The 228,742-nt window shown below is 48.0% G+C and overlaps 3 protein-coding genes, 1 long non-coding RNA gene and 1 other non-coding gene across 17 annotated transcripts; 2 read left to right on the top strand and 3 right to left on the bottom strand.

Annotated features, from left to right (window-relative positions):
- Positions 1-4,999: 4,999 nt before the first annotated feature.
- Positions 5,000-14,293, bottom strand: LOC144380490 (uncharacterized). Its single transcript, XR_013444657.1, has 3 exons — positions 13,610-14,293; positions 5,659-5,714; positions 5,000-5,274 (listed from the first exon to the last, which is right to left on the bottom strand). It is a non-coding gene; the product is annotated as an uncharacterized LOC144380490 (long non-coding RNA).
- On the top strand, positions 13,289-74,822 carry MTMR1 (myotubularin related protein 1). 8 transcript variants are annotated; one of them, XM_078064508.1, is made up of 18 exons: positions 13,289-13,442; positions 19,273-19,378; positions 28,757-28,780; positions 29,359-29,385; positions 30,908-30,958; positions 34,948-35,023; positions 38,136-38,230; positions 38,605-38,712; positions 41,148-41,249; positions 41,556-41,639; positions 42,419-42,568; positions 43,457-43,645; positions 53,193-53,378; positions 53,796-54,002; positions 58,973-59,065; positions 63,968-64,081; positions 68,036-68,212; positions 73,439-74,822. In XM_078064508.1, the coding sequence occupies exons 4-18, from the start codon at positions 29,362-29,364 to the stop codon at positions 73,598-73,600; spliced, it is 1,818 nt and encodes a 605-aa protein (XP_077920634.1). In that variant the 5' UTR covers positions 13,289-13,442; positions 19,273-19,378; positions 28,757-28,780; positions 29,359-29,361; the 3' UTR covers positions 73,601-74,822. The 8 variants fall into 8 exon arrangements, with proteins under 8 accessions (XP_077920634.1, XP_077920636.1, XP_077920635.1 ...); XM_078064510.1 differs by lacking the exon at positions 29,359-29,385; XM_078064509.1 differs by lacking the exon at positions 29,359-29,385 and having other exon boundaries at positions 30,908-30,961.
- Positions 62,799-62,945, bottom strand: LOC118542314 (U4 spliceosomal RNA). The gene has a single exon (XR_004920528.2). It is a non-coding gene; the product is annotated as a U4 spliceosomal RNA (small nuclear RNA).
- Positions 74,823-75,960: 1,138 nt separating the features above from the next.
- Positions 75,961-162,594, bottom strand: CD99L2 (CD99 molecule like 2). 5 transcript variants are annotated; one of them, XM_078065122.1, is made up of 10 exons: positions 162,320-162,584; positions 107,646-107,705; positions 96,971-97,039; positions 96,753-96,839; positions 94,931-94,990; positions 84,350-84,385; positions 83,862-83,981; positions 80,461-80,478; positions 79,221-79,286; positions 75,961-78,440 (listed from the first exon to the last, which is right to left on the bottom strand). In XM_078065122.1, exons 1-10 carry the CDS (start codon positions 162,384-162,386, stop codon positions 78,376-78,378), a joined length of 648 nt encoding a protein of 215 aa, XP_077921248.1. In that variant the 5' UTR covers positions 162,387-162,584; the 3' UTR covers positions 75,961-78,375. The 5 variants fall into 5 exon arrangements, with proteins under 5 accessions (XP_077921248.1, XP_077921250.1, XP_077921249.1 ...); XM_078065124.1 differs by lacking the exon at positions 96,971-97,039 and having other exon boundaries at positions 162,320-162,591; XM_078065123.1 differs by lacking the exon at positions 80,461-80,478 and having other exon boundaries at positions 162,320-162,587.
- A 57,874-nt stretch (positions 162,595-220,468) lies between these two features.
- HMGB3 (high mobility group box 3) lies at positions 220,469-225,480 on the top strand. 2 transcript variants are annotated; one of them, XM_036101428.2, is made up of 5 exons: positions 220,469-220,553; positions 222,846-223,000; positions 223,216-223,355; positions 223,843-224,017; positions 224,478-225,480. In XM_036101428.2, the coding sequence occupies exons 2-5, from the start codon at positions 222,851-222,853 to the stop codon at positions 224,616-224,618; spliced, it is 606 nt and encodes a 201-aa protein (XP_035957321.1). In that variant the 5' UTR covers positions 220,469-220,553; positions 222,846-222,850; the 3' UTR covers positions 224,619-225,480. The 2 variants fall into 2 exon arrangements, with proteins under 2 accessions (XP_035957321.1, XP_035957322.1); XM_036101429.2 differs by lacking the exon at positions 220,469-220,553 and adding an exon at positions 220,713-220,770.
- The last annotated feature ends 3,262 nt before the right edge of the window (positions 225,481-228,742 follow it).

Below are 228,742 nucleotides of genomic sequence, written 5' to 3'. Positions count from 1 at the left end.
AGAACACAGATTTGTGGTGTCGGTCATTCGGACAGCTCTTGTGGCGTGTGGGGCATTGGACGAAAGCAGGACCATATAAAGGGAATGTTCTTAATTATGAGAGTTTTTCACACAGTATCTACACCTGTGACTGGAGGACGTGGCCATCAGAGCAGAAGCACAGGGGACCCCCCAAAGCAAATAAGAAACATATGCAGGGCGCATCCCACAAATAAGGAGGATTAGCACATCTGCAGGAAAATATTGTGGTTGAAATAGATTGCGGTTGAATTGTTGGAGGTTCACAGAATCCCTCACTAAAAGCACGATGATGGAATACCAATACTTGAAGTGAGTCTAATCCTCCAACATCTATTGGTGGGCTTATAACTTAATTAGGGAATTGTTAGCGAAGTCTTTTGTATTAAGTGTATTTGGAAGATGAAAGATCAGCAAAACGAAGCATGCTCATTTCCTTATGAGGCTTAGATTCAGACATGGATTAGTCCTTATTTGCGAAGGCAATAATGTATTTAACCACATAGAGTAGCTACACATTTACACATGACTGTCAGGTCCTGACGGTTCATTTTCCAGTAGCTTTGGACAACATGACTTATTCATTTACAGCTGGTAATACTTATGTGCTTCTGAAATTGACTGCATTTCCCAGTGCATTCCATATAAATTACAAAAGAAAGTCGTTCACCTCGTTTCGGGGGCCTGATCACACAAACTTGTCTTAGTCAGGATGCATGGAGACCTGGGCTTCTGTCTGAGCTCTGGAACTGCTTCTTGGATGGAAGGTGTGAGGCACTCACAGCTCCCGGATGTGATGGATCTGGAGGCCTGGAGGAGGCCTCAGTGTCCACTGTTCAGCTAGGGTATGGGCTTCACGTTCTCGAAGGTTCCTTCCAGTTCAAATGGCCCTTCCCAGAAAATGCATTTTAATCACTCGTGCCCATATAAGATTTATGGCACAAAACAGCACTTGCCTCACATATTAGCTTCCTGTTTCTGCTACAAGAAATCACCACAAACTTAGTGGTGATTATCTTACAAGGCATTTATCTTCTTACAGTTGTAGAGGTCAGAAGTCTGAAATTGGTCTCACTGGCCTAAAGTCAAGGTGCCGGCAGGGCTGCGTTCGTTCTGGAGGCCCTAGGGGAGAGTCCTTTTCCTTTTCCGGCTTCTTGTGGCCGCCTGCTTCCCCGGATCCGTGGCCCGTTCCCCTGTCTCTAAAGCCAGCAGCAGAGCATCTTCAAATGTCCGGACTCTGACTCTTCTTCCTCCCTCATTGACATTTACAGGCCCCTGGCAACACCGGGCCCACCTGGATAACCTAGGCTAGTCTCTCCATCTCAGGGCCAGCTAACTGATAACCTTAATTCCCTCCGCTACCTTAACCCCCCTTGCTGTGTAAGCTACCGTATTCCCAGGTTCTGGGGATTAGGAGGTGGACATATTTTGGGGGAGGGGCATTATAATGCTTACTGTGCCTCAGTCCTTCCAGCTTCAGATGGCGGGTGAATGCAGGCTGAGAGAGGTCGAGACTCTGCTAGGCTGTCCCGTCACCAGCTGTACAGTTACTTTAGGTAAAGGCCAGCTCCGTCCATTCCGTGACATCTCAGAGAAAATCTAGCCTTCTAGTTGCCTCTGGCTTTGCCCCCGGTTCTGGCTATCCTTTCTATCCTTGCATCTATCCAAAGCCAGACCATGTGCTTTCAGTTCCCTTGGTCCCTAAATGGAGGAAAGGGAGCTGTTTACTGGGGGTATGTGTGCTGAACCCTATACTCTCTAGCATCCCCACAGCCTTATAAAATTGATAGGGTTTTTTTTTTGGTTTTTTTTTTTTTTTTGGTCATTTTATAGATGAGACTAAGGCTCGGAACCAGGAGTGCTTTTATAAAGTAAGGTCACTTCAACAAAGACTGTCTGCTATGACCCAGACCTGTGCCAGCCGTTTTTTATTTGGAAACAGAAATGAGTAAAACAGTGGCCTCCTTCAAGGAGCGCCTGGCCTAGAGGGAAGACGGTTCGGTCAACGGCTAATTCCCACGCAGGGTGCCGCCTGCTCTGACAAAGGATGGGAGGTCAGGGAGGAACTTCTCGGGAATGCCGTCAGAACGGAGTCTTGAAAGTTAAGTAGGAGCTCGGTCACATCTGTCTTTGGAGAAATGCACGTTCAAACCACACTGAGATACTATCCCACACCCACGTATTGGCAAAACTTTTAAAAGTCTGGCAATCCTAAGCATTAAAGAGGTTGTGGGCCCATAGGAATTCTCATACACTGCTTTGAAGAGCAGTTGGCATCATCTGGTAAAATTGACGCCTACCCTCTGATGTAGCATTTCCACTCTCAGGCATATAGATGCCCTTGAGAAATGAGAACTTCTATGCACCAAAAGACATGTACAAGAATATTCATTGCATTGTCTCTAATGCCCCCCCCAAACTTGAAACACCTCAAATACCCATCTACAGTAGAACGGATGAATTGTGGCGTATTCACACAATGGAATTATACGCACCCAGGACGAATGATCAAACCACAGCTACATACAACACGGATGACTCTCATAAGCTTGTTGGTTGAAAGAAGCCAGAAACAAAAGAATATATACAATAGTACTCCATTCGTCGAAGTTCAAAACCAAACAAAACTCTTGTTTTGGCGTGTATACATGGTAAAACAACAAAGAGAAGGGAACAGTACAAATCGAAGGATCTGGTACAGAACCCAAAGAAAGTTGGTGTTCCCGGATCGTAAGGTGCACGGGACTGGGAGAGGATCGAGACGTAGGCAGGCGCTGGTCAAGGAACTCCCTCCGGGCCACGGTAAAGAACGGGTATTTCCTTCTTTAGGTCATAGGAGCCACTGAAGGGGTCCACTGGGGCAGGGGAGGGACGTGATAAAAAGCGAGCCACTGTGGCAGCCAGTGGAGGGTGGGTTGCAGGGTGGCAAGACTGGGGACAGGCCGGTTGGAGGCTCTTGTAGTTGATCAGACGTAGAGGACCGGGCCTGGAGTGTGGATGAGTAGAGAGGATATCAGGGTGGAGGAGCAAATGGGGGCAGTGCTGAGGCCTGTTTGGGACATGCTGAGCATACTGTATACAGAAAAACAGATTTGCGGATAAAATCACCCAGTAGGGCCCCTGGCACGTGGTAGGTGCACAACAGATATTTATCTGAATGCATGAGTCAGTGAATGAAGGAAGGAAGGAAGGAAGGATAGACAGGGCCACGCTGCTCTTTCTAGAGAGTTGAGTATAAAGAAAGAAGAGAGATTGGATCATAGCTATTGGGAGAGTAGACCAGGAGAATGTGCCTTTTTTTTTTTTAAGATTCTACTTATTTGAGAGAGCATGAAGGAGCACAAGCAGGGGGAGGGGCAGAGAGAGAGGGAGAAGCAGGCTCCCCGCCGAGCAGGGAGCCGGACACGGGGCTCGATCCCAGGACCCTGGGACCATGACCTGAGCCGAAGTCAGACACTTAACTGACTGAGCCACCCGGGCGCCCCAAGAATGTGCTTTTTGAAGGAAGAGACTTAAGTGTATCATCTATGGGGAGGAAGGAGTTGGTGGAGAGCAAGAGATTCAAGGCCCCAGAGTGGGCATGAGCCCCAGGATATAGGCAGAGAAGGATTTGCCTTGAACAACAGAAGGGACTTCTGTTTCTCAGCTGTAGAGGAGGAGGGTTGGTACAGATAAAGCAACATTTGTGGAGGGGTGTGGTAGCAGGATCACGGCTCCCCAGAGATGTTCACGTCCTAATCTCCAGAACCTGGCAATATGTGAGGTGTCATAGAAAAGGGAAATTAAGGCTGCAGCTAGAATTCACAGGGCTAATTAGATGGCCTTGAGTTGGGGAGATCATCCTGGATTATCGAGGTGGGTCCCCAAGCATCCTTAAAATTGGAAGAGGGCTCACCTCACCATTGCTGGCTTTGAAGATGGAGGAAGGGGCCGTGAGCCAAGGAATGTGGCGGCCTCCAGAGGCTGGAAAAGGCGAGGAAATGGATTCACCCCCAGAGCCTCCGGAAGGTACACAGCCGTACTGACACGTTGATTTTTGTCCAGTGTCAGGCTTCTGACCTACGCGTAGAACTGCATGAGAATAAATGTACGTCGTTTGACCCGATTAATGTGTGGCAATTTGTTATAGCACCAGCAGGAAAAGAATACAAGGAGGATACAGAATCTGGGGAGAGGAGGAGGACCATGCCTGATTAATTCCATTTTCTTAAGCAACATCTGCAATATCAGAGGACTGTCAGCAAATTCAAAATGGCCCAAAGCAGAGGCGGAGGAAGATGAAAACGTTCCTGAGAAGCAGGCTCTGTGGTATGTAGTCCAAATTGACTTCCCCAGTAACCGTCACAAATCTCAGGCACCAGGCTTATGGCGCCCCCAGGTGCTTGACAGAAGCTAATGCAATACTCTAGAGGAACACATCTTCATCCTCAGCCTCTAGGAATTCTCACAAATCATTTTCCAAGGAACGTGAACAGTTTGCAATAAAAAATAGCAAAGATAGAAAGCCCTCGGTGAAAACCAACGGAAAAGACAGATAGCAGGAGAGGACTTGTACGGGCTCGTGAGAGCCAACGGTGAGCCTCTCCAGCCATTCAGTACTCCATGATGTCAGGATAGTGGTCTGAAACTGGCCAGGGTGGAAGGATTTATACCACAGAAATCAGCAAATGCTACAAATCAGGGTGGTCGGTTGTTTTTTTTTATTTCAGAGAGCTGATAATTAAAACTTTATCAGCACACCACTGGGTGCAGGTTATAAAATTACTGTGCATATTATCTTTAAAGAAATAAAATCAAAGTGACCTTGAGTTTAGGAGTGAGTATTTAGATACAACACCAAAAGCACAACCTATGAAAGAAAAAAATTGACATGATGGACCACATTCGAATTAAAAACATCTGCTCTGTGAAACACACTGTTAAGAGAACGAGAAGACAAGGCACAGGGTGGGAGAAAATATTTGCAAAACACGTATCTGATGATATCTGATATCATTAGGTTTATAGGAAAATCGGGCAGGAAGTACAGAGAGTTCCTAGGCACCCTTCACAGAGGATAAACCCACCCTCCACTGGCTGGAGTCCACTGGGGCAGGGGAGCGACATGATCAAATGTGGGCCACTGGGAGAGAAAGGGGTTGCCCTTCCCCTGCCGGTGGGCCTCCTTTCCAGTGGGCCTCGCCTGCTAGCCTCCTGCAAAGCACAGCTTCCTCCGGGGCTTGGCTCGTGAACACGCAGCATCTTCCGTACTGGCTCCTGCATGTATTAAGCAGACCTTTTATTTTCGGTACTCTGATGCTTTGACAGCTGACCCTTCACAGGGTTATACAATTCCCAGAGACGGTGAGTAACTGTCTTGCAAACACGCTTTACAAATGTAAACCAACCAGTCCAGAGCCCTTATCCCCAACCACCTCCTTTGTCTAAAGGCTTTCACACTCCAGGCCCCTGTCCCCCTGCTGTCATCACCCCCAGGGCCAGGTACCAGGCAGCTACGGACAGCCCGGATGGCCCAGAGCTGGCTGAAATTACTCCAACCAGCCAATCCTCAGCCTGTTTGCCCTGCCTCGCCCCTCCCTTCCCTTAGAAACCACAATAAAGGCTCTTGCCCCCGGCCCCCCTCCCCGCCTCGTGACTGACCCTGGTGCTTTTCCGTGTGGCCTCGAGTGGCGTGGCATGTCCCCTCCTTTTGGGATCTGTGAATATAACAGTCTTTTCAGGGGCCATCATCTCTTTACTTACTAGTCAAACTCTTGTTACTCCAATCCCGTTAGCAGTTCTTCCTGTTGAACTCTCCCTGTTCAAGCGACCCCGTGGTTTCAGTCTCCTGATTAGTCCCTGACTGGTACAGCCTACTGGGTCCCATAATCATTTGGAATCATGTTTTCTTCATGGAATGTTTGACAGGGGAAGTTGTGGTTTTTGTTGCTGCTTTGCAATAGGGACCAAGCATCTGTTTCCAGAATGTCATACGAAGTAAAAAGGGGCTGAACAAAAGTGTAGAATTTCAGTGGGCGGCCATCTCCAGAATTAGAAACATTCCCAAACTGATTGCACATCATTATAAGGATGACTCGTACCTCTGCCACGCATGATTAACTGAAAGTTGAATTTTGGAATGCTCTTTATACGGCCGATCTTTGTAACGGGCCAGTGTCCTGTGCTCTGGAACTGAGTTTGAAGAGTTTAGAAAATAATTACCACCATGAGAAAAAAACGTAACAGAGAATCTGTAGCTTTATGTTTTTGCCTTTTTATAGCCAATGTCCACAACCGTGTAAAAAGAGAATTTCAGGAAACTTATAAAAATACACATAAGATAAAAATAAGCAAGTTCATCAGGGAAATGAGAACACAAAAGCAGGAACAATAGATGAGGTAAGCAGATAGAATTCAAGCTTCAAGATCTTAGACACTTACCAGAAGCGTGTCACATATGTGTTTCTAAAGTCTTCAGCCAAGCACAGATGACACGATTGGTTTTGTAATTCACAGCGTCCCTCAGCTAAAAATTAAATCAGTTGTTCCAAGAAGAACAACTCTTCCTGGTACGGAAACCAGGGTGGCTTTCTCTCATTGTTCACCCAATCCACCGGATTTCCTCAAGTTCCATTTTGTCCCCCTCGAAAACGAGTAATCTCCGTATGGCCACAAAGCCTAGTACAATGTCAGACGCATACTAAGCACTCAGTAATGTTTAAGGGAATGAATGTATACATTTCTACCAATTTCTATGAAAAACGCAAATGCTTCCGCCACAAGGTTCTTGGAAAGTAATAACGCAATGGCAAACGGCAAGAGATCCGAAGAGGCCTTGGAATTTGAATGCATTTTTGCAATTTCATTTCCAGGGCCCATGCCGGCTTGGAAATCCAGTGTTCTCCCCACTGACACATGAATGTCTGTCTTAGGTCAGGCAGGGATCCGAGCGCGCGTGACGCCCTGCAGAAGAGCTCTCAGGAGAAGGGGCTGGCAATCCTGCCGAGAAGGGGGTGCTGGGGCGCCCTTAGCAGCCGACATCCCCGCAGCCAGGGCCTGGGGGCCGAGGCGACCAAGTGAGTCTGCTTGGAGCTCAACGTGGTCCACATCATGAAGGACAAGTGTTTATAGTTGTCATTAAAGAATAATAGCTTATGTCACGCTCACCATGTGCCGCCCACTGGCCTAAGTGCTTTACGTGTATTAAGATCCCTTGAATTGCCACAGCAAGACCAGGATGAGCTGTGTTAGCCGTGGTAGTGGCAGACGAGGAAACCGAGCACAGAGAAGTCACTCGCCCCAAGTTAGCCCCGTGCTGGCGGGTGGAGCCGGTTTTGAACCAAACCGCGGTGGCCAGGCCAGGAAACTTGCCCCCGGCCCCCCTCAGAGTCTCGTCAAAGCGAAACACCGAAGAATACCTTTCTCATCCCTAAATTAACACATCTCCCCTCCTCACTGTTCACTGCCTGTAAATTTCAGCCCCGAATGACAGCAAGCCAATGATCCATGCTATTTCAGAGTTGGGAAGAGAAATGGGTGATCCCTATATAATATCTGATATTTTAGCTTATATTTGAAGATGGATAACTTTAGCATTCACAAATTCATAACATTCACAACAGATTGTCAAACCCTCCACTGAAGGTCTTGCGAAGGCAGATCCGGCCCTTCTGCTCCCCAGTCTGCCCTGGGGCCGGAAAGCGCTGCGGTCATAGGTGGCAAAGGAATCACGTGCTTTTCTTCCCACTTGCCTGAGCCTCGTGGGGTAGTGTTCAGAATGAAAAGAACCCCTCCAAACTCTGCACAACGAACAGGTCAATGGAAGGCCTAACATTTGCTCTGGAAGCTGGAGGCTGATGTATAAAGTCCCTACTTGGCAACCATATGCTGCAACGAAACCCTTGTGTGCTTTGGTTTTGGTTTTGGTTTTGGTTTTTTTCATGCTATTGGTGCATGCCGTCCAAAAGTCTGGGAGTAACTGGTTTGAACTCGGTGTCTCCCTTTCTTCCCCTCTGTATGTATCAATTTGACTGGGCCACAGGATGTCCAGATACCTGCTGGTGTTTCTGGAGGAGACTAACAGTTGAATGGCCAGACTGAGTAAAGAAGATGGCCCTCCCCTCGGCGGGTGGGCACCCGCCAATCCACTGAGGGCCCGAATAGAACAAAATGGCTAAGATGAAACTCCTCCTGCCTGACCCGTGAGCTGAGACATCCCTCTTCTGCCTCAGTGCTCCTTGTTCCCCAGCCTGCAGATGGCAGATCTGGGACTTCTCAGCCTCCAGAATCGCGTGACCCAATTCCTCATAATAAATCTCATTATACAGACAGAGAGAGACTCTGCCTCTTTGGAGAACCCGACTACATGCTGTAGCCATTTCTCAACCCAATTGTCCCCCTAAAGTGCTCTCATCAATTCCACACCATCTTCACTGCCGAATCCAGGGGACACCTCTCTGCCCCATCTGACCAGTGTCTCGGCACCACTTGACACTCTAGAGCATTCCTTCCCACTTAAAACTCTGTGATCTTCGCCCCCAGGATGCCTCTACCCTGGCTCTTTCCCTGGTCTCTGAAGATGACTTTCTCTCTTCCTTTGGATTCCATGATAATCTCATCTGCTGGACCTTGTCCTGACTGCTTCAGTGTGGCTGCCTTAAGGGGGATTTATGGAGTGAGGCAGAAAGCATGTCTCTGAAACATGCTCGGCAGGTTGAGGCCAGTGGAGTCGCCCGAGCTTTGGAAGTGTGGGGTCTCTGGGTAGCAGTTGACATGGGAAGGAGAGCTTTTGTAGAGCACCTGCCGTAAGACTGAGGACATTTCATGTCAATATCAAAGAATGAGTGGTGGTAGAGATCACGGGGCACAGAGCCAAAGCCTCCCAAACCACCCTTCAGCCCTGTCTGTAATTTTAAACTGATGGCTGAGGCCTTCTGGATAAATTTGGAGGCACAACTAAGTAATCTGTGGCATTTCCTAATGCAGCTGATGGAGGCACAGGAATTAATAACTCCACTCATTTAGCTGTACTTACTTCAAGTGTCACTGAGAACATCAACCTCACAAAAGGACCTTCGGACCCTGTGTTGGCTCATTTTATGCGTCAAGTTGGGTAGGCCATAGTGCAGAGGTGTTCAGTCAAACACTAATCTAGATATTTCTGTGAAAGTATTTTGTTTATGTGATTAACATTTAAATCAGCAGACTCTGAGTAAAGCAGATTGCCCTCCAAATGTGGGTGGGCCTCATCCAATCAGTTGAAGGTCTTAAGAGCAAAGACTGAGGTCCCCTCAAAAAGGAAGGAACTCTACTCCAGACTCTGACTTCAGACTCAGGTCAGGCCTGCTACGTGCTGGAATTTCCAGTCTGCTGGCTGACCTGCAAACTCCAGACTTGTTCACAATTGTGTGAGCCAATTCCTTAAACAAAATCCCCCTTTGTCTTTCTCTCTTTCTGTCTGTACCCACAGACACCCTCTATGGGTTCTGTTTCTCTGGAGAACCCTGACCTGGTATCCTTGGTAGACATTCTGGTCCCCCCATTTTGTCCGTGCCTTAATCCCTGAACCTGTGAATATGTTATGTTACATGGCAAAGGGGGGAATTTGCAGATATAATTAAGGTTACAGACTTTAGGCTGGGGGGAGTATCCTGTATCATTCAGGTGGGTCCTATTTAATCACATGAGTCCTTAAAAGCAGAGAACTTTCTCTGGCCAGCAGCAAAAGAGATGCTTCAGGAGGGGAAGCCAGAGAGATCAAAGAATAAGAGGGGCTCGACCCACCACTGCTGGAAGGGGGCCACATGGAAAGCACAAAAAGGAATGAAGGCAGCCTGTGGGAGCTGAATGAGCTGGATTCTTCCCCAGAGCCTCCAGAAAAGAGCCCAGCCCTGCCAACACCTTGATTTCAACCTTGTGATACCCTAAGCAGAGGACCCAATTGAGCCCACCGGGACTTTTGACCTACAGAAACCTCGAGAAAGTAGATGTGTGTGGTTTAAGCTGCTAAGTTTGTGGTAATTTCTTATGGCAGCGATAGAAGATGAATTCAGTGCCTAATACTGTGTTGAGAAAAGTCTTGAAACATATATGTAGACAAGCCAACATTTTTAAATGTGGCTAGATGGTGCTTCTGGGATGAATGGGGTTAATGCTGAACTTGTTACAAACCTGGATCCGAGGCAGCAATGTTTTGCAAGGACACACAGAACCTAAGTCCATCTGTTGCCACATTTATCAGGAATTGCTTTGGGCTAAACAGCACAATAATAGACACAAAAACGAACACCACGAACTGAACACACTCCCAGGGCTGGAGCCACAGACAGCACCAGGCTTTGCTTTATGATGCGGACGGCCTCTACTGTTGCCTACAAAGACTGGATCCAAATCTTACTGTTTTAAACTGCCATTAGGACCCCTCCAGACAACGGGACCATTTCTCTGCAGGGGCACTCATGTGTTGTCCCACAGAAGATGAGATTTGCTCATTCCTATAGCAAAATGATCTTTTTGAGAAACTCATTTGATAAGGAATCCTCAGGCCCACTTTCATTTGCTTGATTCCTTTTCCAGAAATGAAAGTGGTAGCCTCATCCATAGTTACCACATTGTGGAGCTGAGGATTAAATTTCAAAGAGTTTCTCTGTTTTCAAACTTTATGAAAATGTACCAACTCTTTTGTTACCTCTCTCTCTTGAGCTCTAGACCCCTGTGACCAACAGTCTATTGGACATCGCCACCTGGATAACCCATCGGCACCTGTCAAGGCCACGCGCATCATTGTGCAGGTCGTGTAGGGCACAAGGGGGTCACACCCAAGGGGGACCATGCATGGACCCCTGGCTGCATGTGGAAGGAAGCTGATGGGGGTGGGGGCGTGGGCCGGACAGCAAGAGCAGTATTTGGGTACCTACCGCTGCACCAAAAAACATCTCAAAACCTCGGGGCTCAAAACACCACTTTATTTCTCAAAAATCTGTGGTTTAACAGAATGAGTCTTCAGCTTCACCGGATGTTGGCTGGACCGCTGGGAGGGCTAGAAGGCCTGAAATGTCCTCACTCACATGGCTGGCAGCTCGTGCTGGCTGCTGGCTGGGGAACTCAGCTGGGGCTGTGGGCTGGGAGCCTTGGTTCTCTTCCACGTGGGCCTTTCTGTGTGGCTGGTTGGGTTTCCTCACAGCGTGGCCGCCGAGTTCCAAGAAAGCATTCCCAGAATCCGGGGCAAAAGTTGCAGCTCCCTGAAGGCCAAGCCCCGGAAGTTACATAGCATCCCTTCTGCCATGTTCTATTGGTCCAAAGAGGTTATGGGAGGGGACATAGATTCTACCTTCTGATATAGGAGTGGCAAGGTCACGTTGCAAAAGAGCCTGTGGAACGGGGGCTGTTACTGCAGCTGTCTTTGGAGGGACTGTACAATAGCATTTCTCCAAGGGCACTGAGCCCTGCCTGTACCAGAATCCGGCACAGAGTGCGAACTTCTTGACGTCTAACATAACAGATGCTCCATGTCTTGGCCCTGTTGGCCTCTAGTTGACCTTCTCACTCGCCTTGTCTGACTTTATGCTCCAGCCATAGGAGATCTCTTAGAGTTCACTTGCACATAATCTGTTTAACCAGCTCCACACCATTGTCCATAACTGTTCCTTCTGCCTTCAACGACTTGAAGATTCAGCTTTGCGTGTACTTTCCTCGGAAGCCTTCCTAACCCCTCTCCTCCCACAGCCCTGTCGGCTTTGCTGCCACCATGGCACTCACCAGCAGGTAATGTCACTTGACTGTGAACTTCTTAGGCAGCAATATGTCTGATTGCTTCTCTGTCCCAGAAGTCCTATGTTTGCTTAATGGAATTGGAAGTCTAACAGTGTCACAGTGAATTCCTCAATGGCCTAATCCTCCTTGAAGAATACAGTACTGAACATGTTTAAAATTTCACCATTTTCTTTCTGACACATCTCAGGGCAGCTAGGATGCTTGCATACAGTTCTGGAGGCTGGAAAGTCCAAGACTGAGGTTCAGTTCCTGGTGAGAGCCCTCTTCCTGGCTCACCCACAGCTGTCTCTTACTGTGTCCTCGGGCCTTTCCACAGTGCTTGCTCACGGAGAGAGTGAGACCAAGCTCTCTGGTGTCTCTTCTTATGAGAGCAATAATCTCATCATGCCAGGGCCCCATCTTTATGACCTAATCACTCCCAAAGGCCTCATCTCCAAATACCATCAGTTGAGGGTTAGGGCTTCAACATAATGCATGGGGTTTGTGTGTGTGGACAGAAACATTCAGTCTGTAACAGTGGATTAAACATTTAAAACCAGAGCCCGTAGGAGATGAGTCTCCCAGTGTGTCTGGAGATCTTCCTATGCTTCCTCCCAGCCTCCTCACCTTGTCACCCTTTCACCCCAGGCCCACCCCCTCTTGGGTGTACGATGGCTGTGGGGCTTCCGGGCATCACATCCTCATCCTCAAGGTTCAGTTCTAAGTTATCAAGCTGGCAAAGCAGGATGGGTCTGAGATGGGAATGGGCATCTCCCCGTCTACAGGTCTGCTTTTTTTTTTTTTATCAGGGTCATAGCTCTGCTGTCTGTACCCAGGGAAATCACAACAAAGGGCTTAGTCATGATTGCCATCCCCACCCCTAACAAAATCAGGGGTGAGTTGAGAGGGGATGAGCCTTCATCATCAGATATTGGCTGGATTTCCATAGCAACAGAAGTTATATGTTACTCTTAATATAAACCAGGGGCGGAAGTTCCGAGGGCGGCATCAGAACACTCGGTGGCCCCACAGATGGCGGGGAGGTGGGTTTGTGGGAGGGAGGAACGAATGGCGTGGGGAGAAGCTGCTAAAATGTCTGCAGTTGCTCGTGCCTGGAGACCACAAGACCATGGACGCCCGGGGGCCTGGGCTGCCCTCACCTCACAACTTCCCTGGGCAGGGAAACCGAGGGGAAACACATCGTTTTTGATTCCTGAATGTCCCCCGACTTCTTTGCAGCCCGGCACCTCCCTGGCCCCTCGGGCCGTCGCGGGCTCCGGGCGCCGGCGGCTTGGGCCCAGGTGCGGCTCCGCGGACGGGGGCGCGGCCCACCCCGCGCGCCGCTCCCCGCCCCCCGCCCCCGGCCCCGCGCGCGGCCTTGTGGGTAGCGCGGGGCCGCCAGGTGACAGCTAATGGCGGCGGCCGCCTGAGCCGGCGGGCGGCGCGGCACGGCGCGGGGCGGGCCCTTCCGGGCGCCGCTCCCCTCTCGCTGCGGCTTACCCGCGGCGGCGGGCCCGGCGCGCCATGGACAGGCCGGTGGCGGCGGCGGCGGCGGCGGCGGCGGCGGCGGCGGCGGCTGGCAGCGAGGGCGGCGGGGGCCCGGGCCCGGGCCCGGCGGGCGGCAGGAGGCCCCCTTGGGGCGCTGGGGGCCCCGCCGCCGGCTCCCGGCAGCCCAGCGTGGAGACTCTGGACAGGTAAGCGGGACCCGGGCCGCCGCGGTCCCCGCGCCCCGACCCCCGGAGGCCTCGCGCGTCGCGCCGGCCAAGGCCGGGCGTGCCCCCGCTCCGTGCCCTGCCGGGTACCCCCCCGCACGCGCTCCCCGAGACCCCGGACCCTGCCCCCACCTCCCGGGGCCGCGCACCTGGCTCACTTCCGCCTCGCGGGCTGGGGCTCCCTGCGCCCCTGAGGGGCTTCGCAGCTGTCAAATCTTCTCAGTGCGTCTTCCCGTCGCACCTTGGAAGGCGCCTCGCTGGCCTTGCCGCGGCCACGGAGCCTTTGGGAGGAAATTTCACCCGGACTCTCCTCTTTTACCGTGGCCTTCCCTCCCGGGGTCGGAAGACCAAAATCCCGCCGCCGCTGCTGCTTGGGGGTCTCTGATGTTGGGGTTGGAAGTGGGGACTGGAGGACGCAACCCCGTGGGTATTGCAGCCCGTGCAGATGGAGGCAAAGTTACCCTGATTTGGAAAGCTGGGATGGAAAACTTCCAAAGTGCTCCTGATGCAAGAACACACAATCGTTTATTTCAGTCTTTCACACTTTGAAGGAACCCGGTTCATTGTTTTCGTGAACACAGAAGCCTACTACTGCTTCTTAGGCAGTTGCAGAGCCAGTATAAATCAGAAGTAGAAACCGACCGTGTCCAGCTGGAAGGGCCACCCTAAGGCTCCGAGGATGAGCGATGGGTTGGTTATCCCGTAGCCCGGACTATCCAGTTTTCCCACGTCTTGGCTATTTCGCTGACACGAGAGTGCAGTTAGGCAAGAGAGTGTTGTAAGGCAGTTTGGTCAGTTTCAGATGCTCATTCTTGCCGGTGTTAGTCATAACAGAGAGCTGAACTTTTGGGAGTTTCCCGAAGCATAGCAACAACAAGAAACACTCCTTTTGTTTCTACCTCAGTGTCATTACAATGTATTTGTGCAAATTAATCACCCGAGTGGTCGGCTTCACTGAGAACTAATCACAGCTAAGATAGTACTTGGAATGGTCAGGATTCCACTCATTTGCACATAATTCTACAATGTGCGGGGGCTTGGAGAGTTAGAGAATAATACAAGATGGCTTTTGCTCTCTGGCTTACCACCTAGTGAAGAATACGAACAAACCAGCAATTTAAATCGAATGTGCTGAGTGCTAGGGTAGAGGTACACACAGAAGTACTCTGGATGGGGCGTGCATGGGACTCATCTGAGAAGCTTTTTAAGTACTCCAGGTGACCAGGCCCCACTCCTAAGGCTTCTGATTCAGGAGGTTCGGGGTGAGGGCCAGAAACCTCTGCAGACTTAGTTGTGATCCACGGCGCTGTGAGCACATGGAGGTGGGGTGCTTGATTTGTTTTTAGGGGAGGGTGGGGGTGGGGATTACGGGCAGTTAAGGGAAAGAGGCCTTCTGAGGAAGCTGACGTTTGAATTGAATGGGGAGGGATGAGAAGTTAGCCAGGGGACAGGGTGGGGAGGACTTTTTGGCCCTGGCAGTGGAATGTGCAGTGGCGCAGGCCGTGCGGGCAGTGCTGGGCGTGGGGAACTGGTAAGACAGAAGATGTGTGGGAGGCAGGGGCCAGATCTTGAAGGGGCTTGGGTGCCTTCCTAGGGAATTGTGCCTTTATCTTCTGTGCCATGCTTCTCGGGGCATGGTTCTGTGTAACCTGCGTAGGAATCACCTCCAGTGCTGGATCCAAGTGCAGATTCTTGGGTCCCACCCTAAGTCTAGTCTGTCCCCCACTGGGGTAGAGCCTGGAATTCTGCACTTTTAACAAAAGTGTACCTGTAGCTACAAGTAGGTTGGGCCAGGTGGTCTCTTTTGCCCAGGATGGTGCTGGTTTACTGGTGGACCCGGTGCATCCTCGGTCAACTCACAATAGTGTCTTGGTTTGGATGGGAAATTATATGGTCACCCTAGCTATAGGGACCACAAAAGGATTTCCATCAGGTGAGCTACAGGATGGGATTGATGTTTGAGAACATTTGTTCTGCGGTGGTGTGGTGAATGGACTGGAGGCGGGGAGTCTTACTGAGTAGGTTATGGAAATGCTGATCACTTGCTCATTTATATATGAGCGCCTGCTCTGTGTCAGGCACTGTGGGGGGCCCGAGGATTTGGCAGGGAACGGACACACACAAATCACTGCCCTGGTGGAGAGTATGGTGACAGAGGTAGACAAAAAAACAAGTAAACTGTATTCTCTGCTAGATGGTGACGGGTGCTAGGGAAAAAGTAAGTTGGGAGGGGGATATGAGGTGTTGGGGGCCTGCAGTTTGGGGGGTGAATTGGAATTTTACATAGGATGGTCAGGGAAAGCCTGGCTGAGAAAGGTGACATTCGAGTACTGCCCCTAAAGAAGGGAGGGATCCAGTCATACAGATATTGAGGGTGACAGCATTCCAGGCAGGGGCCTGTGCACCCCGGGTGGGAGTGTGCAAAGTGTGCAAGGATCAGCAAGGAGATCAGTGTCACTAGTGGGGAGGGAGCTAGGGAGAGAGGAGTAAGGGTTGCGGTCAGAGAGGTCACGAGGGCAGATGGTGGAGAGTCATGGGGAGCCATTGGGGCTTTTGGAGCAGACGAGTGGCATACTCTGGTGTAGATTTCAGTAAGCTCCCTGTAGCTGCTCTGTGGACAACAGACTGCAAGTGGCAGGGGTTGAAGCAGAGAGACTAGCAGGTAGGAGACTATTGCAGTCATCCAAATGAGAGAGGACGGTGGCCTAGACAGAGCAGTTGGGCAGAGGAAGGGAGAAGGGGTCAGACTGTAGATATAATTTGAAGAAAACCTGCAGGGTAGGGCCAATACTTTTTGAGGACGATTGGTTGTTGGGTAGGAGAGAAGAATCAAGATGCCAGGATTTTTGGCTTGTGGGAAAATGGTGTTGCCGAGATGAAGAAGCCTCTGAATGAGACATGGTTAGGAAACTAGCAGGCTCTCAGCTTCAGACATATCAGTTCTGAGATGCTAGTTGTATATCCCAGAGCAGAGGTCAAAGAGGCAGTTGGTTTATATGGGCCTGGAGTTCAGGGGTGTTGTCTGGGCTGGAGACCTAAATTTGGGAGTCACTGGCCTCGAGATGGGGCCTAAATTCAGGAGGCAGGAGGAGAACACAGAAGAATGTTGGGTGTCTGGAAAAGGGAGTTGCATTAGGAACTGAGCAAGGTGCATTCTCAGGATACTAGCCAATAAGAGTGATGTGGCTTGGTGAGCATTCAGATGTGAGGTGAAATGAAGTGGGGGGCGGGCTCCAAGGTCCACCCCAGCTTTTGCGCATGGTGTACCTGGGTAACTGGCTGTGCTCTTCCCTGACCTAGGAAACACAGGGGTGGGGGAGTGGGTTGCAGGCTGAGCCCCCGGTGCCGGTTTCGACAGGTCGAGTTGGCAAGGTCTCAGGACCAGCTAGTACAGATGTCTCCTTGGATCGTGGGGCATTCAGATCAGGAGAATCTAGGTTGGAGAAACAAAGCTGGCCTCCTCCAGACTGCAGGTGGTTCTTAATAGCAGGAGGGTGGTGGGAGATTGCACAGGGGGAACCTGGCCTGCCTTCTGTGATCTGTCATCGTGACAGGCTCTGATTCATACTCTTCTTTGAAGAGTGACCCCTAGAGTGGAATCTGGCTCTCCAGGCGAGGTTCAGCCGTGCCCCACGGACTGAGGAGCCCTCCCTTCTCTCCTGAGTACTGTACTTCATGACGACAAAGCTGCGGTCCTGCAAGAGGATGTGGCTTGCTCAAGGTCACAGAGCTAGCTGGTAACAGAAACAGGACTTGGATCCAAGCCTCCTGTCTACCAGCCCACTATACCATGCTGTTTGTGACTGTGTTGGCCAGGACACTTCTGGGTGCAAGTGACAAAAAACACAACTCGTTCTAGCTTAAGCCAAAAAGGAAATGTCTTGGCGCGCATGACTGCTGCAGACGAGGAAAGATGGCCACAGCACGTTTGGAGCCAGAGTCGCACACAGCATTGTCGGGGCTCCTCATCTCTTGTTTTTTCTTGTTCCATTCTTTATCTCTGTGGGTTCCTCAAGGTGGTGGGGGTGGGGAGTGGCCTGCAGCAGTGCTGGGGGTGGGTCTACGCAGCTTGGGATCCAAGAGGAAAGCCTGGGACTGGCCTGGTCCAGGTCACTCCCCTGCAAGTGGGCTCAGGAGGAGCGAGGTATCCGTCCCGCTCTGTTCCCCCGCCAGAATCCTGTGAAGTGGGGAAGGACAGTTCCCCGCAGTAGAGAAGTGCCCTCATCAGAAGGAGGAGGAAGGGATGCTGGGCAGATGGTAACAACAGTGGGTGACCAGGCAGGTTCCTACTGTTAGATTTGCAATCAGGGGTGGGTGCTGGCAGGGAAGAAGGCAGTGTGATAAGAAAAGTATGATATAGCCAGCAATAAAGGGGACTTAGCCTTTAAAAAAGAAACTAAAAGCCCTCCCCTTTCCCTCTTTTCCTCTCAGTTAGAAATTGTAGTAAATAGATTTATGACATATGATAGGAATGCCCATATGACATATGATAGGAATGTCTGCTCATTCAGGGCATGTTTTTTACTTATGTTTTCAGCCCCGTGGCTCACCACTGGGCTATCTTGATCAGAGGCAGAAATTTAGATCACATCTAGTAGAGAACATCAAATATCTTCATTTTACTGTTTAGGTTATTTTACATACTGCCTAGAGATTCCACTTTTTTCAGTCTTTCCAATGTATGAGTGTGGGTTTAATTAGTGATGAGATTTTTATAGGTCTGGAACATTCTTTACAGTGAAAGCTACCTGCAGGGTAAACTTTAATGAGCATCTTTTGCCCTTTGCCTGATTCCTTCAGTACTTTGGTGAGGAGCCTGGCCCCTTGAAGGCAATCTTTAATTCCCTCACTGCCTAGTCTGCTTCTGTGTTCCTTTAGGTCAGGTGGGCACAGCCCGACCACTTACCGGTCATGTGACCTTGGTCAAATGCTGGAGCCTCACTTTTCTCATCTGTAAGATGGGTCACTGTGAGGCTCAGGTGAGGCTGTGTGTGGAAATGTGGTGACATTTGAGAGCACCATGCAAGTGGAAGATGCCATTTTCCTTGCGGGACTGTGTTCTCGTCTAAGGCAGTTCTGTGACTGTTTTGCCTTCCCGTTCCGTGAGGTGGTCACTATTGGTTGTGTCGTGTCCTGGACGGACAGCCTCAGTAGGGCTGGAGGCAGGCCCGTCACATTCTGATCGGGCGTGTCACCTCTGGTGCCTGTTTTCTCATCTCAGAAACATGTCGGCTGGTCCCTGATCTGCCGCCGTATCACACTGTGGTTGTGAGGCTCTGTGGTCCTAACAGACCAGAGGAGCCTCTGTAAGTTGTCAGTGCACTGACGGAAATGTAAGGTAGCGTTAGTACTGCGGGCGGGACATCATTTGTCTAGTCTGGTCTTTTTAAACTCACACAATCAACTGTTCCATTAAAAGTCTATTTGAAAAACATGCTATAAGATAAATATGTCACTTCAGAATTAATATTCCATGTACATTACATTAAGAATATTCACTCCATATAGTTGTAATATAGTAAAATTCCATTAAGTGAAACAGAATAACATGCTTAACTGTCTAATACCTAGACTCTTTAAAAAAAAAATTGGTTGATTCATTTAAAATCAGCCTGGAACCTAATCTTACTTCCTGGTTGTCAGTCAGTATTTCAGTTCTTATATTAAATGTAAAGGTAACCAAATAGTCTAATAAAAGTTTGTTTTCTTAAAAAAAAAAAAAAAAGAAATGTACATATATCCCTAGTCAGTGCTCATTTTTTTCACTGAGAGCTGACGTCTTAAAATATTTTAATCACACTATTTCTTTTAGTCCTACAGGATCACATGTTGAATGGTGTAAACAGCTTATAGCTGCTACAATTTCTAGTCAGATTTCAGGTTCAGTGACATCAGAAAATGTATCCAGAGACTACAAGGTAAGCAGCATTGAGTCCTTAATTCATTTTTAATGTACCAAGAAGCTTTGCATTTCTTTAAAGATTTTGTTTAGTTATTTTTAGAGAGAGAGGGAGAGCGTGCGTGGGGTGGGGGTGGGGGGCAGGAGCAGAGGGGGAGCGAAGAGCAGAGGGAGAGGGAGAGGAAGGGGGAAAGAATGTGAAGCAGACTCCGTGCTGAGCATGGAGTCCATCGTGGGGTTTGATCCCACGACCCCAAGATCACGACCTGAGCAGAAAGCAAGAGTCGGCCACTTAACCAACTGAGCCGCCCAGGCACACCAAGAAGCTTTGCATCTTTAATTTGAGTGAGACTTTGGCCCCTTGATGCTCAACAAACATTTGCTTGGGAACAAAGGTGAAAGATTTTCTGTTAGATCTGAACTTTAGAGGAGAATTTTTACCAGAATCTAGTATATGTACTCACGGTTTTGTAATTGAGAGGAAAATCTGTCTTTAGATTATGATCCTTTTTTTAAAAAATCCAGTTCCATTTTATTATTTATTATATTACATATTGTATTTTTACATTTTATTATAATAAATGCGTGTATTTTCTTTGATCATATCTTGAACTTCAGAAAATGTCTGATAGTATTTCCCAGCTTCACAATTTGTGTCTGTATTTAGGTACTACCTGTGGGTATTCAGCATTAACATGTGATACTACAATGCAAAAAGTTGCAGAACTCCAGAATATTGTATGGGCAGCCTCATTTTTTGGTCCTTAATTTGTATTCTCTGTTTATTCTAAAGTTGAGAATGATAAGCTCCTTGTCAGCAGAGACTGGGGCTCTTTTACTCACCACTGCTTCCCAGCACAGTCCTGGAATATTACAGGTGCTCAGTAAATACTTGTTGACTCAGTTAAAAAATCACAAACTTATGCGCTCCATCTTTGTTAAGGCTAAGACTAACCTTGTTTTAATGGCAACAAACTATTAAACCGTGCTTACATTGCAGTAGTAGCATTTGCTTGAATTGAGGTTTCAGTTTATTATAGTTATCTGTGCCTGCTTGGAAAAGATAATTGATTTTCACAAGTATGGGCGAACTACATTTAGTATCCCAGACTACCCTCAGTCAACAGTCTCAAAATCATGGTCCTTGCCAGGCACCAAGTCTTACAAACAGTTCAAGAACTACAATAAAGATCTTAATTAATTTTTAATAGATGCTCCTTGCTTAAGGGCTCTGGCCTCCGTTCCTCTCCTCTCTATCTCATAACACACCAAGTGCAGAAACTGACTCAAGAGGCCATATAATTGAAATTTGGCTATCATGCTGTACTTCATCCAAGCCGTCCGATGCTGTTAATTAGGCCTACCAGAGGAAAGCAGGGCTTTGGATTAGTAGAAATTGGATAATCTGCTCAGCCAGAAGAGTGGCAGTATGTCACTCTCAATAGGTTTCCCTGCTGTCTGGTTTTCATGTTTGTCCACGTAGGAGCAGCTGGGGTTCCTGGGGTTCCAAACCCAGCTGGGCAGATATGCCAGCTGCAGGTGGGAGGAGCATCTGCTGCATCACTGGTGCCCGAGCGGCTGGTGGCTGAGCAGCTGCCCCACCCCACCAGTCCTAGGCGCCCTGTTGCCCCGTCTTAGCTGAGAAACTGCCCTGCTGAGTAGAGAGGCTCAAGAACCCATGTTAGCAGAGAATAGCTCTCAGGCCTTGGAATGATTTTCTTTCCAGACAATTAGGAGTTAACTGTAATGTTTTCATTATGCTTGAATATTTGTTAGTGTTGTGTGGGTTCTAGAAAAGACTGAATGTTGACTATGTGCATAGCTTTCTAACCTCTACATTAATAGATTAGACTGAATCTGTGCTTTAACACGAAGCAACGACGTTTTTTTGATTTTAGTCTATTTACAAATTTTGTGTAGCAGAACTAGCTCATGCTGGAATGGTTTAACAGATGGCATTCTGAAAAAAAAAAAAGAAGGCTTTTCTATATTTTGTAAATTGAATTTTAGGTACCTACATCAGATCATAGCTAAAGCTTTTGATGAATGATTGTAAGAGAACATGTTTTCTAATCGTCTTTGTTATATTTGCCCTGTAGTCAGAGTTAAATTTATAATTCGGGAGTTTTTTCTTTAAGAAGAGACTTTTTTTAAATAATAAAAGTGTAAAAGGTTTGTAAACCACAAGAATACTTTTATATGCTACTTATAAAGTAGTTCTTAAAATCTGAGCCCCCAAGATGGGACTCTGGAATACCCCTGGCACGGGGACCATTGCATGCGGTTTTTCCTGAAGGTCCAGACACAATTCCTTGAGGATCTAATTTGCAGGCATCAGTCAATAATATTTCAAATTATCTACTGTGCAGATATCTTATTTGAAACCCACACACAATATGGGGGTTAATTTATTATAGGTTAAGCTTGATGTCAGTAATTAAATGGGAGCAGGTGTTTATGGAGCCGAGCACTTGCATCTTGATTTGAAATGCGGATTGTTTTTTTTCCTTGTAGGCTGCTGAGGGTGGTGTTACATCCTCCTCATCAACCCACGAGCACGTATAGGGCTCTATGGTTTTCTAATACTTTTTTTGTTGGCTTTGTAATACTTTTTGACATATAATCCATTTCAGCCTTAAAACAACCAAAGGACGTAGCTGTTATTATGATCATTTAACAGATGAGAGAACCAAGGCTCGGAGATGTCAGGTGACTTGCTTAATATCACATAGTTAGACTTGGGGTTTTTCAGCAGGACAGCTATCCCACTGAAAAGCTAGAGTGCATTTAAAATTTTGTCCCCCTGCCCTGTCCACTGTAGGGTTTTCCCACATCAGCACTCCCCAGGGTGTCTGCAAAAATGTAGCTTCAGTGGTCCCCATCCCCCCCAGTGAGCCAGAATCTCTGTAGGTGTGGAACCAAGGGCCTCATATATTTCTTACGTATAATAAAATCTGAAACGCTAGGCTTCCTAGGTTTATAGCTTTTGAAATTGGTGATGGGACCATATGTTTCTGGTACATTCTTACAAATCAGAATAATTAGCAACTCAGGTTAGGTTTTTGAGAACAGTTTTATTTATTCATATCATAAATTGACAATAGGCTCAGGGTCAGATCACCCAAACTATGGTAAGATTATCACTTTTATCACATGAGATAAATTTAGATGGTATGTCTGTGGACGTATGTTCACAGTTATATAATTGTTTTAAATATGTGTTAGAAAAAGTAGCACATTGAACTTGTGTTTTAATGGATGTTATTGTATAGAGCTAGGCAAAGTATGAAAAAGGAGTTGATTTAAAGTCAATATAAAGATAAATACTAATATTAGTATAGGCGGTGTAGAGAGAGAGCAAACCAAACTTGTAGAGATGGTATATGAAATGACAGAAATTTGGGAAACATTGTCCCAGCTGAAAAGGTAAATAGCTATTATGTTGAATTGTGGATCAACTAAATTAATAAATGTATGCTTTAATAACAAGTCATCCTAAAGATTAGCCCGATCATTAAGACTACTAGAAATGTAATAAAATGTTTTGTTTGACCCCCTCCCTGCGCCCCACTACCAACTCAACTCAATTGCTTTTCACTTTTACTGGGCTAACAGAGTAAAAGTCTCTCGAGTTTATCAAAGATTTTAAGAACAGGATCTGAATGTAATGTTCCATAGATTAGATGAAATAATACGGTTACAAGTTGTAACGAGACTTTTTAGGAGTCATTAGTAGAAGTGACCTCATCATCACTATCCCACCACCTCTGTTTCTCATCCCCTTGTCCATGTACACACAGTAGCTAGATCTCTTCTTTAAACATTCAAAAGAAAAAAGAGAAAATGGAGAGGTCCTGTACTAAGTGTAATCATTTAACAAGTTAGTATGGTGAGTAAATTCTGGATCCTAAACAAAAAATGCAGATGTCTACAAGCTAGGCAGACATGGGAGGGGGCAATGGAAAGCAGCATGTCCCCTTAAAAACAATGTAAAATAACACCCTCCTACTGCCTGTTTGAGCAATAGGCCTCCAGTTTGTAACCACTGCACTAGAAGAGTGCTATCCTATCTCCCAGGGTTACTTGTCAGGAAAAATTATTTCTTAAAAATGTCAAGATTTCATAAATCAAAGAAAGACAGATACCATACGATTTCACTCATATGTGGAGTTTAAGAAAACAGATGAACATAGGGGGAAAAAAGAGAGAGGCAAACCATAAAATAGACTCCTCACTCTAGAGAACACACTGAGGGTTGCTGAGGGAGGTGGGCGGAGGGATGGGTGAAATGGGTGATGGGGATGAAGGAGTGCACTTGTGATGGGCAGCGGGTATTGTATAGAAGGGATGAATCACTACATTCTACCCCTGAAACGAATATTACACTGTATGTTAACTAACTGGAATTTAAAAACTTAAAAAAAAAATTGTCAAGATTTCGGCTTCTGCTTCTGGAAAGATGGAGCCAATGTACATTTTCCTATTCTTCATGCTAAGTACAACCCAAAACCCTGGACATCAGCTATAAAATAAACATAAGAGTGCCCTGAAAAGTAGAAGGCAGACTGGTCAGGGATCTCAGGACCCAAGGAATGACACGGTGGTGAGTCCCTGGGTTTAGTTTCTGCCACATATGTCCCAGACTTGTTGCTGAAGAAGCCAGCAACCCAGAACTGCCAACAGGCATGGACAATAAAAGCCTACTCTCTCAAGCCGAAGGACCAGGAAAGGGACAGCCTAGCAAAAAGAAAACTTGTAGGCACTCCCCACTGTACTCTAGCCAAACACCACAGAAAAAGTTGTGGCCCCACACCCACCCCGCCAGCAAGGCCAAGTTGGGAGCCTAGAGGTGCCCCCTCTCTTGCCAGGATCTAATGAGGCCCACCGAACCCGTGCGGTGGTGATGGTGTCGGAAGAAGCCTAGTGGAGACTCAGACTTCCCCAGCCGCCCGCTGGTAAGGAGGCTGCACCCTCCGCTGTGGCGTCGGCGGAGGCCGTGTCGGGGGCAGTAACAAGGTCTCCGTGCCACTGCCAGCTGGGGAGATATCCGTAGCAGCCTAGTGGGCAGCTGGAACTCTTTCCCCCACCCAGCAGTAACCAGGAATCCCCCCTCCCGTGGTGTCCATGGAGGCCGAGTGGGGAACCTGGACTTCTACCCCTACCTGACTGCAACGAGGCGGAAGCCCTGCTTCTGCTGCAGCAGTGTCCGAGAAAGCCTGCGAAGGCAGAAGGTCTAAGTAAGATCCCTACTCTCATAACTAGTACTCAAAATGTTCAGATTGCCACTGAAAAGCACTCATCATACCACGAACCAGAAAGATCTCAAACTGTATGAAAAAAGAGAATCAATAGGTGACAGAACTGAGATGACAGATGTTAGAGTTCTGTGAAAATGATTTTAAAGAAGCCATCATCAAATTGCTTCAATAAACAATTACAAATATGCTTGAAACAATGAAAACAGAGGAAGTGAGAGAAAAGAAATAGGAAAGTTTCAGCAGAGAAATGATAAAGAAGAACCAAATGGAAATTTTAAAACTGAAAAATATAGTAACCGAAATTTAAAAAAAAAACCCTCAATGAATGGGTTCAATAGCAGAATAGAAAGGACAGAGAAAAGAATTGGACGGGTCTTAAGGGAATTAACACTGAGCCAAAAACGCCACTCAGCAAAGGTCATATACTATATGATTCCATTTATGTAACAGTCTTCAAATAACAAAATTATAGTCACAAACAGATTACTGGTTGCCAGGGGCTAAGAAGGGGAGGGACGGCGAGGGAAGCTGATGTGGCTATAGAAGGGTGAAAGTAGGGGTCCTCCTGGTGATGAGATTGTTCTGCATCTTGATTGTATCAGTGTCCGTTTCCCCGGTGCTGACATTGCTCTATAGTTCTGTAATATGCTGCCATTGGGGAAATTGAATGACACGATACGTGGAATCTATTATTTCTTACAACTGCATGTGAATCTACAATTATCCCAAAATTAAAATTTAATTTTTGAAAAGTCAAGATTTTTACAGACCGCTGTTTAAAACTCATGATATATCAGAAGTATTATTTAAATGAAACAAAGTTATGCTAGTAAAGATGGTAGAATTTAGTTAGTGAAAGGATATCAGCAGTTATCAGATCTCAGTTTACTAGTTGAGTTACAAATATCCCTTTCCTAAGTGGCAATTGGGGCCAGCTTGTTTCATCGAGGGTGGAATTGAACATGAACAGCTCCTTCATCACCTTTCCTGGAGGGCTTCAGAGAGTGGAAAATGACTATTGCAGGCTAAAGTTTGACAAAGGGGGTCAGGCAAGATTCAGGTGTGGCTAGTTTCCCAAAGACCGGGGTTATATTTTGATGGCAAGTGAAGATTTGTCTTCACCTGCCCTGGGCCTCTGACTCTAGCCAGCCATTGACCACCAAGCTGGGTAGAATTCTGGTTATTAAGACACCAACAGCAAGAGGAATGATCTCCTGAGCCAACAGTTCACTCTTCAGAGCAGGGTACAAACCTTCTTTTTAACTCATTTTGTAGTGATCTGATAGCTACAGCAGAATTACTTTATTTGTAGGTTTCACGCCTAAAATAGAAAACAGGGGTGTTTTTACTTCAGTATCACAGTGTTTTCTTGAAAAGAAGCCTCTTAGATGCATAAGTTCTAAACAGGTCACTTATAAAACACTGATACTTATTTGACTTAAAATTGTCTAATGTGGCTTATCAAAAAGATCATAAACTTTGGATTCGGAGCACTTTGCCTTGAGTCCCAGTCCTGTAATTAACGAGCTGCCCAACAAGTTATTTAACCTTCTTGAGCTTCAGTGTCCTCATCTGCATAATGGGTGTTACAGCAGAGGTTTAATCTATTAAATAGGGCAGCCTATGCATGAAATGCACACGGTCCTTATTTACTGTATACTGTCAGTCTACATAAATGTGTATGGTAGTACAAACCAATACTGGAGGAACACAGTCTGATCACTGAACACCCATGCACGTCCACAGTCGTGATATGAGCACCTGTCATGTGCAAGGGGCTGGGCTGCACGGAATTCCTAATAGGGGAAAGAGACACCAAAACATATAGTTCAAGTTGGACTGTGGTGAGGCTTGACATAGATGTGTAAACAAGATGTGGTGAGAGGAGTGAGGAGGGCAGAGCAGGACATTCTGGGCATTAAGCCTTGAGGGCCTTTGTCAACCTCCTTCAGAAGGGGCAAAGGTTCGGGGCGGGGAGGGGTGGCATATTGAGGGTAAGAACATGGGCGCTAAAGCCAGCCAGCTTGGGTTTGAATTCGCACTCTGCTGTTGCTGGCTGTGTGACATTGGGTGAGTTACTGTACCTCCTGCTGCCTCGGTTCCCTCATCTGTCACGGGGGGATAACAGTATCTCCTTCCCAGTGGCTGGGAGGGTCAGGAGGGCTGAGATGACACGTGTGAAGCATCTAGCACAACCCCTTCAACACATCTGCTTGCTGGTATTTGTATCACTGGCACTGGCCGCGGTTGACAACTTCCTGAAGTCCTTCCACACTGTTGGAGGTTTAGTGGTGTCCGCTGTTACCTTATGAAGAATTAAGACAGGAGCCAAACAGAGTTAGACCACGATAATTGATCAAAGCTGGCTTGGGGGGCCTGGCTTAGGTGTGAGGCCACGGGAGGTCCAGAGGCAGCCGTGGACACCTGCAGCCTCTTCCTCGGGGCGGGGCTCACACAGGCAGACTCGCCACCGCTCAGGGAGACCAGGCCGTGCCCTCCCGGTGCGCTGGGGCACAGATCCCGGAGTGCCCAGGGGGGCAAAGAAGAGCACACCGACCCCCTTACCAGGAGCAGGTGGTCAGCGGGAGCCCTCGCCTCTCTGGTGCGGAGTGCCCCAAACGATGTCTTGAAAAGAACCTGAGAGCAGAGGAAGGGAGTTTTAACCCCAATGCAGACTTTTATACAAATTTAAATCTTGGTGCTTGTCTGGGAAAAAATTCACTGTTTTCCTCTCTGCTACTCGCACTACACATAGAACCATGCACTAGGGAATGAACATGCTCGGAGAGGGGAGACCTTCTGTTTTGAGTTTGTATTGCCATCTGTGCCCCATTTTGTGTTGTTTACTAACATAGGCGTGTATTTTCTTGATTTTGTATAACTTTCTTGAGGTGTAATTCACATTTAAAGTATACAACTTGATACATTTTGATAGGTACACACCTCTTAATCACCACAATTAAGAGGATAAACATACCCATTGCCCCCTCCTGCAAAAAAAAAAAAAAAAGCCAGGTTTAGGTTTTTTAGTTTAGTCTATATTTAGGAATTTATGGGCTTTAGGTTTTTGAGCTACTGTATCATCACTTAATTCAGAACCTTTTTTACATCAGAGGGTATTTTAATGATGATACAATGATGTTTTTTGAAGTCAGTAGCCTTGTAGTCATATGATCTTATCTATCCTGAGTAAAACCTATAAAGCTGATAATTGGAACCTTCGCTGATTTTTTTTTTTTTTTTTAATCTGTTTCCGTTAGAACATATGGTGGTTAGATGGTAGGATTTCCGACTGTGGATTGAGGAACAAGACATTCATGTCTTCCTCGCTTTCCATCCATTCTCTGGGTGTTTTCTCCAGCCAGAGCTTCCCCGATGCATACACTGCATGTTCAAGTAGAAGTCACGGGCGAGGGTTAATAAAGCTTGACTTCCCCCCTCCCCTCCCAGCAGAACCAGCTACCTCTTCCCACCTGCAGCTGCCTCTTCCCTGTGCAGTAGGGTGAGGGGCAGTCACCGGCGGGGGGGGGGGTGGGGTGGGCAGCCACAGCAGGGAGTTTCATTTTGGAGTCCCGAGTACGAGTTGGAAATATGATTTCTATAGAAACCAGCTTAAGATTTATGGCTAACTAGGGTTTATGATACCATTAGTGCAAACAGCTGAGCCGTGCTCTGGGTCAAGTGTGGGGGCTTTGTGGTTTTTGGGTTCCGTTTTTGTTTTGTTTCTGTGGGCTGCTTTGGGAGCAGAACCGCCGTTTTGTGTCATTGTTTCTATGGGGAAAATGCATTCAGTATTCCAAACAGACACACAACTGAACTTTTCATACACAGCCTGTTCACAATGGCTTATAATGGTACTTGACAGAAGGGGTTTGTGTTTAAAATAATGTAGTTTGTCTTAGCCTAAGGGCAATAAGTTTCTCCAAATCAGAGACTTGCCTGAGAATTACAGGACAAATGTGTTAAGATTGATTTGATAGCAAACAAAACTTGGAGGGCAAATGTGTTAGGATTGATCTGGTTGGTTTAGTTAGAGGATTATTCTGTTCCATCGGGATGGGCTGGTGAGCTTAACAGCATCTTTCACAGGTCAATAGTAATGTGTCCATGATGATGATGTTCTGTATTTTAACTAACAGGTTTTCAGGAGGCCTGATATAAGGGTAAGGATATGTGGCTTTCGGCACATGGACCTCCTACTTGTGTGTCTCTGTGCTTGATCGAACACTTAGTCTATTTAGTGTTCTCTGCCTTCTCACTGGGTTTATGAGTCACTCCGATCAACTTGCTGTGCCGTGTCATAGCTTTAAGTGTTCACTAGAAACGCTTTATTTGTTACGGTGTTTTTATGTGCGATGAAAGCCAGTGTGTGTGAGGGCAGGATGCCAGTGTGCAGTACTGACTTGTTGGGCTACATGAATTCTGACCAAATGGAGATTCATGCCAGGGGCTCCTGTGGCCAGGCCTGCAGAGTCCTCTTTTCACCTCGCCTACCACATAACTCATGCTAAAGAATTTAACAGCACCAACAAAGTGGTGATTTGCTGTCCATCCTATCTAAGTGAGATTTCAAGTCACCTTTCTGTTTGCATGCTGAATCTAAAGAGCAGAAGTGCCAGTCTTGTGGATAAATTTAACAGAATCAGTTCCATTTAATATTTCTTAAAATACAGATGTAGCTGTTATGAGTAGTGGATTGTCGCTTATATTTTCCTCATGACTTTCCTTCCCTTTATTTCAGAATATGCATAAAGCAAGACAAAGATTGGTAATGTGCATGCGTTTGAACCTGAGTATCAGATGTTGAAAATTAACCTATTTCCATTCAATGAAAATAATGTGGATTTTGACAGAATAATGACTTGAGTTTAAAATGGTTAATCTTACTGAAGCCAATGAAGTAGTACAAAAATAAGCAGGTTAAGTCAAATTCTTGTTATCCCAGTTGGTTTATCTCTGTTTAATCTTGTTTTCACCACATTTCCTTTTACTTGTGGGAATCATTTTCTTTCACTGATTCACACTGTTAAATATCAGTGTTTGGCTTCCCATTTGCATGGACTTCGAAGTACTGTGTAGTTTTTTGTTGTTTAGTCATTCATTTTTCTGTTTTTAAAAATTTTATCAAAGAATGATTCCTTTTCTTTGTATTTAAAAAAATGGAAATTTCAAAACCCGTTGCATTTTAAAAATGACCCTGCTTTGAATGGTAGCCGTACCAACTGTGGTAAATCCAGTCTGATGATAAAGCAGGACAATGAATTAGGTAGCGATCTCACCATATTGACAAAAATGAAAGGGGAGAAATAGTAAGTTCTTGTAAAGCTTTGCTACTTCTTCACTGATTGCCTTTTAGAGAAATATAGTCATGGGAACCAAAGTTTCATGAAGAAAAAATATATCTATGCCAAATTTTAATATTTGCAGCCTCAGAGAGCTGATACAACTTTTAAAAGGGGTTATCATCTTGGCGTCTTCAGCATTTATGTTCTTTTATCACCTGCTGAACCGAAAGTCCAATTTTTAAAGTTTCAAAAATGAATTGATTCTATGAAGAGGTTAAATTAGGCACAGTATACCTTTAAAGAGATTCAAAAACACTTAAAGATATGTGACCTTTTAGCTGTTTCTTTGGAGAACATTGATACTGTAATTAGAAACCTTTAATACGGTATTGATTCATAAAGCACAACATTTATTTAGCAATAATTTGCAGATTATATGTATATATATGTCTCCAGCATGTAATCTGTGCATGTGCATGTGTGTGGAAAGCTTGTTAATACTAGTGGACTTGAGCCCTGAGCAATAGTTCTGTAGAGTATATGAGTACTTTACTGCATTTAAAATACGTGTCTATGAACTGCCTTTGTATTTTGGCTTGGTTTTGCCCTTTACTTGGTTACTATGGTATGCTTTATGTTCTATGAGCATATTATGTGTCTGTTATTTTGTTTCTTTGCCATATGCTATAGTATTGCTTGATTTAATATAGACCGCACATTCTTTGAAATCCATGATGTTTGTTTGCTTTTCATTTTTCCACCCCAACACAAGCACAGAATAGATACTCCATTTTAGGCTGAGGATGCTATAGATGACCAACACGTTATTTCCCTAACTCCAAGGGGGAAAATGTTGTGATATATGCAAAGCCGTGAAAGGTGTGTCAACTTTTACATGCTTAGTGTCTCTTTAAAAAAGAACTTCTGTCCTTTCACCTGTCTGTTTGCACGTGTTTCTCTTTCTCCTCTTTGCCCTTTCTTGTCCATGCACCTGGTGCTGTGCAGGAGATTCAGGAAGAACACAATGGCTACCCTTCTGAAGCCGAAGCTGATCAGGTGGCAAGTTCTACATGTTCATCTGTTTGTAGCTACAGATCGTGTATTTAGAAGCCATTTCATACTAGATTTCTAGATGATAAGCAAATGCTTTTCCACTACAGTAGTGCTCTCCTGTCCAAGTTTGGTAGATTCCATTATGACATTATTTGCAAAAATTGGTTTATCCAACATTTTGTCAACCAGAAATTTGTTCATCTGTGCTTCTCAGTTTTCCCAGATAGGGTTAGCTATGAGGTAAGGAGTCTTAGTCACAGCAGGACTCTGAAATGCCTTCACAGAGATTGAGAGGGGACAGATGCATATGCTCAGGGTGCTCCTTGAGGTTATAGACTTTGCTTTATTCAAATTTGCATGATCTGTGCCCAACATAGTACCTGGTACCTTGTAGGTATTTGTAGAATGAGTCCATGTGGGTTATATTTATTAATCAGAAAAAAAAAATCATGCATCAAGATTCTTGAGTGCTTACTCTTTGCTCGGTTCCTCAAGACCCTCTGGAGTCTTTTAAAGCCTCAGAACTTTCTCCAAAGCTTATTTAGAATCTCCATGTATGAAAGCACTTAGAAGAGCAGCTCCAGGGAAGCATGGTCAGCTACCCCCGTGCTCAGCTGTGCCTTTGCCCAGCCCACCCTCCTTTGGTGACCCTGGAAGCACCTTGAAGAACCTGATTTGAAAACCACTGCTTTTGGCATGCAGCCATTATAGAAACTGTCCACCCAGCAGCTTCGATTCATGATGAGAAAAGTAGCAGAGAGGCCAGGGCCGTCTGGTGGGCTGGAGTCTTCAGGGACAAATTCAGGGAGCTGGTGGGCCTTCCGCTGGACTTTCAGGGTCACTGGAACAGGGTTTGGATGAGATCATCACAGGGAATTCCTCAACTGGGCAACACATGGAGCAGAGATGCCAAGAGGAATGAGTGCGTTCATGAGATCAAATTTTGTCCACAAGAATATTCCATTCTTTGATTGTACTGTACATGGGTTGGATAAATCAAGGGTCAAATCATGTCTTGTGCAACTTGGTAGTTGCAGTCAAAGCTTAATGTAGCACAAGTGTGAGTCCCATTTCCTAACACTAGCTTTATTAAGGGAATCTACTGTACTCACAAAATAACGAGCCTTTAGAAACCATTCTTCTCTTGAATTTCTAAGCTAAAGCTAAATGTGTTTCCTGTACAAAATCAAACTTTTATGGGAAAATCAGAAGCAGTGGGATCATTTGTTTTGTTCTGATAGTTGCTTTTCCATCACTTATAAAGCATGCCCCAGATTGAATTATTATTAGTGAAAGGTTTGTCTCATGTCTTACCAGCACGTCCATGCCTCATATATATGCACAGGTATTTCAAGCCAAATTTAACATGACTATCAGAAAAGAAGAGACATATTTGATCTTCAACCTCAATCTTGAGAGCCCTGTACATTCTCAAAGTGGTCCCAGTCACTGGTGTCACCCATCTGCAACTTTTTAGTAGCTAGTCCCGTGTAGAGGACTTGAAAGTGTTTGATGTGGCTCGCTATAAAGCTTAAAGTGAATCACATCCCCCCCCCCACCCTGCCCCTCCCCGCTCCCCTTCCAGGTTCAGTTGATTGGAACAGCTTGCTTTGGTACATATATTTCAAAATAACCCATCCCCATTTATTTTTAAATATAAGTTAAGGAATTTAGGTCTATATATGATAATATTTAACCATTAAAATAAGCTTTAACAGTGTAATATTTGAAGTAACCCTAAACTTAGATATTGATTGAACTAGCTTTCTCACTTTGTAACTATATTGTAAAATTAATCACTGGTTCAGGCAAAAGAAAGCAGAACTTCAAATTAAGACTTCTAAGATTGGTGATGTTAGTATTTCTAAAACTGGACATTTAGAAGTATAAATATTGGCTTATGCTTTATTGATAAAAGATGTTTCCAAATCAGGTGTGAGTATAAAAATGAATCCATTAACAATTCTCCATTTACCCTTTAACGGTTCTCTATGTCCCTAAAAAATTTTACTGAAGTGTTTTAAAAACCAATCTGGACCAAAACATCAAGCTGAATAAAATTGTTCAGAGGTAATAATGAGCCCTTAATCTGTATTCTTTTAATCGTGTATCTTGATAAGGAGGATGGACCGCATCATTTTGTACCCTTCCTGTAGAACAGACATACCCCAACTGACAGTTAGCATGGAATTTGCTTTTTATATTTTTTTTTAAGTTTTTTTTTAAAGATTTTATTTATTTTATTTATTTGACAGAGAGAGACACAGCGAGAGAGGGAACACAAGCAGCGGGAGTGGGAGAGGGAGAAGCAGGCTTCCCGCAGAGCAGAGAGCCCGATGCGGGGCTCGATCCCAGGACCCTGGGATCATGACCTGAGCCGAAGGCAGACGCTTGACGACTGAGCCACCCAGGCGCCCCTGCTTTTTATATTTTGACCTTTTTCCTTTGTTTTATAAAAATGATAAAACTATGATGTATAGGGTTTTTAAATTGACCTTTAAGTCCCATTAACAAAACATATTGAAGTATTCTTACGACTATGCAAAAAATTAGTTTTGAATTTTCAATAATCTAGAATTATAATTTTCAGTAATTTAGAATTATAAATTCTAATCCATTTTAAATATTTTGCTTCACAAAATTATGCTGAAAACAGTATTGTCTGACCTGTTTTCCACTGAACACTAGTGGCCTCCTGATGTTAACTATTTTTTGGAGAAAGCAGCCACTGATCAAATCCGTATGGGAAATGTGACATACTCTAGCGCCCTCTTGCTGATTTGGTGTACATTAATATGCTAAAAACTTTTCTCACTATAATAAAAAAAAAACCCCACAGTTTAGCTTTTCTCTAACCCAACATTACCCAAATTTGACCGAAAAAGACCTATTCACATCTCTTGGGAATTTAATGCTCTATGAAACACAGCTTGGGAATTGCTGGGGTTTTGAACACCTTATTCTTATTCGTGACACATTGTGTCAGAGATGCAGAGGAGAAAGTGACCAGTTTCCTTGGCAGCATGTCACAGGGTGGCAGTAACTTGGAATAGGCCCCGAGTTCAGGCTCTGGTCCATAGCTTTGTAGTTCGAACACCATTTTCTCAGCTCTCCTGAACTATCTGGCACTATATCCAACCAAACTCACAAGAAACTGGCTAGTGGGCAGCAGGGCCAACCTGGACATTTGGAAATCTGGGCATGTGTCTCTGCAGCCATCCAAGACGTCATATTCCTAGTATCATTGTAGTTAGGAAACCTGATAAGTCATTAGTGATTTGCTTGGTGAGCATGGAATCAGCGCAGGGTGAATTGGTTTGGGAAAAGCCCGATGAACACACCCTGCTCCGCAGTAGTGATGGACGTACCCCTGTCTGCCAGATGAGCGCACGCTCTCTCATGGCCTGGATGGGATGCACACTGACAAGCCCACTAGCTACTCCCTTCCCCCACCCCCTACGCTTTGTGCACACACGCAGGTAGCTGGGCTGCAGTACAAAAGCCTAGGGCTTTCCTTAGTAATGTTACTGCCATGAGACCCCTCCCTGGTTACTTCAATTAGACCTCAGGGTTTCCCACACTAGATAGTGCTTACAGGCTGGGTAATTTCTACAGCTAGCTAAGCACCTACATTTAATGTTGATTTCATTTGTGTTAGTTTCATGCTCAGAAGGTAACCTTTTTCTGACCTTATTTCCAAATTATGTAGGCACCTTATAATAGCTGTCTGTGTAGTGGTCACAGTATCTTTTTGTCATGTCAAGCCATTTCTGTATTAATGCTTTCTAACTGTGAATTTAAATATGTGTAACAATTTGCTAGAAAATGCAGCATGGTGTCCTGTGATGCTGAGCTTTGAGATTGTCTTGTAGGGGGAGGGGGCATCCAGTCTGCACGCTTCTGTAGCCATGTAGCAAGAGCACAGAACACCACCATTCTTCTCAGGTATGCAGCAGCCAAGTGAGATTTACTCCTGCTTGGTTTTTTGCCAGGCTCTAAGAGATGGAAATAAGCTGGCACAGATGGAAGAAACGCCACTCTTTCCAGGAGAATCCATCAAGGCCACTGGTAAGTTTAATGAGTACACCGCGCTTATAGAGAGCCGTAAAATGAAATGGCACTTTACTTGCGAGCACAGGTGATGTATGTGCTGGAGATCAGCCAAACCAATTTAATTAGGGGACAAATGGACTAGGTCTGTTCATTCTCTTAATGTCTTCATGACCTTAAGAGATAGAAGACTATATAGGATCGCTCTAAGTTCCAGTTGAGTGTTCAGTGACATCACCAACAGAAGAAGGGCCTGCCTTTTCCTGAGGAGCTGAAGGCTGATTAGACATTCAGTGTAATGTAATGCTTCCTTGGAATCCTTCACTATAAGAATATATTGACAGAAGATCCATGTCATATCCTAATAACAGTTTTGAGAACTTGGCAAAAGAATTTCAGTGGCTTATGAGATTCCAGAAAGTACAATTTGAGCACAAGAAAAAGAGCGTGTGTTGCCACCCTGCCTTGTAAGGGCAGTGGCATGAGTAGAGCACCCCCATCCTCCCTCTGGCCCGCCAGGCCGTTCGGCAGGGAGTCCACTGTGCCGTGGGCAGACGGGAGGGCAACTGGGTGTGACCTTTTCATCTCACCATTGCCGGGGTTGGGCTGGGCAGTAGTTTGCTAGCCTGAGTGTTGCCTTCTTCCCTCACTGCTCACTCCCAAAGATGTGTGCTCCATCTCAGTATAATCATCTTGTGTCAAGAATGAGGGGCGCCTGGGTGGTGTAGTTGGTTAAGCATCTGACTCTTGGTTTCAGCTTGGGCTGTGATCTCAGGGTCATGAGATTGAGCCCCATGTCATGCTCAGCGTGGAGTCTGCTTGTCCCTCTCCCCCCACCTCGCTTTCTCATTATCTAAAATAAATAAATAAATCTTAAGGGCGCCTGGGTGGCTCAGTTGGTTAAGCGACTGCCTTCGGCTCAGGTCATGATCCTGGAGTCCCTGGATCGAGTCCCGCATCGGGCTCCCTGCTCGGCAGGGAGCCTGCTTCACCCTCTGACCCTCCCCCCTCTCATGTGCTCTCTCTCTCTCATTCTCTCTGTCTTAAATAAATAAATAAAATCTTTAAAAAATAAAATAAAATAAAAATAAATAAATAAATCTTAAAAAAAAAAAAAGGGAATGTTTGAGTAGCTGGGCTCTCCCAGGGCCTCCAAACAATACTGCTGCTGAGTATCCTAGCCTGTGGCTCTGAACCCTGCTTATCCTATCGGTGGTTTTGAAGCTTGCTTGCTTGCTTGCTTGCTTGCTTGCTTGCTTGCTTTCTTTCTTTCTTTCTTTCTTTCTTCTTTCTTTCTTTCTTTCTTCTTTCTTTTTCTCTTTCTTTCTTTCTTTCTTTTCTTTCTTTTCTTTCTTTCCCCCCCCCCTCTTTAGCAGGGGGAGGGGCAGAGGGAGAGAAGAGAGAATCTCACGCAGACTCCAAGCCCAGCACAGAGCCCTGCACAGGGCTCAGTCTCACAACCCTGAGATCATGACCTGAGCCGAAATCAAGAGCTGGATGCTTAACCGACTGAGCCACCCAAGCGTCCTGAAACTCTTCATTTAGCTTCTGGGACTTTTTTCACTCCTGGTGGTCCTCTGGCCTCTCTGACTATTCCTTCTCTGGGAGTTCTTTCTAGCCCTACCTCCATGCTGCTTTTGTAATGATCTGATTAAAATGCAGAGCTAATTATATGTCATGCCTCTGCTTCTTCTCCAGACAGCAAACTACACAGATTTCAAGTGTACAACATGAAGAGTTTTGACACATTATGCACCTGGGAAACCATCATCATAGTCAAGATAATGAACATATCCATCACCCCCAGAAATGTCCTTGGGCCCTTTATAATCCCTCCCTCCCATGCCTTCTTCCCCATCCCCAACCACTGTAGACTAATTTATATTTTCTACAGTGTTTTAGAAACGTAATCATTGAGTATTTTCTTCTTTTGTCTAGCTTTTTCCACTCAGCATAATTATTTTGATATCCGTATTGTGGAATGCGTCAAAAGTCGTTCCTTTTTACTGCTGAACAGTATCCTATTATGTGGCTACACTACAGTTTGCTTATCCATTCATCTCTTGGTAGATATTTGGGCCGTTTCTCCTTGTTGGCTGTTACAAACAAAGCTGCTGTGAACCTTCACGAATAAGTCTTCCCTGGCCTCATGTCCTGTCATCCTTGCTTCACCCTTTGACCCAGCCACACTGACCTCCAACAACTCTGCACTCTCTCCTCCTTCCCTTCCTTCTCCCATCCCGCCTCACCCTCTGCTGCCCTGCTGAGCTAAGTGGGTCCTTTTCTGAGCTCTTACCGTGCCCACGGTGATGATAGCATTTGTGAGGCTCTCATATAATAGTGATTTCCTGTGTAGCACCTCTCACAGGGCTTGGCTGCTTGTGAGCAGGAACTGTGCCCGGTTACCCCTAGAACCCCGACAATGGAAGCTGCCCAGTACATACTGAGCTATAGAAAAGTTGAATGGAAGTGTTTTGAGAACTTGGCTGGATGACAACTTCAGTGCCTTTAATTGTCCCCATCGGACTCCTCTGTAGCCGTATACGCTCCTGCTGTTCCTGTGTAGGGGCACTTAGAGAAGTGACAGGCGTGAGCTGCTTCACACCTACTGGACTCCAGTACGTTGTCGATAGGGATACTAAATATGTTGATATTAACAATAAGAAAATAAAAATTGATATGGAAGCTGATAAGGAATTTGAAGCAAAGAAGTCGTTTTCCACGCCACTGATGTGGTTCTACTTTTTGTCATCTGTAAAACAGTTTCCTTTGGAGGTGCATTAGCTTTCATTAGGAGTAACTGATGAAATAACAGCCCGGGGTCTTCAGAGTTTAATTACTGTGTTTTTGAACATGATGAATTTATCACTCAGGGAAAATGTTAACTACCTGGAAAACAATGACAAAATGTAACTTATTAAGAGGCCCTTTACTTAAAACCCCACTAAGTAGCAAATCAGAATTGTTGTACAAAATGGAATTTTCTTAGAAGACTATCTGTGTCTTTAATGTGATAAAAAAGGTAAAGTTCCTAGAAAACTGGAATCACAAATATATATATTTAGAAACGCAAGATTTATTGAAGCACAAGTCTGTGGCTAAAGTTGCTACTTGGGGTTCTTTCTTTCAGTGAAAGACGTCATGTACATCTGCCCATTTATGGGAGCAGTGAGTGGAAGCCTGACGGTGACTGACTTTAAGATGTACTTCAAGAATGTAGAGAGGGTAAGTTTTTAAAGGGGTATTTCATTTTTAAAAACACTTCAGAACACAGTCAACAATAAAGAAGAAAGTAAAAAGAACCCTGAAATCCCATCACTCTGAGAGAACCACAGGGTGAGTTTTAAATTGTGCACATTTGGAAATAGATTTTGCATCTAGAAAAAAATGCTGTTAAAGTCACACTTAGACCTGGTGGGAGGAGTTTAACTGTAGCCTTGACATCGACTTCATAAAGCATGTTATAAATCAGGCTTCAGTTTCATAGTTGGGACAAAGGGGAAATGTAAACTAAACGTGTGTTTTCACCCAGAGAAGACTTCAAGTGTGAAAGCCCTGAGGACTGGCACTGATAGGCCTTTGTTAATTTGTAAACCCAGGACCCGAAGTTTGTCCTCGATGTTCCCCTTGGTGTGATTAGCAGAGTTGAGAAGATTGGAGCGCAGAGCCACGGGGACAATTCCTGTGGCATAGAGATTGTGTGCAAGGTATGGTGCGAACACAGGTGAAACTGCCGGGCGGTCAGTGTGGAGCTTTTGCTGACGCGTTCTTCACGGTCTTTGGGCAGTGAGAGTCCCTGGGACTGTTAGTAACTTCCATGGTTTCAGGACAGAGGCCTCTTCAAATCTTGTATCAGCTAATTCATACTACTCTGCAAGCTGTTGAGGTAAACCTCTTGTCTTCTATCGAAGTATTCTAATAAACACGGACCTATAACCTAAGTGCTGATGTTATTTGTTACATTTCAGAGAAACAAGTGAAAAGCAGAGATCAATACTTTTTTCCAGTTTGTTGTTTTAACACGGCCTTTCAGAACAGTGGATGGTCAGAGACTTCCTGAAGAGACAGCAATAGCCTACAAATTCTGTGATTAAAAACATGATGTTGGGATTTTCACTTGAGCCATGCTTGTTTGGTTTTCTTCCCTTCCTCCAGTGCATTAAGTAGAAATGTGTGTGATGATTTTAATGAGTAGTCATTTACGAAACACTTTAACTGGTGTGTCTTATTCCCAAAGACTTTACCTCACGGGGTGCACTTTGTTAACAACCCTAAAGTCCCGGGAAAGAGAATCTGTGCGGAATTGCTAGGGTCCCTTCCACGGTCAGGGTTTGGATTCCTGCCGATGTTTGCTTTGATCACATCTCTGAACACAGCTCCCTCTGGTGTGGCCCCAGACTGCAGCTGAACCCATTTTTTCAAAGAATCCTTTACTCTTGCAGATCATGAATCTACTGGCGTCCTAGACTCCCTGTGGGCACTTCAGGGCAGTGCTATCCTGCGACAAATCGCATCCATCCTTCTCAGGCCAGGGTTCCCCATGCCGAGCCGCGTGAAGTGGTTGTGGGACTTAAAGCAGAGGGGTGATTTGATGGTCCTGCAGTTTGGGAACTTGACATTTTCCTTCTTAGAACTCTCCGGTAGCTTCCCATCATCCTTAGGCTAGAGGGAAGACTCACCAAAAGCCTGTGTGTCTGAGCTGGATGACTGCCCTGTGCAGCTTCGCCTCCGGCCACCCTCCCCTCGTTCTCGCTAGTCCGGTTCCTTCAGCTGCTCACACTCACCTTGTGTCTCCTCCCTTCGTCCCCCCCCCGGGCTTTGAGTCTTCGCACCTGCTCTCTCCTTTGCTTGGAATGATTTGCATTCTCAGCAATCCTAAATAGCAAGTGAGCTCCATCAGCTACAAAGGTGTGTGTGTGTGTAGTCAAAGTAGCTTGGAGGGAGGGCGCACTGGGAAGTGACGTTGCTTAGGCAGGTGCCTGGGGCTGTTGAGTGAAGCTGTTTTCATGGCCGGGGTGAGATTTGCTGATAGCTGCTTTAAAATGTTTTCCAGCCTAGCATGCCAGGGCCATGCTCCCAGCCCTCTCAGCTCCTACCTGAGAGCCTTGCAGGGCGTAAGGTTTGGTTTCTTTTAACAGGTGGTACACAATTCGGAAGGTACAAAAGGGGTGTGTAGGGAAGAGTAAGTCTCTGGCCACCCAACCCCCCAGCCACCTTGTTCCAGTCCCAGCAGGTGGGCGCACAGGCGTGTCCGTGTGGTCTTTACAAACCTAGATGGTAGTGTATTACATAGCCCATCTGCCCCCTCTTTCCCCCGTAACGGTGTGTCTTGGAACTCCTTGGTATCAGTGCAGAATTGCCGCTGGTTTCTGAGAGCTCCTCAGCGCACCAACCTCTATCGACGGGCATTTCAGTCATTTCCATTCTTCTCTCTTATAAATAATATTGCAACAATAACTTTGCCACTTCCCGAATTGCTCTTACTTTAATCTGTTTGTGGTCATATTTATCTTCAAATTTCATGTCATGTTAAGAAGAATGAGACTTTTGTGTTTAACGGCATAGGTTTAAAAAGGTCAGGGGGCCCTGCTCAAACCAGTGCTGGGGAGAAATCAGAGCCACCTCACTGGGAGCACTCCCACGGGCTCGGCCAGCAGCTTTCATGGTGGGGCGTTTAAGAAACATTCTGGGAAACAGCATCGTAATTTCTGTAAGGAGCGCATTGAGGGACATAGTCTCGACGTGATACAGAGTCCTTGCTGTGAGCGCAGGGAGAAACCTCTGTCGCATTTCTATTTTATGGATGGTGCAAAATCTGCAGTCGGCTCTTTGGGCAGCTTAATGCTCGCAGCTGATTCTGTAGCACACCTTTAGCAGTCAGTGCACAGGACCTGAAGGCACATCTTCCAGGTACTAACCTTCTTCTTGCTTCCATCTGAGTTCTTTCCCCAACATGTCCCCTTTGTTCCAGTTTCTTCAATGGCTGTTACCTTGTTGGAGGTGCTTTTGTTGTCTTTTGTTAGTAGAAGTAATCTATCACATGAGAAATGAATACAAATATTTTGTTTATCTCTTTAGAGCATGGTGTCTGACTCATAGATAATAAATGTTCACTAAATGAGTTTTGCTAATTGTTTAATAGGATATGAGGAACTTGCGACTTGCTTATAAGCAGGAAGAACAGAGTAAACTTGGGATATTTGAAAACCTCAACAAACTTGCATTTCCTCTTTCCAATGGGCAGGCAAGTACACCAAAATACACCTTTGCATGTGTGTTGGGGGGAGGTCCAAAAAGTCATGTTTAATTATTCCTTTTTTCCAGAGGTTTCCTTTATCTCTTTTCTCTCTGTGACTAATATTAGGATATTTAAAATTTATCAGTTCTATGTAATGATTAAGGAAAGTGCCAATGTGTTGCTTCCAAATTTACAGGTTAGAATAGAAATCTTAATATATTTAGCTCATAGCTGAATGAAAAGCTTTACTGTTGGGTATATGATATAGCAAAGAAAAACTGACATGTGTATTTTTGTGATTTTTGTATCCAGACACTCTTTGCATTCAACTACAAAGAAAAATTTCCAACGAATGGGTGGAAAGTTTATGATCCTGTATCTGAATATAAGAGACAGGTAAAATATGGTCCTTATCAAGCCAAAAATAATGGGTTGAGCATCTTTCTCTTTTCTAACAGGTTAGAAATTTAGTGGAGAAAAAAACCGTTTGAAACAAGTTGTGCGTTGGTATAACTTACCTAACTTGTAGGTTCTTCATCCCTGGGATGCCCCATTCACCCGATGCCAGACCTTTGATGCTGCTGCTAGTCAGCCTTTTTCCAGAAGGCAAGTGGAGTACTAGCACAGGGGTTTAAAAAGCGAATCGGCCAGATGGTTTTTATTAGATATTCTGGTAATGAGTTGATGAGTAAGGATCAAAACCAATGGCTTAACTTAGATTAAGTGTATGGCATGACTACATCAGTATGGTATGGTGTTCCAATAAGATACTGTTTTCATGACATTTAATCTTTGTGTCCACTGTATATTTGGTATGGTGATTTATATTACTTACTGTAGATGTTTGTAAAACGTTTCTGTGTCCCTAAAGAACGTTCATGGGTTTTTCGAAAGCAATACCATGCTCATTCTTTATAGAAAACACAGCAAGAAATGTACAGGATTGGGATTCTAGTATGTAATTTTTACCATTTTAAAATATGTTTGGAAATTCTGCTTCATTACATTTTTAAAAATAGGTAAGAAATGGGTTATGTTAGATAATCATATATTTAAACTTTTAAGTAGCAGTGAACAACAAATTATGAATGGATTTTTTGGAGAAAATAAGAAATGGATGTGGTTCACACTTAGTACTTTTTGAAAATGCAAAAGTTTGCTCTGACACCCTGCAGGGCTTGCCAAATGAGAGCTGGAAAATATCCAAAGTGAACAGTAACTATGAGCTCTGTGACACCTACCCTGCTGTCATTGTCGTGCCAACTAGTGTGAAAGATGCTGACCTTTCAAAAGTGGCAGCCTTTCGAGCAAAAGGCAGAGTCCCGGTAAGTAATAAATATCGTCACTCAGGCATAAACACAGACTGTATTAGATCTAATATGGAAGGAAACAAGACAGAAAAAAACTCTAGTGAACAAAGTAGAAAGTGAAAAAATAAGCCTAACACCCTCAATAGGCTGTGGAGACTAACAAAGGCATAGCAAGAAAGAGCATACTGTTGCATTAACAGCATCCATCGCTGGGTTCGTCAAGCCATCTTAGAGCAAAGACACTCTCTTAGACGCTGAGTGGAATGCTGCACCCTTACCCAAGCCAACGTAGGGGCCGGCAGGGGCTGAAGTGTTTTAAACAGCTTTATTGAGGTGTAACTGCACATGTGCAGTTTGATGACTTTGAACATAACATGTCCACCCATGGCACTCTCACTATAACCAAGGAGGGAGTGAGCGTCTTTGAGCCTAGAGTTTGTGGTCGGGTATAATCCGGAGTCTCCTGGCTACCTGAGGAAAACTGGAGGTTTGGGGGCCTAGCTTTAGATCTCATAAGACACTGTCTTCACTTTGCCCTCATTGTGCCACATATGTGATCGTGAAGATACAAAGATGTTTTTAAATTAGGAGACAAAATAAAACGAGTCATTCAAATAGGAGTGAGGCTTGACATTAGTCAGTTTGACTTCGTTTCTGTTGTCCTTAGAGTCATAGAATTTGAGAGGTGGAAGGGGATTTTTGGAGCTTATCTAGTCAGACTTCTTTCCACCTGACACAGAGAGTTTCAGAGCCACTGTCATGCTGTCGTTGGTTTCAGCCCTCACCTTCGAGGAAAATGCAGAAGAGGCCTTGCTTGAAAAGACAACTTCTTTTTACTGCCTGGCAATCAGGGCACATATTGTTTTAGGAACCGTACTAATGTTTGTTGCTTACAAACACTAGGTGTTATCGTGGATTCATCCAGAAAGTCAGGCAACGATTACCCGTTGCAGCCAGCCACTTGTGGGTCCCAATGATAAACGCTGCAAAGAAGATGAAAAATACTTGCAAACGATAATGGATGCTAACGCACAGTCTCACAAACTTATCATCTTCGATGCCCGACAAAATAGTGTCGCTGATACCAACAAGGTACGTTCTCAGTAACGTTACAGAAATGGTGGCTCTTTTGTTACGTGGTGGCCGTAGGTTGTTATGCAGTTCAGTTAGACTGCGGAGTTCCTCCCCACCTGAAGGTGGGGTCTTCTGAGCAGCCCCCAACTATTCCTCACCGTTATATAACCTGTGGGGCTTTGTGCAGCGTCTCTCTCATTGCTTCTCCACCATCCTGGCTGCTGAATTAATTAAGCAAAGACCCAGAAAGAGGATTATCACCTAAAGAATCAAGTAAGACTTTTAATGAAATGATCATGAGGCCCTTGGGAGTCCCTTTAACCCGTGAACTATGGAGATAACTTGATTAATTCGTATCTGGTCTGAAGCTTTGTTAGAACGGAGTCACCTGTGTGAAACCAGGCACGTGTACAAAGTTGCCGTAAATCACATGCAGGAGTGTCATCCGCAAACCGCTCCCGTTCAAGCCCCGCTAGCTGGAGGGGACGGGATCCTTCACACCCAGCCACAGCTAAGAGGCCACGCCTCCAGCACCTGCTCTCCAAGTAGGAAAAGCTCTGAACTGCGTCATTTCTGTTGCCCACGAATGCCTTTCTGACAGTGGTCCTGCCAGCGTGCATCTGGGAGAGGACTTGGCCCTCTCTGTGCGTCATTTCAGAGATCAGGAAGGTGGTGGCAGCCCTTCCCATCTCATGCTTACTTGTAAAATGACACTTGGGTCACAGACATGTAATGCGCACCTACTAGGGGCAGGTGCTGGGGGAAATACCAAGACAGATACGGTGAGGTGCTCTGTTATAGGAGGGGTCAGCTCGGCGTGTGGGGGGAGCCCGGAGAGGGCCTGGCCAGCCTTGCTGGTGAGGCTGGGGGGAGGCGGCATTAGGGCTGGCTGTGGATGGCGAGCAGGAAGAGACGGGCACGGGCATCTAACAGTGTGCCAGAGCACATCACTCACAAGAATGGCAAGATGTGTAAGGGTGCAGTCACCAACCCCACGCCCAGCCCGTGTCCCCCTAGCAGTGCCTGGGAGTCTGTTTCTCTTGGCAGCTTGGGCCTCTTCTTTCCATGGTGATTATTCCATCGTTGAGTACAATCCCCAAAAAGCCAACCTCCTACCGCCCCTGTCTCACTCTGGAGAGAAGCCATTACCTTCCGCTTCAGAGAGCACACAAGCCACCGGACATGCCATTTCCCCTCAGTCCCTGGGTGCTTGCCATGTGTCACGGCTTGCTAGGCACTGGGGAGGGACACACTGAGCAACAGTCACGCGATCTGCCACGTGGCCACGCAATGTGCCATGGAGGAACATAGAGCGTGCTCGGAGAGTAGAAGGGGCCTGGTTACTTGCTCCATGACCCTGGGCCATGACTTCATCTGTCCAGACCACAAGTGCCTCGCCTCTCAAGTGAGAGCGACAGTATGTCTGCTTCCTGGAAGTACTGTACAGGGCCCCGGACAGGGCCTGTCCCGGAGAAAGCATTTGGTTCGTGGTAGCTGTCATCGGTCCTGAGCTCAGAGTGAGCTGCTCTGTCCGCGTGACCGTCATGACATCTCGCTGCCTGGGTCCCTCTCTCTGACCTGGCCAGCTCAGTCTCCTTCACTGGTTCCTCCCCTCTCCCCAACCTCCAAATCGTGGTGCTCCTTGAGCTCCATCCGGGCTCCTCTTTTCTACTTTGCACCATCTCCCCGGGCTGTCTCCTCCGATGCCGCGACTCCAGACACTCTCTGTATGTTGAATTTGATACCCGAGTTTCCATCTCACTCTGATCCCTCCTGAAGGCGAGGCAGAATGTCTGTCCCATTGTCACGTTGACATCTCTGTTCAGCTGTCTCCCATGTAACGACCTCCGTGTATCCAACTCGGCCTGAGAGGCGGGGCAGTGAGAACCCTGCGCTTGGCAACCAGTTTCGCCTGGGTTTCCCTCCAAGGTCTTCCCTTGCTGCTCTGTCACACCCTGAGCAGGTTATTGACCTCTCCATAAGCCTTAGGTCTGTAAGATGGAAGGTGACAGCGTGTGGCGTAGAGATGTACCAGGATGACACCTGAGAAGAATGCGCTTCATGGCCGCAGCACATGATGCACATAAGCTCGCCACCCCGGTGGTCTGGCCTGGGGGGTGACTGGTGGTGCCAGTCACGGAGATGGGGAAGACCGGCAGAGGAACAGGGCGGGGAAGGACATGGGCAGGATAGGAGTTTCCTGTACAAATTAGCACAAACTAGGTGGCTTAAAATAACACAAATTGATTCTCTCACAGTTTGGGAGGCCAGAAGTCTGAGATCTGCCCAAGCTGTGCTCCTTCTACGGGCTTCAGGGGAGAATCTGTTCCTTGCCCCTTCCAGCTCCTGTTGGCTGCTCTGTGCGCGTAGCCACGGCGTGCGGATCTCTCCCTCTGCCTTCATGTGGCCTTCTCTACGTGTCTGTGTCTTCCCTCTTCTCTCTTCTAGGGATACTTGTGATGGCGTTGAGGGCTTTCCCTAGGTAATCCAGAATGGTCTCTTCATCTCAAGATCCTTGACTCGATGACCTCTGCAAAGACCCTTTTTCCAAAAAATGTCACATTCACAATCACCAGGGATCTGATGTAGATCTCTTTGGGTGGGGGAGTGTTTTTCAGCCTACCATGGGGAGTCATTCTCAATTAGTTCCCCATGCTCCCACAGCTGGTGGGTCATTAACCCCGTCAGTCTTTCCCCTTCCCTGCGTACTTCCTGTCACCACTGCAGGACTATCCCAGAGAAGTAAGAAGCGTGAGAAGAGCTGCATTCACAGAAGCAGTCTTCTAAACACCCTACAGAGCAAGGGCAGTTCTTTGTGTGTGAACTCATGTGGAAGAGGCAGAAGCAGGACACCAAACTGCATGTCTGGAATGATTCTGTCTGTAGTGCTGTTATGTCTAGGAACCAAACAAGTCCCTGTTAGCTCTTCTATATATATTACCATCTCATCTGCAAGGAGAGATCCTTTACTTCTTCCTTTCCAATCTGGATGCCTTTTATTTCTTCGTTTTGCCTAATTTCCTGGCAAGAACCTCTAGTACCATGTTGAATAGAAGCAGTGAAAGCAGTCATCCTTGTCTTGTTCCTAATCTTAGGGAAAAAGCTTTCAGTTTTTCACCATTGGGTATATTAGCTGTGGGTTTTTCATAGGTGCCCTTGTCAGGCTAAGGAAATTCCTTTCTCTTGTTAGTTTTTTGAGTGGTTTTACCATGAAAAGGTATTAGATGTTCGAAGGCCTTTTCTGTATCAGTTGAGATGATCCTGTGTTTCTTTTTTCCTTCAGTCTGTTAATGTGATGTATTCCACTGACTGATTTTTGTATATTGACCACTGTAGTGGGTTGAATAGTGTATCCCAGAAATTCGTGTTCATCTGGAACTTCAGAATATGACCTTATTCAGAAATAGGGTCTTAGCAGATGTAATTAGTGAAGAGGAGGTCATAGTGGAGTAGGGTGGGCCCTCAATCCGGTGCCTGGCGCCCTTAGAAGGTCATGTAGGGAAGATGGCAGGCGGCAGCGAGGCAGAGATGGGGTGCGCCACCGGAAGCCAGGAGTGGGGCACGCGACAGAGTCTCCCTCCAAGCCCCCAGAAGGAGCCAAGCCTGCCAGACACACTGGTCTCGGACTCATAGCCTCCAGAACTGTGAGGGATCAAGTCTGTTGTTTTAAGCCCCCCTAGCTTGTGGTACTTTGTTACTGCGGCCCTAGGAAGCTCCTACAACCCCCTTACGTTCCTGGAATAAATCCCACTGGGTCCTGGTGTATAATCTCCTTAATAGACTGCTAGATTCAGTTTGCTAGTATTTTGTAGAGGCTCCCTTCAGTCCAGTCTCCACATCATGGCCGGAGCGACCTTCTAAACGTCTGCCTCTGCGCACACCCTCAGTGCCTTGAGGCGGTGACGTCTAGTTCCTGAACGGGGCCTCTGAAGCTCTCCACCCCTGGGCCCTTCCTTCCTGTCTCTGCAGCTCCCAGGCCCATGTCCCAACTGTTCCTGTAGCACGTCCCGGTGGCATCTCTGAGCCTTTGCCCCCAGAGCTAAGCATTCCCCCGTCCTTGAGATGACATGTCAGTGTCTCTTCCTCGGGGACGTCTTTCCAGATGAGCGGAGGTCTCCCTGTGTGGTGGTGCCCTGCACACAGTTGCAGTTCCTCATTCAGTGCACGTCCAGCCACCGGGCCCTCGGCGCCAAGTGGCAGGGACTACTCTGAGGGTCCCTGGAACCCAGTGATTACATAACAGCTGCTCCATGACTGGAGGAAGGGGTGCTTCAAGTGGTGGGGGGAGACCCCAGAGAGGGAGGGAGAGGTCCTCGATGTCAGGAGAAGAGGAGCATCCAGTGGGAGAACTGGGTGGGAGAGGTGTCTTAGCTTGGGCTGCTCCAACAAAATATCAGAGGCTGGGTGGCCTATGAACAACAGACATTTATTTCTCATAGCTCTGGATGCTGGGAAGTCCAACGTCACGGTAACAGCGGATCCCGTGTCAGGTGATAGCCCACTGCCTGGCTTGTAGATAGCCACCTTCTCACCGTGTCTTCGCACTGCCGAGAGCAAAATGAGGCCCACTGTCTTCTGTCTCTTCTTATAAGGGCACTAATGCCATCATGAGGGCTCCACCCTCCTGACCTCATCCCCTCCCAAAGGCCGCATCTTCTGACATCATCTTTTTAAGGATTAGGGCTTCAACACATGAATTTTGTGGGGACGAAAATGTGTAGTCCACTACGGGAGAGGTGTGTGGACTTTGGATTCTGAGGGCGTGGGCATCCTGCCCTGCCACTTTGTACCTCTGGCCCTTGGGAGTTGTCCGCCCTCTAGGAGGCTCCCATTCTCTCACCTGGGAACCTCCCCCTGCTGCTGAAGACTGGCAGACTGATGGGCGGATGGCCTGGCAGGCCTGCCCCAAGCGCAGAACAGCTGTGTGAAATCAGGGAAACCTGAGTCCATCCTTCAGCCAGCTGCTCCCTGGGGGTGTTCGGGTTTCTTTTTCCCACGAGGGCTGGGGATGGCCCTGCCGCCACTGCTGTCGGCTTATTCTTGGGGCCTTGTGGGCTAGCAGGGAACAGTGTCCCCACATCTCCGGCTTCTCTCCAGAAGCCTGCTTTGCCCCCATACAGAGAGGTCTGGCCAGCAGAGTCTTGTATTCCAGAACGCTCTGGACCCCCTCCCCCTGTTCCTTGTGGGGTACAGGTGGGGCGTCTTCTCACCCTCCTTCCCCTTCTGTCTCAAGACCTCCAGGTGCCTGTTCTCTGCGAAGCTATTTACTTCCATAACCTCATTTCCGGATTGTCATTTGTCTCATTTGTATCTTTAGTGATCAGTTTCTGGGCAACAGATTGCCTTTAAACGCCTTCTTCTGGTGCTCCTCCTTAGCACGGGCTTCCTCCGTGCTGAAGGCCTGGATGCGCTCGAGCCCAGCGCACCACCTCACAGAGCAGCTTCCCCGGGCCCCGGGGCTGTGACAGGCAGGGGCTGGGCCCGGGGCCTTTGCCTGGCGCAGGACTACAAACGTGGGAGGTGCTCGGTGAGGTAATCCTGCCCTGTGCTTGATGATCTTGGGGCAGGGAAGGCACCAAGCCTTGCATGGATTAGCATTAATTAAGAAAACTGATTTTACTTAATTAGCATTTAATCTGCACAGCGGCCCTTTGAAAGTCTTACAGGTGGGAAGGTTGGGGTGCAGAGAGGTGAGGGCACCATAACTATTTGGGTGGCAGAGCTGGGATTACAAACCCTTTTTCCCTGCCACCAAAGTCTGTGCCTTTCACCCCTCTGCTGTGTTGTTACTTCCTTTGTCAGCAGCATCTTCATTGGATGCTTCGGTGGTTTTTATGAAAATATAATTGTCATGGAGGCAGGACTGTGCTCGAGACTGCTTTGTCTGTAGTGGGTGTTACAAAGTGTTTCACTGAAGTTAAAGCATCTCCTAGAATTCTGTGAAATAACCTGAAGTGTAGCTGGTGTCCACATACACGGACATTCTTGTTTTCCTGTCGGGCACATTAGCCACTTGCTTAGCCCCTGCTCCTACGCCCGGGGAACCGGCTTCTAGCTGCATGCAGCCCAGTCTTCCCTGGAACTACTTCCCTGCTGAGTTCTTAGGTGTGGCCTGGGCTCTCGGACTCGGCCTCTTGTCCAGGTCGCTCTGCGGCCTGTCCTCTGTGCATGGGGGCCCAGGCCCCAGTGCCCCTGCCCCCAGCTCCCTCTCGGCCCTGCCCGTATTCCTGTGCTCCTGCCTGGCCCAGCCTTCTTAGACTGTCCTGCCTCATGTCCACCAGCCAACACCTTGGCTCAGTAGCCCTTTGGCACCCCCACCTGGCCCAGTTCCGTTCTCCTGCCAGTGCCCCAGACTGCTGAATGTTCCATGAGAACGAAAGGCTCACAATGTGCAGGCTGGAGCCACTCCAGATTCATGCTGGAATTCTCCAGCCTCAGCTGGGCCCTCCCCACCCCCAGGCTCCCCAGAGGCCACTTCAGCCCCTTTATGACTTTTTTTTCTAATGTACAACCCTGCCCCACCCCCTTCATCCTCAGCAGCTGACCTTGCCTTTGTGCAGAGGCCGCCCCAAGCCTCCTGCCACCAGACCTGGAAGCTGCCTTGTACTGCCGTCCACAGAAGCCTCCTGTTATGGTGGCCGAGTGGCCTCCTCTCTGTCCTCTACCGACTCTGCCGTGAAGTCCTTCCCATCTGCACGAATAAGCTGCCCCTCCAGCCACTGTCACCGTCCCCTTCCAGCTGGCGCTGTTCTCCTGCCCTTTACAGACGGGCTTCTGGGAGCAGCTCTCGCCCTGAGACGCGGGGCGCGCACTACCGGCCGCTCGCCTCGTAGGCCTGTGAAGCGAGCTCCCGTCCCCGGCTCTGCCCAGACCGTTCGTGGTGCGGTCACCAAATCCAATGTGTATTTTTCAGTTCTTCTTTGCCTCGACTTCTCAAGCTTTTGGTAGTTTAGTACTTTTTCCTTTTCAAAATACTCTTTGCCTTTTTTTCTTCTTCCTCTAGTCTCTGGCAGCCCTTCTCAGTCTCCTTTGCTTTCTGTGCCTTAAACGCTGGCCTTTCTCAGGCTCCCAGGCTCCGCTTCTCTCCTGGCTTACCTGCTGACCTTGAGCACGGTGTGCCAGACCTCTGTCCTCCAACATCCTCCGTAGGCCGGTGACTTCGTGTCGGTAGCCACAGCTGAGACCTGTGTTCTGAGCTGCAGACTGCTGCCTGCAGACCTTTCTGCTTACATTTCTCACAGGCACCTTGCGCTCACTATGCTGAAAGCTGAATACTCTGTTCCTTCTGTAATAGTCTGGTCTCAGGAAAGGATACCACTGACTCTTGGGGTGCCCGGCCTGGAATCCTGGGCGTCACTGCCTCCTCATGGGCTTCCTGCTTCCATCGCCCCAGTCAGCCATCGTGTCTTGCCCCTTCAAGATCTCCAGTCCGCTGCGTCTCTCTGCCCTGCTGCCTCCGCCACGATTCCCTCAGCCAGATGAGTGCCCGTCTCCGAGCTGGTCTCCCTTCTGCCCAGCACAGCCAGTGGTCTGCCACAGTGCAAGTCTGACCCTCTCCCCGTGCCTGCGCCGTCCAGCCCCGGGCCGCCCTCTGGCCGCCTCTCCCACTGCTCTCGCCACCGCCGTGGCGTGCTCTCGGCTCAGCTGCTTGCCTGCCTCTCGGGGAGCCTCGTCCTCGCCCATCTCTGGGCATCTATACACCACGGCCCCTCTGCCCTGTGTTCTTGACCTTCCTCCCCACGGCAAAGCTTTCCTGACTTGTGTTCTCAGCGCGGACGTCTCTTCTGTCCCCCTGACAGCCTCCCGGGCCTGGCCACGTGCCCCCAGCACACCCCGTGCTCTCCTGCAGCAAAGGACTTGCCCCCCTGCGCTGCACATGTCCCTCTCCTCACCCACCTGCCCTGCCAGATTGTGAATGCCTTGAGGACCAGGGTCTCCACTTGTCACCCCAGTATTTAGCTCAGGGCATTAATATCCACATGCTAAGTGGTTGGAGACGAAATGAAGGGTGTGGTCTTTGGGTTCACAGATGCATTTATTATGTCTTTGGAGATAAAATTCATATAACATTAATCTGGCTATTTTAACTGTCCCAGAGTTTACGATTCAGTGACTTCTGGTATATTCACAACGTTGTGCAACAATCCCCTCTAACTCCAGAATGCTTTCATAGCCCCAGATAGAAACCCTGTGCCCATTGGCAGTTGCTGCCCATTGTCCCCCCGCCCCCCAGCTCCTGTCAACCACTAATTTACTTTCTGTCTGTATAGATTTCCTTGTTCTGGACCTTTCATATAAATGGAATCATACAACATGTAGTCTCTGGGGCCTGGATTCTTCCACTCAGTGTGATGTTTTTAAGGTTCACTCACGTTGCAGCGTGTACCAGCACTTCTTACCTTCGTCTGACTGCATAAAGTCCCATCGTATGGAGAGAGCACATTTTGTTTGTCCATTCCTCCACTGCTGGGCAAGTGGGTTGCTTCCACTTTTTGGCTGTGGTGAATAGTGCTGCTGTGATCTTTCATGGACAAGTTTTTGTTCGAGTACCTGTCTTCAGTTCAGTGGGCATGGAATGGCTGGGTCACGTGGTAATTCTGGGCTTAAATCTGAGGAGTCCCCAAACTGTTTCCCACAGGGACTGCACGGTTTGAATCCCCGCCAGCAGCATATCCAGGTTTCAGTTTGTCTACGTTCTCATCACGGAGGGGTTCTGAATGTTGACCTTCACAAAATAGAAGCTAATTATAGACCAGATTTTGTTATGAGATTACCAAAGGGTCAGCCATAGCCCCTGTTTTTGTTTCATTTGCGTTTTATTTTACTTAAATTGCTTAAACCTCCTTGTTTGGGATTTACAAATAGTTTTATTATACAGAAATTTTTGTGGTAGTACAACTTTTTCCGTTCAGACAGATGGCACTAACAGACAGAACCTTTAAAAATTAACTCGCCTTGAGTAAGATCCAGTTGTTAATGGTTTAAAAACTGATGATGGGTGCAGGACAGTTGTTATGGGTTGAATTGTGTCTGCATAAAAAATATGCCAAATATCTAACTCCCAGTACCTGTGAATGTGGCCTCATTTTGAAATGAGGTCTTTATAAATGTAATCAAGTTAAGATGAGGTCCTATTGAATTAGGGTGGGCCGTAATCCAGTCTGACTGGGGTCCTTAGAAGAAGAGAAGAGACAGACACGAGGTGAAGGCCATGTGATGATGAGGCAGAGATTTGAGTCATGTGTCTGTAAACCAGGACCACCTGGGGCTACCAGAAGCTGGAAGAAGCAAAGAAGAATCCTCCCCAAGGGGCTTCTCAGGGAGCACGGCCCTGCCGGTACCTTGATTTTTGGCTCCAGCACTGTGAGAGGACATTTCTGTTGTTTTAAGCCGCTTGGTTTGTGGTACTTTGTGCCAGCAGCCAGGGGTGAATCCTACAAGGATTAGGAGGTTTATTATACACAGATGGCCTTGTTGCTTCCTTAACGGTCTCTTTCTGATAACACTAGAAACAATCGAAGTATGAACTCAGATGCAGTGCTGTTATGTCTTTTGTTTTTCACAGGCCAAGGGTGGAGGGTACGAAAGTGAAAGTGCTTACCCCAACGCGGAGCTCGTGTTCTTGGAGATCCACAACATCCACGTGATGAGAGAGTCCCTGCGTAAATTGAAAGAGATCGTGTACCCTTCGATAGATGAGGCACGGTGGCTCTCCAACGTGGATGGGACACACTGGCTGGAGTATATAAGGGTAAAGAGAGCTGGTCCTTGACATGCTTTCTGGTTAAGATTTCTCTGTGTACCTGCCATAAATCTGTGTCTCCACGTGGTTTCTCAGCACTGTAAAGAAGCACATCTTTGCAGTATTCTAGGCTCTCATAGTTTCCACAGGCAACATTCAGACTGTGGTCTTTGTTGAGGGATACTGCTTGCGTCAGATCAGGTTTGGAATGCACTTTGTGGCCCTGTAATAAACGACTGCATTTACTGTCGTCATTTTTCTTAGTGTTGGGTGTTCCCCACCCCCAGCGCTAATGTTTCTGAGTGATCCTCACTTGATTGCATTGTTTCGTTTATTGACCTGACTTCTTAACATTCTCCACAGAACTATTTTTTGCTGTCCTAGAAATTAAACATAGCCTGCTCTAATGTGCCTTCTTTTCTGAAGATGCTTCTTGCTGGGGCAGTAAGGATTGCTGATAAGATAGAATGTGGGAAAACTTCGGTGGTGGTGCACTGCAGCGATGGTTGGGACCGGACAGCGCAGCTGACGTCTCTGGCCATGCTCATGTTGGACAGTTACTACCGCACCATCAAAGGGTTCGAGGCTCTCATAGAGAAGGAGTGGATAAGCTTCGGACATAGGTTTGCGCTGGTAAGCTGACACGGTGAGGTACATTCCTGACTGTTTTGTTCTCTCCTATGCATGTGTGTGTATCACACACACACACACACACACACACACACACACACAGGCTTTCTGCTCTGTATCAGACCTGAGTCAGCATAATAGAATACCATGGACCTCAGCATGGTATGTTTTTGGTAGGGCACTCTGCTTTTTAAAAATTTTTTTAGTGTAGGTATGTTGTTTTTTTTAATAAATGAGGTAAAATTCATATAACAGAGTTAGCCATCTTAAGGCATACAGTTCAGTGACATTTAGTACATTCACAATGTTGTGCAAACACCGGTTTTGTCTGGTTCCAGAACATTTCTTCACCCCCAAAAGGAAACCCTGTACCCGTTAAGTAGTCCCTCCTCATCTCCCCCTCCTCCAGCTCCTGACAATCACTAACCAGCTTTCTATCTTTCTCAATTTGCCTGTTCTAGGTGCCTCCTGTAAGTGGAATCATACAATATTTGTCTTTCTGTGACTGGCTTATTTCACTAAACACACTGTTTTTAAGGTTTATGCATATCATAGCATATATAAAAACTTAATTCCTTTTTATACCTGAGCAGTATTCCCTTTGTTTATCCATTTCTGTTGATGGACACTTGGATCATTCCCACCAGTTGGCTCTTGTGAATAATGCTGCTATGAACATTGGCATACAAGTTTTTGCCATGCAGAGTACCACAAACTGAGTAGCTTAGACAATAGAAATGTATTGTCTCCCAGTTCTGGAGGCTGGACGTCCAAGATCCAGGTGCTGGCAGGGTTGGTCTCTCCTGAAACGTGTCTTCTCGGCTCGTGCGTGGCCGCCTTCTCACCAAGTGCTTACATGGCCTTCCTCTGTGTGCACCTCCCTGCTGCCTCTCTCTGCATCCAAATTTCCTCGCCTTAAAAGGACACCAGTCAGACTGGATTAGGGCCCAGCCTCTCAGCCTCCTTTTAATCACCTCTTTATAGACCCTGTCTCCAAATATAGTCCCATTCTGAGGCCCTGGGGGTTAGGGCTGCAGCGTAGGAATTGGGGCAGTACACAATTCAGCCTGCAACGGCCTGCTTTCACACTTGGGGACATACCTAGGAGTGGGATCGCTGGGTCATCTGGTAGCTATTCTCGAGCTGCCGTTTGTGTTTTAGTATAAATGGCTGTTCGTTCCTGGTCTTTCCCAGTCATTGAGCCAGTGGGGATTCGTCTTAACTGTGCATGGCACTGGAATATGCCTGAAGCCTCGTTCAGACCCACTCCCAGAGAGCAGGAGGATGGGCAGTGGCTGGGGGGTGCTTTGGTGGCTTCCGCCGTGGGGGTACCAAGTACACGGGCCATGAGGAGGAGGAAAGGCAGCTTCACAGCCTGGGAGCCACATGCCCTTCGGGGGCCGTCATCGGAACCTCCTCTGCACTGCGCCCCTTCCCTCTGTGCGCCTCGGTCCCCTTCTCTGAGGTGGTGTGTTGTGCAGCAGAGGTGAATTTGTGTATGTCAGATGCTTAGGACCGGGCCCTGAGGACAGGTAGGTTTAGTGGCGGGGGGGGGGGGGGGGGGCGAGTGAAGCTCTCCCCAGTGTTTGCATCTGGTCACCTGAAGGCTCCCAGGCCATTCCCTGCCACCACTCCTCCCCACACTGTGTGTCCTGGGAGGGAGGGAGCAGGCAGGGGCCCTTGACTAGATGGGCGGTGCTGAAGATTATGGACTGAGAAGCCCGCCGTGGCCATGCACAGCACGCATCGGGGTGTGCGTGCACGCTCCGCTCCTGGCCCTACGTGCTGATGCGGGTTCGTCATGGTGATAAGATCATGAGATTCCTAACGGCTGCAGTTTACTGAGCACCACTGTGCACCCACACCCAGCACTGTTACATGTATCATCTGGTTTAATCCTAGAGCCACCCCGAAGCAGCTGCTGTAACAGATTTCAGGAGTGTGACCCAGCTGTTGAGGGTGGAGCCAGTTCCCAAGCCGCAGTTGCAAGCCTGCCGTCACCTCCTTGCTGCCTCCCTGTACTCTACCCTCGAGTTTCTGTCAGTGAGCCATCTAAGTTCCTCCCTGAGGCCAACTCCTGTCCTTGGCCCCCTGTTCCATCATCCTGCCTCTGGCCTGCCTCCCCCTCCCCTCTCGCCTAGATGGGTCCCACTGGCATAGAAACATGCCATTATTTATCCCACCCTGGAAACCAACCCTCTTGACCCTACTTTTCCTCCAGCTGTCACCGCAAAGATCTGTCCCCTTTACGATAAAGCTGTCCTGTACTCACTTTAGCCAGGCTTCCTCCTCCCAACACCCACCCCACCCCGAAACTGCATGTTACAGCCACCAGTCGCTGCCACTTTCCCAGCCCTTCTCCTATTTGGCCTGAGCACTTGATGCTGTTGGTTCTTCCCTATTTCTGGAAACCGTTTCTTCCCTTGGCTTCTAGGTCTCCACAGCCTTTTGAATTTCCTCCTATCTTTTGGTCCTCCCTCTCTCCCCAACCTCTTAGTGTTGGGGTGCCCTAGGACTCAGTCCTCAGATTGCTTCTCTTCTCTCTGTATGCTTAATACCTTAGTGATCTTGACTGGTCCCACGTCTTTAAATACATGTGCTTCAAATCTGTTGTCTCCTCCTCAGTGCCACTGATGCCCCCTTCATTCCAGCCTGCCCATCTCCCTTGGGGCTGTGATGGCAGCCTCCTAACTAGTTTCTCTGTTACCTATCCCCTTCCAATCCATTGTCCTCGCTGCAGCCAGATGGAGCGTTCCAAGAAGCAGATCTCATGCTGCCATTCCCCAGCACGAATCCCGTGGCCTATGCGGTCATGGGCAAACTCCTCAACTCAACATTTGAGGCCCTTGGTGATCTGGCCTAGTCCACCTTTTCAGCCTTGTCTTGCCTCCCTCCCCTTGCCTCATGCCCAGCTACTTACGGTGCTCTCGGTATCCCCCACCATGGTCCCACTGCTTCTACTACAGTGCATCCCTGGCCAGCCAGGAAGTAGGCACATCCTTCTGTCCTTCAAGGTTTATCTCAAATGAGACCTCCTCCATGACTGTGACTCGTGGGATTTGCCTCCTCTGGTCCCTCCTCTGCCCCGTCCTAGGTTGGTCACTTGTTCCTTTGTGGCCCCACCATACCCATTCCAGACTTGGAAGCCCTGGGCACATTTTAGTGCCCTTGTTATTTGCAGGCCTTTCTCCCATGACTAGACTGCAAGTGAATTATTTGTTTAGCACAGGTACTTTGTCTCATTTATCTTGGTACCTCAGGTGTATAGCCAAGAGCGTGGCCTCTATGGGACACCATGACATGTCCTGAAATTCCAGGGGCCAGGCAAGATGCCTTGCGTACACCAGAGGAATTCAGTGAATGGCTGTCAAAAGAATGAATCTTAAATTGCGAGCGGTCATGCAAAACCGTTCCCGAGGTGCCTTAAATACTGAAGAGCAGGTTCTACAAATTATTTTGTAAAGGGGAAGTACAGAGATAAGTCAACTTACACAGCTGCTGTGGAAAACAGTATGGCGGTTCCTCAAACAATTAAAAATAGAACTACCCTGTGATCCAGCAATTCTGCTTCTGGGGATACACCCAGAAGAAGTGAAAACAGAGACTTGGATAATTGCACACCCACGTTTATAAACAGTGTGATTCACAGTAGCCCAAAGGTAGAAGCAACCCTGGTGTCCATCGACAGATGAATGGATACATAGAATGTGGTCTGTCCATACAGAGGAAGTGTTATTCAGCTTAAAGAAGGAAGGAATTTCTGACACATTCTACAGCATAGATGAACCTTGAGGACCTTCTGCTGAGTGAAAGAACCCAGTCACAAAAGGACACATACTGTAGGAGTCCACTTGTAAGAGGGACCGAGAGCAGTCACATTCATAGGGACACAAAGTACACTGGTGGGCGCGGTGGGGTGGAGGGGAGCTGATGTTAATGGGGAAGAGTTTCAGATTGGAAAGATGGATGGTGGGGACGGCTGCACAGCAGTGTGAATGTACTTAATACCACTGAGCTGTATGCTTAAAATGTGGCCCATTTGATGTTCTGTATGTTTCACCACAGTCGAAAACCAATAAAAGAAAGAAGACCAACTACTGTAACTGCGAGGCATGGATTTCCTTGTTTTTATGTCTCTCCTGCTGGCAGTTTCAGAGACCCAGTATTTCTCGTGCTTTCTATGTGGTGGTTGCATCAGACCTTCGTAATGTTTCTTTCTCATCCTTTTACTTAGTTATCAGAGTATTTGAATCTTCTCTTAGAATGCTCACTTTCAAACTGTTTTTTAATTTGACATTTTCAGTGTTTTGTCCCGTTTGTGTTTGAAGTTCTTTTAACTTTTACCAGGAATCTATGAGTATGTTCTAAAACACTGAAAGGTGTGAAACACACTATTGGATGTCAAGAATGTCTCAGAACTGCAGAAGAACACAACACTGGGCTGCCTTGAGCAAGGACTCCCCATTACCATTTCAAGTGTGAGATTTGGGGACTCTCTGAGTCCTGTAGAATTGGTTAAAATGTGTAGATTATTATTTGATTCTCAGACTTCCTGACATTTCTGAAAAATGGGAAAACCTGTTTTTCCATCTGTGGAGGAAATGGCCATCATAATGTGCTTTCTGAGCAGCTAATCAGTAGTCCCACATTGACACTGTGCACTTGGTGCGGTGGCCGGGCCTTGACCCCATCACTGGGACTGAAAAGTTTACTGGCCACTTGATTGTAACTTCTTGAACTCAACTATATTAAATTCACATAAAAATATACAGTACACTGAAATTTAGTTTCCTAAGAGTAATGGAAGTCAGTTCAATTCAGTGAACGTTTTTGAGTGCTTTTTCTGTGCCAAGAATTTGGTTAGGTCTTGGGACATACAAATGACACCTGATGGCTTACCACTAGGTAATTTTAAGTGACTTTTGAGAGGAATGTGGCACGTACTCACATGCTTAACCTCTTGTTTGTTGCAGAGAGTGGGCCATGGCAATGACAACCACGCGGATGCTGACCGATCCCCTATATTTCTTCAGTTTATTGATTGTGTTTGGCAAATGACAAGACAGGTGAGAAATTTCAAGTATATTTCTGACCTTAAAGTTGAAGATTAGATAATTATTCGTGTTCATTCAAAATGAAGACGTGTGTATGTGTGTAAAAATAGGACCACTTCTGTTATTTAACTCGGTTTGATTCTAATTCACTTGGAAGTATAAGCAGAAAATTAAAGACTATCAATTTCTCACCAAAAGTTCCTATTCTTGTGCAAATGCTTTTGTCAGCCCTCCTGCCCACCAGTAATGCCGGCCAAGGCCCCGCTGCTGCCATTCTGAGGCTCTTGCTGCCTTCCCACCCCGGTGAGGCGGCACAGTCCCCTGCTGAGCGGGCCAGCAAAGGCGGGTGTCAGACCCGGGAACCCAGGAGTCTGCACACTTGCCCCGAGCCCCAACCCCCCGCGCCCCCGCGGCAGAGTCGCTGAGGGCAGGGAGTGTCCAGGAAGCAGAGGCGGATAGGAAGTTGCTGGTGCTTAGTTTCCAAACCCTGGTGCACGGAGCCCCCGGTAAGCAAGGCGGCCATGCAGGGGTCCCCCTTCCCTAAGCTGGTAGGGCCACATGGCTTCAGTTCAGAGCAGGCCCTGAGGCCCATGCTGTTTATTCCCTGGTCTCTAACATCTGAGCCCAAGTTTGGGGTCTTCCCATCAGAATAGGAGATGGAGCCTCTCAGAGTGCCAGAGAGAGCGACAGAGACAGAGTGGCATACAGAGAGGGGGGATGGAGAGAGTGAGACAGACACACGTGTGGACCCAGAGACACCAAGACGGAGAGAATAGAAGACAGGTAGTGTCCCCAGTGCCTGCACAGGGAGAGAGTCAGAGGATGGAGAACCAGGGCCTGGGTGCTCTCCTTCCTATTGGCCCAGAGGTCTGGCCTAGGCTGCCTTAGTCATGGGAAGAGGACCAGCTGGAAAGACTGCTGGCGACCTCTGGTGACTCCATCAGCAGCCATGGCGCTCATGACAGCCTCCTGAGCGCATTATTACCATCACCCTAGGACCTTTTCAGAGGACCTCTGCTTCCCACGCCCCGAAAGTCGGATGCCCCACTGTCTGTGAAATCCCTCACTGTGCACCACGGTTGGCAGTGGGGGTGTGGGGGGGCAGGAGAGCGGTTGAGCACCACTACGGTGCTGTTGCTGCCCCACTCCACCTCAGCCCAGACCCCTTCCAGCAGTAGTTCCTCAGCGGCCATCTGGGGGACCCCAGCCTCACTGTCTACCTGCGTGCACACTGTCAGCACCTGGAAACTTTTAAAGATGCACATGCTTGGGCCCCCGACCTTGTGGACCCTTCCTCCTGTGGGCCGAGGGAGAAGCCCAGATGTATGTAGTTCTGGAACATTCCCCATGTGGGTTCTGAGGTGCCAGTGAGGGCTCCATCCTACTGCAGTCCTGGGGCCAGTAGCCTCAGCTTCCCCTGGGGACTTAGAGATGATGAAAATTCAGGCCCGCCCAGCCCTGCTAACGCTGGAGGGAGGGTGGCACTGGATGCGGGGATATTATTAAAATGCAGAGTCTGATTTGTGAGCCTGCATTCTCACGGATCGCAGTAGCAAGGATGTAGAGAGAACAGGCATACTTCCAGAAACAAGAAAAAAAGGGGGGGGGGGGTGAGTTCTGATCAGCTAGAGGAGACCTCCCAGAGCCCTCAGGCCCGCACTGAGAACTTACTCTTACTTTTAGGCCCAGCTTCCCCAAACTGATGGGGCTCTTGCGTTATCCGAGCGCCAGGTCACAGCTGATTCAGAGCAGCCAGTTGGAGGGCTGGCAGGGGAAGGGGTGCGAGGGGAAGGGGTGGTCTCAGAGGTGGGCACTGCTGGGATGAGTGACAGAGGGCAGTGAACGCACACTCCGAAAGCACGGAGGCTGGCCAGGGATCTCACTGTTACGTAGCACCATGAACTTCTTGCTGTTTGTATTGAGCCAATAACAAAATTAAATGATGGTTACATTCAGGGTAAAACAAAAAAGCATAAAATGCATTTTAGAAAAATTGTGTAACAAGGTTGAACACAAAAAAAAGTGCTTCTGAGAGGATAAGCACAACTTTTGTGGATGTGAAGTAGCTTCTTCCTCCCAAATGCCAAGTGTGTGTGTGTGTGTGTGTGTGTGTGTGTGTGTGTGTGTGTGTGTGTGTGTGTGATGTCCTCAAACTGCCTTCCATTCTTCATACTGTTTAGTGCCTATTTTCATGTCTAATCTAGATCATTTTTGTGCTGTTTATTGGATTTTAAGAATGAAAGCAAGGGGTTTAGATTAGATTTCAGATGCCTCTCAGCTCTAAGATACTGTCCATGAAATGTGTATAATTAATGTCTCTCAGAACAACATGGTTAATGCAATAGAAGCAGAAATATCACTGCTCAGTCTATCAGTTAAGTTACAAGTGGATGAGACATGTAGCTTGTTAGGAAAGATGCATTAATGTAATAAGATTAATTCATTTGGAGGTTGTCTACTGCTAAATCAAGTAAGCTAAATCCGCATTAAATTGTTTGAAATCTCAGGATAAAGTGAACTAGCGTGTGTGGACAAATTGATATAAAAGGATCTAAGGGAAAGTAATTGAGGGGCTCTTCAGAAAAGAGTCTCAAAGATTCTACAATAACCATAGTTTAATAGACTCTCTGCCCTTTTGAATAGGTTTAATAGTGGTTCATATTTTTGTTCCTCAAGAGGTGCAGAATTTCATTGTGGATTTCTAGAGTTTTTGAGCCCATACTTTTAGGTAGATGGTATAGTTTCCAGGAGAAGAGGCCAAAAGGAATTACGAATCATGAGACTTAATCTTCTGTTCGTATTACTCTAGCTGTTGCTACTTCCCTGGGCTGAGCGTGAGGCCACAAGGCCATTTGAACGTGAATAGCAGTCCTGACAAGCATCAGTAATGTAGCTCTTGTGTCTTGGTTCTGGGGGTGCTGATAGGCGTAGGCCGAGCCCCAGCCAGCCTAGACCTACCGGCTCTGGGACCCACTTGGCCAGAATAAGGCTTATAGTCAGGGGTGCTAGAACGTGCCCAACCAAGCTCCCAGGTCCAGAAGGCGGGCTCAGGCTTAGGAATAAAGACTTGTTTGACTTCAAAAATGTGTCCATAGAAGCTTTGCTGTCCTGTTAATAAATGTGTAATTTAAATGAAAATAAAGTCTAGATCTTCCATTTCTATCCTTGATTTAATAAAGCTTCAGTGTACATAAATGTTATATATTTGCTTAACATTCATAAATTTCACGGTGCCAATAATTTAGAAATAGAGCGTTACTAAACTGCATAGAAAAATGCTGGGAAAAGTGGACATGATGTACTTGGCCTTTTAAAGGATAGCCATTTGGAATGTGAGGCCATTGGCAAAGTCGCAAGTTGAAGGCCCAGAGAGGATTCATCAGTAGCTGTCTTCAGCATTTCAGCCAGGATTAGTTGATTTAGTTCATCTAAGAACAAGAATGCTGGTACAAACAACCAGCACAGCTAGTCTCCAGAGGTTTCTGAAGAAGTGGAATTCTGAGGGGGCTCCTCAGAAGAGAGTTGTGTGTTTCTGTGGGAACAGTCCTTAAGATGGAGAGAGAGACACATCTGAATCCAAGGCGGCTGCGCAGAAGTCCGTACGTTGGCTAATGTGATAAACAGCCTGGTGAGGAAAAGAACGATTTCAGGTGGAGTTTGGACAGTCCTGGACTGACCATTATTTCTCATTGGGAAGCTTGTCCGTAGCCTGGGAAAGTGATACGGCCATCGATGACCCTGGTCGTCTCTCTAGAGATGACAGGATTAGTCATGAGAGTGTGCAAACAGCACTGTGGGGAACAGTTTCATACTTTAGGGAAAAGTTTTCAATTAGCAATAATCGCGCCTCGGATAAACCTCATTGGCTACGATACTGCCACTGCGCAGAGTGACTTAAGTAAACCTCTGCTGGGTAGTTCTGTTTGGTTTGCTTCTACCGGGCTTTGCCTCCTTCAGTACGTCACTGTGTTCTTGGCACGTGGTAGGCGCCCCGCCCACACCAGCTGCCAGGAGCTTCGCTGTCCTCATTAACCCCTATTATCATTCCCAGGCCATCTCCTTACGGCTACTAAATGCCAGCTACTGGCTGGAACCTCCCGACAATGGTAAAGTCTCTGTTGCAATTCTGTAAAAACCCATGAGAATTACCTAAAACAATAATTGAGATGATTATGTGATTTTCTTATTCTGTTAATGTGGTGAATTACAGTAATTATTATTTTTTTAACGTTGATCTTCAAATGTTAAGCCAGCCTTGCATTCCTGAGCTAAACCCCACCGGGTCATGTTGTGTTACGCTTTGTATATATCGCCGGGGTCAATTTGTTTACGTGTTGGTAAGGATTTGGGGATGTATGTTCATGGAGTTGTCCCTGCGGGAAGGTTTTTAATTATGAGTCATTTCTTCACGATAATAGGCTTTCCATTTTTTCTTGAATCCCTTTTGGTATATGCTGTGCCCGGGAGCCCCCCTCCCTTCTCTGTGACTCCAAACGTACCTGCGGGCAGAAAGCTGGGACAGTACTTGGACTTGATTCGTCTGTTTCCCTTCTGGGCTGGGGGCCTGTCAGTCTCGTGCTGCCTGTTGCCAGAGTCTGAAAACAGCTGTTCCATGTATTTTGTCCAGCTTTCTGGTTGCTTCTGGCAGAAGGGTGACTGTGGCCCGTGTTCTACCAGCAGGACCAGAAGGGGAAGCATTGAGAAGTACAACAGTTCTCGTTACTGCAGGTGCTTTCGCAGCCGGCTCTATGAAGCCGGGACTCGAAGCCATAGGAAGTGAAATTCTATATGGCTTAGACTTCCTTTTAACCTCTGATTGTATTCCAAGTTGTACTTTAGCTGTCTTTCACAGAAAATTAGTACCACTGTGTTTTAGAAATTGAACTCTAAACCTTACTTCTCTCTCCATTTAAGTTTCCTTCAGCATTCGAGTTTAATGAGCTATTCTTGATCACGATCTTGGATCACCTATATAGCTGTCTCTTTGGGACTTTTTTGTGCAACTGTGAACAGCAGCGATTTGAAGAGGTAAGTGTATTCCATCCTGTCGTCTGTTGCTTTCCCATGCCTCGGGTGCCTTTCCCATTAAGTGCCACTGTAGATGCGGGGGGTACTGGGTGGAGTGGGGACCTGGGTCTAGCCCTGCTGCCATCTGTAAATGGAGGGATTGCATGAGATGCCCTTCCAGGGCTCACCAGCCCCAGTGCGTGTGTGTGATCTTCCACGTGGTCTGACACAAGCCCCTTACTTTATGGGGGCTGGGACCCAGCAAGCCCACAGCTCTCTGAGGTCTCTGAGGTCTTATATGAGGGTCAGTTCTAGACCCTGGACCCCTAAACCCCAAGCTCGTGTACTTTCTACCACACTGACTCGAAAATGATGTGATTCTGCTCTTCACCCTCCATTCCATTAGGCTGACAGGTACTTGGAGGCCTAGGAAGGTGAAGTCTGTAGATGAACCCAGAACTTCCTGCTACGTAGCAAGCCAGACTTCCTTTTCCATCAGGCTGATAATGAAGCAGCTGCTGAGCTTCTCAGAATTCTATTTTGCCTCTTTCCTCCTAGATTGATTGATTGATTGATTTGAGAGAGAGAGAGAGTGTTCAAGAGCACGAACTGAAGGGGCAGTGGGAGAGGGAGAGAGAACCCCAAGCAACTCTGCACTGAGAGCGGAGCCCAATGGCAGGCTTGATCCCACAACCCAAAACCTGACCCAAAACTAATTATCAGATGCTCAGCTGACTACGTCACCCAGGTGCCCCCTTCTTCGTCCATTTGAGATGAAAGAAATGATCACAAGTGAGGAGGCACTGGGGAAAGGCAGCTTAAGAGTGTCCTCTGGTTAACAGAAAAGGGCCACCACCTGCAGACTAAGCACATTAGAATATTATCGAATCTTGGAGAAAATAGTGGGTGGCCAGCACCCACCTCCCTCTGCAGCCTCCCCACAGCTGCCACCGCACTCAGTCTCCTCCCTTTAGCTCTCCTCTCACCTGGGAGCCTGCCTGGACCCAGTCCCGGGTCCTCCTCTTGCCCCAAACTCTGTTCTCTCTAGGTCACTGTCTGTCTCATCTTGGGGTCTAAGTACCATTCTCCGGCTCCTCCCCTGCTCTTCTGCGTCTCCCTCGAGGGCACCCTTGCCCCTCAAGATGCTAAGGCCAAATGCCTAGGAGCCACCTTTGCCTCCTCCCTCCCCCTCCCCCCAGCTGCCATGGCTGCTCCCCAGAAGAGATTCTTTAAAAAAAAAAAAAAAAAAAAAGATTGTATTTACTTAGAGAGGAAGGGAGGGAGAGGGGAGGAGAGCAGCAGAGGGAGAGGGACAGGCAGACTCTGCACTGCGGCTCAACCCCGTAACCCCGAAATCATGACCTGAGCTGAAATCAAGAGTCACACGTTCAACCGACTGAGCCACCCAGGTGCCCTGAAGAGATTCTTTCTTAATCTGGCCGCTTGTCACTGCCCCACAGCCTAGCTCAAGCCCCCATTGTCTCGTGGTGGACTAAGGCAGCCGCCTGGAAGTGAGCTTCGCTCCCTCCATTTCTGACCTCCAGCCAGCAGGGCAGCGCTCCCCAGCTCCGGTCCCATCACGAGCCTCTCCCCTGCTTGAAACCTCCCTGTGGCTTCTGTTGTGAGCAGGATAAGGTCCATAGTCCTACGGGCCCAGGTGATAGGCCCTGTTAACCTCTTTAAAAAAAGAAGTTTTAGAGTACATTTTATGGTATGTGACTCATATCTCAATAAAGCTATTTTTAAAAAATCAACAGAAGAATGAAGTTCACATGTAGAATTTAAACCCTGATGGTCTTTCTTTTTTTTTGACAAAACATTCTTTTAAAAAATCAGCTCTCTTGAGATATAATTTACATACAATATAATTCACCCTTTTAAAGTATACAGTTTAGCGGTTTTTAGTATATTCAGAGTATGCAACCATCACCATCTAATTTCATAAACCCTTTAAACTTTTCATCACCCCAGAAAGAGAGCCCATCCCCATAAGCAATCACTCCCTGTTCCTTGCTCCCCCAGCCCCCAGCAACCATGGATCTGCTCTCAGTCTGTATGGATTCACTGATTCTGGACATTCCATACGAATGGAATCAAACAGTATTTGTCCTCCCATGACTGGCTTATTTCACTAAGCGTCATGTTGTCAAGGTCCATCCGTGTTTCAGCAGGTGTCAGAACTCGGTTCCTTTCTTCTGCCTGAGTAGTATTCCATGGTATGGAGAGACCACATTTTGTGTATCTGGTCAGCGGTAGATGGACTGCTGGGTTGTTTCCACTTTGGGCTCTGACAAATAATGCTGCTCTGCTATGAATATTCAGATGTGCAAGATTTCGTGTGGACATGTGCTGTCATTTCTCTTGGTGTATACCTAGGAGTACAGTTGCTGAGTCATATAGTAACTGTTTGTTTAACCTTTTGAGGAACCACAGACTGTTCTTCCAAAGGTCCAGTATTTTACCAACACTGTCTCATGTCTAAGGGGTCTGTTTTCTTCACTTCTTTGCAGACATTTGTTGTGTATTTTTTTTATTCTAGCCATCCCAGTGGTATCTGACTGTGGGTTTGGTGTCCATTTCCCTGGTAACTGCTGATCGTGTGAGCATGTTCCCATGTGCTCCTTGGCCATCTGTATATCTTCTGCGGACAAATGTTTATTCAGATCCTTTGCCCATTTGTAGTTGGGTTGTCTTTATCATTGAGTTGTAAGAGTTCCTTATAAATTCGTGATATATACAAGTCCCTTATCAGATATATGATTTTCAAAAACTGTCACCCATTCTGTGCATTGTCTCTTCACTTTTTTGATGGCCTCATTTGAAACAAGTCTTTAATTTTCATGAAGTCCAATTGGTCTATTTTCTTTCATTGCTTTGTGCTTTTGGGGTCCTCTCCAGGAAGCTGTTGCCCAGCCCAAGGTCATGAAGAGTTGAGTCTGTGTTTTCTTCTAAGAGCTCTGTAGTTTCAGCCCTTCCATTTCGGTCTGTGACCCGTGTTTGAGTCCTTTTTGTGTGCGCTGTGCAGTAAGGGTCCAACCAGTCGTCCCAGCGCTGTTTGTTGGAAGGACTCTCTCGCCCCCCACTGAATGGTCTCAGTGGCCGGGTTGGAAATCGGTTGACTGCAGAGGCGAGGGCTTGTTTCTGTGTTGCCTTCTCGTCCGCTGAGGCCCGTGGCTGTCCAGCCCAGGCCAGCACCGCCTGCACTGACTTCTGTGGCTCTTCAGGGCCCTTGAATTCTCGCTGCTGGTTCTCTTAGAAATGCAAATATACAATAGGAAAAGGTCCTGACGGGATTCTCGGTGTCTAGATAGCTTGTGAGGGAGTCAGCTGGCTTTATGGTTTTCTAATTTTGACTTCGTCACTCTGCTTGGTCCATGTCTAACACTGCCCTGCCCTGCCGAGCCTGTTGGTTTTGGTGTTTTCACTCACATGAGCAATGCAAATAGTTCCAGCGTTTCTAAACCGGGTATGCCAAGGTTAGGAGGTGGGGAGATAGAATTTAATGATGTGTATCTACTTCTTGGTGTGAGGCTTCACCAGCCTGTCACCCTGGTATGTTTCCCTCCCAGACAGCCATGATTTTCCGGTGAAAGGAATCTTATCTGTGAATTCTACCCTCGTCACAAAAGCAAAACTGCAAACTGGAAATAAAACATGTATTTGTTATTGATGGGCCCCATCATCCTGTGGTTGTTAGAAAGTTCTCGTTTTGCCTTCACACAGACGCAGTTGCCAGATGTCACTTAACTCAGCAATACATTTTTCCAGGACAGTAACCAGTGTCTGTTTTCATGTCATCCCCAGCATGAGGTGATGCCATAGCATAAGGGATGGGGGTGGGGCTCAGTAAATGTTCTGTAATTTTTCAGCATTTGAATTCCTTTTATCCAAGTCCTTTTCTCTCCATAATACAAATTCTCAAGGATCTGAAAAAAAGTTGAATTTATTTCAATGTATTCTTTTTTTGTTTTTCAGGATGTATATACGAAGACTATATCTTTATGGTCATATGTCAATAGCCAGCTTGAAGAATTTTCTAATCCTTTCTTTGTGAATTATGAAAACCACGTCTTATATCCTGTTGCTAGTCTGAGTCATTTGGAACTATGGGTAAACTATTATGTGCGGTGGAACCCACGAATGAGGCCTCAGGTATCTTTTTGTTCTTTGCAAAAGAGCCTATTTTTGTAAGTGAAGATGGTGGTGTAGAAATGCGTGCATGCTGGGTATTAACATACACTACTTCTGCCCTCACCCCTCAGGGTTTAATCCTGTGCATTCATGTTCTAGCACCTTCTTCCACACACCAATCCAGATGCTGTTTGCTAGATTAGAGTTAAAAATCTTAGCACCTCTGTCTTCTGCCAAAGGCAGGTAGAAGAAGCAGTATTGGTTACTGCATTTCACTCTTAGTCTTTCCAAGGACTCGGTTAGTTTATAGACTCTGGTAGAAAGAGGGCACGAGCTGAGTGGCAGACAGGCACCCCCTTGAAGAAGGGGTAAAGTCTCCCCGTCCCTGCCACACTTTTTCACTGTAACATTTTCTGAGAGTGAAAGACATACCAGAACAGCGCACAGCAGGGCCGGCCAGCCGAGCCGCGCTAGCCCTTGGTGTTCAGTGGCCGAGCTCGGGCTATGGCTCGGACCCCACCAGTTAGGGCTCCCTAGGTGCTCCTCCAAGCCCGTGCTCTACCCGGTCCTGCCCCACCCCCTCTCCACATGGCTGGCCTGGGCACGGTCGGTGCTCCGTGCGGAGTAGGCCGATGGGGGCGGCCCTCCCCTCCGGGGACAGAGGACTCGCTGCTGAGGTTCTTTTGCAGTTGAATGTCTTTCGGGTTTACTGGTGGTCTGCCAGGAGTGGGCTTCCGGGGCCTTGTCTAACATCCTCGCTGCTGTCGGGCGCAGGTGTGCACGCCTTTCCTCAGCCCTGCATCCTCACTCGGTGTCCTCGCCACCTCCGCGGGCATGTCCTGTGTCTCAGTCCGCTAGGGCCGCCGTAACCAAGGAGCACAGTTGGGGGCGCTTACACAGTGGAAATGTACGGGCTCCCAGTTGTGAGCAGAGAAGCCTTGAGAGCAAGGTGTTCACTGGGTTGGTTCCTTCTGAGGGCTGTGAGGGAAGAGTCCGTTCTAGGCCTCTCTCCCTGTGTCTTCATGTTGTCTTCCTTTTATGTGTGTGTGTGTGTCCAAATTTCCCCTTTTTATAAGGATACCAGTTGTAGTGGATGAGGGCCCACTGTGATGACCTCACTGTAACCTGATTACCTGGGTAAAGACCTGTCTCCAAATACAGTCACATTCTGTGGTACTGGGGGTTAGCACTTCGACACACGAATTTTGGGTGGACAGTTAACCCGTAAGAGCCCCCTTCTCCAGTAACCATGGAGAAGACCCAACAGTTCATTTTACTTTGCAGCTGCCTGGCACTTGAACTTTGGAGGGCCCATGACTTCACTAACCTTCCCTCCCTGACGGAAGATTCACGCACTGTGGACTTAGGCCCGGGACCTGTCTGGCCGTGCAGACTGCGGCCCCTCTCCCGCTTCTCTCCTGACGCGCTCCTTTTCCAACAGCACAGATCCAGCTGCTCATCACTTGCCTCTTCTTCCCTCCTTCCTACTGCTTTCCAGTCCACGAAACTTCAGCTACAAAAGCTCTTTCTTCCTCTAGAGCCTCTGAGTCTGCTCTGCCACCCTCAGAGACCCCGCAGGACTGTTTTCCAGAACTCCACGATCAGGGCCTGCCCAGCCCAGTACTTTTCTTTCTCTGGGAGCAGGCACTAGCCCCAGGCTTTGTGTTCCCCTCCCTTCCTCCTGGTCTGATGGCCTCCATGTCCCCACGGGTGGCCTGGCAAACCCCCCGACTCTGGCAGTGCTTTCCCTGCCTCAGCTTCTCACCATGCCAATAGGCGGTGCTCTGAGAACCTTCTTTAGGAAACCGTCCCCAATCTGAAACTTCCTCCATTTACTGTCATGAGGCCCTGCCTGCTGTCCTTGTGCACCAGGCCAATTTCTCACCCGGTGGAAGCGGCCGTTGGCTGCTTCCTGGGTTACGACCGCACCCCGCACAAGCACATAGGTGTGAGGGGCCTCGCTGCTGAGATGGCCAGAGTGCGTTTCTGACCACTAGATGGATTCTGGGTTTAGTGCTAACTTTTAAGAGTTGTAAAATGTTTTCTTTATTGAAGAACATCTGAGGCGGGAGAGATGTAGTCTCCGTTCTTTTCTCCATGAAAACAGTATACATGTAGTCAGGTTCTTTGGGCAATGGCTCATGTTTTACATGTAGGTTTTTGATTTTGTGGGCAGTGAGGCATTAGTAACTAGTTTCAAATGTCCTGCCGATGAGCATTCATCCCGTTAGCACTGTGGCTTCTATACAGAGTGCCATGGGGTCAGTTGACAATTGCCCGGGGCCTCCAGAGAGCCCCTTCACAAGCATGGCCGCCAGATCCTCTCCCCTTCCCTCTTCCGAGTGACCCATCCTCCTGTGACTCCTCATTCGCTAGTCACGCGGCTGAAGTTGTTCGTACAACAGCCCGCTGGGCCCAGGGCTGGCCGCCCGATGGCTCCAGCTCTCTCTGCCCCCACTGTCCCCTCATCGAAGCTCCGGGTTCCGTTCATCAGGCTGTGGCGACAACTTCTTTCTCTCGCAGACTTTGTGCTCTGCAGGGGTAGGCCCCTGGCGTAACTGCTTGTTCTGTTAGATGGAATCAGCCCCCAAATGAGAGCCACATGTGAGAGAGAGCCGTGGGCCCAGAAACCTCAGTGAGCCGGGGGTCGCCAGCCCCGTCAGCAGTGCCCTTCGACGGGGGCCGGCTTCCAGAACGACACCCCTTCCTGACCGCAGCTGCTTTATTTTAGAATGCCGGCCCCGGGGACCCCTGAAGCCCTTCTTCCCAGGCCCTGGCGTCCCTCGGACTCAGGAACGCAGGCCAGCGGCTGCTTCCCGCGGCCCCCGCCCAGCTGCCGCGCCCCTGCTCTGCTCGGCACCGCGCTTCCCTCGTCCCTGGGCCGCTCTGGTCCGTGTGTCGGAGCCACAGGAAGACGGGCTCCGGGGGTAGAGTGTAGGAAGGTCACTTTATTTAAATCACCGAGTTAGCGAACAGGATCCTGGGTGACACAGAGGACAGCTGGTGGGTGGGATTTCTGGCACAGGCACTGCTGCCGGACCGAGGGCGTCCCCTGGGCCCGAGCTCCCTGTGCTCACGGACGGTGGCCCTCCGAAAGCCCGCCAGCCTGCCCGCCCCGCCGCGATTTTGGGGACGGGAGCAGGAACCGCAGGCCTCCGGGCGCGGCCACCTCTCGGGGGGCCACGGGAGACACCCGGCCGCCTTCCCGCCGCCTGGCCTGCACTCACGGAAGGGAAGGGAAGGGTGCCCGCGGGCCGGGGTCCCACCCCCTCTCCGGAGGGGTGCCATGTCTCTTGGCCCTGCGGAGACCTTGTGGGAGCAGGAGAGCTGGGAGGTGGTCCACGGGCTACCCGCGTCTTGTCCTAACTGCGGCTGGCATGGTTTGGAGCCGCCTAGGTGCTGGCCCCGGGGCGCGTGGGGGAGCAGGCGGGGCCTTGGGGGATGGAGGCCAGAAAGGTGGGTTTGCAGGGCCAGCTCCATTCGGCAGCACTAGGTGCGCAGGACTAGGGGGAGGGAGGGCCGTGGCAAAGGGTCAGCCGGAAGGCCGGTGTCGCTGTGATGGGATGGCGAGGAAAGGCAGGTGACTAGCCCACTCGTCTGAGGAGGAGGGGGCTAGATGGGCTGCCTGGAGAGCGGCTCCCTGGGCATCCATTAAAGGATGGCTGGGCGGAAGGAGGGCCGAGCAGCATTCTTGTTTCCTTTGGGGCCCTCTTGCCTTGTGGCGGACACAGGACCCGCTGGGTGAGGCCCCTAGCTAGCCGGGGCATTCCCTCGAACAAGCAGGCCTTGGATTTACTGTAAGTGACCTATGAGGAGAGGCTGCACGGAGACGTCAGCTGATCATCTCAGGCCCTGGGCGCTCCCCGGCAGGGCTGCGCCTGTCCAAGACCGTGTGCCTGGGCCCTTCTAACGGCAGCTTCACTGAGGAAGGTTCTCTTGTCTAATTCACTTGGAATCAAATGATCCTGCAAATAGGAAAATAATCCCAATAGGCCCCAAGACTAAGAGGGGAGCTACTGCTTATCTCATGGTGGCCTCTGGGATCAGCAGCAAATAAGGTAACTTCCCCTTGTTTCGGGCCATCGTTGGCATCAGACTCACATTGTTGTCCCTACCCGTCTTCCTGCAGCTTGCTGAAGTCAGGAGGTTGTTCTTTGCTGGTTACTTCGCTGGTTTCCTCTCTCCCTCCTTCCTGTCCGTGTGTCTCATCTGTCTCCTGCCCTCCCTCTTCCCTCTAGTAGGGCTGATCACCATGGGCAGCCCTGATGGAAGAGCTCAGTTTGCAGGGAGGAAGCGAAGGGCTGGGGGGAAAGTGCTGCAGGCAGAAGGGACAGCACATGCATGGCATCTGTCAAAACCTAGAAGATTCTGAAACGCAGGAGGGGAGTAGAGGCAGGACCTGGAGAGAGGGGAGGAGAGGCCGGCTGGGGTCAGACCACCTGGTTTCGAGGCCAAGGTCAGGGCGGCAGGAAGCAGCCACTGGAGGCCGTTAGGCGGGCATCACATGGCCTGGCTGAGGCTCAGGAGCCAGGCCTGTAACTGCTCGGTGAGACTGGACTGGGGACGAGGGGAGGCAGGAGGGCAGGGGCAGGGAGAGCGGCAAGGAGAGCCCCCAGGAGCCCCAGGAGGGCAAAGCCGGCTCTTGGATCTCTGGGCTTGCTGAGGAAGGGGCGTAGGTGCTGTGAGCCTAGTAGTCAGCCCGGGTGTCCCGGGTGTCCCAGGAAAACCCTTCTCTGCTTTCTGGCCCAGCCCCCATGGAAGGGCCTGGAAGAGAGAAGCTGATCGGGGGGGGCCTTGCTCTGGGGGCTGGAGGTGCTGAGTGGGGGCTCAGCGAACAAAGCCCCTCTTCCCTGTGCAGGGAGGGAGCTGAGCCCCCAGGGGCTCCCCCTCCTCTCCCAGGGTGGCTGCCTCCTCCTCTTGTGACTGATGAAAACAAATACAGCTTCAGGTTGTCAAGGTGCTGATTTAACAGCTGTATTTTCAGTCAGCAGAGCAGTTTATAAAAACGCAAAACCGCAGAGGTCGGGGCCCCGGGGGGGGGGGGGCATGGAGTACGTTTCCGCGGTGTCCTGCAGAGATGCCCCCTGTCATGAGCTGGCCAAGCGGGTAGCGGCTGCAGCCCGGGCTCGGGGGGGAGGCCCTGCGCGCTCGGCAGAGCTGGGTCCATGACCAGGCAGGCGGCTCTGCGACGGCATCCCGGTGCCCCGGGCGGGGCCCGCTGACCGCAGCCGCCTCTGCTCTCCCCAGACGCCCATTCACCAGAATCTCAAGGAGCTGCTGGCCATCAAGGCGGAGTTGCAGAAGCGGGTGGAGGACCTGCAGCGGGAGGTGGCCACGCGTGCCTCGTCGTCATCCGAGCGGGGCTCCTCGCCGTCCCACTCGGTCACCCCCGTCCACACCTCCGTCTAAGGGGCTCCCGAGGACAGCACTCGTGGTGACTCCGGCCAGCCAGGACCTCCTGCTCGGCGGCTCGGGCAAGGGACGGTAGCTCGTGATCTTGTCTTTTAGGATTAGGCCCAACGTCCTCCAAGTCTGGATGGCACTTCCCACCAGTGACCATTTGTGTGGCTAGGTGACCACTCCCACTGTCCTCAAGTGCTTTTTGTTGCGTGAACCGTTCCCTCCTGTCCGCGCGATCCTGCGGCGGCCGCCTGCCGCATCGAGCCCGCGGACCGCCTGGCCCCGGGGCCCGGCAGAGGCGCGGGAGCATGGAGCGCGGGGCTTCGGGTTAAGGGGGCCCCACTCCCTTTCTTTCCGAGGTAAGCCCTTCATTTTCAGACACACGCCCTTCACTTACAGACCGCGTGCCAGCCACGTGGCTGCTTGAGCTCTTCGCTACAAGGCGAAGACCGTTTTGAACTTACTCTGGCGTCGGGGCAGCCGCGCCGTTGCCGAGCCTCCGGTCCTCTTCGCGTCTGGGGCCCTCCCGCACCAGTTACTGTTGTGTACATAGAAGGTATTTTTAAAAAAGAGAAACATGCCTTTATTTTCCTATGTCCTTTTTTATGTTTAGACTAGTCACTCGAGGAGGTTTCTGCTTAACTGGACTGGGTGAGAAATTCTTTTCCAACAAAGCGCATGCCAACTTCATGTGGTACACCTGCAACATGGTTTGAATGGGGCCGCTGAGATGGCACGGTGTCCCGCCCTCCCCCGACACCGGTGCTGGCCTCCCGAGGTGGCCCGGGGACGACATGACCCTGCGCCGGCCTCCCCGGCCGCTCCCCGGCCGCCCCCTCCCCGCTGCAGGCTGTTCGTAGGGAGCGAGCCCGCCCTGCCCTCCTAGCTGCGCAGCGGCCCGGAGACGCCTCCAGCTCCGTTCCTGGCTGCGCGGCGGCACACGACCCCGCTCCCTGGCTGTCTCCTCCCGGGGCCCCGGGCTGTGCCACCCTCCCCCCCGCCCTGCCCGATCCACAAGCAGCACAACAGCCCCTTTCCCTGTGTGTACCTAGCACACAACCGTTTCTAACACAACTTGAAGTATACTGTTGTTACCTAAGCAATTCTTTGTTTTATTTAAGTGTACTAGAATGTAAAACATTCATGGTTCGGGTTTTTAAAGACTGTATCGTATTTGCCTCATCTGATACACTGTATTATTTCAGTCTGTAATTAAAATGTTTGCTCCGTGGTCTTGTTTTTTTAAGTTTTTCCAATTTTTCCCTTGGGGAAAATGACTAAACCTTCCATACCTGTTATTTTATGTGCCAAGCGCAGTTAATACCCGTAAAGTGCCTTTACAAGATTTAACTCATTTACTAAATCCTAAATGCCAGAAATCAGGTCTTGAGTGTCTTGGCCAAAATGGTGGATAAGTACTCAGACTTTAAAATATGAAATGCCCCTCAACCTTAAGCTGAGACAATATTGATGGGGAAAGGCTGGGGCTACCGGAGCCAGCTACAGCTCCGAGGAGGCACGGTGCTCCGTCCAGGCCTTGAGTCCTAGAGCCGAAGAGGACAGACTTCGGAGAAGCCCCGGGGTCCCCACCCCAAGTGTACGGAAGGAATGCTGGCCTCTGGGGGAGCTGTAAAGGCCTGGATGAGGCCACACTGACCCCTGGGCGTCACCCTTCTCATTAAGAGCCTGGGGTCCCTGTCCCCCTCCATGCAGCGGTCAGGGCCGCTGGGGGCCCTAGCAGCGATACGTGAGCAGCAAGCCCAGGGAGTGGCGGGGGCACTGCGCTAGGCCCTGGCTGGCCACACAGAACTTCTTTACTGAAGACTCATGTGGTGGGTCTGGGTCTGAGGACTTGGTGCTGTTTTAGGACATGGCTGGCATGGCACCACCAGGCCACCCGCCTCAATGTGAAAACCCCACGTCCACTGCATCCCGCTCACCCTCAGAGGTCTGGCTGTGTTCTCGGTTTGCAAGCCAAGCTGCGAGGTGACGCCAGGGCTCACTCGTTGCCAGACGGGCCACTCTGGAACACGGCTGCATGAACGATGGCGTGCAGGGACCCCCAGCCCCGCTCAGCCCAAACGACTGCACCAATGCGAATCCACCCTGGATGCGCTGGGCTGGGGAATCAGGAGTGTGAAGCCTGCCTCTGTCCCTCTTGAGCCAGCCCGAGGCCTCTGCTCGTCCCTCTGCAGCTCCGGGCCCTGGCTCTGTGTACCGGAGGGGCCCTGACACCATTCAGCAACAGAAGGAGAAACACCTCGGGCTGGGGAGGAGGGGAGGAAGGCTGACCATGAACTATCTTAAGGAAAAAACCAGCATCACTTGACAAAGGAAGGCCCTTCACACCATCAGAATACAGTGATCTGTTAGGTTCCATTTCGTTTAATGCAAACACAAGACCATTTACAATTCCCATTTAAACACAAGCACATAAAAAGTACAGGGGATTCTGAGACTTTCCACTTCTTCCTCAGACAAGGGGTACGAGCACTCCCCAGTCAGGTGCCCGAGGCAGCGGGCCTGGCACTGTTCTCTGGGTCCCACGCCAGGAGGGTGCCCCTCCCCGCCAAGCTGCCATGCTTCCTTCCTCCTGTGTTCAGTTACCAACGCTGAGCCTCCACCCCCCAGGTGAGCAGGTAGAGATCGGATATTCTCAATTGGCCCTTCTAGTTCACTCCATCTTCCCTAACATCTGGGACAGGCCCAGCGTGGTCAAGGCTACTTCCAGATAGACACCGTTACAAGAGCCTAGGCTTCTGCCCAGGAGTCCCTGCGCGCCGCGCCGCCCCCCGGGACAAGAGCTCTGCAAACAGGTGGCGGAGTGACCTTCCCGGCCTGTCCAGTCACTAGCGGCCCGGGTGCTGGGCTTGGGCTTCTAAGGGACAGCCAAAGGGGTCTCTGCAATCACGGCCACTGATTGTACATCAGAGCCGGAGGAGCTCAGGGTCTCCACCACCACGGAAGCCTCCCTGTCGAGCTCAGGTGGACAACTGGGGCGGGGGGGGGGGGCACACCCCACCTCAGGGCTCCTAGTCGGCAAGCTCCATAGCTCTAGCTGGTGCCGGGCCATGCCTGGCCATGCCAAGTGACACGCAGGCCACGTGACTCATCCTGGCTGCCACGGTGACTAGGACCCCTAACGTGCCCGTGGCAGGGAGAGAAGTCAGTTACCACACCCAAGTGCCGCCTCCTTTTTCCTCCTCTGAGACGCCCGGGGGCCTCAGTGGGCAGCCGTCCTCACCCCGTGAGCTGCCCAGCGCCGCCCTGACCCTCCCGCAGCTCCCGGTACCTAGGAAGAATCCTCCAGAGCCGCCCGGCACCAAGCAGGGGTGCGGCCATCAGCCCTCGCCGTCCTCGGCGGCAGGGACAAGGCTGGCCGAGCTGACAGCCCCGGGGCTCTGGTCAGTGCCCCACTCCCGCCTCGCGGACACACACTCCCGGCCCGCGTGGGCTGAGCCCCCCCACCGGGGAAGGGGCCCGTCAGGGCGGAGGCGGTCCCGCGCCGGGCAGGGGCAGACGCACAGCCCAACTGACGCCTCCTGCGCACGACTGGGATTTTCAGAGCCGCGGACACCAGCACACGGGGCGTCTCGTCTGCAACCGGCGGGGTCTGCTCCGATTCCAACGGTGTCCTTAGGAAGCCAGGCTTGCCTCGTCCCAGCTCAGCGGACGCCCAGGCCCAACAACGCGCGGGGCCGTGTGCCGTGCGGAGAGGCACGTGGGCTCGTGGCCGTAGGACCCCACCTTCCCGCTCACTTCCGTTTCTGCAAGTGCTTTTGGGCACTGCAAACTGGTGATCAGGAGACGGTGGCTCTAGACTTTGGCTCAGCCTCAGACAGCGGAGCTCCCAGGGACAGGACCACACGTGCGCCAAACGGAACGTTCCAGGAGGCGAGCCCAAGCCAGCCAGCTCCGGGCCAGGGGAGGGGCCGGCCCCTGGGGTCTGGTGTTTACCGCAGTGACCGTGGCACCGCAAGGGCTTTTCACCAGGACAGGCAGAATCATCCTTCCAGACCCACGCAGGCAGGCGTGTTGCACCAAACCCAGCAGACGTTCCTCTCCCCATCCCCCTCCCACCTCAAATACAATTTTAAGCAAACAAAACAAAACAAAACATGCATGCTTCCGGCTCCGCCACTTGTTCTTGACGTCTGTAGTTTTTGCTACCAAAATAAGAACACGTACAGGGCAGAAGGGGCACACTCATTTCAATGCATAAATGATTCCTAAAAACGAAGCATGTCAGCCAGGAGACCGCACCTAGTCCCCTGTGGAATCAGAGGGCAACCGGGCCCCAGAGTCCCAGCTTCCTACTTGGCCAGAAGGTTCCTAAATCCTCAGGGCAGGACTATCAAGGCATGCATGTCTGCACTGAAGTAAATGAAAAGCCACCACGTGGACCAGCTCTCTGGAAGCGCGGCAGTGTCGAGGCTGGGTGTGCGTGTGTGCGTGTGCGCGTGTGTGTGCGAGAGGGCGTGTGCGCGGGTGGTTACCTGATGCTCTCTCGTTCGCTCCTCGCACCCCCCCGGGCTCAAACTCCTACCCCCGGAGCATCGCAGTCCCGGCGCCCCGTCGGCTCGGGCTCCCCGCTCCCACGGCTGGCTTCCTGCCGGAGCTGGGCCTCGGCCTCCACAGCAAGTCTCTTCAGAGCCCCCGGCAGGCCGGGCACAGAAACCAAACTCACACACGCCCCGAGCTCATCCGGAAGTTAGAGGGAGAAGCCAATGACGTCAGAGAAGCGGGTCCAAGCCAAACGAGGCGCCGGGCACGCGCCGTGGCCCTCAGATCCGGGGCGCTTCGGGGGGCGGAGGCTCGGCGGCCTGCGTCTGTAGCGTCAAGTATTTCACTGGCAGGAGAGAGGCGTCCGTCAGCGGGGACACCGCCCCCCCCCCCCCCCCCCCCGCTGCAAACACGCGCTCCAGGCCCCGCAGGCGCCCGAAAGCCCGTGCCCCGTCTCTTCTGTCCAGGGCCTGGGGACAGGCTCGGCCCCCCCTGGCCAACCCTCTGGCGCCCACTCCGTCCCCAGTCGGGGCGACCCTGCTCCCTGGAGAGCAGGAGGAAGCCTGTCCCCGTCGGTAAAATGGGCACGCGGCTTTCGGCTCCAGGGACAACAGCCCGGCTGCCCGGCCTCCCTGGCTCCTCCTGCCTGCCCTCACCCGGCCTCCAATGGCCCTCGGAAAGTGCCCGCCCGCAGAAGGGAGAGGCACGGGGGGGGGGGGAGCGGAGGGGCAAGGGCTCTGAGAAGAGGCTGTTTTAGCCGAGTCCCTCTTGCCTTTGGGCGGTCTTCAAAACGGAAAGTCCCGGGCCTAATTTCAAGGCTTCCCCCCAGCTGGGTGGGCGTCCGTCTGGGCCGCATCGGTTTCCCCCCCACAGGGAGTAGAGGCCCCGCAGCGCACGGAAGCGCCCGGCCCGCCACCAGACCAACCTGGTCATGGCCCCTGGGGTCAGGAAGCTGGAATCTGGCTCAAGGGCAGGGTGCAGGGAGCCCTGGGCCCCAGCAGCCGCTTGCTCTGGCCGGAAATTCTAGAAACAGACGCCTCTGGGCTTCCCTAGCACCGTTCCGCTTAGCGCGGGGCCCACCGACTAGCAGCCCTGCAGCAAGAAACGAGGGCCCGAGAGGCCTCACCTTGGGGTTCCTCACACACGACGGCTTCCAGGTTCTCCCCCTTCACGTAGTCTGCGTTCAGCCCCTCTGCAAAGGGCAAAGAGCACAGGTGGTGATGCACATAGACCCGAAGGGCCCCTGACCAAGCCCAGGGGTTCTCGTCATGGTCCTCAGAGGACGCACAGCAAAGGCCTCGGCCCCGCACCCCCCTGGGGCAGGTGCCACCACCCAGGAGACGGGGGCCCAGACAGCAGGCTCAGCACCACCCATGGGTCCGCATGCCAGCCCAGGGTCCAGCGAGGTGGAGGGAGCCAAGCGCCGCGCCGCACGGGGGACGGACAGAGGTGGGGTGGAGAGGGGCGGAGGGCAGAACGGGCTTCAGGGCAGAGAGGCCGGCAAAGCGTCCTGCCGCGTCCCGGCCACACCCGCCCCTTCGGGCCACCGGCAAGCAGCGCTGTGCGCACCGCCGCGCGGAGGGCCTGGCGCCCGGGGAGCTGCTCTGGTCCCTTACATGGGCATCCCCCCACCGACTTCCAAGAGGGGCTCGGGGACTCTCAAAGCTTCCTCTGCCTGCCGGCTCTCAGGTCACCGAGCACCCGGGACTCCGAGCGGACCCCAGCCTGCTGCTACTTAGGGGGAGTCCAGAGTCGGCGTCATAGCCCTGGGTAAGCAGACGGCTGGAAGCCTTATCAGAGCCCTGGGCCTGTGGGAAAATCGGGCCACGGTTCTCAGCAACCAAATGACTGAGCAGGGACAGACGAAGTCCCTCTGCCACCTGGGGCTACATCCAGGCTCCCCGCACCTAGAAAAGGACGCCTGCCCGCCCTGGTGCTTTCGAGCTCAAGGTAGACACCAGACGGGCCCAGGAAGAAGGTGGGCATTGCTCGCTGGCAGGGGTGGCTGCCCCCGTGTGGGGCAAGGCCGGTGAGGGAGCCAGCGGAAGCGGTTCCTGCCCGAGGGCCGGGGGCTGGGAGATGCCCCCGAGCCTCCCAATCGCTGCCCCCTGCCAGCCTGGCAAGCACTCAGCGGGCCTCGGCCTCCCAGACAGGACCCCCCACCCCAGCCGCGCGGGGCCCAGAGACAGAAGACAGCAGAGTGAGCTAAAGATGGTGGTGGTCACAGCCAAGTCGGTGAGGGCCAGGAAGGGGCTCGGGGTGGAGGGCGGGCACGAGGAGCAAGAACAGCGGGTGGGGAGGATGGACAATGACGTATTGTGGCCAAAGCAGAAGAGGACAATGAGTAAGTCGAAGCATGTCATTACCTTGACCTTCTGCTGCATCTGAAGGCAAGACACAAAGCTTAGGACCCTGGAGTAAGAAGTTAGCCCCCGGCAACAGACCACAGGGGCTTTCCGCGAGATGCACTGACCCTGTCACACTGTGACTTCGTCACTGAGGGCAGAGACAGAAAGCAGAGGGTCCCCAAAGCCCCCCCCCCCCAACCCCGGCAGCCACGCCCCGTCTCCCTGGGGCTTCCGGGTGCACGGGCTGCAGAGCAGGTTCTGCTCTGCCTTGTGTCACTTCCATGTGGTGCTGGCCGTGGCCACTCTGGGCAGAGGCCTGGCAGAAAGGGTAGGATGGGAAGTCCCGACCCCAGCTTCTCAGGGGGCTTAGCTGCTCCACAAACATCCACGGGGCTCCTCCCGATTCCGGCCTGGGTGCCAGGGGCACATCCGTGGATGAAGCACACATGGTCCCCCACGGAGCTGCCAGTCCCGGGCGCGACGCGGGGGCGGTGGGCGGTCACAGACGCAGGAACCCAGCCCAACGCGGCCCCGCGGGCTCCAGGCCCGGCCGGCAGGGGGCGCTGTGGCAGCACGCAGCCTCGGCATCCAGCGAGTCCCATGGGCGGGAGGGCAGGAAGGCTTCCCGGGAGGGTGCCCCAGGCCCAGGGATGAGCGGAGGAGCGCAGCTAGGTGAGAAGAGGGCCAGCGGAGAGAGGAGGGCACGCTCGGGGAGGGAGTATGGCTTCTGGGGACAGGGGCTGCTGGCGTGGTTGGAGCCAAACCAGGAAGGGCTTTGAACGGCCAAGCTTAGCGTCTGGACCAGGACCAGCAAGGCAGTGGGGAACGCGCGAGGTCCAGGCGGAGCCGTCCCTCTGGCTGCTCCGAGCAGAGAGGAGTATGGGGGAGAGCGGGCCAGGCGGGAGGCTGACGGAACCATCCCGATGGAGGATGGGGAGACCTGGCCCCGGACAGGCAGAGGCCGTGGCCGTGCTGATGGAGAGGTGCGGCCCCAGGGCAGGCCTGTGCAGGGGGCACCAGCGCTGGGAGGGGGAACCCACTCACGCGGGAGGGCTCGGAGACAGGAGCGGAGACTACTGACAAGTTCTGAAGACTGCTGATAACGCAGGGGTGGGTACGGAAGGGAGGTCTTCAAATCTGGGGCATACGCCACACTCGGTTCCCTTCTGTGTGAGGACCATGCTTGCACGAGCGTGTCCAGGGAAGGGACTCAGGACAGCGTGGGTTCAGCAACGACAAGGACATCCTTGATAGACGGAGGGGCAAGTGGGGGACAAGGAGGGGGACGGAGCGACAGTGAGATTCCAGAGGCTGAGGGGGCGTGGGGCCAGCAGGTGTGGTGTGAAGTCCGCAGCAGGAGGGGGGCACACCTGCCTCCCCCGCCAGCAGACTGGCCGCCACCTCCAGGCTGCCCTCAGGCGGCAGAACCAGGTCCTCCCGCAGACTCGCCCACAGCTCGCAGCTGTCAACACCCCCTCTCTTCGGTTTAGTCTCCCTCAAGTATCACATAAATCGTTCAACTCTATATGCCAAGGCGGTCACAGTCTCATGTTTTCTTTGGCTTTGCCTGCTAATCCAATTTGCAAAGCCTCACACCTGTTTTAGAAAACAAGTGTGAAAATCAGGTATTTCCACTTCACTTGGCGCCCGCCCCTGCCGGTCTCTTCACCGTTCTGCCCTCCCTGTCCCGGCCTCAGGCTCCCCTGTGGATCCGGCACATCTGGACTCAGTTCTTTCAACAGCCCTCTGAGCCTCTGTTTCCTTGTCGATAAAGTCAGGGTGCCCTCGAACCTGGGCCCTGGGGCTGACGGGGGAGGTCTCAGGGCGGGACCCCACATCCAGCGCTCGGCAGTGGCTGGGAAGCCGTTCGTACTGTAACTCTGTTACCCAACATGCCTCCTCATGGCTCCAAGCCCCGTGCCCTGGCATATGAGCCCCCTGCCCAGCTTTGATCAGCACGGATGATGAGCATCTCCCTGTTAGGGTGATGATGCCGTACTGCAGGAATGGTGGCCCCCAGAGACGTGGCCACGTCCTCCGCCCCTACCACCTATGGATGTGACCTTATTTGGAAAAAGATCTTTGCAAGTGTGATTAAGGATCTCAAGATGAGATCATCCTGGATTTAGGGTGGACCCTGTGATGACAAGTGTCCTTATAAGAGACGAGGAGAAGGCACACAGACACAGGAAAAAGCCATGTGAAGCCAGAGGCAAAGATCGGATTGGTGGGACCACAAGCCAAGGGACACCCGGAGCCACCAGAAGCTGGAGGAGGCAAGGAAGGATCCTCCCCTACAGCCTCCAGAAGGCACAAAGCCTGCTGATACCTTGATCTTGGACTTCTAGCCTCCAGAACTGTGAGAGAATAGATTCTGTCATTTTAAGCCACTCTGTTTGCTTTTGAACTAGGACAAGAGACAGCTCTAAGGACAATCCAGCTTCCAGTTCCATACTCCTTTTTGACACCTCCCTGTTCACACCACTCTACAGCCAAGCTTGTGGGTCCAAGGTGGGCCAGTAGGATCTCAAGCGGGGCAACCATGAACAGTTGCGCAGACTGTGTACTGAAACATGAACCGTGCACAGCCTGTGTAACCATATGTGGTGGCCCTGGTCAAGAACGCTGTACAAGAGTAAGAGAAGCAAATATAATCGCCAGAGGAACAAAGAGGTGGAGACTTCCGCATTACCCACATCTAAGCATTCTGGGGCTCAGGCTCATTTGCTGGTTCCAGGCAAAGGCCCAGAGAAAGGGCAGGGAGGGGAAGCCTCAGAGGAGATGCTCCTAAGCTTCAGGAAAGAGGAAAACCAGGCTTGAGCCAGGCCCTCACTTGAACTAAAAATCGCCAGGCCCAGAGACATCACAGCCGTGCTGGTGAAACGGGCGGGGGCGCCCTCCCTGCTCACCCTCGCCGGGTCCCCGCGGGCTGGCAACATGGGGCTCGCTTTGTCACTATTCGACTTACAGCTTAGACGCGCTCGGCTACAGTATAAAATGAAAGCAACCTTTTGCACGTGAAGCATGTGGGGGGTGCACCCCCCCCATTCTGCCCCTTGCCTTCCTGCTCCTTGAAAGCCCTCACGGTTGCGGCGGCGCGCTGGCTCTCAGAGCCCCGACCCCTGCCCGAGCTCCCGAGGAGGCCGGCGGTGCGAGCAGCCGAGGCCTGAGGCCGGATGGCAAGCCCGGGCCCTCTCCCGCTCTGAGACAGACAAACGTCAGCGTCCCCCGCGCTGCCCACGGAAACACAACCAGTTTACACTTGGGTCCAGCCTCGACCTGTCCACCCCGGAAAGCCCACTCAGGAGTCGGTCTGGGGCAGGCTCTGGAATGGACCCGAATCGTGCCCCCGTTTCTGCCCCTCTCCCTTGAAAGGCCTTGGCCCCTTGGTTCGGAGGCCACGGGGCAGTTGCACTTACGCTGGATGCTAAAGCAGAACTTCTTCTGCTGGTAGGAGATGTAGCTGGAGACCGCGCCGATCAGGGCCATGGCCAGGGCGCTGGCCACACCCGCGATGGTGCTGGCCTCGGCCGACACTCCTGGGCAAGGGGGGGGAGAGGGGAAGACGTGAAGAGACGCGGCACCAGGCCAACAGCCCCGCGACACCGCCTCAGGCACCTGGCTCTCCTCTCGCCACCGAGCTAAGCTCTTTCAAACGCCCGCGACCCCCAAGCCAGTGTGACAGGGCAAAGCCACTTCTATCTAAGGCGTCTGCCAAGCGCTTCTCGTTTTCCCTAAGGATTTCCACCTCTCAGGCCAGCAGGCTCCCGTGGGGCCACCTCCCCGGGGACCCCGATTTTCATGCTTCATTCTCTTAAATCACTGTATCCTTCTGCTGCTGGCCGGGTGGCTCTCTCCTGGAAACAGGGGAAGGCCGGCACTAGGTCTCCTCGGGACACAAACCCACCGGATTCAGAGTCGTCACTGCCATACCGACCATCACCTGGAAGAAGGATAAAAACCGTGAGCCTGTGACCCCCCAGCTTGTGGGCAGCCTCTTCCCAACTCACTGACCCCGATTCTACCCCTGCCACAGCACCCCCCGCCTCCAGTAAATCCCCAGTGGGCTTCTACCTGACTTCGGCAGGACCTGCTTCCTTCTGCCTATCAGCCGCAAAGCCCAGGCCGCCAGGTACAACTCATTATTTGTAAAATGACAGTGACTGTGCCCTGAGCATGTTCTATCCCAGCTCTTCATACATGGGATTCTTTGCAACGTGGAGAGGCAGGTGCACCTAGCACCCTGATCTTCCAGGGGAGGGAGCAGGCTTGCAGGTGAGGGACTTGCCAGCAGGTGGCAGAGCTGCTCGCACTACCCCACGACCCGTAGCCCATGTATGTGCTGTCTCCGGGAAGAAGTCTCGATTCTTTATCTGATTGCAGAAAATGCTTCTATTGAACTTTGGTTTTTTTTTTAAAAAAATAAAGGATGGAAGACTAGCATAAGAACAACTCATAATTCCACCATCCAGAGAGATCTGCAGTCCCTGATGCAGTATTTTGAAATTCGAAAGGCTCCGGAACAGATCAGTGGGTGGCAGGGATTAGGGCGGCGGGGCGGGAGAGACGGCTTGACTCTGAAAGGGCCCTTCGGTGTCAGAACTGGTCTTTATCAGGGCCCTGGTGGCAGTCACACGCGTCTATACCCGTAAGCGTGATAAAACTGCACAGAACTCAACACACACACACTTACCTCCCCAGACAGCAGCGCCCTGACGAGCAACTGGTGCCATTTCAGGACATTCATTAGCCTTGGGCTCTCCCTTCTTCTCAGGGCAGAGTGCTCATTCATGGAGGGGGGCTGTACGCCCAGGGCCCAGGATTTTTAAGGGAAACCGCTCTGGGATGTTGGAAGCAATGAACTCTGGCACTTCCTTCACCAACTGGAGTCCGGGGATGCACAGGTTCATGGACTGTAACACATGTGCCCTTCTGGTGGGGGGGGTGTTGGTAACGGGGGGGGGGGGGCATAATTTTGCTGTGAACCTAAAACTGCTCTGAAAAATAAAGTCTATTTTTTTTTTTTTTAAAGAGTGTGGGGGATAGAAAATGAGGTTTGTTATGTTCCCACTTAGGGCTGAATCCTTGAGTTAAAGATCCCTGATTGGATATGAATGGTTATTTCAAAAGCACGGTCAGTGCCGTTGGAGAGCACCGAGCAGAGAGGACGACACAGGGTCCTTTGTGCACCAGCAGGTCCGCAGCGAGGTCGCTTGTGAGGATCCGGAGTCTGATGGTGTTGGCCCATCGGTGGTCCCTTCTGCTGCACTGGACGTGGCCACCGCCGAGGGCAGGGGCAGTCTTCTCCTAGGCGTCCTCTGCTCATGTGCTCAGGTCAGCAGATTTCCACATAGGTTTGAGCAATTCAACCTCCCCTTTCTTTCACCTCGAGTCTTGAACCTCACAATCTGTATGATCGTGAGCTACAAGAATGTTACATGAAATGTAGACAGGATGGCGTTATCCACACAAGCCAAAAAGTGGAAACTACCCAAAGGTCTACCAGTTAATGAATACAGATGTTTTTGGAATTTATGGGAAGGGTTTAATTATCCCTAATGTAAAAGGAGTCCTTACAAGTCGACGAGAAAAGATGCAGACTCCAGTAAAAAGAAAAAAAAAAAAAAATATGGGCAACGAATGTGAACAGGGAATTCAACACAATATTTTAAGAGGGTCTAATAAGATCTAGAGGTAAAAAGTGTTCCACCTCTCTTGTAGTCAAAGAAATGCAAATGTCAACAGGACAGCATTTTATACTGATCAAATTTACAAAGATTACAAAACTAGCATACCCAGGGAAGGTGAGGACAGGCAGGAGGGGACACCGGTACCTCAGGGGAAGGCCACTTGGCAGTACACTTGAAGAGTCGCATCATTAAAACTTTATACTTCCTGTGACCCAGCAAGTCAACATCTAGGAATTTCGCTGACAAACACTGAGGGTTTTGTGTATTTGGCTCTGAGGAGGTTTATCACCGCATGGTGTCGAGCAGTAAATAGCCGGAGGGAGAGACCGCTCAAAATAGGAACTGGTTAAATAAATTATGGTATAACATCATGCACTCATTAACACAGTATTTTAGAGCACTCTTTAATGACCGAGAAAGACAGTCAGGGTGTTACTGAATAAAAACTGGTTTTAAAAAAGCAGCATGGTCCCATTTTTATAAAAATAAATATTTACAAATGTATATTATCTAGAGAAAAAGTACTACAAGCATATACTCCAAAGTATTACTGGTGATTCTTCCTAGATGGTAAAACAATAAAGGAGTCCTTTCATGTAATTTATAAGACACGTTTCAAACATACCAGCCCCTATTGTCCCACACCTGGAGGGACAGCTCAAAGAAGCTATTCCACACGCTGCTGGCAGGATCTTCATTTTCAAGGACGGTACGTTTTGTATCCCTACCTGCCTCCTGGGTTCACAATTACATTATACACCACGCTTACATACCAGAGGCCAGGGTTGCCCTCTCTTGTGCTAGAAATCCCCCTGAACAGCATATCTCATGCTGCCACTGTCTTCGAGAACAGAAGCCTATGCATCCAGCTCGCTATGCGGAATGCCAGAGAAACTACAGGGACTGTCCTAGCTAGAAGAACTCCTACAGCTGTGGCGAGCACTGTCCGTACAGGGCACGCTAGGACAGGAAGCATTCGTCCGCGAGGAAGTCCTAAATATGCCCTGGCATGAACAGAAGCGCTAGATCCAGCGCATCCTCAAATGCAAAAGACAACAACGCACGTACCCGCGCACACGTCAGTCTTCAGGCCGCCACAAGCACGTTCCTGGGAGGCAGGGATGCAAGGCACGTATTCACCCTTCTCTGACAACAGCATAGCCCAGGGCTCACAGCGAGCGCCTGACACATCTGATTTGCCAAGGGCACGGAGAGCCGCGGAACGGTGGGGAGATTCTATCTAGAACTGCTGGGGGCGGGGGGATGTTCAAGTGTTTAAGGACTTTCGTAAGTATGTTAGTCTTCCAACAGCCACAGCTGGGACTTCTAGATTTTTTATAAATTTATTTTCATTATAAGAAGATGAGCAGCAGAAATGCAAAATAAAAAATTAAAAATGAATAAAGAAGGAAAAGGACTTGCTTCAAATGACCCATGGATACAAAGTCAAGTCAAACTGAAAAAACTGTCCAGAAGACGGCTGCCTCAGCTAACCACTGGGGATGCCATTCCTCACTGTCTCGGAAAGTCTCGAAGGCGCGGATCTCCCCCATCCCCCACCTCCGAGATGAGAACGCTCACTCTCCAGCCAGAGCACTGAACAGGTGCTGCCCCACGACCATCTCTGAGGAGAACCCCCCCAAGAATGGAAAGGCTGTGACCCATCCCTTTAGGCGCCCTCCCTGGCCCACTCTCCCCTCCCATCCCCAGTGGATTCCTTGCGTCAACCTATCAAGGGGTTTTGGACAACACGCCAGTGGGGGTGATCTGGGGGTGCTAATGACACCCCCCTCCACTCCAGATCCTTTACCAACTAAGAACAGATGCAAGGAGCCAGAGGAATATCAGGCAAAGCACTCGCTTCACAAAGAGCCTGGCAAGTACACCAGCATCGGCGAGGTCAGGGCTTCCTTAGAGGACCTGGCCTGCAGCCCAATGGAAGCTTCCTATTTGTCCTCTCCCCTCTCACGAAATCCCCTTGGAGCTCAGCTGGGGGAAAGCTGGGTTCACAGACCAGATCACAGAGTTCACGGCCTCTAAGAGCACACTTACCCAGCCAGAGGGCCCTTTGGGGTCCAGGAGAAAGCACTGCATGCCATGACCCCATGACAGATGTGGCCCAGAGGGTCAGCAGCCGAGCTCATCAAGCGTGTCACCCTTCCCTTCACAGGGAGGCATGCATGAGAGGGTCTGTTCCATTTTAGTCCCCCTCATTTCAGCAAACACTTACTGGGGTGCCAGGGGTACACAAGAAAAGAGGCGCCTGCCTTTGGGAAGCCAAATCCAGCAGGAGTGAAAGTGTGTCACTCAGCACGGTGCGGGCTAGCCTGCGCCAGCAGGGTGACAGAGGTTCCACGAGGACAATGAAGGCAGGACGGGGCTGTCACGCCTGAGGGCCATCCTGGGTTGGGCCGCAGAGGGACACAGAGTGGCGGAGCCGATCTTAGAGGCATCTCTTAAGGGATGGGGAGCTTAGCCCTCTCCGGGAAATGAGTGGGAATTCATCAGGTGCAAGAACAGCGCGTGGCAGACAGACAGCTCGGCAGGCTGAGGGGCTTGAAATCATCCTGTAGGTGGTGGGGAGCCATTAAAGAGGCTTGTCTTTTGGCTTCTTTAAAAATTTTTCCCTATATTTAATTAAGAAAAATTTCAAACATACTAAAAAGTTGAAAACATTGTACAGTGAACACTCTTATCCACCCTCTGAATTCTATAGTGTTTGGCACCATGTGCTATATCACATGTCCGTCCGCCTGTCCATCCGTCCCTCCATCCATTCATCACTCTTATTTCTACGCTGCATTTCAAAGGCAGTCACAGACATCCGTACACACCACCCCTAAATGTATTATGACCTACGGTTCCACATTTGCTTAGGATGCCCTTTTTTAAGGTAAAATTTACATATGGTAAAATACACAAATCTTACGTGTACTATTTGATAAGTTTGGGCAGATGCAGCCCCCTGCGGAAGCCGTACCTCCACCAAAATATATAACAGCACCGTCACCTCAGAAAGTTCTCTCGTGTCCCTGCCCTATCGACCCCTGTCCACATCCCAACCCCGGGAGCCACAGACCTCGTTTCTAACTTTATAGATCAGTTTTGCAAGTATCAGAATTTCATATGGTTGGGCTCATATAGTATGCACTCTCTTTTCATTGACTTCTTTCACTCGGCATAACATTTTTGATATTTACCCATGTTTTTATATTGGCAATTCGTTCTGTCATATGAATATATAAAGATATCACAATTTGTCTATTCATTCTGCTGCTGGTAGTTGGGCTGTTCCCAGTGTTTTTTGTTTTTGTTTTGCTATTATAAATAAAGCTGCTATGAATATTCTTTATAAGTCTTTTTTGGACAGAAGCTCTCATTTCTCTGGAATAGGAGTGAGACTGCTGAGTCACTGGGTAGGTCTATGTTCAGTATTTTACGAAGCTTTCCATTGTCACCAACAATGTAGGAGAGTTTCAGTTAACCCACATCTGCATTGACATTTGGTATTGTCAGTCTTTCTAATTTTAGCCACTCTGGTGGATGCGTTGTGGTAGTTCGTTGTGGATTTAATTTGCATTTCCCCAATGAATAATGATTTTGAACATCTTCATATAATTTCCTTCTATATAAAGTGTCCATTCAAATCTTATGCTCGTTTTTTTTTTTTTAAATGCTCGTTTTTTTTTAACTGGGCTGTTTGTCTTTTCATTAGTACACAATAGTTTTAAACAGAGGACTGACCAAAGCAGTTTTGTGCTCCTGAGGGTTCTCTCTGGCAGCGGTGTGGGGGGACAAACTGGAGCCAGGAGACCAGTTAAGAGGTTAAGGTAACGACCCAAGAGGGGAGGGGATGTGGACCTGGGCTTGAGGGGAAGCAAAGAGAAGATTCTAAATTCAAATGACACTAGGGGAGAGGACTTCTGGCATGACCAAGTGAGGAGGTCAACAAATCCTCTCCTCAAAAAGCAGCTATAACCCCGGACATTCAGAGGCAGCCATGTCAGGAAACGGATTTAGTTCCAGCGAGAAGAGCTGGAGTCTGTGGCCTCTGCGTCCAGGGTTTCTCTTGTTCCCCCTGCCCCCAAGGTCTTCCAGCAGCCAGTGGGACTGGGGAACGGTAGACAGGCCACAAAAGCCCGTGTGACTTGGAGCACCGTCAGCCTCTCAGTGGCGAGGAAACAGGGAGAGCCAGCGGCTCCTTCAGCCCCAGCAAGCCACCAGTCACCTTGCCAGGGATTTAAAAAGGAGGTGGAGAGGTAAGACAACCACAGGGGGCTTAATAAACTCTCCACAGAGCCTTGCTTGCCCTGAAGCCGAGCACATGCTCAGCAGAGACAGTCTGCTATTGGGTGAAGGCCAGCCATAGGGTTAGATCAATGGAGCAGACTGAGTCCAGGAACAAAACCTTACCCTTATGGTCAACGGGTTTTCACCAAGGGAGCCAAGACAGTTCAGTGGGGAAAGGATAATCTAATCAGCAAACAATGCCACAATTGGATATCCACATGCAAAAGAATAAGGTTGGACCCCTATCTCACGCCATATACAGATTAATTCAAAATGGAGCAGCAAAGACCTAAACATACAAGCTAAAACTATAACACCTTTAGAAGACATAGGAAAAAAATCTCCATGACTTTGATTGTTCTTAAACACCAAAGCATGATTCATAAAAAACCTGATAAACTGACCTTTATAAAGAAATAAATATTCAACAAACAACACTATTAAGAAAAGGAAAAGACAGCCATAGACTGGGAGAAGATATTTTCAAAATCATATACCTGATAAAGGACTTGTACCCAGATTATATAAAGAACTTGTAAAAGCAAAAAGCCCAATTTTTTTTACAAGGCAAAAAATCTGAACAGACTTCACCAAAGAATATAAAATAAGAATATAAAAAGATGTTCAACATCACTTCTCATTAGGGAAATACAAATGAAAAAACGGGGGCACCTGGGTGGCTCAGTCGGTTAAGCGTCTGCCTTCGGCCCAGGTCATGACCCCGGGATCCTGGGACTGAGTCTCGCATTGGGCTCCCTGTTCAGTGTGGAGCCTGCTTCTCTCTCTCCTCCTTGCTTGTGCACCCAACGCTCTCTCTCTCAAATAAATAAATAAAATCTTTAAAACAAAATGGAAAAATGATGAGATACCCCTACCTACCTATTAGAATGTCCCAAATCCAAAAGAGCTGACAATTCCAATTGCTGATGAGGACGTGAAGCAACAGGAACTCTCATTCATTGTTCATGGGAAAGCAAGATGGTGCAGCCACTTTAGAAGACAGCTGGGCAGTTTATCACCAAGTTAAACACCGACTTACCATATGACCCAGCAATCATACACACAGTTCCAAGTGAACTGAAAACTTACGTCCACACAAAAACCTGTAAGTGCTTATAAATGTTTATAGCAGCTTTATACATAAGCGTCAAAAACTGGATGCAACCAGGATGTCCTTCAACAGGTAAACAGCTAACAAAAAGTGCTCCATCCAGACAAAGGAATATTATTCAATGCTAAAAAGAAATACACTATCAAGCCATGAAAAGACATGGAGGAACCTTCAACGCATACTGCTAAGTGAAAGCAGTTCGTCTGCAAAGGCTACACGCTGCATGATTCTAATTATAGGACAGTAAGGAAAAGGCAAAGCTATGCAGAAGGTAAACAGATTAGTGGTTACACTAATAGAAAACAGATTAGGGTTGAGGAAGGGAGAGTGGCTGAGTACGAGGCGGATGGACAGAAGAACGTTTATGGTGACAGGACAGTTCTGTCTGGTACTTGGGTGGTGGACACGTGACCAAATGCATTTGTAAAAACCCACACAATTGTACATCACAAAGAGTGAACTTTAATGTATGTAAGCAAAAGAATGAAACAAAACCTCGACTAGCTGGGCAGGCGATCCCAGGACGGGATGCAGGCTGAGAAACGGAGGAGGAGGGAGAGAGGAGCCGACCCAAGTAACCTTAAAAAAGGCTATTTTGACTAGAAACTGTAAGGGAAAGACCAAAGGATTTAAATATAAACCCTGTACTGTCGATGGTAAAGTTGTTCCTCAGAGAGGTATGAGCGGATACCAAAATTGAGCAAGCACGCAAATCGTTGACGAATGGTAGGTTTCTCCCTGGCAGAGAGGGAAGTTACGGAGAAGCAAGAAAGGAAGGCCACAAGAAAGCTTGGGGCACTGGATCACAGTTGGAGAATAGGTATGAACTCATGTTTAGGTCAATATAAATGTTGATGAATAGAGAAATAATCATAGATGCATGTGTATACACGGTTTAGGAGATAACCACATACTTCTTGCCTACTCCTGCCCACTTAAAGGGTACAGAAGTAGCGACATCCCACTAAGTGACGAATACACTCAAGACTCAGGTCTTTGCTTCTAAAATCAATCACTTCCAGCGAGGAAGAGAATGATATACTGAATAGGACACCCAAGGAAACCTTCCCAGCAGGCAACAGCATTTAGGAAGAAGGGAATGAGACCAAGAAAGTGGGAGAGTGCCAGGAGGAGGCGGGAGAAAAGAATATGAAGCAGCAGATGGTCATCGAAGTCAAATACTGCAGAGGACACACGGGACAGAGAGCTGTGACCATCAAGGTCACTGGGGACCAAAGAGCAACTCAGGAGTGGGAGTTGAGGCTTGCATACACTAAGGTGTAGACCCAGAGGAGACAATGAGGAGTGGAAACTGGCCTCAGGTTTCTCAGTGGGTGAAAGTGCCAGGGAACGGAGGCGGCTGGCAGGACCTGTTGACAAGAGACTGCCCCTGTCACCCACAAGCAAAATACGGGGCGCTCCTGCAAGACCGACAGAAATATTTTCTTGAGAAAAAAAACCTATATAACAGATAACATATTATTTCAAAAACAAACTCCAAAACTACAGTTGAGTCTAGCGTATGTGCCTAAGACCCAAAGTTGGAAAATGCGTTAATTAGGATCGTTTTTTATGCTGATGATTATCACGTATTGAAATAGGATGTTTTATCTTCACTCGTGGCATTAGCATGTCTGCGTAGAGGAGAATGTCTGAGAATTTCATCGTGTGCTCATCATGACCATGTGGGACCAGGCTCACACTTGTATTTTTTGCTGGGACCCCCTTTATTTTCTTTTAATGACGCTTATAACGACAGAGGGTATAACTTAAGCTAACAATGGATTATTCTTTAGACGAGAAGTTTAAATATGAGCCTAATTAAAGAATTTTCCAACACTTCTTCCTTGCTAAAACATGTACTGGTAATAAGCCCCCAGCGTGCCATTCAGGCTTCCATCCGAGCGCACGCTCCCACTTGCTACCGCTGCCCGCATCTCACCATCTGGAAATACCATTTGTCACCCAGGAGTAATTGGCCAATTTGCTGGGTTTGCCCTTTAAATGTTCCATGTTCTCCTGACACCTGTGAGTTTCGTTTAGTGGCTTTTAGAACTTTTTACCCAAGATGACATTGTCTGGAAAGGTGTTCTGAAGGACAGATGTGACTACGGTATCCTTTAATCGGAAGAGAACACTGTTCCACAGGAAATGTACACGGTCCCTGCAAGAAGGGGGCAAACGCTAACGCCACAACCAGACACACTCCTAACTCATTCACGCAGGACATGCTAAGTCACAACCTGCCCCCACAACAGGCTGCGATCACGCCAGTCACAACCGTAACAACTTCGCATCCTAACTACAAGTTACAACCACAACATACCATCAAAACAGGCAACCACCGCAAGTAACAATCGCAAGTTCCAATCATAGCTTATTTTGCCACATCAAATCCGGCTGATCCTCTCCATAGTAGGATCAGATCTTGATGTGTATTAGGATAAAAGGTTTAAATCTTTGGTGGTTTTGGAGGGAGGGGAAGGGCAGGACTAAGAAGGGCTAGCACGAGGGGGTTTCCTTGTGGTGATGGAACAGTTCTGTATTCGGCATCCTGGTTGGTCGCGGTCACTGAAATCTACACACATGACGAAATTTCATAGACCCACCGTGTGCGCATGCACACATGAGTACATGCAAAAGCTGATGCAATCTGAATCGGGTCTGTATGCGACTTAATCACAGTCTGTACCAATGCCCACTTCCTCTGACAACACACTCCTGTTATTTGTAAGGTCAGTGGCGACCTTCAGGGGACCCTGGGTGAACAGTACACAGAAATTCTCCTGAATAATTTTTATAACTTCTTGTGAGTTTTAAACTAATTTTATTTTATTCTATCCCTAATGTGGGACTCGAACTCACAACCCTGAGGATAATCTCCTTTTTGATCCAGACAATTAAGAGTTGCACGCTCTACGGACTGAGCCAGCCAGGCACCCTGAGTTTTAAACTATTTTAAACTAAAAAGATATTTTAAAAGATGTCAGACTTGCTCTGGGTCTCCTAAAAAAATGCTTGTCATGATGAGCCTTGCTCTTCCCAACCCAAGGGTGACAGGATCCCCAGGTTGGGGGCAGGAGTGGTCCCCAGTCACTGGTGCCGCCTGGGCAAGCGGCTCTGGCTCGGGATGGAGATATTAGCCATGCTGCACTTTGCCTTGGGGACGCCAGGGGGAACGTGTGGCTTTTCCAAATTGGCTTATAAAGCCCTCCCCCTTTGCGCTGCACAGCCCACATGATTCCAAGTGAGCCCTCCAAGTTGTAAGCAGGATGTCTAAAAACGACCTCTTATATCCCAGAGGCTGAGTGAGAACAGCTCAATTAATCTGGTCGCCATGTAATCACATTTGTAATGAGATGAAGGCGTTTAGACAAATCAATGCTCCTAATTTTACCTTTGTCAGGTTTGTATTCACCACCGCCTACAATGTCTTCAAGATCCTTGTCTGAAAAACCTGGAGAAAACCAAATATACGTGTCAATACCACAACACATTTTTCAGGGACAAAAATCTTGTGTTAGTGTTGCCCAACATCCCCAGAGACTGACTGCCAGTTAAGAATGTCCCTGATGAATATGATAGGCAAAATTCTAACAGGGCACTAAGATTCCCTCCCACTAGAGGACACACCTTGCATAATCTCCCATCACTTGGAGCGTGAGTGGGACCATGAACAAGGTGGCCATCCCCGCTGCCATTAGGTTATATTAGCCGCCAAAGGTAAAGAGATGTTGCGGATGTAATTAAGGCCCCAAATCAGTTTGACTTTGCCTGAATCAGAAAGGAGATTATCCTCAGTGGGCCTGACTCAAGCAGGCAAGCAGGGTGAGGCCTTCCTGAGCTCAGACACTAGAAGCAACAGAGTTAGTCCTCCTCTCCCAGCTCTCCCGTCTCTGTCTTTCTCCATCAGTTCTACGACTGCAAGTAAAGGTACTCTGCCAACCACCACACGAACTTGGAGGAGAACCCAAGCTCAGAGGAGACCAGGCCGGGCTGACGTCATGATGGCAGCTCGGGAGGCCCTGGACTTTAGAAAGCTCGGCTTACTGTTCCTGAACGCCTCACTCACCAAAGGAAACGGAGTTCATAAATGGGTGCTACCTTAACTCGTGAAGCTTGTGATCATTTGTTATGACGCAATAGAAAAGTAATACAAGGAAACAGAAAAAAATGGATTCTGGCTTAACCGCTGAGTACACGACTTTAATGTTGTGTGTGAGGAAATGGAAAGTAGGCTGAAAGTATTTCTGCCATGTTTTTTGAGTCAACCGTACTACTTTGGAGTGCACTTGAGTGACTATTTTGGTTTTGAGTTTATCAGTGGCTCCGTGCCACAGAAGACCACTTTTCCTAGAAAGAATCAGTGATGGTCAAACTAGGGTTATGGCAGCTTGAATATTTGGCAGATGTTTTCTTGAAAATGAAATGAAATGACGCTGTCCCTTCAAAGAAAACCACTGGCAAGATCTGTTGCCAATGGTAAGATTTCAAACAAAACTTAGAATTTTGAAAAATCTGTATCTACTACTGTGAGCTTAGCAGCCTCCCAATACTAAAGACTTGATCTAAGGAGCTGGGAGTGACATTAACAAATGTGAGTTTGGGGTACTGCATAATGAAACATGGCATTATTTGGAAGTTCAAAAGACCTCAGGACACCAGTATTTCCAAATGACCAACGCACAATATATAAAACTACGAATGGGTAAAAATTCCATTGAAAGTCCAAGCAAGTCCTCAAGGGTTTAATGGAATCGAGTATGAAAAGTTCACCGATACGGTGTCACATTCCACACTACACTGAAACGGTAAGAAACCGCCGCCTGAGTTTTGGTGTCTTAACAAAGAAGAATATCTACAACAATGACCTAAAAAGTCAATTAAAATATTCCTCCCTTTTTCAACTGCATATGTATATGAGGCCAGATTTCCTTCATACACTTCATTACAACTGAATCCGGAAACAGAGTGAATCTAGCTCTTCTGCTGAGACATTACAGAAATGTGCAAAAAATGTACACAGAAACAAAAGCCTTTGAAATCCTCAATGATTTTGGGAGTCGAGACCAAAATGTTTGTGAACTACTATTTAGGGTTCTCCTACGCCTTGGCTCTGCTGGGCCCTGGGGGGCTCTGCAGGCCACTGTGGTGAAGGAGCGACAACGCGGCCAGGGAGCCGCCATGCTGGCCGGTGCTTCCAGCCAGCTCTGACTTACCTCCTCCTCCTCCTGCGCTCGGTCTCCTGCGGCCGTCATCTCGATCATTTCGGTCATCCAGGGCATCAGCCAAGTTAAAATCATCATCTGCAGTGGGCCCCAAAACATACAAGAGAAAGTCAACTGGTTAAAGCACAGGGAGCTCTTCGGACATTTGCCCCAAAGAGAGCTCCACGGTACCCTTCTTCACTGCCCCCCCCTCAGAGCGGCAGCTTTACCTGCAGGCTTTGCTGGAGCTCTGGTTGTTCCTGGCCTCTTAGTTGTGGTGCTGCCATGGTTCCATCTCGCTAAAGTGGGGAAGGGGGACAGCATGGGAACACATTTAGTAACAAAATACAGCAGCCACTTCATGGCTCAGGGATGTTACATCATGAGTATGGTGCACTTGTCTTAGTCCTTGAGGCCCCTCTAAGGCCTCTGACAACTCCTTTGAGGATGACAAAGAAATGCAGAAGGTTTAAATGAGATGAGTTCCATTCACTTTTCTTCAGAGGACTGGTGGTAAGGCAGACATGGTCCCACAAATAACCTGAAGATTAATGGAGCGAGGTGTTCAGCCTAGATCTGCTGGACAGGACCCCATGGTCCGGGGGGTTCCAGAGCTTGAGCACGACCCTTGGGAGCTTCAGGCCTTGGTTTCCACCAGTATCAACCTGGCATCATAACCATAAATAATACTGTGCAGGGATGGACTGAGGTTATGTTCCCAGTAGAGTATGGGAATGTCTTATAAACTGAAAGTAGTATAATACCACCAAAATATTTTATATAAGCATGGTTGTTACTCCTGTAACTATTAGGTTTTTCAGCTCAACCAGACTCCTCTAAAAATACAGACTTCTTTCACTCCTATCACATAGCATACTATGTATCAGTTTTCTAATAGTTTCTTTCCTTAGACATCAAGACTTTGGTGTAACTGTTCCTACTATTAGGAATTGGTTGAAAGTAAAAAGATGGGTAAAAGTATATGATACAAATAGCAACTGTGGGAGAGCTGGAGTAGCTATATTACTATCAGATAAAACACACATTAAGACAAACACTGTTACAAGAGTCAAAGAATGACATTTTGTAATCATGAAAGGATAAATCCAGCAGAAAGATAAAATTTTAAACATATATGCACCCAACAATCAAGCCCCAACATACAAGAAGGAAAAAAAATGGCAAAAATTGAAGAATAGGCAACTTGACAATAATAGTTGTAGATTTCAATACCATCCTTTCAATCATAGATAGAAAAGCTTGATAGAAAATCAGAAAGGAAGATTTGGACCAATGGGTTGAAGAAGAAATCACAGGGCAAATTATTAAATACCTTGAGATGAATGAAAAAGAAAACACAACATACCAAAACTTATGTGTTATTATGAAAGCAGTGCTGGGGGCTGGGGAATTTCTAGCTGTAAACATTGACATTTAAAAAAAAAAAAAAGGTCTCAAATCAATAGCTTAATCTTTCACATTAAAATATTAGATAGGGGTGCCTGGGTGGCTCAGTCAGTTAAGGGTCCAACTCTTATTTCAGCTCAGGTCATGATCTCAGGGTCAGGAGATTGAGCCCCACATCGGGCACCATGCTCAGCAGCAAATCTGCTTGAGATTCTCTCTCCCCTTCTCCCTCTGCCCTTCCCCCCACTCTCTCAAATAAATGAATAAATAAAATCTTAAAAAAAAAAAGAAATTAAAGAGGAAACCAAACCTACATCAAGCAGGAGAAAATAAAAATTGTAGCAGAAACAATTGCAATAGAGAATATAAAAAACAGAAAAAAACAAATCCAAAAATTGGATTCTTTCAACAAAATTGATGAACTGTTACATGACCCAAGACAAAAAGAAAGAAGACCCAAATTACTAAATTCAGGAATGAAGGAGAGACATTACCACCAACTGTACAGAAATAAAAAGAATTAAGGAACACTGAACAATTATATTACAATAAATTAGATAACCTAGATGAAATGGACAAATTCCTGTACAGAAACCACCAAAACTGACTCAAGAAGAAACACAAAATCTGACTAGACCTACAAGTAAAGAGAGTGAATCAGGGATTTAACAACTTCCCACAAAGAAAATCCCAGGACCAGAAGTCCTCATTGATGATTTCTACCAAATATTTAAAGAACAATCAAAGTCATTAAGGAGGGCATGTGATGTGATGAGCACCGGGTGTTATACTGAACTGATGAATCATTGAACATTATATCAAAAACCAATGATGTACTATACCTTGGCTAATTGAATTTAAATTAAAAAAAAATAAAGAAAAATCAAAGTCAATTCTTCTTAAACTCCTCCAAAAAGTAGAGGGAATACTTCCTAACTAATTCTATGAAGCCAGTAGTACTTTATACCAAAGCCACCACAAGATAACTAGATAACAAATCTACCACAGACCTCTAACCCTTATGGGTACAAATGCAAAATCCTCAACAAAATACTAGCAAACCAAATCCAGCCACATATTAGGATTATAAAACATGGCCAAGTAAGGATTTATTCCAGGAATGCAAGGGTAGCTCAATATAAGAAAAATCAATCACTGTGATATCCAAAACTAATAGAACAAAGGGAAATAAAACACTTGATCATCTCAATAGATGCAGAAACGCATCTGACAAAAGCCAAAACCATTTCATGCTAAAAAAAATACTTTTTATCTAGGAATAGAAGGGAATTTCCTCAACCTGACAAAGGGCATCTATGAAAAATCCACAGTAAACATCGTATTTAAGGATGAAAGACTGAAAGCTTTTCTCCTAAGATCATCAACAAGACAAAGGAGGTCTACTCTCACCACTTCTATTAAATATTGTACAGGGCAATTAGGCAAGAAAAAAAGTCATCTAGACTGTGAAGAAAGAAGTAAAACTATCTCTAGTCAAAGATGACACGACCTTACATATAGAAAACCTTAACAATCCAGACCTACCCCCCACCAAAAAAAAAACTGTCTTAGAGATAGTAAGTCCAGCAAAGCTGCAGGATACAAGATCAATATACAAAAATTGTATTTCTATATATTAGCAATGATCTGAAAAGGAAAATAAAGTGATTCCATTATAATAGCATCAAAAGAATAAAATTCTTAGGAATTAACTTAACAAAGGATGTGTAAAGATTTGTACACTAAAAGCCACAAAAGTGTTGAAAGAAATAAAAGGAGTCTAAGTGGAATACCCCATTGTCATAGAAGACTCACTATGGTTAAGATGGCAATATTACCCAAATTAATCTACAGATTCTATGCAATCTCTACCAAAATTTCAACTGCCTTTTTTTTTTTTTTTTTTTACAGAAATGGATAAACTGATCCTAAAATTCAAATGGAATTACATGGGAGCCCAAATAGCCAAAATAATAGTAAGAACAAAATTAGAAGAGTCACACTACAAACCTACAGTAATCAAACCTGTGCGATACTGGCATACGAATATATATATAGACCAATGTCACAGTATTGAGAGTACAAAAAGAACCCACATATTTATGGTCAACTGATTTTCAAGAGGGTGCCAAGACCATTCAATGGGGGAAAAGAATGGTCTTTTTAATAAATGTTGCTGGGACAACTGGATATCCACATGCAGAAGAATGAGGTTGGACCCCTTCCTCACACCATATACAAAATTACCTCAAAATAGATCAATCTGGCCACAAATTTTCAGAGATGACACCAAAAGCATGAGCAACAAAAGAAAAAGGATAAATTAAACTTCATCAAAATTTAAAACCTCCGTGCATCTAAGTACATTTTCAAGAAACTGAAAAGATAACCTAGGAAATGGGAGAAAATACTTGTAAATGATATCTGATGAAGGTCTAGCATTCAATATGTATAAAGACCTCCTCAGTCATCAGGAAAACACAAATAAAAACCACAATGAAGTTCTACTTCATCACTACTAGGAAGGCTATAATCTTTTTTTAAGTTGGAAAATAAAGACATAAACATAAAGCCAGAACCATAAAACCCTTAGAAGAAAACAGGAAAAAAAAATTTGACATCAGACCTGGCAGTGATTTCTTGGATGTGATACCAAAAGTACAGGGAACAAAAGCAAAAACAGACAAGTGGGACTACATCAAACTAAAAGGCTTCTGCACAGCAAACAGTCAAAATGAAAAGGCAATATATGGAATGAGAGAAAATATTTGTAGATCACATATCTGATAAGGGGTTAATATCCAAAATATGTAAGGAAATCCTACAACTCTATAGCAAAACAAAAAATCATCTGGTTAGAAAATGGGCAAAGGACTTAGATATTTCTTCAAAGAAATGGCCAACAGGTATATGAAAAGATGCTCAATATAACTAATCATCAGGAAAACGTAAATCAAAATGAGGTATCACCTCACATCTGTTAAGATGAATATTATTTTTAAAAAACCACAAAAGGTAACACGCTGGTAAGGTTGTGGAGAAAAGGTAACCCTTGCACACTGTTGGTGGGAATATAAAATGGTGCCGCCACTACGGAAACAGTATGGTGGTTCCAAAAAATGACAGAAACAGGACTACCACTGGATCTAGCAATCCTACTTCTAGGCTTATATCCAAAAGAAAGGTAATCAGGATCTCATATGTCTGCACGTCCATGTTCATTGCAACCGTATTCTCAATAGCTGTGAGAAAGAAATAATCTAAGTGACCACTGATGGATGAATGGCTAATGAAAATGTGCTATGTAAATAAAATGGAACATTATTCAGCCTTAAATAGAAAGAAATCCTGCTACTTGGGACAACACAGATGGACCTGGAGGATACTATGCTAAGTTAAATAAGCCAAACACAGAAGGACAAATACTGCACGATCTCACTTAATTTAGGAGGAATCTAAAGTAGTCAAATTCATAGAATCAGATAGAATGGTGGTTACAGGGCTGGGGGGAGAAGGAATGGGGTGGTGTTAGTCAAAGGGTACAAAGCTTCAGGAAAAAAGGGGGGAAATAAGTTGGCTAGGATGTGGAGAAACTGGAATCCTACACACAGCTGGTGGGAACGTAAAATGGCGCAGCCACTGTGGAAAACAGTTTGGCGGTTCCTCAAAACCTCAAACGTAGAATGACCACATGACCTTGCAATTCCACTCCCAGGTATATGCCCCTAAGAATTAAAAACAGGTATTCAGACAAGACTGTGTACACACATGTTCATAGCAGCAGTATTCACAACAGCCAAAAGGTGGAAACAGCCAAATGTCCATCAACTGATGAATGAACAAACCGTGTGGTCTATCCATACAATGGAATATTAGTCATAAAAAGAATGAAGCACTGATATGCAGGCTATAAGGTGGGTGTGCCCCCAAAACATTCTGCTAAATGAAAGACAAAAGGTCACATATTATATGATAGTATTTATGTGAAATACCCAAAATAGATAAATCAACTGATATAGAAAGTACATTGGTGACTGTCTGGGGCAAGGGGAGGGGGGAAAGGAGGAAAAAATTGCTGAATGGGTAAGGGATTTTACTTTGGAGGGATGGAAATGTTTTGGGACTGGAGAGACATGGTGGTTGCCCAACACTGTGAATGTTTTCAAACAGCTGATTTTAGGTTACGTGAATTTTACTTCAATAATTTTTTAAACAAAGAGGGACAGGTGGGAAAGGAGATCATCTCCACAACTACAGGTTTATTCCTCCATAATTCAGTTTTAATCAAAGTATAGATAGAAGTTGAGAATATGGCAAGTTTTTCCCTTAAAATGACCATGCTTGCTTACTCTTTGGGAAGGCTTTTGGTACACCAACATGTACCTAAATGTGAAGATCACACCAATGGGTGGGTTTTTATGAGAAGAGGACCACGTGATAACCTATCATTATATATATACTTTTTTTTTTTTTAAAGATTTTATTTATGGGGCGCCTGGGTGGCTCAGTTGGTTAAGCGACTGCCTTCGGCTCAGGTCATGATCCTGGAGTCCCTGGATCGAGTCCCGCATCGGGCTCCCTGCTCAGTGGGGAGTCTGCTTCTCCCTCTGACCCTCCCCCATCTCATGCTCTCTCTCTCATTCTCTCTATCTCAAATAAATAAATAAAATCTTAAAAAAAAAAAAAGATTTTATTTATTTACTTGAGACAGAATGAGAGAGAGAGAGAGAGAGAGAGCACACGAGAGGGGGGAGGGTCAGAGGGAGAAGCAGGCTCCCTGCCGAGCAGGGAGCCCGATGCGGGACTCGATCCAGGGACTCCAGGATCATGACCTGAGCCGAAGGCAGTCGCTTAACCAACTGAGCCACCCAGGCGCCCTATATATACTTTTTAATCTAGCTCATCAATAGTTTAGAGAGGATTTTAGGTCTATAATTTCCATTTGACTTTAAGCTGTAAAATGAAAAAGCACAGCATACCTCTCTGAAGGAGGCTCTGTGTATCTATATTATGGTGATACGTTACTGAAACCATTATTTGAGCAATTTTCAGAAAAGCAATGGTCACTTACATAATATTACTTTAAAATCTCTAGGACTGAAACCGCTCATGTAAAAATATTTATTTTTCCAGATTTTTTTTTAAAAAAGTCAACTGACCAGAGATGTAATAAGGGCTTATTTTCAGACTCTCCTTCTGTCTGACTGACCTAATCACGTGTATCCTACACCAGTACCACGCAGTCTCGATCATTATAGCTTTGCGGAGTTCTGCCCGACTACACCCAGAGAACATTCCTTACCACGCGTGTGGAACCAGTGGCTCTATCAGAGCCAGAGCCTGCGGGGATGTAGAACGTTAGCTTGGATTTGTGTGATTTTTAAGATGCTATTAACTACAGATTTTCCTGTCATGATTCTTTAAATGGGATTTATTATCCATAATTGAGAGCAAGAAAGTCTAGCTGCTTATCAAGGAATTAGAACAGTAGGCCAACTTCATGAAAGCAGTGAGCTCCTAAAATAAAGAAACCTAGTTCTGTGAAGCTTTTCTCAAAATGTCAAGCTTGGAAAAGATTCTTTGCTGCCCAGCAAATGCTGCCCAGCAACATGGCACTCCTGCCAGAAGGGATTCTTTTCAGTATGTGCCTACAACACAGTAAACAAAACTGACCAGGTTCCCCCAGGTGGGGCTTAATGATGGCATCCATGGCAATCCGAGGAAATAGGGAAACTCATAAGAAGCTTTACAGGGCAGGGGCGCCTGGGTAGCTCAGTCGGTTAAGCAGCCAACTCTTAATTTCAGCTCAGGTCATGATCTCAAGGTCCTGGGATCGAGCCCCATGTTGGGCTCCATACCCTTGCAGAGTCTGCTTCAGATTCTCTCCCTTTGCCTCTCCTCCACACTCTCTCTCTCTCTCTCTCAAATAAATAATTTAAAAAGAAAGAAAGGAAGCTTTATAGGGCAAAAGCAGGAGTGTGCTCCCTGTGAGGGGATTACACACACAGCAAAAGGAAGAGATGGAGGGAAAAGGGGTGGAGATGGAAGGAGAGGGTGGAGGCAGGGATGGAGGGAGAGAGGAGCAAAGTTCTGAAAGCAGTGCAGGTGAACCTTGAAAACATTATGCTGAGTAAAAGAAGCCAAACATGAAGTCCACATTATACGACTCCATTTATATTAAATATCTGGAAGAGGGAAATCCATAGAGACAGGTCAGGGGCTGGGGGAGGGAAATAATCAGGGGATTGACAGCTAAAGGGTACAGTTCCTTTTTGAGGTAATGGAAATGTTCTTAAATGGACTGTAGTGTGGGCGCCTGGATGGCTCAGTCAGTTAAGCATCCCCCTTCGGCTCAGGTCATGATCCCAGGTTCCTGGGATTGGGCCCCCTCATCGGGCTCCCTGCTCTGCAGGGAGCCTGCTTCTCCCTCTCCTTCTGCCCCTCCCCCTGCTCATGGTCGCGTGCTCACTCACTCTCTCTCAAATTTAAAAAATCTTAAAAAAAAGAAAAAGGGGAAAAAAAGGATAGCAGAGTGATGAGGTTTTGGAGGATGTCATTCAACCAAAGACATCACATGCTGGTGCTCCTATGGGTCCTGGACACACTGGCTGATGGATGCTGATGAAGATCAGATGGGCAGGTGCACAACAGAGAAAGGGATGTAAATACTAAAAAGTCCTCCATCAGGAAAATAACAAATTTCCTAATTGGGGGTCTTTATACTTAGGTTTGTTTTTGTTTTGTTTTTTTGGTCATTTTATTTGGGGAGATGTTAAATGATTTCATTAAAACTGTCATTGCTAATAAACTGTTTATTTTCCTGGGAATCCAAAAGGCCACCTGCACGTATAGGACGGTGAGCATACTTAGGGAAGACCTGAGAACACCCTAAGCTCTCACCTCACAGCATACATGCAAATGAACTTCTAAGAGATTTGTGGTTTCAGGTTTATCATCCATTTTGAGTTAATTTTTGTATAAGGTGTGAGGCAGGGGTCCAACTTCATTCTTTTGCAACTGGATATCCAGTTGTCCCAGCACTACTTATTGACGAGATTATTCTTTTCCCATTGGACAGTCTTGGCATCTTTGTCAAAAGTCAACTGGCCATCGATGTAATGGTTTATTTCTAGATTCTCAAATCTATTCCATCGAACTCTAGGTCTCTTTATGCTAGTGCCACAGTATCTTGATTACTGCAGGTTTGTAGTAAGTTGTCAAATTAGGAAGTCTGAGTTCTCTTTTTCTTTTTTCAAGATTGTTTTGGCAATTTTTTTTTTTTTTTATTTAGAGAGAAAGAGTGCACGAATGAGCATCATAAGGCAGCGGGGAGGAAGGGAGAGAATCTTAAGCAGGCTCCATACCACACCCAGCATGGAGCCTGACACGGGGCTTGATCTCAGAACCCTGAGATCATGACCTGAGCCGAAATCAAGAGTTGGATGCTTAACTGACTGGGCCACCGAGGTACTCCAAGACTGTTTTGGCAATTTGGGGTCCCTTGAATTCCGTATGAACTTTAGGATCAGCTTGTCTGTTTCAGCAAAAATTCTAGCTGGGATTTTGACAGGAATTGCTTTTAGTGTGTTGATCAGTTTAAGCAGGCATGCATTCCTCATGTATGCTTGACTTACACCAGAGACTCAGCCACAGTCAAATCAAGGAACAATAATAATGGCTGACACTTACTGAGCACTGAACTCATACCAGTCCTGTGCTGAGCGCTTCATATGGGCCATCTCATCTAATCCTTATAATAATCCTAGGAGGCAGGGCTTATTATTAACCTCATGTAACACACGAGGAAACGGAGGCACAGAGAAGTCAGGTGACTCACCCAAGGTGGAAGTGGCAGAGGCAGGGTTCAGGCGCAGGAAGGCTGGCTCCAGAGCCCCTGCCTTTCTCAATCCAGAATATACAGAGAGCCCTCAAACCCATAAAAAAAAGACAAGCACACCAGCAGAAAAATGGGGAAAGGATATGAAACAGATAATTCACCAAAGAAGAAAATACAAATGGCCAATAAATATATGAAATGATGCTCCATCTCACTATAATTAGGAAAATGCATAATAAGCAATAAGATTTTGTCCATCGTATTGGTAAAATGCCTTTGATTAATAAAATCTGGTGATGTGCAGATCTGGGAGCAAAGGAACTCAACAGTATTCAGTGAATACATAATGGTACATTCATTTTGGAAACAATTTGGCAGGCTCTATTAAAATATAAAGTATGTATACCCTTCAGCCTGGTAGTTCCACTGAACTTATACACAAAGGATATGGGCAAGAATGTTCACTGAAGCCCTATTTGTAATTACGCAAAATGAAAGCAAATCACACATCGGCCAATAAGGAAATGGCAGCACTGGCCATGGCCAAAGCCACACCACTGGAATGCCAGCTCCATGAAGCCCAAGTTTACATCTGAAGTATAGATATAAAGATGTGGATATATGGATAATGTAGTAGGTTCCATGGTGGCCTCCAAAATATATAGTGGAGTCCTAATCCCCAGATGCCATAAACGAGACCCTATTTGGAAAAACGGTCTTTGCAGATGTAATTAAGGATACTGAGATGAGATCATGCAGGATTATCCAGGTGGGTTCTAAATCCAACAAAAAGAACCCCTATAAGAGCCTTCAGAGGGAGCGTGGTCCTGCTGACACCTTCATTTTGGACCTCTGGCTTCCCGAACTCTGAGAGACTATGTTTCTGTGGGTTTAAGCCTGTGGGTTTATAATACTTTGTTACAGTAGCCCTGGGAAATTAATACAGATAGACAGATACATTTATTCAGGTCTTCAGTACATATTAAATAAAAAAAAAGTTGTACAGTAATACACACATAACTAAATTAAAAAGCCTTACACGTTATGTAAAACAAAAAAACACTGAATAATCTATGTGTACAGATGTACGTAACAGCATAAAAAATCATATGGGACCAGCAGATCCCAAACGGACTTCAGCAGTTCCCTCCCGGGATGGGAGTGACATTTGTAGGATGGGGGGGTGGGTTGCACAAAATCTCGGCTCTACTTTCTAACCTTCACACTTAAAAAAAAAAAATGGTTTAATTTTCTTCAAAAAAACGTAAAGAGAAACTGATGACAAAGCTTAGCATTTGAGAGATTACGTATAGACACCATTTTAAGAAAAGCCATTTATATTAAAAAAAAATCTAGAAGGAAAAACAAATCTCTCATTCACTTCAAAGTATCTTTTCCTGAGCTAGGGAAAGGCAGTCTTCTGAGGCCACTGCTGGAGAAAATGCTGTATTAGCTATTACACATTGTGTGGTATTCTTCACAAAGGAAACAAATTATGTTAAATATTCAGATTTTCTTTTAAATAATGCAATTTATGACACCCATATTTTATCCGATCAATACAGATAAAAAAATGTTTTCCTTGAGTGTGTATTCTGAGTGGGTGGTGCATATTAATCACTATTGTTTGTTTTTAATAGTTTATTTGATTTACTACTCACGCTTTACTGAGGAAGTTTCTTTCAATGCATCCTCCAGACGTAAATCAGAGTCCCCAGATCCTAAAAAATAAAAGATTTTTAAAATTTAATTATTTTTGCATAAAACAAAATTGTATTGAAATAGTTTCTTGTAACGGTTGTTTCCCTTTAGAGGGTGTCATGAAGGTTAATACCATGAAAGGAAGTTGGTAGAAGCCATCCAAAGACACATTGAATTGATCTCCTTCTACAAACAACTTATCTCCACCAAAAGCAAAACGGAAAAACAGTCTTTGCAGATATAGTTAAGGATCTTGAGATCATGTAGGGTTTAATCTCACCAAATTTAATGATCACAGTTTTCAGTCCGCTAGAAGGCTGAAGGCTCAACTGTACAGAACACGAAGCACAATCTTACAAAAAAGCCTTCTCCATAGTATGTATGGCTTTTGCAACAAGGAATATTGGAGTCCAAAGCTCCACTGATAATGAGCCAGGTTCTTACATCCCACTCCACATCTCATAAATGCTGCACCAAATTGTGTCAATCCAGGGTACCTTCCCCCCGACCCCAATATCCGTATCTAGATTAGCAGCTCTGATTACACATCACTTAAAAGGCTTGAGGGAAAAGCTTTTCACAAGAGAATCTGTTCTCAGAAGTAGAGCCATATGCCCAACTCTGCCTGCTTTTGAACTTGACAGCTATCATTTCCCCTAGATGGGCACGTAGTTTCCAACAAGGGTATATATATTATCAATTCTCAAACTACTATGTATGTATACTGGAACTGAACAAATAGGTAAATGGGTGATGAATTGTAGAAGCCAGGCTTCTCACTGTTGGAGAGGGAAATTATCGGTAAGAGAAGGCTAGAATGGGAGGAGTCCAAGATGGCAGAGTAGGAGACCTTAGTTTCGTCTGGTCCCAGGAATTCAGCTAGATAGCTATCAAATCATTCTGAACACCTGCAAACTCAACCAGAGAACTAAGAAAAGAATAGCTGCAACTCCACAAATAGAAAAGCGACCACTTTCTGCAAGGCAGGAGGTGCAGAGAAGTGAATCCCAGGCGATATATGGGAAGATAAACCATGAGGGGAGGGAGCCTCCATCAGCCAGCTACTGAAAAGTGATATAGTAGCTGAGTATAAAATCAGAACATTTAGAGGTCTGCTCCGGTGAGGGACATCACTCAGGTGGCTAAGCAGGGGCAGAACCCTAGGTGGGACAGTGCAGTCTCAGGATCCCTAGGGTTACAGGAAGACCAGGGATGCCTCAGTGCAGCAGAGTTCCCAAGCATCACAGCAGGGAAGCTGGTGGCAAACAGTGAGCCCAGGAGTGGGCTCTCAGCTCGGGGTCGCCATATACCATAAACTGTGGCATAGTCCAGCCACTGCTCTCCAAGCAGCGGCCCAGGGAGTGGTAGAACCTCAGCGAGACTCCCCTTCTTACCCCGGAAGGAGCAGATCGGGAGCCCACCACAGGAGTCTGCTGGGTTTAGAGACTCTACACAGGGTCGTGTGCCAGAGATAGAAATGCGCGGTCACAGGCCGGGTGAGCACAGAGTGCGGCCAGAGACTGGGGAACGGGAATGACTGACTGCTTTTCTCTGGGGGCTGAGGAGTGGGGCCCCGAGTTCTCGGCTCCTCTGGGGCAGAGATGGGGAGGCCGCCATTTTCACTCTCATCCTCCAAAGCTGTACGGAAAGCTTGCAGGGAACAAAAGCTCCTGAGAGCAAACCCGAGCAGATGACTTAGCCCGGCCCCTGGCAAGGGCAGTGCAATTCCACTTGGGGCAAAGACACCTGAGAATCAACGCAATAGGCCCCTCCCATGGAAGATCAGCAAGAACATCCAGCTAAGACCAAGTTTACGATCATAGAGAAATGCAAAATTCCAGCATTAGGGAAATAAAGTACATAGAATTCACAGGTTTTTTTCCCCATTGATTCCTTAAGTCTTTCAATTTTAACTTTTCTTCTCATTCCTTTTACACCCAATTTCTTATTTTATCAACTCTTTTTTAGGTCTTTTTAAATTTTCATTTTTACAGTTACATTCTATCCTTTCATTGTATTTAGTTTTATATTTGTATATATATGTTTTTCTTTTTTTTGTTTGTTTTATTTATTTATTTGAGAGGGAGAGAGAGAGAGTGAGAGAGATAGCCCAAGAGGGGGTAGGATCAGAGGGAGAAGCAGACTCCCTGCTGAGCAGGGAACCCGATGTAGGACTTGATCCCGGGACTCCGGTATCATGACCTGAGCCAAAGGCAGTCGCTTAACCAACTGAGCCACCCAGGCGCCCTAAGTTTTTCTTTCTTTACAATTTTGGGATGCAGTTTCTTCTAACAAAGAGACCAAAATACACCCAGAATCTAGTTTATTGCTCTGTCCTGTTCACCTGTCATACTTTTTTTGTCTTTTAATTTCCATTTTTACAGTTACATTCTATCCTTTCATTGTATGTAATTTTATTTTTATACATATATAAGTTTTTCTTTCTTTACAATTTTAGGATCTAGTTTTCTAACAAATGAAACAATACACACAGGATCCAATGTGTATGGATCTGTTCTGTTCGCCTGTCTGATTCTCTTTTTTTAATTTTTATTTTTCAGTTTCAGGTCTCTTCTGATTTGTTTAGTGTATATTTCTCTGGGGTCATTGTTGTCATTTTAGTATTTTGTTCTCTCATCCATCTACTCTTCTCTAGACAGAATGACAAGATGGAAAAACTCACCTCCAAAAAGAGAACAAGAGGGAATACTGACTGCCAGGGACCTAATCAGTATGGACATAAATAAGATGTCAGACCTAGAGTTCAGAATAATAATTATATAGATACTAGCTCGGCTTGAAAAAAGCATGGAAGACACTAGAGAATCCCTTTCTGGAGAAATAAAAGAACTAAAATCTAATCAAGCCGAAATCAAAACGGCTATTAGTGAGATGCAATCAAAAATGGAGGCTCTAACTGCTAGGATAAATGAGGCAGAAGAGAGAATTGGTGATACTGAAGACAAAATGATGGACAAAAAAGAAGCTGAGAAAGAGAGATAAACAACTACTAGATCACAAGGGGAGAATTCGAGAGATAAATGATACCCTCAAGTTAAACAATAGAATAATTGGGATCTCAGAAGAGAAAAGAGAGAGAAAGGCAGAAGGTATATTGGAGCAAATTATAGCTGAGAACTTCCCTAATCTGGGGAAGGAAACAGAAGTTCAAGTCCAGGAGGCACAGGGAATTCCCCCTCAAAAATCAATAAAAATAGGTCAACACCACAACATATAATAGTGAAGCTTGCAAATCTCAGACACAAAGAGAAAATCCAGACAGCAGCTCGGGACAAGAGGTCCGTAACCTACAAGGGTAGAAACATTAGACTGGCAGCAGACCTATCCACAGAGACCTGGCAGGCCAGAAAGGACCGGCATGATATATTCAAGGTGCTAAATGAGAAAAATATGCAGCCAAGAATACTTTATCCCACAAAGCTGTCATTCAAATAGGAGAGATAAAAAGCTTCCAGGACAAATGGAACTAAAAGAATTTGTGATCACTAAACCAGTCCTGCAAGAAATATTAAAAGGGATGCTTTAAGCAAAGAGAGAGCCCAAAAGTAACGCAGACCAGAATGGAACAGAGACAATATACAGAAACAGTGATTTTACAGGTAATACAATGGCACTAAATTAATATATTTCAGTAACTGAATGTAAATGTACTAAATGCCCCAATCAGAAGACACAGGGCATCAGATTGGATAAAAAAGCAAGACCCATCGATATGCTGTCTGCAAGAGGTTCATTTTAGACCTAAAGACACCTCCAGACTGAAAGTGAGCGGGTGGAAACCATTATCATACTAATGGACATCAAAAGAAAGCTGGGGTGGCAATCCTATCAGACAAATTAGATTTTAATAAGAGATTACATTTTAATAAGAGATGAGGAAGGACACCATATCATAATTAAAGGGTCTATCCAACAAGAAGATCTAACAAGTGTAAATATTTATGACCCTAACATGGGAGCAGCCAATTATATAAACCAATTAATAACAAAATTAAACACATTGATAATAATACAATAATAGTAGGGGACTTTAACACCCCATTCATTGCAATGGACAGATCATCTAAACAGAAGATCAACAAGGAAACAAGGGCTTTCAATGACACATTGGACCAGATGGACTTCACAGATACATTCAGAGCATTTCATCCTAAAGCAAGAGAATATGTTCTTCTTGAGTGCACATGGAACATTTTCCAGAATAGATCACATCCTGGGTCACAAATGAGGTCTCAACCGGTACCAAAAGATTGGGATCATTCCCTGCATATTTTCAGACCACAATGCTTTGAAACTAGAACTCAATCACAAGAGGAAAGTTAGAAAGAACTCAAATACGTGGAGGCTAAAAAGCATCCTACTAAAAAATGAATGGGTCAACCAGGAAATTAAAGAAGAATTTTAAAAATTCATGGAAACAAATGAAAATGAAAACACAACTGTTCAAAATCTTTGGAATGCAGCAAAGGCAGTCCTAAGAGGAAAGTATATAGCAATATAAGCCTTTCTCAAGAAACAAGAAAGGTCTCAAATACACAACCTAACCCTACACCTAAAGGAGCTGGAGAAAGAACAGCAAATAAAGCCTAAACCCACCAGGAGAAGAGAAAGAATCAATGAAATAGAAACCAAAAGAACAGTAGAACAGATCAACGAAACTAGGAGCTGGTTCTTTGAAAGAATTAATAAGATTGATAAACCCCTGGCCAGACTTATCAAAAAGAAAAGAGAAAGGACCCAAATAAATAAAATCATGAATGAAAGAGGTGAGATCACAACCAACACCAAAGAAATATAAACAATTATAAGAATATATTATGAGCAACTATATGCCAGCAAATTAGATAATCTGGAAGAAATGGATGCATTCCTAGAGACGTATAAACTACCAAAACTGAACCAGGAAGAAATAGAAAACCTGAACAGACCCATAACCAGTAAGGAAATTGAAGCAGTAATCAAAAATCTCCCAACAAACAAAAGCCCAGGGCCAGATGGCTTTCCAGGGGAATTCTACCAAACATTTAAAGAAGAATTAATACCTATTATTCTGAAGCTGTTTCAAAGAATAGAAATGGAAGGAAAACTCCCAAACTCATTTTATGAGGCCAGCATTACCTTGATCCCCAAACCAGACAAAGACCCCATCAAAAAGGAGGACTACAGACCAATATCCCTGATGAACATGGATGCAAAAATTCTCACCAAAATACTAGCCAATAGGATCCAACAGTACATTAAAAGGATTATTCACCACGACCAAATGGGATTTATTCCTGGGCTGCAAGGTTGGTTCAACATCCGCAAATCAATCAATGTGATACAATACATTAATAAAAGAAAGAACAAGAACCATATGATCCTCTCAATAGATGCAGAAAAAGCATTTGACAAAATACAGCATCCTTTCTTGATCAAAACTCTTCAGAGTATAGGCATAGAGGGTACATACCTCAATATCATAAAAGCCATCTATGAAAAACCCACAGCGACTATCATACTCAATGGGGAAAAACTGAGAGCTTTTCCCCTAAGATCGGGAACACGGCAGGGATGTCCACTATCACCACTGCTGTTCAACATACTACTAGAAGTCCTAGCCACAGCAATCAGACAACAAAAAGAAATAAAAGGCACTGGGGGGATGGGTTAGTCCAGTGATGGGTATTAAAGAGGGCACGTATTGAATGGAGCACTGGGTGTTATATGCAAACAATGAATTATGGGACACTACATCAAAAACTAATGATGTAATGTATGGTGATTAACATAACATAATAAAATAAAAAAGGCATCTGAATCGGCAAAGAAGTGAAACTCTCATATTTTACAGATGATATGATACTTTATGTGGAAAACCCAGAAGACTCCACCCCAAAACTGCTAGAACTCATACAGGAATTCAGTAAAGTGGCAGGATAGAAAATCAATGCACAGAAATCAGTTGCTTTTCTATACACCAATAACAAGACAGAAGAAAGAGAAATTAAGGAGTCAATCCCATTTATAATTGCACCCAAAACCATGATACCTAGGAATAAATCTAACTGAAGAGGCAAAGAATCTATACTCAGAAAACTATAGAACACTCATGAAAGAAATTGAGGAACACACAAAGAAATGGAAAAACGTTCCATGCTCATGGATTGGAAGAAAAAATATTGTGAAAATGTCTATGCTACCTAGAGCAATCTACACATTTAATGCAGTCCCTATCAAAATACATCCACTTTTTTCAAAGAAATGGAACAAATAACCCAAAAATTTGTATGGAACCAGAAAAGACCCTGAATATCCAAAGGAATGTTGAAAAAGAAAAGCAAAGCTGGCGGCATCACAATTCTGGACTTCAAGCTCTATTACAAAGCTGTCCTCATCAAGACAGTATGGTACTGGCACAGAAACAGACACATAGATCAATGGAACAGAATAGAGAGCCCCGAAATGGACCCTCAACTCTATGGTCAACTAATCCTCCACAAAGCAGGAAAGAATATCCAAAGGAAAAAAGACAGTCTCTTCAACAAATGGTGTTGGGAAAATTGGACAGCCACATGCAGAAGAATGAAACTGGACCATTTCCTTACACCACACACAAAATAGACTCAAAATGGATGAAAGACCTAAATGTGAGACAGGAATCCATCAAAATCCTAAAGAAGAACACAGGCAGCAACCTCTGTGACCTTGGCCACAGCTACTTCTTGCTAGACACATCTCCCAAGGCAAGGGAAACAAAGGCAAAAATGAACTATTGGGACTTCATCAAGATAAAAACCTTCTACACAGCAAAGGAAACAGTCGACAAAACTGAAAAACAACTGACAGAATGGGAGAAGGTATTTGCAAATGACATATCAGATAAAGGGCTAGTATCTGAGATCTGTAAAGAACTTATCAAACTCAACCCCCAAAAACATAGAATCCAATCAAGAAATGGACAGAAGACATGAACAGACATTTCTCCAAGAAGACATCCAAATGGCCAACAGACACATGAAAAACTGCTCAACATCACTGGGCATCAGGGAAATACAAATCAAAACCACAATGAGATACCACCTCACACCAGTCAGAATGGCTAAAATTACGAAGTCAGGAAATGACAGATGTTGTCAAGGATATAGAGAAAGGGGAACCCTGTTACACTTTTGGTGGGAATGCAAGCTTGTGCAGCCACTCTGGAAAACAGTATGGAGGTTCCTCAAGAAGTTGAAAATAGAGCTACCCTATGACGCAGCAATTGCACTACTAGGGATTTACCCCAAATATACAAATGCAGCAATCCGAAGGGGTACCTGCACCCTAGTGTTTACAGCAGCAATGTCCACAATAGCCAAACTATGGAAGGAGCCCAGATGGCTATCAATTGATGAATGGATAAAGAAGTTGTGGTGTATATATATACAATGGAATATTATGCAGCCATCAAAAAAATGAAATCTTGCCATTTGCAACAATGTGGATGGAACTGGAGGGTATTATGCTAAGCGAAATAAGTCAAGCAGAGAAAGACAATTATCATATGATCTCACTTATATGTCCAATTTAAGAACAAAACAAGGTTCATAGGAGAAGGGACGGAAAAATAAAACAAGATGAAATCAGAGAGGGAGATAAACTATAAGAGACTCTTAATCTCAGGAAACAAACTGAGGGTTGCTGGAGTGGTGGGGGGTGGGGGGATGGGGTAACTGGGTGATGGACATTAAGGAAGGCATGTGATGTAATGAACATCAGGTATTACTAAAGACTGATGAATCACTGAACTCTGCCTCTGAAACTAATACATGAAAAAAAGTTAAAAAAGAGGCTAGAATGATCCATGTGATGATCAATTAGAGTTGGAGACCTCAGTATGAATCATGTGTAGCTTAATATACACACAGATGGTTACATATAGAAATACTTATAGACGTGTGTGTGTGTGTGTGTATATATGAGCTAGTATGCAGACATGCCTTTGCTCTGTCACCTGAGATGGCCTAGAAGCAATTACACCCCGGTAGCAACGAGCACATCTAGCACCCAGATCTTGGTTTCTAAATACCATTCTCCAATTAAAGAAAAACAGAACTCCTTGGAGAAATGGCAGATTCTAGGATTGGAACAAGAAATATATGAGTTTGTAGCATCTTCTAGCACCAGGAAGTATTTTTTAAAATACTGATATTTATGGGTATATGTCAGAGAAGCACAGGGCCAACTGGAAGAGCTCCCAGCTAAAGCTGGAACAATTTAATCAACAAAATAGTATTAGATTATAATCCGAAGGATAAAATATTCATGTGTCCATGCTGATATAAATATACATTAAACAAATACATAAAAGGGTTAAAAAAGAAGAATTCAAATTAACTTATACAGAGATTTCTAGCTCAAGGAGATGAAACGTAACTCTCCACTCCATAAGTCTTGACTTCCTTCCAAAGATTACAGTAGGAGAAGGTAGGTGGGGGGAGAGAGTAACTTTACAGTGGAGAAATCTAAGAAACACTCCATCAGATCAAGGTTAACATCAACAGTGATCGGTCATACCTTTGATATGAGGGGATGAGACAACCACTATACATGTGTGGTCTTCCCCTCTAAAACCTATAACCCCAGTAAAATCATGAGAAAAACATAGGACAAATTCCAATCCTACAAAATACGTGACCAGTACTCCTCAAAACCAAGGTCATCAAAAACACACTAAAGTCTGAGAAACTGGCACAGCCTGAAGAACCTAAGGGGATATAATAATGGCAGGTCACTGGTACCCTGGATTGGATCCTGGAACAACAAACAACAACAAAAAAAGGGGGGCTTTAGATAAAAACAAAGAAAATCCGAATAGAGTATGGACTTCAGTTAATAATAGTATATCAATATTGGTTCATTAGTTGTGATAAATGTACCACACTAATGTAAAATGCTAAAAATAGGGGAAACCAAATATGGAGGATATGAGGACTCTCTGTACTAGCTTGGCATTGTAAATCTAAAACTGTTCTAAAAATAAACTTTATTTTTAAAAATCCATTTCCCAGAGCAAAAAAAATATTAAGAGATGTATAGGATATAGAAGAGATATTTAGGATATATAACCTCTAGCTCATTCAAGAAAAAAAGGTCAACACCAACAACTAAAAATCAATCCAACTAAAGTCACCAAACAGAAAGAAACATATTAAACAGAAACCATGAACTTTAACACAAGAATATGTGCAATTATATCAGTTTAAAAAAATGAGTGTAAAGAGGGTAAATCTATCAAAAGATAAATGGAATAAAAAGATAACTATATGCTGTTGACAAGATATAATATAGAAATATATATATACATATATAGAAATATATGATATAATAGAGAAATATATACCAGGTAAAGGTTAACAGGAAGGAAACAGATGTGGCAATATTAATATGACAAGGTGAAACTCAAGATCCCAATCTCTAAATAGGAAAAGTGCAGTATTTTATAAAGCATATAATCCACCAAGAAAATAGTCATAGCATTTAATAACCTAGCTTCTAAAATTCTGAAGCAGACTTTTGCTTTTTGCTATGATGGAGAACTGGTGTCAGATTAGCCCTTCCACTGTAAACACTATAAAATGGACAAAACATGAGGTAACAGCTTTCAGCACTGAACGGCAATCCCAGAGATCAAGGAAATTGTGACAGCTAAATCCAACAGGTGATCCTGGATTGGATCCTGAATCTATAAAGAGCATTATTGGGACACACAATGAAATTTGGAAGAGGTCTATTGACCAGATGGTAATACTGGATCAATGTCAAACTCCTGATCTCGATGGATTTACTGTGCTCAGGGAAGAAAGTGTCCTTGTTTTTAGGAAATGCATGCTTTAGTATTAAGATGTAATGAGCATCATGCTTGTGACGGAGTCTGAAATGATTCTGAAAAAATATTTAGACACACCTATACATATCGGGGCAAATGTGGTAAAACTGGGAAATCTAGGTGATCAGTAAATGGGAATTCCTTCTATTAGACATTATTGTGACAACTGGTGAAATTTGAATTGGGTCTAAGGATTAGGTGGTAGTAACACATCAACATTAATTTCCTGATCCAGATGGTTATGTTGAGGATATATAAAAGGATGTCCTTGTTTGAAGGAAATGTACCCTCAGGTTATATTGTAGATGTTGGCGGGGGTAGTGATGGAGCATCAGGGAAGAAACTTACTCTCAGATGATTTGGTGGAGGGAAGTGACTTATACTGTATTTGCAAGTTTCCTATAGGTTTGTAATTATTTCAACATTTAAAAAATTAAAATTATTTAAATATGCGTATCTCTCAACCCAGCAATTGTACTTTTAGGTATTTGTTACAGAAAAATACTTGCACATGTGCCCAAAGAGGTATGTACAAGGTTGTTCACAACAGTACTGCTTAAAATAGCAAAAAGAAATGGAAACAGACCAAGTGTTCATCAAAGAAGAAGAATTAAATAAAACCTAGTTCTTCAATACAATGAAATGTTATAATACTGTTTAAAAGAATGGAATACCTTCAGTAAACTGGGAATAGAAGGGAACTTCCTCAACTTGAAAAAGAATATCTGCAAAAACCCTACAGCTAACACCATACTTGATGGTGATAAATTAAAGCTTTTCCTTCCAAGATCAGAAACAAGGCTATGATGTCCCTGCTCACCACTGCTTTTCAACATCGTAGCGGAAGTCCTAGCTACTGCAACAAGACAAGGGGGCGGAAATAGATATACTGACTGGGAAGGAAAAATAAAAACTGTCTTTGTTCAAGAGCAAATGATCATCTATGTAGATAATCCAAAAGGATTCACACACACACAAAAAAAAAAACAACAAAAAAACCTCCTTACACTCCTGAAACTAATAAGTGACTCCAGCAAGGTTGGAGGATACAAGGTTAGTCACTTTCCTATATATCAGCAATGAACGAGTGGAATTTGAAATTAAAAACACAACACCATTTATATTAGCAGCCCCCAAAAAGAAATACCTGGTATAAATCTAACAAAATATGTGTAAGATCTATATGAAGAAAGCTACAAAACTGTTATGAAAGAAATCAAAGAATGACTAAATAAATGGAGAGATATTCCATGTTCATGAATAAGACGACACAATACTGTCAACATGTCAGTTTCCCAACTTGATTTATAGATTCAATGCAATCACAATCAAAATGTCAGCAAGTTATTTTGTAGATATGGAGAAACTGAAAAGTTTATGTGGAGAGGACAAAGACCCAAAATAGCCAATACAATATTGAAGGAAAAGAACAAGGTGGGAGGATACTACCCAACTTCAAGACTTACTATAAAGTTAGAGTAATCAAGATAGTGTGGTATTAGCAAAAGAGAGACAGATCAATGGAACAGATTAGAGAGCCCAAAAATAGACCCATATAGTCAACTGATCTTTTACAAAGGAGAAAAAGCAACACAATGGAGAAAATACAGTCTCTTCAACAAATGGAGTGGAACAATTGGACAACCACCTGCAAAAAAAAAAAAAAAAAAGAAGAAGAATCTAGACTTAGACTTTACATCCTTCACAAACATTAATTCGAAATGGATCACAGACTTAAATATAAAACACAAAATGATAAATCTCCTAGAAGCAACATAGGAGAAAACCTAGATGACTTGAGTTTGGCAATGACTTTTTGGCTGTAACACCAAAAGCATGATCCATGGAAAAACTTGTTAAGATGGACTTCATTAAAATTAAAAACTTCTGCTCTGTGGAAAACACTACTGAGAGACCGAATAGACAAGCCACAGGCTGGGAGAAAATATTTACCAAAGACACATCTAATAAAGAGCCATTATCCAAAATATACAAAGAATGCTTAAAACTTAACCTGATTAAAAAATGGGCTGCACCCCAGCTGCCCCTGGTGCCTCATCATCCCCTGCAGACCTAGGATCCAGGTCCACTTATGTGGTTCTGGATAGACACTTTTCCAAAGAAGATATCCAGATGGCCAACATGCATGTGAAAAGATGCTCAATATCACTGATGATCAGAGAAATGCAAATCAAAACTGCAGTGAGATCAGCCCCTACCTGTTAGAATGGCTAGTATCAAAAAGACAAGGTAAGTGTTGACGAGAATGTGGAGAAAAGGGCACCCTTATGTACTGTTAGTAGGAAAGTAAATTGGTACAGCCACTATGGAAAACAGAGGGTCCTCAACAAATGAAAACTAGAACTACTACGACCCAGTGATCCCACTTCTGGGTACACATACAAAGGAAATGAAATCACTCTCTCAAAGAGATCTCTGCACCCCCACGTTCATTGCAGCATTATTCACAATAACCAAACAGGGAAACCACCTAAGTGTCCACTGATGGATAAATGGATAAAGACACACACACACACAGGAATATCATTCAGCCATTAAAAAAGGGCATCATGCTAAATGAAATAAGCCAGACAGAAAAAAACAAATACTCTATGATCTCACTTATAAAGGGTATTTAGACAAGTAAAATTAACAGAGTAGAGTGGAATATTAATCAGCCATCAGAAAGGATGAATACCCACCATTTGCAACAACATGGATGGACCCAAGGGTATAATGTTAACTGAAATAAGCCAGTCAGAGAAAGAGAAATACCATATGATTTCACTTATATGTGGAATTTACGAAACAAATGAACAAATAAACAACAACAAAGAAAAAGACACAAACAAAAAACCCAGACTCTTAACTACAGAGAACTGGTGGTTGCCAGACAGGATGGGGAGGGGATGGGGGAAACAGGTGGAGGGGATGAAGAGTGCACTTATGGGGATGAGCACTGAGTAATGTACAGAACTGTGGAACCATTAGAATGTATACGTGAAACTAGCATAACACTGTATGTTAATCATACTTGGAAAAAAACACAAAAACAAAACCGAGCTACCACTACACACCTATGAGAATGGCCCAAACTGCAGACACCTCCAAGTGCTGGCAAGGACGTGGAACAAAAGGAAAGCTCATTAATTACTGGTGGGAATGCAAAATGGCACAGCCACTTTGGAAGACAATTTAGTGGTTTCTAACCAAACTAAACATATATACCATACAATCCAGCAATCATACTCCTTGGTATTTACCCAAAGGGGTTAAAAACTTAGGTCCACACAAAACCTGCACACAGATGTTTACAATTTTATTCATAATTGCCAAAACTTGGAAGCAACCAAGATTCTTTCAGTAGGTGAACAGATAAACTGTGGGACATCGAGACGATGGAATATTCTTTCATGCTAAAAAAAAAAAAAAAAAAAAAGCTATCAAGCCATGAAAAGATAGAGGGACCTCTAATGCATATTACTAAATGAAAGAAGCCAATCATAAAAGTGACAAACTGTAGGATTCCAACTATATAACATTCTGGAAAGACAAAACTATGGAGACAATAAAAGGGTCAGTGGTTGCCAGGGGTTGGGGTGGAGGGATGCATACATGGAACACAGAGGACTTTTAGGGCAGTGAAAAGATTCTGTATGATACTCTGATGGTGGATACACATCACTATAAATTTGTACAAACCCACAGAATCTACAATACCAAGAGTGAACCCTGAAGTAGGGACTTCGAGTTAATCAACTATAGCCAACGTACCTCTGGTGGGGGGTGTTGATAAGAAGGGGCCTGTGCATGTGTGGGGGCAGGAGGTATATGAAAACTCTATCTTCTGCTCAATATTACTGTGAACCTAAAACTGCTATAAAAAAATGAAGTCCATTAAAAAGAATGAGAATAGGGGTCAGGGAGAAGGAGCATTGTATTATTAATTTAAAGCCTTCTCTGATTTATTTGAATCAGGTACAGATATTTCTCTTACGATGACAATTTAAAAGTTCTGGATCAACCCCTCCAAAATCATAAGGCAATCATTCTACTGGGTCTTCCTTCAAAACTCTATCCCTACTTTCTCACCCAAGAATTGCAAGCACACATTCATTCTTCCAATTAACTTCTTGCACAAGTAACAATATGTTTTTGGCCTGAGCCATTCCCCTACTGTTTGCTGGTACATCCTGCTATGTCATCAAGAGTTAAGAGCAAGAGAACACAATTTTGCAGTATTTACTAAACCCTCAGTGACCTTGGATTCAATGGACCCAAACCATCTGTGGACAAAACCATTCAGCATCAATCCACATCCAGAGCTAATTAAGACTTCTTCGGCGTCTACAATCAAGCACAGCTGCCAAAATCAAGATGTGAACAAGTATTCTCATGAGAGATACCATACCTCAAGTGGCCTAAAACAGGGTCGTGTTCTAGATCTTTTGTACGCAATCTCTAACAACTCACGTTGGGTGTAGGCAGACAGGAACCCTCCACGTTAATGACACTGACTCACCCTCGGGCACCAGGCACACATTATTAGAAAGTGGCTGATTCATTGCAGGTTAAATTTACAAGCCCCAAAGCACTGTACCTGGGGGGCCAGTGCTCAAGTATTCAGCAGAAAAGTTGCCTCATTCCAGTGCAGAGGACCACAAAGAATTTTTCATGGAAAAGGCATGTAGTGAGCTGGTAACGCCCGTCTGAAAATGTCCTTTGACATTAGGCAGAATTTTGGAGATGTTACCCATGGACTTGTACGTGCCCTTAAGAAGATCCATTTGATAAGCAAAGTGCTGGTTCTACCCACAGACACCCTAGCAGCTTCTGTCTGTCCTGAAGTAGATTTTGTCCCCTTGGGAGGAAACACAAACTTGATCTCATATTGCAACGTGACCCACCGTGACTGGTGTCTAAAGCTAAGGGTGCATTTTAATAAGGCCTGTGAAACAAGACACAGCAGGCCCTTGTTAGAACTGGCTGGGATCCAGCACCTGCCAACGCCTTGATTGAAATGTCCGATCCACGAGAGGTTCCACCTGATGTGCCCCCAGTAGCCTTGCATTTGGGTTTGATGAATTAATCACTCCCTCCCACGTGTTCCACTTAGTTCATCCTGAAAGTACAGCCATCCCAGTTAGGGGTTTAGGTTTGTCTTTTTTTTTTTTTTTTTTTTTTAGGGGGCGGGGAGGGTCAGAGGGAGAGGGAAAGGGAGAGAATCCCAAGCAGACTCCATGCTGAGCGTGGAGCCCAACACTAGGGCTTGATCCCACAGCCCTGAGATCATGACCTGAGCTGAAATCAAGAGTCGGATGCTCAACTGACTGAGCCACCCAGGCGCCCCAACATTTGTCCCTTATGGTCAACCTGGTAACCACTAGCCACATGTGGCTGTGTCATTAAAAGTAAAATTCAATAAAAACTTTAAAATGCAGTTTCTTAGCCACACTAGCCACATTCCAAGTGCTCCGTAGCCACATGTGACAGGCGACTATTGTGTTGGACAGGACCAAAGAACATCTCCATCATCACGGAAAGTTCCGCTGGACAGTGCTGCTCCAGCCAGTGAGCTGCCTGAAGCAGGGACTTGGACCTGGTCATCTCCATGCAAATGCCAAACAGGCCTGACACCTGAAGGTGTGCTCACTGCAATTAACCAAACTTGGTCTCGGTGTTGTGAGAGGACCTTTGATCTGTTCCCACAGAATTACCAGTGGAGAGGACCTGTTAGTACTTCGGTGACAAATCCATTCGGGTTTCATGCCAAGAGTAAAGTCCTCCCTGCAGAGGAGCGTGTCTGCTCCCTGCTGGATTAAGAACTGCAGAGGCAGCCTGGACCCCTGGCTGCCAAAGAGTTCAGACGCAAAGTTCCAGCTCAGCCAGGGAGATGGGTGGGTGCTCTCGAGTGCCCAGTCACACCTGTCCCCCTGCTCTCTAAGGATGGGTTCTCTTCTACCGTTTTCCTTTTTACACACAAGCAGCTTTCAATTTTTTTTTTTTGAAAGGTTTCAGTACAAATTCTAAATGAGTAATACCTAAACTGCTTTGGTTTTCAGGTTTTAAAATCTTGACCCTTTTCTGTGGATGACTAAGAACACAAGGGACATCTGAGACTGGTAAATCACAGACGTGTCATCTCAGGATTTTCCATTTGTTTGTCTGAATGAAGCTTCCGTAAATACCCGTGCTACACTTGTTTGTCCAGAACAACACGCACCTGAATCTATACCACAACTCCAAAAGAACGGAGCTACTTACCAAAGAGCAAACGGGTTAGTCAACAGTGAGCAGGGAAGACCCACGAGAAGATGGGCCAGAATCAAATCTGGACCTCAGGGGTCAAACCATGACCCAATAACTAGGACTATGGCACAAGCCCCTTGATCACCTGGGTTCAGGAATGAGACTAAAGTCAGTCCCAAGAGATTGAGCCTGCTTATGGAGGGGTGCGGGGGGGGGGGGGTCACAGCTTGATTTAACCTGAAACGAGCCACGGAATAAGGATGCTCCACCTTCCTATGATAAAGACCTCATGGGATGTGGCTGCTTGGACAGCCCTGTGTTTCCCCTGCCCCCCTGGCAGGGGGCCACTGGGGCTGTGAGTCATAAAAGGAAAACCTGCAGGTTGGGAAAAACAACTTCATACCTCCCTACTGCCTACCACGGGAACATTCCTGAAAACTGCTTGTGGGAAATCTATGCGACAAACCCACTGCCACGCATGGTCAATTTCACAAATGTCTCTGGTGGCAGTAATTTCTCTCCCTAACACAAACAAGTAAGGTAGCCCTCTCCCGCCTCGTGCTAGAGAGGGTGAGAGCAAACCCAAAATGCTAAGTTATGCTAGTCGCTGATTTCCCTGAATTTCTGCACCACTTTAACTCTTGCCTCAATCTAGATTTGAACACATCTGTCTTGGTAAATTTATGCTTTTACACCACGAAGCACGCTGAGTAATTAATATCTTCTGGGTTAGCTAAGCACTGCAGCATTGCAAGGGAACATGAAAATGGTTTTCCTCTTATTCTGATTACTAAATGGGTTTAGCTATTGCCACCTGAGCTCCCACTAGTTCCATGAATAAATTTAAAGCAGTCCCAGAGAGGACAATGGTGATGTGAAGGCAGGGATTGGCATTTCAGACCAAAACAGCCACCACTACCCACATCTACAGTGTGTAAGCCAGACGGCTGATTTCAGGTCCTCGAGGGCCACACCTGGCTCCAGGTACCTGTGTAAAAGGGGAACTTGGTAGGCAAGGTGCCGCGGCCAAAAGTCCGTTTACAGATTTCCAGGAAGCATCCAAGCGTCCTATGTACGTGGCAAGCAGCTTGATTTAAAAGGTGGAAGGAGGAATTTTTTTCAGAAATTGCTTAAGTTACTTTGTTGATTTAAAGGACAGTCTTCGGGGGGCGCCTGGGTAGCACAGTCAGTTAAGCGTGCAGACTCTGGATTTTGGCTCAGGTCTGATTCTCAGGGTCGTGGGATAGGGCCCGGATTTGGGCTCTGCACTCAGCAGGGAGTCTGCTTGAAGATTCTCTCCCTTTGCCCCTCCCCTCCTCTCTCTCTCAAATACATAAATAATAAAAAAAAAAAAAGGACATTCTCATTCCTCCTTTCCACACGGAAGGGTAAATGTCTATGACGGCTGTTCTGAGGAAATCCCAAAGGTGCCTGGAATGCCTGGAAGGGTAACCTTTTCCATACAAGTCAGAGCTGACAGGCAGGGGACTCCTCAGCTGAAGAAAAAATGGAGTGGGGGGAGGTGGGGAAGGGGGGACTAACTGCCAATAAGTATGGGGTTTCTTTTGGAGGTAGTGGAAATATTGTACAGTGAGATGGTGGTGAGTATGCTAAGAACCACTAAACTGTAGACTTTAAAATGGCAAATTTTAGGTTATGTGAATTACATCTCAAAAAGAAATGCAGTAGCTGTCTGCAAGGGGCCCCCCAGGACCTCAGAGATCAGACGCCCTATCAGGCGGGAACCTGAGGGCCTCAGCAGTTAATCATTTGGTAGCAGAAATAGAAATGACCCTGGAACCAGAAGATACTATGCCTTGTACCCGTTCTGTCACTCACCGAGTAGGGGTCCTGGAGCATTCGCTCGAAGTCATGGAAGTGACCTGTCCCCCAGGTGTAAAACGAAGGTGTCACACCCGATGGCTCAATCTCCCCATGGAATAAGGTGGACGACATAACAGAAGCAAAGCCTCCACGGACAAGGAAAGTGCCATCGTGATGTGGCAGGAAACTGGGGTCTTAGGCACACTGCTTGCTGGGCCACAGTTGCTTTTCTTTTTTTTAAAGATTTTGAGAGAGAGCATGAGCGAACGAGCACGTGCACAGGAAGAGGGGCAGAGGGAGAGGAAGAGGGAGAGAAGGAGAGTCCCTGCTGAGCACGGAACCCAAGGCAGGGCTGGATCTCAGGGCGGTGAGATCATGACCTGAGCCGAAATCTAGAGTAAGAGGCTCAACCGACTGCGCCAGCCAGGCGCCCCAGGGCCATGGTTTCTAAGAAGCAGTGCAAGACACTAAGTGCCTTGCCAAGGTTGTTTCTGCTGGGGTCACACCAAAAACTGGAGCCCAACTCTGGTCCAAGGCTGTTCCAAGACAACACGTGAGGATATCAGTACCGGTTACTTTGGAGCCAAACAGCCTGGGCGCTGGGGTCCCAACAGAAAATCCCCGGGCAAGAGATGGCTCTGTGCCTGTTTCCTCATCAGACTCTACTACAGTTAAGCTGATGTGAAGATGACACTGGTCATTATACAGAATAGGATTAGCACAGTCTCTAACACATACGAATCTCTCAAATATTAGCTATGATTATTATATTTGACATTAAGTAAAACCTAGTAATAGACCTATTATTAAGTAGGAGGCCCTCGAAACATACACATGAATAAACAGCTTACAGGAGTCTGATTAAAATGTTCAAAAGCTTAATAGATGCAGAGAGCAAAGCCACATTCTAATCTGAACTCACCCCATGTCTGATGAACCTTTAGATCCTACTCACGTGCCTTGATTTCCCAAGCTTATGTCACACGAATATCACCGGCCATCCCCAAACTTCTAAACCCCAGGCTCTTGACTAATAATGCACATGGCATTTCCTTCCCCTACCGCCAACATAAACATAAACGTCAAAGTGGAGACCTGCGTGATTTCTTAAGTGAGGTGGGAAGCGGTCTCTGGTTGATGCTGCATAGATTGAGAGTTCCAAATCAGAGCCAGGCATAGCTGAACAGGACCTCAGAGATCACGTAGTCCAACCCAGTCATTTTAGAGATAAAGAGAATCCACTAAAAGGTTTACTTTGGGGGGGGGGGTGTTTCAAGTTGGTTAAACAGGAGAATCCTATAAGACAGTTCATTATGTAGTACAGATGTGTTTGGATGAAGCCTGGCTCATATCATGGCCCCTTGAAGAGCCGGCTTGGACAGAAAGCCTGCTCTACCCAATTAACTTCAGAGGCAAAGTAAAGCAATCATGTCACGAGGTCCACCCATTTTCATGAGCAGGCTCAGAGGTGGAATCTGAGTTTACACTGGACACACCCATCAAGATTTCAGCCTTAGCACCTGGCCAGGCCCACGTAAAGGGAGAATGGCACAGTCAGCCCATGGCAGCTCCTATACGTTCCCCAACCCAGACCTTTCTCCTGAAATCCAATCCTGCAGGCCATGCTATTCAGGGGAGACTTCCACAACTCCTCCAGAGAAACATGCCCAACTAGCCTCTGTCTTCCCTCACCTTCCGGGACTGGCTTCCCCCCTTTTATATGGCAGAGTTCCAGTAAGTTCATTACCATCTACCTAGGCACCCCGAATCAAACGCATGGTTGTTATTCTTGATCCCTCCTTCATTTGTGACCCATCCACGACCAAAATAGTTCTCCTCTCCATCCTGTCACCTCTACTTCTGTGGTCACTCCCTTAATTTCTCATCGCAATTATAATAACAGTCCTCCAGCTGCCCTCCTCAGCTTGAGGCTTTTTTCTATTCTGCTGCCCAAAAAATGGGATACAAAGATCTGTTAGGGTCACTGTTGTTAACTCAAAACCTACCAATTTCTCCCCATTGCCTAAAGAATCAAGTCCAAACCCTTTGTGCCTATCATTCAAAACCCAACCATTCTCTGTACTCTTCTACCTCCAGGCCCACTGCTCTCTTCACCCCAACCCCCTTCTTTGTATACAGATCGTCAGCAATACAGGGGTGTTTCCTCTAGGCAGCCCATCTGGGGCCCACCCCCCACCAAGTAAAACTCATCACATTGGTCATGCTTCATCCTTCATGCTAAGTGAAGCAGATATAACTCGACCCATCACCCTCACAGTGGACTCTAAGTTCTTTAAAGACAGGGACTGGGCCCTTTCCGCATGCCCCCACCTACCACAAGGCCTTGTCTGTAACAGTGCTCAGTTCACAGGCTCAAATTAACCACTTTTCTAGCAGATGCTTCGATTGGAAACCCAAGCCCAGCTATGTCCAGGGAACCAACACTTACAACTTATTCTTTAAACCAGTGAACAGACAAAATATTCTGCCAAGGAAACCCATGCAGTTTGTCCTCTAAGCAGTGAAGTTTTGAGAAATAACTTTAAAACAAGAGTGTGCCTCCAAGTGAGGAAGACAATTAACCAGGAGGCCTCTCAATCTGAAGGGCTTCTTGGGAATCCAGCTGTTCCTGGTAATTGGTTTTTGGATCAGTCAGAAAACAGAAGCAGCTTTTAAGGAAGATACCCCCTGACTAGTGGCCTAGAAGAGGGGAAAACTCCTCTTACCAAAGAGTCCTTTTGCCACAGGGCAAGTGAGAAGAAAAAAGACCCATGAAGAGAGGTCTATTCAGATTCTTCTCCTGTTTTTAAATTGGATTCTTTGTCTTTATTGTCGAGTTGTGTTCTTTATATAATCCAGATAGAAGTCTCTTACCAGATACAGGATTTGCAGAAGTGCTCTTTTCTTTCAGCACCTGGGCTTTTGGTGCCACATCTAAAAAAGGCTTTGCTAAGGGCATGAAGATTCACTCCTGTGTTTTCCTCTTCCACGAATTTTATAGTTTCAGTTCTTACCTTTGAATCTCAGATTCATTTTGAGTTAATTGTGTGTGTGGTGTGAGGTAGGCATCCAACTTTTTTTTTGCATGTAGAAATCCAGTTGTCCCTGAGCCGGTTGTTGAAAAAACTATTCTTTCCACATGAATTTTAGGATCACCTTGTCCATTTCTACAAAAGACGCTGCTGGGATTTTGACTGGAATTGCCTTGAATTTGCAGATTTGGGAAGTATTATCCCATTTGTTTTTAAACATGCTCAAATCTCTCCCATTTGAAACTAGAAAGCCCTCTTTTGACTGTACATCCCCATATCTCTCCCCTGCTCTTCATAACCAAACACTCCCTCCCCTCCCCACCACTCCTCGGGGTCTCACGGCCACCTCACACTCAGCATGCCCCTCCAACCTAGACCTTTTCCTGGGTTCCTCCCGTTTCACTGAACGCCACAGCCACCCACCCCGTTGTCCAAGCCAGCAACCTGCATATCGTCCTGGACAGCTCTCTCATGCTCATAGCCATGCCATCATCACAAATGCTCAATTCTACTACTAGAACAAACCCTCAGGCCACCCACTTCTCCACAGCCCCACTGCAGCCATCATCTCTTACCTGGACAACCCCAAGAGCCTTCCCCCTGGCCGGCACAGGTCTACTCCCTACCCCACCCCATTCTCCACACAGTACGGGGAGGAGGGGGGACACACACCCTTTTTCTTTTTTAAACAAACATCATGGCACATCATTTTCCTGCTCAAAACACTCAAAGACCTCCTTCACTAGAATATAAATTCCACATGCTTAACTATGGCCTGCAAGGCCCAGCCTGATCTGGCCCCTGCCCACCTCTCTCTGTGGGCCCTTCTTGTACTAGGTCTCTGCTTAATGTAACTTTTATTATTTGTTTTCAGGTAATGTAGGTCTGCTCTGAAAATCCTAGAAAATGGGGACTAGGATAAGAAATAAAATATCAACAAGTGATTACAACACAGATGAATCTTGACATTATGCTAAGTGAAATCAGACAGTCACAAAAGGACAAATACTGAGTGATTCCACTTATAGGAGGTCCCTAGAGTAATCAAATTCATAGACAGAAAGTAGAATGGTGGTTGCCAGGGACTGGGAAGAGAGGAAATGGGGAGTTGTTGTTTAATGGGTAGAGTTGCAGATTGGCTGCATGACACTGTACACTTACAAGTGGCTAAGATGGTAAACATCAGGTAATAGGTTTTTTGCCACAATTAAAAACTGCAAAAAGTAACAGCAAGTGATGGTTTCTTTTTTTTTTTTTTTAAAGATTTTATTTATTTATTTGAGAGAGAGAATGAGAGAGAGAGAGCACATGAGAGGGGCGAGGGTCAGAGGGAGAAGCAGACTCCCCGCCGAGCAGGGAGCCCGATGCGGGACTCGATCCTGGGATTCCAGGATCATGACCTGAGCCGAAGGCAGTTGCCCAACCAACTGAGCCACACAGGCGCCCAAGTGATGGTTTCTTAAAAACAAACTTCACAAAAACGAAGTCAACCATCTCAGAGCCTGTTAACTTTGGGCACAACCCAAAACGTCACCTAATCAACCATCCTTTAGGATGCAATAAACTCATTTCCAATGTGTGACTCGGAAGTTCTCAACCAGAAAGGACTGACCAAGCCTAGGAACCTCTTCCCTCCCAGAAGCACCTGGGTCGGGGGTTCCAGGCAGGTGACTTTAAGGTCATACATTGGAAATATTGGGTTGTTGGAAAGGTCTATTTTGTATTGACCCCAAAAGTGGCCTGGATCCTCTGGCCCTACAAAGAGTAAGTCTGTCCCCTGTTGCCCAAGACAGTCATTGAGACATCTGAATCCTATGGAGACGGTCACCAGCTATCAATACTAGATCTCAGCTCCCTGCCACACCCCTCACCTTCTTCCTCAATCCCTTCCTCCCTTTGACAGGTAGGACTTCTCTCCATGGACCTGTTCGTGTGCGTGTCATATTTGCAAGTAATGGTTGGCTCTAATTCCCTTCCCTGATATACGCAATGGCAGACTGTTGCTTCTATCAACAGCGACAAATTCAACAGCTGTATACACAATTAGGGGACAAAGCCCTGACAGCCCTTGGCACTTGTGTGATGCTCTGTAAACACTGACTAAGCAATCTGGGGAGCAGTGTCAAAAACGAGAAAGAGCCAACCTGTGGGTATAAATACATCCTGCTCCATTACCTGCTTCTCGGGATAGCTTACAATTGAAGCAGGCAATCAGTCTGGCTCATCCTTCAACACAAACCCTCAAAAGGAGACCCACAGTCCCCCCCACCCTTGGGTTTTCACATCTGTGGAAAAGGGGAGACTGGTGTTTTGGGCTATACGGCAATTCCAAGGAACATATCCAGGCCTGTGTGTGCTTGATTTGGCTAACTGAATCCCTAAATCAGCCAGTTCTATGAAAGAATATAAATTAAATAAGCTATTTAACACTATGCAAAATAAAATCACAGCTGTTCAGCTGATCTTTCCCCTTCTTACCACTCTGTATACAAGCTAGTGGGGGATGCCAAGAATATAGATATTTTAAGGATACAAGACAATTTTTATTTTTTTTAAGATTTTGTTTATTTATTTGACAGAAAGAGAGCACAAGCAGGGGAGCAGCAGAGGGAGAAGAAGAAGCAGGCTCTCCACTGAGCAGGGAGCCCGATGTGGGGCTCAATCCCAGCACCCTGGGATCATGACCTGAGCCAAAGGCAGACACTTAACCGACTGAGCCACCCAGGCACCCAACAAGACAATTTTTAAAAGTCCATTATAAATGACAAGCATCCTACAAGTCTACATTGTTGAATATCCCCATTCAGTTTGAAGGGAAGTGGGAGGCATGCAAAGAAAGTTCCCTGTGTCACGGAGCAGAATCCAATTTGTCTACTTTCTAAGCTTCTTTCCAGCCCAAATGTGTCTCTTAAAGCATGAACCAAGCCAGGCTCAGCAGTGGAAACAGTCACCGCAAAGAACCTCAGCAATTCTGCAGACCACGTTCACCCCCCAATTGCACCTGACGTTGACCCCACAGTTAGAAACATTTTGCAACACAGTGCTACTCACTGAATTGTCTTGGCACCTCTGTCAAAGAAACAAGTCTGGCTAAATGAATTCTAACTCCCTTGTACGGCAATCTTCTCCATAGAAAGGGGGTCTGGGAGGCCTGAGGCCGGCTCTTGCGCCTCTTCCCCTCCGTGGCACCTGAAGCAAGGCCGGACATGGGGAGTTCTCAGGGGACCTGCACCATCTTTGTCAAATGAAGTCACCTCACCCAGTATTTTCCTTCAGTAACACCAAACCCTTCAAAAAGGAGGCTTCCCTCATTTCAGGAGGAAAAGGAATGAATGACTAATACACACCATGACATGGATAAATTTTAGCATCATCACACTGAGTGCCAGAAGCCAGACCAAAAAGAAAGAGTACGTGCTGTATGATCCCATTTCTATAAAACACTACAAAATGCAAACTAATCAATAGTGACAGAAAACAGAGCAATGGTTGCTGGGGACGGGGATAAGGGCAGAGAGAGATTCTTAGGGACACAAGGAAACTTATGGGGCTGCTGTAGACAACAAGATATACACCCGGGGAGGGGGGAGGGGGAAGCAAATGCCTGAATCCTTACAATAGCTTCTGAGGGCCTACGTATCTACCCCCACCCCACCCACATCCTCTAGGTTTTTTCATTTCTTGTTTTCATAAAGTCTGGAATAATATATACCAAAATGCTAATGGTAATTATCCACAGGTGATGCCTATTTTCTTATTTTCTGAGACTACTAATTTTATTTTCCAAAATTTTTTAAACAATGTAATTCAAAGATAACCACCAAAGACCTAAATGTGAGAGATCATAAAACTCCTAAAGACAGCATAGGCAGTCAGTTCTTGGACACTGCACTTAGTAACATATTTACGGATGTGTTTCCCCAGGCAAGGGAAACAAAAGCAAACATTAACTCCTGGGACTACATCAAAATAAAAAGCTTTTGCACAGCAAAGGAAACCAACAAAATAAAAAGGCAACCCAGTGAATGGGAGATCTTTGCAAATGATATATCCAATAAGAGGTTAATATCCAGAATAAAAAAAAACTTATACAAGAAAAAAAACCCCACAATCCAATTAAAAACGGGCAGAGGACCTGAGTAGACATTTTTCCAAAGAACACATACAGATGGCCAACAGACACACATAAAGAGGCTCAACATCACCAATCATCAGGGAAATGCATATCGAAACCACAATGAGATATCCTCTTACACCTATCAGAATGGCTAGTATCAAGAAGACCAGAAGTAACAAGCGTTGGTGAGGGTGTAGAGAAAAAGGAACCCTCTTGCTCTGTTGGTAGGAATGCAAACTGGTGCAGCCCCTGTGGAAAACAGTATGGAGGTTCCTCAAAAAATTAAAAATAGAGCTACCCTATGATCCAGTAATTCCACTACTGGGTATTTACCCAAAGAAAACAAAAATACTAACTCAAAAAGATATGCATCCCTATGTTTACTGCAGCATTATCTACAATAGCCAAATTATGGAAGCAGCCCAGGTGTCCATCAATAGATGAACAGATAAAGACGTGAGAGAGACACACGCACACACACAACGTAACATTACTCAGCCATTAAGAATGAGATCTTGCCATCTGCAACAACATGGATGGACCTAGAGGGTATTATGCTAGGTGAAATAAGTCAGAGAAAGAAATACCAACCATATGATTTCACTTATATGTGGAATCTAAAAAACAAATCAACAGAGAAACAGACTCTTAAATACAGAGAACTGGTGGGGGAGGTGGGAGGGATGGGCAAAACAGATGGATGGGATTAAGAGGTACAAACTTCCAGTTATAAAGTAAACATGTCGTGGAGATGAAAGATACAGCATAGGGAATATAGTCAATAATATTGTAATAACGTCGTACGGTGACAGATGGGGACTACACTTATCGTGGTGAGCACTGAGTAATGTACAGAATTGTTGAGTCATGTTGTACACCTGAAACTAACATTGTATGTTAATGTTACTTCAATAAAAAAAAGTAGGGGCGCCTGACTGGCTCAGTCAGTAGAGCATGCAACTCCTGATGTCAGGGTTGTGAGTTCGAGCCTGAAGTTGGGTGTAGAGATTACTTAAAAATCTTAAAAAATAAAAGGTAATAACAACCATATGATAGCCCCTATGGTGGGCAGAATCCCTCAAGAATATCCACATCCTAACCCCTGGAACCTATGAATAGGTCTTAGGTGAATTTTGACTCTGTGGCAAAAGGGACTTGGCAGATGTGATTAAGTTAAGAATATTGAGATGGGGAGATTATCCTGGACTACCCTGGTGGGCCCAAGGTAATCACAAGGGTCCCTATAAGTAAAAAAGAGAAATGGAAGGGTCAGAGTCAGTATGATGGCAGGAAGGAGGCCATGAGCCAAGGAATGCAGGGGACCTCCAGACCCTGGAAAAGTCAAGAAAACAGATGGTCTCCTAGTGTCTCCAGAAGGAACAAAGCCCTGCTGACATGTTGATTTTAGGCCAGTGAGACCCCTGTCAGCTTTTCCACCTCCAGAATATAAGAGAATATATTTGTGTTGCTTTAAGTATCTAAATTTGCAGTGAGTTGTTACAGTGGCAGCAGAAGACTGATAGACATAGAAGGAAGGAAGAGTGTGTTCATCTACCAGCAAACCGTGGCCGAGCATTCACTCTGTGCCCGCCATCATCCTAGACCTGGAGGACAGCAAGAACAGTTCATCCCTTACTCCAGAGAAGTTGCCAGAGCAGCTGACACCCGTCTGAAGTGTCCACCTTTGGTCTTAACATGTTTGCAGCATTCATTTGGAAATCTTTCTAGATCTTATTCAGCTAATCCTATATCACACTTTCAAGAAGCAATTATTCTTAAAAAAAAAAAAAAAAAGGAGTCTTACTTACAATTATGTGTATTCTAATTGGGTAATATGACTGACAAAAGCCTTAATTATGGTCCATAATTCACACCCAGTCTATCATTAGGTCTTTGCTGCAAGCTGGCATTTGTGAACATCACACCATGGTCCTGTCATTTGTGCAGCTTTCCCCAATTATTGTACTTGCAAGGGCACTAGTGCGAGGTGAGGTGACAAGTGATGGTGGTCCAACTACCAGAGACTTTCACTTACCTGAGAAAAAACATCTTCTGGTGATTCTACCCCAAAACACAGAGAGGGGCTTCATCCCAGTGGGTATCGACTCTACCCAAGAAGAACTTCATTTGCTAGTCTTGGGAATGAGTACAATACTTATGTAAAGGCAGGCTGATGACACTCGAATTTTCAGATGAGAAGACCAAGGCACAAAGTCAGTCAAAGGCATCAAGCCAAGAAGTGAGAATTCAACAAGGATCCTGAAACACTGGCTCAAGAAGGGAAGCCTCACCGTCGGGGCAGGAACACTCTTTTTGGTGACTGTTTGTATACTTCTAATTTGCTGTAATAAAACCTGCCCACAGCACTATACTAGGTTGAATAGTGTGTCTCTAAAATTCACATCTTTAGAACCTGTGAATGTAGTCAAATTAAAATGACGTCACACTGGAGCAGAGTGGCCCCTAAACCGATGACTAGTGTTCTTATGAGAGAGAAATTTGTACACAGACACAGGGAAGAACTCCATAGGAGGACGGAGACAGACACTGGAGTGGTGCAGCTGTGAGCCAAGGAACGCCAAGGACTGCCAGCCACCATGAGAAGCTAGGAAGAGGCAAGGATCCTACCCAGACTCTATGAGGGAGCAAGGGAGCATGGCCCTGCTGACACCTTGACTTTGGACCTCCAGAATTGTGCGAAAATAAATTTTTTGTTGTTTTAAGTAATCCAGTTTGTGCTACTTTGTTACGGCAGCCCTAGGAAAGCAACAGAGGCACACGTCACCTAAGCGTTCTAGAATAATCGAGTTAGGAGTAGAGCAGGTAGGGTTAATCCAGAACACTTCCCAGGAACGGTGAGCTTAAATGAAGGTTCTAAAAGTGGGAAGAACACAGCTTGGGAAGGAGAAGGGCGAGGGACCAAGGACATGCAACCATAACACAGCATCCCCCCCGCCCCGGCAGCCAGGAGGTAACAAGGCACGTGCACACACGAGGTACTAGGTGTGGCACCAGTTTACAGCTATGAGGAGGGCAAACGTCAGCACAGTGGATAAAACCAAGATTCGGAAAGGAGGTGCGAACACGAAAACCCACGGGCCCTGCCGGTGAGAGCGTGAACCAGCGTGGCCGTGGTACAAACAACTCAGCAGCACTTGGGTGATGTTGCATGTGTGCACCCCGTGACCCATGGCCCCACTCCTGGGCACACAGCCCAGAGAGGACCTGGCACGGAGCCCCTGGGCCCACAGAGGAGGTACAACGTGATGGACGCTCACAAAGAAACCGTCCTACCTTCAGGCAGCTGGAAGCAATGTAGCAACATGGAAAGACCTGGAAAACATGGTACTGAAATGCAAACAATAAGAAACAGAAGGGCACAGTATTTACAGCGACACGTGCATATTTAATGACACGCACGAAAAGCAATGCTTAATGAGGGGAAAGGAAAGAAAGCGGGGATGGGGGATAGAAGGGAATAGAAACGAACATAAAACAAAATGATGGAAGTGAGTGGATGGGCAACATGGGTGAAGGGGAGTGGGAGGTACAGGCTGCCAGAAGATATGAATAAAGTTTGGACTGCAAATAATAATAATGTGTCAATGTTGGCTCGTTAACTGTGACAAATGCACACTCCTACTTCTCAGCCTGGGTTTAAGAGGACAGAAGCTCAAAGAGTTAGGTGGCTTCCTATGGAGACTTTATTCTTTTGAATAGAGCCCGTGGAAGCACATCTGCTAAGGCCTCATGGCAGAAAATAATTAAAACTGAGTTACACACACCAGCTTCAATGAACAGTTGGACTTCTAGGATTTTCTCTGTTGTAATCTGCCAGGTTCTCTGCTCTTCCATAGGCTCTCTTGTGGTGAAGGCAAATGAAGGAGACCTTCTTGGATGATCAGTTGAAGGTTTCTCGTAATGAGTTTGTCCTGATGTGGCTCCTGATGGTCCCCGCGCCTCTTCTTGGGTCCCTGAGGAAGCTTTTACAAGCAAGAGTCTGGTTCTCTCATTGCAAGGAGGGAAGTCTACAATGCTTGAATCGGGTTCTATCCAGCCTACGAACCACCAAAGGAACCTCCTTGAAATGTTCTTTTGTCTGTCTCAAGCAAGGTCCACGCTCTTGCACACATCTGAGACTCTGCCTCCACTACACAGGTAATTCATCTGGACTCCTGGCCTCATCTCCAGCCTTGGTTCTGGTGATGAGCAGCTCTAATTCTGCTCAGAGGAGGCCACCCTGCCCTGCCCTCAGGAAGCTACACTGAAATAGGAGAAACATAGAGGAACAAGAATCCTAAGAGCGGTTACCAATAACATCAACTGCAGGAGAAATACGGTCCTCGCAGGGCCTCGGCTCACTGCTGCCGGAGAGAGGGGGCGCAGTTGGCAGTATCTGTTAAAATGTGAAACCTGAATCCTGTCACCTTGCAAGCACTTCTCAACATCCACCTCACACAGGTGCACAGGGAGACCCACACTGCTGCACGGGAGAACCAGAGACAGCCCAATGACTACCAGTGGAGAAGTGCCTCCATCCGATCAGGCACAGTGGTAGTGTGGCTATGGGCCAGGACAGAGACCCACATGGAAAGATCCTCAAGACCTACAACTGCGTGGAACAGGGATACAGAGCATAAGGACATTTATGGAAATATTTTAAAAGACCCATCCATGAACAGATAAACCAAATGTGGTACATCCATACAATGGAATATTATTCAGCTGTGAAAAGGAATGAAGGACTGACATGTGCTACAACATGGATGGACCTTGAAAACATCATGCTAGATGAAAGAGGCCAAACTCTAAAGTCCATGTGTTATGTGGTACCATTTTTATGAAATATCCAGAACAGGCAAGTCCACAGAGACAGAAAGAGGAGTGGTTTCCAGGGGCTGGGGAGAGGGGAGAATGGGGGGTGACTGCCTCGTGGGCCCAGGTTTCTGTTTGGGGTGACAAAATATTCTGGAATTCAATAGTGGTGACAGTTACACAACACTGTGAAAGTACTAAACTAAATTCACCCAGTTGGATCCTTTAAAGGGTCAATTATCTGGCATGTGAATCCTATCTCAAAGAAAAAGAATATGATTGCATGGGGGAACTGCAGCAACGAAGCTGGGAATGTAGAGGAGGCAGGTCTCTGAGGTACAATCAACAGGATGCAGTGACAAATGGTATTTGAGGACAGGGAAGAGAGTGAAGGTGCAAGATGTGAGGAGAGGATTTGGAAGGTTCTAGCTCACTCACAGAGCTCCCCTGGAATGGATCTGAGCAGCGCCGGGGAAGGGTTTCCCTGTATACATCAGGTCATGGCCAGGAAACCTGACCTGGACCTAGCAGCTAGCTGTCAAGGTTTTGGTTGGGGGTCGACAGAATAGGCACAGCCACTTGCTAGTCTAGGGTCCCATGTCTGGAGCTGAACGGTCCTGGACGCAGAGGTCCCCAGAAGCAGCCACGGAACCACCGCCCACCCCCAAGTGTGATCAGCCAGTCCCAGAGTTCAGCCCTGAGGTTTTCTCAGCCTTGTGACTAACACTGACCACAAAGGAGCAGCTCATCTCACAGCCGCGACAGCCGCCAGGTGGGGAAGGGGAAGGCAGCCCCGCCAGGGAATGGAGAGCTGGTCTGAAAAATCGCACTTCCCCTCTGCAGGAAAGTAAGACTGGGGACCCCAGCCAAGGACCTCCTGGGCCAAGTGCACTCAAAGCCCAGTGCTGCCTCTCCCAGAACCTCCACATCCTTTTTTGCAAGGCTCATGACTGCACCTGCTGAGGCTACTGGGAAGGCAAAATGAGATCCTGGGTGTGGACGTCGATCCAGTAACGTTAGCCTCCCCCAAGCTTGGCCTCCATGGGCTCCTTTCCTGCAGCCTAGGAGATGCACAGGTCCCCCCAGCCCTGCCGCCCCCTCTGCTACTGCCCTGTCTGTCCTTCCCCTCCCAGGCGGGAGTAGGGACTCCAGGCCCCCTTCCTTAGGCTGGCCTTGCCCCACCACCCGCTGCAGGCTGGCTTTGCCCACCACTCCCAGAGACCATTCCCAGGACATGGCTCCCTGCTCTCTGCGTCAGTCCACCTTGGCTTCTCCGTCCTCAGATTTTCCTCCCACCACTCTGGCTGGCCATCCCTTAGCTGGTTCCTGACTAGCTCATCTCCTCCTCAGCCTTAAACTATGCTGTTAACCCCTGCCTGCCTGCCTCCCTGACCCACTCCCTGGGTGATGTGGTCCAGGCCCATGACCCGGCTTTCATCTCATGTTGAGATCCCCCAACTCATGGCTCCAGGCCACCAGTCCCGAGACTCGGTTTCCTCATGGCTATCACGGGGCTAACCCCTGCTATCCTCACAGAGTATACATTTGCTATCAATACCAAACAACATATGCGGGAGGACCTAAAAAGTAAAGGCGCTCGGACACAAGGTATCCTCAAGTGTTGTCATTCCGCCGATATCCGCAGGTCATCCCACTGGCCAAACACCAGTTCAGTGTGTCCTCCCCACATCCAGCTCCCAACCTCTCTGCTGATGGGGAAGATGGGCAATCTTCCCTCTGGGGTTCGTTACTCCGGCAGAAAGGCCCTGGAAGGGCTTGGCTGCTCACACACGTTGAGGGCTCCTCAGCACCACATCATCCACCACACCCCGGGATGCTCCCACAACCACTTCTGCCAAGCGGGCCTTAGCGCAGACGTTATGGGGAGTGACTAAGAGGGGTAGAGTCTCAGCCCCGGGCACACCGTGGAATGACTTGAACCCCTGGCTGGCAAACATTCTCCCTTCCCTCCCCAGACTAGGTTCCCCCAAACCACTGCCTTCTGGATAAGTAGAACCACCAGTTACTGCTGCTCAAGCTCTAAGTTTGGGTGTGACATTACCCTTGATTCCTCCTGCCCCTCACCCACCCAACCCATCGATTCAACTGAGAAATCTCGAGTCCAGGCGTTCCTTTCATGCCCACTGCCACCACCTAGGGCCTTTCACTAAGCACCCTGTACATATCTTGCTTTACAGTTAATGGCCATTTTGTTTTTATCTCCTATCTGTATGTAATTCTGATGTCTTCTCTGTGTGTGTTGTCTTGTCTCCCCCACCAGGCTTCTTCTGGATCTTCCCAAGGACCTCTACTGATCCAACAGAAGAGACCCTTTCCAGTATCCTGAATCTGCCAATCAGATGGCCTGTGCTCTTGTCACCGTCCCCAGCCAAGACCTCTGCTCGGACCCCCTCTTTGCCTTCCTCAATAAAGAACTCTTTTATAACCTTTGCATTAAAGACCGAGGAAAATAATCAGCCTCCCTCTTTGAGAAATTTTCTTTAAAAATGACTAACCACAGAGGCAAGCAGATTTAAAAAAGAAAACCCTTTCAAATATGTTTGCATCTTTGGCCTTTGGAAAAGGGGGGAGGGGAAGGAGGAGAAGGTTGTTCTCATTCCCACCGCTGGGGAGGCATTTGATTTCGTAAGTATTAATCAAAATCATTCTTGATTATAGCAAAAACAACCTTTGCTATAATTTTAATGCAATTAACTGGAATATATGGTAATTCTGAGCAATCTTGCTCTTGAGATTAAAGAACAGACTGCCAGGAAACATACGAATAAAGCTTTAAGATCAAAATTTGCATAATTAGGTTTCTTCCCCACTCTCCCCACCCCCACCCCAGCTTCTCTGGTTATGAGAAATTCACATGAAAAATGTTTAAACTCAGCAGGCCTACAACCCAGGCTGGCTGTGTGCGCTTCCCTCCCAGGCTGTAATATTCCTTTCTGAAAGCACATTCATGTTTCTACAACACATCCCTGATAGACCAAAAGATAACCAAAGACAGGTGGACGAATTACAGAGAGTACAGAGGTTTTGAACGATACTTTCAGAGGAGGGAACAAAGAAGTAGCAGCTTAGTGCCAGGCAAATGTGTCCATCCCGCTCTAGAAGCATCATACTCTAGTCTTGAAAAGATTACCTGGGCATTAGATCAAACCCCAAAACTATGGGCTTTGTTTATGAAACATGTTTTAATGTCTGGTCACCATGGATGTTCTTGCTGCCACCAAAAAGGCCCCACCTCCGACAGCCCTCTGACCCCCACCTGACCCTTTTTCTACCAGCACTAGAGTCCCTGACCCTCTGCGGAGAGCCTGCATTGCTCCAGGAGAGAAGAAAAAGCATCAGGCAATTATTTCCCTGAAGGTGGGACAAGCAGGACCGTGCACACCCATACTTTCGAGTGATGTGAGTGAAATGATCCCACACAGCCCCTGCACCCTTCATCTCACACAGTTTTTCCATTCAATCCTGCCCATAAAATGATCTTTAACATTTGAAATGATGTAAAATGTCAATAGTCCCATTTCCTCTAAAGTTATTCTTGGACGTGCAGTAAAGTTTAGGCTGAAAGGTTAATATTCCTTTATCAGAAGGCTTGGAGGAAACAGAAATCATCATTTTTGTTCTTAGCTACTTTGAAAACAAATGCAGAAAAGAGGAAGACAACAAGACAGGAGAACCATTTTGTTTTTGTTTTTGTTTGTTTTTTTAACGGAGACCTTCAAGATTAACACACCACTCTACAGACTGCTCAAAAGACTAAGAATCTGCCCTGACTTCTCATTCAGATGGTGGACCAAGCACATTTACATGCCTGGTCTCTTGAAACCCCTGGGAAATGTCAGAAAAGGGACTATATTCAGAAAAGCACGGGGAGCAGGAAGGCATGGGGGAAGAGACTGCCAATCCAAGGAATGAAGATTAGAACAGATAAATCAAAGTTGGAGGAGCTGAATACCAGCAAATATTGGAGAAGATGTGGGGGAACTGGTACTCTCCTATCCTGTTGGTGGGAAGGGAGATGGTGCAACCACTTTAGAAAGCTCTAGCAATTTCTTAAAAAGTTAAACATGTTCATACCCTAGAAGTCCGCGGTTCCACTTCGAGGGCTTCATCCGAGAGAAGTGAAAACAGGTGTCCACAAAAAGCCTTATACACAAATTTCCTACAGCCTGATTTGTAACAGTGCAAAACTGGAAACAACCCAAATGTCCCCAAACAGGAGAATGGATATATAGCCATACAATGCAAACCACTCAGCAAGAAAAAGGAATTGCGGATACGTACTAGAATGTGGATGAACCCTGAAAACATTATGCTGCATGAAAAAAAAAATCAGACACAAAAGAGTAAATATTGTATGGTGTCATTTCTATGAAATTCTAGAACAGACAAGACTAACCTAGGGCATAAAAATCAGATCAGCTGTTGCTCAGTGGGGGGCTGGGAGGGGATGTAAGGGAACTGAGCATTCCCTGTATATAACTTATACCTCAATAAAAGAAATCCTTAAGAACCTTACTAAAACCGAGTGCACAAAAAGTTTTAAATGCTACTGAAGAACACTGAAAATCTAAATATCGGAGCATATTAGATATTTAGTCAGTTGCACCTCCATAAAAAGAGATACTTAACAACTATACTAGAAGTAAAGAAACAATTAAAACACTATTGAAGAACATAAAACACCTGTACAAGTGGAAAGGCATACTGAGCTTGTGGCTGGGAGGATGCCATATCTTAAAGATGTCAAGTTTCCCAATGTTAATTTCTTCCCCCCCCCCCACCAATGTTAATTTCTAAATAGGACATGTTTCCAGTAAAAACAGTAAGGAGAGAAAACACTGGAAGGAGCCAAGCTCAGGAGCACATCTCCCCTCCACACTGTGCCCACTCCCAACCTCTGGGCATGCGGTCCATCTCCCAGGCCAGGGAGAGGAATCCCAGCTGAGTCTCCACTGAGCAGACACCAAGAATCACCAGACACTGGGGGAACCAGCAACTTCCTTTCATTCATCCAACAAATAGTTACTGATGAGCATGACAAGGTGCCCCAGGGAAATATCTGCGGCCAAGGCAACTACAAGTGGTGTCCTCGTAGAGCAGAACTCTAGTGGGAATGGTCTCTCTGTGCAATGGAATATTATCTGGCCATAAAAAGGAATGAAAGCCTGAGCCACGCTACAACCCGTATGAGCCTGATAAACCTTACACTAAGTGAAAGCAGCCAGACACGAAAGGCCACACACTGCCTAACTCCATTTATGTAACACATCCAGGATAGGTGCGTGCCTAGAGACAGAAAGCTCGTTAGTGGTTGCCAGGGGCTGGGGAGGGGAGGATGTGGAGTGCCAGCTAATGGCTCCAGGCCTCCCATTTGCATCTGGGGTGATGCAAAAGTCTTGGAACTAGACAGAGGTGATGGTCACACAACTCTGTGCATGGCCCACATGCCACTGAACTGTATACTTTAAAGGGGTGAATTTTACAATACGTGAACCGTAGCTCCATTTTTTTTTAAAGCCATAAAAAAAAAAAAATGAAACTGCATTTCAAGAGGATATGTTCACGGGGAAGCCGGTGTGAAAGTGATTCTACTCAGACACTGCAGGGAACCGGACTGGAGTCCAGCTGCCCGGTCTCCTATCCACGCTGGCCTGCATAATACGGGGAGGGAGAAAGAGCGAGAAACAAGCAAGCACCCTGGGCATGAGGAGGAGGGATAGGGCAGAGGTCTTGCTCACTATAAATACATCTGGCCTCTAACCAGGGCCCGAGCCTGACTGCCCAAACATGAACAGAGTGTACTTCCAGGGGCTGCTGGGTCTTGCTCAATTGTATTTTTTCAATGACCTAGGGAGCTTTCATGTAAAGGAAATCCTTCAGTGAATGCTTTTGATAGGATTATGGAACCAGAAAGTTAGCACAGGAGGACTTACTCACCAAACATTGAAGACCTCCCCGGTACCAAAGACCGGGGGAGAAAGAAGAGAGGATAAATGCAGTGTTCTTGACCACAGTCCAGAGGCAGAGACGTCCACAAAGGAGGTTACCCGCTCTGCCTGGCGGGTTTTAGGGAGGGGTAGCAGGGGAGCTAGGTTTGGAAAGGTGAGCAGCCATTCTCTGGGAGCAGAGGGGCCTGAGTTCTGCTGAAAGGGTGTGCTGCCAACTCTTCACTTTCTTGGCCTCCCCTTTTCTGAATCATTGTGAATCACCTCTTGCTTGACTGCTTTATGTTATTAAGTAGATGTCTCCCTCCAAAAGGGTTCCTGAACAAATACGTAACTCCTAAAAAGCATTACATTTAATTGAAATTTGAGATTATGATAGATTAACAGAGTTGTAAGAAAGAATACAAAGAGATCTCTTGTACCCTTTGCCTACTTTCTCCCAAAAGTCCTATTACACAAAATTATGGTATACGATCACAATTGGGATGTCCACATTAATATGGTCCACTCATCTTATCCAGGTTTTCCTATTTTTACTTGCACTCGTTAGGTGTATTTATTAAGTTCTACACAATGTTATCATAGGTGTAGATTCATGTGACCATCACCACAGTCAAGATAAAGAACAGTTCCATGACCTCAAAAGATCCCTCATGCTGCCCTTTTAGAACCATACCCACCTTTCTCTCACCTTCCCTCTCCCCTCTCCCCTGTTCTCCATCTCTATAATGACATTTCGAGAATGTCACAGAAATGGAATAATACCGTATGTGTTCTTTTGAGAGTGGCTTGGTCCCGTTTATTGCTGAGTACTATTCCACGGGGCAGGTGTACCACAGTCTGTTCATCCATTCATTCAAAGGACAGCAAACGATGCCAGTGTTTGGTAATTACAAAGAAAGCTGCTATCGACATTTCTGTCCAGAAAGCCTTATGTTTTTCCGAATGCCTTTGTGTCGCCTCTCTGGAAGAAAGACAACTTGGATCACACACCTTTCCCCTCCGATCTATGTAGAGGTACTGCCCCGATGTCTTCTGGTACCCAACACTGTTATGAAGAAGGGGGAGACGAATCTGGCTTCTCTTCCCCTAAGAGGGGACTTGCACCTTTAAAAAAATGATCAAAGCTTTTACAACTCTTGTCCATGGAGGCAAAAACCTGGCATTATTCATGGATTCCCGCGCATTCACTTGACAAATATTTATAAGCACCTTCTATGTGCCCTACCCTGTTCTAGGTCCTGGGAATACAACAGTCAACAAAACAGACCCCCAAAATCCTGCCTTTATGGAGCTTATATTCAATTGCACTAAAAGGATATCATTCTAAAACTAGGTGAATTTTCAAAAATCAGTCAAGAAGAAAGAGAAAACCTAAACAGAGCAAACACGACAAGGAGAAATGGGAAAGCTGTCTGAACTGTTCCTCTAAAACAATCAACCAGGCTCAATCCACAGGCGAATTCTCTCAATCATCAAAAGACAGATGATTTCTCTACTGTTCAAATTTTCCAGAGCACAGAAATGAGAAAAACTTCCCACTTTTTAATGACACCTGGAAAAGGTAGCACAGAAAAAGTACACTATAAACTAATTTCACTTTTGGATATAGCTATATCATAAGTATGACATTGGTCTTGGTGTTGAGATTTTTGATCTGACTCACAAAGCAAAGACAAGCAAAAAGAAACAAGTGGGACTACAACAAAAAATCTGCACAGCACAGGAAACCATCAACAAAATAAAAAGGCAACCTACTGAATGGAAGAAGATATTTGCAAACAATATATCCGTAAGGGGTTAGTCTCCAAAATAGATAAAGAACGCAACTCAATGGCCAAAAAAAAAAAATCTGATTTAAAAATAATGGGCAGAACAATGCTAAGTGAAATAAGTCAGTCAGAGAAAGACAAATACCATATGATTTCACTACTATGCAAAATTTAAAAAACGAGCAAATGGAAGAAAAGGGGGGGCGGAGACAAAGCAAGAAACAGACTCTTAATTACAGAGAACTGATGGTTACCAGACGGGAGGAGAATGAGAGTTGGGTTAAATAGGTGATGGGGATGAAGGAGTGCACTTGTTGTGATGAGCACCAGGTGATGTATGGAAGTGTTGAATCACTATATTGTACATCTGAAACTAATAACACTCTTAACTGGAATTAAAATAAACACTTTAAAAAATAAAAATAATGAACAGAGGATCTAAATAAACATTTTTCCAAAGACAACATCCAGATGACCAACAGACACATGTAAAGATATTCAACATCACTGATCATCAGGGACATGCAAATCAAAACCACAATGAGATATCACCTCACACCTCGTCAGAATGGCTAAAATCAACAATACAAGAAACAAGTGTTGGTGAGGATGTGAGGGAAAAAAAAAAGGAACCCTCATGCACTACTGGTGGGAATATAAATTGGTGCAGCCACTACAGAAAACAGTATGGCAGTTCCTCAAAAAGTTAAAGAACTACCCTATGATCCAGATATTCCACTTGTGGATATTTATGTGAAGAAAATGAAAACACTAATTTGAAAAGATATATGCACCCCTATGTTTACAATAGCATTATTTACTATAGCCAAGATACGGAAGCAACCTAAGTGTCCATTGATGGATGAATGGATAAAAAAAAAGTGACATACACACATACTGGAATATTACTCAGCCATAAAAAGGAAATACTGCCATTTGTGACAACATGGATAGACCTTGAGGGTATTATGCTAAGTGAAATAAGTCAGATGGAGAAAGACAAATACAGGATTTCACTTACATGTGGAATCTAAAAAAATAAACAATACAAAACCATTACTTGTTGATGTAGAAAACAGATTGGTGGTTATCAGAGGGGAAGGGTGGCGGGGGTGAGTGAAAAGGGGTCAACTGTATGGCGACAGATGGTAAGTACACTTACTGTGGTGATCACTTTGTAGTGTCTACAAATACTGAAGGAGTATGCTGTACACCGGAAACATGTCATATACCGATTTTACTTCAATAATAAAGTCAAAGTACACATAAATAGAACCCAGTTAGATATTCAAAAAGAATACATCCAAACTACAGTGGGCTGGTCAAGGATCACCAGGATGCTCACTAAGGAAGGATCTAGTGATGTAATTTACTATATTAATTGGTTCTAGGGGAACAGACAGATCTAGGAGATGCCAAAACATAACTTGGGAAAATTCAGTGTCTAATTCTGATTTAAAAAAAAAAAAAAAAAGCCCAAAATCCTTAGTAAAATAGGAGTAAGGATTTATCCTTAACCAAAATCAGGAACAATCAAGGAGGCCCTTGAGCACTACTATTATTTACCATGGTTCTGGGTGCGCTAGCCAGTAGACTCAGATAAGAGATCACAAATGGGGAAAAAATACTGGAAAAGAGGCAAAGCCATCACTATTTGCAGATTATAGGATTATATACCTAGAAATACCAAGATGGTCAAGCGAAAACCTAGAAGAAATTAAAAGAGGGTTTGGGAAGGTGGCTGGTAATGAAAACATACACAAAAAAAAAAATCAGCTTTCTCAGATGACAACCACCATCGCTTAGGAAATTTAATGGGAAAAGGAAAGGCCATTTACAATAGGAGTATATGCTATAAAGTACTTGGGAATAAGTAACAGGAAATGTGAATTATAAACATGAAGAAAGTTAAAAAAAAAAACACAAACAGAACATTAGAACTAGAGAGGAAAGCCTTGTGTTTGGATGGGAAAATTCAATACTGTTAAAGAAAAAAGAAAAAAATTGGCTCTTCAAAAGTCAATGCAATTCCAATCGAACTCCCAATGGGCTTTTATTAATTTGAAAAGTTGACCCTAAAGTATATTTAGCATATATGGGTGGAAACGCATGGGGAAACAGGTCATTTCACAAAAAGAGGTCTTTCTTAAATTACTCTATCAGATTCCAAAATTTCTCCAATGTTTAAATCAGAGCAACATCTAAAAACATTTTAAATTGCAGTACATGAATGACCCATCTGCATCACTGTTGTCTATAGACAATGCTCATCCCCAGTGTCAATCCAAAGGCCTTTGGGGCCCGCAGTCTGGGCGTCACTAGTCTAGACATTTCACACCACCCATTCTCACTTATCAGCTCTATGCCCCACTCCTTCCATTGGCTGCTTTCTGCTAAACTAATTCAAGAGGCTCCCTGTATGCATATTCCCAAAGAAGTCCACAGTAAGGAGAAGAGTCATCCTCTTCCTTCTCATTCCACCCCCCAGAGAGATCACCGGCATCAATGGTTTGGGACCTGTACTTCGACAACCAACTTAAAAAATGCATTTATCCTGGTGGCCTTAGTGAAACCTTTCAGTAGACCGTTGGGGCAGAGGACAGAAGCCACTTTCCAGTTTGAGAAATCAAGGGAGAGGAGGAGGAAGTGCAGGGAGTAGAAATCTGAAGGCAGGAGAAAGGGTATCAGCTAAAAGGGGAGGCAGGGGGCAGAGCTGTTGCAGGGTCAATGCAAACTTGAGCAGGTTCTCAGACGAGGGAGAAGAATCAAGGAAGGAAATGTGAAGCACCCACTGTGAGCTGGGGTAGGGTCAGGGTGAGCTCCAGGCCTCCTTGTCCCCAGTTTAACGCCCTTTGCACTGGACTTTCACTCAAGGACATGAGCCAATAAGCACGTGAAAGGATGCTCAACTTCATTAGTAATTAGGGAAATGCAAACCAAAACCACAAGGAAATACTACTGCACACTCATTAGGAGGTTTTTTCCTAAAAAATAAAGAAAAGGAAAAAAAAGGAAAAGAAAAAAAACACAATGAAATAAAAGTGTTGGCAAGAATGTGGAGGGACTGGAACCCACATATATTGCTGATGGGAATGTAAAATGATAGGAAGCTTTGAAAAACAGCCTGACAGTTCCTTAAACAGTTAAACAGTGTTACAATATGGCCTAGCAATTCCACCCAAGAGAACTGAAAACTTAAGTCCACACAGAAACATGTACACAAATGTTTATTGCAGTATTCATAGCAGACAAGTGGAAACCCAAATGTCTATAACTGGGGAATGGATGAATAAAATGCTATGCCCACGCAGTGGAATACTACTTGGCCATAAAAAGGCACGAAGTACAGATGCAAGCTAGAACATGGAGGAACCTTGCCAACATTGCACTAAACGAAAGACACCAGTCACAAGAGGACAAACATCGTAGGATTCGGTTTATACGGAATGTCAACAACTGGGAAATCCAGAGAGACAGAAAGGAGACTGGTGGTCGCCAGGGTGGGCGGAGGATGGACAGGGACTGCTAAAGGGTGTGGGGTTACTTTTCAGGGTGAAAAATTGTTCCAAAATTCAGTAGTGGTAACAGTCGCTCAACTCCACAAATATACTAAAACCACTGAATTGTGCAGCATGTGAAAAATGGAATTGTTTTAAAATGCAGGAGAAGGGAAATCAACCTGTCACACAAAGGCTCCCACACTTCAGAGGCGGCGGATATAAAGGTCCCATCTGTGGCCATGCACCAGTCCCTCTGTGATTTTCTGCCCGTGTTTCCTCTTCTAGAGGAAAGGTCAGGGCCACCCAAAAAACCCACCCTCACTTTCAGACAGCCCTCCCCCCTCCGAGACTGCAGTCACCTAGCTGCTGCCCCTCTCCTTGAGGCTGTCCTCTTCGGACTTCTAGCACATTGCCTCCGAGTCATGGAGCAGAGTGGAGCTGCCTGGCAGGGGCTGGATTCTCTTTCTACCCCAAGTCATCCTGGACTAGGCTGGCATCTGTGGCCTGGGTATCCTCCAGATCCTGCCCTCAGCCCTTCACCTCCTTCCTCATCTCAAACATCCCCGACTCACCTCACTTTGCTACGGGCAACTCCATCCCCGCTCTGGACGGAAACTGCCCTGCCTTGGAAGCCCCGCTGTCCGGTGTCACCCCCATCTTCTCAACCCTGGCCCGAGTGCCTGCCCCAGCAGACCCGCGGAGCCTGCCAGGCAGCCCTCTGCCATCCCCTTCCTGGTCTCCTTGGGCCCTTCGACGCGCTCCCCCGCCTTTCTCATGCGGCGCCGTCCCAGCTCAGCCGTGGCGGAGACTCAAGGCGGCACCAGCGATCCGTGTCACAACGTGCGGTCCTGCGCCCCTACCAATCGCCAACACTGACAGGAGAACATGCCCTCGCGTCCCACTGGACTGGGAGCTCCTGGAGGCAGGGCCAGTACCTGAGTCATCGCTGTTGGCCCAGCACCAACTGGGGTGCCTGGCACCCAAGCAGCGCTTAATTAATACTTGGCGGAGGGAGCGGGCTCCGCCTTGCTGCATTCTGGGCTGGTGCCACGCTGCTGTCGCGGGCCTCACGTCCCCGTGCTGATTGGCACCAGCACAGCGGCCAGCTCCGGGTACGTGACTCGAGCCAGGCCCTCAGGGTGCCTTGGCAATCCAAGTTTCCTTAATCGGCTTCCTTTGTCCTCCGACATTACACCTTCCAACCTTAACGCTCAAGCTGGCTCCTCACACTCTCAGCACAAGACTGGTCTTTGTCTTCCCTCCACAGAAAAGACCGAGGCCGTTAGGCAGGCCTGCTCCACATGCCCCCTTAGCCATTCCATGTGCACATGGGAGAGTAACAGTAACAGTAACTGGCATGAACTGAGCACTAAGATTCACACCTTCTCTCTCCCACCTCTCCCAGCCACCCCGTAATTAGGTACCATTATTCTTAACCAAATATTATGTTTTTTATTGAAATGTATTGATATTTATTTATTGAAAGATTTATTGAAATGTAATTTATAACAGCAAAGACCTGGAGTCCACTGCAATATCCATCAAAAAATCAGACATTCAAAACAATTTTACTTGAAAACATAAGGTTACATAGATAAATAGGATAAAGATAAACACACACACACATATATATACCAACTTGCATTTCTAGTAAGGGCAGGATTGATTATTTGGACTAACCTTCCAATTAAAAACAACTAAAATGGTTGGTTTTAAGAACATCCCCTTAAAAGCACTGAAGAACTGACAAGATGGTAAAAACAACCATGCACACTCAGCTGTCTGCCCTGAAGGCACTTGCCAATCTGGATAAAGTTGTTTCCACAACCTTCCGAGGCAGGCAAAAGGGTCTGAAGCCGGGGCCCACGGCCACCCAAATCGAGGAAATCTAACAGAAAATTCTCCCAACATTAAACTGGGACCCCAAAGGGCTACACCCTTGAGGTAAGGGTGACTCAAAAACAAACTTGCCCTTCCCCAGTTCAGCCTCCAGAGGACTGCAAGGGGGAAAGGTAAGGATCCTGTTTTAGGTGATCCCAGATTGAGAATGTCCCAAGGCGCCTGGCAAAATCAAACACAGATCTCTGGGAGAAGGCACATTTATCCTACTTCAAAGAATCCCCACATATATACTGCAAGGACAATGAGCAGTACACAGCCAAGAATAGCCAAGCACAAGAGGAAATAAAGCATCCTAAGTGAGAACCATAGAAAAAGAGAAAAATGAGCCAAGACTTGACCAGGCAATTCATAAAAGAAGAAATCAAATTGGACAATACATGGAAAGATGCTCAATGTCATTAGTAAGCAGAGAGATGTAAATCCAACCACAATAATATAAAATTACAAACCCACCAGTATTAATGTAATACTAAAGTCTGACTATACCAAATGTTGGTGACACCGTGGTACAACAGAAGTTTTTATACGCTGCTGACGGGAAGATAAACTGGTATAACCACTTTGGAAGATAGTGTAGCATCACCTGTAAGACTGAAATTACAAATACTGGATAACCCAGAAATGTTACTAGATAGAACCTCAGAACAGCAATTTTCAAACTTTATGGCTTTAAGACTCTATATACTAAAAAATGGAGAATCTCAAAGATCTTGTGTTTAAGTGGGTTATATCCATTGATATTTAGGATATTAGAAATTAAAGCAGGGAAACTTTAAAACACAAGACAACACAAACACACATCCCATTAGCCATTACAGCAATGATAGCACATGTCACATCAACTCTGGAAAATTCCACCATACACTCATGAGAAGAGGAGGATGCAAAAGGCAATTCACATCTTAGTGTTATTATGAAAATAGGTGGACCTTGTAAACCCCCTGAAAACGTCTCCAGGGCCTTCAAAGGGTCCCCAGACCACAGTCTGAGAACCACTTTCCCAGAGAAACTTTTGCCCATCTTCATAAGAATGTTAATGGCAGCACTGCTCGAAGTGGTAAGAAACAGGAAATTATCGAAATATACATCAATAAGACAATGCATTACAAAAACTTACAGTACCTTCAAACAGCAGAATAATACACAGCAATGAAAATGAAAGAACTACAAACACACACAACAGATCATTAGCAATGTGGGTGGGAAGAGGCAAAACACAAAAGCCTACATACACTGTGATTCCATTTCTGTAAGGTTAAAAGACAGGTCAAACAAAGCTGAAATTGTTTAGGGCCACATACATGGGTGGTGGAAGTAGAAAATGACTGCACAAAAATCAGGCTGGTGGTCACCTCTGTCGGGGAGAGGGGACTGTGATCAAGAGGGGGCACACGGAGGCCTAACGGGATCTTGTCAACCTGTTTCTCAACCTGCTTGGTGAGGACAGAGATTTTCACTTTATACTTGTTAAAGGCCTCGCTCACTTTCCTGTATCTACGTTATATTTCACAATAAAGGTAAAAGCTATATACACAGTTCAATACCAATAATGTGCAATATATATTTCTGCAGAATAAATATTACTGAAACACTATATTCCATTATGGTAACACTGCTTAACCCTGGGTTATGAGGTTTGCATTTTCTCTACACTTTTCTGCACTTTCCAAGTTTACCACAAAGAATACATATTACTCTTGTAACCATGTAAGCGCCTGGTATTGTCAGGCTTTATTATAATTTTTAGCCTATTGGAGGGCATGTAATTTTATCTGATTATAGTTTAATTTGCAGCTCTGATTACTAATGAGGTTAAACATCTTTTCATGTTTGTTGTCCTATTTGATTTCCTCTTCTATGAATGGCCTGGTCAAGTCTTTGGCTCATTTTTCTGTTCATTTTTTCCTCACTGGTTATCAGAAAATCATAGAATGTATTTAAAAAGATAAGGTCACCATCTAAAAGTGCAACTAATGAGGATCAACACACTGGATGGGACCAGCCATCTGTGGAAATCCATGCAGACAATAACTACCTAAGGAGACCGGTGACGTACCTGATGTAACGAGGATGAGCACAAAGCTCGCCAAGGAGCCTAGAGTCAGCTCAAGCGGATGCCAATCCACAGATTGGCTGTGATCGGATTTACTCCAACATGTCTATCTGGAAGCAACATGACAATAATAACAGAAAACTTTAGGGACTAGTGAGGAATACTGAAAACAGAGGGTGGAATTATAAAGAATAGGTCTGTCTCTAGGGCAGTGGGTCTCAACCCGGGACGGTTCTGTCCACTGAGGACACTGGGCAGTGTCTGGAATCATTTTGGGTTGGCAAGATTTGGGGGGTGGGGGCGGTGCTGGCATCTAATGGGTAGAAGCCAGAGATGCTGCTCAATATCCTACAACACACAGGAAAGCCCACTCCAAATGTCAATAGTGCCATGGTGGAGAAACTCTGCTCAACAGCCTCTACCCAGGACAGAAAGTGCTCAACCCTCTGTGAATCTTCTCCAAGTAGAAATAGTCAGAGGGTAGGGGCGCCTGGGTGGCTCAGACGGTTAAGCATCTGCCTTCGGCTCAGGTCATGATCTCGGGGTCATGGCATCAGGTCCCGCGTCAGGCTCCTGGCTCAGCAGGAAGTCTGCTTCTCCCTCTCCCTCTGCCTCTGCCTCTCCCCCAGCTCATGCTCTCTCTCGGTCTCAAATGAATAAATCTTTTTTAAAAAAGAAAAAAGAAAAATAGAGAGGGACAAAAGCAAATGCCCTACCTTACTGAGATCATCCAAAGCCCTTGAATCTCCCACTCCGCAAGCACTTCCAAGGGGGTTGCAGGCTGGGCACTGTGCTCCCCTTCCCGTGGAGAAAGCCTGGGCCAGTAAGGCCAAGTTAAGCTCCGGAGAACATCAGCGCAGGAAAGACCCTCAGAGCCGGCGAGACCATCCCCCTCATTGGGGAAACACCCTGAGAGCTGACAACATGACAGCAGAGTGGCATCAAGGAAGAGGCAGATGCAGAGCTATCAACAAGTACAATAACATGCAAAATGGCAAGGATTTCATAAAAGAACCAGAAGTCAGACAAGTACACAAAATGACAGAACTCTAAGCAGTTAATACCTCCACAGAGGAGGCAGCATTTCATTTGGACCCTGAAATCCCAGTGGATTTGTGTGGCAGTTTTAAATTGTGGCTAAAAATTCTCTGACATTCTCCCAACAAGAAGGGAGATAGAGATTCTCACCTTGAATCTGGACTATCCTTAAGTGACTCATAGCCTACAAAATGCAGCAAAAGAGACGCCGCGTGACTTCCAAGGCTAGGTCATAAAAGGCCATGCACTAGGATACACACCCCACGGAACTGAAAATGGGTGTTCGAAGACTTAGACACAAATGTTCATAAGAACACCAAGCTCGGTAGTCAAAGGGTAGAAACAGCCCAAATGTCCACCAGCTGATGAGTAGGCCTGCACCTCTCAAAGTGAAAAAGCCACGAGACACTAAGGGACCCGATGCACTGAAGCCAACCAGACATCAGAGCGCCAGGGAGGCCTAACAGCTCTGTTTATAACGTACTTAGCTCCAACCAGTTCAAAGTGGTAGTTTGTGCGGTATCTGACACACATTGATGCATTCTCCTCAAAACTTAAAACCATCCGTGGCATCACCCAGAGTTTGCAGCAGTGCCCCAGGGCACCTGCGTACACAGTTCAGGACCCATGGGTTTAGCCATGGGAGGCAGAAGAAAAGACTGGAGTGGGGTGGGGGAATACTTGCCACGTTTATTGTCTGAGCTCCCACCCTGCAGGCCTATCCAGCTCCTACAACCCTAACTACCCAGGATGCCAGGACCCCTTCCTCCCCTTGAAGCCCTGGGTGGATAACACTCCCCATGTTGCTTCACCACCCTTTGTCGGTCTTCCTTAATGTGGCCCAGATCCTGTAAATAGCTCTTTAATTAGATGTTCAATTGCTGTGTCCAAGCCATCCATTTCCTGCCCAGTCCGTGCCAGAGATTGTTCTAGATACTGGTGACAAAGCAGACAAAAACCAAGTCCCTTCCCTTGTGAAGCAAAAGTCTAGTGGCAGAGAGAAGGCAGTGGGCAAGGGGGCAGGCAGACAGAAAATATCAAACTCAAGCCAGCTGGGGATAGAAGGGTATTTCGGGTACTAGTTCAGGTGTGTGTGGGGGGGTCAGGGACGGCCTAAGGTGGGAGCATCTGAGAGGAAGAGAGGGAGAGGACATGCACCTACCTGGGGAAGGACCTTCTAGCCAGAGGGGAGTGCTGAGCCGGGGTGGGAGCTGAGGCCAGAGGGCCTCTGTTGGGACTTGTAGGCCACAGTAAGGGTCTGCACTTTATTTTCGTTACAATTCAAAGCCATCAGACGGTTCTGGGCAGAGGGACAGGAGGGCTTCAGTTTCTAGATCACCTGGCTTCGGTGTGGAGACTGAACTACAGGGGCCAGGAGTGGACTCTGGAAGAGACCACTTGGGAGGTCACTGCCAGGGCTCCGAAGAGGGGGAATGGTGGCCCAGCCAAGAGGGAGCCAGGGAGGAGGGGAGAAGAGGTGGGAGTCTGAAGGATTCTGAGGGTGATCACAGCGTAGTCTGCAGACAGATCAGATGTGGGGTGTGACAGAATGAGAGCCCTGGAGGAGTGGCCAGCACCACCGGCAGGATGGGGCTGCCAGTTACTCAGGTGGGAGGAGAAGGTTGGTGGAGATGAGCAGAAGTTCAGGTATGCACCAGGGCCCTTCTGAGAGGCCTATTGGCAGGGGTAATAGTCAAAATAATTTAACACAGCTGCACAGGGCATGATCCCCATGCTTGCCAGATTATGGGGAGGATGGGGGGGGGGTCCAGGGACCCTGGGGGAAGGGCCAGGATTCTGTTGGTGGGTGGAGCGAACTGAAGGACTTCAATAACCTAACCACTAGCTGGCCACTGGGCCACCGCGGAGATGTTGAATGTAGGCGCCTGGAGGCAAAGAGCTATCACAGCTGGGAATAGAAACTGAAGAGTCACAAGCACGCAGACGGAATTTAATTTGAAGCCACGAAGCCAGTGAAAGCACCTGGGAAGCAAGTATAGGTAAAGAAGTCCACCAAGGATGACATTGGAGGCATTCCCACAGGCCCTGAGGTCAGAGAGGTGACAAGCCTGGAAGAAAGTGATCGGAGGGTGGCAGATGACCCTCAGGTTTAGCAATAGGAACCCACTGCTGACCCTGGCCAGGGGCACTTTCAGGGGAGAGGTGGGAAGCAAAGTGTCGGGAAGAAACGAATGGGAGCCCCAAACTACAAGTCCACGTGCTATATTTTAGGTGATGAATAAAAGATTAAAACATGTTTTTTGTTTCTTTCTTTTTAGGCACTACTTTGGATTCTTACATTTTTTTGAGCTGGTGTGAGGAGCCAAATGAATGAATGATGAAAAGTAAAAAAGGGATCGCTCCTGCCAAAGAACCCAGAACTCTGTAGGTAGGAAGCCAAAGGGCTAGAAAGAGCACCTAAATTAGAGCTGCTCCCGCTCATTCGGACTCTGAGCCCACCTCAGGAATTCAGGGGCATTTTCGTTCAGGCCAAGTAAAGGCTTCTGTAAACATGAACCCCCGAATTCTCATAGAACCCCCTTAGGCAGGTGGCCTCTTGGCCTTCTTGGCCTGTCTAGGGAGCCTAACTTCACTAATACCTTGACAACACACCACCTGTTTGCATTAGCAATGAATTGGCTATTCCAACAATTCTGTGAGGCCAACAAAGCAGAGATCAGCAGCCTCTTGGTGCAGATAAGGCAACTGTCGCCAGCAAATGGTGGGGCCACAGTGGAATGCAAGCTCTGTGTTAATTCCGTCATCCCAGGCTAGCTGAAGCAGCAATAAAAATAAAAAGAATGTCAAAACGAGCCCAGTCCGTGCCTGGGTGGTAGTGAATTCCGCACTGCAACAGTATTTCCTGCTGAGGGGACCGTCTCTAATTTGGAAAGTAATTCCCACATGAACCACCTGGCACTGCCAGCCAGATGTTGTCTAGCCTCCCCTTTAAACAGATGTTCACTGGGCAGGGGCACCACTCTCGGTGGAATTCAACCACAGTTTTCAGAGTGTTTTTGTTGGCTTAAAAGCTGCAGACCCCTTTGACATCTTATGAGCTGCCCTGGATAGAAAACAAAAAAAAAACGGAGCTCAAAACTGGTTGAAGCTGGCGTGGAGGTCCAGGAGCACCCATTCCCGCTCTGGTGCTCTTCCCCCACCTGCCTGGGGAGCCAGGGAACAGCACAATTAGGGGAAGCCGGGCTGGAGGGGGCTCACTCCTCCTCCTCCTCCTCCTCAGCAAAGGGGCAGGCGTGGCCCAGACGGATCAGAAACCCTCGGTCTGTCCCCGGGGCCCCAGACTGCACTTGCTTCCAGCAGCCATCGGGACTGGGGAGGAGGTGGGGAGATGGAAAAGGTCTCTGGGGGGTAGGCACTGCAGGCCCGGGCTCCAATTTCCTTGTGAAGTTTTTAAAAAACCAAACACAAGCATGAGGAACGTAGCGGTCTCCCAGGGCCCTCAGGGGGGCTTCTCAGCGTCCAGTGGCACACCGAGAACATCACTGCAATCCAGTTTTCTGCACATTTAAATGCCTCAACTCAGAGCATATTGGGAATTGATTTAAGGTAGCAAAATCAAAACAATGTAAGGAAACATCATAAGCTAGTTTTTTCAATGGATGAAGAGGAGGCTAGTATCTACCCCTTAGTTTTCCTATTAGTTGCTCTTGCTGCTACAACAAATTTCGACAGACTTAACACACTTTTTTTTTTTTTAATCTTACAGTTCTGGAGGCCAGAAGTCCAACACAGGTCTCACTGGGCTAAAAACAAGGTGTCAGCAGGGCAACGTTCCTTCTGGAAGCTCTCAGGGAGAGTCCGTCCCCCTTTTCAGCTTCTCGAGGCTGTGTGTACATCCCTTGGCTCCTGGCCCTTCCATCTTTGGTTCAGATCTTCTATCACGTGGCTCTCTGACTCGCTCTGACTCCTTTGCCTCCATCTTCCATATTTAAAGGATCCCTGTCTTTCAATTGGCCACGATACCGGGAGAATCTTATTTAAATGCAGCTGATTAGCTACCCTAACTCTCCTTTACAAGTAACCTAACAGTCACAGGTGCCAGAGATTAGGGCTTCCCACCCACCTCCGTTTGGAACACCTACTTTCACCCAAGGATTTCCCACGGGTTTCGGCTAGGGGCACGTTTAGGATGACGTAAAGCTTCTACGGGCAAACCAAGACTGACCAATCAGTGAACTTAGGAGCAAGACTCAGGGAGAGCCGAGTCCGGGTTGGGAGACAGGAGCCCCTGCAGCCAGGCCTCCCCAAGCACACGGAGAGCGGCAGAGGACTACCTGCCGAGTGCAAAGAGTAGGGGGTGGACACAGAGCAGGCAAGGCGCCAACGCCAGGTGGCGGAAGAATCCAGGAAAGTCAGTGCACCTGGAAGGTCTCTTTCCTGAACTCGCCAGTCCCCAAACCGGCTCCTCCCCACACCCCCCTCTGAGCAGCCAAAAGGCCTCCTCATCCCCATCTCTCCTGGAAGTAGCTTCAGCCCCTTCCTCAGTACCTGCTGAGGCTGGCTCTTGGGTGATCTGCTGGGGGGAAGCACATTAAATAAACAAACAAACATGTTTTAGTTACCTGGTGTCCAAAATGATGGAGAGGATGGGGATGTGACCTGTGACAGCAAGGAACGGACCGAAAACCAATCAAAACATGGGACACTAAAAGGCAAACTGTCCCCAGACCCTGTCAGTCCAGTGCAATGACTGCCTGGTGCATAGCCACGGGGGTGGAGGTGGGGGGTTACCCAGCTCTGGGCCAAGCCTGCACGTGCCCCTGTGGCAATATCCCGAGTAGGCCCACAGGGCTTCTGCCGGGATCCCAGCCTAGCATCTCAGCGCCACCAACACATGGGGCCCACTCTGCTCTCCTCTCTCTCCTCTACCCGACCGAGCCCCAGGGATCAAAGACCAACCCCAACCCAGGGATCACAGGCTGCCTCCACTCTCATTTGTTCTGCTTGAACTACAGCGAATTTTTTGTTAAATGGAGATATAATTCATGCACCATACAACTCACCCTTTAAAAGTGTACAACTGAATGGTTCTTGGTGCATTCACAAGGTTGTGCAACCATCACCTCTGTCTAGTTCCAGAACATTTTCATCACCCCAAAAGGAAACTGCACCTACTAAGCAGTCACTCCTCATTCCCCAATTCCCTGCCCCCCACCCCCAGCCTCTGGCAACCACTCATCTACTTTTTGCCTCTATGGATTTGCCAACTCTGAACATTTCATATAAATGGGACAATATGTGGGCTTTTGTGACTGGCTTCTTTCACTTAGCATATTATTTTCAAGGTCTGCACTGCGTCTCTTTAAGGGAGCAGGTACTCAGCAGCCGGTGGCTTGCCTACATATTCGTCACACTTATTCTCGGCCACTTTCCACATTTCTATGACCTGCCCCATCCCTGGGGGTATCTGCATTCATGACCCCCGCTTTGGTTATTCAGACAAACCTGAGCTCAAGTCCTAAACCTCACTGGGCTACTCATTTTTCATCTGAGAAATAGGTTACCACCAAGTTACTTTTTTTTTTTTTTGAGATTTTATTTATTTGAGAGAGTGCGCGCGAGCGCACAAGCTGGGGAAAGGACAGAGGGAGAGAGAATCCCAAGCTGATTCCACACTAAGCGTGGGACCGATGCAGGGCCCCGTCTCACAACCCTGAGATCACAACCCGAGCCGAAATCAAGAGTTGGATGCTCAACCAACTGAGCCACCCAGGTGCCCCACCACCGAGTTCCTTTTCAAGGCCATATGCAAATGGCCATAAAGGACATAAGAAAAGGAGATGGGTCATGGTGCCAACCCTTCAGGGTGGTTATGAGGCGTAAATGTGTGTGGCGCACTGACGGGCCCCGTGCATGGAGGGCATTCAGGAAATGGAAACTTCATTATCATTACTGCCCACCTGCACCGCTGAGACTCTTCTCCCCACCGCACAAAAAATCAGCTTCCTATTTCTGTAGGTGCATACAGGCAACATGTTTGTCCTCAGAGAGTTTTTTCAGAGCTAGTAAAATACACACTGGACTAAAAAACCATCCAAAATTAGAACGGGGATGACTTGGTAACCACCCTTTTAAACTCCTGGAAGCCTGAAGTCTGTCTCAACTTGCCAGAGCCGGAGGGGATTTCACGAATCATGCTTCGAGGTTCTATGTGATTTCTGAGGGCTGCCCGTCTTTCTCGGTCAGGGGTCACTACTGAGGACCAGGACTAAAATGGCTCTGGCGCAGACCCACCCAATCCACCACTGTGGGGCTCCAAGAGAGGCAGCAGATGCCTAACTAAGCACCTGCTTTGTGTTTGTTCATTTTGACCCAGCAGCTCTCAAACTGTAGCTGTCTGGATACCCAGAAGAGACCAGCAATTCAAAGCCCATACCCGTCATCTTATTTTGCACAAAAGAGCCACAAAGCAGGTTCCCCACCTTGAAGCAAAAGCTTCCTCCGGTTCAGTTCTCTTAATTACAATTAAAAAGATCACTAGGTAGCAGTCTTATCGGCGTGGGATCCTGGCTCAATCTCTTCCAAGCTCTGTGCCCAGGGACCCCTCGTTAATACCTAACCAGCAAAACTGTTGAGGCAACTAAAACCAAGATATGTGAAATGCCTGGAACACAGCAAGCACTCAGGAGGTGGCAGCTGGTGGCAGGGCCGCAGATCTGAGAGTGACACACTCCTGGTCCCCCGCCAAGACGCCTTTGTTGTTAGGCATAATAGGGCGGAGCAAACCAAGCAAGGTTCAGAGAACTTTCCCCAAGGTAGGAGCGCAGCCTCCAGGTGCTTAGAAGCAAGGACTGTGCAATCAGACAAGCCTGGGGTCAAATCTTAACTCTGCCACCTGAGGCAAGTTACCTCCTACTTCCCTGTGCCTCCGATTCATCTGTAAAATGGTTGCACTGGTTCAGTTTCCTCCACCACCTCCTAAATCACCTAGTATAACACATGATGGTGAAAATCTGAGACCTATCTCTATTCCTCCCCTTCTCAATGTGCAAATCATGTTGAAGACTTCCAGAAGACACCCTGAAGGGAGTATCATTTTTCTAACTTTTCTGTGCTTCCACTTTCAAAATTTCCATATCATTAGATGCAAGCCAATCAAGTAATTAGACTTTTTCCCCACAAATGCATCATAACAAAATTAAAATGTTAACCCCAAAGAAGCAAAATGAAACAGAAAATTCAACAACCCTGTACTTGCTTTATTTTTCTTCATGGCACTGTCAATATGTATATTGTGATGTTTGTGCTTGTCTTCTCCCCCCACCAGGACGTTAGCTCCATGAAGACAGAGTCTTAGTCTTGTTCACTGCTGCATCATCAGTGTCTGGAACAGAGCCTGACACCTTTGTAGAATGTTGAATGGCTCTTCTTGTACCAAGTCCAGGATGGCTGCCCACATGAGAAACATTTCTGCATCTTTCGCAAAACTGCCTTAGACTGCCTACTGTTTTCCAGTGTTCCCTATATGTAACATAAATCTCACTAGAACTCAGTACAAGGACAAAGTTTTGTTTCTGCTGAGCTCATGTTTTTCACTAGCTGAATTTGCCTTCCTTGTCAGGGAGCTCAGAGCTCAACCCCGTGCTCAATTGCAGTGTTTTCCTCAAACCTTTTTCTGATGTGGAAATGGGATATAAATAAGTGTAAGAAGATTCTGTCTGTACACGTTGGAGGGTCTATTTTTAACCACGCACTGCATTTATTCTAAGATGCTTCTCAAACTTAAATGTGCCTGCGAATTACCAGGAGATCTAGTTAAAATGCAGAATCTGACTCAGTAGGTCAGGGGCGGGGCCTGAGATGCTGCATTCCTAACAAGTCCCAGGTGATGCCTATGAAGGCCCTGGACCACACTTGGAGTACTGAGGGTCTTTTAGGAAACTTGCTCCCTTGATTCGACGGCATTTCTCTCTCCACCTCCTTGGCAAAAATCGCCAACGGCTAGAAAACTGGGGCGGGCACCAGAAGCACCTGGGGAGCTGGTTAGACCTACAACATATCGCTGCCCCCCGCATCCCGTCCCCGCAGAGATCCTGACAAAAGGGGGTAGGAATACGCCCAGGAAGCTCCCCAGGTGCTTCTGCTGCAGGTGGCCTCAAAACACATTTTGAGAAGCCCCGCTCAAGGGAATGAGTGCGCTCTCTTCAAGGTTTTCCCAAAAGCAATCTCCTGGAGACAGCTGTTGTCACCGGTGGTGACACCTTGTTCAAGATTTTAAGGGGGATTTTATCCCGCTGTTTCTAGCCCGGTCTCTCCTCTCCGACCACACGGATCGCGGCAAGGTCAGTCCCCGCGGGCCCGGGGCTCGCACCCCCACTGCCCCGCACAGCCCCGCCCACCCGCCAGCAGCCTCCGCCGCAGGCCAGCGAGGCGGGGGCCGGGCCGCTCATGCGCACCACGGGGCCGCGGGGCGCCAAGCCCCCGCCCCGCGAGCCCACAGGGCGGGGTCCCCGCGCGCCCCCCGCCCGCCTTACCTCTCTGGACCAGAGCGGCCAAGGAGAAAGCGAGGCAGATGAGGAACGCCGAGCGCCAGACCACCATGGCTGGGAGCTGGCGGAGGGGCCCCGGAGGAGCGCAGTGAGCGCGAGAGTGCCCGAGGGGGAGGTCGGGGAGGCGCTGGGTCCGAGGAGGAGGAGGAGCCCCGCCGCCACTGCAGGGCCCCGCCCAGAGCCGGCGCGCGCCGCACAGCCCCGGGAGGGCGGAGGAGGGGCACGCACGAGCACTGGTGCTGGGGGCGCGCCCGGCTGGGGCCAGGTGAGGTGGGGCGGGGCTGCGACTGTGGCGCGAGGGGCGGAGCGAGCCTGCAGTCTCAGGGGCCCGGCCGCAGCGCGAGGGGCGGGGCCGCAGCCTGGGGGCAGGTCCTTAGCCTGGGGGCGGGCTGGTGCGCGAGGGGCGGGGCCCGTGGGCAGCCGGAGGGTGGGGCGGCCTGGGTTGGGGCGAGAGCCGGCTCCCTCTCCCCAGTCCTCGAGAGGGGAGCCTGCGGTCCCGGAGCAATGTGTCAACAGTGGCCGAGGAGCCGGAGGCGCGGGCGGTCAGAGCGTCCGGTGATTTCCACTCGGCGCGCCAGACTCCTCCCGGCCCGGAGCGGGACCCGAGGCGGCGCACACGCCAGGTGCGCTCTGCCAGCCGGGTGACCTTGGACAGGGCTCTTCCCCTTCTGGACTTGGCGTCCTCCCGGTAAAAGGCTGTTCCCTGGGAGCCCTTCCAGCTGCGGCTCCAGGACGCAGCACCCGTGCTCTTGCCCCAGTCGCTGTGACTGAGCTTGCTTTCACTCCGCTGGCTGCCCGCCCACTCGCCGATCCCTGCAGGAAACTGTAGTGGAACCCCGTCCGGAGATGAAAGAAAAGGGCCGTTTTCGTGGCTGCCCGCTGTTGGTAAACAGCGGCACGTCTCGAGGAAATGAGCCCAAGGCCGGGGGCGCCGGGGCAGGCGAGAGGGAGGGGGGGCGGCCTGGAGCCGCAGCGCCACGGGCCGGGGTTGGGGGGGGGGGAGGACGGGGAGGGAGACAGGGTCAGCTCTTCGGAGGCTTTGATGAATGCGCTGAAAGCGCAAGTTCACATCTGCAGAGTCGATGTGAAAACGTGCCCAATGATCGACAGACGCGCTGCAGTCCTTTCCCATGAACCCCCGCAAACGGAGTGCATCTCCAGGGTTGGGCGAAATCAGATTCCAACACTGCCCTGAACAGCAAAATGCCCGCCGCAGGCTTTGACGTGAACACCCTCAAGACGGGCTCCAGCTGCAGCCGGCTTTCCAGGACAAAGGGAGAGCTCCACTGCTCCCCAGAGTGGCAGAGCGGCGGCGTCGAGCCGGCCCCTGCCATTATTCGGCAAGGGCTGCCCTGGGCCACGTCCTCCTTAGAGGGTGGCTACTACCACCTCCCCGCAGTGTGCCCTCGGCAGGCTTCCTGGTTGCTCCCCCTGGGCCACCAGCACCTCCGAGCCCCGCCCCCCCCCCCCCCCCGGTGGCTCCCGCCCCGTGAGTGAGCCGGAGTACGGGGCGGGGGTCTCCCTGAGTTAGAGCCGACATGTTTCCCGTTTGACTTCCATCCGTTGCTCTGAATCCTGGGGCTGGAAAAACAAAACGTATAAGGAGTGAGTGAGTGTCCTGATTTTCAGGCAGTACTTATCCTATGACACTAACTAGCTGGAGAATTCACGGAAATAGCTTGCAGTTACTGAACACACACTATATACACGGCATGGTCCACGCATTTTACCCTTGTTTTGTATTTCTCACAACTTCACGTATCACCTCAATAATTAAAGAGGGAAAAGGAGCAAAATGAAGGTTCCTTGAGTTTGGGGAGTTAACCAGCTACAGTCCCACACTGTCAAAGAGGCAGGAGGACCGCTAGGAACCCCAGTGAGTGAATGGCTAAGAGCATGTGCTTTGGAGCCAGGCAGGGTTGAGATCCTGGCTGGACCCAATAAGGTTGTGCTGAGTGTTAACTGATATGGTGAAAAATGGGTGACCTGAGACACAGTGAGCAGAGAGGCCTTCTTGTTAGTCTTGTAACAGCTAAAGAAATATGGCTACTGCGAGCTTGAGCAGTTACTATGTATTCCAGGCTACAAGTATGGCCCCCACTTTCCCACCAACTCAGGGGTGTTCTGGGCCATTCCCTTGTGCCTTGGCCTCAGTGGTCCTATCTGTACCAGGAGGGCACTAGACATGGTCCGGGAGATCCCTGCAGGCTCTGAGGGGCAAACCCCAGCACCTATCTACTCCTCCACACTGGGGAGGCGTGAGGAGGTGAGGAAAAGACAGTCACCAGGCAGTGGACAGTCACACCCAATTGGAGCTTTACCTGGTAAACGTGCGGTGGAGATGCCCAAACCCCACCAGCTAAACACTGGCCACGATGTAACGTGCAGCAAAACTGTTCTCCAGCTCAGGGGTAGTTGTGGGCCAAATCCAGCCCACCTGCCTGTTTGTAGCCTGCAAACTAAGGGTGGTTTTGGCGTTTTTCATTGGTTGAAAAGATCAAAAGAGGTTATTTTGTGACAGGGGAAAATTATACAAAATGCAAATGTCAGGGCCCATGAAGTTTGTGGAAACAGCCCCCACCCATCCATTTCTGTACGGTCTATGGCTGGTTTTGTGCTACCACACCAGAGGTGAGTAGTTGCAACAGAGACCACGGACCCTGCAAAGCCTAAAATCTCTACCACGCATCCCTTTACAGAAAAAGTTTGCCAGCCTCCATTCTAGTAGATTGAGCTATGGCAAGGATGAATATTAACAGGTGAGGGTGTAGGACCGAAAGAATGTGCTCCTCCCAAACAGGGGATGAGTACAGGGGATGACATAGGAATAAGACCAACAGAAAAGGATGATGCTTACCAGGTGCCAAAAAACACCCATTCAAAAGAAAAAAAAAAAGGCATTAATCAAAATAATGCAAGTGTCTGAGGTCAGTTATCCTACCAGATAACTCTCCGTATTAAAGTGGTTCATCTGGGATCTGGTTTGTCTCTCAGTCTCTCTTATATGTTAGGTTAGTAGTGTGAGTCTGAGAGGGCTGATGACATTGAGGCCCTGATCCTGCTACTCCACTGCATTGCAACTGAACGTGGAGTTGATTTACATACAGGAAATTGGACACTTAGAAACCATGATTCTCTGCACCACCACCCCGTACCATCTGTGCGTACATACTTACGCTCCCTCCTACCACTGCACATGGGCGCTGGGACGAGCTCCTGGCCAAGCCTGCCTTGTCTCCGCACCGGCCCCTTGACTCCACCCTCCTGCTACTCTTTACCCCTTCCTGAACTTCTTATAGCCTTAAAATTGTCACCAGTTGGAAAGCCATGTGACCTGACAAGCTCCCCTCCTGAAATGCCCACCTTTCCTCAGCTCTCACCCAGGCAGAAAAGTGGGGTGTGGACAAATGGCCACCAGGCTGGTCTGGGGGCACAGGAGAGGCACAGATGGGGCTGGGACGGCTGACACTAACCTGAGGTAGGCTTCTGAGGGCTAGCCTGTCACTCTGCCGCTTCCCAACCTTCTGGCCCATCCTCATTGTGCACCAAATCCTTCGGAAGATGTGTTCTCACTTCCAAAACCGCTGTCATGTCACTCTCACTACTGCAGAGTTCCTGTTCCTGCTCCCAAGTGCCACAAACCCCTCCTTGCACAGTCCTCCAAGGTGGCCTCCCCTACTGGTGGCCAAAATCAGCCCCACCTGGTGGTACCTGGTCACCAGGGCCATTGGAATGGCCTTGCCACCACCCCCACTGCTGTTGAAGGTACCCATCTGGAACGCACCACTGTCCATGGCAGGAGAGCCATTTCCTGGTAAACCCCGCCCCCCCCACGATCTTTGGGGCACCAGAGTGAGGAGGGAGCTCACAGGCCGGGCAGAGTCAGGGACAAAGTCCTTGCCCCAACTCAAGCTCACCCTTTGGCCTCTGGGACCCAAGGCAGCTCAGCTATGTTCAGGGCTACAGAAGCCCTTCTGCCGCTTCCTCTCTCCTCCCACTGCCTTGGGCTCTAATCCCTCAAACCAGACTAGTTTGTGGGGCCTGGCTCCAGAGCAGGTGGGAAAGGGACGCCACACTCTCCCCTCCCACTCCCCACGGTGCCGGCCAGCTTCGAGACAAAGACTCCGTGCATATCAATGGGAAAGCAAACAGCTAGCTGCAGGGGCGGCGGGGGGGGGGGGGGGGGGGCGGGGAGAGCACTGTGGGGCGGCAACAGTTCCCCAGATGCCTGACTTCAGACGCAAGTCTTTACCAGGCCCAGGCGAAATAAGAAAAATGAGGTTGTTGTGGCAAGTTTTCCCCCATAAAGTTAGAGTACTGACCTTTATTCTGAAATCATGGATTTTTGTGTGGTATACAAGAGTCCTTTATTTCATGAAGAGATGGTAGTGTTTTATTTAATGTGCTTACTTTGCAAAATAAAAGGTTGCCAACGCTATCTGTCCCCAAATTAAAAGAAGAAGGAAGGGAGGGAGGGAAGGAAGGAAGGAAGGAAAGAAGGGAAGGAAGGGAAAGAAAGAAAGCAAGAAAGACAAGAAAGAAAGAGAAAAAGAAAAAGAGAAAAGAAAGAAGAAAAGAAAAAAAGGAAAAGAAAAGAAAAATCTACTTGCTAGTGAAATTCGTAAGTCTGGGAACCACCAGCTATACGAGCAATATTCAGCCCATCCAGGGCCCTGATACATAGGAAATTTTTGGAACACACTCCATGTGTAAACAAAAAATGGATTCTCAAACAATGTTCCCTCACATTTTTTTGAGTTGTAGGCAAATTATCCCTCAATCTCCTCCACCCCTCCACAGCATTCCTATTCTCTCCTCTGTTGGATTTTATAGTAAGGCAAGGTCCGGCAGAGCCTTGAGTGCCACGCTAAGGACAAAGATTTGATCCTGAGAACAAAGGGAAGCCCCTGAAGGGTTTTAAGCATGGCAGAGAGACAAGGAAAGTGGTCCACAGGAATGGCTGCTGGCATTATCTAGGGGGAGAGGCTGGGAGCCTTGGGCCTGAAGAGAAGAGTTTGAATTCAGGGGAGGTATGATGGAGATAGCAGTGGCTGTAGAAAGGAGGGGATGTAGGCCAGGCCTTGTTCTCAGGGCAGGGGAGAAAAGCAAGTCCAAGGTGCCCTGTGGGGAGGAGACAGATGACAAGCAATTATGCCTTCATGTGACACACGCAGTTACAGGTCAAGGGGAGCACTGAAAGATTGGGACTCCTCCCAGCTGGATGGTGAGGGTCCAGCTGACTTACAGGAAGATAGCCCACGGTGAGGATAGATGGGGGTGTGAGGGTGGAAGGGGGCAGGGGTGTCTGAGAGAAACACCTAGAAATGAGCCAGTGCACAACATAGGGAATTTGAGTTGGCTAGAATCAGATCATGCAGGGCTCACAGAGCAGGTGAGATTTGGACTGTGTCCAAATGCATCTGGGAACCCCGAGGAGTTTTAACAGGGGCTGGGGCGAGGCTGCAGGGTGACAAGATCAGATTGGCATTTCGTGGATCCATTTCTTCAAGGAGACTCAGGACTGCATTGTACAGAACCCAGCATCTGCCTTATAGTGAAAAGCTGGGGTGAGTGGGGGCGAGCCTGGGACTGATGGGGCGTGGAGGTAGAGAGAAGAGTTGCTCACCCCCAGAAGGGACCCTTTGACCAGAGCATTTTGTAATCCGATGCAACAAATTCCATGAGATACGAATAATCTCATCTTTTTTGATTCTTGTTACAATTCCCGTTTGGGGTTTGAGGTGTTTTCTCATCACACCAAGTACCAGACGACGGTGAGGATAGTGGCAATGGTGACCACAATGAGAACAATATAGAAGGAAAAGAAGACAGGTGCAAAATGCTAGTGGGTCACTACTTAGTTTCAAGTCTCATTATCATGAGCAGTCCTCTTCTCTGGAAATCTAAATGCAGAACACCCACCCGTCTTCTGGAAGCCTGCATGCCAAGTCAAGCAGGGCAAAACCTTATACCTGCATGTTTTCCTAATGTGAGAGACTGTTCTGCAAATCTCTTTCTAGTGCTCAGTTAATATGAAATTTGCATAAGCACTTGGCAAAAAATAACTTATGTCTCTGTAATATTTCCGAGGCAGCATTTTCTACTCTGAATCCCGACCTCTGCAGGAATAGGACTTAACATTTGCCCCTCAAATGCAAAGGAGGAGGACCTTATTTAACTTACCCAACGAAGTCTCCATGAAGCACTTGGAAGACTCAAACCACAGAAACCAACATGTGGCCCCTTTAGGTCTTTTCGTGTCATCAGAGCAGACCAGAAAAAGTGACAGAACACAAATGTGGAAAATAGCACCCCATTAAGAGTAATATTGCATTAAAAAATAGCTCCTGTTGGTTTTCGACGGGCATTACCTCCCCTTTGGAGCACCACACACACACACACACACACACACACACACACGCACGCACATACGTAGGGTGCCAGTGTACGTGTATTTGGGTATTACGGGAGCCCAACCCCAGCCCATCCAACATGACCATTCGATTCCATTAACTCCTATGCAAACATCAAACCTGTTTGCAGACTTTTATCACCTGCTATGGGTAAACTGAGGCAGAGAAAAATTGGAGCGGCATGGATCTGCCTCTAACTGGTTATATGAATTTCAACAAAAATTGATTAACATGTATCGATTGAGTACCTGCCGATTCTACTTCTTCAAGACTTCTCAAAGCACCCCCTTCTCTCCATCCCCACTAAGGACACCCAACACAAGTGACCACCTGAGGACCTCTGAGAGAAAGCAGAGCATCTTAAATCGGGCCCTTACTTCTTCCCCACTCTCCTGTGCACTCTTCACACTAGGGGAAGAAGAATCTTCTGAAAGTAGTAAGTTGGATCTCACAGCCCTCCGCTGCTCAAGCCCCCAGTCACCTCTTCCCATTATTCCTGGGATCTGGTCTAAACTCCCAGCTTGGCTTTCAAGCCCCTGCAGGACTTGGCCCCAGATGACCTCTCCGGACTGTCTCCGTCCCACCACTCCTGGGTTCAAGCCTCACTGGAGCACTCCCAGCTCCCCACACTTCAGTGCTCCTTCCTGCCCCTGTGCGTCTGCTCACACTGTCCCTTCTCTCTCTCTCTCTTTTTATGGTATAAAATATGTATTTATTTCACCAAATCCATCAGTGGTTTTCAAGTTTTCTTATTGATGGAACTATTTTATTTTAATTCCAGCAAGTTAGCATAGTGTTGTATGAGTTTCAGGTGTACAATATAGTGATCCAACAGTTCTATGCATTACTCAGTGCTCACCAGGATAAGTGGACTCTTCATCATCCCCTTCCCCCATCCTCCCACCCCCTTCCCCTCTGGCAACCATCAGTTAGTTCTCAAGAGTTAACAGTCTGTTTTCTGGTTTGTTTCTCTCTCTCTCTCTCTCTTTTTTTGCTCATTTGTTTCTTAAATTCCACATAAGTAGAAGCTTATGGTCTTTGTCTTTCTCTAACTGACTTCTTTCACTTAGCATTATACTCTCTAGATCCATCCATGTTGTTGAAAATTGCAAGATTTCATTCTTTTTTATGACTGAGTAATATTCCATAATATATATCACATCTTTTTTTAAAAAGATCTTATTTATTTATTTTTCAGAGAGAGAGAGAGCACAAGCAAGGGAAGTAGCAGGCAGAGAGAGAACCAGGCTTCCCTCTGAGCAGGAAGCCAGAAATGGGGCTGGATCCCAGGACCCTGGGATCATGACCTGAGCCAAAGGCAGACGCTTAATGACTGAGCCACCCAGGCACGCCTATATCACATATTCTTTATCCATTCGTCTATTGATGGACACTTGGGTTCCATAATTTGATTATTATAGATAATGTTGCAGTAAACATAGGGGTGCATATATCTTTTTGAATTAGTGTTTTCGTATTCTTTGGATATATACCCAGTAGCGGAATTACTGGATCATATGGTCATTCTATTTTTAACTTTTTGAGGAATGTCTGTACTGTTTTCCAGAGTGGCTGCACCAGTTTGCATTCCTACCAGCAGGGCAAGAGGGTTCTTTTTTCTCCACATGCTCACCAACATTTGTTGTTTCTTGTGTTGTTGATTTTAGCCATTCTGACAGGTGTGAGGTGATATCTCATTGTAGTTTTGATTTGCATTTCCCTCATGATGAATGATGTTGAGCATCTTTTCACGTCTCAGTCCCTTCTGTCTTTATCCTTTCTCCCTGGGCCAGCTTCTCCACACTCACATGCAGATCACGCCCACCTTTACCTTTCCAGCCCTGGTTCTCCTGGGAACCCAGACGTGTACCTTCAAATGCCTGTTCTGCATTGTCTAATGCTTTTTCAGAGGCTTTGCAATGTCCAAATAAGAACTGTTCGTCCTTGTCCCAAAATCCACGCTGCCACTCCCCCACGTGGTCCCCATCTCGGTGAATGGCACCACCAATCTCCCAGTTGCTAGAGCCCAAAACCTGGGAAGCAGCCTTGACCCCTTTCCTAGCCTCACCCACTCCATGATGAAGTCCTACAAACTCTGCCGTCTAAATAGGCTTGGATGTGTGTACCCAACTCTGCCCTGAATCACTGCACGGCTGCCTCTGGCCCGTTCTCCACCTAGCAGCCAGGGGGAGCCTCTTAAAAAATAAATCAGATCATGTCCTCTAGCTCAAAACCCATCCATCTCATGGTAAAGGCCGTCCATCTCACTCAGAGCAAATCCAGATTCCTGTCCATGGCCTACAAAGCACTGCATGATCTGGCCTGAGCCCCCCTTACTGCTTCATGCCTCTAGGTGTTCCCCTGTGTTTCCATTGTCTGCAGGGACCTTCCTTCCCTTCTCTACCCAGCTGGCTCCAGTTTATCCCTCAGGCCTCACTAGAATGTATGGCCCCTCCCAGACCAGGGAGGGTGAGGGGCCCATCCTTTCCACTCCCACAGCCTCTATGCTGGACTCTACCTTAGCACTGGGCCTGCTGCTTTGAAATCTGCTGTCTCCCACTGGTCCCCTGGTTCTCAACCCTGGTGACGTGAAAGAATCGTCGGGGAAGGTTTTTTTTTCCTTTTTAAATTGAAGCAAAATTCACAGAACATAAAATTCACCCTTTCAAAGTATACAATGTTGTGGCATTTAGCACATTTGCGGTGTTGCACTTACTATTTACTTCCAGAATATTTCAGTCATCCCAAAAGGGAACTCCATCCCCATGCACAGTCACTCCCTATACCCCCTCCCAGCTCCTGGCAACCACTAATCTCCTTTCTATCTCTGTGGATTTGCGTCTTTGAGACATTTCATACAAATAAAATCCTACAATATGTGGCCTTTTGTGTCTGGCTTCTTTCACTTAGCACCATGTTTTCAAGACTCATCCATGGTTGTGGCATGGATTAGAACCTCATTCCTTTTTTGGCTGAATAATATTCCATCGTATGGATAAACCACAACTTGTGTATCCATTCATCAATAGTTGGACATTTGGGTTGTTTCCAGTTTGGGGCTATTGTGACTAATGCTTCTATGAACGTGCACGTAAAGGTTTTTGTGGGGACATACGTTTTCCTTTCTCTTCGCTTGGTACCTGAATTGCTGGATGTCAGGGGAGCTTTTGAAATTGCGCCCTTCCAGGCCTCCCTCCCCACCAAGATTTCGATGTACTTGGCCTGAGGTTTTTCTAAAGGTTCCCCTGACAAGCCTAATGCACAGCTAAGGCTCTGAACCACGGACGGAGACCATGGCTGGGCCAAGTCCCGCCCACCATCTGTCTTCATATAGCCTGCCAGCTAAGAATGGCTGAGAAAAACTAAAAAGAGTATTTTGTGACACGTGAAATGATGTGACCTTCAAATTTCAATGTCCATAAATACAATTTTATTGGCACACAGCCACTCCCATCATTTACCTATTGTCTATAACTGCTTTTGTACTACTGGGGCAGAGTTGAATGAGTAGTTGTGACAGAGACTGTGTGACCCACAAAACTAAAAATATTTACCGTCTGGCCATTCACAGAACCAGTCTGCTTGATCTGTCAGCATCAGCAGGCATGGTGGACCACTCTCTACTGCCTGAAGTACTTTCTTCATTTAACTGCTGGAAACCCCCTCGCCCCTGGAACCACCTCTCTGGAGCTGGGGGAAGCCCCGTTGGGGTGGGTCTGTGGTGCCCAGTGTTCAAAAGCTGGGGCACTTCTACCCCCTCATGCAGATGCCAGTGGTGTACTGTGGGGGACGTATTAGGAGATCGCTTTGGGGCTTGGGGCAGGTCACTGTCCTTCTCTGGGACTTCTCTTTCTCTTCTGTGAAGTGAGTGGGTTGGATAAGACTGTCTCTGAGGTCCCTTGCAGTTCTGAGTTCTCAGATGCACGGGCACCTGCATCACCTAGTCAAGGCCTCCCGGCAACCCAAGGAGAAGGGGGCCATTTCCATGAGCAGCAGCATTTTACAGACAACACAGCAAATCTTCAGGGAGGAAAAGTGGCATTAGCCAGGTTACCCAGCCAGTCAGTGGCCTGCCCAGCATTCATACTCAAGTGTGGCCAACCCCATTCCCTCTGGTGAGATGGACGTGCTGGGTGCCTGCTGTTTGAGCCCACGGCATCTCAGAGAACTTGGCCGTCTGGGCAGGGCACACTGGCAGGTGGTGGCTGGCTCTGTGTTATGTTGTGGATGCGGGCAGCTGTGAGTGCAGCCCAAAACAGGAAGAAGAATTTCTTGAGAGGCCTTAGGCAGTGTGCCCGACGCTGTGATATGCACTTGAGTAGGATCATATTGAAGAATTTCAGTCCTCTGTGAGGGAGGGTATTAGTTCCCTGTGATTGCTATAACAAATTACCACAAACTTTGATACCTTGAAAACAATACACATTTATTCTCTCATAGTTCTGGAGGCAAGAAGTTCAAAATCAAGGGGTCACCAGGACTGTGCTCCCTCTGAAGCCTCTAGGGGAGGCTCCTTCCTCACCTTTTCCAGCTTCCGGTTGTCATCAGGCAATCCTCAGTGTTCCTTCGATTAGAGGAGCATCACTCCAATCTCTGACTCTGTCTTCACATGGCCTTCTTACAAAGACACCCGTCACTGGGTTTAGAGCCCGTGCTAAATCCAGTGTGATCTCATCTGGAGATCCTTAACTTAATTACATTTGCCAAGATCAGATTTCCAAATGAGATCTCATTCTGAGGTTCCTGGCGGACATGAATTTTGGGAGGACGCTATTCGGCCTGCTACAGGAGGCAATATTATTCTTGGTCGACAGATGAGAAAGCTGAAGCCCATTCTCATGCCATGACACCAGTTACCCTCATAGCTAGTTCCTTTGTCACTTAGGATCAAATGCCTAGTTCTGGATCATTTTATCACCTCCCATCTCATAGGAAAAAAAGACATACAAAAACCCCACATGACCCTTCTCTTACACCATATACAAACACTACCTCAAAATGGATCAAAGACCTACATTTAAGAGCTAAAACTATAAAACCCTTAGAAGAAAACATTGGGTAAAATCTTCATGGCATTGGATTTAGCCATGTTGGTGGCTCTGACATCAAAAGCAGAGGCAACGAAAGAAAAAATAGATAAATTGAACTTCATCCCAAAAACTTTTGTGCATCAAAGGGCACTGTCCACGGTGAAAAAGCAACAACCTACTGAATGGGAGAAAATATTTGCAAATCGTATATCTGACAAGAGATTACTATAAACCGCTACAACTCAACAACAACAACAAAACAAACAACCCAACTTAAAAATGGGCAAAGGGCTGGAAGAGACGTTTCTCCAAAGAAGATGTGCAAAGCCCATAAGTACATGAAAGGCTGTTCAACACTTCTAGTCACTATCAAAACCACAATGAGCTACTACTTCACACCTACTAAGATGACGGTAATAAAAAAAATAAATCAACTCAAAATGATAAGTGTTGGCAAGGATATGGGGAAATTGAAACCCTCGTACACTGCTGATGGGAATGTGAAATGGTGCAGCCACTGTGGAAAATACTATGGTGGTATGTTCCTCAAGAAATTCAACACAGATTCCACTCTGGGGTATATGCCCTGAGGAAGTGAAGGCAGAGATTTGAACCCATGTTCATGCACCCACGATCGCAGGAGCATTATTCACGACGGCCAAAACGTAGAGCCAACCCAGGTGTCCGTTGATCGATGAATGGATAAGCACAATGTGGCATGAACAGACAATGGAATACTATTCAGCCATAAAAAGGAACACAGTTCTGAGAGATGAGACAACATGGATGGACCTTGGAAACATTATGCTCAGTGAGATCAACCAGACACAGCAGGACAAATATTGTATGATTCCACATATTGGAAGTACATAAGCTAGAATAGGCACATTGATAGAGACTAGAAAAGAGATTACCGTGAGTTGGGGGTGGGGAAAAGGGGAAGTTATTATTTAATGGGTAGAGTTTATGTTGGGGAGGATGAAAAAGTTTTGCACACAGATGGTGGTGATGGTTATGCAACATTGTGAATGTAATTAATGCCAGTGAACTGTGCACTTACAGATGGTTACAATGATAAATATTATGTATATTTTGCCACAATTTAAAAAACTGTTTGAAAAGAAAACAAACCCTGAGAGCTTGAAGGAAAGCACTTTAGAAGAGAAAATGTGGGACAGTCAGCTGGGCACAGCTCCTGCCGCCTTACCTTGCCTCCCATGAATACTTCTGGAATGCACTGGCATGACTACGAGGCCAGCTTCCCTGGCAGGCAGGCAGACACACTCGCCGAAGCCTCTCTGTGCAGTGCTCCCTGAAGCTGATTCTCTCCCCAGGGTTTTGCCCCTTGTTTTCTGCTTAGGCAGAGTCCTAAGAGAAAGAGGTTTTCATGGACCAGTATCTCCTTTTCTTATTCTCGTCCTCCACACCCAGCCCATTTGTGATCACAGGTCCCAGCTTCCTATCACTCCTTTCTGGCCCCTGTCCCGGTCTAACAGCCCTGGAAGTACATTTGCCATCTTACTCCTCCATGCACCCTGGCTATGCTCTGATGGAGCCCCGCGATTGCTCATCTTGTTTGTCCTCGGAAAGCAGGCTGACTTCCTCTGCTGACTAAGTGGTGGCTTGTCTTTGAGAGCGTCTGCCGCCCTAATCATCTCCTCCCTTGGACATGATGTTCTCCTGGCTTCCCATTGCCTACACGATCAGGCCACATGTCTTTGCCTGGCGTTCAATGCCCAGCCTGCCCCGCCTTAGTACCTCTGGTCCAACAGGTAACATCACTGTCCCCTGAAAGGGCTTTCTGCCTCCCTGTCTCCTTGCCTTTTCCACTGAGGTTTCTGTTCCCCACTGTGCTTCCCTTAGCCTCTCTATCCTGGCATCCAAAGGCTAATGTCCCCTCAGCCCAAGGTCATCGCGCATCTCTTTCTGGAGGTCTTTGAAGGTCAAATCTTACCTATTTAGCAGGGAATCATCTGTTACCACCATGGGTGGGCATTGTTATTTTTTAAATATACCCCGATGTTGTGAAAGTACCCCACTCAGAGAGCTGCTCCCTGTGCCCCCTAGGACTCTGCTCCCTCCTCACTGTTACCACCTCCTCTGCCCTGGTTCCCGCTGTCGCCATATTGCATCAGGGTTACTGATGAATCCATGCTCTGCACAACAGTCCTGAAACGGATGATTTTTCTTTCGCTCCCCAGCTCACGAATGGCGACTTGTCTCTGAGATAAAACCAAACTCCTGAGAGTGGCGTTCCAGGTGACCTGACCACCTGACCTGGGTCTCAGGCCCTGTCATAACTCCTATGACTCGAATACTGCATTTATGGCACAATTTATTTCCAAAATGAAATGAGCATATCAATGCCTCTGGGGCTCAGTCCAGGCAACTCCCCACTCCTGAGACATCTGACCATTTGCAACAAATCCTGAGGAAAGTTTCACCTCCTCTCCAAGTCCTGTCTCCTCAGCCCTCCTCCCACCTTGGGACTTTGCCCCATTATGAAACCAATAAATGCTCTCTAAAGAGGGACGCCTGGGTGGCTCAGTGGGTTAAGCATGTGCCTTCGGCTCAGGTCATGATCCTGGGGTCCTGGGATCGAGCCCCACATTGGGCTCCCTGCTCCGCGGGAAGCCTGCTTCTCCCTCTCCCACTCCCCCTGCTTGTGTTCCCTCTCTTGCTGTCTCTCTCTCTGTCAAATAAATAAATAAAATCTTTAATAAATAAATAAATAAATACTCTCTAAAGAAAGAAATAAGACATGATGAGATCCCACTTCACAGCCACTAGGGAGGCTAAAATCAGAAAGGCAGATTGTATTAAGTGTTGGTGAGGGTATGGAGAAATTCGAGCCATCATATGCTCAGTAAGCAGCTAGGAACACTGTCTTCGTCAGTTTGGCTGCTGTAACAGAATACCATAGACTGGGTGGCTTATAAAAACAGACATTTATTTCTCACAGTTCGGGAGGCTGGAAGTCCAAGATCAAGGCACCAGCAGATTCGGGTTCTGGTGAGAGCCCTCCTTCTGGTTCATGGACAGCTGTCTCCTCACTATGTCTTCATACGGCAGAAGGGATAAGGGAGCTCTCGGGGTCTCTTTTATAAGGCCCCTAATCCCATTCATGGGGGCTCCCCCTCATGACCTAATCCCCTCCCAAAGGCCCCACTTCCCAGTATGATCACATTTGGGTTAGGACACAAACTTTCAGTCTATAGCAAATGTAAAATGTTTCCACCACTATGGAAAACCATTTGGCGGTTTCCCCATTGAGTTAAACATAGACCCAGCAATGTCAGTCCTAGGTATATAGCCAAGAGAAATGAAAACGTATGTTCCTGCAGAACTTGTACGTGTGCGTTCATAGCAGCATTGTTCATAACAGCCAGGGTGGAAACAACTCAAATGTCCATCAAACGACAAGTGGGTAAAGAAAACGTAGTCTATCCATACCATGGAATGCCATGAGCCAATAAAAAGCAATGAAGTATGGATCCATGATTCAACAGAGGGGAGCCTTAAAAATATGATGCTGAGTGAAAGACTACATACTGTATGATTCCATATACATGAAGTGTCCAGAAGAGGCAAACCCAGAGGGACAGAAAGCAGATGAGTGGTTGCCTAGGGCTGAGGTGGGGAGGGGGAGGGAGGGTTGGGAGGTGGTGGTGAAGAGGGGCAGGGCTTCTTTTCTGGGTCATGAATATGTTGTGGGATTAGATAGTGGTGACGGTTGCGTCACCTTGAGCATAAACTAAAAACCACTGACTTGTACACTTTGAAGGTGAATTATGTAGTATGTGAACTGTATCTTAATGAAGCTGTTTAAAAAAGAAAGGAACCCATTGGCAAACGTGTGTTAAGCAGTTACTCCATACCCAACACAGAGTAAGCATTTCGAAGGCACTAACTCCATAATTCTCATCAAAACCCTATGAGACAGAGTGATGGACTGAATGTTTGTGTCCACGTGAAATGCCCGTATTGCAGCCCTAACCCCCAATGTGATGGTGTTAGGAGGTGGGGCGTTTTTGAGGTAATTAGGTTTAGATGAGGTCTTGAAGGTAGAGCTCCCATGATGGGATTAGTGCCCTTATAAGGAGAGACACCAGAATTTTCTTTCTTTCTCTCTTCTCCCTGCGAGGACACAGCAATAAGCCAGCTGTCTGTAAACCAGGAAGACAGCTCTCTCCAGAAACTGAACCCTGCCAGTACCTTGGTCTTAGACCTTCCAGCCTCCAGAGCTGTGAGAAATAAATGTCTTATTGTTTGAGGTGCCCGGTCTGTGCTATTTTGCTTTAGCAGCCCAAGCTAAGACAGATAGGTACTATGCTTATATCCATCTTAAGGCTAAAGGATCTGAGGCAGAGTAAAGTAGCTTGCCCAATGTCATCAGCCCGTAAGTGGCAGCACCGGGACGTGCACCCAGGCTTGCTAACCCCTGCACTTGACTGCCTCTCATGTAGACAACTGTGTGCTGTAGGTTTCGTGGTCAGAAAGGGGAGAATTGGTTCTTCGTTAGCACTCCAGAAGAGGGACTCCAGGGGTCCCAAACCCCTAGCAGTTGCTTGTCCCAGGGAGTCCTGGCAGAGTAAGACTCCTAGATCCTATTTACAAAGTCAGTGGGAAGGGGGTCTTCTGCCTTCATCCAGAGGAGTTGGCTGCCCTCCATCTAGCCTCAGTCTTAAAATTTGGGCCAGTGGACCAAGCCAATCCAGCAGGGTATCCACTCTGGAAGGCCAGGAGAGAGCCAGGGTGAACATCCCTGGCCTTCAGCTTTCCTGATGCCAGGGCCAGACCTCTGCCTCTGTACATGTTGGACCATGAACATGGAGCAGAGGTGTAGGGAAGCCCGTACTGGGGCCTGGCATCGCTTATTGCTAGTGGGAAACTAAAGGCATGGGTTCATTCAGTGGACAGAGGCTAGCATTCAGCCATAGAGGTAAAGGCAGAGAGCAGGGACTCTGGAGCCAACCAGCTCTGGCTTCCAAATGTGGCTCTGCCACTTATGAGCATTTACTGTATGACCTTGGGCAAGTCACTTTGCCTCTCTGGACCTCAGTGTCAGGATATATAAAATAGAGAATAAACACATTAACACACAAGGAAAGCACACAAAACAGCTCCTGGCATACAACAAGCTCTCAACAGTAGTAGCTTTTGGTTTTGTTAGTCTTTTTTTTTTTCTAACTGCTTTTTAAAAATTTTTATTTTTTTAAAGATTTGTTTATTTATTTATTTGAGAGAGAGAGTGAGCGAGCGAGCGAGAGAGAGAGCACACACAAGCAGGGGAAGAAGCAGAGGGAGAAGCAGACTCCCCGCTGAGCAGGGAGCCCAATGCAGGACTCAATCCCAGGACCCTGGGACCATGACCTGAGCCAAAGGCAGACACTCCGCCAGCTGACCCACCAGGGTGCCCTTGACTTTGTCTTAACCAGTATTTTGGCTAAGCAGGTGGGAAAAGAACAAGGCAAATCAGAACAGAAATATTTTCACATCATTTTCCCTCCACCCTCTCCAAGGGCCTTGTTCAGATCTAGAAGGAGGGAGATAAGAGTCCTACTGCCTCCTGGTCAGCCCACAGTCCCCTGGTCGCATGCCTTGTTCCGGCTACCAGTAACCTCTTTGAGACGTGTGAACAAGCTGGTCTTGCTCCAGGAACCAGTGATCAGGATGTCAAAGAGAACTCAAAATTTTCATACAAGGAGGGCGCCTGGGTGGCTCAGTCATTAAGCATCTGCCTTCAGCTCAGGTGATGGTCCCAGGGTCCTGGGATCGAGTCCCACATCAGGCTCCCTGCTCGGCAGGAAGCCTGCTTCTCCCTCTCCCACTCCGACTGCTTGTGTTCTGCTCTCGCTATCTCTCTCTCTGTCAAATAAATAAATAAAGTCTTTAAAAAAAACTTTTTCATACAAGGAACAATCTTGGGCAGTATTTAGACAAGAGAAAAAGATGACCTGAAGACATTAAAGGGAGAAGGGTGATGAGGGAGAATCCTGAAGGGAGCTCATGATGAATTTGATCTATTTTGTGTTGCCTCAACTTGTGGAAACAAGGATAAAGGGGACAAGCTGTGGGGTGATGGATTCTGGAACTTTCTAAGAAGCAGAACAACCTCAGGATGGAAAAGCTGGCTGGTCTCTTGAGGATGCTTAGACCTGGTTCTGTAGTCCCCCTTTCATGTCCCTTACAACCTAGAAACCACATGACTCATTCACCTCCCCGACCAGGTTTGGGCCAGGGTAATAGTGAAAGGCTGGTTTCCAGGACTGCCAAAGGAAAGCAAAGAGAGGGTTTGGCAGGTTCTTTGTTTAGTCTAAGCCCAAATTTGAGACACACCTTTGAGACTCTGCCACGTCCTGCCTGTGGCCATGCTGGACATAAATGCAGGTTTTTCTGCCCACCTTTCCACCCTTGCCCTGTGACCCCAGGGGAGAGAGTGGGACTGTGAGCTTCTGCCAGCAGCTCTTAGTTGTTGTCTTGTCTTTAGAAACAGGATGAATGAGTGAATGGGGGAAGCACACTGAAAAATTCCTGGGATTCGATCTACATCAAGACCAGGGTCTAGCTGATGAATTGGTGCTCAGCCAATCCTTTCCAGAGAACACAATTCTAAAGTGCATTTCCCAGTGTGCCCCTTTATCTCTTGAAAATTAATCCTGGCATTTAAATGTGATCTATGCCCTTACAGAGTTCTTTACTCAGATGGGCATTGAAACGTATGTGGGAGGCTTTCCAAGCATAGCCCAATAGCACAGAAGGCTCCTACCTTCAGTATCATCTGGTCCAGCAGCCCCTTGTTTATAGGTGAAGAGACTGAGGCCCAGAGAGGGGAAGTGACTTGTCTTAAGGTCACAAAGCAAGGCATCAACAATGTAACCCAGGCCTCCTGCCCTCATGTGGAGTTGCTGGTGGGGTGGCTTCCTGGGCTGTGGCTGTTCTTGGTGGCCTCCTAGGGGCCACTCATGCCCCCTGTTCTGTCAGCTCAAAGGAGGACTTTCTTTTGTATGAGGTTCTTCTGCCAAGTTCAAATCAAGCAGAATGGTTTCTAACGAGCAGTGGGGTTTTCACTTATAGATAAATCACAGGAGGGACCAACTACTTACCCAACAGAGGGACAATTTGACACCCTCCAATGGAGCCCAGCATTTGAAGGGGTAATAATTGCTGATTTAACGTTAGTGAGTTAATGCTTGTAATTTACAAGTGATGCTGCTTCTCTTAGCACCACTTCCTGTGGGCTGTTTGGAAATGCAAACAATACTACCCTTATCAGAGGATTTGTGCTTAGTTTGAGTTTGACCTGCCCATCTAGTCACAGAGAAAGTTTGGAGTGTGTGCTTAGTCTCTCATTCTGCTGTGCCCCATGATCAGCCCATCCTCTACAAAGTTCCACTTGCAGCCCATGAATCAAGTGCTATTCATGGGCACAGAACAGAACGAACCAACCCGAACCATTTAACTTGCTTGACATTCTCTAAATCCTACTCCCACTTTGAATGCACAAGCTCAAGGCCTGTTTCAAAGAGCAAATATTGTAAAAATGAGGAAATTGTCACAGGTTGTACTTGGAAAGAGTTCAACTGGTGTTGAACTACCCTGACCTGTAGGTGGTATGTCTTCAAAGAGATTCACTTGAATGGACTTAGGGTGAGAACAGTCGATAACAAGTTCTTCGTGCATTAGGTGTGGACACATTCTCAGCATATAGGGAGACTGTGGGGCAGTGTTTTCACAGGTTGGTTTTAGATTTCTGCCCAACAAGTCTGAAGGCAAAGGTTGTCTAGTCTAAAGTGATGATTTAAAAGATAATAAATAGGGGCGCCTGGGTGGCTCAGTCGATTAAGCATCCAACTCCTGATTTTGGCTCAGGTCATGATCTCAGGGTCATGAGATTGAGCCCTGGGCATGGAGCCTGCTTAAGATTCTCTCTCTCCCTCTGCCATTCCCCACCCACTCTCTCTTTCTCTCTCTCAAACATAAATAAATAAATAAATAAATAAATAAATAAATAAATAATAATAAATAGCCAAAGTCAACTCCAGGTCAACCCCCCCACACACACACCTCCTATCTACTTTGTGGGGGGGGGGTCATCGCATGGCCCAGAAGGGGAGCCAAAACTCAAACTAGTCAATTTTGTGACACAGTAACAGGTCCAATAGCAGTCTGGGGAGGGGAAGAAAAGGAAATCGTGAGCTCAAAAGGAGATCCTTTCAATTGTCTAGCTGTTGTCTACCTGTCTATATCCTCCATCAACACAAAGATCCAGAGCTGATGCGCTGGCTTCTACCACAGGTGCATCTTGCTAAGCCTAGAGTTACCATATGACCCAGCAGTTCCATTCCTAGGGATCTGCCCATAGAAATGAAAGCATATGTTTATACAAAGACTTGTACATGAATATTCACAGCAGCATTACTCATAATAGCCAAAGTGGAAAAAACTCAAATGTCCATCAATTAAAGAACAGGGGCACCTGGGCGGCTCAGCTGGTTAAGCATCTGACTCTTGGTTTTGGCTCAGGTCATGATCTCATGGGTGGTGAGATGGAGCCCTGCATTAGGCTCTGCGCTCAGTGGGGAGCCTGCTTGAAGATTCTCTCCCTCTGCCCCTCCCCGAACTCGTGCACACACACTCTCTTTCTAAAATAAACAAATAAATCTTTGAAAAAATTGAAGAACAGATAAACAAAATGTAGTCTATACATACAATGGAATATTATTCAGCCATAAAAAGGAATAAAGTACTAACACATGCTGCAATGCGGAGGAACCTTGAAAACATGATGGTCAGTGAAAGAAGCCAAACACAAAAGGATAAGTATTGAATGAACCAAGGAATGAAGACAGCCTCTAGAAGCCGGAAAAGGCAAGGAAACAGATGCTCCCCTACAGCCTGCCAACACCACCTTGATTTTAGCCCAGTGAGACCCATTCTGGAATTCTGGCCTCTGGAACTGTAAGAGAACAAAGGTGTGTTGTTTTAAGCCACCAGATGGGTAATTTGTTATAGCAACCATAGCAAACACATTGAGCCAGAATGTGAAGGCAAATAACTCTGGCTTCAGAACTCATGGTCATTCTTCTCTCTACACAGGTTCCCAAGGGCTGCTTCCTTTAAGACAATTTCCCTCACCATTCCTTCCAAAAGAAAGTCTTTTCTTCTCTGTCTTGCACATAGAGGCAACGTAACCACCGAAGCAAGATGCTCTGCTGCTGGCTTTGAAAATGGAGGTAGGGCCCATGAGCCAAGGAATGCAAGAAATGTAGCTGTAGATGTTGGAAAACATAAGCAAACAGATTTTCCCCTAAAGCCCCATGATGGAGGGGTGGCCCAGCCAAAACCTTGGTTTCAGACCAGTGAAACGGATTTTGGACTTCTGATTTACAGAAATGTAAGAGAATAAATGTGTGTTGTTTGAAGCAACCAAGTTGGTGGCAATTTGTTATAGCAACCAAAAGAAATGACTACAACCCCCCTGATGTGATATGTTTTGAGAAGGTACTGTAGTCACGGAAGTTTGGGCTCAGGTGCAGGGCATTCAGTGACCATTTGCTCCTTGCTAAGAACAGTCTACATGGGCCTCAGTTTCTTTCTGTGCCGTGCCCTGGCTGCTCTGGAACTTGCTGGAATATTCCATGGACTAACGAGAGGCATGGAGGAGGGCCTCACACTTCATTCCTGGCAGACCAGCTTCCCAGTGTGCAGAATCTTGCTCCTGTAACATGGGCTTATGGGCAGAGCCTGTTCTGCCCAACTCTGTCCCAGTATCTGACAGTGCTGTCTGCCCCATCTGCCAGGGCAGAATGTGGTCAAAAGGAGTATTCTTTCACTGTCTTAACAAAGCTACTCTGCAGGGTCTACTCCCAAGAAATGATTAGAGCTTCCAATCCAGTGACTTTTCCCCAGGAATCTCTTGGTTTGTGTAGCAATCGACAAACCATCATGAGTTTCTACTTTGTGCCCTCAACTGTACGTGCCTTAAAATTTGAGCTGTATTTGCTTATTTGTTCACCAGACATTCACCAAAGGGCACTCTCCCTCTGAAGGCCCTAGGAAAGAACCTCGTGCAGTCCTCTTTCCTAGTTTCCAGTGGCTTCCAGAAATCCTGGGTGTTCCTTGTCTTGTAGATGAATCACTCCAATCTCCACCTCTGTCTTCATATGGGTTTCTTCTTGTGTGTCTCTGTGTCCCTGTATCTTTACATGGCCTTCTTACAAGGATACCAGTCATTGGATTTAGGACTTACCTTAGTCCAGTATGAATGCATCTTAACTTGATTACATCTGCAAACTCCCTATTTCCAAATAAAGTCACATTCATAGGTGCCAGGGATTAGAACTTCAACATATCTTTCAGGGAGACATGATTTAACCCATAACACCTTCCAACCAGTCTTGGCAATATCTTGCTCCTTTGAGGCAAAGATGACTGTTCTTCCCATTTAGTGTCAAGTGTGTTTCTCTTCCTTCAGCTAGCTAGAACATTAAGATAAGAAGCAGCCACCTCTAGGGCCTGGATATTCAAGACTGGCCAGCAGGTTCAATGGACCTTCCACTCTGGCTGACAATAGATAAAGAAATGTATCCAGCTCCAGACACCATGGAATAGTCAATCTCCTGGCTGGCTTCAGTCAAGGAGGCCTAGCTGGGAGGGACTGTCAGCCATGATGGGTATTCCTCTGCCCCAAACTTGGATCAAGTGAAACCTGTGTGCTAATGTTTATAGTGATATTATTCATAATAGCCAAGAGGTAGAAACAATCCAAATGCCCATCAATGGATGAATGGAAAAGCAAACTGAGGCATATCCATACAATGGAATATTATTTGGTTGAAGAGAGGAATGCAGTACTGATGGACACTACTACAACACGGATAAATCTCAGAGAGTTCATGCTAACTGAAAGAAGCCAAACACAAAAGTCCACATAAATATTACGTGATTATGTTCATATGAAAGCCCCAAACAGGGAAATACAGAGACAGAAAGTAGATTAGTGGTTGCAGGGGGCTGGTGTGGATGAGAGATGATAGCTAAAGGGTACAGGTGATGAAAACGTTCCAAAAGTAACCGTGGTGATAGTTGCACAACTGTGAATATACCAAAATCCATTGAATTGTACACTTTAAATGGGTGATTTAGGTGGTGTGTGAATTATGTCATCATAAAGCTGTTTAAAAACATGCTACAAATTCATGCTATATGTGCATGGTGTATAATACAGGCACATAGTATATCGTTCCCATTCAGCTACGCTTATATGGAGGTCTCACACTCAACTATCTTGTCATTACATAGTTGTTTCATTTAATTAACTTGGCCTTATCCCCCCCATATTTTAAACTTATCACTTGGGTTCAGTTCATATGCAACAAGAAAATCTAAGTTTACTAAATAGCCTGCACTTAATTCTTTAAGATAACTGGTATTTACCTCCACTCTGTTCTGTTCTATAGTATTAAGGCTGACCTTTAGCTTAGTAATGTTTTAGTCTCCTATTGATACTGTTACAAATTACCACAAACTCATTGACTTTGAATGACACAAATTTTTTATCTTACAGTTTTTGATATCAGAAGTATTAAAATCCCGGTGTCAGCAAGGCTGCATTCCTTCTGAAGGCTCTAGGGAAGAGTCAGTTCCCTTGTCTTCTGCAGCTTCTGGAGCCACTTGCACTTCTTGGCTCATGGCCCCTTCCTCCATCTTCAAAGCCAGAAGCATAACATCCTCCAATCTGTCTCTCTCTCTGACTCTGACCCTCCTGCCTCCCTCTTGAAAGAACCCCAGTGATTACATTGGGCCCACCTGGATAACCCAAAATAATTTCCACATTCCAAGATCCTTGACTTAATCACATCTGCAAAATCCCTTTTGCCATGTAAGTTAAGATAGTCACTGGTTCTGGGGCTTAGGAATGGACATCTTGGAGGGCCCGCCATTATTCAGCCAACCACATGAAGCTCCTTTTTAGATAGAGCATTTGATGTGGAGTCTCTCAGAGGACCACCGTGAGAAAGGAAAGGAGGAGACTTTGCAGCCTAGTCATTTTGTGGGTTCTGTGGATGATTTTCCCATTTGGAAAGGCCATGAGGTCAATCTCTCTTGGTGTCTTCAGGTCCGGGTGTACCGTTTTGTAGATGCTAGGTGCTTGGTAACTACTGGCTCAAGGCTGACTGGGTCCTTGCCCCAGGAGAGGATGAAAGTCAATCTGAAGGGGTCCCAGTTGACAAGCTGTTTCAAGGTCATCACTAAAGAATCTTCCTAACAACTCCATCCTAGAAACCCTTCTTTGGAGCTAATTTCAACCTCTCCTACCATGATGGAAGCTTGTTTGGTTCTTAGTGCAAGTGTACAAGAGCTTCTGAATTACCCACACTGCAATAAACTTTACTCTGGTTTTCCTAAAGACCCCAAAATTCTCCTGCATCCAACTTATCACTGCTAACAGATACCCACTGAGTGATCTGTTGCAAGCTCACCTTCTTTCCTTCTCCCCACTGGCCTTCTGTCCCTGGCTGATTCTAATTTGTTTCATTACAGGCAGGCATCATGACAGAATAGAAAGAATATGGGATTTGGAGTAAAAACAAAAACAAACAAAAAAAACCATGAATTGCAGTTCAGCTGTGAACCTGTTGGCTGTGTGACCTTCAGCCAGCCGCCTCTCCTCCAGAACCCAAGTCCTTTCATTTGAAAGGGGATTGGGGCTAGAGATGTAGGGTGTGTGTGTGAAAAATCCCTGTGCTCAGCCCCTCCCTCCAAAGGGGTGAGGATGGGGTGAGAGGTTCCTCAGGCCCTCTGATGGAGTCTTGCTTTTTTCGCCAAGCCTCTTGATCAAGTTGTAGCAGAACGAGCACTGGCTGAGTTTTACCTTTGGAAGCTCAAAATGAAACAACAGCCTTAACAAATGAGACCTTGAGCCAGACAGAACGTAAAGCAAACCAATCATCCTTGCCATTAGCTCAAAATGGATCAAAGACTTAAATATAAGAGCTACAACCATAAAAGTCTACAATTCTAGAAGGAAACATAGAGCTAAATTGTCATGACTGTGGCAATGGTTTCCTGGATGTGGCACCAAAAGCACAAGCTACCAAAGAAAAAAATCGATAAATTGGACTTCATCAAAATTAAAAACATTTCTGTTTCAAAGGATACATCCTGGCAAGGATACATCCTGATGAGGATACTTCCTTGCTATTAAATTGTCTCAATAGCCCCAAATAAAAAATTGCACAGGCAGGGTATTGGCATAAGAATGGACATGGAGATCAATGGAATAGAACTGAGAGTCCAGAAATAAACTCTCACATTATGGCCAATTGATTTTCTACAATTGTGCCACAACAATTCAATGGGGAAGGAGTAGTCTTTTCAACAAATCGTGCCAGGAGACTGGATAGTGACATGCAAAAGAGTAAGTTTGGACCCCCCCCTTACTTCTTACCATATGTGAAAATTAACTTGAAATGGACCAGAGACATAAATATAAGAACTAAAAGTATAAAAATCTTAGAAGAAAACATAGATGTCAATCTGTATGACCTTGGATTTGGCAATGGTTTCTTAGATATGGCACCCAAAGCACGTGACCAAAAACCAAGTAGATAAATTGGAAGTCATCAAAATGTAAAACTTTTGTGCTTCAAAGGACACTGTCAAATGAAAGACTGGAACCCTCCTGTATTGCTGTTGGGAATGTTAAATGGTACAGCAATGGTGGAAAACAGATTGGCAGTTCCTCAAACAAATTAAACATAGAACTAACATATGACCCAGCAATTCCCCTTTAGGTATAGATCTAAGAGAATTGAAAACAGGTGTTCAAACAAATGTGTTGTGCCCCAATGCTCATTGCAGTACTATTCACAATAGCCAAAAGGTGAAAACACTTAAGTATCCACCAAAAGATGAATGGAGGGGGCACCTGTCTGGCTCAGTCCGTAGAGTATGGGACTTCTGATCTTGAGGTTGTGAGTTTGAGCCCCATGCTGGGTGTGGAGTTTATTAAAAAAAAAAAAAAGATGAGGTGCCTCGTTAGCACAGTAGGTAGCACGTCAGTCTCATAAAAAAAAAAAGATGAATGGATAAACAAATTGTGGTATATGCATTCCATGGAATAGTATTCAGCCGTCAAAAGGGAAAAAAGCGTTGATTCATGCTACAACATGGATGAACCATGAAGACATCATGCTAAGTGAAAGAAGCCAGTTACAAAAGGCCGAGTGTTATATGATTCCATTTATATGCAGTGTCCAGAATGGAAAAATCCGTAAGAGACAGAAATTAGATTAGTGGTTGCAGCAGCATCTGGGGGAGGGGGAAATGGGGAGTGACTGCTTAATGGGTACGAGAGTTCATTTGGGTGTGATGAAATGTTCTGGAATTACATAGTGGTGATCATTGCACAACCCTGTGAACACACTAAAAACCATTGAATTGTCCACTTCAAAGGGTGAATGTCATGGTTTGTGAATTCTAGCTCAATAAAAATAAATTGCAAGAGCTGCACTGAGGCCATGTGGTGGGTGCAGAGGTCAAGATCATGGGCTTTGGAGTCAGAGGGACCTGGAGTCAAGACCCAAATCCTTCCCTTTCTACCCGAGCATCCTTGGGTTGGCTGCTGAGCCTCTGAACGACTCCGTTTCCTCATAGGTGAAATGCATCTGATAATACCCACCTCGCAGGATAGCTGTGAGGGTTTCGGGGGATAACTTAATCAATGTAGGCAGCGCTGTTGTAATTAAGGTTGTGGCATGGTTGTTTTTCTCATCCTGAGCAAGAGAAGACTCAAGTGGGGGCTGGTATCTGTCTTTGTATCCCTTCAGGGCTCTCAAGAAGAGAAGGAGTTTGACTTTCTCCCTGAGGCCTGAGCAGTAAAAATAGGAGCCATAGAAAGATGTGGGGGAGAATATTCTACAGGGCTTAACCCAGAGGCAAGGGGCTGCCTGAGGAGGTAGTGAGGAGCAGGTCACTGGAGGTGTGCAAGCAGAGCCTGGATGAGCCCTTGGCATGGTTCACGCCACATGCAGGGATCTGGGCCAGACACCTCTCTCTAAGCCTCCAATCTTGAGAAGCTCGGGTTTTTATGGATTACACAGGGAGTCAGGTGACGACTCTGTGGGAGGCTGCCAACGTCTCCTCCGCGGTGCTCTCGTGAACTGGAGAAAGGCCAATTCGCTCCAGAAAGGAGGAGGAGGGGGGAGGCTGACAGTAAATTAACGTGGCGGCAGGCCCCCTTTCAGGGTTTCTGGCTCTGTGAGTAGATAGAGAGGTTGCACCACGTGTGAGCGCGTGAGTGTGTGTGCCTCTCCTCCTGGGGGAAAGACAAAACAGGGCTCCCTCCAGCCTCCTCCTGAGAATTAAACAAGTAGCCCTCCTTCTCTTCTCCTTTTGAGAGAGCTGCCCCATGGGAAGCCAACCTGGGGGGGCAGGATGAAGGCACATCCCACCTTTGAATGCCCCTTCAGTGATGGAGTCGGGGCTCTCCCTTTTCCGGCCCCCTCCTCTCAATGCCGAGGAACCCACCCTCCTCCCCCTAATCCCTCTCTTCAGTCCCTGGGTAATTTTCCTTTTGAAAAGCCAACCATTAAAGTCCACATACTCCATTTATATGAAAGTCCAGACTAGGGAAATAATAGAGACAGAAAGCAGTGGTCACCAGGGGCTGGCCGGGTGGAGGGGCAGAGGGACAATCACTAAAGGGTTCAAGGTTCCTTTTGGGGGTGACAACAATGTTCTAAAATTCACTATGCTGATGGTTGCACAGATCCGTGAATAGACTTGAAATCATTGAACTGTACACCTTAAATGGGTAAATTGTATGGTATGTGACCTATATGTCAATAAAGCTGTTATTTATTTATTTATTTAAGAAAGCCATTGGGCGGTCCTTCGTTAGCTGACTGATCTCTTCAAATTTCCAAGAAACCCCAGGAGAACGTGAGCCATGTCTGTGCATGGCCCGCAGCAGCATCGTCCTCGGGCCTGTCATTGCGGCGCTGGCTGCCGCACCGTTGGGCTGGGCACCTCGTTGTGACTGCAGATGGCGGCCCAAATGCCCTGTGTGTATGCAGCAATGAGAACTATCTGGAAGGCATTTAATATAGTGACTCACAGGGTCATGCTTGGAAAATTAATTCAAATTGGCTTGGCATCGAGCCAAGGAAAACTGTCTGAAGAGGCTGTAAACAGAAAGTAATGGATTGAGCTGAAGGAGGGATAGAAGGAAGGCGGCAGGGGGAGGTCCAGCCGCACAGCCCCCAAGGCAGCCAGCTGGAAAGGGCTAATACAGTGGCTGGCACTCGCCGTACTTGGTTGGGGCCTGGGGACTGGGGCCCAAGTCCCAAGGACCTCTGTCTCTTGTCACTTCCTCTCCCCACTCTTAGAGTCCCTGGTACCTGGTTTACTCCCCCTGGCAATACTGCTCCCTGTCACTCCAGGATATGCCTGGCATTCCTGATATTTCTGTTTGCACCTTATCTTCCTCCCTCCCTGCTGGGAGCTCCTTGGGGGCAGAAACGGGGTAGCCATAGATGAATGATGTGAATCACTTGTGCGGCCCCAATAGAGTGTCTGCCCAGGGGAGGCCCTGACGGGCTGCCAAGGGGCCCCACCTTTTTAAACCCACACCTCACTGAGCGACAATATTAATGAAAGCCTTCACTTCCAGTAGTATATACTGGCAAAGATGTAGGTTTCTTTATGGGTTTTCCAGAGAGATGTTATAATGCCTTTGGTTTTTTACAGATTTATGGAGGTTTAATGTAGATACTATAAATTGTAGGTGTATGATTCAGTGATTTGGGGGAAATTTGTAGAGTTGGGCGATCATCATCACAGTCAGTTCGGAACATTTCCATCCCTAAATATGCCTTCTAAACCCTTCATTGCCCCATATTCTGATACATCCAGAGGGGCAGTGTCCCTTTCCTTCCCCTTCTTGGCTCTGGGGAGTGGAAGCTTGCTTACCTGGGGACCAACCAGCTGAGGTTCTCAACCCAGCTCTGCCACTGAGGGGTTGGGAGAACTTGGGCAAGTCGTTCCCCTCTCTGGGCCTGGTTTTCCTTTCTGGGAAGCAATGGAGCTGGGGCTGGAGAGGGGACTTGGCTGCCTTGGAGTATCTCTGCCCTGGCAGGAGGGCATGGCGAAGGTCCACGGGTGAGGAGCTCTGGGACCCTCGGGTGTAGAACCTATCACCTGGGCCCAGTGGCACCTGCACAGGTAGGAGCAGGGCTGTGGGAGGCTTCCTTCGCAGGCATTAAAGTGGCCTCACCTCCTCAGGCATATTTAACATTACTGCCCTGGAGGTATGACCAGTCTTGTGCAAACGGAGCAGTGTGGAAGCTTCCATATGAAGCCTGATTCCTTCAGAGGGGCTCCCAGGAGGCCTCACACATTTGCCATGCTTCTTTGGCCCCCACTGCCTCCCCTGGCTGAGTGAATTCAAACAAACACTGCCTGAGTGCCTACTGGGGACAGGGTTCAGGTGAGGAGGCCCCACAAAGGGTATGGATGTGCGAAAGACAGTTTAGGCCTTGGAGAGCCCCACATTCTCCACAGTAGCGGAGATGGGGGTCTGTAAGTTTCCGACGCTGCTGTAACCAATTACCACAACTTAGTGGCTTAAGACAACACGTATTTATTATCTTACCGTTCTGGAAGCCAGAAGTCTGAAATGGGGCTCGCTGAACTCAAGCCAAGGTGTTGTCAGGGCTGCGTTCCTTCTGGCAGCTCTAGGGGAGAGTCCATTTGCATGCCTTTTCCAGCTTCTAGAGACCCCCACAATCCTAGTCTTGTGACCACGTCAGTCCCACCTCTGCTTTCGTCATCACATTTCCTTCTCTGACGCTAACCGTCCTGCCCCACTCTTCTAAGGACTCTGTGATTACGTTGGGCGCACGCACACACACAGTTATTTTTTTCCAAACCATTGGAAAGTAAGTTGCTGACATGATGCTCCATTACCCCTAAATGCCTCACTGTGTATTTTCTAAATACTAGGACACATATCAGAATTAGAAAATTAAGGGGCGCCTGGGTGGCTCAGTCATTAAGCGTCTGCCTTCGGCTCAGGTCATGATCCCAGGGTCCTGGGATCAAGCCCCGTATCCGGCTCCCTGCTCCGCGGGAAGCCTGCTTCTCCCTCTCCCACTCCCCCTGCTTGTGTTCCCTCTCTCGCTGTGTCTCTGTCAAATGAATAAATAAAATCTTTAAAAAAAAAGAATTAGAAAATTAACATTTAATACTACTACCTAATCCATAGACTCCATTCAAATTCCTATGCTTGTCCAAATAACTGATGCAGAAACAACAAACATACAAATAAAAAATCGTCTTTGCCGCCAACAATAAAAACTACCAACAAAACACCTTTCTTTTTCCCAATTTCCTTTCTGGTCCAAGATCCCATCCCAGAGCATACATTTGCAGTTAGTTGCCATGTCCCTTTGACGAATTTCCTTCAATCTGGAATAGTTTCTCAGTCTTTCCTTGGTTTTCATGGCCTTGACACTTTTGAAGAACAGAGACCAGTTATTTTGTAGATAGTTCCTCCATTTGGATTTGGTCGATGTTCCCTCAGGAACACCTGAGGAGTGATGAGTTCTCAGTACATCATATCAGGTGGTATATGATATTGATTTGTCCTATTACTGGTTACATTAACTTTGGTCACTTGATTAAAGTGTTGTCTGCCAAGTTTTTCCACTATAAAGTGAATTAGCAAGGATTTTGTATTTATTAATTTATAAGTAATTAGTAAGTAATTCTAGTATTTGGGGGGAGATACTTTGAGATGATATAGATATCTGTTCCTCATTCAACTTTCACCCACCAGTTCTGGTTCATAATTCTTGCCTGAATCAATTATTATGATGATGAGTTTCTAATTCCTTCACTCCTTCTACATTTGTTAGTTGGCATTCCACTATAGAAAGAGCTTTCCCTCCTCTCCCACTTTTTGTTCGTTACATATCAGTATGGGCTCACGAATTCCTATTTTATTCAACATATATCATTCATTACTCCTTTTTTGACTTTGATGCTTATATCATTCCAGACTTGGTCAGTGGGAGGTCCTTCAAATCGTTTAGAAACCAAGATGTGGGGGCTAGCTGTGCTCATCGCTACTGGGATGTCACTGCTTCTAGGCCCTCTCAGCAGACAGAGCTAGGAGATAAATACGCACGCACATGCACGCACATCTACGTCTATAGGTATCTATCTAAAACCGTGCATTCACACCAACTCCAGAAACCTGGCCCTTATTATCCCCAACATATTTCCTTGTTTATGCAATTCCTCCATATAGGGTTAATCTCCTGGTCCCCAAGGCTGTCTCAGCTGTGGCTCTGCTGGGCTTGCCTGCTGGACCTCCTGGGGCAGCCTGCCCTGGCCCCGCCCAACACGGCTGAACTGACCCCAACCTGCTATGTGACCCTGGCCCCTTCGCTTCCCCCCCAGGTGAGGGGAGCGGCAGGTAGAAGTCTGAGCAGTGTGCAGAGCACTGTGTGGGGCTAGAGCTCATGCAAAGGTGGGGTGTGTGAGAGTTGGGGGTCAGTGCTTCTCAAACCGGGGCAGCTGCCGACTGCAGGGAAGGGGTGGACAGCTCCGGAGGAGTAAGGAGTTTGGATCGGGACTGGGTCCAGTGTGAGCTCGAGTGAGCAGATCGAATTTACATATCCTGCAGAGGCTCCGGCAGTCCTGTGAGTATGTGAGGGGAAGGGGTGAGCGGGTGGGGGGATGGATAAGACTGGAGGCAGAGACCAGTTAGGAGGCTGTTGTGGGAGGCCACGGAAGGGGATGGAAGCGGGAGCTAAGGTAGTGGCAGTGGCAAAAGAGGAGACAGGCTTGGGGGAGGGGGAGGGGGTGGCCAACTTGGGGTGGGGGGCGGGGGAAACCCCTCCTTTCTGTGCCAGGCTCCTAGAGGCCAACCTGAATGGGAGAGGTGCTCTCTAGGGGATAGCTCATCGGGGCCACGAGAAGGGCTGAGCTTTTCAAGGCGCGGGGAGTGTGGGGCCCTAAGACCCCAGTCTGAGTACTGGGGCAGTTGGGGTGGTGGGAACATGGGGCAAAGAAGAGCCGGGCAGGGAAGGAGGGGAGGAGACAAGAGAGAGCACAGCACTCCCTGAACAGCAGCTAATCCTGGTTGAGCTGGATCCTCTGTTGGAGCCCCCACCTCAGACCCCTTAGTGGGGAGCCTCTCCAAATCCTCCTGGACCTCTGGAGTGGCCTTGTTCTTAAACTCCAGTAAACATTCCAGTCACCTGCGAGATCATCCAGCACGAAGATGCTTGCCCTCTGCCACCTGAAGGTAGGCTTATCCATATGGGTCCCATTCAACCCTGTGGATTCCACAAATGATCTGTAAGTGCCCTCTCCTCCAGGCAGATGACCATGATTTGCAGGAGGATCTGAAAATTCACACCTTACTTTCTCCCATTGACAGTTGCTGAGGGGTCATCGTCCTTTGGCATCACGATACCCCAGTGGTGCTCAACACCTTAGCTTTAAGGCTCTCTAATCTCCTGCCTCTTTGTTGGGGAGAGAATAGTCTCCTTAGGTACACCCCAGAAATGCCCCAGGAAAGTCCCTGGCCAGAGCCAGATGGGCTCAATATCCTGTTGGGTGGAGAATCCCAGTTTGCATGTCCCGGTTTTCCTACAGGGGGCTCCCTAAAGTAATAGTGTAGATGGCAACAGTGAGGGTGGTTACAACACCCAGTGGCACAGGTGACAGCCTGTGACAGGCCCTGACCCGGACTGGTGCTCCTCGGCACCCGTTCCTTGCCCTGTCTAAAGCCAGGAGCCCACCCCCAATTCCTCAGTGGCTGGAGCCCGAGCGGAGGCTGTGGTCCCCAGAACACGGTTCTCTTGTTGGCCACCTGATTGCTCCCCACAAGCACCCAAGCATGTCCGTGGCAAGCAGGCGATAGGCCTTCCCCGCGGCAACAGAGTTCACAGGCCAGCCTTGCAATGTGGCTTCCGGTGAGCCAGGAGCCGCCCCAGGTCCTGTGGGATTAATCCGGCTTCTGCCCAAGTGTGTGTCTTATAGACTGCCAGCAGTCAGTGATTATTCGTTGCTGACTTCGAAAGCCATATCATATCCCACTTAGCCGGCTTGGGGCCGTCGATTCATTGATCGGCAGTCGTGGAGCTCAGGGCGATCCCAGGCCTTAGGAGAGAAGCAAGGAAGGGGCTGGCAGGGCAAACCCTACGCTGAGGGTGGTCACAATTATCCTCCATTCAATTCAGCCCACACTGCCTGGCTGGCCCCCCGGGAGCCGCCCCGGGCAAGGGCTGCGGGAAGCCAAGTTGAAGCAGCAGCTCTGACCGCTGGCCTCACTCGCTCTGGCCTGCGAGAGGCTGAGAGCCCGGGTGGGACATGCAAGCCGGGGGCTTAGCGCCCAGGGGCCCCCAGTGTCGCACCGGCACACTTGGCAGGTGTCCGCTGGTCGGCACAGGGGGAGCCACCTGCTGTCACTGTACGTCCTCGTCCCCTCCATCCCATGCACACACACTCCCATGCCCAGAAACACACTCGCACCTGTTCACACTCGCGTGCCATCACGTGTACACACTCATACCCTCGCACACGTATGTTCTCAGGTGCGCACACTTTTATAGGTGAGAAGCAATGGGTTCAGCCAGGAAAGGCGCATGCTTATAGACAAGCAACTTTATCCGTTTTCTACCGCTACTGGATCAAATCACCACAAATTTAGTGGCTTTAAACAGCACAGATAGAGTACCTTCTAATTCCGGAGGCTGGAAGGCTGACAAGGGTCTCACGGGGCTAAGATCGAGGTGTCAGCAGAGGTGCGTTCCTTCTGGAGGCTCTCAGGGAGAATCCATTCCTTCCCTTTTCTAGCACTAGAGGCCACCTGCGCTCCTTGGGTCACGTCCATGTCACTCCAACCTCTGCGTTGTCACATCTCTCCGACCTTCCTGTCTCTCCCTTCTGTGTAAGACTCGTGTGATTAGATTAGACCCACCTGGATAATCTAGGACAACTTCCTCATTTCCAGATCCTTATTTTAATCACATCAGCAAAGTTCCTTTTTCCTCGTAAGGTAACATATTCACAGGTCAGGGATTAGAACATGGACGTGAGGGGGCCATTATTCAGCAACTAAGCAATGGAGGTTAGGACCAAAGAGTAATGGGGGCTCATCCTAACACAGCACCTACTATGGGGCAAACGCTGCCCTAAGGGTTTCACATCCACCTTCTGGAATTTTCACGGCCGCCCCCGTGTAGTAGATTCCAGAAGGACTCTTTTTATGGCTGAGGAACCAAACTTAGAGAGGTGAAGTGCTTTGCCCAAGGTCATACCGCCAGGAAGCAATGGAGCTGGGATTTGAGCCCAGGTCTCTCTGGGCCCAGAGCCCATGTTCTTGACCGCTAGGCTGCGCTCTACCGCCTGGGTAGTGCCGTCCAGGCTGGTGAAAAAGCCAAATCTCCGAAACGGAAGAAGCCCCCCTGTTTCCTTCTTCTCCCTGCTTCCCCACCTCACCTTCACCAGGCCCTGCTTCCCACAAGCCTGCTCTTCTGCTTCCTTTCTGCCAGGTGGTCAGCTAGTGGCCTTTCTATCCCCCTCAGCCACTGTGGCCCCGAGCCGTTCCCATCCGCCCAGCTTCCAGATGCCCCTCAGGAGAAGGGCTATCAAGGCCTTCCAAGGCCAGCAAGGGCTCTTGGAGGGCTGGTGCCTGTCCTTTGACCTCAGAGAAAGGGACAGAGAGAGCCTAGAGGACTGGGACCTCTGGGGGACCCCTGTGCAGGTGGCCTCAGGTGACTGGAGATGTTTCACTCCCGTCTCCCCAGTCAGCCCAAGTTGGTGATGTTTTGGAAGGGGGACGGTAGTCAGTCAGCCCACGTCCCGGCCAGTTTTCTGGTTGGTACGTTCAGCAAGGAGCCGGCAGCTTCCTGCCCCTGCCTACTTGTGAGACCTTGGAGAAGTTACCTTACTTCTTTGTGTACCTCAGTTTCCTCAACCGTAAAATGGGGATAAAAATAGAAACTACCAAAGAAATAATACCTGCAAACTACTTAGTAAATGGTAAGAAATAGGAAACTGAACCATTATTCTGATTACTATTCTACCAGCAGCCTCTGCCATGGCCACTGGACTGTGTGGTGGGGGGTTGGGGGTGGGGTGGGGTGGGTAGTAGCTTTGGGCCCTGCCTCAGCACGCTCCTTATCCCAGGCAAGGTGCTGGCAAAGAGCCCAAGGCCAGGGGCACCTGGGTGGCTCAGTCGGTTAATAGGCGTCTGCCTTCGGCTCAGGTCATGATCCCGGAGTCCTGGGATCGAGCCCCGCGTCGGGCTCCCTGTTCGGCGGGAAGCCTGCTTCTCCTTCTCCCTCTCCCACTCCCCCTGCTTGTGTTCCCTCTCCCGCTGTGTCTCTCTCTGTCAAATAAATCAATAAAATCTTTAAAAAAAAAAAAGAGCCCAAGGCCCAACTTCTTCCTGCATCACCCACAAGCTCTCTGGCCTGTCACCTAGATTCCCCTCCTTCCCTTGCCCTAGCCCCAAACTGGCAGGCAGAAGTGGACCTAAAGGGAAGGGCCCCTGGGGCACATGAGCAAGAGTGTGTGTGTGTGTGTGTGTGTGTGTGTGTGTGTGTGTGTGTGTAGGGGTAAAGGGTGCCCAGGTTCCAGCCAATGGGAGGTGCTGGCCCAACTGGAGCCCAAACCCGGCCACTGGCCCCCAGTAGGGGATCTTCTGGGCTCAAATCCACAAAGGGGCTCTGGGTTCAAATCTCCATGTGGCCACCCAATCTCTGATTAGTCTCTGATTTATATCCTACTACTTCCCAAAAGGACTTAAAGCGGCTGCTAATAGACACATGTACATCAAAGCCACTAAGGATGGAGAAAGAGAAATTCAAGATGTAAAACCATAGCAAGACAGTTATTGTCCTTGAACATCAGGTTCAGCTCTGAGTTTCCTGGTAGGCAATGCCCAAGAGGGAAGAATGATGGAGAATATGCATCTCATTGTCTCAATGTCACTTCCACAGGGCAGCCGACCTTTCCTTGGGGTGACCTAGTAGAGCCTTTGAACAACCCACAGACACTATCCCATGGGAGACATGGGCAGAAGCTTTGGCAGTGAGCTCCAGGGAGGAAAGAGATATCTGCCTGGTGGGATGAGAAACCAGTTCAGATCTGGGTTTCCTCTCTCCATCTGGAACAAGACTGAACAACCCAGGGAGGACTGGAGGGGAAGGTGAGTCCCTTACCTTGACTACCATCCACCTTAGCTATGCTGACAATGACAGATGATTTCAGGGACTTGGATTCCAACCATTAGGCTAAATTCTTTGAGAATTTAGCAGCTATTAACAGGCAGGTATCCCTAGGAAGGGTAATCCATGAAACCACTGCATCCTTTATACTCAGTTGGGATCTTGAAACCTGAGTGCGAGCTTGAAGGTGTGAGGGGAGGGCCAGGAAGCTGCTATAAGAAATCCAGATCTCAACCTGGGATACAACAAGGGAAAATGGTAAGCTGTGGGTTTACTATGTGTTCAAATGGTATGGTGACCTCCCAGAATCCCTCTGGTCTCAGGATTGTGGGAGAGGCACTTATCTCCCTGTTGCAGAATTTATCAATTTAACCCAGGGTGCTCCTCAAGGGCAGGCAGAGCCTCAGTCTTGTTCTTATAGCTGCTATAACAAATTACCACAAACTTAGTGGCTTAAAATGAGAAATATTTATTCTCTCACAGTTCCAGAGGCCAGAAGTCCAAAGTGGGTCTCACGGAGCCAAAATCAAGGTGTTATAGAGTCACTCTCCCTCTGGAGGTTCTAGGGGAGACTCCTTCCTTGCTGAGAATCCACCTAGCTTCTGGTGGCTTCCAGCATTCCTTGGCTTATGGTCACATCATTCCAATCTCTGCCTCTGTCTTCACATGGCCTCATTTTCTGCCTGTGTGTCATAAAATCTCTCTAAGACTACGTGTGATGGCATTTAGAGCCCACCTGGATCATCCAGGATAACCTCCCCGTCTCAAGATCCTTAACCGAATCCCATCTACAAAATCCCATTTGCTATATAAAGTAACATCCACAGGGCCCAGGGATTAGGACCTGGATAACTTGGGGGGAGCATTATTTAGCCTCCCACACTCCTCAAGTACCTAGTCTGGGGCCCATCTCACAGGAGGTGTTCAAAAAGATGCTTGTGGGATGGCTGAATGAACTGCAGTTTGAACTCCAAACTAAACCGGGTGGCTTCCATGTGGATTCTGGGCTCCCAAGCAAAGGTTTGTTTTGGACTTAATTTTTTCCTCATCCCTGTATTGAGCAAAGAAACCCTGCCTGCTTCTGGCAGTAAGTGCAATGACCCTGTGAGGTAGGGATGTCTGATGTTACACAAATAAATGTCAAGAATTGTTAAAAGTATTGTTACAGAATTTAAACAGAGGAAGAAGGGAGAGGGTAAGTTCAACTCAGAGGATTGCATCTCTCATGGTGGAATTCAGATCTATGCTTTAGCCAGGGTCTCTTGACCCTCTTCTGCTGCCCTGGGTACAAAGGCCAGAGTGAGAGGCTGCTCTTGAATTCTGATCTGTTGCTGGCCTTCGCTCTGCTTCTGCCAACGTGTGAGCTGAAGCCCAGAAAGCCGTGCCACTCCTTCGTGGCACAGAGATGGGGAGGGGCAGCCCCAGGAGCCCAGGTGCCCAGCTCCTGAGTCAGAGCACCTTCCTCAAGCGCTGGCCACACCCAGGTGCAGTGGGCCCTGGAGAGGAAGAAATGCAGCAGTGAAGTGACGTCAGCAAGTTTGGCTCCTGGGGCCTCTCTGTGAGCCCCAGTACCTGGGCCCTTTCCGCACACCGGGCGGAAGCGCACAATTGCAAGGGTACCGTTGTGCTGGGTGAGCCTCACAGAGCTAGGGCCCACGCTGTCCTCACAGCATTGCACAGACCGAAGCCACGGAGTCCTTGAGAGCCGAGGCGAAAGCAGACACGCTCGGGCTTCCCGGTCCACCTGTTCATAGTGGTTTTCCCATCAAGGACGCACTGGCTCAGGAGTGGCTCGGCTCCCTTGGTCCCAGGGGCCATTCGTCAGTTGCCTTTTGGTCCTGCACGTGTCCCTTGTGTGCCATCACTAAGCAGGTGGGGGAGGGGGAGGGAGGGAGTGCCAAGTCCAGAGCCTCAGAGCTGCAAAAGACCCCAGAGGCCATTTGGTTCAAGCCCTGAGGGGCATCCGGGGATGAGAAATAGCCAATGAGACAGGCAGGCCGGAAAAGAAGCTGAGAAGTGGGAAGGAAGGGCATGCAGGACAGAAAAGGCACCTGCCTCAGGGACCGGAGCCAAAGCTTCTAGTCTTCACGCTGCCGCTGACCAGCCCTGGATCCTTGGCTAAATCGCTTCCCCTCACTGACCCTCACTTTCCCCCTCTGAACATGAGGGGGTGGCACTAGATTCATTGGTCCATTCATTGGTCGGCCAAATATGCACTGAGCACCTACTGTATTCCATGCTTATTCCGGGCACTGGGAATAGAGGATCCCGAGGAAACAGGAGAAAGAACGCCTTAGCGTGGGAGGGGCGGGACGCAAGGCTGCAGAGCGCTGCAAGGCTCCAACAACTGAGCTGAATTGCAAGGCTGAGTAAGAGTGTGGAGTGAGGAAACAGCCAAGGACAAAAAAGGTGTGTGTGTGTGTGTGTGTGTGTGTGTCTGTTTGTGTGGCAAAATACACAAAACGTAAGGGACACCTGGCTGGCTCAGTCAGTGGAGTGTCAGACTCTTGATCTCGGGGTTGTGAGCTCAAGCCCCATGTTGGGGGTAGAGATTACTTAAAAGTAAAATCTTAGGGGCGCCTGGGTGGCTCAGTCGGTAAAGCATCTGCCTTCAGCTCAGGTCATGATCCCAGGGTCCTGGGATCGAGCCCCGCATCGGGTTCCCCGCTCAGCAGGGAGCCTGCTTCTCCCTCTGCCTGCCACCCCCCCTGCTTGTGGGCGCGCTCTCTCTCTCTCTCCCTGACAAATAAATAAATAAAATCTTTAAAAAATTTTAAAAATACACAAAACATAAAATTAACCATTTTAAAGCATACAATTTAGGGACATTTAATACATTGAGGGTGTTATGCAACCAATACCTCTATAAAATTCTAGAACCTTGGGTGCCTGGGTGGCTCAGATGGTTAAGTGTCTGCCTTTGGCTCAGGTCATGATCCTAGGGTGCTGGGATCAAGCCCCGCGTTGGGCTCTCTGCCCAGTGGGGAGCCTGCTTCTCCCTCTCCCGCTCCCTCTGTGCTCTCTCAAAAATAAATAAAATCTTTTTAAAAATGCTAGAATCTTTTCTCTGCTGCCAGAAGGAAACCCTGTACCCACTGAGCAGCTACTCCCATTCCCCTGTGCCTCCAGCCCCCGGCAAACACTAATCAGCTTGCTGTCCCTATGGACGTGACTATTTTGGACCTTCCTATCAATGGAATCGTAGAGTATGTGGTCTTTTGTGTCTGCCTTCTTTCACCGTGTAGCATGGGTCACTACTCAGTCGTTTGTATGACTGAAAACATGCCATTGTATGGAGAGACCACCTTTTGTTTATCAGTCATCAGTTGAATAGACATGTGCGTTATTTTCCACTTGTTGGCTATTGTGAATGCTGCTACTGTGGACCTTCACGAACAATCCCTGTTTGGGTGGACAATCTCTGAGTCCCTGTTTTCAATTCTCTGGGGTCTACACCCAGGAGTGGAATTGCTGCCTGACGACAGCTCCTCTTTACTTTCGGCCGAAGTGAACCAGGGGGCCCATGTCTCCACACCCTCACCGACACGTGTTATTCCTCATTCGGCTGTGGGCTTGTAAGGGGCAGGTTGGGGAGGGGGAGTCTGGGGGACCAGGAGGAGCAGCTAGGAAGCGTATGCCGCCTCCCGCAAGCCGGCTGGCTGTGGAGGGCCCATTAGCGAGCTGTTTCAGGGCCAGGGCTGGGGCAGGGGCTTACGGTGTGGCTGTGGTCGTGGTGGGAGATGAGCAAGTGGAGAGTATGTGTAGATTCAGGTGGCCGGGCAGGGGACAGGATGGTCACTCTGGGGCAGTAGGTAGGGGTGAGGGCGGGGACGGGCTTCCAGGGCCGTGGGGCTTGCATGATGTAATCTGAGCTGGCTGCCCTGCTGGCCCTGCTCTCCCTCACCGCTGGTACTGCTGGGGCTTTGGGGCATGTGCTGGAGGCCCAGAGGCCCGGCTGGCCTGACAGTTCGTTGGAAGAGAGAGACTGTCCAGAGCCAGCCACCAGGAAATCTAGCCCAAGAGCACTAGGGGAGCCAAGGAGGACAGGATTTGGGGAAAGCTGGGAAACCTGGAGCGGTGCTGGAACTGTCCCCACCATTGAAATGACAGGTGTCTGTCTCCAGGGGGAGAAAGCCCAGTGCTCAGCTCAGTGCCTGGCAAATGTGTTTGGATGAATGGAGAGAGAGAGAGAGGGAGAGAGAGAGAGAGATCCTCACAGGTTCCCAGGAGTCCATTTGCATGCGAGCCGGTGAGGTTTCTGGGGTGGCCAGCAAGGCTCAGGGGCAGGTGCTGGTGGCAGCTGCTGGGACTGCGGGCAGCAAGGGGTCTCGGGAGACAAGAGGCAGGCAGGCCAAGTGGTTTAAGGGTCACTCTGGGCCTCGCCCTCCTGCTCTCTTCTCCTTGGCCTGATCCCCCGTCCCCCACTTGCTGTAAGGCCCGTGGTAAGGGTAAAGTCCTGCAACAGCCCTTGACCGTGGCTGAGCACCAAGTCCTGAGCCCAGCTGGCAGGGCCCACGCCTGACCTCACCAGTGGGGCCTGGAGCAGGCAGGCGCCCAGTATGCCCAGTGAGTGATGGCAGATTGCACCGGCATGGTGGGGGAATCCCAGGTCACTGGGGTCTCTGAATGCCCTGCCACTCTCCCCAGCTGGGCTGACTTTCTATAGGAACCTGGGGAGGCTGTACTTCTAGAACTGAAAGTAAGAGGGAGAATGCAAGGTGGGGCAGGGAGCAAGGATGGGGAGGTGTGGTAGGGGCAAAGTGGGAGGTGGGAAAGGTGTCAGGATCATCCTGCTGTGCTGCTGCTTTTTCAGAAAGCATGTCACCTTTCCAAAGCCTTTCTCACCTACTCCCAGCACTGAGCCAGCCTCTGAGTACTTGCCTGTCCGTGGTTGGGACCCCTGGAGCCTGGCCCCTTCCTCCAGCTCCCTCCCTGCAGATATCCCAGGGGAGTCCTGCTGGGATAAGCAGCCTTTAGCCATTTCTTCTGCAGGGCTGTTCCCTTTGCCCTCCCCTCCCTCTTCTTCCTCCCCCTCCCTCCTCTCCTCCTCTTGTGTTCTCCTCCCCCTCCTTCCTCTAGTTCCCTTTCCTTTTCTCCCTGCCCCCTATTTCTCTCCATCCACATGCACTCTCCCTTGAGACTTCAGCCTTTCTTGCTCCTTCCATTCTTTGCTGCCAGCCCAGGGAACATGCCACCTCCCTCCATTGCCAGGTGGAGGAGGAGGCTGGGCCTGAGTCTCTCTGCCTTGCTTAGGGGGAGGGAGGACAGAGAATGGTGAGGAGGTAGAGGCAGGGAGGAGCACCTGTCCAGGCCTCAAGAAGCCTGGTGGCAGCTGTGGGGTGGGAGAGGTGAAGCGGGGATGGAACTTCCCAGTGGGATCCTGTCTACACCTCCTTGTCCACCACCCCCATGATCCCCTCCTACACACATCCGGTGGTCCCAATACTGCTCCAGAGTGCCCAGGAAAGGAATGGATGGTGGCAGGGCTGCTGTGTCCTGTGGATGTTTTCTAGGTACTTCTTGGCTTCTTTCTGCTGGACCACCCATGATGATGGTGGTGCTAGTGGGAAATGCTACATGGTGGCTGCCAGGAGTCCCCTTGGCCATTTGCAAGCAAGTCCCCACACTGAGGAGGGGCACATGTACGTCTTAAGACAGTCCTTATGGTGTGTGTGTGTGTGTGTGTGTGAACAAATGAAGAGCACTGAGCAGGCAGTTGGGACTTGGCTACCAGCGTGACTGTGGTCAAGTCACTGACCCCTTTGGGTGTCATTTGCTTCCACTGTGAAATCTTTTGGCCTGGGTGGCCTCTGGGGTTCCTTTGCGCACTGGCACTCAGCCAATTATAAGCTGCTGTCCCACCCTCTCCAGACTTCCTATTGCTGGTTGGCTAAGTGCAAGGTGGCGTGGCCTCTGAAACCACATGCTGGCCTTCCCTGTAGAGTGGCTTTCCAAGGGTGGTCCCTGGGCCATCAGTGGCACCTGGGAGCTCATCAGAAACACAAATCCTGGGGGCACCTGGGTGGCTCAGCAGGGAGCAGGCTCAGCAGGGAGCCTGCTTCTCCCTCTCCTGCTCCCCCTGCTTGTGTTCCCTCTCTCGCTGTGTCTCTCTCTGTCAAATAAATAAAAAATATCTTTAAAAAAAAAAGAAAGAAATACAAATCCTGGAGCGCCTGGGTGGCTCAGTCAGTGAATCGTCTGTCTTCGGCTCAAGTCATGATCTCAGGGTCCTGGGATCAAGCTCTGTGTTGGGCTCCCTGCTCAGCGGGTAGTCCTCTTCCCCCCTCCTCCTGCTCATGCTGTGCTCTCTGTCAAATAAATAAAATCTTTTAAAATTTTTTTTAAAAATAAAAATAAAGAAAAATAAAAGAAATACAAATCCTTGGGCCCCACTCCAGACTCACTAACTTAGAAACTCTGGGGGGCGGGGGGAACAAAGAATCTGGGTTTTAACAAGCTCTCTGGGTGATTCTAGTACACCCTGAAGTCTGAGAACCACTGTGCCAGACCATTTGTATCAGTGGAGGAAGCAGGGGAACAGTTCATCCCAAATGGTGGGCAGTGCACTATCCCTGGGGGTTGATATTCAGTCAGAGATGCATGCTCACGTGTGGCCCATGTTGCACACATATACGCATGTGCGTGTGCGCACACACATAGACACACACACACAGGCACTTACTCTGTTTGCACAACAGTCCCTGATCAGTCCACCCCTCTGTTGGCAGCCTTGCTTTAGGTAGATTTGATTACAGCAAGATTAAGAATTTCTTTCCATGAAGGACACCACAGATAGTTAACAGACAGACAACAGATGGGGAGAAGATATTTGCTGTTTAAAGCCAACAAGGGATTAATGGATAAAATATACAAGAAAATTCTGCAAATCAACAAGAAAAAGACCCAACAGGAAAATGAGCAAAGCATATGAATAGGCAATTCCCAGAAGGAGAAACCCAAAAGGCTAGCAAGTAAGTATGCGAAGAAATGCTCGGATTCATTAGTAATCAGAGAAATGCAAATTACAACAATGAGATAGGATACACACATGTCAGATTGGCAAAAAGCAGCTATATGATGCCAAGTGTTGGCTAGGATAAAGAGAAAGGGGAACCATTGTGTGCTACTGGTGGGAGTCCAGCTAGATTGATGCAGCTGCTTGGCAAAGCCACCTGGCAGCATGTAGCCAGATCAAGTGTACACGTTCACACCGACCCAGCAATCCCTCTTCTAGGTACACCCCCAGTGGATTCTCGGGCGGGCCCACAAAGGGACTATTAGTTTCCGGTGGCTGCTTTAACAAAGCGTCATAAGCTGGGCGGCTTCAAACAGCAGAAATTGGTTCTCTCACAGTTCCGGAGGCCAGAAGTCCAAGATCAGTGTCACTGGGCTGAAATCAAGCTGTCAGCAGGGCCCACTCCCTCCGAAGCCTCTAAAAGCAGATCCTTCTTGGACTCTTCCAGCTCCTGAGGGCTCCAGGTGTCCACCGCTACCTTCAAAGCCAGCATCTTCACATCTCATTCCATTGTGCCTTCACCCTGCCCTCTCTGTGTGTGACATCTCCCTTGCCTCCCTTTTATAAGAATACATGTGTACTGGTTGAATACTGTCTCCCCAAAATTCATATCCCCCCCCAGAACCTCATAAAGTGACCTTATTAGGAAATAGGGTCTTTGCAGATGGCATTAGTTAAGGTGAGGTCCTACTGGAGGAGGAGAGACCTTTCATCCAATGGCTGATGTCCTTATGAAAAGAGGAAAAGATACAGGGAAGCTCAAGGAAGGCCACGTGAGGACACAGAGACTGGACTCGTGTGGACACAAGCCAAGGAAGCCTGGAGCCACCAGAAGCTGGAAGAGGAAAGGAAGGATTCTCTCCAAGAGCCTTTGGAGGCAGCGTGCCCTGCCGACAGCTTGATTTCGGACCTCTGGCCTCCAGAATCATGAAAAAGTAAATTTGCGTTGTTTGAAGCCACCCAGTTTGTGGTACTTTGTTATGGCAGCCCGAGGAAACTCCTGACATGTGATGACACTTCAGGCCCACCCAGATAATGTAGGATAATCTCTTCATCTCAAGATCCTTAACTTCATCACATCTGCAAAGGCCCATTTTCCATGTTAGGTAACATGCACAGATTCCAGGGAATAGGACCTGGTGTCGTCAGGGGCCATTATTCAGCCTGCTACAGGGACCTGCCCAAGGAGTTCATCGTGCAGTGCTTGTGCTACCAGAGCATTGGAGGCAAGCAGGTACCCACCACCAGGGGAAAGGAGAAGCAACCTTGTGCTTACAAGCAACCAACTCAGGAACGCACAGCAGCACGCAGAGGTCACATACATAAGACTTAGTGGAAAAGCACCCGGGAAGAAACTGAGCAAGTTCTCCAGGACAATACCACTGGTATTTATTGACAAACACACACACACACACACACACACACACACGCACGCGCACACACACACTACCCCTACACATTTGCCAGAGTACACACTCTGAGGGGAGGGGAACTGGAGTGGAAAATGGGCATTATGAGGAGTGGATGGATGGTTGGATTGACCCAGCCAGAGAGGAACCTCACACAACAATGATGGTGATGCCATGAGTTGAGGAATGTCATTACCTGGAGGCCAAAAGAAACAAAGGAGAAGAAAAAGCCCCAGCCCCAGCTGGGTGGTTTCCAGAGAAGGCTGCCCCACTCAGGAAGTGCCTCGGCACTCTACAGTGGTAGTGGGTGGCGGCCAGTGAGCTTCATCCTTCCCTTCCTTTTGGGAAGGGAGGAACCATGTGGCTTCCTGAGTGGAGGGAGGACACCCTCCTTAGCAATACCAAGGAACAAAGAAAGCCACACAAATGCCATTTGCTGTTGCCTGACAGTTGTTTTCCATCTGTGCTGAGTGCTCCCTCCCAGCAGCCTTGAGTGGGCAGCTGCCATTGTTGGCTCACCCATTGGTCTTGGTTCAGACCGCTCATGGTTTTGTTCATTCTTGGAACACGCCCTGCCTCCCTTTTCCCAGATACAATACTTCTAATGCCACTTGATCAAGTAGCAGGAGTGCAAAATAGAACGAGACCAGTGGCCCTGGAAACAGTCATATAAATCATCATGAATTCTGAATCAGTTTGGAAAATAGTCAGCCATTTTGACTCCTGGGGAAGCGGGTTAGATCTTGTTTGCCTCTTTCCCTTTGGGTTTCTTTTAGTTCCCTGTAAAGTTCCCCTTGAAAATGCCATCCTTCTTGGCTATGCTTGGGAGGAAAGAGAACCTGACTTTCAATGTTTTGTCTATTAGTACCAAGGCCAGAGGGAAAAGGGGAGTAATATTTTATTGTAACCTTTTCTTTATCCCCCACAAAGGCCTTTTAGCAAAACTGACCTTCAACATTTGTGAATCCAACAACAACAGGAAAACTCTGATTGTGGCACTCAGCTGTGTTCTTGTCTAGGCTCTCATGATCCACTTAAGGATTTATATTTTCAGGTACACAAACAGCTGCTTGATTTTGCTACTCATTCCTGTCCACCTCCTCACCCTTATTGTTACACGCATACCGGGGAGATGAAGTTTCCAAACACAAGTGAAGAATCAAGCAGGGGTATTTCATCTCTGAAGATGCTTTAACAGCCTGCTCAAGGTCTGCGCTTTTCAGGAACAAATATTTCATCAGAGCCTTGCCATACTTGACACGGTTGGCACTCCTTGTTCAAAACTGAAACTGCTGCTAAAAACAAAACTCATCTAGAGACTCCAACGTATTCTTAGTCATTTGCTTGGGAGACAGGGATTTACTCCAACCAGGAAAGAGAAGATGAGAGAGCAGGCAGAGGTGGCCTGCTTTCTTTCCTCCTTACAAATATTCCTTGCCTCCCACCAAAAGAGGCCTTCAGCCAACCACTCAGGCCCCCAGAAGCCTCAACCTACCCATCTGTACAATGAGGTGGTTGGAACTAGATGTGGGTTTTCATACTCTGTTGGCGGAAGGTTCTAGGAGGTGCTTCGGAAGCCACCATGGAGATAGGAGGAGACTTAGCAGGTGGGGATCCTGCCCCCTCTTGTTCAACCATTGCCCCTCTACTTTCATCTGTTCTCTTGATAGGCCATGGCATATGATTTCATTTGAAAAGTCATTGATTTTGCTGCTGAAAATGTGTGGAAGCCATTGGACTAGATGAACTCTAAGGGCCCCATATGGGTTTCCTGTGCCTACCATAACAAATGACCATCAACTGGGTGGCTCGAAACAACAACAATTCTTCCTTCCTTGTCTCTTCCAGCCTCTGGTGGCTGCTGACATTCCTTGGCTTGTGGCTGAACCCTGCCATCTTTAAAACCTGCATCTTTAAATCTCTCTGTCTTCACATTGCCTTCTTTTCTGTGTGTCTACCCTTCCTCTGCCTCTCTCTTATAAGGATACATGTGGCTGCATTAGGGTCTATCCAGATAATCTGGGATAATCTCCCCATCTGGATGTTCTAAAACCTTATCTCATCTGCATCAACATAGACTATTTTTTTTTTTTTGTATAAGTTAACATCCAGAGGTTCTGATGATTAGGATGTGGATAGCTATTGGGGAATCATTCTGCAGCCTACCATGGGCCTTTTGAACAGTAAGATTCTAGATCATCCCCACCCAGTTCCCACCTTAGTAGCTTTCTCTACATTCCCATGTCTTAAAGAACCCAAAAGTACAGCAATATTTTTTCATTCGACTCAGGAATAGGGAACCAAACTTCATTCTTTCATCCTGAAAGAGTGTAGATTTGAGAGCCCTGCCTGACTTCTGATGCTTGTACTTCTATAAAAGTCTAATGGGAATTATGAGGTGGTTTGGCTTTGGGGAGCCTTGCTGCCAGAAGCAGTGTGCCATGCATAGCTGTGGACGATCTAAAGAGCCGGGCACAAGTTGGGACCACAGTCTTGGAAACTGTCTCCCTGCTTAGGCTCTTCCCTTTGCCCTGTGACCGGGCAGCCTGTGTCGACCCTCTGATGACACAGACAACACCCGCAAAGCCTCACAGTAGTCTCCTCCAGGATCTTTCTGAAAACTATTTTGTTGCAAAGATAGTCCCCCCCCGCCAACTTATATTCTCTTTTTTCTGATCATAAAAGTAATTTCTGATCAGTGTCAAAAAGTATAAAGCAACAGAATTAAAGATCACCCATAATTCCATCTTTCCAGGACAATCAAATTTGTGGAATGCTTTCTATGTGCCCGGATCCAGGCTATGTGTGCTTCATACCTTATACCCTGCAATCCTGACAACTATCCTGTGAGGTGGGTATTATCAGACCCATTTTACCAATGGGGAAACTAAGGCATGGAGAGGTTCAGCAGTCAGCCCAAGGGCACTCAGCTAGGAAGGGACAGAGTTGAGACTTGAACCCAAGTACTCTTGACTCCAAAGCCCATGCTCTTGACCTCTGCACCCACCACACCCCCTTCAGTACAGTTTTGTATTCAAGGCTGTCAAAAGAATATGACAATAAGATTGGATGTTCACCAGAACATAACCCTGCTAGGACTTATCCCAACCAGGATGCATTCTTGCAAGAATGAATCCTTGCCAGGATTGACTTACATCCTGTCCTGCTCAAAGTCTCATTCTGTGAGGCTGCTGTACAATTCAGAATTTCTGGAGGGGAAGTTCAGTTGGTGGGGTGCTCATCTTGGATTGGGGAAAGCAAGATTTCATCAGTCGGGCCCGAGGAGTCTCTCTCCCCATCCCCAACCCTTTGGAGGGGGCACAGTGTGGTATATTCCAAGAGTCAATTCACTCACCCAGGACAAAAGGAATGGTGGCTTTGCAGGAGCAAGGGATAGGTCACGTGCACTTCTGTTAGCCATCTACATCCATTTCCTTGTCCAGAGAATTATGTGCCTCCTGTTCATTTGGTGCAGTAAAAACATGACCCACTTCCATTTCCAAAGCAACGGAAGCTTCCAGTCCCCACTTTGGTGGGAGAGGCAGGCAGTGTAGTGCAGTGGGCAGAGCTCAGGGCAGTTCCAGGCCCAGGTCTGCCATTAACACCCATGTGACCTTGAGCCAGCTCCTGGCCCTCTCTGGAACTACTTAGCTCCCCATCTAGAAAAGGCAAAATTCACATGAGATGCTAATGGCCCTTTCACCTGTAAAGTTCTATGATTTATAGAGTGTCAACACTGGCATTCTAAGAGGTGATTTGAAAATTCATCATAAATATTTAAATTAGCTAGCAACATATGCTGAGCTCATCACATAATCACGAGCCAGATCGGGGAGCAAGATCTAGGAGAGAGAGGGTGACGCATAATTTGACACTCACTTCTCTCTAGATCCCCCAATCAAGGGTCCCAGAAGCTGGTTTTCTGTGTGATCCCTGGCTTATCATCATCATTATCATCACCCAGCTCTTAGATGAAAGGCAGCAGCAGCAGCTTATTACCAAACAGTGCTGGTCCTCATCTCTCAACACCCACAAGCCACTTCAATTCCATTCAAATTTGACTCCCAGATCTGAATTGGGACCAAATGCTTTGCAGGGCAGCGGCCCTCTAGACAGCTATGGGAGGCAGTTCTGATCCTGCCAGCCCTCCAGGCCTGGTGGAAGAGCCAGGCAGGTACAGAACCAACGGGAACACTCAGAGCATTCTGACTCTTAGGAAAAGTGTGACCATGCTGAGGTGGGTCACAGGATCCCCGTGTGTGAGACTGGGCTGGGGGTTGGGGGTGGGGGGTGCTGGTGGCAGGAACCTGGCTGGAACTGGATCTTGAAGGGTCTTTCTGTAGTTTGATCAGAAGGTTATAGAGTCATGAAAGGATTTTAAATGGAGCAGTGACAAGATGGAAATGTACATTCATAAAGGATTCCTTGGGTTGCTGGCCTGACGAGCAGATGATATGAGAGGGTCATCCAGGCGAGACAGGATCATAGCTCAGTAGTGGTAGGTGGGCAGAAGCATCCAAATTTGGAAGATATTGAGGAGATCTAATTGATGGGATCTGAGGACAGCAGGGATGTGGAAGATGAGGGAGAGAGGGGAGCCAGGCAGGATACTGGGGGGATGGTGGTGTCACTCTCTGGGGATGCATATGGGGGCGGGGCCAAGGTTGGGGAGCGTGGTTTGGGACACAATGGGGCAAGGTCCTGGAGGGTCACTCATCTGATGACTTCAGCAATTGCCCACAGGCCCTTTGACCCTCGCTGCCCTTCTCTGTGTGGCTGTAGGCAGGCAGAAGAATCCTGGATGGTCATTGACAAAGGAAATGCCCTCTGTGGATCCACCCTCTGTTTGTTTGTTTGCCCACTGATAACAACCAGGCAGTGAAGCCTCTGACAGACACTGGGAGGTAGGAGATGTTGATTCTAGTCCCAATTTTACCTCTGATGGCTTGGTGCCCTCCAGCCAAACATTTGCTTTTCCTGGGCTTCAAGTTTTCCAAAATATGCCCAAATATCTCACAGGAGCTTTGTGGGGCACAGGTTAGACGGTAGATATGCGAGCACCATGTAAACTGTTAAGGAACAAAACGCAAAGTAGCATTATTATTATCATCATGTTCTCTGATATGACTTGGGCTGTTTGTAGTTTATGTTTACAGTCCCTCATCCTTATCATTGTATCTGATTGTCCTTTTCCCTGACAACCAGTGAGTCGTGCAGGCCAGGTACAAATACATCCCAAAGTAAGAGGAAAACTGAGATGATAATCTAGATAAATCATGTAGGGGGGAAAAAAGGCTTTTACTTAAAATACCTCAAACAGACTGATCTGAGAGTCACATCATATTTAAAAAGCTCTCCAGAGAAATCTGAAAAGATTGCCAAACGAAGGAGAACTGTTTACAAAGACAAGCATACCTTTTCCACTTCATTGCAAGATTGTAGAATCAAAACACCTTCATCCACTCTTTCAGCCAATGTTCACTGGGGAACAGGGAAAGGGGGACCACCGCCCTGAGGAGCTTATGCTCCAGCGGCCTAGGTGTGATTACATACTAGTGCAACTCCCTGACTGCACAGAGGGGAAACAGGACCAGTGAGGCTCCGGGATTTGTCCAGGGGTTTTCCAAGGTCCCCTGAAGTTGTGAAAGCAGAGAGCACAGCCCCCACCTGCACTCCTAGGATGCTAGTCCTCTTTTGGTGCATCTGTTGGTTTGGACTTGGAAAGGCAAAGCTATTTGCCCAATACTTCATGAAGCCATAGCACACGTTAGTTCTACCATGGGCAAAACCCTCACAGCAAACACTGCGTCAGGCCTTAGGCTGGGCGCCATGGACGTGGAGCCATCTCAAGATGAATGGGGCTCAGTCCTTGCTCCAGAGGAACCACCCAGTCGATCATGACAATTTCAGTTCCAGGGCCTAAGTGCCCCCTCCGTGTTCCCCACCCAGGACCAGGTACCCAAGACCAGGACCCCACCAGGTGCTTCTGTGATGTAGGTTTATTGAGGTAGGGCTAGTGGGGGTATGGGTGCATGCATTCAGATGCATGGGTCCAACTGGCCTTGATCCCACAGCTCAGGTCACAGACGGCCCAGAGACAGCTGGTTTTCTGGGGAAGACGTTTCAATTGTTCTCCAACTGCAGCTCTTCTGCACGGTCTCAAGAACTAGGAGTGAAATCTAAGGTAACTATTAGAACAGTGAACCCTTCTCAAGCACTCATTTTTGGGTCAGGCATTGCTCTAAGTGCTTCACATGATCCCCGCAGCAACTTGTGATGTGGGTACTATTACTAGTCTCATCTTGTGAATGGAAAAACCAACGTACAGAGAGCCGACGTTGTTTGCCCAAGTCACACTGGAGCAAGTCAGGCGCAGATTCCAGCCCCAGCGGAAGAGCTCAGGCTCCTCCCAGACATGCCCCACCGAAACGCTACGTGGCGCTATTGGGACTATGGGGCTCCCTTTGCAAGCCAAAGTCCCAGTTCGCCCTGAAAATCAACCCACCCTACCGCCAGTTCCCCAGTGCTGCCCCGTGGCACCAGGCACCCAAAGGGGAGTGCCCTTGGCCTTCTCTAGAAGTGATGTACATACAGAGGGACTCACCTGCTTGGCTGAATTAAGTCCTCTGTGCAGTTGGCATTTGTCCTCGAGTTTTCTCATCGTTCCCCTGCAACCAGAGAGAAGGTGTGCCCCCTGCACCAGGCATCCGAAAACACAGGCAGGCCTTCACTTTCTCAGGAATCCATTCCTCCATCTAGCATTTCGGGGTGTTTCCTGGGCCCCAGGCCCTGCGCTAGCTGGGCAGAAACCCAGTTGAGACCGACATTTAACAAGCAATCACCCAAACAGTGGCCAAGTGATGGCTGGGAGAAGTGCCACAAAGGAGATCAGAGGGAGAAAGGAAAGTGTGGCTGGGGGACCTCAGGAGCCTCCGGGGTAGGGGGGGAGGGTAACTGGGCTGAGGTCTCCAGGGTGGTTAGGACTCACCTGGGCCCCAGAAGGGGGACGGGGTCCAGGCAGCAGAAGAGCAGGCTTACATACATGAGCACTCCTGGTGGTTGGGGTGGGGGGTGGCCCAGGGAGGAAACTGGCTTTCAGGGTGAAGGCGAGGCAAGGGAGAAGAGGCTGCAGAAGTGTGTGTGTGTGTGTGTGTGTGTGTGTATGTGTGTGTGCAGGGGCGGGGGGGAGAGAGTTCTGTCCTCACTGCAGTGGGAGGAGAAGCTGCGGGTGGGCTGACAAGAAGGTCCGATTTAGGGTTTGAAAAAAGATCATGCTTGCTATTGGCTGGACGTGGGATGGGAGGTGGGTGGGGCACAAATCCCGCTACTTTTCCCCACCCTCACTGCCAAGATCCCAAATCCAGGCTCACAGCAGCTCTCTGCCTCTGGCCCCCTCGGGCCCATCCTCCTCAGCGACAGGGGTTGCTTTCTCGGATACAGCTTTGATTGGGTCACTGCGTGCTCAAAATCCTGCAGTGGCTTCCATTGCCTAGGGCCTGTGAGAACCTACAGATGACAACGCCTGCCAGGACAACCTCTTACTGCGGCCCTCCCTGACCACTCTAGACTTCGGGTTCTCCCACCAGTTCACCACACACTTCCACATCTCTGTTCACGGGTTCCGCTTTCCCCACAGCCTGGGGTAATTTGCTCCTTCTCTGCCCACGGAAACCTCACTAACCCTCGGTGCCCAGCTCAAAGTGACCTCCTTACTCAGAAAGCCTTGCCAGGGGCGCCTGGGGGGCTCAGTCAGTTGGGCGACCAACTCTTGATTTTGGCTCAGGTCATGATCTCAGGGTTGTGGGAATCCGTGCTCAGCAGGGAGTCCGCTTGAGGAATCTCTCTCCCACTCCCTTTGCCCCTCCCCCACTAGCTCGCTCTCTCAAATAAATAAATAAATAAATAAATCTTAAAGGGCTGGGGGGGAAGCATTGCCAGACTCGGCTCCACCCGCCAGCAGAATAAAGCCATCCTCTTGGCCTTTGCTTGCCCCTCTGTCTGGCATTTATTTCATCCTAGACTCCATTTAGCGCTGTTGGTGTGTCTACTCTCCAGATTGCAAGTTGCTTGAGGACAGGGACTTTGCCTTAAGAATGTAAGGAGGTCCTTTTGCCCTGGGGCTTACCTAGAGCATCAAGGTCAATTGAAAAATGCATTCGTTGGTTAACAAATTTGAATGGCGCGGCTGTTCTGTGACCCATACTGGGGAAATAGCACAGACTAGAACACGGGTCCCTGTCCTCAGGTGGCCACTGTCTGGTGGGGAGCCCATCAATTAGCGAGATAAATGATGTAAACGTATAGTGTTCCTTAGCTCCTGTAGCAAGATAAAGGAGGGGAGGAAGGGGGGAGGCAATGCTGGGTTGTGGGTTTCAATTTTCAATTAGGCAGTCAGGGAAGGTGGCATTAGAGCAAAGACATAAGGTGAGGGTGAGAGCCTTGCAGGTTTATGGGAGAAGAGCGTCCCAGGCAGAGGAAAGAGCTAGTGGTAAGGCCTTGGGGTGGCTATTCCTGAGTGAAGTGGGGGCAGGGTGAGGAGAGAATTGAGAGAAGGAATCAGAGGTGGGTGTGGTGGGCTTGTGTAAGGCCCTGAGGGACACTGGGAAGAGTGAGGAGACAAAGTAAAGTTGCGAGGGTCCTGAGCAGAGGAGGGGCAGGGTCTGACGTAGCCGGACCCCTCCAGCTGCTATAGTGAGAACAGACTGAAGTTTAGAGGGTGGGGACGAGTGTGGTCAGTCAGTACAAGTGCCATCCTCGCCAGAGTCATGTTCTTTCATCATCCGGGGGGTCTGTTTCAGTCCTCTTACTATGGTACTGGGGCACGCAGAGGACCACCTTTCAGGTTGGTTTGGTTTTTTGTTGTTTCCTTTTGTTTTGTTTTGTTTTGCCAGGGAGTAGGTAGTGAGCGAAGATAGGAAAATCATTCCCTTTGTGAAGCCTCACCGGCAATCCTAAGAACGTTGATGCCCTAAGGGACCCCAGGGACCAGCTCCTGTTCCGCGTTCTCATGATGGGACAGAAAGAGGGACCCCGGGAGCATTTAAAAAATGGCCACTCCGGTTCCCCCTCTCCCCACCGCAGGAATCCCTTCGGATCAGGTGCAGAGAAACAGCTCGTACCTTTCCCCCAAGAGGGGGTGCTGGCCCATTAGCTGCTCAGTGAGTCACAGCCGGCCCTGCGCCACTCGGGGCAGGCACCCAAGGGCCGAAGGGCCGTTCCGGACGCGGCGCGCCGTCGGCGGGGGCGGGGAGGCGGGAGCAGCCGCGGGCGCCCAGCCGACAGCTCCCCCGCGGCGCGACCCCCTGGGCGGCCGCCACCCCAGCGCCGCGGCCCTCGCCCGCCCCCCCCCCGACCCGGGCCCCGAGCGCGCTGGAGGGCAGCGGCCCTTCGTGGCACGTCCGTCTTCCCCGCGGGCCCGGCCCGCTCGGCTGGTGGTGGCGAGGGCTGCGTTCGGGGAGCTGTCGGCCGCCCCGCGGATGCTGCCCCACTTCCCGCCTCCAGGCTCGTGCTCCACGCGCTCGCTGCCGCCGCCGGCCCCAGGGCGGCCCGGGCCCCGCGCTCTGCGGGGAAGGCGAGGCCCCGGCCACGCCGGCCGGAGACGCGCACACGGCCGCGCTGCGGCCCCGGAGGCCCGGGCGGCCCGACCTGCGTGCGGCCTCGCGGCGGGAGAGCGCCCGCAGGTCCGCCCCCCGCGCCCGGCCCCCCGCGGGCCTCTCGCGCGGCCTTTGCGAGCCCGGAGTCCCTGCTTCTCTGGGCCGCCGGCTGCCCCTGCCAGCTCGCCCGTGGCCGGCGCACCCCACGGGGGAGCTGAGCTATTAAGGGTGGGCCAGGCGCGGCCCTAAGGGCCAGGAGACCAGCCCTGGCTCAGCCACTGACTCCTGTGGGCCCCCCACCCCGCGTCAGGAGGAGGCTGGGTTAGCGGGCCCGGAAGGTCCTTCCCAGCTGTGCACCTTTACAAACCTGTAAGAGCCATAGACCCGAACCACCTCTGAGAACATTTTCCTCCCTATGGGGGAAAAGGTCCAGTTGGAATACAATTCCCACTTTAGAGCGGGGGGGGGGGGGCGCGGGGAGGCTCCAGGCCGTGAACCAGGTCCGGTGGGGGTGAGCAGGGTAGGGCAAGGGCCCCAGGGAAGGCCTCGGAGCCGGAGCCGGCCTAAAGACTCCCTACCTGTGGAGATCTGAATTACAAAAGGCTCTTAGATCCCTACTGAAAGGGTAGGCCTCACTGTAGGATCTTCACGGGCAGTACCCTTAACAGAGTTTAAAGGATTCAAAAACTCGGCCCCACCCCATATCCACTCTGGCTGCATTTCCTTGGATTCTTAAAAAGGAGGCTGCCCTGTTTGGGCCTCAGGGATGATACCTTTAAGCCCTCGGCATCCCCATGAACCCCTGGGGGCAGGGTTGTGGGGGAGGGGAGGGGTAAAGAAGGTAGGAGGCTAGGGTTTCATGTTTGTTGTTGAATGATGAGGACTCCCTTTAATCTTTTGGGGGTCTTGAACAGACAGCAACTGAAAACCTCTTTAAACAGCATCTGCCACACTTTCCCCTATTTCCTGTTTACTTTCAATGTTTTCCTAACCTTTCCAGGCAGCCAAGCAGCTTAGGGGATTCTGGTTTGAGGTTCCCCTCTGTGGATGGGCTTGGTCTGGCGCTGGGCCTCAGAGGTGACTGATGTGGTTAAAGTACTTTCCAGCGAGGGCCAGGCCAGAAGCGCAGAGTGCCGTCCCTCGCCTTGACCAGTCGGAGCTACCCCCAAGTCACCGGGCGCTGGGCTTTGCTGCAGACAGCAGGCTGCCTCGGGGCCCGAGTTCAGGCCAGGCCCAGGCACCCCTGACTTTCTGTCACTTTTGTCACCTTCCAGACTGGTCCTTAGCTCTCCCCGGGTTGCCTTTTACAGGTGACAAGCAGACCACCTTCAGAGGTGTCTGACCAGTATCCCCTCCCTCACAAGCAGATGGCACGGTGGCCAGGGTGGATAGGTGGGTCAAATCACCTTTGAGAGAGGACACTGAGGCTGGGAGAGGTGAGGTGACACAGCCGAGGCAGACCCAAAGTCAGTGACAGAGCCCAAAGCCACAACCTTGCCGCGGCCTTCTAGCCCCACTGTTCATGTCACCTCATCCCCCTTCTGAACGTGGAACTGAGTTATGAGTTTCTGCTGAGGTAGGAACCCGCTAGGCCACAAGCTGTGTTCAGGCATGCCGCCACAGATGGGCAGTACTGAGGAGAAAGACACTGTGAGGAGCCTCCCACCCAAGGCTTGTGAGGGACAGACGGAGGAATTGGGGAGACTGGACCTGAAGAGGACATGGAGAGTTGGGGGGATATGTGCATTTGTTGTGGGGTGGGGGGAGGAGTAGGGAACCATGGCAACCATCTTCAGATCTCTGACTCGCTCAGCCATGTCATAGTCATGTACTGTGAGGTTCTGATGACAGCGACCACAGGTTTCAGCTTCAGGACAAGTGCTTCTGCTCCAGGACAAGGAGCTTTCTCAGGAGCTGAGATGGAAAGTCTTCCTTTGAAGAACAGGAGCAAACCGTTCGTCCTCCGAAGTACGTACGCAGCAATAGGAGGCCAGTGGGCAGGGCTGCGGCAGGGGGTGGGGAAGAACGGGTCTTGAGGGTGGTGTCTGGACAGCACTTACTGCACGGTGTCTTCTAGATGGGGGATGCTCTTATTTCCCTGGTCTGGCCTTCAAGCTGCTGTCTTTGGGAACACCCTCGATGTGCCCCGGTGTAAATGTGAACCTCACCATCCACTCAGGGTCCCCACCCAAGTAGTGCCTTGTGGGCTCTGAAGGTTGACACTCTGGTCCACCCCCTTGGTGCCTGCCACCTGCTAAGTGCAGCTTCCCAATGTGGCCAGGACGCCAGGCAGTGGATGGACCAGAAGGAGACCCCTGTCCCAACCTGAGACCCCAACTCACATCTTGGGCCTAGAAAGGCCCGACGACATTGAGAGGCTAGGGCACTCTGGCAGAGGGGAGATACCGGTCAGATCACACGTGGAGATCCTGCTCCCCGCTGGGAAGGGCAGAGGAGGGTGGGGGGAGAAGGGAATGGCCTGGGCAGGTTGGACCCTGAGAACCTCATCGTGGAAGAAGCTGGAGCTGTTTGCCTGGAGAAGAGACCTGGCCTGCCATGAAATCCTGAAGGGTAAGGAACTGTACTGTGTGCAGGATGGTGAGCCCAAGGCTCAGAGATTACCTGAGGTGGAAGAGACAGCCCAAAAGGGAGGCGGTAAGCTCCCTGTGAGTGGAGGTATGCAAGCAGAAGGTAGGCAAACGCTCAGCTAGCTCCAGCAGGGCAGAGGATTGGACCAGGTGGCCTTAAGGTGTTTGTGTTCCTGAGAGTCTTTAAACTGGGGACATGGGGAAGTGACTCCATACTTGTCAGCTCTTGGCAAGAGCAGAACTACCTTGCCTTTCGGTCTCAGTTGGATCCCTAATGATGGAAGCCTAGCAGTGCAAGCTGGGGGGGGGGGGGTTCAGGCCTTCCCAGGAGGCTCAGAGGAGTTGCCAAGAGCTGGGTGGGGTAGGGAGGAAGGGGCCTTGTGAGGTCAGTTCCCTTGCACACTTCAAACTCAGGCACGGTTTCTGGAAACAGCATTTGGAAAACTCATCTGGTGGGTCTCTTTTCTAAATATGGGAATTATAGATAGCTGGATATCTTGGCCCTTAAAGTGCTTTAGAAAGGGAACTTCCTATAGAAAAACTCATGATTCCTCTTCCATTAATTCCTCCAAATTTCAGTCCTTAAAATATGCCCCTTTTTCTCATCCTTCCTTTTTCTTCCATTCTTTTCAGGAAGCTCGTGGTACCTCAAGGAGGGAAGGGCCCTCATATTTTCCAACAAGGCTGATACTAGCATTTGGAGTGGGGAATTACTTTCTGTATGTGACTGTCCTGTGCACTGCAGAACATTTAGCATCCCTGGCCATCCCCTTCCCTTATAAAATTCCAGCAAGGACTCCCAGTCATGGGGCACTTCCAAACATCCCTTAGAGGAGACACTACCTCTCCCTACATTTTGAAAGCCATTGCCTTAACCCCCCCTCCTCCCCCACCCCCCCACCCCCGCCAAAGAAGTGACTCGCTCAAGGCCATATCACCAGCCAGTGGCAAAGCCAAGGCCAAGTCAAAGCCCATTCATTCATATTCATTCATCACAAGAACTTTTATTCTTCACCAGGGTGTTTGTCGGGAGAACTGAGGGAATGCGGACCTGAACTGAGGCAGTTAAGAGGGGGGACTCCCCGCCCACAAAACTACAGTGTCTCGCAATTTCTCTGCTTTTTGCCAAACTCCGTTTCCCTGCTGTAGCCCGCCTAGCTCGCCCTTTCCGCACATGCAGGCACAAATCGAATTTCTGGCAATTCGTGCGCAGAGCCTAGCCGAGCGCGATCCGCAGGAGCACAGTCAGGTCCCCTTCGGGCGGGGCAGCAGGGCCCAAGCGCCTCAACCCCGGGGTCTCGGCGAGCGAACCGCTGTCTTCCACCCGCAATGAGAAAGGAGCCAGCGAGCTGAGGCCGGGCCCCTGCCGCGGAGCTGCGCCGCAACTGGGTAGAGGTGGAGGCCCGTCGACCCTCGCTGGTCGGTCCCCGGAGGTTTTCCGGGTCTGGGGGGCTGCCTGGGGACCAGGGGCCGGGGGCAGGGACGCCCAGGCCGTGGCGCGGCGGGAGCAGACGGCAGCGCAGCTGGGCTCGACCTCGTCTTCCCACGCCAGAGGCCGAGGCCGCCGGGAATGGCGGGGCCACCTCTCTAAAGTCCTTTGAGATCCTAGCTCGCTTCGAGAGGGGGGGCGGTGCGTGTGGGAAAGCGAGAATATTATTATCCCTCTGTTTTGCCTCAGCAGCCAGCGCCGGCGGGTTGTTCTGTTTGAATGAATGATCCCAGAGGCCGCGCCCAATGGGCGCCCGCGCCTGTTTAATATGCATGAGGCCCGCGGCCAATGGCCGGGCGAGGAGGCTGTTTTAAACGGCGGAGCCCGCTGGCCAATCAGGCGGCTCTCGTGGAGGCAGCTAGCGCGAGGCTGGGGAGCGCTGAGCCGCGCGTCGTGCCCTGCGCTGCCCAGACTAGCGAACAATACAGGTACGTTTCGCACCGCCCGCGCCCGCCGCCGCCGCCGCCGCCGCCACTGCCGCCGCCGCCGCCACTGTCGCCGCCGCCGCAGCGCCCGCACAACTTTCCGGCCCGCGCCGCCGCGAGCGCGCTCCGCCGCCGCCCCCCCCCGCCTGTCGTCCCCGCGCCCTTCCCGCCCCTTCTCCTTCCCTCTTGCTAGGTGGCCGGGAAGGAAGAAGCAATTCAGGTGTTTCAACTTTTCAATGCTTCATCCTCAGCTCCCCGCAGTCGGGGCTGAGCCCCCTTCGGGGAGCCGCCCTCGGCCGCCGCCCTCCCCCCGCCCCCCCCAGGGCAGCGGCCGAGGGGCCGAGGCCCCCAGAGGCCAGATGTTAGGGCAGCTGCGGCGGCGGCGGCGGCGGCGGCGCGAGCCCAGGGGCGGCTGCGGGCTGCAGGCTGCGGGCTCCGGCGGCGCGCGGCGCGGCGCGGGGCGGCGGCACTGGGAAGGGGGCCGGGTGCTTCCCGGCCCGGGACGGACTCGGCGAGGGGCGGGCGGCCGGTGCCCGCCGGGGGCTGCGGCGTGGGCAAACTTCGCTCCCGGGCTCGGCCGGGCGCCGAGCGGGCCCGCGGGCTGCACTGCTGCTTCTGCATTAACATGGCCGTCGCGGGAGCGCCCGGCGGCCCGGGGGGTGCGCGGGCCGGCCGCCCCCCGCTCGTCGCCTGCCCGCCGGCCGCCGCCGCCGCCGCCGCCGCCGCCGCCGCGACCGCCGCTAACATGGCTGGCGCGGTGCTGGGCTCCGGCGAGGGGAGGACGGGCGGGCGGGGCTCCCGGGCGGGCTCTGGCCTCGGCTCCGGCGCCCGCGGCCCCGGGCTGGCGCCGTGGAGGGCCGGGGGCGCCGCCGCGGGCCCCGGCGCGGCCGAGCGTCATGGCTGCACGGGCGCCTTTGTTATCCCGAGGAGTGCGCCCCGCGCCGGCGGGGGGGGGTCCGGCCCACGGCCCCCGCCGCTCCGCGCCCCCGGGCAGTCCGGGCGGGGCGGGGCGGGGTGGGGGGCCGGCGAGCGGGCGGCGGCGGCGGCGGCGGCGGCGGCGGTGGCGGGGCCCGGACCGCTTTGTTCGCTGCCGCCGCCGCCTGCGCCGGCCGCGCGGATCAGCCATTTTAGCGAGCGGGGCTCCGAGGCACGGCGGGCGCCACCGTCGCCGCTGCCGCTGCCGGCCCGGCTCCGCGCCCTCGGCGCGCTGTTGCCACCGCCGCCCCCGGCCCCGCGCGCCCCCCGGGGGTGGCGGCGGGGGATTTCAGGGGCAGTTTCTTTCATCAGGAAGCTTTTGACAAAATGGAAGGTGAATTATGGGTGTCCGGGTGACCCAGCACGGGGCCCAGCCCGGCTGCCCGCTGCCAGCCCCGGGCTCCCCTGCGCCCCGTCCCGCCCCACCCGCGCAGCCACTGCGGGGCCCTAACGCAGCCCCTCAGTCGGTCCCTGCAAAGGGGAACGCTGTAGTTTTACATGATGACCTTGGGTGTGGGAAAAGGAAAAGATGGCGGGAAGCTGGGGGGTGGGACAGGGACGATGACAAGCCGCAGCTGCATTTTTATTTGGAAACTTTGGAGAAAGTATTCCTGGCTGGACACGCGTTCCGCTTTACTGATGAGCAAGACTAGCCCTTTTGGCATCCCCTCCCCCTTTAGATAATGACAGAGTGACAGATTGGAACTAATAGTACAGGGATAGCTGCTCACTTGCCAGATCACCTTTCTTGCAAAAGCCATTTTTATGAGCCAAAATGCATCAACAGTAGTGAAATTTGAAATGTTCCCTATTTACAGTTCTCCCGCTTTGATCTTGTGTTTAGCAGCGGTGACAGTATTTTTGTCTGTAACGGAGCAGATAAACAGTTGACGGCTAGCCTTAAGTCATTGGTCTCAAGCTTCTGTCATCCGCCTGCACCCCTACAAATGTGTCCTCCCCGCGCCCTTCCCACTTTGTGGTTGTAGTTTCCAAAACGTAGTAGCTCTGAATCGGAATGCAGCGCTGAGCCACCCCACTTGGGTCGGTTCCATTTGGAGAACTTGATCGCTCTCGCTCTCGGAGAAGTAACTCGCAAACCAGCGCGCTTCATGCTGGTCAAAAGTTAAATGACAAGCGACAGTGAAGCTGGTTTCCTCCCCACTCTGCCTTCGACGGGCCAGTGGCATCAGGCATTGGGTGGGGGGCTGCTTCCTAGCGGTGACCTTAATTCGGATTCTGCCCTGCCTTTGGTGTATCTTGTAGATCTGTTCTAGTCATTGTATTTGTTTTTCTTTGTCTCTCTTCCTTCATCCATCACAGTCAGGATGGCTAAAGGTGATCCCAAGAAACCAAAGGGCAAGATGTCTGCTTACGCCTTCTTTGTGCAGACGTGCAGAGAGGAACATAAGAAGAAAAACCCAGAGGTCCCTGTCAATTTTGCAGAATTTTCCAAGAAGTGCTCTGAGAGGTGGAAGGTACTTTTCTTTTGTGTCCTTCAAGCTAGCCTTAGTTGGATTTCACACATAGGGTTACTCACCTTCCGAGTAGCCCCAGGTGGCTCTTTTCTTCCTCCTGGGCTCCTCTTGTCTGCCTTTAGAATTGTGTGTGTGCTTTTATTTTTTAAAGCTGGACGAGGGTTTTAAGTCCTGCTCTCTGCTCCGAGGAATTTAACAGGTCCTGTTCTTTGCAGACAATGTCTGGGAAAGAGAAGTCTAAATTTGATGAAATGGCAAAGGCAGATAAAGTGCGCTATGATCGAGAAATGAAGGATTATGGACCAGCTAAGGGAGGCAAGAAGAAGAAGGACCCTAATGCCCCCAAAAGGCCACCGTAAGTGACTGTAGGGTTCAGGATAACAGTTAAGAGCTTTCCTTCTACTTGAAGGATTTTTAAGAGGACATGTTATCTAAAAATGTCAAGATACCCTGCAACGCATTCTGTACTTAGAGCTTTAAGATGCTATGCCAGGGAAATCCGATGTTAAGGCTGAGGTATTTGTGAGCTGTGTGCTTGTGGTGCTGGCCTGTTGGCCTTTCCGTTGGGAGGGAGGCACCCCAGTTCTGGGTGTCAGGGTCCTTAGGTATGTTTTTCTCCCCCTTCTCCAGTAACTGAGAGCCTGAGAAAGTAACAATGTATTTCTGAAGCATCTTAAACATTCTAGAACCTACAACTTGGTAACACTGTGTATGGTATCACACATTTCTTCACTTCAGGGAGGAGTCATAGTGGTAGGAAGTATGTGAGGAACAGGGGATTTGGGCTTAAGCTCACATTTTTTTCGGGCTCTCATCTAATTTATACAATTCTCTCCCCGAAGGTCTGGATTCTTCCTGTTCTGTTCAGAATTCCGTCCCAAGATCAAATCTACAAACCCTGGTATCTCTATTGGCGATGTGGCAAAGAAGCTGGGTGAGATGTGGAATAACTTAAGTGACAGTGAAAAGCAGCCTTACAACAATAAGGCAGCAAAGCTGAAGGAGAAGTACGAGAAGGTGAGGTGGGCCCGGGTGTGCCCAGGCTACTGGGCCGCATGGGCAAGCAGTCAGCCTCCCCGGGTATGGGCGGGTTGGGCGTGTAAGGCTGCTTTGCTGGGCTGAGGAGTGAGCCTAGCGTGCAAGGGCCCATCTCCCTACAAGATGGGCCGCAATTGCTGGTGTTCAGGCTTCTCTGGCAGAATTTTGTCTTTGGGACAACTGCAGGCAGGCTTAAAAAGTTTGATAATGTGGGATGCCATGGGCAGAGAATTTGGTAGTCCTATTAAACACTCCTTAACTTTTAAATTCGAGCAGCCGAGAACCAAATTTGTATGTATCTGGAAACAAATACTTCAAATAGCAGCCCTGTCTTACTTGTTCTCAATTCTGAGGTGGGGACAGCATGTTTCTACCCTTTGCTAAAACAGCTGCGGGAGAGCTTGTCTATTCATTTGGAATGTGTCCCTGTTCCTTCCAGGATGTCGCTGACTATAAGTCTAAAGGAAAGTTTGATGGCGCAAAGGGTCCCGCCAAAGTTGCCCGGAAAAAGGTGGAAGAGGAAGATGAAGAAGACGAGGAGGAAGAAGAGGAGGAGGAGGAGGAGGAGGAGGATGAATAAAAAAAACTGTTGATCTGTCTCCTTGTGAATACCTTAGAGTAGGGAGCGCCGTCATTGACACCCCTCTTATTTGAGGCGTGTCTGTTGCCCTCGTTAGGTTTAATTACACAATTGGGTCATGGTCATATTGTAGTTTCTCAAAGTGCTCTAGAAATTGTCAGTGGTTTACATGAAGTGGCCATGGGTGTCCGGAGCACCCTGAAACTGTATCAAAGTTGTACATATTTCCCAACATTTTTAAAATGAAAAGGCTCTCGTGTTCTCCTCACTCTGTGCACTTTGCTGTTGGTGTGACAAGGCATTTAAAGATGTTTCTGGCATTTCCTTTTTTTAATTTGTAAGGTGGTGTTAACTATATGGTTATTGGCTAGAAATCCTGAGTTATCAACTGTACATATCTATAGTTTGTAAAAAGAACAAAACAACCGAGACAAACTCTTGATGCTCCTTGCTCGGCGTTGAGGCTGTGGGAAGATGCCTTTCGGAGGGGCGGTAGCTCAGGGCGTGCACTGTGAGGCTGGACCTGTGGACACTGCAGTGGGCATCCATTTAGCTTCCGGTTGTCTTGTTTCTGTATATAGTGACCTAGCATTCTGCTGCCATTCTTAGCTGTGGCGAAGGGGGGGTCAGCTGGCATGAGAAGTGTTTGGATCCTTTTTAGTTAAGTGCGGTAGTTTTAAACTGTTTGTTTTTAAACAAACTGTAGAACTCTTCATTGTCAGCAAAGCGAAGAGCCATTGCATCAATGAAAGTTCAAGAACCTTCTGTACTAAACACAATTTGCAACGTTCTGTTATTTTTTTGTATGTTTAGAATGCTGAAATGTTTTTGAAGTTAAATAAACAGTATTACATTTTTAAAACTGTTCTCTATTATAACAGTCTAAATTTCTGACTCACAGCAGTCTTACTAACAACCCACTCCGTTGTATTTGGCGACCAGGTTCCCTGCACATCTGGTACCTTCTCTTAATGTGGCCGGCTTACTTAGGATAGAGATGAAGAGGCTACTCGAAGGTACTACGTGATTTTGTTTGTGTCTGAGTGGCATTAGGATGAAGTCTGAACTGCTGAATGTAGAAGCCGAGATAACTTGACCCGGGCAAGGAGGTGCAGAAAGGTGGGCGCTTAGGATTGAAGCTGACTACTATGTAGGTTTAATTTTTGTTTTTTTTTTTGGCCTCCCGCCACCGCCTTCCCTCCCCCCATACCGTGGGGCCAAATTCATTGCTAACCAGCAAAAACGTCCCAAGGGTAAGATGTATCAAACGTTCAGGCTTTTTCTTTTTTTCGTCGCCCCTGCCCCCAGTACATGTAGCAGATTATCATTGGTTCTGCTCAACAGTGGAGGAGGTGTCTTGAGCTGCTGCTTCTGTCTCCTGGACCCCAGTGAGGGGAAGGGTGGTGGGGTAGGGAACGGTAGCCATTTGTTTTCCTACTTCTTCAAGAAACCGAACAGCCCAAGGAAGATGGCTGGGGTCCCTGTTGCAGGCTGCGTCTGGGGCCACCTGTACTGCAGGCAGGCTGACGGGAGCGATCGTTTCTAAGCATTACATGCGTCCTATGAAAAGTAGGATGGCCTGCCCACAGTTTGAGCTCATTGACTGCAAATGTAGGCGGTTGTTAAATGTTGTTAAACTCGAAGAAGCTTGGTTTGTGTTTCAGTGGTTATTTCATGCCGGTGGACGGTGTCACATTTTGTCCCAGTTGGGGAAGGGGGTGACGTGATGGCCACAGTGGTACGTGGTGGCATTAAAAATCCTTTCTAGGGCTGACCCATCTTAACTGTCGGCAGTAACGAAGGACACTGTGTTGTGGGCGAGTGTTCCTATTGCCCAGCATGAATACTCGGCTGTGTGTGTTTGAGGCTGCGAAGCACTCTCGGGAGTGTTGTAGTGACCTTACTCAGGAGAAAGCAGCTTTTTCTTAAAATCCACTATTTGCATGTCTGCAGGCTGTGTCCTCCCCACCCTGTCAGGTCCTGGATGGGTATGTCACGGTCATGGTCACCGGCCCAATCTCTAATGGGTATTCATAGCCATTCCTTTTCACATCAGAACTATTTGTCCTAAATGTGTTTCAAGCTCTTCTAGAAAATGACCACGAATTTAAAAACCCTTGGTCGTGAGGTTTGCCCAGAGGCACTTGTTCCAGGATTGCCCCTCTGCTTCAGCCATGCCCTTGTCACTTTCCTCCAGCTGCTGCCCGGCATACGATGTACCAGGCTAAGATTTGGGAACTGGTCAACCTCATCAAATATGGAAGAGAAGCTCGACTTGTAGTCCCAAAGGTCCGCAGACTTGCTAAGTGGTGTCTATCTGGTTGTAACACTTTTGTGCTAAACAAGTGAGGGAGCTGCTTAAGTGATCTTTGACTAAGCAGACAGAGTTCTAAAGAGATTCCAGTTGAGGCCACTTGGCCCACATTTTCACCCCAGCATAAGATCGCTCCTCTTAATGGAATGATGCTTTGTAGCTTCTTGGAGACGTTACAAGTAGCATATGGTGTCGCCATCTAAGGCTTCGGCTGAGCTTGATTTCTGGGCCCCCAGTGTGTGATCTCGCAATGCCAACCTGGTCCCCCCTTTTTTTTTAAATCCAAAGGACAGTACCTGCTTTCTCTAACCACCTCTCTCCCAACCCCCTCACCCCATTTTTGAATGATGGTTTATCCTTTGGAAAGAACAAGGTTGTGATGTAGCAACTATTGTCTGTGTCTCCTGTGTGTCTGTTCTTGTCACAAATGTATTTGGGGACACTGGATGCATTCATTTTCTGTAATAAAGTTTCTTAATCAGTCTTCCCAAAAAGTAATCAGTGGGCTGTCTGCAATCTGTTTGAGATACTGAACCTCTGTATTTTGGGTTGATTATAATCAAGGTTCGGGAAGTACAGGTTTTGCTGTAACCATAGGTCTGAGCTGTTTAATGGAGAGAGACCGTCAGAAAGGGCAAGTGTGAAGGATTCCAAAGCCCCCAGATCAACCCTTCAGCCCGGGAGGTAGTGGGGGAGTTGACTCTGGAGCCCTACGCCAGGATAAATATGCAATTTTCAGGATGCTAATGAGCTGCTGCTGATAAAGTGGCTGGGTACTTGTAATCAGCCAACCCTGCCAACCGGGGCCTCCTGAGGCTGAGGGTCAGGGCCTAGTTAGCTGACAGAGCCAGGCCCAACAAGGAGTTGTAGATGAGAGCTGTGGGGGCCACTTGCTCTTCTTGTTCGGACCCTACCTTAGTTTTCTCTGGAACCCAGGGCTACTTGGGAGGGAATGGCTGGCGGGGCCAGCCTGGCAGCCCTAGGCTTCTCTTCCTGCTTCAACCAGAGCAACCTCTCACTCTGTTTTGTATCTTGAAACTCATCCTAAGATTTTAGCTTAAAAAAGGAACTGGGATACAATATCAATAAAATAAAAAAAAACCCAAACCCCACATCAATAGATACATAAAAAGTATTTGATAAAATCCAACACCGTTTCATGATTAAAAAAAAACAAAAAACACAACTGGGAATAGACGGGAACTTGCTCAACCTGATAAAGAGCACTTAGGAAAACCCGCAGCTAATACACTCAGTGGAAGACTGAAAGCTTTCCCCCGCCCAAGTTCAGGAACAAGACGAGGATGCCCAGTTATGCCACTTGTATTTATCATTGTACTAAAAGTTCTAGCCAGGGCAATTAGGCAAGAAAAAACAAAAGCATCCAGACTGAATATGAAGAACTAAAGCTATGTCTTCACAGATGACATGATCTTATGTATGGCCAATTCTAAGGAATTTCCAGATAAAACTGTCAGAAGAAATAAATGAGTAAAATGGCAGGATACGAGATCAGTATACAAAAATGTGTTGTATTTCTATACATTAGCGATGAACAATTTGAAAATGAAACTAAACAATTCCATTTACAATAGCATCAAAATAAAATACTTAGTAATAATAAGTTTAACAAAAGGACAAAATCTGTATGGGTAAAAAATATGACACATTGTTGAAAGACATTAAAAACCTAAATAAATGGAAAAACATCCCATGTTTATGAGTTGGAAGACAAGATTTTTCACATAGCAATACTCCCAGAATTGATCTATAAATTCATTGTAATCACAATCAGAATCCCAGGTAGCTT

This window comes from Halichoerus grypus, chromosome X, assembly GCF_964656455.1.
Source record: "Halichoerus grypus chromosome X, mHalGry1.hap1.1, whole genome shotgun sequence".
In the NCBI taxonomy this organism is placed as follows: domain Eukaryota; kingdom Metazoa; phylum Chordata; class Mammalia; order Carnivora; family Phocidae; genus Halichoerus; species Halichoerus grypus.
The sequence above is the reverse complement of the archived record's forward strand: the minus strand, read 5'-3'. Positions and strand labels throughout refer to the sequence as shown.

Bases quoted from the DNA above. Each gene is read 5' to 3' on its own strand.
- MTMR1 (XM_078064508.1), top strand. From the start codon at position 29,362: ATGCATAAAGCAAGACAAAGATTG. The intron at 30,959-34,947 runs GTGGCAAGTTCT...GTTTTTTGCCAG, and splicing joins CTGAAGCCGAAGCTGATCAG to GCTCTAAGAGATGGAAATAA. The intron at 54,003-58,972 runs GTAAGCTGACAC...TGTTTGTTGCAG, and splicing joins TCGGACATAGGTTTGCGCTG to AGAGTGGGCCATGGCAATGA.
- HMGB3 (XM_036101428.2), top strand. From the start codon at position 222,851: ATGGCTAAAGGTGATCCCAAGAAACCAAAGGGCAAGATGTCTGCTTAC. The intron at 223,001-223,215 runs GTACTTTTCTTT...TGTTCTTTGCAG, and splicing joins AGTGCTCTGAGAGGTGGAAG to ACAATGTCTGGGAAAGAGAA. The intron at 223,356-223,842 runs GTAAGTGACTGT...CTCTCCCCGAAG, and splicing joins AATGCCCCCAAAAGGCCACC to GTCTGGATTCTTCCTGTTCT.
- CD99L2 (XM_078065122.1), bottom strand. From the start codon at position 162,386: ATGGTGGTCTGGCGCTCGGCGTTCCTCATCTGCCTCGCTTTCTCCTTG. The intron at 96,840-96,970 runs GTAAAGCTGCCG...GGCCCACTGCAG, and splicing joins AGCTCCAGCAAAGCCTGCAG to ATGATGATTTTAACTTGGCT. The intron at 83,982-84,349 runs GTGGGTTTGTGT...CCCCTTGCCCAG, and splicing joins CAGTGACGACTCTGAATCCG to GAGTGTCGGCCGAGGCCAGC.